Genomic DNA, 288,358 nt, shown 5'->3' on the forward strand with positions numbered 1-288,358 from the left:
AAAGACCCCGGCCGGGAATCGAACCCAGGACCTTCTTGCTGCAAGGCAACAGTGCTACCAACTGCGCCACTGTGCAGCTTATATATATATATATATATATATATATATATATATATATATATATATATATACAATTTTTTAATTTTTTTTTTTCAAATCTCAATTCCCTCCCACATCAATAAAAGTCTTGAAGCTGGTGGTTTCATATCTGGGTTCCCAGCTGGTGCCTGCCAACAGCAGTGTAAGGACACAGTAGTAAAAGCTTTCCTCATCGTGTCAACTATAAATTCCTGTCTGTGTGAGTGATGCTTTCGGTAGCCATGGAAACCCCATATAATAGCTCCCCCGCCCCTCTCTGCCTCTCTCTCTCTCTCTCTCCCTCCGGTAGTTTCCCCTCTAGGTCTCTCGATCCTCACCAAAGCTGTTGAGGCTACTTTGCGCATGTACGGCCAGCCGCACCGAGCATTGCATCGACACCAAGATGGCGAAAACACGTCTGGCTTGCCTCCTGACTCTCCTCTCAACTCACTGTAAGTACAAAAAAGCGACCCACAGCAGCTGCTGTTTCGGCCCCGTGGCTTTGTTTGGGACGTGGCGGTCGTGGCCAGTCAACTCCTGCATCAGTTTTTTTTATTACCGTTTCTGCCTCCGCGTTGTAGGGAAAACGGACCGGGACTCACAACTAACTAGTTGGACGCAACTACCGTTAAACTCAAAAGTGAACCCGCTATATTTGACCCCAAGCACTATTTAGAAAATGTTAACCGAAATGTAAAGAGAGGATAGTCGCATTTTTTCACAACTTTTGGCTTCGTCCTCCTGTTGTTTCCCAATAGACTGCGTCGCATTTACCGCTGTTTACATCAGTATATCGCTTTTTTAAAAAACACATTAACATAGCGGAGCTGTCGTTAAATCAACCTGGCGTTTCACGTCAGCTTGATTAAGTTGCACGTTTTGTTAGCGCGCGCGCTGGGGTTCACGTGTGTGTGTGTGTGTGCGTGTGTGTGTGTGTGTGTGTGTCCTGACTCAAAAGGTTCAGACAGAAATAAAAGAGAAAAAAAAAAACTTTCGTCAAGTTTGGTTAATCAAATATGTATGTTTGCGGTTTCGTAGCTGGAGCAGTTAACTATTTAGCGCGAGGCTGCGGGGCCGCGCTGACGGCAGAGACGTAGTGATGCGAGATAACGGTCGTTCCTGCGGCGGAGTGAAGGCAGGCTGACCGCGGGAGGAGCCAGCCGAGCGGGCAGACTCTCGTGGTGGCTGCCCCCCTCCTCTCCCTCCTCCTTCTTCACCGCTGCCTTTCAAACCGCACCGAAGCTTAACGCTGGCTAATAGAAACACGAGTGAGAAAAAAATGGACCCACAGTTTCTGTAGGGCTTCAGAAATCTGTGTGCTAGGTTTGTCTCCTGTAGCCGGAAGCGAAAAACGGACACCTGTAAGATATCACCGCGGTTTATTTATTTATTTCCGCATGAGCCCTAAAAGCCATGACAACCGCATCTGATGATGTTTTATCGAGAGAACATAGTTACATTTGTGTCCCAATTAAGAGTCTATAAAGATGGGAAGGGAAATAGTTGCTTGATCGGTTTTATCACACACACACACACATATATATTTATATATATATGTGTATATATACATATATATATACATATGTGTGTATATATATACACATATGTATATACAGTATATGTGTATATATACATATGTATATATATGTGTATATACACACACACACATATATATATATAATTTGCAGAATTTTTACCAACATTTTTTAATAGTTCAACACGATATGGACTTTAATTTAGGTTTGCATGTTGTGCACAAAATAAAAATAGAACACCTTCCAATTTATATCCGACCATAAACTGCAAAGAAATGCAGTTTTCAAAATAGTCTTCCTATTGATAGCTGAAGTGAGAATGGGTTAAATTATGCTTATGTTCCCAATAACTTGTATTTAATGAAATCCCCCACATAGAGCAGCACAGCTTCTTAGTAAACAAGTGTCTAGTTTTTGAAAGTTCAGAACATTGTAGCTTTAGCCAGGCCACTGACTGGAATCAGTGCGTTTTTCTGATCTGCAACTAGAATACGGTTAATGTGATATCATCCTTAGAACAAAGTCTCATTTATAGAGAAAAATGAGTATGTAGTCACAAACTTATTTTTATTCTCTGTTACATTTACCTTGCAAATCATTGAGTTAACAGGTACCACTGCTTTGAGAACAGTGGATGTAAAATAATAAAACATGAGTTTCAGTTCTAATTATTGCTGTATTTAAAAATGAATATTATCTTGTATCAAAATACTCTGTCTAACTTTCACTTTGATTTCTCTATTACAAAAAATGACTTTGTTTAGTGAATTAAAGGAAATTGTGCTTCCTTTTTAGGCTCTTAGAAACCTTGTTCTCTTTGTCTGTTAGAAACGCGCTTTGAGTCTTTCTCCTCGGATTAAGGTGTGAGAGGACAGGCGAACAGATGAAACCAAGTGGAGACATAAGAGCCTTTCCTGTGATCTCTCACGTGTGTGAGCAGGCTTATTCCCTTTACTTTAATTAGGAACGGCAGTGGAGCTTGTTTGAAATATGTTCCTGTGCTCCCCTGACATACCTTCGGGCTGTAAGATGATTATTATTTTTTTAAATTTTATTTCAGATACTCTTAACGGTGTTCTCTTGTGTAAACCTCAAAAGGCGAACAATTAGTTTTTCATGCGGGCGGCGAGCATGTGAAGATTTAGGAATTCCTTTTGTCTCAGTGGACAGGGCTTAGCCATGTGGTCAGCTGGGCCCCAGCCAACACCGCCTCTGTCTTTGTAGAAACTGGACAAATGCAGCCAGACTTGAGCTCGCCACAAGCCGGGTTATGAATCACTAATTGTTGCTGGTAGCACTGACTGTAATTCGAATGCTTCTTGCGTTTTGGAAAAAGTTCTGCTCCTAATATAGATCCAAACACATCCCCCAATGTGTGAGACTGAATGTTCGTAGGAAATGAAAGTGTCAGTGGTTTGTTCTTTCTCTGCAGGCCTTGCTTGGTTTCATTTTCTCTCTCTCTCTGTGAGAGATGAGCTTGTTATTTCAGTTCATGGCGCTCTTAGGATGGTGATCATCTTAATGGCCACACAACTCTAGGCCGAACATGCTGCGTTTCTACGGCCAGTCGTCAGTCACTGGAGCAAACGACGAGGCAAGGCGAACACACTTCCATCAGACTTTGCATCCACCTTTTCCTTTGTTGGCTTTGGCCTTTTCTCCGAAAATACTCCAAAGAAATTCGTTGAATAGGAAATCTGCCAGAAGGTTCCTGCCAAGTGCGCAGCCAAGATATGTGGGGGCTGGAAGATGCTCAAAGTGGATTAGAAGTGAGCCGATATATACTGTGAGATCATTTCTTTTACTTTTATAAGAAACACCTGTGCTGAGGAGTGAATTCAAAAGGTCGTTGTTGCTTTTTAAACCGTGAGCTTTGACTACAGCGAGCAGCTCAGTTTTAGCACTCCGATAAGAAAAGGATACACACATCATCATTCAAATGTTTTTGTTTAATTTTCAGCATTTAAAGGATCTGTTTTATTTTAATATCCTGGATTTAACGTCATTTTCGCAGTTATCTGCCAAGATCCAATTTAGGGCTGCCACTAGTGATTAATTTGGTAATCGGTTGATCACTCGATCATTCTAACCATTCGTTGATTAATCGGATAAAGCAAAATGGCCACAGATTTTTCATCAAGCTACTTAAGCCTTTTCAATATTAGAAATAAATGGATGGAAGATGCGATCGAAGATGGAAATAAATAAATAATTAAATTCCTTTATTTTAAATACAAAGATAAACATTTCATTGCCTGAAACACAATAACATAACGTTCAATTAATTTGAACGAACTAGGTGCATATAAAAAAATGCCACTTGACTAGTTTTGGGTAAAACATATTGGCAAACAAAGGTGTTTTTATCTTAAGTACAAAATGTATAAATATTTTGTACAATTTTGGCTTATTTACTGCTCTGAATATGTTGTTTTTGTCAGCAGGTGACCTTTTTTTGAGTCTGCACACTCCAGTTAACGATTAATCAATTACTATATTACTAAATTATTTCATGTAAAGCATCTTTGAGTGTCTTCATAAAGTGCTGTAGAAGTCTTATAGTTGACGATTATTTCAATAATTGATTCATCATGACTAATCCAATTCGAGCCCTCTCTTTATCTCCATCGATTAGATAAAAAAAAGAAAGCTGCCCGCTTGAAGATTGCTTAAACCTTTGAAAATCTTCAGAATAACACATAGACAGGGTTCTGTCTAATGTCTTTCTAAATGGAAACCTGGGACTCTGTCTTTTTGCACCGTATGACCAGGCAGGAGACACTTCTCTTCCAGATAACTGCTGATGGCTCCCCAAGGAGAGCCTTGTTTTCTGACGTTTTCTCCCTCCACCTAAAGCTAGCAAGCAAATGTTAGGAACACACTCCAAATGACACGTTCCGTCCCCGTGGGCAAGTCGCAGACAGTCTGACATTTTTCTGAAGGGACGGTAAATGGCAGAGGAAATCGGGGCAGGCAAACAGAAAGAAGCCCTGCGCTGTTCGGGATTTGTTTTGTCATGAGTCAGAATGGGATGCGAGTTAGGAAGTTCTGCAGAGTTATTTGCAATCTTCATGTTTGAGCTGAAGCCGATCCTTACTTGTGCAACCGAAGCCCTTCCATGTCATAAGGTTAAAGCGCCCCATGTCCCATACCCCATGTGGAATGACCCGAAACAGCTGAGTGGGAGCGGGCGGTGGTTGTTTTGAGCCGCGTCGCAGGCGTGACCAGAAATATCTGCTGAGTCCCTCCTAAACCTGACTGTGCCATGTTAGCAAATGCAGCATTCCAAATAGAAAACACATGGAGGCAGACAGCTCCGCATCATATGACCTCTGACTAACAATCATTACCACCTGTTTTCCTAAAAGATAAAAAGAGTGCCCCGCCGATGAGCTGGCTGAGGTCAGAGGAGGAGGGGGAAGTTTTGAAGATGGAAAACTAAGTGTTTTTTGGCAGTTGAAGGCCTTCAGAAAAGAAGCGGGGTGTGTCGGTTCGTCTCCCGAGACAGAAAATCCACTTCGCCGTGACTCAGAGAAGGATTCAGGACCTTGGCCTGTTTTTATTCTGTTTATTTATTTATTTTTTGACAATGTCTCGCAGCGGTTGAGACGCAAACAGCGACTTACTGCTCGTTCCAGAAATGGCAGCGGCATGCGCATGCTTCAAATGTCAATAAGACAAGTAAGCAAAAAATATAGGGTTCATAAATCACAGGCCATCTTGAAGCAGCACATGTTGGCCAAAAGTTCGTGATGAAAATATGATAATGACCGAGGTGTGGAGAGGGAGGATTCTTGTGGGAAGTTTGGCTTCTAGATTGGTCACATCCTGAACCTGACGGGGGGACTATGAGTTCTTGGAAGTGACGGGTCTAATTTAATTAGAGCCATCATCCAATGTTTGTTTTGTCAAGATAGCTCAATTCTGTGTTTAGGCTGCTCTATATCAGGAATGATCTGCTTCCTTACTGGGTGCCTGGGCTTTGGGCAGCACAAGAGCAGCTTCCTGTTTGATGATCTTTATCTGCGATCACATGGTCCCCAGAGGGAGGAAGTGCCACGCCGGTTCCCCCTGCTTATGAATGCGCTGGATACTGATGGGAGTACATCAATAGGTCAGAGGATCCCACCATTGATCAAACCCTAGAATGCTGTCAGCTTAGTGAAATAATTAGGGGGTTCATTAATGACGGCGAAGCAACGAGCCGCAGTGTGTGTGAGAGGAAAAAGCTCGAGGCTGCGCCCCTGCTGGGAGTCACAGCCATATAATCGCTCTGGATTCAGCTTTTGTTTACAAGGCTGTAGCAAAAGGGCAATTATTTTCTAAAAATAGCCACAAGGCAGAGTCATCTGACGACCTCAGGTGTTTGAAATTGTTCCAATGTGATAATGATAGTGGACAAGACTTCTGAACAGCAGCTCCAAAGTTTCGGGATGTTATTTTCTTTGTTTAACAAGAAGTATAACTCGTTAGAATAAATGTAGAAGCAAGATTAACCTGTTATTTTAGGCCTTGATGTTTCTTCCAAAGTTGTGACATGTTCCTATTAAAACAGCAAGGCACGGCTGGGGCGCTGTGATTTATAAAACTTTAAGGGTCTAAAGGAGTCGAACATGACGTCAAACCTCCTAGTCAGAGGTTACTCTAGACTCTTTTCCCTGTAAGTCATTTTGACAAATCTATTCCTCTATCACCAGCTTGTCTCCAGATATTGCAGAACATGTAGTCATCCCCTTTTCTCAGCCGTGGGAACTCCCACAAAACCCATTAATCCTCCCTGAACTCCCCACTTCCACCTGCTTGTCCTGTAAGCCGAGTGGAGGTTTAGAGCTCGCTTGTCTGTCATCTGCCACCACATCACTCCTTCTTTTCTAGCCAATTTCAACGAACATGTGGCTTGTTTTCTAATAATGTAGGTGCTCAAGTGTGTTGGCAAGTGTGTTGTAAACAGCAATGCCTTCTCGTCTTCTCGTTGCTCGGCCACAGGTGGTTTATGTATGCTTATCATCAGTGAAGCTGTGAATAACACTGTTATTATTAGGCGCTGCGTGGTTATGTCTGAGATTCTGGGATATATTCATAAAAGTATTTCATGGCGCTTAATGTGGACAAACCTGCGTTCGCACATGCTTCTAATTCTGAAACTAGACGCAAAGGCAGAGCTGCTCCTAAAATAGCTTGAAAGAGCAACCACCTTCTCTCTGCCCTGACACAATTCAGGGGTAAACATGCCTGTACTTATTTATATTTATTTAAGTTACAGCCAGAATAAATTGCTTAGCTTTCTCGAAGACTAGAGTTACCTTTGTTACACATATTGCACAAAAAATAGGGATCAGCTTGCGTATATTTTGGCAGAGGACATGAAAAGTGGGAAAAAACAAAACCATCTGTTCTGCTGACTTTACAAAAGATGAGTCAGGAATGTCGCAAAGGGCAGAATTCTTCCTCTTTACCAGTAAACTCTTCCTAATATTTTTGCAAAAAATACTTTGAATCAAAGAAACAGTCAGTTTATAGTTTCACTGCCCCTATTTGATGAATTTGACAGGATCTAAACTATGACTGGAGGAAGTTCCTCTGCCAGCAAGTGTTCCTTTGTTATGTAATCAGTGTCTTTGTGTTGCTGGTATGCAATAATTTTAGAATTTTATACACACTTTTACTTTAGTTCATGCTTTTTTTATATCTTTGATCGGATCAGTTAAATTAACGCATTATTTCAAATAAGAAACATCCTTTTTGAATTTAGAAATGCCATTCAGCCGTTCCTTCAAGTTTTGAGGAAGGCTTCATCAGGTCAGAACCTAAAGTTCTCTGTTGAATAAAATAATAATAAAAACTCAATCAATTTATGAGTCAAACTTTATTCATATAGCAATTTTGTACTGTGTCAGGTGTAACACAAAGTCTGTAGCCCTTTTTCTACCGAAGTCATAAACTGGTCAACACCTTAAACCGCCAGAGACTTGCACAATAAAATGTTCAAAATGACCAAATCAACTAAACGAATGCAACAATAATTAATAATATCAGAGATATGCATATATGTTTAAAAGGAGAAAAAATAAATATATTTTTAACTTATAAAAACAACAAGGTTGAAACTGTAGATGGCGCACATATAAAAAATAGGAAACATTAAACTCTGAAATGTTAAAGAACAGTACGCTTAATCAAAAAGTTATTAAAATAACATGCAGTCAACAATTGAGACATCAGTGATATTTTTAATTAGATTTATTTGATAGGCACAGACACACAATAACATAGACAAACTGAATAAAACAGCAGTCCCATGCTTGCATCATAGTGCTTAGCGTGAGTTAATTTACAGAACTTGTCCCTAGTGACAAGTGACAGTAAATACCATGAATATTAATAACTTGAACTGTCAACTTAAACTCCCAGCTCCCCAGAGGAGTCAAAACAGATTTTTGGAAAGTTTTACTGTGAAAAATGTGTCACTGTATTCCTGCACTCTACATAGCAGGTACAATTGCCATCCCTGTTAATTAATTAATTCAAACTCAATATTGCCAGTAATGGACAGAAATTTCTTTTAAAAAGTGAACCTGTAAAGCTGTGACATAAAATACAATGTGGTTGAAAATTTGGGTGCGCCTGACCTTTGTGCTATGACGAGAAGTGAGGCGTGCCAGTGTAACCAGTGTAAAAAGTTGGTCTAGAGCCCAGAGGAATCTGAGCCTCACATTATTTGATTTAAAACACTGTTACCTTAATAAGAGGAATGTTATTTTTTAATGTTTCCACATCGTGACTGCATTTAATCTGCTACAGGAAATATTTGCGAACAGCCATATTTGTCCTTCTTGTTAATGAGTCAGAAGTTTCGGAATCCCAAAAATGTAGCTATTTTTTTCCAGAAGGTGCCACAAGCAGGCTGGTGAACAGACACACAAACCTTATTAGTCATTCATATTGTTAACACTGTTTGTCTGTAAAAGAAAATGAGAAAGTAATGGAAAATTTGGGGGACTTATAGGAATTGTAGAGGTTAAAAGTGCAGATTTTTGGAAATTATTTTTTTTACATTGTCACATTAAAATAACTTCCTGATCCTAAAATGGCCATTGGTTCACCAACAGACTTTGTTGTACAGAGTTTTAAGAAGAGTCCTAATTAATGCGTTTTGTATTTAATTGTTGTATGGGTCCCCGAAATTACTCCACTTGATTTTTAAATTATTTTCTTGCCACAACAGTAATGATCAAATTAAGGTAATTAGAGTGTAGAAATTGCCATTATAATAAAGATTTAATGATAAGTCAGTAACTCTAAATCAATGTCATGGTTCACTGAAGAGATGGAGGGAACGATACCAGCGTCTAATCAAACAGCTTCATTCATTTTAATTAAAACATTAAATGTTGCTGGTAAAATCATTACAGGGCTATCATGGATTTGAAAATTTATCATATTTTTATTAAGATTTTTATTTTAATTCCTTGTGTATTTGATATTTCAGTTCTATGCACAACTGAATATAATAAGAGTTCTCTGGAAAACAATGTTTACTAAATGATTTTATTATTGTACTGTTGAAAGTAATCTTTTTTTTTAAAAATCATTCTTCAACTTAAGACCGTGGAGAGCTTTTTGTATATAAAATTTTCACTTCACAGGCTTTATTTTTATTCCTCACGACCAGCGGCAATCCTCTCTCATCCATCACCAGCGAGTGTCAGTGGGTGTAGAATCACCTGCAAAGCAGGAGCCATCGACATAAAAAGCATATATCATCTGCTAACATCCGTTTGTGACAAGGAGCTATCGGGTATTTTAGTAATACTTTCTCGAGTAATTGGATAAGCATGTGTTAAGATTTAGATAAGAGACAGCAAATGAACAAATAAAATGTGATATTTATATTACATATATAGAGAGAATAACTAATAACTCAGTTTGTTCTATGTGCAATAGCGTGCTTGTTGATAATCCTAAATGCTTTATCTGTGTTCTTTATGAAGCATTTCTTAGACTATAGTCTAATTTATTTTTTTTCTCACATATGACTCGATCCAAAAACAGGATTGAATCATATTAAATAAACAAATTTTATGTGCAATTAGTGGATGTTTCTGTAAAATATTATTTCTTACTGTTTTATCTGTTTTCATAGCTTTCTATCGTACCAAGCCAGGTGCATTTAGAATAGAGTGAAGTTAATACTCAACATCCAGTTATCTTAAGGCTTTCTTGCACCATCTCAAGTTCATCTTAAAATAATGCGGGATGCTTCTGACTGTAAAAATAAATCATAAATGAGTGTTGGACCAGATCACTTTGCTGCGACTGTGTCTGTCATATTTGAAATGTCAGAGAGCTATGATGTTATTGATAGGGGACAAGATGTAACGCCCAGGAATGCTGGAGATATTTCTTACTATCTTCATATATGGTCCATTTATCTTCCCCATAAATGTGCCATATATGAATGAAGTTTTGATGAGCAGTAAGACGATGGCATCAACTCAGGTGTCCTACTGAATCAAATATAAGTCTGTAATTAACTAAAACTATTGATCTACATGGTGCATTTTCCTGCCTTAATTTCTACCAAACCCAAATGCAAAAACAAAAGTTCCCCGGTTTGGCTTGGCTGAAAATTTCCTGTGTTGCCTAGCAACTGTTTGGAGCAAAGATATGATTTGGCATATAGGCCCTAGAAAAATGTCCAATTGTAAACAAGCAGGATCCGATGCATAAAGCTGTGAACTTTATACAGGTCACTGCTTTCTGTCATTGTGGTTGTGGTAAATTTGTTGTTGTTGCTGTTGGTTGGGGTGAGATTTACCTCCCGTATCTGATCCTTTCATCAATCTATCGACCGTGGTACCAACTAATTAAAAAAATCTGCAGTGTCAAAATTTTTCTGCTGCTTTTCTTCTTTTATTTAACAACAAGCAGTGAGAAGTAAGAAGTAGTGCTTAACGCATGTGACTAATATGAAAATTTGAACGCGCTAATATTACGTAACGTAGATAAATTGAGCTTCCTATTTTGACCTAAAAGGCTCTCTCCTGTGGAGGGTTACCTGTTTCACAGTAGTGCGTTATGGGCTCGACACAGGGAGCAACGAACAACAGCGAAAGGTGAAATTTTTCCACGATAGCAGACAACAACAAAAGTTGAACATTTTTCAGTTTTCTTGTGTTGCATTGCTACCTCACGTGTGAACGTCCACGTGCACAAACCTAAAATTTCACATGTACAAATTACACCAGTCGCTTGGATACTTCTGACTGTAAGAAGCATCCAATGTTCTATGTGCAGTGTTCTATGTTCAATTCCCATAGAACACTGCACACATTCTATGGGAATGGAACGTAGAGGGACTTTTCTAAATTAGTGCATAAAACAAAATGACTTCCTTTAAACTTCTCTGAATATGAAAAACTGAGAATCTTCAGACATGTTTGGGCTGAGACAATAAAAATTTTCATAAACAATTTTTGAAAACGTGTACAGTGATGGTTTTTGTTATGAGCTATATGGGCACTTGCCCAGGGTGATATCAGAAAGGTGTGGCAGATCAAGAACTAGGAAAGAGCTATAGCTTATCTGTCAGTTGTCCCCAGAACACGTTTTCTACTACTTGTGTGCATGTGTAGTGGAGTAAATTTTTCTTAGTTGCTCTTGAATACTGGGAGAATACATAACCTAATTTCTGCTACAAGAAAGACAGCAGCAACAACAACAAAAAAGCCAGATAATTACTTGTATTTTAATTGATTGGCAGTTGTGGTTCCTGCAAGAACCACATCTGCTTACATATTTTATTTTAAGCTTACAAAGTTAGGCATAATGATTAATTGTGATTAATCACAGCACTAGAGTGTGATTAAGCTGATTAAATTTCTTCATCGATAGACAGCACTTAAGAAGCTGACTTTAGCATTTGAAACCAAACAGTTGGTTTGTGAGATTGTATTTGCAGTATAGATGTGGTCATTAGCTTGGTTTCAATTGAACAGTCACCAGTAACAACAAAAGAGTAGCTAACATTCAGTTGAGCAGATCATCTGACCATATGGTGTGAGGACAATCCCTTCAGGGCTGCTTAGTGCTAAACATATTGAAACCGAATCGCAATTGATAGCATTGTGGTTGGCTCACATGCTTTGGCAGAAAGCAATTCAATGTGATTGATCAAAATGGCCCTGACAAACAACTCCGCATCTGTTTCTACCAAACCTTTCTCATCAGGCTTTGGAAGCAGAGTTATTACTTCAAGAAAAATGCAACTTTTTCTGTTGAGACCAATCACGAGAAGTGGTCAAAGCGTCCATGCCTTTTAGACTTTGCTGTGACTCATATCCAGAGTGGAGGCTCAGCACACACAGAGCTGCTGCCACATGTGTGTGAGGGCATACTCTGGGTAAGTGAGTGCCTTAGATATTTGTCAGAATGCCAGACATAGGCGACGAGTTTGCAACACTGTGGTGGGTTCCTGTCTGAGCTCCATTAGTGGTTGCCTTACAGTAGGGCATCCTAAGTTTCTGCGTCCACAGGGCAACGGAACAAGGGTGTAATTTGGTGAGATTTCACTCTAGATTGTTTGTTTTACGCTCTGAATTACACTAACAGCGCGGCTCAAATCTCAAAGCGGATCACAATCTTTAGGAATAACTACATGAGTTAGGGTACATGAGGGACAGCAGAAAAAGAAGAAATTATTCAGTTGTAGAGGATGTGACTGTGGATATTCCACACCCTATCTCTTCTAAAGGATTTCCTGGATTATTCTTTTTTTTTTTTTTTTTTTTGCAATAATGTAGTAATTGAACTAAATTGTCAGTTTGTCAACATTAAACCTCATAAAACGTGCAACAGGAGAGTTACTCCCAAAATGACCATGTTATCTCCTGTGCCATTTCCTTTCCTGCTTTACATCTAAAGACAGATTAGATGTGAAGCCAGACTCTTCTACAGCTATAAACTGCAACTTTAAATCTCTCTTTCTACCTCTGCCTTGCTTATTATTACACAACATTTCCCAGTCTAAAGCTGTTCTCATTTACTAGAACATACAGCAGAAAAATACAAAAAGACAAACAATATAAGTTTGAGAGTTGTATTGAACTTGTTTAAATCACCATCTTGCAGCAACAATACCCGATTTGTAGGCGTGTTCTTGTTGAAACACAAGGGTAAAAATATTTCTACATCCATATGCCGGAATCTTTTTTTCTTCCATGTTGTTGAGTTAAAACTTGAAGCTTGAAAACAACTTTGAATGACATTGGTGGAGCCATCTTCCCAGAAAACACACACATAAGCGTTTCAGCACATTTTATCTCGCTCTCTTAAAGCTTCGGCCATTTCTTCAATAGCAGCAGACCCCTAAAAACAAAGCCATTTCTCATATTTGTTCTGCTAACCATATAAAGCTCTGAGCATAGATATGTGCTTCCTAAAATATTCAACATACAAAACGAAAGAGTCACAAATTATTTATTGAGATTTTTTCAAAAAAACAACAACAGGAGGAGAACAAAAGCCATTTAGCTGTTAGGGATAAAACAGAAAACAGGTGAACTCAAAGAAACCACTACACTCATAGTGCGCTAGTAAAGTTTATTCTAGCTTGCTCTGGATTTAAGGTGACTGCTGGGTTTCATCAGACTCCTCACCTCAAGACTCAAAGAGAATCTGCCTCTCCTTGTATCAAAATGTAACAAATCTCCTGTTTTTCCCCCAGCCAGCACCGCCCACTCCTACTGTCCTTCCTTAAAACAGACTCTTTCATGCAGAACTGATCAACTGTACAGTTTTATCTCAAATCATCAGCACTCGAGATCTGTGGGCAGCTTCCTTTGGGGCGATTGTTAGCGTGTTAATGCCGTTCAGCGAGAACAGCTCAGTTGTTCAGAGAGAGGAGACGACTGCAGAGCTGTTGTGACGTACTGGTTTCTAACCTAAGGCAGAACAACAGCCTGTAAGGCTGGGACTAAACTGCTGCTGCCTGTTACGCTGTTTCTCTAGTGATATAGAGCTGGTTGCATTTAAGCAGATTGAGCCTGGCTCCTTGCCAGTTGCAGTCATGCTTTATCAGGGCAGGGCCTGCTCTGCTCAGTTCACTTGGTGAGCTCGCTACCACCGAGCTCAGAAAAATCAGCTCTATCTATTATCTGTATCAATGAGTAAAGTAGCTCTGTTTTATTAGTTTAAGCTTTCAACCTGTCTGTCATGAGGAGTTTTTAAATGTTGGCAGCTTTGTCTGTTTTGTCCGAAATTTCAGATACGCAATATGGAATCGACTACTTGCCTGCTCACACAGTAGGCAAAAGCGTACCAAATACGATTTTCTTTTTGTCGATATGCAACACTTATCCAACTTTTTTATGGCAATCTGTATGGTCCAATTCCAAACTCCCTCACCAAAAAAACTAAAATCAGATTCATGCCACTTCCATATGTTGTACCAAATACCTATCTGATGGTTTTAAAAGCGATGCCGTCTGAACGATTAGGTGGCATTTAATCCAACTTTTACGTCATTGACGTGATACATGCACCATAATTTGGTAGGTGTGGTAAATCCAGACATGAACAATGGCTGGAAATTATATGAAATTATGAACAAAGTCTGTGTTGGTGAAGCGCATCACAGCACAATCCCACCACTAGTTTTGACTAGGCATCCAAACAAAATTCTCCACAAGAGCTGCAGTCAATGCTCCACTAAAGGTCATTTCTATTAGTTGTGCTTTATTTTTATTAACTTCCTTTGTCTTGTTATGATTTCTTTCACAATACTGTCAACTCTAAATAAATCTTCCCATCCATTGTTACTTCTGTAAATAGAGCACTTCTTTGTGGCGTCTACATTCCTAGTAGTTGCCACAAAGAACGTCACTTTGGAGTCGTAAACTGTTCACTTAAAAATCTGATTGTAATTGCATAACTCAGTGTCATAAATAATTTTGCAACAAAACAGGTTTAACTTCAGCAAAACATTTGTAGCATGTAGCATCAAGAACCCTGTTTGAACCATTGCTCAGGCATATATACATTGAGATTGCTGCTTACAGTTAGTAATTCTTCCCTCGCTACTTGCTAAGACAATTTAGAATGTAAACTTAAAAATCATTTTAGTAAAATCCTGTTTTACAGTATCTACTACTTCACACACACACAGCATGATGTCGCCTCTGCTCCTAATATAAACAACTCATCGCTGCTCATGGCAGAAAGACGAGAAAGTACTATTGATTATGCTGTTCTGGTGACTTGTAGTTTTTTACCAGCAGGTAAAAAAAAAAAAAAAAAAGACCTATTCTCTCTTTTCACCATGAAAGCAGTCCGTACGTCAGCCGCTGCGTGCTGCTGCAGCTCTGTAACTGTCCTGCCCCGCTTTGTTTCCTCCGTCACTGCACGCACAATAGAATAGCTGATATAGAAGCACAGCTAGCAGCGTGGACGAGTGGATTATTCTGCTGTCAAGTCCCCTTTTCCGGAATTTCCCATGAAAACCAACAAGCAATTCCTCTCCAAATAGGTGATGCAAGTGTGGCTCCAGCGGGTGTGGAAGCGCAGAGGAAGTGCAGATATTTTCCCTGGCCACCTGTTGCTCCTGCGACATTCTCTCCCATGCAGCCTGAGCAAACTATTTGAGGATGCCATTATACACACTTGTTGTCTGAGTGGGCTGCTTGTTGGGAAATTCTTGCCCAGTTTGCGCACTTTGATGTCCCAATATTTTTTTGCAAGACACATCACGTTCATAAACAACTGGGCCCTGAAATGATTAGGAGTCGTTCCCTCTGTCTGCTGCTGAGTGGAATGTATCTGACTGGAGAATGCAGCTCATGAGAGCCGACTCCACCCTTTTAATTAGAAGCTCTTTTGCAACATTTTTTATTTTCATGTTGATTTAGTTCTTCAGCAAAGACACTAAATTCCAATTGTTGTTGAGTATGTCATTCCAAAGTTAGCTATTCTAAGAGAAAAATTAAATTTTGTTCTTTTTAATCCATCAAACAAGGGAGAAAGACGCCACCCCCCCTCCTTAACCCTGAACCAGATTAAGTGGGAATAGAAAACAGATGGATGGCATATATTTAGCAATCCATAGCTCGGTGACCAAGGCCATCTGACCCTCTCCTGCTATCCAGTAGGTTAGAAAAATAAGAAATGTCAAAGGTTTGCAATCTTTCTTCCAACCAGTCGACTCTGGGACCATTTTATGTAAAGCAGCATAGAAAACAGTAACACTAAAAGCACACAAAGTAGAAAACTTTGGGAGAAAATGGACAGTGTTCCTCTATTACCCATTTAACAACGTTTTTACTAGTAATGCACTGAGAAGTCGCTTGCATAATTAACTTTGTTAATGAGAGAATAACATTACCACACGATGTAAAGCTCAAAAGGTGAATTTTACATAAAAACATCCCTTTAAAAACCCAAACCACATTTTGTTATGAAACCATCCAGCTTAAGAAATTTTGTTTCAAAAGACAGACCTATTTAGCAGAAAGCTGATGAATATTATCATCAGCTTTGAGCATTAAAGTCAAAGACAGTAATACAGCAAGCAGACTGAAAGTAGAGTAGTTGCCAATTTACTCGTTTGAGTTTCCCTGCAATGATTATGTCACTGCGAGCTGCTCAGCACCCTTACCAGGGTCATGGACCATTTGTACTACCAATATCTCTAATTTAAATATGTTTAAAAACAGAAATAAAATAGTTTTGACCAAACAAAAAGAAAACATAACATCCCAAAATTAAAGCTTATCTGCTTGTGTCATTGAGAGACTTTGATTTTTTCTGCTTCAAGCTCAGTTTTGTTGTAGGGGTGTGTGTGTGTGTGTGTGTGTGTGTGTGCGTGTGTGTGTGTGTGTGTGTTCTTTAGCTACATAATCCATCTTTGCATTAAAAGTTAATATTTAGAATGACGCTGTAAGCAGATTAGGTACAACATGCTCTTCATTGTAGCTAACATGTCGGAGCATGGCAGCTAACGGCCTCTCTCTCTGCTAATGCTGCAAAGAAAAGCATATAGTCTGAGCGCTAATGGGAGGTCTCTAAAGCGGGAGGAACATGTCAGAAATGTAAATGTAATTCACATTTAAATTTGAGATCTTAAGTATAGTTATTATCAGGTCAACTCAGAAAACTATTTCAAAATTTATTAGGAGGGGTTTCATTGTTTTTATACTGGAATAATAAAAATCTGTAGACATTATGTAAGTCCAGTTCCCTCAGTCACACCTACCCAGTTCACATGTCCAGTCGCCCACTAAATAGACACTTTATGCAACAAGACCCTTGTACTCTTTTTTTTTAATTCCTCCTTATTTGTGCTAACTTGGGGAAGAAGAAAAAGGAAAGAAAGAAAAAACTAAACTGCTTAAGTTACACCCAGGTCAGCTGCTGTAGCACATTTGACTCTTCGCTTTATGATAGCCATTAAATTTACATTCTTTCTGTCTAAAAGGCTGTAGGCTCTCCAACTTCTTCTTGTGCTGGAATCATAAACCACTGGCCCCATCACACTTTTCAGATATTTAAATAACGTCCTGAGATTGTTATTTGGTCTGTTGATCTGACAGGCTGATAGGGAAACTTGCAGTGCTCTGTATTTAAATACCATAAGTTCTGATTCTGCTGGTGATCTGGAGGCTGGATTTAATAGCAGAATAAAAAAAATTATCCCAAAATGAACCTTCTTCTGATCTAGGGTATAAATCTGATTCATGTTTATTAATGCAGAAATGTAAATTTGTAACCATTACATTTGGTGTCTGACTGCAGTGCTTTTCATAAAGGCTCCTCTACACAACATGGCTTTTGCTCCAACGTGAAAACAAAGGCTGGTTAATGGCCTGAGCTGTGTGTAGCGTTTGTTGCAACAGTAGACTTTAGGAAGACTGTGTTTTTTTGTTCAGGACATGTTGTTTCAGGATTGATAGCATCTTGATGACTGAGCTGAACTCTACTGGGAGGCCTTGTTATAAAGCCTTCATAAGCCTACTGCTGCTACCATCTCACACATGTTGCCTCTGTATGCCAAAAACAATGTTGGAACATTGCAGACTGATTTCATTCCCCTTTATTAACAATAAAGTAGAATTAGGTGATTCAGTGAGGTTAAACATCATAGTTATTTATTTAAAAGACATCTGGAGTGCTACCTAGAGGCTAAAAGGCCACACTTACCTTTTCAGGCAAACTCTTTTTCTTCTTTTTTTTCCCTCTTAACCAAGAGTGAGTTTTCAGGATGTGATGCAGATTAAACCTTTCGGACCTGCTAAGTCATCATGTGTCTGCTATGTGCTGCTCGCTTATTGTTCTGTTGTCAGTGAAGCTTTAGCTAGTCGTGGTCGGATACGCTCCCCATCCACAGGCTCAACAATGCAGGCTTATCCGGCAGTGGTAGAGTGGGTCAGCTCTCCCTCATCTCTCCATCACTGTGTTGGCCAAATAGGGCATTATTAGGAAAGGGGACTGCTGGTCGGTCATAAAACGACCCGAGTTATTATCCCAGCAGTCAGATTAGCCTGCTATGACCATATGTGAATGTTTCCAGGTCTTCACGTGTTGTTATGGAACAGCTTCTTGACAGCGTTAAGAAAAAAGTGATTTTTTTTTTTTGTCTGCTCCTGTACTGTATTTCTGTTGGACCACTGTGGTGTTAGTATAACTAATTAATTGAATTTATTTAACGTAACCAGGGCTTAAACAATTAATTGGATTAGTCGTGATGAATGGATTACAGAAATAAACGTCAATTAATTTAGCAATCAATTAATCGTTAACTGGAGGTAATAGACTCAAAAAAGGCCATTTGCTGAAAGAACAAAGTGAGAGTGGTAATTAAGCCAAAACTGCCCCAACAGATTAGCCCTAAACTGTATTAATGTTAAGTCAAGCTACGAATGATGAACCGTACATTAAAGGGATGTTATATTGTTGCATTTTAGGCAAGAAAATGTTTTGTCTTTTAAAAAAAGGAACTTAATTATTTGTTTATTAGAATTTTCTTATGCTTTTCTAATATTGTGTAAAAGTGGATAAATGTAAAATCTGCAGAGTGTGGCAATTTCTTATCCTGTTAATCGTCAAACTAATTGATAGAATAATCAATACTAAAATAATTGTTAGTTGTAGCACTAAAAGTAGCATTTATTTGGTGATTACGGTACTTGAAAACGTTGGACTTATAAACATATTTCAGTATTGTAGTAATGCATTTGTACTTGTATCTTTTTGTTGTAAAAAAAAAAAAAGAAAAGAAAAAATGCTGTGTGAAGATTGCATTCCTAATTAGGATTAAGGAAAAGGGTTAGGCAGCCTTGGCTAGAATGTAAGGCATTTGCAGTGACTGTCTCTGGTGCCATCTGTGCAAAGTATGGTGAGGAGCTAATTCTGGCTCCGAGTGTGGCCTGATTCAACAAAGATTTTGTGGTCGCAGTTTCTCTTCAAACATGGGATTTTGACTCTGGCTGCAGACTAAAAGCTGTTGCGGAGAGAAGAATTAGTCCCCCCATGCACCTCTCCTCTTAGATGTCCTTTAAGCCGACGCCACAGAGCTGCCCAATTCATTTGGACATGGAACATGTGCAGCATGTCAGATTGTTCGCATAACAGAGACGCTGCGCCAGAAGAAGCACGCTCACTATCTACCCTCAGTGCTTCGATGTGCTGTGACAAGCCGTCCATACTGTCTCCCTCAAGAGGCTGACCTAGGCTTGAGTAAAGGAGTTGTCAATTAGTTCATCATAAACAATGGTCATAAACAATGGTCAAGTTTTGTTTCTGTTGTGTGTGTGGGCGTGTGTGTGAAAGAGAGAGAACGAAGGAAGAGTCACTGCTGTTTCCACCTACCTGGGAGAGATCCCAATTTGAAGGTTGGAGGTCTTTCTGTTACAAACACTAAATAGTGTCTGAGCGTCTGACCACTCATCTATTATCAGTATTTTTTTAAACAAATCATAATTACATAAATGCTACTCGTAACATTTCACCTTATGTTGTACAGTTATCTTTTACAGAAGATTTTTCTTTTGAACCAGAACATTATTTTGAGTTGGCTATAACAACATACTTGGGATACACCAATATAAACATCCAACATTTCTGTTATAACTGACATTGACATCTATTACTTCCCTAGTTGAGTCTAGGCTTTTTGGTTTTGTTGGGCCAATACCAAAAAAACAGACAGTCATATATTTTTAAACACATTTTATTTTTGTCGTTGAAAGGCCATCTTGCACATACAACAGTACTGGCGCACTATTAAGCAGCACACAATAACTGCGTTTTATAACAAAATGTTCAGATATATCGTTAGTTATTAAATATATCAGGTAGTCCTCACTGGATAAAATAGTCTAAACAGTAAAAAAAAAAAGTATCCCAATCAGTTGATCAGTTTTAGTTTACATTATAAAATAGAGTTAATCGTTATGATAAATCACAACTGTTATCAGGTTATTATTCTGTAAATATATGGAGCAGCTCTTTTGAACAAGGTTGATCAGCTCCATTGGCTTTTTGCAGCTATGCAGGGTTGTTTCACTGACTGGTCAATGGAACATCCAGCTGTTTGTGATTACTGTTTGGTCTATCCTTTCATTGATTTTCTATGGACGTATTCAAAAGAAAATCTGGATCGTGTTGCTAATTATTCGTGTTCAGAAGGGAAGCGCAGGGATGGGGTCATAGTGTTTCCGAGGAGGCTGAATTACAGCGCATTGCAAATATAACCCAGCAGCGGATCATGTTTTCCATGAAGATCTCATGCCTGGATTTCTGTCATTACGTTTAGGTCTCCGCCTTTTTTATCTTGGCGTTTGATGCTTATTGTTTCCAAAGTTACAGTACACTGTCGCCATTGTTCTGTTTAATTAAGCCGTGATTCACCCTGACTGCCTGAAACTGTGTCAGAAAACAAAGGTCCTCATTGGCATGCCGGGCCACCGAGGGCATGCGAAGAGGCAGTTTGACACCAAATAACCGGACTATTTTTATGCAACAGCCATCCGATTATCTCAGGCCCAAGATGTTTCACATGATTTAATGAATGTCGAATGTTATTGAAGAAAATCAATGGTTTCATGGTTGCTCATGAGCTAAAATCACAAAAAAATGTTGAGGGATCAAATGAAAGAATGGAAAAAAACACCCACTATAACTAAGTGCTTGTTTTTTGCCTTAAGGCATCAGTTTAATTTGTATGTCAAAACCTTATATTTTTTATTTATTTGACACAAGGCCTGAATTATTAGATCTTTATTTTATTATATGAGCTAAAAATAAAACAAATGTGATTCTTAGTTCTTGCTAATGCTTAACACTATGATAATTTTTTTTAATTTTAGTTATTTTTTACATCAGCATGTTCCATTGGCAACAACTAATTACTACATTTGGATTCCACTCATTTCAAGCAAGTGAAACATTAAAGCAATCAGTGGCGGCGGCTGTGAGTAAGGTGAAAAAGTGAAAGTTTGCCTTCCTCCTCTGTGGTCCGGTCCTGTGAGCTAGTCATACTTAGCTCGGGGTTAAAGCGAGAGCGGGCCAGATGTAGATGCTAACGCTGACACAATGTGACAGGTTCCCAGGCATTCAATGACACCATCAGCCCCACCGCAAAGCCCCCACCTCCTCCACCCTCTCGTCAGCTCTGTCCACGTCTTTGACCCTGCTGGATCAGAGGCCTCACCGGCGGTAAGGCTCGTGGGTCACGCCGGACTCACCGGGCTCACAGATAACGGCCTGCAGCAGCTCCATATTTAAATGCGGAATAAATGAATACACAAAGAGCTCTTGCAGGCAGAGCAAACTATGTTTGAGTACACCTGGATAAGATACCGGAGCATTTGAATAAACCCCTGATACCGGGATCCAGTTCAGAGACAGAATGAGTTTATCCAGTTATTGTGGGATGTCTGTGACATCACAGTTTGTTCAGTTTTACAGACTTTTCTTTCTATTTCTGGCTTTCTTTACCCTTTGTCATTTTATATTATATAAGTCTTTGAAATCGTTTTGTTTGGGAAAATATTGCTTTGTAACTTTGCTACTAGTGTGACCATTTTCTCTGAGATCTTATGTTTCATTGTTATCTTTAATTTTATTGAATATAAAATAATAAGACAAAATCTATTCTGAGTAAATAGAAAACATACATTAAAGTGATTTATTGAGGACATGTAAACAAGGACAGGCTGCATCTTTGTAACATATTGAGTTTTTAATCTGTGTTACTAATTTTCAGATACAAAAACTAGACAGTACAATATAATATTTTTGTGTCAATATATTCTTTGCCTGATGAACTCTAAAATATAATAATATTATAGTGCAGCTTTTCACCCTTTCATACTGCTCTATTTTCTTAGTCATCATTCTTTAAGTGTTTAAAAAACACTTTTACCTTTCTGCAAACTTTTCTAGAGAGACGATGTGTTCTTAAAAATATTCGGTAATATTTTAAATGAAACCTCTGCACTCAGAGTTTTAAATTACCTCCTTTTTGTTTTTGAATTAGATGACTTTGCTGTTTTTAAGTGCAGCCTTTGGCAAGGAATTATAGAATCATTATAGAATCATCTTTAACACAAATTTCACAGATTCTGTTGAAAAGTTTTGACTGCACTTTTAAATCAATTCAAATGGACAAATCAGTTTGTCTAAACAAGTTGATTTGTACTTATTGATCATTATTTGCACTTTGACCATGTTAGCCTAAAGCCAGAGCAGTTAGCTTTGTAACTCATAATCTGCCAGGAACACGGCTCCTACGTACAGCTGCCAATCGTTTCAGCGATTGGGTTTGTTCTTTTGATGAACAAAGTTAACAATGTAATGTTTCATCTTATTTGCCCCCTAACAAGCTGCATAGTTAGTCAAATTTTGCTCCCAACAATCATTGCTTACATAACCAAAAGTTATCTGCTTTAAAAGTCATGTTGTGGAAACAGAAGGAGAATCATTCTTCACTGTTTTAAGACAGTAACAGGTCAGTATGAGTTAAATCTGCTGGTGATTTGTTTTCCACTAATGTGCATACTTGTTACATTTTTAAAGACTGTCATGTAACTGACTTTAAATTGATCTCATTATTTTTGTCTAAAGTTTTTTCTTAGCTGATAGAAACATTTTTTTATTATTATTATTATTGTCATGGTAATATAAAACATACTGATTATATTTTTTAATACAAGGCATAAATGACAAAATGATTATTAGTGTAATAATCAATAGCATTATTTTCGAAGCGGCCATGTTATATTATTTCTGTATTAAGTAAAATCGTGTAGGTAATGGTTTACATTTAGCTTTTAATTTAGGCGTCAATAGAGCAGTTCAGTTTCTTTTTTGGTTCTAGGAATGTTCCATCGAACATGTAGACAGCAGAACCAAACAGTTGAGTGAGAGAAAACAGACGAGGCTCCCATGAACACCTTGAAAACCAGGGTCTGGTCAGTGTCTGTCCAGCTAAATGAGTTGTGTGGTTTGTGTTCACAACCAGACAGAGACCAGAAACAAACATTGCAGTTCGCTCTTCTAGTTTTACCACAAATAGATGAGAGGTTTTATTTACTGAAACTGTGATGATCAAATGCGGCCCAGTATTAAAAGAAAGGTCATTGTTAGCTAGTCTCTGTATTCTCAGTATTTACAGATTATTCATATTTGATCCATTAATCTGTCATTCTTGTAATCATTTTAGTTTGTTAAAACCCCCAACATGTTGCCATGTCGCATCTTTATCATGTTTCTGTCAGTCAGATCAACAAGCAATCTTTATTAGCTGACCACATCTGCACAACATGGCACCAATTTAAGAACTACTACAAAATGAATGCATACTTCAGAATAAGTCTCTTAAAAATAAATGCATAATATTAAACTTTCCTTCACTTCCTAGGCTCATTATAACAACTTGTACTGCTATCAGTCAGTTTCTGACAGCAACTGGATTGCTGTTTGTGAGATAGATTGTGTTTTAATTTGTGAATGGAGCAGAAGCAGACATTTTAGGCAGAAGATAGAAACGGTGCGGGAGGACAAGGCCCTTCACTGTCAAAGACCAGTTCCTCATTTTTTGATAACTAGTCACTGTTTATATTTGGTTTAATCATTTTGATCACTGAATTGTATGGTTCTCTTGCTTTTAGATATTTCTTTAAAACAAAAAAATATTTCTTTATATTTTTTACCTGTGTAAAGTACTTTATGTTGCATTTGATTGTATGGAAAATGCTAAAGTTCTTCTAACAAGAACAAGAACATGGGAGCATTCAACTCCCCCCTGGACAACTTACTGATTTCTTGATTTTTACAGAGGATTGTAAGGTTTTATTGGTTTTCAAAAACTCTCATCCCAGCTCAGATCCAGGTCAGAGATGTTCAATAATCCATGGATATGAAAAGTGTTCATATTCATATTGTGAATATGAAACAGCAGCATCAGACTTTTCTGCTCTATTTTGACCATTTATCGTTGATTACTGGAATCATTTTTATAGCAGGTTGTTTCTCCTTTGTTTCTCTCTTTTTCCACATCACCAGCTTTCAGCCAATAGAAAACATATACAACACTGATCTTTTAGCGCCTTTTTAAAATCCTTCCCACATCAGTAATTTACATCACTGCACCTAAATGTTGGCTGTTTTGGTCCTTTATATGATTGTGAGAATTCCATCAGATGGAAGAATGGGAAGAGGGACTTCCTGACTTCACAGGAAACATGTCAACCTATGCCATTCATGCCATGACACACCTTGAATTGAGCGGCCCACTCCACCCGTGTTCAGTATGTAATACATTTATATGAAGGTTTAATATAGCTGCATATTTAGAATTCACTTGAGGTTTCCTGACTCTTGGAGCGATGCGCTGCTCTGGATTCAGCTTCAGTGAGGTGGCATTTGCTTAGCAGCTGAAGGAACATCTGACACTTTTGTTTCTTACCAGTAGCCATATGCTGTTTTTAACCTCTCCGCCTGTACACGCATTCTTTTTCATCGCTTTTTCTGCATTTTGCATTAGACTGCCCCAGATAGATCAGTGGCTGATCTAAAGTGATTAACCTACAGTGCTTTACAAACGAAAAACAGAAACATGTTTGTTTGTGCTTATCATTGAGTATTCTTTACTCAAGCTCCAAAAAAATAATAATAATAATAATACTTTGAAGCATTTTACATCGAAGGATATTTATCTGCCAGCAAACAATGCTTTTCTGTAGACAGAGCTAGCGGAGCCAGATATTTTGGTTGTCACTGATCCAATATTAATATCTATATCAGTCCCAATAGTGAGAATAATTCTCGATCGAGTATTGGTAACAAAGTTAAAAACTACCTTTTCAGATGCAGCAACAAAAATTGTCACCATTCCATGATTTAAAATGCATTTAATGAGATGTCAGTGACACTGCCCCTTGTCTACCTATTGCTGGGCACTGTCAGTCACCTGACTGAAAAAAAACAAAGTTTGCTGCTTGGAAATAGTTCTGGTCTGTAAAAACTCAGACGGCAAAGCTTTGGAAACACAGACGCACCATTCATCAATCTTATTCAGATAACACTGTTTGAAACTAGAGCTGGCAGGTCACAAGCAGCATGTGTGCAAAGCAGCTGACTGCAGAAAACCTCACTAATTATACAACTAGTTATCCAATATTCTGCAAAATGAGCTCTTGGAAGCTATTACCAGAGCTACAGGGCGTTCCAATTAATAAAATAAAATAAAGTAATAATCCATATGTTTTGTTATTTGTACTAGTTTTTCTGTTTGTATTAAAAGCACTGCTATACGTTGATGTGGATAATTGCGTAAATAGCATACTTCTCTGAAACCAAAGTATTTTTACTTTATACTAGGTCTGTAGAAGTCTAATCTCTCGGAGCAGAGAGGTAGAGGCAGGTGGATGTGTGGGAAAGATGTGTTGGGGATGGAGGAGAGCTGCTGGATGACCGCAGCAGTGACGAAACAACCCGGGGTCATTCCTCATGCCAGCTCAGCTCTGAAGCCTTCCTCCTGTCTTCATCACCGCTCAAGCTGACTGCTTTTATGAACGAACCGTTCTGGGGCCTGTTTAGTCACTTCCTCCCACAGCCACGGGAACAGGTGGAAAAAGTGTGTTTCACTGGTGGTCACTCTTATTATGGTGGAAATTCTGTTACTATAGAAATCTCCCTGTGTTTCTATGGGAACATCAGAGCACGTGTCATGGTCATGTTGCAGAAAGACGTGCATCGTTGCCAGCATATTTCTGATTCTGTTTTAGTTGGTGGAATGTGTTTCTTCCTCTTCTATTACTGGAAGTTAAACATTTATACCCGTTGGTAGTCATACATTGAGGGAATAAAACTAGTGCTAGTTTGTTTGAGAGCATAAACATTTAGACCTTGTAAAAGCAGTTCTGAGTGCTTCCAGAGGAACATTCCCATCAGAGACTCTTTCTAGGGAAGACCATGGAAAACTCCACAGTAAGCCTAGAGGAGAAACTATCTGACACATATCTTTATTCAGATAAGATATTTAATAATAATAATAAAAGAATGCTTTAAGCTGCTTCTGCTGGTTAGAATTAAAATAAATCATGGAAGCATCATCATTCTATCATTAGGAGATCCACAACAAATTGCATAAAAGTGACAGAGGCCCTAAAACAGCTCATTCTGAAAGGAACTCTAAAGAGGCGATGTTAGCAGGTGAAATCTATATATTTCAGAATGATTTTGTGCAAATGGATGTTTTGTATTGCCCATAGACCTGTCCTAACTTGTTTAGAAGGAAACACAATAACATCCCTTTAATAGTTGATCTAAAATATTTACCAGAACATTTTCATATCATTGCATGTCATTTTTATCACTACATTTACTTAATAATACTATGTATTTGCACATGCACAAAACCTTAATTACTTAATTGGCTGTAATAAATTCACCTTTATGAGGGTTAAAAATAGATATAAGATGTTATAGAGAGGAAACACCAAAGAGTCACACTGTGCAGGTTTAACTGGAGAATAAAAACCACTGATCCCAGTGGAGTCTTCCTCAGCCATCCCAGTCTTCCTCTCTCCCCCACAGCGAACGGCTTTGACTCGTCACCAGCCAAGCTACTTAGTTTGCCAGTGTTGAAACAGTGAAACAAGGTGCTGAATACGAATCAGGGGTATGTAGGCCATGTTGTTCAGGTAGCAATAGCAGTGGAGCCTGTTCTCCTGTTCTGGCTCCAAATGTACATTAGCCTGTTCTACCAATGTTACAGGAAAGAGTTACAACACCTGACAACACCCTACTGTTGAAGTATAGCCAAAGGTATACGGTATGTTATGTGTTGGACTTGACCCTGGAAACGTCCTGGTTGAAGTGACAAACCAATCAGAGAATCAGGGAATTATTTTATTGTGATGACAGTCATTTCTGTTGAGTAAAGGATGTTGCACCATCTGCACTGATCAGGTTTAAATAAATGAAATAACAGATGAAATAAGAACCGTCAAAAACTATTAACAAAACAGTTTCGATGCCAGCTTTTGATCGCGTGTAAAACTGGCCGCAGCCACTTTGATGTCTTGAGTTTCCAAAGAGGCGTGGGAATATTCTCCACAGGCATGAAGTTTGGATGTTCCACGGGGAATATCACTGGTTGTTTAATTGAACCTTTCTATTTATGATGCCGGCGTCGTCTCGCAGCAGCAGCAGCAGCGGCAGCGTAGGAGACAAGTGCAGCATCCCAGGAGACATTACCAAACAAGGAGGAGCTCATTACAGCGCGCCGGCACGGAGAACTCCTCCGCTCTGCCGGGCCTGCTGTATTATTCAGTGATGTAAAACTGAGAGAGTGGGTTATGAGGGCATTACACTAAGATTACAGAGAATAGCCTGAGCCCATCATAGAGTAGGCAAGGAAGATTAGAAAAAAAAAAAAACAACTTTGCAGATTTGCAGATTAACACAACTCACATCTGTAGCGAACCAAGAAAGGAAAACCGCTATGTAGGTCAGTGAGCACCTGCATGATTTAAATGCTATTGATCTGCACCGCTGTCTTGCATCGTGATCACAGTGACTGTGGACTCATCCCTGGCTCCATTGGAGCAGCACCGAGGAGGTTGTTTAAGAACAGCAAGAACTGGGCCCAGTCAGAGAAAGGTGCTTGGAAAGAGAGTGGGAAACGCCCCTCCCATGTCCTATCATCAGCACTTCCTGATATTTTACTGGATTTGTGTGCTGAATTGCAAAACACTTGGAGGGAAATGCTGAAGGTATTTTTTTGCTGGATGGTTACTTTAGCAGTTTTTTTTACATGCATCAATCTGATCTTCAAAAATCTGTTTACGCCTTTTTTATGTGTTTTATGAGCGTGAGTAGGAGGTTTAACATCAGAGCAGAGAGTTTGGATTGACTAGACACTAGAAATCCAGCTAACGTATTCTGAAAAATGTTTATACAACTACAATTTTTTAGGGTATTTTACTTATAATTAGTTGGATTACTTTGAAATACAGAGCAGAGGACAACAATGCATAAATTAATCATGAATTGGTATAAATGTACAATCGACTGATGAACTACTACATTTTGGTAAAACAAATCTGTACACATGTGTATGCAAGTTCTAGGGTATAGTGTTACTCGTGTGGCTTGTGAATATGTCCTTTCTGTGCCTTTAAATAATAACACAAGGATATATTTTTTCTAATGAAGGGAAAGAAGTATGCCACAAGCCAGTCCTTTTGAGTGGGGGGATTTCCTGGACAGCTGTTTTCAAGGCACATCTCTTGCTTTTTTTATCTCCATGTCAAGCTCACTTAGGCACCTAATCTGCTTTAATACTGACTGAATAAAGGAGAAGTGTGTGGACTGGGAGGAAACTCCAGTACTTGTGTCGGAGCAGAGGGAAAACTGTTGATGGCTTTGTGTGTAAGAACAGAGGTGGACACAATTTCTATTTAGAAATACAGCTGGCATTCAGAAAGCCACTTTGCCCTGGACAGACTACAGTATGGTGATGACAATAAAAGACTTTTACATGCCAAACATTTGTAAGTAAAGTAGAACTAATTATGGGAGAGAAACCTGAGCAATAAATCAGTCAATGGCACAAGTTCATGGTAAACAAAAACGTAAATGTTACAGTTAGAATACTATTACATGTTAAATTTATTTATATGTTTATTTTGATAATTATGTGACAACATGGAATACAAAGATGCTAAATTTAGTAGCAGTTTTCAAGTAGACATTCTTATTAGATAGGCAGAAAGAGAGACAGATAGATTGCGATAGCTGTAGATTTAACTATTACGCTTGGAGCCTGAGGTTGTACTTATCACAGCAACAAACATTAATTTCTTTTTCAATAGTTAGATCTCTGTTTTTTTATTATTATTATTATTTTTATTTGGTTGAATGATAAGGCCGGAAAACATATCACACTACAAGGGTTTCACATCAGTTGAAATTGATAATTATTGATTACTTTTTTGTTTTAAATATCCAAAATACTGCCAAACTGATCACGTGACCTTTCTTCTTTTATACACAAATTCCTCTCAAGGTGTTGTATTCATTTTCTGCTTTCACTCCACGCTGCTGTTTTTTTATTTATTTATTTTTGTTAAGTAGTTAAGAGGCACAGTGGCAAAACCCTAAACTGCTGCTGTGCATTTGTTTTCCCCCTCAGTGAGCACCTTTTTACGCTAGTGTTGTGTTGTGGCTGTGAGCATCAGCTAAGTCTAATCTTCTATCTTGTTATGATCTTGGGTTAGAGCCTGGGCTAATCAGCTTAGGCTGTCTGCTTTAACAGGTGACCGTAGACTCTGCTGTGTATTCAAATGCCAGTTGGCTGAGGTCACTTTATCCCTGTTTGAGTGCTTTCCTTAGAATCAGAGGGCTTAAACCTCCCACCGCTAATTAGAGGCTGACTGCACCGTTTCTACTGGAGGACATTCACTGGTAGCGTCACACATTTGTGGCCTATCCTGTTCAGGTTCAAATCCCTGACCTGAAAGGACCACCAACCTACACAATATTGCTGAAAAACATATCACAATATTGTCGTTTCAGTTAATTATTGATTGTTTTTGTGTTATAAACATTTAAAATACTGCCAAACAAGGTGACTTGACTTTTCCTGTTTTAGCCACATTTTTTTCTTTTCCTTTTCATTTTTTATGTGCTATGTGATTCTGGATCGGAGTTCAGTAAAATTATTTAATATTCTATCAGACATATTATATATTAATATTGTCACCTTCCTAATATAGTTCTGGCCTAAGTGATTTTTTGCCAAATGTCTTTTTTTTTTGTTTGTCTAAGTCATCTTTTTAGGTCGTTATTGTAGGACGGTGACAATATTGATCATGTTTATCTTTATATATGTTAATGATTGGTTCTTCAGCCCTTCCTACACCTTGTAGTTCCGGTGGTTCAGGTCCAGCTTCACCGTGACTTTTTGGGGCCTGAACTCTCCAATGCTTGCCTTTCCAACATATCCTCGTTGTGAAAGCAGCATCTTGATGATATGAATGTTCAGTAGAAAATAGCCTGACGAAAATAGATTTTCAGTGACCCTGCATCCAAAAGCCAGGCCATCATTTTAGATCTCAGCCGATCTAAGTGTTGATGAGCGCGTTCTTCGGTCAACAGTCATGCAGAAGTGATTTCCACGAATTTGTTCGCGGACCATGGGCTGTCAGGATGATTCAGCGGAGGCCCCTCCCATGCCCCCCGTCCTTCACATCTTTCTGGGGTGTTTTTGCACTGTTAGTCCCACATGGACAGCAGCATCAGGCCCAGAGATAGACAGTGAGGAGGGGCGGGGGAAGAGAGGCTCGGCAGGAGGTTAAACAACTGCCATGGTGAGCTCGCCCTGAAAAGGCCACATGCCTCCCTGCGCAATTATCCACTGTGCATAGAAGCAACACCCCAACCTTCCCCCACCCTCAACTTCCACACACACCCAAGCTGACATGCGAACACTCGACTGGAAGACGGACAGTAACAAGGCAAGGAGAAATACTTCTGCCTGTCCAGATTGTTCCACAGATTTAGACTTTATGCTCCCTTTGATTATGTTTGTGAAATTGAATACAAGCATGAAATCCATCCCCAGGGAGGGTGTTAGAACAAGGCCAACATCGGCGGAACCAGCATGGATTGGACGAGATCATCAGTTCATCATGAAAATCCAGAGTCTTATGTTGCCTGCCTGCTTGTTGTGTTGCAGGTTACTTCAGTGTGTTGGCAGTGGTGCTAAAAACAAGCGAGGAATCCCCCTCCACAGACGAATTTAACAGTAAGCGCTTATGACCGAACACACAACCCAAAATGGCCCCGAATGAACTCATCACCTGCTGTTTCTCTTCCTTTGCAGGGGTTGAGTTGTCATGTTTGATTGAGTCCATATCCACAATAAATCCACGCATCGAATGGAAAAAGATCACCAACAATAAGCCAAGTTACGTTTACTTCGACAGGAGGATCTCGGGTAAGGTTCAACTTCAGCTGCTGCTGTTTTTCTGCTGGTTGTTGTTCAACTTTTTTCATCTCTCCTCCGTCAGGTGACTTGGAGAACAGAGCTGTGATCAGAGAGCCGGCCACGTTGGTGATAACCAACGCCACAAGGTCAGACACAGCCAAATACCGCTGTGAGGTCACCGCTGCTGATGACAACAAGTCATTTGACGAGATTGTGATCGACCTTGTAGTGAGAGGTATTCCGGCTTCCTTTCATCCCCAATTGAACTCTGTGTGCTTCTGTTGGAAAACAGAATAAAATCACAGGAAACGCAGAGTAGGAGCCGTTACTTTGCCCTTAAAAGGCAGACTTCACACTGCGGATGCTGTAAAGTGAAACCCTGTTGTAGGTCGCACTGACCCGGGTGGCATATTCTCTAGGATGCGTTCAGAACTGCCCAGCTGCAAAGGCGTGTTCTGGGCTATAAGAGGAAGGCTCTGAAACTGCATCTGTTCTGAACTGCAGTGCTAAAGAAAGCATGCGCCGCGTGTTTCGATGACGTTTTCTGGCTGGTTTTCGCCAGGTCCTGTTAGTGGTGCCACTTCAGTGACCCATGAGTTTTTGGTCTTTCTAAAGCTTCAGGCTGATTTGTAGGCACCGAGGCATCAGTTTGTTTCTCCTCGGTGATGCTTTTGGAATGTAAAAGCTCAAGATGTACTGTCCTGATTCGTGTCATATGTTCTGTGCCACCACAGTGAAGCCAGTGGTGCCAAAATGCAGCGTTCCAAAGTCTGTGCCTTTCGGGAAGTTAGCTGAGCTCAGCTGCGTGGAGGAGGAGGGCTTCCCCAAGTCTCAGTACCAGTGGTTCAAGAACAGCGAGGAGATTCCAGAGGACCCCAAGTCCAGTCCCAAATTCCTTAACTCCTCATACACGCTCAACACAGGAACAGGAACTCTGGTCAGTATGCGGGTGCACGTGTTTGGGCAAGGACACACAAGCGGGGCCTGGGTGGGGCATTGAGGGGACAGTGGCCTAACGCCCAGGGGAAGGGGCAGATATTTTAGGGAGGCAGTCGAGGAGCTCGGGCCGCGACAGGAATCTGCTCTCCTCGTTTGCACATTCCTCAATTCTAGGTTAGTTTCCAGCACAGCTTAGACTGCTGCGCTCTCAGCCATCAGATGTGACACAGCACAGTCAACTGCTCTTTGTCTCAAAACCAGGCAGAGCGGTAAAACGAAAGACATTTCAAAATGGTACCTTCAGCTCTGTCTCACTTTCTCTCCTAACCTGTTATGCTGAACTCCAGTCTTCACAGAAAAAAGTAGCTGTAAAGTGTTAAGAACAAAGTCAAAGTAGCTGCAATTCCATTGTAAATGGAGTATTTGTCAATATTCTACTGATGCCGCAAAAAATATAATTTTGCGATTGCATTGTTTTCATTAAATGAGAAATTGAATTAAAATCACAATTGAATAACCTTGTTCACGCAATAAGTCATTCCAAATCATGGCAGTTTCATGACGCCATCATTAAAAATCATGGCATCATGAAACTGTTTATGGTTGTAAACAATTTCATGAAATAAATTCATAATTTAGCCATGGCAATACCGGTCATCGTCTATCAGCCATCAGAGGAGACATCAGCGTCTCATTCAGGGGTTGCTGCGGCAAACCTCTCATACGTTTGTGCCATTTTGGGGAATTTGTAGTTTGTGATTTTACAGAACCGCTAAAGATTCAACATGTTTGAATGACACAGAACTTTTTATGAACTGTGCAAAGCTGTGAGAGCTCTGGTGGAGACGGCTGCTCATTGTCCAAAAAAAAAAAACCTTCATCCTCATACTACTTCCTGTTGTCTTCATTGTTTCACCACTAGTCACATCATGGGGCGCTGTTGATCATGTTATGTAAAGCAATTTTCATAGCAGTTTTGCGAAATAAACCCATTTTGATACTGCCAAAAAAATTATCAAAATTGGCATGTTTCCATTAAGCAGATTTATTTTTGTAATTTAAATTTGCTCAATTTTATGGTTAATGGAAATGCAGCTGGTAATTTCAAATTGCATTATTATTTTTACATAATGAAACACAAGAAAAAGTGAACATAGAGAGTTTACTTTGCACTGTTTACACACAGAGTCGGGCAATAGTTAGTAGTTACATTTACTCTGTTATGGTTAGTTGAGTAACTTTTTCTGAAAAGTTACTTTTAGGAGTATTTTCACTATACTGACCTTTTTACTTTTACTGGAATAATTATATTATGAAGTATCGCTGCTCTTTCTTAAGTAAAATTTCTGGATAATGTGCCCAGCGCGGGTCAGGTTTTGTTAAAGTTGTTAAAGTTTTCATAGGTTTTATATTGAAAGAAATTGATTCGAAAAAATGTGTCTTTTACATGATTTTGTTATTTTAGAATTATGTTATTTAAATGAATTATTTTCGTTTTGGTCTTTAAAATACCAAAATTTCCACAGTCTTTTATATTTCGGACCATCTGATGGTGTAATTTTTAAATATTACATAACCGATGATTTGATCTGTAGCCTTTTTTACAAAACACTTGTTTTACTCGTACTTGAGTAATTTCTCGGAGGGATCCTTTTTACTTTCACTTGAATAAAAATATGTTGAAGTAGTTCTAGTGTTACTTGTGTACATCTTTTTTGCTACTCTTCTCAACCTCTGTTTATACCATGCCATAACTTACCTTACATTGCATTTTGTAGAAGGAAAATAACACTCCTGTGTTTCCACTAAGCAACATTTATGCATTTAGTGCTATTGTTGTAAGCAAAAGTAAAGTGAAATGCTTTTAAAAAGAAGCAATTGTACCGCAGGACACAGAATTACAGAAATAAAAGCTGGTATGTGCTGCAAGCTTGCTTTGAAACAGGACACTTGTCTTCCGTTTGTCAAGGTAATCATGAGTCAGGACGCATAATGCAGGAGAACATGTGTTTGATCTGCTGTGGTTTTAGCCTGTCTCTATGTCGCGTAATCCCAGACCGACATGCTGTTCCGATCTGGACTCTATAGTGGTTAGACCATCTGTTGCAGGACTTTCTACTGCTCTAATGGCTAAAGTTAGTTGTTTGATTTTGACTTTGTGTTGGAATCATTAAAACACATTCCTATTGGTACTGTGCCTCTATTAAACTTAGTGTATCCAGTCTGCGCACGTAATAGCAGAAAAATGGGACGAAAGCTGCAAATGGAGTTAATGTTGGTGTAATAAATAAATATTTGACTTTGATTTTGTGAAACAACTTTAACTAAAACAAGCAATGTCATCAGAAAATGCTTTGTACTAGGGATGCGATTTTTCAGACGAAAAGAAATGGTATCTGCTAAACTCTGAATCGACAGGTCAGTCTGTTTTTTAAAGATTGGTGATCGGCCAGAAAACTGCAATTGGTGCATCCCTACTTGGCACCTTTATGACTGATTCAGAGCAGGATATACCAAGGAGCTACGATGCTACCTTTGGGGATAAACGGCTTGTTGCAGGAAGAGACTGCCAATAAAACTCCTAAGCACCTGTGCTCTCTTCCTGGTCAGCCATGCCTTTGGAAATAGCTATGCTGTTATAATGTAAATTAACAAATAAATATCTTTACTTGTTTAATATACCAGTTCCACTTTTTGAATCTAATGACGGAAATAAATTAACTTTTCAATAATAATAATAATTATTTATTTTTATTTCTAATTAAAATCCTGACGGTCCATGTCAGAAGCCAGGTTAACCTGCACTGTAGGGCTTGTCAAAGGTTTCCAGATGGGTCCACATGTTGCGCCAGCTGTTGATGACTGGCGGTCACTGATGAGATTCCTCCAGAGTAGAGCCAGATGGAGGCGTGCACAATTCTACATTTCCCTGCTGAAAACTGTTATTATTGACAAAAGTTAAAATATTTGTTGAAAATCTTTAAATCTAATTTGTTGGTCCTCTTTTTCTCGACACTTTGTGACTGCTTTACATGCTCGAAAAGAAGCAACAGTGAAAAGGTTGGTGCAAAAAACTGAAATATTGTTGACTTCATGCTGTTAACGGTGAAATACTAATCAAATTGTCTCATGACAATAAATTGCTGAGCACTGTTTATGGAGATGTATTTTCATCTTCAGATGAAAACTAACTGGGGTAAAAACTGTTTATGCTAATATATGTATTAACCTTATTGCACTAAATACTGAAGAAATTAGCATTAGCAAAGGGTATTTTAACCAAATTGCCACTTTATCAAGAAAAGTGAGCAGATAGTCCATGTCTCTCCAATTTTCCTATTTAAGTTGAATTTAAATTATATGAATCATCTAAATATAACTTTGCCTGATTGACAAGTAACATTTGGTCTGTTAGTGGATAACATTAATATGGTGTGAAAGTCACTGCTTGTTCTTTGGTAGTGACTGTCAGTACCAAGCAAAGCCAGAGTCTTCATCCTGTAATGTGTTGAGATGTTCTTAAATTGTCTGCAAATAGCGAGTGACTGAAGAAAAGAAAAGTGCAGTCGCAGCAGGGGCCTGTATTATTCTGACATGCTTCACTCTCTCTGTGCAGAGATTCACTTCGGTCATAAAAGAAGATGCAGGCGAATATTACTGCCGAGCGAAGAACGATGCAGGACATGCTCAGTGTGCACCCCAGAAGATGGAAGTGTGTAAGTGTTAACTGTCTTCGTCAAACTGATCGTGTTTGTCGTTATTGTAAATAATCAGTCATGTTTATTTTTATAGCACATTTCAGTAACAAGTGCTTACCATCAGGAAAACATAAAAACAATAATACAGTCACCGATTGCAGAGCCAGGATCAAGCACTACGTTTTGTCAAGTGCTACCATCAAAATCCTCAGATATGTTCATCGATGTTCCAGTGATTAAAGGGCAAAAGTAGCTCTGAACAGACTGGTTTTTAGCCTTGATTTAAAGGACCTCAGTGCACCAGCTATTTTGCAGTTTTCTGTTAATTTGTTACAGATTTGTGGTGCATAGAAGCTAAATTCTGCTTCTCCATGTTTGGTTCTGGTTCTAAGGATGCAGACCATAACCAGTCTGAAAGGTTGATACGACAACAGGTCGTTAATGTATTTTGGTGCTAAGCTGTTCAGTGATTTGTAAACTAAATGTGTTTGAAAGTATATTCTCTGAGCTACAGGGAGCAATTGGAAGAACTTTAGAACTGGGGTGTTGTGCTCTGTCTCCCTGGTTTAGTGGGAACATGAGCAGCAGCGTTCTGGATCAGCTGCAGCTGTCTGACTATTTAGACAGGAAGACACTGTTGCGGTGATCAATCCGTCTAAAGTTAAACACATGTCTAGATTTTCCTGGGACATCCTGGAAATACTCCTCAGGTGATAGAAGACTGACTTTGTAACCCTCTTTATGTGTCTCTGAAAGTTCAGGTCTGCGTTCATCACCACACCCAGATTTCTGGCCTGATCAATACCTTCCAGCTGTAATAAAAACAGTGTCTGTGTGCTGACTTTAGATAGTTCCTCTTTAGGTCCAAAGATAAGATCTTCAGTTTAGAGAAAAATGAAAAACTAAAGGAACTGATTTAGTTAATTTAGCAGTAATGCTGTAAACTTGTCATTTGTATCACTACATCATGTGCTGCTGAAACTCATTTGTATTGTTTCACAGGTATTGTCAAATGTTTTCCAATAATAAGATTGGAACACAGATGTGCATTGTGGCCTTTATAACACCTGACAGTGTCAGTTATTTAAAAAACTGGTATTAGCCAAAATCAGAATTGGCAGGTCAGGCTTTTTAAAGATTAGTGATTGTCCAGAAAACTGCAATTGGTGCATCTCTACTTGTTAGATTTATTCTAAATGTCATTTCTGATTCCTCCTCCCCCTGATTTAACCTTTGCAGATGATATTGACATTGTGGGCATCGTACTGGGAGTGCTGGTGGTGGTTATTGTGCTCCTATGTATAACGGTGGGAATTTGCTGTGCATACAAACAAGGCTACTTCTCCGGTCAGAAACAGACCGGAAACAAGTAAGATGCCCAAATATACCTGGCTGTCATCTCAACATCCACAAATATATTATTTTATTTTAAATTAATAAACACTTAAGCTTGCCAGACTACAACAGCTGTGCTTTGATTTGTGTTTGCCAGTTACAAAGTTCCAGCCAAGGGAGACGGAGTGGACTACGTCAGGACAGAGGATGAGGTTTGTACATCCAGCCTACAGAAATCACGCTCAGTAAAAGCTAGCTTGTTGAAACTGGCCTATTAAATACATCTCAGGCTCAACAAACACTGAGCCTCAACAGTCAAACTAACGTGAGACCAGCCTGTCAATTTTAACTGTTTCTGAATAATAACTGCTTAGGATGGTGCAGTCTGGAACTATGACCACATGACACAGCTTTGAAGATGAAACCTCGAGTTTTCTCTAGTATATTACATCATGACATCGCATTGATATGACAATCAGGACGAAGGATGTTAGTTGAATATACTAGCTTGCTGTTATATTCCACACAAGCTTAAAATATGTCAAAATGTATGCTTTTTTGTTCCCAAAGGGAAAATTAATTAACTTGCCATTTTAGTTAAAAGGACGAAAAAGAGTAAATTGTGAGATTCATTTCTCAAATTTTCAAGAAGAAAAATAATAAATTCTCTGCTGGTTAAAAGTTATAAATTTGTGAGACAAAAACTGATCAAATAGTTGAATTGAATAAATGTTAAATATACCCATATTGAAAAGTTTGCATTAGTCTTGGAAATTAGTAGTTTTTTTCTTGCAAATTTACGACTTCAACAGAAAAAATATGTGAAATGAATCTTAAAATTTCGGAGTTTTTTTCTTACAGATTTATGACTGTGCAACATCAGAGAATTTTTTTTTTATTATTATTTTGAAAATTTTAATTTACTACCTTTTTTTCCTTTTTTCCTGTGTCTTACTTGCAGGTTTAAGTGCAGAATGTGTATTTGCTGCTGCAATTATTTCATCCAGTAGATGAATCATAAAGTTAAAAGAAATTTCCAAATGTGACTACGCTAGTACTTCAAATCAGAGTCGCAACACCACTGGTTCAGCTTCAACCCTCGTGTCAGCTCAGTCCTTACACAGATCATACTAATGTGGCAGGAAGGTGATTCTGATCTGGTTTGAATGTATTTTGGGAAATGGACTAATAGCTCTGAGGTCAGAACCTTTAGCACTTACCTTTCTAAATAAGACCTGTAGAGTTTCAGAAGGAGTTCTCTCTAATTTTTCTAAGTAGCAAAGAGACGTAAACTCCTTTGACGACTGTCACATCTTTCCACTTACAAACCATCTTAGTGTAAAATAACGAATTTATGAATTTTGGGCCATTGCTTTGTGTAGCTTCCAGCAGTAATATTCTGTAAGTGTAATCAGAAAGTGCACAATGTTTCCATTTGGGTATATTTTAGGACATAAATTTGTTTATATAAGCAATCAGGTAATAATACAATCGATTATTTGAACTGTATTCTAAACTATATTATTTAGAAGTACAACCAAAAGTACAATCACTTTTCTAAATGTTATTTATTAACCCTGCAGATTATCTTTATAATAGTTTAGCCACGATGGTCATTAAATAAACATTGCGACTTCCCCTCTCAGCCCCTTCAGACTAGTCAGCAGCAATTAGCAAACACCTGCTGAGCTCATTATAGGGGCTGCTTTTAGAGCAACTCTGGGAAAAATGTTACTAAAGGGTTAATTGAGGAGAGATGTTGCGATGACTTCCTGTTTTAGAAGAGCAGGAGTTTTTAAAGAGACAGAGACCCAATTTCAAGATGTTAAATTTCAATGTCAAATTTCTTTTAAGTCATATTTTATATATGCAGCAATTTTATAACAACTGAAGGTAACATAGTTACTTGACTGTGATATAAGATGATACTGTGTGCCTGGAAAATACATAATACTGCCCCTTTAACGATGTATTTAAAACATGACATTTAAAATTAGAAAATTTTAAATGTCGTTTATATATATATATATTTTTTTTTTTTGTTTTAACAGAAATGTAAACTTAATGAAGTTTAAGACCTGCTTAAAGGCTGTTCATTTCAAATCTCACAAACAGGCCTCATCAGATCGCATATCCTAATTTATGGAATATAACTGCATGTTCTCTCCGCAGGGGGATTTCCGACACAAGTCGTCATTTGTGATCTGATGACGGAATAAGGACAGTGAGGGCTGCCGCGCTCCGAGACGTGACAATCGGGCCCGCCCTCCACGCTGCTGGACCGCCGAGCTGCAACAGGCCGAGCTCTGGAGGTCACAGCGGGACTGAAACCCAACCACTCAAACTTGCCAAAGGTGACAGGAGCTCGCAGGCCACAAGATGTACAAAATATTATCACCCTCATTTGAGTTTTGTTTGCTAAATTATGGTTCTTTATTTCCAGTCATTGCATGGTTTTTAACATAAACTGAGGAGGCAGGAAGGAAGCATCTCTGATGTGCCAGGTAGAAACGGAGGAGGCAGTCTATCATGTCAACTTTCTACTGTAAACATTTAGCTTTTGTCATTTGTATAACATTTGTTTTCTACTGTTGAAACACTATTTTTGATGGAATATATTTTAAAATGCCTATAGATAAAAGTTTACTTTTTTAAATATTTGTAATATACTAACATGTGTGTAGATTGTTTTTTTCCTTTCCTTTGGTTGTGGATAAAAGTTTGTAACACTTTAACCACTTTGTGTTAAGCTGTAAGCATTCTCACCTTCTCAAAAGAAAGACTTGCTGCTTCCACATCCAGAAGTAAACCCCGATGGCCGCTCTCACTTACTGAGTCGCTCCACCCAGTCCGCGTTAAAGTGACAAAACTTCCACGTTTGTGTTCATAGGTAGTCTTAGCGAGAGGCTTCAGTGAGAGCCAAACGCTGTAAACACTGTACCAATCGGAGCTGCGTGTTTTCTCATTTTAAGTGTCCTTCAATGCTTACAGTTAGTCCTGTGTGTATTGCAGTTCCTGTCAGGATCGAGTTTGCCGTCGTGCACCGCAGTATGTGTTGAGTATTACACCATAGCAGTGAGAGTGACGATAATACAGGGTTTGTAAGTTAACCTTCCAGAACCAGAGGACCCACAACAAAACTGCTAAAAAGCTAGATGTGGTACCGGCGGGGTCTCTACGCAGTCTGGGAAAGTCTGGAATTTGATTTCAGTGTTACCCAGGTCTGGAGGTAAAAATAACAAATTTGTTTTCCCAGACTTTATTCCCCATCCAATTGACTAAGTATTGTGTCCTCCCTCATGTCTTCTCTAGGCCTGTCACCATAACACATTTTGCTGGACTGTAAATTGCCCCGGAAATTATTGCAATAAACAATAATATTGTTGGTATGAGTCAATTTTCAACTAATTTGTTGATAATGGCCTAACAATGCAAGTTCGCAGTCTCGCAGGCTAATAAACTTTAATTTAGTACAGAACACTACACACTGGAACTGAAAAATATAGTAAATAAACAAAAATAAAACACAACACTCAAAAACAATAGATTAAACAAGCGCAACTAAAACCAGAAATTTACTTGATTATGATGCCTCCACACAAAATTGGCCTTCAAAAAATGTTAATCATCAGAATTGAAATTATTGAACTCATTTTAATTTATCATGTGATTAAAGGTTATTGTGACAGGCCTGGTCTTTTCCTTCTTCTCCTGTTCTCTTGCCTTCTGCCCCCTTCAGTCTTTCATTCGTTCCCTCCTTCCTCCATGTTTGAAAATCCTAAATATCATCTTAAAAAATGAACATTGAACTATAGTATTCAACATTTGAAGTAAACATTAAGAACTAAATATGGAAAAAGTCTGGAATTTCCCGAGAAAACCTGCGTAGGAACCCTGTACTTATTTTTAATTCTACTAAGAAAAAGATGTTTTTTAAAGACGACTAAATAATGAATTTGACAAGAGGAATAGCTCATCAGAACCCAGTACTTTAACTAGACTCCACCTTGTCCAAACTCTGCGTACTAACATCAAACAACTCTGCTTAGTAGCTTTCATAGTGCACAAAGCTAAATATGGAACAAAGACTGATAAAGCCCATGGGCTGCACCAACAATCCTTCAATCTGGGAAAAGTCTTATTCTGGTTTGAACAAACCAAGGGAGCCCAGAGAAGCTGCTGACACAAATAACTACACACAGAAAGAATGAACCCGTTTTGTATCCATACTTATTCACAAAATGGCTGTCTAGTTTGCCAGCTGAGCCAGAAGAAACAGCAACATCTTCTCTTTTCTTAAGATTCCTCTTTCAGGTGCGATCCTGTCCTAACGCCCACAGCAAGCTTGCTCTGGGTAAAGTATCAGCCAGGCATGAAGGGAGTCACTTTTATTCCTCTGTCACATTATCTTCCTGTTGATGATTCAGTTAAACCAGAGCAGGTTCTGCCCAACACAATTTAAATGCATAACGTGGAGCAAACGCAGGATGATGGATTTAGTTTAGTTAGTTGAGTAGTTCCTCAACTAACATACCAGAAAACTGCAAAAACACAAAATCCTACCAAGGATTTTTGGTCCACTCTCTAGTGCAAATATCTTAGTGCACTTGAAATAAGACAAAACTGACTTGCAACATAGGAGCTTTTTTGATGGATTAATATTGTTGGAAAAAGCACTGTTTCATGGGAAAATGTTACGTTAATATTTCCCCATGTTAACACAACATGGGGAATGTAGTTATAAGGGGGAAAACCTGCCAGTGGAAGTGATACTTTTTCATTAATATTAAGGAATTATTGACAAGCTCCTGTATTGTGCTTAAAAGTTACTTACATGTTATTTTTCTCTTATTTCAAGTGTACTAACATATCTGCATTAGAAACCAGACCATTCTTGATAGGAGTTTGTTTTTTACAGTGAACCTTTGAATCTGTTGGACTGAGACAAACATCAACAGACACATGTGGCTTCAATTACTGTATATTTCTGCTCGGAACTTATAATTTCTGTGTTCCAAGTCTGAAAAATAAAGTGAAACTTCCTCTTTGAAATCGGCATTTTAACGAGGAATCTTGACAGTTGTTCTCCAACCCTAAATAGAAAAAAAAAATAGAATAAAAAATAAAACCTCGACACGCTGCTGAAGTTATCGCTTTTAACTGGGAACATCATCATTCCCAGATCCAAACTCCCAACGAAGCGAATCGAATGCAGAGAAAAGCCTCTTTAGACGCCCAAATACAAAGAAAAGTCTTCTTTTTTTTTTGGCAAAAATGCTTCAGACCCTGTAATTTCAAGCTGATGGTTTGTTTTGGTGCAGCTCAGCCTCTACAGCTTTAATCACAGCTTGTTCTCATTCCACTCAGCGGAGCGTTATGTCACAGTGAAGTATTGATTCATTTGGGGTCTGGATGGTTAACACTTGAACTGATTGTAAATAGATGTTTGCTTTTTTTCTTTCTTTCTTTCTCCAGATTATGTGAAGGAGTGAAAACGCGCTTTGTTTTTTTTGTTGTTTTTTTAGTACTGAGGCAATATGAAACTCTTTCCATTAGTGAGACTGAAGAACATTTCATGTGATCTTTCACAACCGGTGAGAACAAGAGCTTCTCGGGTCAGCTTTTGTTCCGAGCTCTTTGTCCATTTTAGTTTTGTAATCTAAAAGAGTTTTGTAGATCACCTGCTTCAGTGTTTTCCAGAAGGCCAGCTGTGATCATCAGAGACGGAGAATCAGCTGAAATGTTAACTTATTGTCAGTCATGGTAGAGACGATGTGCCCGACTATTTTACACCGTCACTTTGGTTCCTGCAAAGTCGAAAAACGTACGGCCAATTGTGCAACTTGAATTTATGAAAATAAAATGTCCCACTGTCACGTTTATTGCTTCCAGACGAAGTTAAAAATGCAGAACATTTTTAAAAGTTGGCTCTGGGACTACTAGATTAAAAAACATAAGCAGGAACCCTGTGTCTAAGTGTACTCTTTTCCCAATAATAAGTGGGACAAATACGACAAATCAACGTTTTTCAGCATGTTGCTGAAATCCCTACTCTTCATTTCTAAAAAAAAAAAAAAAAAAAAAAAACCGCTCATTCCTCTTAAGTGCCTTCAGACCCGTCCCGCGTCACCGGAGACGTCTCATGGCGTCGTCGGAGGTCCCCTCACCGTTTTACCCGCAAAAGCTTGAGAGGAATGATGCTACTGCAAACTCTGTTTTCCCTCTTTACATATCTGATCATTTGTAAATATTTTTTTTTTTTTTCATGGATTTGAAGATATAGACATGTTGAAGTAGAAATTAATAATTATTAGTGCCTATATATATATATATATACATAACTATATATAGTGGGACAGATTTTCGGGGAGTGACGACTGCGACCCAAAGCACTCCGGCTTTACAACAAGTTTCCTTTCCACCCGCCGCTGCTGCGCTCACCCACATGATTTCATTTGCGAACCCGCCCCTGTTCTGCTGCTCGCCGAGGTAAACACCGCACGCAGGGATAAAACCAGACTGTGTGTTCACTGATATGACAGGCAGGTGGAAATGAAGCAGAGTTCTTGCCTGCAGGTGGCTCTGAAGGAGTGTGTGTGGAGGCTGGGACGATGTGGGGTTTTTTATTTTCACATCATGTACATGTGGAAGTGCTGCCTGTCAAACATGACTCTGAGCCACCTGGGCAAAGAGGGGATCGTCTTTAAAGGAGCCTCTGGGTTGCTTTTGTTCATTTTAGAGCAAACTGTTTGTGATGAATAAAACTCACTCCTTGTTTTCCTGGAGAAACATATTTGTTTGGTTTTCTGTTCTTGTGCGTCAGTCCCCAAAGAGTCTCGTTGTTTCTGTTTAGAACTACTTAATGTCTGTGAAAACCGTCAGCTGGAGGTGTGCGATGCTGCGTTAAATTTAGGTAAAGCAGGCCCGTATCACCGATATCGATACGTTTACCGATATCAGTATCGAGACTTTTTATTAATTAGGGTTAGTATATCATCAAGCCTCTGACCCTCAGGTGTTTTTGTGGTTTTTCCTTTGAATTATTATTTTTTAATCCTGGGACAGAATTTGGACAAAGTTTAATATGACGAATACAAACAATAGAAAAACTAACCAAATGTGTGTGTGCATATTTTTCTAAAATTAGAGCAAAAATAAATGATCACTTGATAGCTAATCGAAACAAAAATCGTTTTTGAGCTAGATTTGAGGAACTAGAGTACAGAAAAATGATCAAATTTCAAGACGGAATCAGAAACTAATGTGTCGATCTAACCCCAGTAGAATCGATCCAATACTGATACTGACTTGGTATCAATGTTAGCAATATTTTGGATGAATCTGCTCACCTCTACCAACAGCCACTTGTTGAATAAAGAAATCAATTCATAGAGAAAGCAAGCGAGTAAAGAGGCATTTAAAGTGCCTTGCATAAATATTCATCCCTGATATTTAGTCATGTTACAACAGCCAGTGTATCATTTAAATAGTGTAACAATAGGCACATAGTGCTATTTCATATCACAATCAAGTAACTATGTTAACGTCAGTGGTTATAAAAACGCTTTATACATCAAATATGAAAGAAATTTGACTTCATAATTTAACACCTTGAAATTGGGTGTTAATTGAGCCCAGCAGATGTGCAATTCCACCAGCTGTTTGCTAATTGCTGCTGGCTAGTCTGGAGGAGCGGCGGGGGAAGGCTGCTCTAGTCCACCCAAGTGTTTTGCACAGGATTCTTAGACATGCCTCAGAGAATCAAGGCAACTCTCCAGGTATGTTTTTGATGAGAAAATTAAAATTAAAACATGGCATAAAGCTTTAAAAGGTACATTTTACTTAAAACTTCCCCTTTAATTTATCGTGAAGGGGGCCCAGCAAACAAACTGAACTTTTTCTGCCTCCACACCACAGCATGATGCTGCCACTGTCATGCTTATTCATAGGTATAAATTTTCCTCAGCTGGTAAGTTGATGGGAATATGGATGAAGTTAAAAACAGGACTTGAGACAAGACTAGAGGTTCACACTTTTCAGATGTTTAGGAGGTAAAACATTTTCTCAAGCGCTCCACAAAGGAATACTTTTACTCCTCCCTGTGCCTCACTGTAGCTTTTTACTGTCACAGTGGGGCTCATCTGTAGGGATTGAAAATTATGCTGGGTTTTTCGTCCCTGCTGTCCATTTTAGTGAATTTTTCTTTTTTAAATAAATCACACTGATTCTTTCACGGTCTCAATAGACAAATACAGAAGAAGGATATTTTATTTGAGCCGAATCATGAGTGACGACCAAAGTGGGACATGGGAGCAAACAACAGAGAGGTGGCAGGAGGAGGAAATCTCCCTGCTACCATTTTAAATATAAATATATATGTATATTTATGGTGTTGGTTCCCACACAGTATAACTTTGTTTGTTCCTCTTATTGCAGCCATTCAGGCAGACAAACTTCCACATTTCTTATCCAGTTTTTTGCTACATTTGCAAAAGTCTAAAAGAGCAATTCTGATTCATTTCAGTCGTTTCTGTTGACGGGACACATTTTTATTTGCAGAGAAGTTTGTATCATCTTGCAGACTGCATTGCGAAAACATTCATAACTCGGGAAGATTTTTTAACATTTAGCCTCGTTACAACAGCAAAACGTCAAAATTGATTTCAATTCTATTCAGACTTTATGTGACAGACCTACACAAAGTAGGGCACATGGTGAAGTGGAAGGAAAATATGTATTTGGTATTCAGCTTGCTTGTCTTTAATACTCCCAAATAAGTCCAGGTTATTGGTTTTCAAAGTATTCTCCTTCGATACAAAAATTCACAAAACATTTAAATGACAACGTTAAAGAAGAAGAAGAAGAATACACGTTGCTTTCCACAACTCCGTTTAAAAATGGCTCCTGTTGCTACACGCAGCAGCAGCTACAGAAGCAATGTTTTATTGTTGAGTCCATTTTATGGATTCACAGTCCTTTCACCAAACTTTACAATTAACTGAAACTGGATTACAGGTCAGCTGTGTTTTTTTGTTGTTTTTTTTTTTCCCAGGCAGCCAGATATTTTACTCAAGTAAGATTACCATTGCTATTCTTACTTAAGTAAAACTATCTGTCCAAGAAACCACTCAGATAAAGTCTAACACTGTAAAGTTTCGCAGCTACCGGCGAACTGATCAGGACATCTGATCTGATGTTTAGAAATTATGGAATCGGACAAAAACAATATGAAGTGTTTTGAAAACAAAATGGAAAAAGATACAAATAAATAACATATCTCCAAAATAACAAATTCAAACAGAAGAAATACTTTTCCCTATATGAAACTTGTGAAATCAACAGAGTGTTTTTTTAAACAAAAATGAAACTTGAGTACAAACAGGAAGTTTCACTTTAGCACAAATCGTAGGAGTGAGTCTGCGTCTGGTGCATTTTTGGTTGAAACATGCTTGCTCTTCATCTAGAGAAGTTCTTCACAGCGGGAGGAGCAGCGCTTCATAATCATATCACTCAAAGTAAAAGTAAAAAGTGCAATGCATTAAATCTACTTCTAAAAGTGCATTGTTTCTGTAGGAGCCACTCACCCAGGATGCAAAAAAAAAAAAAATCCCCATTGTTAAAATGTTTTTCTTAAAGTGACACTGAACAAAAGAAATTGAGCTGATTTGATACCTGAATAGTTTGTCTTTGTCACCGACAGAAGCGAGGCTAAAAAGTGAAGGTAGCTTGCAGAGAGCTGACTTTTCCATTCGTTGCTCTAAAGTTTTTTGGGTTTTTTTTTTTTTTCCATGGAGTAATCCAAGACTGCTCCGTGTGTTTCATCCGCGTGTTTATAACATCTAAGGTACAGACACTCTGTAGGTGTCTGGAAGTTTTCAGAGCAGAGAACTTGGGAGCTGACATGCTTGCAGAACAGTCAAAGGAATGCAGATCGTGTCTGACGGTGAGATGTCTGTCGCCTGTTTCAAAACCATCACAGCACCACACGACAAACTGACGACAAAGATTTCAGCTGAAATAATTGTTTTTTTTAATTATTACTATTATCTGTTTTAGGACAGCTTAAAACTCCGCTTGGTCAAAGTCCTTGTGCCGCTGCCATAAATAGACCAGAGAGTCGAACAATTCCTGATGGGATTTCATTGAGGACTTTAATTTCTCTCCTGATTGTGTCTCACCGTCTGAGTCAGCTTGTATTAAAGAACGTCATTACGTCTGAGCTGCAGGGGAGCAATTTAACTGTTGTCAGGTTTGGATCACAAAGCTATTCACAGTAAGCGGATCATCGTAATCTTTTTTTCATAAGTCACCAGAACTAATTAGGTTGGTAAGAAAATCTGTTCCCGGCGGAGCGTCGTAATGAGATAAAGCAGCACAACGCCGTTTGGAACAACCGCTTCCTCACGTGTTCACGCGAAATGGGAAATACCGTCGCCAGCAGTGATGAGCCATGGCTCAGTTTTCATATTCAACTGCTTCCCGACTTAAAAGAACTGCACCGATTTTACAGTACCTGGCTAAACGCATCCAGTTTTCCACTTTCATTCACATCACGTTTAAATTTCTACCTATTTTGTTAGGATTTTTCGCAATGAAACACAAAGTTGTGCAGTAAATTGTTCTCTAAGAAACCTCAGAGGCCTTCGCACGTTGCATCGTCTTTAAGCATTGTCTTTAAGAATATTTTAGTTAATTAAATGCCGTTTTTAGTTAGACACAAATTATTTAGCTGTTTTGTTTTTGTTTTTTGTTTTTTTTGGAGCAGCAGGAAAACGATAAGTACCCTCCCAAATCCCCAAATCATTGCTGGCTACGACCTCACCAGATTGGATGCACTACTTCTGAGCGTGGATAGTAAATATTTTACTACACTGGATGAAAACGGATGAGCAGGATGAAAGTGAGGCCTCCCAGTGAGGAGAAGTTTAGTCTTGGCTCAGCATTATGTGCTCTGGAAGGTCAGAGGTCGCAAAAGAAACTGTTTGGGTTGTTGTCAATTTCGAAGCACAAGCGCTGTGCTATCCTGTCTAAAATCAGAGTTAATTTGGAAAATTATTTTCATGCATATTCTACATTTTTTCCAGTGACAATCCGGGCTGAGTAATGTGATGATTTTTCAGTTTTAGCCAAATTCTTGCTTTCTAAAGACTCTAAACTCTTCCAAAATGGGGTCATTAACTTTTTTAAAAATTAAAATTTTTAGAAAAATCTTAAAAGTTTTAAAGGAACTTGCAACTAATGTGATTATCGACCACATCACTATTTTTAATCAGGTATTAGCCAGATTATAGGCTATAAGGATGTTCCATCATAAATAAAGAACATTTAGGTTTTTTCCTTTTCTTATGTGACAACATGGATGAACAGAGCTCAGGCTCTGCCTCTGAGCCTTTGGTCATACTTTACTAATGTGCTTAAAATGTAAGCAAGGATTTATACAGCATGGATATTTTTATAGTGCAGAACGATGGTACAAAACATCCGGAGCTTAAATCCATAACCCATCTGAACTCAGTCAGAATGGAGGAGGGCACTCACGTCAATCCATGGACACATTGTGGTGTCACTCTGCCCTCTGCTGGTCATTCTGACTGCTGCAGTCCCCGTAACCTGCTGTGAGCACAGTGCGGGTTTTGCTTAAATTATGCAAACATACAACCATTACTATCTTTTCACTTTCAATATAAAGACTTTTACATTTTGGGAAAGTCATTTTATAACTTCTTAAGGAACGTGTTAGACATAATGTCACTTCTGAACATTTCTAAAAGTCATCACTTGAATGCATCGAACAAATCGTAGCACATGGAAAATGATCCCATATTGTCACTTGGCGCTATTTTCTATTCACTAGCATCAGTTAAGCCACATATCAGTTACATATTGTATCATAATGAAACAAAAGATTTTTGTTGGAAAGTTAAAACAATTTACTCGATAGATGAATCCTGCACCTGAACTACAGCAAAAGAACTTTCTGTCAGAAAAAAAACAGCTAGACCCAAACAGGAAGTGCAGCATGTCACAAAACACACGAATAAGAAATATGCCTTTCTTCAAAATAAAAGCATACGTTGACTACTAAGTGTCACTATTGGACCAAGGAAAAAGCAGGAAAATACAGTAAAATACAGTATTCCTTTTCCTAATGTCAATTTGGTAGCATAATTTATTTTATCACTCAATTTTAAACAGTTGTAGTAACCTAGGTTGCTACATGGGGGGTAACTATGGCAACCAGTGACAGTTTAAAAGACCACTGACTCTTTCTGCAGTCACGTTGCGCGCGCATCCGCCGTGTTAATAAAAAATCCATCAGACAAACCCACTTTGAATATCTGTGACATCACAATGTGACATAACAATATAACTCCAAAGGCAGAATTCTGACATCACCAGCGATTATATAAGTTCCTCACATCATCTACTTTCATCACAGCCGTTTAGCAGCTGTTGTTGATACATTTCTCGTGAGAATTTATTTATCAGTTCGCAGTAAGATTTTCAGCTTTGTTTGGTTCACATTTCTTTGGAGATTGACAGCAAGTTTAACGTGAAATCTTTACTGAATTTATAGACAAGTGATTTTAGCTTAGTACCTAAAACAACCAAAGGTTATAATGGAGTCCAGCCAAAGTAGAGTCAAAGAGGTTGCATTGAACAACATTGTTGACAGGGAAATAGAGCCACCCAAGCCACCCAAGCGTAACAAGAAGAAGAAGGTGTCATTTGCAGTCTGGTTGGAGCAGTACGCACCTGAGGAGCTGAAGACTTCTGCTGAAAAGATCAAACAGCAGGACGCTTCAGTGGTGATCGAAAATGAATCCATCGCCAAAGCACAGGAGACAGTAGATCAAAAAGGGGACAGACCGACACCAGAAAGTGAGTCCAATGAGAAGAACCAGGTACCATTTAAAACCTGGTCGGAGGAACACGTCCCCATTGACCAGGCGATTTCTGCAGGAAATATTGAAAAGCAGAACAATTCACTGGTCAGTGAAGAAGAGTCCACCGCTGGAGTGCAGGAGACAATAGATATAGCAGAGAAGGAACAGCCCTCTAAGTCTAAGGAACAGCCACCAAGGATAAGGCGCAAAAAGATTAAAATGATACCATTTCAAATCTGGTTAGAGAAACATGCCCCTGCTGATCTAAAGATTTCAAATGAAAGTACTGGAATGGAAGATGTTTCACTGGATACCAAACAGGAATCGATTCCCGTACTGCAGGAGATTCCAGAGAAGGAACAGCCCTCTAAGTCTGGCGCTGAAGATGTTATAAAGCAGGACACTTCTCTGCCTAAAGAAGAAGATGATCAGGAACATTCCTTAAAGAAGGAGATGTGCGAAGAGGAACCTGTGATTTCTACAACACAGCTGGTCGGCGAAAACAAATCCATCTCCAAATCACAGGAGACAGTGGATCAAAAAGAGGACAGACCGACACCAGAGAGTGAGTCCAATGAGAAGAACCAGGTACCATTTAAAACCCGGTCGGAGGAACACGTCCCCGTTGACCAAGCGATTTCTGCAGAGAGTATTGAAAAGCAGAACAATTCACAGGTCAGTGAAGAAGAGTCCACCGCTGGAGTGCAGGAGACAAAAGATATAGCAGAGAAGGAACAGCCCTCTAAGTCTAAGGAACAGCCACCAAGGACAAGGCGCAACAGGAAGAAAATGATACCATTTCAAATCTGGTTAGAGAAACATGCCCCTGCTGATCTAAAGATTTCAGCTGAAAGTACTGGAATGGAAGATGTTTCACTGGATACCAAACAGGAATCGATCCCCGTACTGCAGGAGATTCCAGAGAAGGAACAGCCCTCTAGGTCTGGTGCTGAAAATGTTATAAAGCAGGACACTTCTCTGCCTAAAGAAGAAGATGATCAGGAAGATTCCTTAAAGAAGGATATTTGCGAAGAGGAACCTGTGATTTCTACAACACAGCTGGTCGGTGAAAACAAATCCATCTTCAAATCACAGGAGACAGTGGATCAAAAAGAGGACAGACCGACACCAGAGAGTGAGTCCAATGAGAAGAACCAGGTACCATTTAAAACCCGGTCGGAGGAACACGTCCCCGTTGACCAGGCGATTTCTGCAGGAAATATTGAAAAGCAGAACAATTCACTGGTCAGTGAAGAAGAGTCCACCGCTGGAGTGCAGGAGACAATAGATATAGCAGAGAAGGAACAGCCCTCTAAGTCTAAGGAACAGCCACCAAGGACAAGGCGCAACAGGAAGAAAATGATACCATTTCAAATCTGGTTAGAGAAACATGCCCCTGCTGATCTAAAGATTTCAGCTGAAAGTACTGGAATGGAAGATGTTTCACTGGATACCAAACAGGAATCGATTCCCGTGCTGCAGGAGATTCCAGAGAAGGAACAGCCCTCTAGGTCTGGTGCTGAAAATGTTATAAAGCAGGACACTTCTCTGCCTAAAGAAGAAGGTGATCAGGAAGATTCCTTAAAGAAGGAGATTTGCGAAGAGGAACCTGTGATTTCTACAACACAGCTGGTCGGTGAAAACAAATCCATCTTCAAATCCCAGAAGAAAGTGGATCAAAAAGAGAAGAAACAAACATCAAAGACGAAGCGCATCAAGAAGACTCCACTGTTATGGAAATCTTTCCCAGAGTCAGATGCTTGCATAGATCTTACATTTTTTACTGAAAACAATTACATCAATAATGGTCCTCTGCCAGAAAAACAAAATGATCAGGCAACTTTGCCCAGCACCGGAAATAAGACATTTTGGAAGATGCTCCCCAAGTCAGAACCTCGCATAGATGTAAGTTTTTTAGCTGAGAATATTGAAAAACAAAATGTTTCAATACCAGCACCAGAACATGATGAAGCAGCTTCCTTGAAAAAGGAAAGTTACTCCAAGAAGACAGTGATTTCTACAACACAGATAGCCACCAAAAAGGAATCCATCTTCACACCGCAGGAGACGCTTGATCAAAAAGGGGAGAAATATCCATCTACGGTTAAGCCCAAGGACAACATCCAAACAGAGAGTTTAACTGAGGTTCTTGATAATCTAACAGCAGAAAATCTTCAACTAGAGTGTTTACCTGAAATTCAGAATTTGCCCCACTCTTCTGAAAACACAAGTCAGGCAAAGTGTACGTGTCTTGTCAAATCTAAGGAGTCTGAATTGGAATATATAGAAGTACAGAAATACTTAATGAATCAGCTTGAGGAGATGTTCAATATAAATCAGAAACTAAACGCTAAACTTAAACAGCAGAAAGATCTGATGAGGAAAAGACTCTCAGAAAGAAAACAAAGCAACAATTCAATGGTTTCTGCTCAAACTCAGACTGATTACCAAGACACCCCAAAGCAGAAAGCAGTCAGGTCTGCTTCAATACAAACGGAGATGGATGTACAAGGAAACAGCTATCAATTAAAACCAGTCCGTCACACGATTTCAACGCAAACAGAGATGGATGTGTTGGAAACCAGATCTCAATTCAAACCAGATTATCAAACAATTTCAACGCAGACTGAGCTCTTTTTATTGCTAAGAAAACAGCCGTCTGAAACACAAATGAATGGGAATCAGGATCAGCAGACCAAGCTATTCAAGAATTTTACAGGTAAGAACAGTAGAGAGTCACCAATGAAAGCTGCCTCTGAACAGGAGGCCCTCGGTAATGAAAAGGTTTCTGGAGCAAACAGTGAAAAACAAGACATTTCAGTACCAGAAGTAATTGGGGATCAGACAGCTACCAGCACAAATGATATTCACGCAAATGAAATTGGGAAACCACAGGAGGCGATCGATGAAGAGACGGTCTCTAAAATTCAACAAAATGGGGACCATCAAGATGAGAAAAAGCCGTCAAAGAAATCTGGCCGTAGGAACAAGAGAAAGTCAACAATGAGAGCTGCCTCTGAGCTGGAGACCCTCAATAATTATAAAGTATCTGGAGAAAACAATGAACAACTAGAAGTTTCTATACAAGAAACAGTTGAGGATCAGACAGGCACCATTAAAAACGAGATTCGTACAGAAGAAACAGTGATCTCTAAAGTACAGCAGATCACTGAAAAAGAAATGGTCTCTGAGACCCAACAAAATGGGAACCAGCAAGATGAGAAAAAGAAGAAATCTAACCGTAGGAACAAGAGAAAGCCAGCAATGAGAGCAGCCTCTGATTTGAAAACTATCAGTAATGAAAACCTTTCTGGAGAAAAAAGTGAACAAGAAGTTTTGATACCAGAAATAGTTGGGGATCAGACAGCTACCATCGTAATAGAGATTGATAGAAATGAAGCAGTGACTGGTAAACCACAGCAGATCATTGAAGAAGAATCGGTCTCCACAGCACAAAAAAACTTTGACCAGCAAGATGAGAAAAAGCCATCAAAGAAACCTAAATGTAAGAACAAGAGAAAGTCAGCAATAAAAGCAGCCTCTGAGCCGGAGACCCTCAACACTGATAAAGTATCTGGAGAAAACGGTGAACAACTAGAAGTTTCCATACCAGGAACGGTTGCGGATCAGAAAGCTATACTCAAAAATGAGATTGATATGATTGAAATAGTCATTGCTAAACTTGAGCAGGCGATCAAAGAAGCAACGGTCTCTGAGACCCAACAAAATGGGGACCATCATGATGAGAAAAAGCCAATAAAGAAATCTAAACGTAAGAACAAGAGAAAGGCTGCCTCTGAGCTGGAGACCCTCAATAAAGAAAACATTTCTGGAAAAAACATTGAACAAGAAGAAGTTTCTGTACCAGAAACTGTTGGGGATCAGACAGCTGCCATCATAAATGACATTGATATGATTGAAACAGTTATCTCTAGCCCCCAGCAAATCTCAGCAGAGCTAATCATCTCTGAAACACAACAAAATGGGGATAATGAAGAGAAGAAAAAGTCATCAAAGAAATCAAAACGTAAGAACAAGAGAAAATTAGCAATGAAAGCTGATTCTGAATTGAAAGCTGTCAGTAATGAAAGAATTTCTGGAGAAAACACAGAACAAGTTTCAATACAGGAAGTAGTTGGGGATCAAACAGTTACCATCATAACAGAGATTCATACGAATCAAACGGTGATTGGTAAACAACAGCAGGTGACGGAAGACGAAACGGTCCCTGAAACACAACAAATTTTGGACCAGCCAGATGAGAAAAGGCCATTGATTAAATCTAAATGTGAGAAAAACAGAAAGATGGCAACAAAAACTGAACTGGAAACCATTATAAAACCAACAGAGACAGTCCAAAACATTAAGACACCAAAAATTGATTTTGAAATAATACCAGAGATCCCCCAGACGGCTTTTGAGCAAATACAGACAAAACCTGGCAAGGTTTCAGGAGATGTAACAGGTAAGGTTCCCATAGTTTCCACAGAAGGGGAGAGTTGTCTAATGGAAACACAGAGAACATCCAATCCACAGATAAAGGTTACAGTAAAAGAAGATGTAATCCAAGCAACATCTCAGGAATTAGACACTCAAGTAGCAGAAGAGTCAGCTCAGCAGAACGATATCGCTGAACAAGAAGAGAGCCCCAGAAAAAAGATTTCACTGTGGAAGCGTCTCAAAAAGGCTTTATCTCCAACATCTCTGCGCAAATTCAAAGACAGATGTAAAGTCCATCCAGCATAGACATCACTTTACGTCTCTAGTATATTAGATTTGAAAGGGAGGTGGGGCCACGTGTGGGTTGGGTGATTGGCGGTAATTGGAAAAAGAGCTACTGTTGCTGTTAATTGGACATTTTAATATTAAAAAGCCAGGACTGCACGGTGGGAAACGTCTCCCCGTGTAGGTGTGGGTTCACTCCGGGTGCTCCGGCTTCCCCCACGTTCAACAACATCAGTACTCATGTTCATCCAGTGTACGATTTTATTTCTAATTCTAAACAGAAAATAAGACAACCACATTTATTAAAGGGAGATTTGGGACAAAAAAATGTAAACAATGTGCAACAGAAAGAGCCTATTAGAAGTCTAAACCTATACAAATTGGGAAAAATGTTAAAAACTATTTATCTTTCTGGGCAAGATATAAATATCTAAATCTAAATTTATCTATATAAATAGATAAAGACAGATAACTCTCTCTCTCTATATATATATATATATGTATATATATATATATATATATATATAAAGATAGATAGATATAGATATATATATAGATAGATATAGATATATAGATATCTACATATGTAGATATATCTATATATATATATAGATACATGTCTCTGTATAAAGAGTAGAGAGATATGTCTCTCTAAACATATATAAATCTCTCTCTCATATATACATATACATAGTATAGATACTGTATATATCTATATATAGTATAGATATATATCTATACTATATATATGTATATATATATAGTACATATATATATATACATATATACAGTATATATATATATATATATATATTTATATGTCTCTCTGTCTATAAATATATATAAATCTATATATATCTACATATGATATCAATCTAAATATCTATAAATCTACCCCTCTCTATATTTATAGGGAGAGATGTAGATATATAGATGTTGATATGTAGACATGGATATAGATATCGCTCTCATATATATGGGCAAGATATAAATATCTAAATCTAAATTTATCTATATAAACAGATAAAGATAGATAAGATAGATATCTATATCTAAATTTCTCTCTCTCTATATATATATATATATATACAGTATATATATATATATATATATATACTGTATATGTATATATATATATATATCTGTCTCTCTGTCTATAAATATATATAAATCTATACATATCTACATATGATATCAATCTAAATATCTATAAATATACCCCTCTCTATATGTAGAGAGTTGTAGATATATACAGTAGATGTAGATATGTAGACATGTATATAGATATTTATATCGATCGATCGATCGATCGATAGATAGATATGTAGCTATATGTATATTATATATATAGATATATAGATAAATATATGTCTATGTATAGAGAGTAGAGAGATATGTCTCTCTATACATATATAAATCTCTCATATATTTATACATATATAGTATAGATATATATCTATATAGATATATAGATCTCTCTATATATGTAAATAGATATAGATATCTATGTACATGTCTACATATCTACATCTATATATATATATATATATATATATATATATATATATATATATATATAGACAGACAGACAGACGGGTTTCCTGATTAAATCACATTTCATTGCTTAGAATCCTGTCATTTGACGCTTGTCTACTAGAGGTCATCAGTGACCTACTCTTAAAGTTTAATTGACCAGAGAAGAAGGTGAACGTCGCTGTTCACCTTCAGAATTAAGAAAGAAAACAAGGTCGGATTAAAAACATCTTTATTTCGCTGATGCGGGAGACATATTTACATGTTTAGAGTGAACAAAGTGTCTAAGCTTTTCACCTATATTCACTTGTTAAACTTTAAGAGTAGGTCACTGATGACCTCTCGTGGACAAGCGTCAAATGACAGGATTCTAAGCAATGAAATGTGATTTAATCAGGAAACCCATTTATATTATTAGTAACACCTTTAACAGATAATCAGTTTCAAATGAATAAAAAAATAATAAACGCTCACAATAGCGTTCCTCAACCAAATGGTTTCTGTCTTCCTGAAACTTACTAAGTTTCATTCTTGCATAATAGAAGCCATGTTGGTCTTTAGCAATGAACATTTAGCAATGGGTCATTTGAGATTTTTTGACAGCAAGATTTTCTTGAGGTAATTTATTCAAATATTGTTTAAATGTAATGCATTCTACTATCTTGTGCTAGCTAATTTACAAACCTCAGTATTCAGCATAATACAAAATAAGTGGACTATTTATTTATTTATTAAGTTAAGAAGCATTTTAGTACAACCTGTGAGTCAGTGTTTGAGGGTTGGGGTCCACCCACAAACAAAAAATAAATAAATGAAACAATTAAAGGTGATGATTTAATCATGGAATCAGAGGACAGACTCAAAGATCAATGAAAATGAGAGAGCTTAAATGCAAAGGAGATGTGATCAGGGATATAGAAGCCAGGTAAGTCTAATCAGGAGAGTGTTGAGCAGCTGAGCGACAAATGAAGCTGAATCAAAGCACAGATTTAACATAAGAGAAAAACTAAGACGCACAACAGAATCCAAGAAATAACTAAGAAGCTAAATATAAAGCAATTCATTAATGATAAGACATAAACAACAATTATGAACACAGAGAATAGCACTATATGTGGAATGGCATAAATAACAATAACTTAAACCCCAAAACGACTTGGAAACAAATGCAAACCAAAAACCCAGACACTGAATGGATCATGATATTATGCAAATATACTGTGCAGAAGCTGGTCTCATATTAGTTATTATTGGAAAATGTATCCATGCTTCAACTGACCTTTTACACCTGAATTTCTTCAACGATAAAACAGGACATGGCACAAAAACAATTTTCTTATGTCTGCTATCTGAAAAATATCCTAACCACCAATATGACAAGATGGTAAGAAATTATAATTCCATTAGATTTCCAGTTTTATGCGACCATATGCATGTTGGTCCAATTTCAGACCAGGTTCTGAAATTGAGAACATTAGGATGCTTTGACAGCAGTGTGTATAGATGCAACGGCGCCCTCTAGAGTAAATATTTGGTGTAACATCTGCAGTAATATGATGCTTTTAAACCTTATGGACTTTTAAAGTTCTCATTTAAAGCCCTCAGATATAATGCAAAACCTAAATGAAAGAAGCTATGCTAAAAACCTAATGGTAGTCAATATACAGCATCAAAATAATAGGCAATGTCAGCTAAAGAGAGCGTGTTAAAAAGCAAATGGACCCAGAACTTATCCCGGGTTCATTAAAAAAGAGTGCTCTGTCTATTGTTAATAGCGATAGAGATAAATACTAGTTACCTCTATCAGGGTGGTTTGGAAATTTGATTCGGTTTTTTTCCCCCCTTTATTCTTCTTCTTCTTTTTACTTGAAATAATAAAAACGTATCTTTGAGATCAATTTTAAACAACAGTACTAACAGTTGTCGGCTTTTAAGTATCAAAAAAGTTAAATGATGATATAAAACTGTCTTAAATAAATAAGGCCCCAAAACCGTCAAGGAGCCTGCAAGTCTTCACGGTGGGTAGAAATGAAGGATGCCTGAAAGTCTCTACTCTGGGTAACACTAGAGCCGCGCACCGACCCTAGTTGATTCAGAGCGGAAACAAGCCGCGGATAGTATAGTTTTACTACAAACTCTACTTATTTTAACTCTTGTACTGGAATATACGTAATAAATTTCATTAGTTTAAGAGAGAGAATAAAGCCAAAGTCCAAAAGACGTTGAATAAAACACAGCAGAAAGAGTTTGATTTACAGCTTTCCTTCACATGACTTTCTACGCATGCGCACTCAGTCGGTAGTAACTAGGAATGTCCAATAATCTGGGAAGCGGCTCGCGCTCGACAGCTCACAGCAAAACGAGATCCGACCGTCGCGTGCTGTTCTTGACCGGAAGTAGCACGTCCATCTCCACGAGCCGCGTTCAGGGAACTGAGGTAGCCCGCGAGCCGTAATGAACTTCTTCGGGTTCGGTCAGACTGCGGAGATCGATATAGTTCTGAATGACGCCGAGACGAGGAAGAAAGCGGAACACAACGGTGAAGACGGAAGGAAGGAGAAATATTTCCGATTCTACGACGGGGAGACGGTGTCGGGAAAAGTTAACGTCACGCTGAAGTACCCGGGGAAGAGGCTGGAGCACAATGGCATCAAAGTTGAGTTTGTCGGCCAGATAGGTGAGCAGCTAGTAGGCCCGCATTTCAGTGTCCACGGACAGAAGTCACCGAAGTATTGCGTGACACACACAAAAAAAAAGGCTTTCAAACTGTCTAAACTCACAATGAATATATTCCGCGTACAGCAATGGACTAACTGTTTTCACTTCCTGTCAGCGCTCAAGAAGTTAATTATGAAAGTGGCAGTTAAAAAGTATCATGTCTCGTGATGTGACAGCTAACTGTCATCAGCTGACGTTATCAGCCGTCGACGAGCTTTATTTGCGACCTCTGCAGGCGTCAGTCTGTTGTTGGAAACATTGTTCGTGTGCCATATGTTTGGAGTAGTAAAGAATGCAGCTTTCATTTTGTAGTTAATTTCACAGTAGAGCCTCGGATTCAAATCAAATATGGTCAGCCGAGGTTTATCATAATCAACACGACTAAGGAATTTATGGATTTAGAGATACTTTTTCACACACCAGGCTTGGAATATTCTGTCCAAACTAGAAGCAAGTGTGGGTTGATTTATACTACAGTATTAGAGATGGCAGCTTCCTTCACTTATAGACACTTGAGGAGTTTTATGTGAATTAGGAAGCAGTGAACAGAATAAGGGAAATATTATTTCACAACTTCTCGTTTCCTGTTTTGTTTGTCCAAATTTGAAAGATATGAAGAAAAAAAAACATGCATGCAGAAACGTCAAAAGTTGCCTTGTGGGAGGATAAACTTTACGCTTAACAACAAAATTGGGGTTTATTGAATAACATTAGGGACACTTTACAGGGCAGCATGGATGAGTAAGTCAGGAGAAACTGTTGAAAGTAGTTGCTTGGTAATGTAACAAACCAGCGTATTACACAATAATTTTAAAGTTCTGTGGTAAGCCCAGACAACAACTCATTTAAAAAACCACAATTATGGGCACATCCAGGTTGATCCTGTTCTGAGCAGCATTGTTGGTCTGATATGCACTGGCAACATCTGTATCGCCACAACAGCCAATATTATGTTAGCAAACCATGCATTGGTTATGCAGATATCACATTCTTACACATAACCAGCCTGTTTTACGTGAGAGGTTTTAACTGTGCTAGCTGCCAAACCAATTATTCTAAATTATCATATGCATGTGTGAGACAGCTTTTTCCAGTTCTGGACAGCTTAAACTGAACCGGAAATTACTTAACTAAGACATAGTTCAAATAGTATGAGCCTTAATTTTCCAGACAAGTAAATATAGTCCTAAGCTAACAGTGAAACTGCATTTATTACACAGACCAAGGTCAGTTTTTTTTTAAACTCAAACAAAAGAAACGTCAATGATACTCTATGTCCTCTCATATAAATATGTTTTTTCAGAGCTGTACTACGACAGAGGGAACCACCATGAGTTTGTGTCTTTAGTGAAAGACTTGGCTCGGCCAGGAGAGCTGACGCAGTCTCAGACATTTGACTTCGAGTTCACACATGTGGAAAAACCGTACGAGTCATACACTGGTCAGAACGTCAAGCTACGGTAAGTTATGTCCTCCGTCAGTCTGTCCATCAACTGAACTAGTTGGTCATGGTAACAGTAAGAGTTATTGGAAGATGTTATCCTCAAACTGCTTGTTTGAATAATCCAGTGAACCCCGTGTGACCTCACAGATAGTAGTTGAGCAGAATCTGAAGCGGATAAAAGCGTGCAGAGGCTGACGGTGGTGACAAAACCATCCATCTCTCTGTTGATGGTTTTGTGTGTCAAAGCTATTTGACGTGCTACAAGACTGTGATCATTTTCTCAACCTGTGCTTAAAACCTGAATAATCCAACTGTACTCTAAAAGAATCTTAGAAACGTCACCACTTTAAATATTTCTCCTTCCCCTCCATTACCTATGGGACCTGTGGTTTTCATGTCACATCAGCTCTTTTGCACTTTGAAGAGTTCATTCAGTCTGACATGCACAAACTGTTGAAGTAATAAGTTGCCTGTTTATTAGACTGCATTGTCAGTTGATTGTCTCCAAATCAATGGGGGGTTTTTTTCATCATGCTCTAAGGACTGTGTTTGCTTCCAGTTACTTCCTCAAGGTGACGATAAGCCGGAAGCTCAGTGACATCACCAAGGAGCTGGACATTGTGGTTCACACCCTGAGCACATACCCTGACCTCAACTCCTCCATCAAGATGGAAGTGGGGATCGAGGACTGTCTGCACATAGAATTTGAGTACAATAAATCCAAGTAGGAGTTTTATTTTTAAAAAGTTATTAAAATGCATGAGATGACTACACCTTCCAGTTAAGAGTAGCATGCTCGCTGGAAGCTGAAGCTGTTTTCTGCTTGCAGGTATCACCTAAAAGATGTGATTGTTGGGAAGATTTACTTCCTCCTGGTGAGGATTAAGATCAGGCATATGGAAATCGACATCATCAGACGAGAGACCACCGGCACGGGACCCAGCGTTTACAACGAGAACGACACCATAGCCAAGTACGAGATTATGGACGGAGCTCCGGTCAGAGGTGATTTCTAAGTCCTGCCTTTCTCTTCCTGTCCAGACTATTATCGTTTCTGCAGACTCACTGCTCTGTTGTTGTTTTCTGGTGCAACAGGAGAATCCATCCCCATCCGGCTGTTTCTGTCAAGTTACGAGTTGACGCCCACCATGAAAGACGTCAACAAGAAGTTTTCAGTGCGATACTTCCTCAACTTGGTTCTCATAGACGAAGAGGACAGACGCTATTTCAAACAACAGGTGAGCAGAACGTTTTGGTCAGCAGCGTGCAAAGTAAGCGCGTTATATGACTGGAAAACATATTCAACTCCCTTTAACTGTAGTAATTTGAAGTCGCTCTTTTCTACAAGACCTTAACATCCTACATCTGAACTTTTGAAACTCAGCTGGTTCGATTTAGATTTGCTGCTGTTACTGACAGAACTCAAATTTTACTAAGAGGTGGGAAAAACAGGACAAATTATCAGATCAGATTTCACATTAAAATAACAACAAAATACGACTACTTAATAATACGACTACATTTACTCAGTCAAGTATATTATTGGATTGATGGGTGGGAAAATGACTTGGATTGTAAATTCCTTTGAATGGTAGGTAAAACTAGAGAACAGTTCTAAATGAGCATATAGATAAAAGTATGTTTTTATTTTAAAGAATTAACAATAACAGAAGTTGAGTAAAGTTTCCTCGAGCTTCATAACAGCTAATGAATGAAGTTGCAGGAAAATGAAGAAAATAAAGACAGTTATGTGTGGTTTTGGTTTCCCCCAAATTTACTTCTGTTTTGAATGTTTTGCGACTACAATGAATCTTTGAATAGATAAAATGATGAACTGGACTATGACGTGCAGCAACAGATCCTTATCTGAAGCAGTTGTTGATGTCTTCTTCTCCTTGGCATTGCGTTAACACACACGTCAACGCTCCAGAGTCGCAAAGTGTCAGAGCCAGAGGTGGTCACATCCCTCCTAATCAGTTTGGTCAATTAAGTTGATTTGATGAGCACACCTTGGATGCTGCCTACTCTTTTTCATAGGAACACCTGTGAACATAATATTTTCAGCTTCAGGTAAAATTTCCCACTTTTAATGCGATTCATGCCATCTCTTTGATGCAGGAAATCATTTTGTGGAGGAAAGGTGACATAGTGAAGAAGAGCATGTCTCACCAGGCCATCATGGCTGCACAGCGCTTCGAGGGCTCCTCCAATCCAGAGAAGTCCCACAGTCAGAGCGCTGAGGACGGCAAGAGCTAAACCCCAGCCAGTCGGGCACTTCCACTTCCTGCTGTGTCTGAGTGAACACAGCTCAGAGGTGTCAGTCCAAATGTTGAGTGAATGAGTGAGTGAGTGAATTCCAGTATGTGTGTGTGAAGGGAACAAACAGTGCCACTCTGGGCTGGAGTTGTGTTGATTTGGGTTTAAGCATCTCAAAGCACAATCTACATGGAGCAGGCCACACTCAGACTGATGAATTGGTACCAGCAAGTTTCTGTCTTAAACTGTTCCAAGTAATCAGTCTGGAAGTGGTCTGTCTGCTTTATCTCTGTGGCATCTACGACAGCAGTCGCTTAGGAGGACATCTTTCAAAGGTGCACTTCACAGGTGTGTTTGGGAGAGCGTTGAACGTTTATACGTGGCTAGAGTATTGCACTGTGAGGAAACTGTAGTCATACAATAGCTTTCTAAAGAGTGGCTAAACAATAGCATTTATCGCACATCTGTGTGACACTTCACAGGAACCTAGCAGTGCGATAGGAACCCATTAATAGGATTATTTTGCTGCCATCTTCTGCTTTTTTTCTGCAAACTTTGCCTGTATTTTGCAAACTTGGCTTGCTCCCAGAATCCCAAACAGGAAGTAGCACACTTCATTAACAGGACAACCATTGATTATCATTTCTAAGAATATACATTTGGAAGATATTTTCATACATTCCAATGCTGTTGTGAGCATTAGGCATGATTGTAAGGTACGTTGTTTTTTTTAAACCAACCTTTTACTTGTAGTACACATTCATCAAACTGTTTTAATGGATTCCATCACAAATGGAGTTTTGGTATGTTTATAATTTGGTTGTTACAGTCATCAATGACTTGTTTCTGAGCCCAGCTTTCTTATTTTGCACTATCGCATCCTTCTGTTTAGTTGTTTTCTGCTCTCTGTTCTGTTTGTGACAGATGCAGTGGCAGGAGTTTATGAGCACAATTAAAAATATAACTTCTAATTATCTTAACTAGAGATGCATCGATCAGATGTTTTCTGGCCAATAGTGGTTTTCTTTGAGGTCTGACCTGCTGTTTTCTTAAGGAGTATAACTTGGAATCTGACAGACATAAGAGTTTTAAAGTCAAATTGTCACTAACCTCCATCTGATTTTTATTCAGCTAAAAGTATGAAGTACAGGCGGTTTAGTTCTTAGTTTTGAAGTGTTTCATGAATTGAATTTGAACAGATTTTTTACGTCGACGCTCATAAGCCAATCAAGGGAAAATTGTACTATTCCAAACAGGCGCCAATAGATTGGTGCATCTCTAATCAATAACATCTGGTCTCACTTCAATTTAATCACACATAGACACTTGATTATGATACTTTTACTATAATATCAGCAGAGAATGAAAGTTAAACAAGTAACATTGGTCTCTCTTATTTAGGACTTCTGTTTTTTTAATCTCACAATGAACAGTTCACCAGTGGAACCTGAAGGTGAAATTTGCCTTTGGCCTTGATACGTGTGTCTTGTGTGTGATGACTTTGAAGTGACCTCTGCCTGTTGATTGTTTGCAGGCTGAACTTTAGCCAGTTATGTCTCTGTATAGTTTAGTGCCAATCATCCAGAACACTCCCCGAGGTTCTCCTGTACCTTTCTTGTACTTGTTAAGCTGCTTTGGATCATGGTTTTAAATGTAAAAGAGGGGTGGGGGAAAGGACAGCTCTATTTTAATGAGCTCTTAGATTCAATAAAAATTCCAAGAACTTTTTTTCACTTTTTGTTTGTTGAACTTTTTTTCAGTATTTGTTCTTACACACACACACAAAGCGGAACTGTAAAATCTAGCAGACAGTAGGCACTACCCCTACTGGCCCTACTTCATGCTTACTTCATACAACAGGTAAGCCCAAAATTACTTACATCTTTAGCAGATTAGGGTTTAAATATCAATAAGTAATATTAATATTGCAGAGTTCCAGCTTGAATCTGATAGAAAGTCTGTTAAAGATCAGATGGATGGCAAAAAGGCCTTCTGATTTCAAATACTTGGAGCTCATCACCAAACAAAAGTTCCCAAAATGCCATTTTGAATATTCAATAAGCTGTGACTCCAATAAACAATTTTCTTTTACTGACTACTGAGATTATCTCTAATGTTTGGAAATATCTAAATGAAAAAGGAAGTGGACATTTCAATAACAAGGCACACAAACAATATGTGCCTAAAGGATGCTTCTGTAAATATGTAAAGATTACTAACTTTTTTGATAATACCTTATAATAGCTTGTATGTTTTTCAGTTTAATTTATTTATAAAGTTCTAATTCATAAGGGTAATCTCAAGTCACTGTACAGGACAAAACAAGTCCAGTTCATAATATAGTATTATGTTACAGTCAAAACCTCCAACGTGTATTATTTAAATGTTATATGAAAGATAATTACAAGGTCATGATTGTGAAATGGCAGGAAAATTAAACTTCATTTTACATTTTATTACTAATAAAATAATTACACACATACCTGACACAGTCTAAAAAGTGTGGCATGTATGTATGTTGAGCCTCGCAGTCAATGTGTCACAAAACCACATTTTGCTGAAATCACTCCATGTATCTACCATTCTTGGAAGATCTTCAAGATGAAAATGTTTGCATTTCCAAAATAAATCAAACTGGGATTAAATAAATGCATCTGTGGAAAAATCTCATTTCTACGGAGCCCCTAAGGGGACATGGAGAGAAAAAAAAAGGAAAGAAATCCCGACTTATTATCTCGAGATCCCGACTTATTATCCCGACTTATTATCTCGAGATCCCGACATCAGTACATAACGACCTAATCACAGTGATGGAGGACACCCACCCATGATTTTTATTTCGAGCTTGGGCTTCAGTATAAACACATTAAATCAGTGCTTGACAGCAGACATGGATTTAGTATTAGTGAGAGACATCTGAAGAGAGTTTTCAGAGCGCGGGGACTCATTCGGCGCAAGTCCTTTTCCGACTTGGCAGTTTTGGTAGAATTCATTAATAACCAGCTACAGTCCTCTGGACAGCTTCACGGTTACCGATGGATGTACGCTAAATTGCATGTGCATGATATCCTCCTCTGGGACATCTCTGGACCGCAGAAAATGATATAAGTCGTCCTCCATAATCAATGTAGACACACTCCCCCACGTTTACCGCATAAAAACATGCCTTTCCCCCCAAAAAAGTAACTCGCGATTTTTCAGAAATGTCGCGGGATCTCGAGATAATAAGTCGGGATAATAAGTCGGGATCTCGAGATAATAAGTCGGGATCTCGAGATAATAAGTCGGGATTTCTTTCCCTTTTTTTTCTCTCCATGTCCCCTTAGGGGCTCCGTAATCTTAGCGTGATTTAAAACATGATGCATTTTTTTTCTGGACAGGTGCCGCCATCATTTTAGTGCAAAGCTAGTGTAGGTTGATTACTCTCAATAAACCTTATTAGCGTAGAGTGTTGTACATGTTCCCACAAGAAGCACATACTACCCAAACCTTCTGCTCTACTTCTGTTAAGATTTGAAGAATGTGGGTGGGGAAACTTCTCTCAGGTCGTAAACCTGGTTAAATTCTGCTTAGCTGTGCTAAACTATCCACCTTTTGGGGTTCCATGTAACATCTGGGCTGCTCAGATTGGGTTAGAGCCGTCTCTTGGACCCTAATAAGCTTGTTAGAGCTCCAGCTTGTTACGGCCTGGGCTTCTCTAAGCCTCTGCCAAGCACTCAGAAAATTAAAAGAACTGATCCGAACGAACGAGGGGAGCAAAGCTTATTCCGGCAGCAGCTCCCTCAGCTCATAATGTCATTAAGAAGATGGCTGGTGAGGCTGTGGTCAAGCTTTCAAAGAGCTGCACTGCGATTGGTGCCTGAAGCAAGTCTGATGCAGTATGAATGGAACCTGTTGGACTGTTAACTTTTTTTTTTAAAAGTCCTAAATGGGAAGAAAAAACAATAAAAATATTTTATGTAGAGCAGTGATATATGGTCTAAAGAAAAAATGATCATGTAATATTATAAACAGACTCTTTGCACACAGGTCAAGACAGCCCAAGATTATTGTTTAACCAGAATTAAAGAAAAAGAAAAACATACAGAAGCTCAAAACCCCTCATAAAAACTGAGAACCCTGACTTTGACACATTTGCTGCTGTGTAAAGTGCCAACCCTCCATGACTCAGAGCTGACTGGGCAACTTTTCCAGAACCTTTGTGTCAGTGACGGAAACAGGGAATTAGTCTGCCTTAAAACAATGTGCTTTTTTTTAAATACTCTGCTATTTTATTTGGAAGCTACTCACTGAAGTCACTTCCTAATAATGGCTTCAAATCAGCCGAATTCGACGTTTTAATTTAAACTGATCGTGAAAGCTTTCACTGGACGGGACGAGCTGCATGGAAACCAAACCTGCCACTAGGGGGCAGGTTGGAATCAAATTCATTCGCCCTCTAACTTGAGGATTAAGAAATCTGCAGCGACCACATTGGTATTAATGGTACTGCCGTATGCTGTTTTATCTTTTGGCACTGTTTTTGACAGTTTCCCAACGCGATGACTGGAGCTCCTTCAGAGGAAACATTCACTGATCCAGATCCGAGTGTGTGAGGTGAACACTGAGAAACAGCGTGCAGGTGATTTAAAGCAGCAAGCAAGTCCAGAGCCGCTGTCGCCAACAGGGACAATAGGAACCAAATATCACATGAAACTTCTCACCTCATGGTACCGATTATAGTAGAATTCATGAAAAAGTGAAAACATAACCACTTCTTTTTGCGCTATGGGCCTGAAATACCAGGATGGATGGATATCAACAGAATATATTAAATTCTTAACATTGTGTGGTACATTGAAATGACAGTCACAGCTTTTGCAGTGGAATACGGAACTTTCTCACTTGAACGGAATCTTCCATATCTGCAACATGTACGTATATGAATCATGCATTTCTTGCAACACAAACGCAGCATTTCATGCAGCATGGAAGTCGCACGTTGCCACGTTCAGAGGGTCACAGGCTCATCTGGGCTTAAATATATTATATATATAAAAATGGTTCAGCATTTCATATCCTAATTGCAACTATAACGTACAGATATAAACTGGCACTGTTAAACTCACGTTACAAAAGCAAACAACGCGCTCAGTGCCGTTTAGACTTAATTCCCAGTTTCCCTCAAATAAGTAACGAAATGCAGGCGTGTATATAAAGAGGCTTTGTTTATTGTGATCAGGAAATTTCTTTTTTTTTAAAAAAAAAAAAAAAGACAAAAACACCCTGCTTCTAAATGTACTGTCAGAGGGTTTGGTTACATGTTCTTTATTGATGCTTTTCTCTGCATATTTATCAAAGGAACCATAGTGTGAACGATGGTCAAAATAGAAGATAAGAAAACTGAAGATGACTAAAAATTATAATAATAAATCATTTTTTCAGCATTGAATGACCTGCCTGCTTTGGAAAAATAACAGTGAAATATCAGCTTGGTGCTGATTGAAGAAGAAATTAAAAGGTGTCTTAACGAAGTAAAATCTATACTAGCCACAGTTTCCCTGTGGCTAGTATAGATCAGCAATGACTGCTGATATTGATATTGGCTTTATGGATATTTTTTGCATTCCGTCAGGGGAAGTAACAAAAGGTTGGTCGTAGATTTGCAGGTGAGGGAGACATTTTCCAGCATAACAAGGCTACTTGTGCCTGCGCAGACATTTTAAAAATATCCATGGATGCTACTCAATCTGGATCTTAAACTGACTAATGGATTATGGCAGAAATCGTTTATAGCGGCTCACAACAGAACTCCATCTTGAAAAGCAACTTTTAAACTGAACTGGAATCTTGATTGAGCTCTGATTTCCTGTTCCAAAAGAATGGAATGGAAAATAGGGTTCCTAACTCGTTTAATTCAAGTGCAGTAGGTTTTGTGCCTACACAAATCTATTGTGTTGACCATCCAATATGTATTTAATCTGTTTTTCCGCATATGTTATTCTGTTATGGAGTGCTTGTTTGTGTTCAGTGGCGCTTTCAATGAAACCTAGTTCATCTAAGCTACTTCAGCGATTTTCAGTTGAACGTCTGTGTGGTGGGTCGTTTCCCCCCCCCATGTTTCAGACAGGCCGTGAACGCAGCGCAGAGATAGCGCCGCTGCTCCGGCTGCTCTGACTGTTCCAGTCCGCCGTATCCACCCGGAGGTGTGCTCTCCCTTTCTCTCTCCGCTGGGCTGCACACGCCGGACTGGCTTTTTAACAAGTTTTAAACTGGAACAAGCTTCGGGAGGCACTGGGGAAAGGCAGGACATTGCTGCGAGTTAGTGAGTTTTGCTATGAATGGGATGAAACGAGGCGGAGGAGACGGCATTCCTGATTTCTTTCCTCCTCCGAACAGCGACAGTAACTGACAGAAACCGCCGTTTGTCCGCCTTGTTGTCCCAGTTGAGCCTTTTCTCTCTCTCTTTTTTTTTTTTTTTTTTTTGTTTAGGGTGAAACTAAACTCGCTGTGAATGCGAGCCGTGGCGCGCTTTTTTTTCTTTTTTTTTTGCCCCCAGCCCGGAGACTTTCTGGGGAACATGCTCAGGCACTTTGCGCCTGTCGCGTTTGGACTGCGCGGGGCTAAGCCGTGATGAGGGGGGAATTAAACAGCGGCGAAACGCCAGACGGAGACAGCGAAAGCTAAAAAGCTCATCACCCCACCAGCAGCGGACGGTGGTGAGCGACCGCAGCCCGGAGCGGACAATTCAAGGTACTCTGACCACATTTCTCAACAGCAGCCTCCTGCCGTGTGTTTGTCGTTCCTCTGTGTGATAAAAATGATGGCGAGTCAGAGAGGAATTAGCTAATAATACAGGGCACGTGCGTGTCAGGGAGCAACAACCGAAGCCAGACTGGCTCGAGGGGAGGGGGGTGTGGGGGATCCCGTTTCCCCAGAAACCAGCGAGAACAGCACACCGGTCCTCCATTCAGATTAGGATCGATTGAACGCTAATCGGCGCTTTTCCTTTAGCACAAGTTTATACATGTGATGGTTGCGGGTAATATTTAACCGTTTGACCACCAGAGAAAAGATTAGGTTGCTATTTCACTCTAAAATCTTGACTAGTCGTTCCAAACTAGTGCCACTTACACAGGAGGTCGATTCTTGATGGGTTAATTATGTCTTCGATCGTTTTTCGTAACCGATTCTGATTAGTTTTGAATGCATTTAAAGAATGGGTGGGGTTGTTAATGTTTTAATATTTGACCTGGGAGAAAATCATGGGAAATCTGTGATTACCCACCTAGCCTAGCCTCTCTAATCAACACTGCAGGAGTTCAGTGTGTCTACCTGTACAGACTCATTCAGTAAATTCGAATATTATCGAAAAGCACATTGATTTCAGGAACGTTTAATGAGTGAAACACAATCATATAGATTATACCCAGATGGATGTTTGAAGGCCTTAATGATTACGATTTTCTACTTTCAGCTAATAAGAACATAACACTTAAAATAATATATCAGACCAATAAAAAAAACACAACCTTGTGCTTAATGAAAAGTATGCTTAATACCCATTTAAAGGTTATTTTCAACATATACTTTTAATCTGACAAGACTCATCGGGATGTATATTCAAATTTACTGTATGTGATTGTACACCTACCTAGAACAGCGGGGAATTTTTTAGTTTCCCAACCCTGGTCCTCAAGGCACACTGCCCCGCATGTTTCAGATGTTTTCCTGATCTCAACTGATGAGTGATTAACATGTTGAACTGCAATCAGGATCAGGTGTGTTACAGCAGATAAATATCTGAAACATGCAGGGCGGTGTCCCTCAAGGACCAGTGTTGGGGAAACACGGGTGTGGAACTCACAGTGATAATACAATACCAAGGAAGAAATACAAAGGTAAGGATTTTAAAGGAGCAAGGTTTTCTAGTGAGGGATAATGGGCCATTTGTGAACTATTTGAAGGTCGTCATTCAAGGAGATTTCCTTTTTAGTTAAAAGAAAAATGGTGGCTAATCTTTCTAGAAGTGAACCTCATAGCAAATTCATCCCAAGATCAAAGTGTGTAATGCTCCTAGAAATAATAATAATAATAGTAAAAAAAACCCACCTCAGACTCTTCAGACCTCAGTTTGGATGTTAGATGTCAATTCATGTTGGGGCACTTACAGGAAGTCTGAAGGAGTTTGACTTATTACGGAGGGTTAAAAGGAAAGCATGTCCCCTTAAGAAGAGCCATTTTCAGTTGTTTCTGTCAAATGCGATGATTCATAGGATGTACTAAGTTCTTCTATTTTAGTTTCATCTTCCTTTACTAGATAATGACAGAGAATGTTTGGATATTTGAGGTTAGAATAACTGCAAAAGGGGTCAGACCATTTGCACAGCATCCACTTATAAAACCTATAAAGGGTGTACTTTCTTTCCTCCGTAGCTGTAAATAAAAACATTGTTTGGATTAACTGAGATTATTTACCTCCCGAGAGCTGGATCAGTCAGAAGTACCATGAGGCGCTGATCTACTGGATCAGTTTGGTGTTCTGTTTCAAAATGATTGGCTGTAAAGTGTTGGATTCCAGATGAGGTTTCTGCCACATGGGCGTGTCTGAAACCTCTTCTCTTGTTATCTGAGCCACATTTCCCATGGTCTTTTAAAACCTACTCTCCCTATATTGGTTTACATTGTAACGACGCATGCATGGAAGGCTTAAATGCTTGTTTAACCACACAGTCCGGGAACTGACAGGAGAGAATATACACACACACAAGCTAGGTTTTAGGTCAATGAGTGTTTATACTCGGGCTCAACTGAAAACACGCTGGGTCCAAAAAACACTTCTTCTACTGTCATTTGTTTTACCAACTCTAAGCCAGAATGCTCCCAGTTTGACTGATTAATCAGCAGAGTTGTTGCAGGGTGGTCTAATGGTCCAGTCAAAGTCCAGTCCTCAACCTGGCAGGTGTTTTGGTGAAACTGAGGAGCTTTGGATAAGCATGTCAGCACTTAGCTCCAAGTTGCCTACTGAGCATTGGTTGCTGTGTTTCCATTTTGAATGTGTGCAAATCTTTGTCTGTATTCTGCCAATGTTAAAAAAGACAATTTTGCATTTGTAGTGTTTCCATTAAATAAGAAATGCAATTAAAACCACACATGAATGAGCTTGCTCATGCGATAAGACACTAAACATGGCAGTGACTGATATAAGCAGAACATATAATTCAACCGTGGCGCTAGCACTTATTGTCTATCAGCCATCAGAGGAGTCTTATTCAGACGATTTAGTGACAAATTCCTTATACTTGGGAGCTGCTATGTATTCGCCGTTTTGGGGATTTTGTAGTCTGCAATTTTACAGAAGAGCTATGGATTCAACACTTTAGAATGACGCATAACTTTTTATGAACTGTGCAGTGCTGTGAGAGCTGAGGTGGAGACAGCTGCCTGGAAAGATTTCAGTTGAACATTGTCTGAAAAGAACAAAAACAAATCATCCTATTTACTAATTCTTCTTTGTTGTTCCTGCCAGTAGTAACATTATCTAACTGTTGCTGTTGTGTGATGGGAAAAAAAGTGTTTCCATTGCAGTTCTGCGAAATACAACTATTTTTATGCCTCACCTGGTCCTAGCACAAAAACCCTTTATCGAAAAACTTGAGATTTTCTAAATTGACGTGTTTCCATTAATACTGATTTTTGTTTTTTGTCTGATAAGTCCCTATAAATTGTGAGAAAGTTGCAGCAGTGGTGTTGACTTGTAACCGCGCAGGAGCAGACATGACCTGGTGGTGGGCAGGCCTGTCAGTCAGCCCTCTCTCAGGGTAGAGATAAAGGGGACAGTGACTGATTCTCAGACCTTTGCAGAGGTAGATAACATCGGTTTGTTGTGTATCGGCTGATCATCACCCATAAATCAGGGCTGATTAATCGGTGCACCCATAGAATGTTTACCTGTCTGTGAATGAGGCTCAAGTGTAAAGTGCCTTCAGTGCAAAGAATGACTATAAAAGCTCTATGCAGATTCAGTCCATTTGCCGTTCAGAACTCAATAAAATTTCAACAGAATTTCTTTGACCAGCCAAGAAATAGTTGTGGAAGAAACTCGTTTCTGAAGGCTGGATTACAAGTTAGAGTCCTACACTTCTTCTAATGTCATAACTACATGGTTTCCAGCGGGGTCACAGTGGGAACCATGCACTTATTTCATCCGTCTTCCTCTAGTCGCTCAGAATGACTAGTTGGTTATTGTATAGACTCGTCTCTGGACCTGGAAGCCTGACATTATAGGTTATCAGCTGTTCTTCCATCAGGGTCATAGCTCAGTTCTTGGTGGAACATCTGTCTGCATCAGGTTGTGTGTGTGTGCTTGTCTGGATTTGGAGAAACATCCCCAGCTTGCCTGCGTTTGTGCAACAGCCTCCACATTCCCAGCATGTTGTTGCTTGGTGTGTGTCTCTGATCCAGCACTCTGCTCTCCAGATGAAGAAATAATGCAGCTGTTTTCTGCTTTTATTCCTGCAACTTGTTCATTCATGATGCTCCACGGTAAACATTTACGGATCTCTGCAGGAACGCTGCAGGTTAAAGTGAAAAATAGTGCAGTGTGTATGGACTTATTCTCTGAAATGTGATTCTTTGTAGCATCACTCAAGAAATCTGATAATCCTGGGTAATTTGACCAGAGGGGCTTTGGAAATGCTGATTTTTCTGTTTTTATCTGATGACAGATTTGTCTGTGCTGTGGATTATTCCCTCTCTGTTCGCACACAGCAGAATAATCATGTCATGTAAATAGTTTTATTTGTGGACAGGTAAAGAAGTTGCAGCACAGTGCAAGGAGTTGACATGGCGTCAGAAACATAATTGGCCTTCCTTGTTCTCGGATTATTCTGATTTGCGTCGGCTTGTTTATATCGGAGATAATCAAATGGTACATCTTGAAGTTTTTTGTCTCTAGGTGTCGCATCATAACTACTTCGACATTTCAGTGTGTTTTAACATTGAAACTTGTGTTTTGACACCTGCTGGAGAGGTGGGCTGCACCGAAACATTGGCCCCGATTTCCTTCGTTTTGGGGGCTTGACGATCGGTTGATACTTACATGAGAAACTGATGTTATTTGATGTAATCAGCCACTGGCCCTTCTACTGAGCTCAAAGTCAGAAACCGTGTTGTCAACATCTAGAGCTGAAAAAAAAATTGTTAGCTCGCAGGGTTTTTTTCTTGTTTGCATTGAATAAAATAAAACCTAGTTTTCAGTTCCAGTGAGAGCTGAACAGGGAAGAGTCGACAGATTTGGATCTCTGCTGCGTCTCTGGAGTTTAGTTTGCCTAAAGTTAAACTTTATATAGATTTTATTAAATCCAAGGTATTTTTTTTCTCCCTACATTATATACATTTTTGGACTGTGGACGGAATCTGGAGTACCAGGAGAGAAAGCCACACATGCATGGAAAGAACATGCAGAGAGCTTACAGAAAAACCACTGGCTAGAAATGCACTGATCTGATACCAATATCTGTGTCTGTCTCAATATTGACATTTTTTTTAGATATCTGCATCAGAGGTGGAAAAAAGTGGATGTGTGCGTCCCGACACTTGGCTGGGGTTTGAACCCAGGACCTTCATGAACATATTTTCTCCTAAGAAAGGCAAAACTTCACCTTCACTTCCTCAAATGTTCAATTCTTTTTTGTGGGTTAACTGAGAGAATAAAATGAGTCCTCTGCAGTACAACTAGCCTAATAACCACCCACAGTGTAAACAGAGAACAGTTGATCATACAGTGTGACAGCTCACCTTGCCAGTCTAATTAATTTAGCATTCTGAATTTAAATCAGCATATGGATACACCGTCTGTGTGCAGCCGTTTGCTCTCGTCTGTGCATAAAACATTAGTACACTCAACAGTCTTTTTGTCTGTGTGCGTTTGCCGGTGACAAAGCCAGACACGACCTCTGACCCCTGCATCAGAGACTGCCACATATATGTGAGGTTAACCAGCCATTGTTGTTTCTGCCTGTGTGTCCCTTAATTCTGCCTGACGGATATCCTGCTGCTGCCGACTCCTGAAGCGCCTCACTCCAGTCCCACTGCGGAGTCGCGGAGATGCCGCCGCGGCATTCCCAGAAGAGATTCCATTCCTCCGTAAACAATCCTGGCATTGACACCGCCGCCGATTAGCTGGTTGCCAGGGTATTTCCACTCCAGCCTCAGATCAGATCTGAGAAACGGGAGTTCTGTTTCAGGGTTGGTCTGGCGGCGGCTTTGTGTGAAGTCATTCTGGCGGACGTCAGGGAAACCAACGCTGTTGAACGCTGAGCTTGCTGCGTGCCAAGACGAGTGGAAATTGAACTGGAGGTTTTCACAAGGCCGTGGAACTTCTGGAAACTGTCAGAATGGAGTGTAAATATTCCTCCCTCATGTTTTCATTCAGCAGTTTTACAGCGGTTGAAAAGTGTGTGTGCTGCCTCGGTTTTAGTTTTTCCCTTTTTATTAAATTGGATGAAAAATGTTAATGTCTCAATGCCTGGAGGGATCCTTCTTTCTTTGAATAATCAAGGGGGAAAAAATCAGAGCCAAGAAGAGCCATTTCTCAACTATTAGAATAAAAGACTTCAATAAAACCTAATGGATGGAAACGTTACGGACGGAGCGACGTTTAATCGGCTCATTTGCATTTTGCTAAAAGTTTTCAAAAGAAGAACTGAATGATTCTTCTGAATGCTGCCCCAGATTGAGTCGTCTGAACACACACGCCATGACACACAGTTCTGACCTGTGTGAATGTGTGAACACAGAAAATGGACCAGTGAAACCAGGTCACCATTTCTAATGATGCTGTGCCAGCACAGTGTCCTCCTTCTGATCAGCCGGTCTTCTACTCCCAACCTAAACCAGCCAGCTCCGTTCTTTGTTAGAGACACATTTTGTGTGTGTGTCCTCTGTGTCTACTGTATGTGCTGGCTTATTGAAAAACACATTATTTGTGTCTAAAAGTAAAGAGATGCAATGGATTTAGTGGAACATGAACTCTGAAGAAGGTGTCACTTTTGTGCACTTCCTTTCTAAATAGTGACTGCACTGGGATCAGGGGTGTGCGTCATGGCGGGTGAAATATTTTTGTACTGCGACTTCATCTTGTTTCCTTTTTTAAACAAATATATTTTAAGAATCTGCTGATGGTGACATTTCAGCGATGAGTGCATAAAACATTCATATTTTGACGACAAAAAAATTCTGGGTTCTACTTAAGATAGAGGAAGAATGTGACCAATTATTTTTGATTATTTTCCTGTTGATTCTAATGATTTTGTGATTAGCTGAAATTGAAATACAAATTGTATTAAATACTTGAGAGTTCCCGATAAATCCAAGGTTTCCAAAGTGTGGCTGATTTTGTGCAGCCCCTGAATGATACCATTTTGTACCACCAATGCAGGTGGTCTACGCAGATGAAGACTTTTTAAAATTTGTTTAGGACAAAAATATTACCCAAATGTTGTTTTTGGGTAATCAATCAAATATGAAAATAATTGAGGTTACTGGTTTCCTTTTAATTTCCAGCGACATAAGATCACAACACTCCACAGACAATAAATCAAAGCGTGGTTCACCCATATCTGCTTTGAATTACATCATTAAAACTTGGTAGCAAGTTTTTTTTGTTTTTTGTTAAGTGATCTAACTTATATTTTTATTGAGAGAATAGACTATTTTTTTTTTTCAGTTTTCTTCAAGCGAGCCCAAGGCAAATTAGTAAAGTAGCTGTCATTTTTGTCAAAGGAAATATGCAAAACCCTTTTGAAGTTTTCAAACTAAAAAGATTTGCATTCCTTTCCAGACTTTTTCATTTGTTTAGATTAAAATATTTCATGTCAAGTTTATTGTTGAATTGACCAAAAAAATAAGTACAACTTTGTGATTGTTAATTGGTTTCTGGTTGTTTTGAAGAACTGGTTTGGGTTTCCACAGCTAGAAAAGCAGCTTGATGCCACATCTTCACTCTCATCCTGTAAATGTTTCAGATTCTGTTGGATTCTCCATTTCTTACAGGATCATAGTTCAGTAAAATGAATTAAACAGAGATAGCAGTAATTAGATGTTTATATCAGCAGGTTAGATTCTCCAGGCCTCAGCTATGTAACCAAAGGACAGAAACGATTGATCCGTCACCATCTCCTCTGTCTGGTGCAGGTACCGGTAACACGTTTCCCTCTCAACAAACATGTAGCCGTCTCAGTTTTAGAGGTCATCTAGTGATGACATCACTGCAGTCAATAATTGATACACTTGTAAAATGAGCATGTGTGCAGCTGGGATGTGCTGAGCTCAGGCCGGCGCTGACCTTTGTTACACGATAGCCCCGCGGCCCTCCGTCCAGCAGACAGGAAGTAGGAGAGAAAATCGAAACACCAAAACGAGCTTTTTGGAGCTGGGATTTAAATTCTCACATGACATGCTTCGCTAATCTCTGTTGCCTTTTTTTAAAAAAATTTTTTATTTTTTATCAGGTCTTCTCCCAGCTGAAAAATGCTTTTTATCTTTAGCCAGTCATGGTGTGTTGTGCAGCCACGGTTTTAAATCCTAGCCATAACTCCCCTTAATAATACCTGGTACAGTTTTCAGTGCCATCATGGATTAGATATCAGTGCATGCAGCCTTGCTCCAGGTCCCAGGGGAGCCTGCTTAGTGGCCCCGTTTACAGCTGCAGGACTCTTAAGCCTCGGGGCTCTAAGCGGCCCCCAGCCTCAGGTTGTATGGCGGGTCACACAAACCCACATTTCTTCACCTCCATGTTGTTAATTAGGTTGATGGATGCGATGTCTGTCTTCTTGCGTTAAGGTCAAACATACCTGTCATGTCGTTGCTAAACTTCTGCCAGTCATTCTGTTTGTGCATAAAAAACTTTTTCTTGTTCTCACAGACCAATAGTCACAATCTTTAAGTCTCGTTGCGCTGAGCACATTCGGACTGGAGGGACACCAGCCTATCAGTGACATGGCTTCATCAGTACAGCCAGTCACAGATATGTTTAGCAGACTGACTCATCTGAGCAGCTGCTTAGCATTTATCTGCTCTATGTGCTCTGTGTGTTGATCTGAAGTGAATGTTTTCAACTTTAAGAGTATTTGAAGCGATAAAGCATGTTTTTCTGATGCTGTAATCTTCAAGTTTGAAGTAGAAATCTTTCAGCCTCAGTAAAAATGCTATTACCTCGTGTTTAAAATCGTCCATACAGATTGCTTAGTTGAAGAAAAATATACTGTTTTAGTTATTTTTTTACTGGAGCACTTTAGATTTGCAGCAAGTTTTTTTGGTAGATTTAATGTGTTCAGTTGTGCAGTTTTGTATAAACTGTGGACCGACTTTGTTTTCTGCTAAGGAATATTGGTAGTCATGTCATGTTGTGGCTTAAAGGTGAGGGAAACGGCACTCATCACAATGACATTTTAAAAAATAGAAGTTGTTTTTTTACCCCTCCAGGGGGTCTTTTGTGGGCTCTAGTGTCCCTTATATGATAGTAGGCTGACAGGAAACAGAGGGGGGAAGACATGCGGCAAATGTCGTCGGGTCCGGGAGTCGAACCCGCGACGGCCGCGTCGAGGACTCAAGGCCTCCAAATACAGGTCGCGCTAACCGCTACGCCACCACGGCACGCCCAAATTTTATTTATTTATTTTTTTCTCCGAAGAGTTTTTGCGCCGCTAGTGGCTCGTATTTTTTCGACAGTAGGCAGACAGGAAGGAGGGTGAGGAGAGGGGGAAGACATGCGGCAAAGGTCGTCGGGACCGGGAGTCGAACCCACGACATTGGCGTTTAGGACTAAGGCCTCCAAACGTGGGGCGTGCTAACCCCCTGCGCCAGTTGTTTTAAGAAGAAGAGATGCACTCATGCGTCGGTGTGAGATTGAAATCAGAATGGTAATTAGCACGCCAAATGTTTTGTTTTTCCCTCATAATTAAATGAAATTTAAATAATCCTATTAGCATTTTTCAGTTTTATAAAGATTAGGAACATGCACTTTAATGAGTTAATGGTGAGGGTCTTTAATTTTTTTTGTTTTATGAATTCAATACTCCTGCTCTCATCAAATAAGCTCAAGTACATTTCTCTCTAATATGTTCGTATATATTTGAATATTCTAGTAGATGTATTATCTATTGACACTGATCATGTGTATTGTGATATATATTGCTATTGATTTATTGTCAAGACCTTGGACTATTCCTTTGAAAGTTAATTTGTGCTCTAGAGAATAAAGTTCCACATCCTACAGTTTTGGCGCTGATACAATTTTATCATGTCGGCAAGATTTTTTCCAAAGTGCATGTTATCAATATAGTTGTTAAAACGCTTCAGTGAGCAACAAAGATTAAGTTACACTAAGAAACTCTCCAGTTTCTCAGTCAGAACTCTGTACCAAGAGCTTTCGCCTCTCACGCCTCTCACTGCTCTCTGGCCGGGCTGTATTCATATAATCAACAGAATTAACAAGGTCACTGCTGATGGCCGGTCCTCTGAGACTGGAGACAGGAGACTTTGGAGAGGGCATCGAATGACTAGCATAATGAGGTAGATAAAAACACAACACTGAAGGAGAATCATAATGCCTGTGTCTCACTTTGATTATAGTCTCGAGTGGAACCTGCGACATCTAAGTGGCTCCTACTGAAACCAGCCGGCATGGACAGACGTGAACTGGATTTAAACACGCCTTCTCCAATGACCTGGGACTTTTGTCCACTTGCGTTATGGTTGAGAAATTGCTAGTATGAGTAAAGTAGCCTTCAATTCAGTTGATGTCTAATAGTATATGACCTTTCCTTTGTACTCTGTTGGATTATACAACACAGCCCACATGATGTCAATGTCATTTAAAGGAGGCAGAACAAACTGCTTGGTCATGGCATAATTCTTTTTTTTTCTTCATCAGCTCCCAATGACTTTATTTAAAAAAAGCCCAACTGAAGTTGCTGGGGGTAGTGATTGTACTTAAAGTCACTCCATGCAGGTTGGTTTACATTGGCAACAACTAGAAAGCTTCATGACATCATTAGAAGGTTTCCAGAATAAACACAGTAGGTGTTTGTAGGTTGTTCAGCAGGCAAAAAAGAAGACAAGTTGCTCTATCATTTTATTATTTGTTACAGGACATTTATGGAATAAATGGCAACAAGATGAAAACAAATATTGGTTGTTTATATCAACCTGGATTTATTTATTGAACCAAGGGCGTTATGTAAAATATGACTAATATCGGCCGCTGTCGATGTTGATGCATATATTTTGTGCATCAGTAGTCATGTTAGTTATACATGCATAGAAGAGACCCATCTCCAACGTCTCTCTGCCCGACTTTCTAACCATGTGGCCATACAGAGACTTAAAGACGAAACGTGGCAAATGAGGTGGATTATCAGGATGATGCCATCCAGGTCATGTTCCAGTGGAATATCTCTGCTGCTCAGAAATTGAGTTGTTAGAATGACGTCATGGTCCTGAGAGCGTGATCCAGCAGCAATATTCAGTCAGAGGCTTCTTCAGGTTGATTCCTGCCCACAGCATCACCTTGGCAAAAACCTTGAAGGTTAGACATATTAAAGTAAAGTTACCCCATGGTGTTCTTTGAACATCTGTCTGATTGAACATACTGGGTGTGGAAATGATGGGAAACTTTTGGATATCTCAGAGATAGTGTTTCAGTTCTGTGGAGACTGATATTTAAAGTTGGTAGTGCTAATTCTGCTAAACCCTAAAGACGGTTAAAATGTCAAGTCTGTTTTAATTTTATTTTAAAAGGGTAAAACTGTGTTTCACATGGACTTTGCTCACACACATGGTGGGATGTTTCCTCTGCTCCTTGTGAGTGGTCATAAGTAATGGCCACTCACAGCATGAAGACTTTAAAGAAATATTTTGCAGGGTGTTAATTATAGTTCTAAAAAGAAACATGAGTCAGCTTGGCAGGTCAAAGTTTTACTGCAGATTGTAACAGAGCCAAAAAATCTCTGGGTAAAATTAGAAATTTTGAGATCAGTTTCCTTAAGTTTAAGAATAAAATACAGTTAATTAGCTGTGTTACCTGAATGCAGATAATCTCATTGAGGCTTCTCCTGTGGAGAAGTGTAATTGGCAACAACATGTAACTAGTTACTAGTAACTAGTTGACTGTTGGAAATTTGCTTAATTGCAAATATCAATTAAGCAAAATTAAGCATCAGTCATCATTTATTGGGCCTACAGCAGCACAAAGGTCTTTCTCTGGTTTTTCAAGTCTTGTGTGTCAAAACCTCTTTCTTGCTGTGCGTGACTTGGTGAGTGTTCCACAGGAAAACATGTGGTTTTGGACAATGTTTCTGTAAAGGATAGTCATCAGTCTTAAAGTATTTCATTGACAACGATCCAAGTTAAATCAAATTAATGAGTGCTGTGCCGAAAGAGAGCTTCACAAAGACCATCTTATGCCCAGCGTGGCTGACACAATAGCTTTTCAGTATCTATCCATCTGTTGTGCACAGTAAATGGAGTATAAAACGGATGGAAACCCACTTAAGTCATGGAATCTCAAAGATGGTTTGCTTGATTGATGAACAATCTTTTCTCTTGCTTTGCCTCCAGAAACTGAAGTTAACAAGCTAAAGGCCACAAGCCAGAGTTAAACTTTGGGGGCAAAAGTGGGTTAATAGGTGTATCTCTTGGCCAGCATATCTCTTGTAGGATTGAGTCGATTCTCTGAGCATTTGGTCTGGCCAGTTTGAGATGATCTGAAAATGGAGAAACAGGGTTTACCTCAGAGCTAAAGCAGTTAAACGGGGGTCTTATCAACATCTGTGTTGTTTTTACATATACTATGTTCTATAGTTATAACATTCAGTGGTGTGAAAAGGTTTTTACCATTTTTCTGATTTCCTTTTTCTTTGCATGTTTATCACACTTAAGAGTTTCAGAACATCAAACCAATTTAGATATTACTCAAAAACAGCACAAGTTAACACAGAATACAAATGTTCAATGGTGTTTATGGCCCTGTGTTTTTTTTTACTAAATGAAATAAATTGCTTACATGCCTCAAAACATAAATGAAGACAACTTTGTAAGTCCTCCATTTTCTGTTTGTATTCAAAGCTACTTAAAAGAAGAAGAAGAAAAAACAGAATCGGGTCAGATTTCAAAACTGGAGACCTGCATTGGTCAGAAAAAGCTAGACCGATAAATCTTTAGTTTTTACAGAAAAAACATTAAACTGAGGAACAATGTGCTTTTCCTCTGTCGAACTGGAACCTGTAGTTCATGAGAATAAAACATATTAACACCGAACGCAGGCCACCTTTCAGACTATAACATGTGCAATTTGAATAGCATGTTATTTATCTTGTTGAAGTAATTTTACAAAATGTGCTCCAGATTCATTCAGTCTATGTAGTTTCTTTTAGAACTTTGGGCAGGTTTGAACAAAACAATCAGGTTTTACCAAACAAATACAGATGGATTAAGATTCACTTCATATTACGCAGAAGCTATAGTCGCGTGTTTAGAGGTATAAAGTGTTTGCTGTTCTCTACATAACAGTTGATTATCACAGTGTGTATTCAGTCTGGCTCTGTGTATGGAAGAGACTATTAAACTTTTAACACAACATCCATCTCATCTCGCCGATATTATTTACATTCGGACTGCACCACTAATAAATGTTTTTGTAATTGGTACTCCATTTCACTGTCGATGTGTGGTCAGCTTCATTTAAACTACAGGAAGTTGTGAAGGCCTGTGTAATGAGTTTCCTGTCGGGGTGACTCATGCTTTTGTTTGTTTAAACAGCTTTGGTGCACTCAATAATTTGCATGATGTCCTAAGCTCTACCTGGATTTGTCCCGAAATCTTACTAAACAGATTAATGCACGGTCGGTAGATGCTATATTTCTCTCAGTACTTATTTTTCAGGTTTTAAAAAGTTTGTGGAAATGAACCGCCTTAGGCTAACATACATATACATGGAAAATAGGCTATTTCCCTGTCCGTAGCTGACAGCCTGATGGTGTTGGACGTTTGCTGGCAGCATGCAGTCCTCGTCATTAATCAGAGCTGCAGGGGAAGTTAATGAAGCCGGTTTGTAGAGTGTCGGCATCCAGTCAGTGAACCATGAGTTGTTTCTTGCTTGTCTTTCAGTTTTAAATGCTGTCCAGGGTAACTGACAGGACAGATGCCTCATTTGGACAGAGGATTAGTTTCAGCTGAACCCACCCGCATTTTCAGCACAACTTTCTGGGAGATTTATGTCAAAGGTGCCCTGATAAATCACTTATTTATTAGTGTGTGTCAGTGTGAGTCAGCATGCTGTGCTGTGGGCCAGATGCAGTCGTGTCCTCTCCTCAGTGACAGGGTGCTGGTGCCACGCCTCAGGAGAACACTTGTCACTCACCTGGAGTTATTCCCTGGCAGGCTGTTGCAGAAAGCGCCAACGATCTTTTTTTAGTGACAACTGAATGATTTAATTAAGGGGAAAATTCTCATTAAGAAAAATAAGTAGGTAAATATGTAGGAATAGCTTATAAGAATCAAGTTGTGCTGACAAAATTAACATTTTTAGTTCAATCAGATGGAGTTTTCTTTACATTTTTAGTAAAATACATTTAATAAAGCTCAGTCTTTTTTCCTTTTTGTTGCTTATACATCACTGTGTGTTTAATTTTCAGGTGTCTGAATATGCTTTGCACAAAAACATACCTGGAGTTTTGCCTTGATTCTTGCATGTTTGAGAAATCCTGAATGCCCATCTGAATGGTATCCCAGGGTAACCATTCAGGTGGGCAAAACGCCTGGGTGGGCCGAGCGGCACCTCGGAAGACAAAACTCCTCAGAGCTGGTAACTATAGAAAGTCTGTCTTTTATTTATTTTGGTTTCTGCTGTGAATATATGATATTTGTAATAAATTATTTTACCCTGCATGCTCGATTATTATCCATAAATCTGAAATGATTTTTCACTTGGTTCTTTTTTATATATATTTCACAGCATCTAGTTCAGTATTCATGAAACAGGAAAGCAGCTCTGCTCCTGATAATGATGTCAACAACATGACTACTGCAGAGCCCTTTTCAGATAATACTTTGAACCTGTGATCCATATGTACACTGTAAACACTGCACTCTGTGATGTGTGCACTTTGTAGCATACAGAAATAAAAGTTCGGGTGTACAAGGACACAGTGGTTGAGTGTATAGAACATTCATCTGCGTCAGCTCATTGTTGACACTTTTTACCCATCCTAAGCTTTGCCACAACTGAAGCAGCCAATACAGATTCATGTCTGACTTGACATTTCTCTTCTTTATTGATGGGTATTAGTTGTGCAGATTTGCTTTTCTTATAGGCTTGGGTCAGTATGAGATTCCACAATACCATAAGAGTAACAACAAATTTAAAGTAAAAGTTAATAACATGATAAAAACAAATGGCTTGTCAAATCCAGTGTTCGAGCATCATTATCTAACTGAATGAATTAGTTTGTGTGTGAAACCTTTAGCCTTCAAACTGGAACTGTCTTTGCTGTTTGTGCTTCTTTCAACATTTCAAAGTGGCTAAATGGTTTCTACCTGCAAATATAAGAGAAAGTTAACAGGTTTGTATCAGGAAGTGGACCAGCGGTGCAGTACGTCTAGATCAATACAGTAATAACTGAGTCGGGAGTCCATTCATGTGATGCTAGTCTATTTTAAAGGCAGGTTTTATTGTCCAGCATAACTCTTGTATCTTCATCAGCTCAGATAAAATGGCTTCACAGAAATGGTGTTTGTGCCCAGCAGTGATTTGGGGGATTTAGTGGTCACTGTTGATGCTTCACACAGTGGATTGCAGTTTTCTGGGCGATCATTAAAAAGCCTGGCCTGCCGTTTCTGATTATGGGCGGTACTGATTTTTTATTTATTTTTTTGTCTGAAATGTTGTTGTATATAGCAAGAAAGTCACCGAATTGGGAACAGTGGAATGGCTATTAACTGCAAACATGCGGACATGATCTGGTGGGCGGGTTTGTCAGTCTGTCTCTCACGGCAGAGCAAAAGAGAGCAGTGGTTGATTTTTATTCACCTTGGCCGAGGTGAATAAGATCTGCTTCAGCTGACCACCGATCTCCCAGAATTGAGGAGAGTTCTGTTTCAGTGGTCAAGCATGTGGTCGGTAGCTGGTAGCGTTAAATCATCATCATCTTGTTGAGGATATTCAGTCTTGTTCATAAAATTCTCAGCTTTATATTAAGAGACATGTACCAGCTCATAAAACCAGCTGTTGTGACTAAAGGGCCATTCACACCAAGAACAATGACTGTTACAATAAAATGATAATGATGGGAGCATTCAAACAGTTGAGTGCCAGCCTTTTGTAAGCAGTGATGGCAGCATCCTCTGCATGCTTCAGCTGTGCTGAGGCCTATAAAATGGGATTTAATGAGCATCTACGGCTGTTTGGTTGCACAGAGAAGGAGAAAAAAGTGGAGCAAGCCTCTTGAAAACTCATGCTGTGTAGGCTGACAGGAAATAGAAATTAAACCATTAGTGCCTCACATAGTACTTGGTGTTTTCACAAGCGGTAAATTGTTTTTAGGGTTTTACAAGAACTAGGATTATTATGCTCAAAAGTTTTTGTTATAGTCTTGCTATGGTGCAATAACTGATTGAAAAATTGGAGTGTTAGATTTGTCGTGTCCAGGGTTGGTAAGGCTGAAACTTGGTCAGTTTCAGTCACCAGCTGACTTTTCTATTCTGTGCATTTTTTCTATTCACATGTACAACTTCATCATCTTTGGCGTTTTACTCTGTAAACCACTTCATTCTGATTCTCCAAAATCATTTTCTGCTGTTGGTGACACTGACTGGTTGGGTTGGGGTCACTAGGCCAGTCCACCAGCAGCCTGAGTTTTTGAGCAGACACAAAATGAATACATTTTGAGTGTGTGAGATGTAATTGCACATGAGGTTGGTTTCACTCCTCACCAACCTCTAAAAGCGTGACTATAACTCAGCCTTTATAGTGGCGCTCTTAGAGGTTCGCATTGACTGCACACAAGCCCAGTTTTGTTAGGCAGTGAGAAACCCCATTTCTCTTTATGAGAACAGATCCCACATTTCTTTTTGTTTTATTTTTCTAGAATGACAGTTCTCATTGAATTGTTCACCTTTTCTTCTCTGGATGATTTAGTTTCCAGATGTCCCAGATAATTAGGAGGATTCATCAGGGAAAATAATTGTGCACCAGACTTCTGCTGTCCGTCCTCATACTTGATAACTTTTTTAATCTGTAGGCGAGCTTTGTAATTTATGCGTTGCAAATTATGAGGGATTTGTGCATTTTGAAGAAGCATTCCAGTACAAGACTCATCTGCACACCAATGAAGCTGTTGGCAGATGAGTTCAAGGTTGCTACCAGTGTTGATGCTGTACAAAGTGGGGTTAGACATTACTAGAGGAATGTTGAGTAGCTCCAGCCTCATTAAACACAATTCAGGGTGTCATTGTAAATGTCAGGGTCTCACAGAGCCATGGTCGAGCTGCAAGTAAGAATAAATTCAGGTGATTCCCCCACAATAGCCACAGAGAACGGTTTCATCCAACTTAAACTGATAAATGTGCCTGCGAACATTTTTCTCAAAATGATTTATGAATAAAAATGAGGAGAAAATACTCTGACATGAGGAGCTATTACCAGCTATCCCTCCATTGTATTGCATACTGATCCAGGCAGGCTGCTCTCACAGCGCTCCAATAAAATATAATTGCCTGTCCGACTGGAATGATTGATGACTTAAAGGAGGGGATGGGAGGGTTGTTGGTCTATGGCAGATATTTAAAAAGTCTCTTTGGATTGCAAAGTATATCTAACTGCTATGCACTGCCCATAAATGAATGAAAACAGAGATGAGATTGTAGTAGTATGAAAGTTGACGCTAGAGGTACATCAACTGCAGTTTTCTAAGCGATCTTAAAGAAGCCCATCCTGCTGATTTTGATTTTGGCCAATACCGGCGTTTTGCCTGAAATGTTGAGAAATTTAGCATTAAAGTCACTAAGTTGGGAGCAGTGGGATGACTATTGCTGGTGTGACCCCTGGGGGATTTGACATTTAACTCAAAGTAGGATTTAACGTATTGATACTCGCGAATGAAAAATTAATACTTTCTGAGGGGAAAAAAATATAGATAAATATCGTAGAATTGATAAAATTACACAGCCCTAGTATTTTTGCCATTTCACCAAAGAGCCTCTTTAAACTGTCATTGCTATTACTGGTACTGTTTATGTATAAAAAACCTATAATATATAAACAAACAATGCTTAGCCTGGAGGGGGCGCAAGCAAAGCCTGGTGGCCCGCCAGGTTTATGATGCACCGGGGAAACCCTGCATTTTTCAATATGTCGTACAAGTTTTCTTTTCTAATGGCATCTTAGATGTGTGCCTCCTCTGACTTTCTTTGAAACACCTTGATAATAATAAAAATATTCAGTAAAAATATTTAATGCTTCTGATGCTTTGTTCATCAGATTTTTTTGATTTTTTTTTTTGCATTTCTAACCAGCCATTCACCAGCCAGGGCCAATCAGCATGAAATTGCCTACTAGCTATTTATCTTTAAGTTTCTACCAGCACGGGGTAACTCAGAAACGAACCCAATGCTGATTGATTGTTTCTGCTCTCATTTTGTTCTCTGGGTCCAATTTCCAAAGTGAAAGAGTCATTATTGTAACATGCCATTAATTGTTATCTTTTTTATTATAGAGCCTCAACAGATGACGTTTAGGCAAGAATATCTTCATATTGACCGTTTTGATCCAAAACCAAGAATTCCCTAAACACACACACTCCCACCCTCTGTATCAAACCAATGGGAAGAGTCTGTTTCTGGTTATCAGTTTTGAGCTGGAATCCACTGTTCTGTTGCAATATGTTGCTTTATTTGCTGTAGAATGAACTTGTGCACAGAGTTGAGCTCACTGTCACATGTTGCCTCGTCATTATGAATCACTGACCTGGAAAATAAAGTTCAGCTTGTAGGCTTCTGTATGTCATTGTCAGGCGTTAGCCATAAAATCAACAAAACCCCTGCATAGTTAGATCCTCACGACTTCACTTAAAGCTCGGGCTGCACATTTGAAAACAAGATAGCTTCATCAAATAAAGTGAATGTGGCAGAGAAAGCAACTGTATTTCGTTGAACACAGTGGGGAAGCGGCTATGTGGGTTAATGCCTTTCAGTTTGGGGTTCCACTATCCATGGATACCCAAACTCTCGCTAAGACTTCCAGAAACAATGCAGAAAGAAGCGGGAGAGTGAATGCTGTTGCTAGGTCCTTCAGGAACTGCTTGACAAGTGCCCAGGTTGACGTCACCAGCTGATTTGCACATCAATATGTCGAGGCAGAGGCTGCGCTCAACACTTGTTTTTCAGTCGGATTGTTGGTGAGTTCAGTCCATAGATCTCTGACTTTGTTCCCACCAAGGATGAGTAGCAATGGCTGATCTAGCTGGTTAGATTACCCAAGTTGGACATGAGAGTTTGTGATGGATACATTCACGAGGTATTTGCTTGCTATGCCACACTGTGAGCAATGGATTGATAGGTTCTGTGTCTCTTTCTCCCATGCTATTTACAGAAAGCTGGAGTAACATTTTAAACAAACCTTAATTGGGTTTTCTGTGGGGGACAACCCCTAACTGCCACCCCCCTGGGCTTCAAGAACAGATTACTGTAATTATCACAATACAGGCGTGCTCCAAATTTAGCCACAGCTAACTTAACTAAGCAGATGTTGCATCTGATTACTCAGCTGCTGTCTATTCAATGAGTAGCAGGATAAACAAGGCATGGCTGGGATTGGGAGAGTTGCATCTAAGGCAGCCTGGTGTCTGATGTAATGACTGTAAGTGAAAATAGGTGTATAATTAAATAATGCAGTATTATACAAAAGTCCTGCTCCTGTTGGTTTACATATTTTTTGCAAGGATATAAGTAACAGATGTTCTAAAAGTATAGAAATGGTACATATGGGTATCTGTTCCTGTTTCAGTATTGCTGATTTTTCAAGAGGTTTTTATTATTCATGTAGTAGATTCAACCTATGTATTTGGGTGGCATGTACAAAGACGCTAACTTTGGTTTTAGAGAATATACTTGTGACTCCTACTAAACAAAAATTCTTTAGGAAAGTCTGACTTTTATTGCTGTGTACTACTGCTGTTACTGTTGCGGCTGTAGACTGTACCAGCTTAGCTCTAAATCTGTCACTAGAATACTTCTGCTGTGTGCTTGTAGGGTTTTGAATTAATTGCTGAGCTTAAACATTCAACCATATGCTGTCATAGATTTAAAGAAAGTACTCGCTCAGTTCTGATGTTTTAATGGTCCGGTTCTCTGTGCCAGTTTCTGAACTTATTTTCTATCTAATCATGCATTCTTCAGGGTTCCCATCGAGGGGTTATGAGAAACCCCACCAGGCTAAAACTAGGTTTATAGTTTACGCATTGAACTGGGCGCGAATTCATATGCACCAGTAACACCATCCAGACCAGTGTGCATTGGCCTCTCACCTTCACATTTTTGCCAGTCAATTTTTTGGAGTGCACTGATTGCAGTTTTCTGGGGCTGATTACCAATCTTTAAAAAGCCTGACCTGCTGATTCAACTTTGGCCGATACCAACTTTTTTATTTATTTGTTTTTGTCTAAAAAGTCGCTAAATATAGTGATCAAGTCATAAAGTTTGCAACAGGGGGGAAACAATTATCGGTGCATGCTCTTTTTTTTTTTACTGTGGTCCATCTTAAATGAACTCTGGGTCAAAGTATTACTATGCAATACAAGGGCTCAAGTTAGTTAACTACATGCCCTCGTTGCTCTGTGCAATCATTGTTTATTAATCTATAATATCCTCCTTGACATGGCTATTGTCCCCGATATGGCTAACTTGCTTGGAAATATCAAAACAAATCTCTTCCAGTGTTTTTTATTTCATTTTTTCAGCATCAATTATAAAAAATTTTTCTCTCTCTGCTTTGCTCACATCAGAGCCCCAAAATTATTCTTAAACTCAGAGAATCATCTTAACTTTGAACAACTATCACTTAAATGTGTGTTGTTGTTTTTTTAAAACTGACTGAAAATTAATGGGTTCTGTTAGCGTACATTTTACACCACTTACTTATTCAGAAATGAGCTTAGAACATAAAGTAGAAGAAACAGTTGTGTGCCGGCTTCTAGCAAACCCTAAAATTACAGCCTTGTCTCACTTAACACTGTTAAGTGAGACAAGGCTGTAAATGTATCACCCCAGCGTCTCCTCCGCTGTGCTGCCATTGTGATGACAGGGAGGATTTTTCCCTCGTGTGTCAAGACTTTTCAGTCCTGACTTTTAATCTCCTCTGAGATGAGCTGAGGCTGTGTCCTTTCACAAGGTCGGCCATTTTCTGTGTTTTCTGCTGCATCAGGTGATCGTGGGAAGCTCGGCCTGCTTTGTGCTGAGCACTTGGCGCACGCGCAAACACACACCTTCTGTCCCGACTAATTCGCACACCTTATTCCCTGTTCACAAAAGGTGCGTGGATTTCCATGCGTCCTACTTATGCAGGCGGACACTGACTCGATAAAAACGTGGAGTTGTGTCAGTGTGAACTCGGTGTGTGTGTTGGTGTTCTCAGAATAGCAGTCCAGAGCTACTCTTAGCTCATGTTTCAAACCTTTATAAACAAATTAACTGTCATCTTGTGCAGGTTTGGTGGGACTGGAATTAATCACAGCAAAGATGATGCCTTCATTTGTGTAGAACTGCTTCCTGACTGCCCATATTTCTACAGTAAGTGAATGTGTTGGCTGCTTTTTTAGCAGAGAACCCAGAGGATTATGTGTGCAGGAAGTCTGCCTCAGATGTAGAGGCAGCTGCTTCGGTGGGGCTTGTGAAGATCACCTCCCTTCTTTCTCTCCTTTTGGTGTCTCTCCTGTAGGATTACTTAATCTGCCTGGATGAACCCATTGTTGTTTTGGGTCATTTCTCCTGTGTTGCTGTTGACTATTTGACTTGGAGGAAGTCATGTTGTTTATGGTGTCGCAGCAAATATTCCAGGTAAGGTCTGATTCCAGGGATAAGGATTGTGAGAGATTGAGGAAAGATGACTGCATCCTCCTGTTTAAACCAAGTGACTGGGACTTAGTTGAGTTAATAATTGTGTGAAAATAGTGCTTACTTATGGTAAAAGAAGAGTAAGGCTGCGGGTGAGCCTGAGTTTATTTGAGTTCCAGAAATGGACAGGTTTTTACAAGTTTTAAACACTTGAAGCATTGTAGTGGTTCTGACAAACAATATGCTACACATTAGAGTTCAGCGGTATACTTTTTTTTCTTGTTAGTTGCCGATATTTAAATTGGGGCTCCTATTGTTCCACACCAGATATATGTATTGAGTTCAACTGAAAAAAAAATGTTCTCCTGCCTCCCAATTTCTTTAATAGCATATTTTTGTTTTTGTGAAGTTACAGTAAATGCTTAATAATGGTTATAAAAATGCACTGATCACAGCATTTCGGGCAGATTTGTGGTGTATACTTAATTTGGGCAATGTTTTAAGAAATATTGCTAGATTATTTTTTCCCTTTGTTTTTAGCCTTCCTGTTTTGTTCTTACATAGTTATATGTCTAAGAATCAGATTGGATGTCTCAACCTAATTATGAGAACAAAGTGTTTTACTAATATAAGAAAGGAAATTAACTCCTTTTCAGGCTTCTTGTCATCACTTCTAAATGCCTCTCACGTACTGAAAATGTATATTTTTAGTATTCAACTTCCTTTTTTAAACACAGACATAAAGATACAGATACTACTGGTTCGATGCATCTCTACACATTCTGAGCTGCTGTAAGAACTTAATGTGTCAACCAATAATATTTATTGTGGTTTAAAACTCTGGCAGGATGTTCCTGTCAGTTTTATAGGAGTGATTTTCAGCTCCTTTACTATGATTGCACCTGCTGTCAGAGTCAGTATTCGGATCCATGTGAACACTAAAGCAAATTTAGATCTGTTATCGCTTGTTGCTGTTTAACAAACACCCTAAGCCCTGGCAGTGCTTCTCTCATCTCCATCAGCCGGGAGCTAGCTAGGACAAACGTGGAACCTTCTTAATTGAAGAAAAGTCAGTCCAAACAGTGACTGCTTCAATGGATTGAATATGACATGGAATAAACTTCACATCTTTTGAAGCTCAAACAACTCTATTCTTTGTTTTTTCAGAAAATCTGTCTGGCGATGACTCAGAAAGTTGCTATGTGTCTTGTTTACAAAATTAAAACAATTTTGGGTCATTCATTCTTTCTTTCAGATAAATATCTGAAAACCTGGGGATCATCCTGGTCTGTTACTTTCTCAATGTTTGTAACAGCAAGTTGTCGAGCTCAACAACAAGCTCAACTTGATGTTGAGCTGAATCACTAAGTTGGAGGTAACTTTGCTCCTTGAGCTGGGCGATGGTGTAGCAGAGAGTCCATTCGTTTATACTTCCAGTGACATTGTCACTACAAAAACTTTTACTCTGGGGTTTCTTTTTCTTTTCTTGTGTAAAACCTTTGAAGTGTTCAGTTTTGGGAAACAAGTTTCATTGTGTCCGGAGAGGAAACTTGATCTTAAAGGTATAAATAAGTAAAGATGCACCGATACGGTTTCTCATTAGTGCTCATTAATTATTCACAGAAGAGAGGAGTAAATGCAGCATTTGTGAGGGCTTTTGCTATAAAACTATAAATGTCACTTCTACTAATTTATAGCGAAGGCAAACTGATTTAAATTTGACTTTTTCTATAAAATATGTTTGAAATGAAAATTTTACATCCAAAGGGCCATCCATAGTGTGAAAGACTATGAGGGATTTACTTCATGTTTTCCTTGTTGGGGAGGATTTTTGACATTTTAACAGTTCTTTGGCTGACAGTGGCATGATCTGCTGTTTTTCTTGTGCCTCCAGGTGGAACAGTGTAATCATTTCTAGTGTCTGTCTTGTTTCAAAATATTTCAGCTCAGTTGTGTATGCTGCCTGTTTCTTGTCAGTCATTTTCTTTTTTAACGACTTTGTTTACCCTCATCTGTCCTGGTGCCCCAATTACAACCATCTGAGTTCTGCCTTCTGCATTCCTAAGAATAAACTCCAAGATAAGTTTTGACATTCATTAAACATTTAAAATCACTCATGTTGGCATTTCAAAGCCTCCAAAATTAGATTTATCCCTCACCTTCAGTTGAAAGCTTAAAAGAATAAAACCGAGCAACTTTGTTGGAATAGATTCTGACTTCCTGGTATCTGCTGAAAGTCTTGCTCTCGCTCTCGCTCTCTGTCTTGCAGTCAGAATTAAACATGTTGAAAATACTGTCCATTTAATAACTTCTCTGTGCTTCCTCCAACTTCATCTTTAAAAGCACCACACTGAAACTTAGAGTGGCCAACTCTGAGTATCCGTCTGTCTGTATCAACTTCGGCTCCAAAAACATTGTTGTCAGAGCAACCTGGCAGCCCTTAGTTATTTCACTGACAGGAAAAATATTGGATTTTCCTATTTTCTACCTTGTTTATCACCAGACATGGCCAGTCAAGCAGAAAATGTGCTTACCAAAGGATTCCCTCCTGCATCCCAAGTAATGTGTATTTCCTCCACAATTTTGCAATTGTTTGTGTGATTTTTTTTTTTTCGCAACCAAAATTACTGATTTTGTGGTGCTACTTTAGAAATTTTCACAAGGAAGTTTGCAATAATTTTTTCTCTTTAAGACAATTTATTGCAAGGCCTGTAAAATAATTTCCCCCTACTGCCATGGAGAACAGAGTGAAACCGCTTTTCTCAGTTCGGTTTTTTGTGCTTATTTATAACAGTGAATATGGCTTCACTCATCATATTGATCTGGAACTATAACTTCACATGAAGTAAGACTGACGCAGAAAGAACTGCCACCTGCAGGTGTGAGTTGGCAGTCACTTAAACCCAGGGGTTTTTGAGCAATTTTATGGAAAATTTGCAGTAAACTCAATTATTCATTGTACAGAAAAAAGTTTCTGGGGATGTGGGTATCTTTGTGAATTTACGCAACTGCGGAAGGGCGATAAACTCTAACGTATGTGTCTAAGTATTGTATGTTTGACCTTAAACTTCAGTTTAATTCATATGAATTATTTTTGGGTGCAAGACTTATGACACAACTTAAGTACATTTAAAAGCTTGTCGCAATAAGCAATTAATCACGTAATAACTTAAAATGAGCTCGATAATTTCTACTCTGATGATGAATAGTTTCCTAAGGGAAATTTTGTTTACACAGACTTAATCATCCATTTTATTTCCATTTTCTCTCTTGTTTTTGGTTGTTGTGTTTTAGTCTTGATATTTAAATTTCTTCCAGTTCCTGGGGAAATTTTCATTATTGTGCCGTTATTTCACTTGAAAATGGTCTCAAAACGACAATATTATCGTTTATCACAATAACGTCTGGAACAATTTACCGTCCAGTAAAATTAGTTTTTGTGACAGGCTTCTGCATGTACGTAGATTCTGTAATTAATGCCAGCTGTCTGATGTAGTGCAGTTGTAGCTTGATCAGGCTTTTCACCTTGATGGTGAAAAGCCTGATCATTCCAGTTTGGCCTGAGAAGGGAACTTGAGAGCAGAGGATGGCAGCGTGGCCCGGGTTGGTGTTCAACTGTTGATTCACACATGGTGTGTGTGCCAGAACCTCCATGTGTTTACACTGTGCCGAAATCCTGCTCGTGATTTTCATGATTATTTCTCTCCCTTCTTCCCTCCCTTCCTCTCTCTTTTCATGTTCTCCTCATTTTTCTCTACAACACTCATCATTCCCTCAGCTCTGGGTCCCCTCTGATTCCTCCCACACTTTTCTCTCCTCTCCCCCACTCCTCAATCCCCTCGTCGTCATCTCTCTTGCCTCTACATGTGATTCCCTCTGTCTCATTTGTCTTTTGCCTTCCTGATCTACCTCTTCACATCTTCTCCCTCTCTCTCTCGCTCGTCCCTCACTCCCTCCCTCCCTCTCCTCTGGCAGGCTGCTCATTGCGGTGAGTCAGTATCATGGAGGCAGGCAGCGGGGCTGCCGCAGCGGTGGGGAGTGCAGCACTGGGACTGCTGGGAGCCACAGCCACGTCCAGCCATGACATCCTGGACAGGTAAGCAGCTGGCACACACCCCCACCCTCAACGTTAACTCTATGCATTGCGTGTGTGTGTGTGTGAGAGAGAGAGAGGTAAAGGACCACACCTCAGGTAGGGTTTTAGTGAGCATGCTAGTTTGTTTATAGTTATTGAAGAAGTGTGTGTTTGAGGATTTAATGTGTGTGTCCATTTTTGTCATGACTTCATGTTCCTTGGGTAAATAGCCTGCTTTACGACAGTTAAAAGATTTGGTGTGTATGTTGGTGTGTGCGTGTGCGCACATGTATATGTTGATGGGTGAGTTCCTCAAGGAGAAATGACACCAAGGTATGCGCAAGCAGGGGAGAGAGAGGAAGGGGGGGAGGCATCGATGTTTAGCCGTGCCTCACTGCGAGAGCTGAGCTGATAGGGTGAGTTTGCACAGTCACCACCCCACCCTGTATAAAGTTTGCCCCCCCCCCCCCCCCCCCCCTCCCCACCCCATCCACGACTCTACTCCCAAACAGAGCCTATCAGCCCCCATAGCAACTGGAAGACGGCCGTCCCTAATGGTCTCTGCTGGAAGCCTCCATTCACATCTCCAGCAGCCCCAGTCATTCAGCACGACTGACACCATGCAGCTTTCAGCCAATTACGTCATCGTTCCAGCTGCACGCCCACACCAGCATGCTCGTGCAGTGTCATTACACACACGCACGCACACACACACATCCTCAACCATGCGTTACACGCCAACAAACACACATATGGACCTGCATCTAAAAATCCTGCTTCTAATGCTGGAGGCTGTTTTACCATAAACACACACAACATTCCGGCGCATGGCGGCTTGTCTTAGCAGCCAGCAGGTGCTGTGGGGGATGTCACTTCTTTCCTCTACATCACAGTTGTTAATCTTTGTTGGGCTAATCTCAAGCACTTCCTGGGAATCTCTTCTGGCACGTTGGGCGATGAGACAGACATTAAGGCGATGAAGTGTTCAACTTTCTGTTTGCCTTGCTGCTGTGGTCACCGTCATTAAATGATTTGTATTCAAAAGTATTCAAACCCTTGCACTTTAGCACTTTGTGACATTACAGCCACAAACTACTGAGTATTTTTGTCTGATTTTATGTGACCAACTCAAAGTAGCACATAAATGTTAAGTTGAAGAAAAATTAGGCATGCTTTTCAATTAAAGAAAAACAAATCTAATAAGTGAGGATTTATTTGGTTTCAGCCCTGTTGAGTGGATATTTTGTAGAACCTTTTAGCTGTCTTCATAAAACACTGGCATGTCAGTCAGATTGAATGGAAAGTATCTGTAAGCAGCAACTTTCAAGTTTGTCCACAGATCCTCAACTGTATTTAGGTCTGGACTTTGACTGGGCCGTTCCAATACACAAATTTGCTTTTAAGGGTGGTGGTCCTGCTGGAAGGTGAACCTCCACCCCAGTCTCAAGTAGGGGTGCACTGATAAATCGGGCCCAATTTCCTTACTTTGGTCGATACTTGAGTGAGAAACCAATCTTATCCACTGATCTTATCTGCCTCTGCAAAGATCTGAAAATCACCTACTGTCCCCTTTTGCTCTGCAGTGAGAGAGAGCTGATGGACAGACCCACCCACCAGCTCACGTCTACAAACTCAGCAACTTTGGATGATATGAACCTAAACTTTTACCAGGATATTTTGGGCTACTATTGTGATAATGAAAAAAGTGACAATCAGAACTATTTACTGCTCCTTTTTTAGGTGTGGCAGTGACTGCATGACGCAGCAACCATAGCCCCACAAACACAAATAGTTGTATTTTAATCCATTTGTAATATGCTTCCTAAGGACACCGTTCACGATTTCTGACACTAAATTGCACACAATAAATGCATTTAGTCATGTTTTTTAATTGGCTGATGAGCATTGGTGAGCATTGATGAACTTAGTGAACGAACAGTGGAAAAAATACTAAAACTATCGATGCCAACAATAAAGGGTTTTCTTAAGCATTAATTGGAATTTATTGTGACAATGATAAAGCTAAATTCATGATATCATGATTATCATAAGAAATTTATTTTTAAATGATAAATGGTATGATAAATACCCACACATATTTGTCTCTTTAGGGACTTTTATGACCAAAAAAATCTGTCAAAATCTGAATCGGCAGGTCAAACAGCAATCGGTGCACCTCTTTCTTGAAGTGCACCCAGTTTCCTATTGTAGCCTATTCCTCCAGTCCTGCTAAGGGAGCTTGATGGTGTTTTTTTCTCTGCTGGATTAACATTATGTTATGTGTTTTTTTGTTGTTGTTGTTGTTTTTTTAGGGCTAGGGATAACCATTAAATCTACTCAGGCCCTCCACCTGCCCTCCGTCCATCTCCGCTCCTGAACTAGGTCTAAATCCTGCTCTGGGGTTACCATGGCAGCAGCAGCTTAGCATATATTAGACAGCGGTCCAACATGGCAACTGACAACAGTGTGGAGGGGAAAAAAAAAAAAAAAGAATGAGAGGAAGAGAAAGGCAGGGCGTTTTGCCAAGGCTAGTGATTTATAAAAATTTGTCCGAGAAATCCTGCTGGGTGAGGCTGGATCAGAGGATCAGCAGCTTGGGATCAGGAGGGGGGAGAGTAGAGGGGACGGGTTCCCCAAGATGACACCGAGAATTGGAGCTAAAAAGCTTTAGAGCTGCATTCTGTCTAGTGACTCTCTAATCCTGCTGGTTAGATGATTAATGCAGAAACAAATTCTGCATGAGGATATGTTAAAAACCACACTTTTCATTCCCTATTTATGTACATGCTCTGGCTGTTATATGTAATATGAGCACGTAATATTTTCAATGCGGTCTACATTAGCTATCCCCTTTTACACAGCGACGTACTCAAGTTCACGCACTGCAAACTTTAATGGACACAAAACATACAAAGCAAATCGTTGCCTGATTCTTTGTTTCAAGGAAAGAAAAATGACTGTAGGCAAACACATTATTCATGTGGTGTAAATCTTCCCTGAACTTTGACTTTACTACAAAAAGTACAATTTACTCTTCCTAACTGTTGTTACAATACTGTCATAAAATATTTCATTAGTTGATCTCCTCTTCCGATGATCCCTAATGGAAATTTGATTAATCGGACATAAAGTTGAAATGGCATCCTTTTTTGTCTTCAAGCTACAGTACATAACTTTTACAAAATAAGTATTTCTACATATTTATTAAAACTGTCACCATGTCGTGTCAGTATAATATTAGACAGAGAATCTGTGAAAAGGTTTATCTCCTCCATTAGCTACTACTGACATCTGAAAAAATACAGCACTCTCAACCAACAGCAACCAGAGTCAAGAGGAGGGTCTTACTGCTCTCAATCATCCTCAGCTACTTGCTTGCTCAATGTGCTAATGGCGGAGAAACAGCTTGGCATTCCAAGTAAACAGTTTATCTGTCATCATTGGAGGCCATGTCAACTAGCCTGAGCATTCATGGCAGCCTCTGTTATGGTGAAAGCAGAGAGCTATGGGGAGGGTATGAGCAGTACCTACACAAGCCTGATTGACCGGGAGCAGCTCATTTGTTCAGATAACAGCAGGAACACAGGAAGAAGGCAGAGGAGTTCGACAGTTTTAATAAAATTGTGAAAAGCATATGTTTTTTAATGAAAGTTATACATTGCTGCTTTAAAGCTAACGACTTAATTCTGTTGTAACCGGTATACCTTCACTTTCCTTCAAGTAAACTTCACACGCACACCATCTATATACAGGCAGCGTAGAAGTTTATCAGACATGAGAAGTGTTCCATCTGTGGATCAGAGTTCGCAGTTCTCAGGATATTTGTAGTATCAGGTTGAAGACTTTTGTTTACTCTCTTAAGGTGTTAGAGTTTCTGCCAGGCCTGTGAGCAATGATGTCTGTTAATAATTCAGAACCATCGATCCAAAGGCAGGCGAAAGCACCTGAAAACGACCATCAATTCTGAGATTCCTGTCAAAAGCATCTCATCCTAACTGGTTAACACAGGATCCCTAATGTCCCCTAAACTCTCCTAAAGCTCCAGCATGCTGGTCACGCAGGGTGTGTTCCCACCAGACAATCCGGTACAATCCCAGTTTGAATGGGGACCAAATGCAACATTTCCTCCTTTGTCAGCTGGTGCAGTTTGCTTTCACACTCTGCTGTGTCAAACAAACCAAACCCAGTGAAAAACCAGTTTACTCACTCGCCTGTGGTGGCGCTGCACCAGGAACCACTGAAGAAAATTACATGAAAACCCCAAGAAGACATGAGCGCAACTTCCTACTTTGAAAAATGTAAACAAAAATTGAGTTGTGTTAGATTTTAGCGGTTGTAGAATTTCTCCTTTGTCTTTGACAAAATACCACGAGCCATTTTGTTTTGGTTGTATTTACCCAGAATGCCCTGCACTATATTCCGCTTCCTGCTTTTTGAGCAGACCAGAGTTCACTTTTTTTTGTAAACATCAGAGTTTGATTGTGCATTCACACTTCCCCAAACAAACCAATCTTTCTGGGCAAATATAATAGAAATTGATTAAAGCGGAGGGGAGGAAATAGACCAGAGGACACACCAACGTAAGTCCATTGGGGGGAAAGACGAACAAAAGTAATGTTGTTGAGACCGGGATGATATGAAATTTATTGTGCGGTTCATCCGTAAAACTACACAAACACTACCATCAACTACTCAGCCGCCCGCCGTGTTCAGTCTATCCGCTTACCTGTATAAATAATCCCGCAGCGCTCTTCCCGCCGTTCGCTTTCAACCAGCAGCTCTGCATCGCCCCAGTCATTTTAAGGATTCTTACTGGTCCCCTGAAAACGATGAAAACCCGGGCATTATCATTAATCAATAAAATCCCCGCGGGCCAAACTTGAAAATTGGATGTTATGTTGCTATCACTTAGCTTTCGTCAATAACTCAGAGGCGGAAGTCAGAGCTCCGCGCAACGCAAGTAATGTCCCGGCCGGAACACGGTGCGCTAAAGAACAAAACATAAATTAACGAAGCTTCGAGGCAGATAAATCTTCCTCGAGGAATTTTAATAATCGAGGTACTCGAATCATTCGAGAAATCGTTTCAGCCCTAGTTGGCACACATTGAAACTGTGATCACAATTGTGATTCTAATGAAAATGTTTAATTACACACATGATGGGACTGTTTATGGTGTGAACCAGGATGGTTACTGAGCTGTAAAACAGTCCAATGACTCAAACAGTACAGTGCGCCAGATCAGATGAGTTGGACAGAGTTTTTTTCTTCTTCTGGAGAGTTATGTGTATGGAGGTGTCGTCTGTGATGCCATATGTAGGACAGATAGTCCGCCTCAGTGGGATAGGAGCTAAACTCCTGGCCAACTGGAGCGATTTCCAGTCTGTGGAGAAGATCCAGATTGTGCATAAGGTGATAATTGCATGCGTTGCTCACTAATAGCTTGTGCTGATTCTTCCCTCTCTGTTTGTTGTTGGTTGTTTTGTTATTATTTTTCTTTGGTACAGGAGAAGTTTTCTCTAGCTAGAACAAGGCAAATACTTCAAAGGTGCATCAGTGAGGATTTCTGACATGATTAAATGTGGAGGGAAAAAAACCAGTACAGATTTAAGAGCTTTTAAATGGATAGCGTACTTGGCACGGTTGAAATAAACGGATCCAAACGTCAGCTGTGACCTCAGGCTGGCCGTTCTGATGTGCGACTGTCTGAGCCAACCTGAACCTCTCACGCCGATGGGACAGACACGTTCTGAATCACATCCCTCAGTTCCAGCGAGAACACGGACACAGTGATGTGTTGTCTATAAACTGGGAACATGGTGAGAATTCTCGGTGCCCAATGGAGCTGAAGCTGTCTTATTAATATCACAACCAACTGCTTTATTTTGAACAGAGAAATACACAGTGACAGGTCTGTTTTCATTCAGAGTTGAGGATAGTGCTTACTAAAACGATTCTTTTCTGCAGCTAGTGGGAACTGCTGACTCTGTCTAAAAACTTGAAATGCAACTTTTGTGACAGTTGCTTGTGTAGATCTGTGAATCTTGGCAGTTACAATACTTTAGCTCAGTGTTTGATATGTGTTGCATTACAGCAATGCTTATTGTAGCTGGGGTTGGGACTTTAAAGTGTTGATGTCTATTAATTAATTACATAGATTTTCACACATTAAAGATTTTAGCACAATTTTTACATTTTTTTAACATACAAAAGTCCTGAGCAAGAATCATTGTATTCTTGTGTTTCTGTTTGTTTGTAGCAGTTATGCAATGAAAAGTAGGCTAACATCTGTGGGGGAAAACCAGGAGACGAAGACGGTTCTTTCATTTTTGTCCCTTTTCTCAGACTCGCTGTGTTCTTTAATGTGCTGAATGTTTAAAGATGAAACTTGAACCCAGCATGATCAAATTCAGTATTAATGTTAGAATGACATTGAGACAAACCTCATGGTATGTTACCATAGCAACATCACCTTTGGTTTTTAAACAGTCGTTGTATGTAGCTTTCCATGCTAACTATTCAGCATGTATATATATTTTTTTGATGTAGTTTTCTGGTTTTGTTCTGCTGTGTGCTAGATCCGTACCTTTCAATTCAGAGAAACCTTTGCTTTTGCTGCTAAAAAAATTTTTGTCTAGAGCCGCGAAATAATATAGCTTATAAATATAAGCTATATTAAATATTTGAAACACGAGAAAATTAAATCTAATTGTATTTTCCTGATTTCGGAACAAAATGAATAATTTTACTTTTGCAAAAGGAATAAAGTGATTTATTTTGTATAATGAGGTCATTAGAAAACAAAGATGGGTTGCCCACATAACAATATAAATTGTATACATTAAAGCTAAAACTATTTACATTCTTTATATTTTAAAAGCCTTGTACCATTGGTGCCATTCTATTGCAGATATTTTTTTGTAAATGTTGCATAAACATCATCCAGAAGTAGGACTGTCACCATAGCACATATTCCTGGTTGATAAATTGTCCCAGACGTTATTGCGATAAACATTAATATTGTTGTGTTGAGAGCATTTTCAAGTAATAATAATGTAAGAATAGTTTCTTACAGATCAATAAACTTTAAATTCTGATGAACATTTAACACTGGATCTGGAAGATATTTTAAATATCCCCAATAAAAAAAATAAAATGAATCATGAAGTATCTGTAAACAACGGTCTCTTTCAAAATAAGGGCTACTTGAGACCAAATCACCATACTGAAGACTTCTATCATCCAGTTTTTGGTAGAAAACTGGATGATACATGCAAGTGAAAATTATTGAGTTTGTTTTAATTTGTCATGCGATTAATTGATTTACGGATTATTGTGACAAGCCTGTCCAGAAGAACTGCTAACCCGCCTTTCTGCTACTGTAGTGTTTTCAGTTTTTGGCTGAATTTATTAAAATATTTATTAGAATCTTTGAGTGAAGTGGTTTATAATAAATTTTATAATTGCATAGCTCATAAAATTTTAATGCTCAGTTGCTGCGAATGTTATTTCGCCTATCGGTTTAAACCGACATGTGAAGCTGAGGCGCTGTATATTCGCTGTAGAGCTGAGCATGATGTCCAAGGAGCTCCCTGCAGCATTCCATCACCACTCATTGGCTTTCCTTTCATCAGCGCAGAACAGTAATGTTCTCTAGAGGGTTGTATTGGCAGTTCTAAAAGTGGCTTGTATCCACGTGTTTTCCGTTAAGGCTTTCGTTAAGAGTTGTGGATATAAACAGTGATCACATCCATCCAATCTGGCACACTTGTTGCTAAGACTCTTCCGTGCTCGCGTTCCTCACGGGATCCCTTAACATATTTGTCATTGACAAATCAGATTTCATTCTGAGCCGTTTCTGACTTCTTCCTACGCAGATGCATATGAAGATATGATTACATGACGCCTTGAATCTTGTAGAATGTGATACAAACTAAGACGTTTTATTACACCTGTGGTCAAATGTTACTGAGATTCTTCTGTTTTGCTCAACATTTACTAGTGACATACATGATATCAGATTTACTCACACGCATCAGGACATTGCTCTCGAAACTGCTTAAACTTTTACAATTTCAGGCTAGATGTTGAACGAGCAAGAAGTTCCCCCACCAGAAGCATCAAGGTGGGCGTGGCCCTCACCAGTTAATCGCAGTCTACATTCTTCCAACTCCATTTTTTTCACATCTAATCTTTTCTGTTCTATCGCAGCCTGCAGCAAAAGCAGCTCCCGCTTCTGTTCAAAAGTCAGGCTAGTGGCAACAGCATCAGCATCCAACCACGTGCCGGCAGCCTGCAATTTAGTTGGTCCTAACACACCCGAGTCAGTTAGATTAGCTTTAATGATAGCTCTAATATTATCCTTAGACCGTTTATCACCGACCTCCAACTGAAAATATTCAGCGATCTTTAACAATTGTTCGCGTGTGCAGCGCTCCAACCCGTCTTCAGACGGCTCTCGTAAAAACTCATCAACAGCAGCCATAACTTTACCAATTAGTCACCAAACACCTGAATTCCAGTCCCAACAGCAGCACTCTGAGCTCCCACAATCTCAAAACAACCACAGCGTCACAGTGACCCCGTCCCTCTAACTGCCTAACCAAAAGCTAACTAATCTCCCCCCCTAGTCTTCGGGTGTTACCGTGATGGGTTTTTATGCACTAACGCCCGAGAGTCCGGAAAAGCAACCAATAAATGGCGACCCCCCTGCAACTCCGGATGTGCTCCCGAGACAACTGCTCTGCCCACGTTCACACCACACTAAAATCCCCCCCCACAACAAACTCCATAAAGGAAGTCGTTGTTAAGCCTAGCAGGGACAGAACCACCACGACTTACTACGATTGCGATCACTCAAACTGCTACACAGACACACTCTCTCAAAACAGATGTATAATGGCCGCATCACTCACCAAACACGCTCGTCAACGTCCCCCAACAAGCCAGCGTACACAAATCAAAGCACAATACTCGACAGCTGATCTCCAATCTGGGTTCAAACTGACGAGCCCCCATTTGTCACGCCCCCCCATAGGCAATGACAAAAATGGGAGACAGACGAGCGGATCCAAATAACAATTTATTTGTTTCCCCAAAAAAGTATGCGCTTTGAGGACTGTTCAGCCAGTCCGAGAGAAGCGTGGAGCAGTGCTGCCTGTCCCGGTCAGGTCCGGAGGCCAACCAAGCAGCGCAGGTGGCTGATTAGATGCCAGTATTTATTAGCCACCAGGTGCGTTCAATCAACAGTCCATCACCCTGCTTCCTGAAAGAACAAAAACAAATAGTGGACTAGACTACAGACCCCTACTGGATAGGAGGGGACTGTCACACATCTCTTAAGTTCACCTGGAAAAGTTATGCTGCATTTTGGGGCATCTTGAAATTTCACCCCAAAGCTGAATATCCCTAACTTTTTGAGGAGTTTATATTTAGGCTTATTTAGCCCTTTTTGTATTGTTAGACTTTGTTTTCCTTTGAATTGATTTTTGTTTATGCAGCTATCTATGTAGAGCTGGTTGATATATTAGATCATAGAATGTGTCGACAATCCGCCAAAGCAGAGAGATTGTGGGATCGTCTTTAGAGCACATTCCACGCATTGCAGTCCCCTGCTCTCCTTTAAACACATCACTTTTGTTTTGTTCCTTTTCTTTAACCTTAATGAATAACTCTATGTTGCAGGGTTGATATGGTTGGTTGTCTTAATTACAATGGTATTGTATTTTGTTAGTCTTCCTGTTAAAAGGGAGTTTTTCTCTCCACTATCGCTGCATGCATGTTCAGTATCAGGGACTTTTGATGTACTAAACTTTGACCTTGATTTTTTTTTTCTTCCTTCAAATTACTCTTTTTCATTCAAAACTATTATGTCAACGAATGACATGTTTGTTTTAAATCGTAAATGATGGAAATAAACCAAAAATGTCTGAAATTTACTGAACTATTAATAACAAGGATAAATTAGAATGTATGTCATTTACTGCACATCTGTTAAGTGCCTTAAGGTGATATTTGTTGTGAACTGACACTATTTAAACAAAATATAATTGAAAAAAGAAAAAAATTACATAATTTTTTAACATCTTTTAAAGTAGGTCTAGTTGACTGTATGTGTGAACATAACTTCCAGAAAAAATTTCCCTCCTGCTTTATGAATTTAGCGCCCAGTGCTCTAAGCAGCATTCTCTGCCTTTTTTGTCTTTCCCACACAGACAGCTGTTTGCTTTTTGAAAAAGAGCTGCAGCTGAACACATACACGCACACACACACACAGGGGAAGCTGCAGCCTGCTGCCAGCTGAATAGGGTTGTACTTTCACTAGTCTCTACTGTGAACGTCATTGTAAAACATCACAAATGCTTGATTGTTGGTGAAAACACAGACCTTTATATATATATATATATATACAGCATATATATATATATAATTAATAATTGTTTCTTGAAGCTGTGAACATAAAAATAGGCCGCGATTTTTATATAACATGGCTGGCTGACTAACGGTATGATTCCAAGGAAAAGACGATGTTAGCAATATTGGTGAGAAGATTAATGAAAAACATATAATAGTATAAGCATTTTATATCAGTCTATCAAATTTAATTATTGATTAATTTTCGTTTTAAATATCCAATATACTGCCAAACTAATGAGGAGAACTTCATTTATCCGCCATTGGTAACTGAAGAGTGAGTGAGTTAGTTGATGCCACCAGCCTGTCTTAGCTCTGTCTTTCCTCTGCCTACATCCCCCAGAATGCCATGCGGTTCTGGATCAAAGTTCTGTGAAGTTATCAAAATTTTAAGCCATATTTTCTTTTGACATGGATCACGTGTCTAACACGATTGATATTATTGTTTTATCGCCCAGGTTAGAACAGATGTGTGGATGAGTATAACAACCTGACCAGTACACGCATTACAGACAACAAGATTTAGCTTTTTTGAATCAGCTGTCTTTCTTCTAAATGTTATTTTGTTCACAGCAGCTGCTCTCTCTCCAAGCTTGACTTTAAGTGATGATGGGAAAGTGCTGGATCAGCTCTAGATTGAGCCAGAAAGATATCACTCGTAGAACTTCTCCCAGCAGACGGACTTCTACTTCTTAAAAAGTTAGAAAGAACAAGCTGCCTCTTGGTAGGAGATCTTTTTCAAACTCCAAGAGTTTTCTACATTAGGTCATTGAAAGAGGCGAATTGTCTGAGTGTTTCACATTTGCTGGCTAGCTTTCCCACTGGTTGATGATATAATGAAATGAAATGATTACCCCCTCCAACATATTTTCAGTCAGACATGCAGTGGCTCCAGTGGTGAGGAGCAGTGGTTGAACAGAAATGCTGGGAGAGATTCATGTCTTTCATTTCAGAGCAAAAATTGAGCCGTTGTTCTTGTTATTGACCAAAATTGAGGCAAATGGAAATGTGCACTCAGGACTAAAACTTCTCACCATTTTAAATGTGTGATTTTGCTGGTTGTTTACTTACATAGTGGGATAGTGTACCAGTTTGAAGTAGACTGTAGCATGAGAGACTCTTAAGAGAAATCCTGTCACATTTTCCTCATGTTTGGCCTCAGTGAATGTAGAAAGAGACGAGAAAAGGGGGATGGAAACGAGATTTTTGAGCCTTGCTGTGAAACTATGTGCTGCAGGGGCTGAAGGAGCACTTCCTGTTTGCTGACATGCCTCTTCATCAGGGAATGTTGAATTGTGGGACTACAGTGCAGCTCTGAGCAGAGAGGCTGAGTAAGTTGTTGAAGCCGGTTCTCCTGCTAGGTGATCCTTAAAGCTTCTTGGTGTTTTTGATGGGGTTTTTTTAAAAAGGGATACACAACCACTTGAACATGTTAACCTAAAGCTGTTGTGATTTTTCTATTAACTATATTAACACCTACAAAACGTCTGCATTGGGGCAAACTGCCTCAAAGTTTTCATGAACAACCCTGATCAGCTTGTGGCTTTCTGCTTGCTATATTAGCAGGAGCTAACGCCATTAGCAGGAATCAAATTATAACATATTTCTATGTAATGAATGGATGTTTAGTGAAAATTAAGCATCTTTAAATCTTTGTAACACAATATATTTGGGAAAATGTTTTGATCCCTATGCTTACAGTAAGTAGCTAGAGTTAGAAACTGGAGCTCTTTGCTCTCCTTTCCAGTTAGCATTTCCAAGCACAGCTTTTTCAGCCAACTCTCTCTCCTCTTCATCCGTTTGGTTTCCCCTTCTTACTTCTACATTGCCTTCTTTTTCAACATGGTGCGGTTTAAAGTGAAGGGGCTCATCTTTCAATTTGCTAAAGTAGCTCTAAGTTACCTTAGCTAGCACCTCACATACTTCATCTACCCAGGATAGTGCAGCATACACATGGCAATGACAATGTGACAATATTTTGTTTAAGTTTATATAAACTAAACAGCCGACAGTCTTTTTACTGTATTGTTTGTACATCTAAAGTAATTGTGTCTCACATAAAGTCTATTGCTACAACAAATCGTGGATCCCTTTAAAGGCTAAACATGACTCATTTACAGTTATATGAGCAGGATATTAGGGCAGAGGAGGCTTTATTTATGTTGGTGTTCTTTTTCAAACAGGGACAGGGAAAGTATAGATGGAAAATAACCCAACCAGCTTCTACATGGCATGCAAAAACCGTGCAGCTTAATATTATTGCTCAACATACTTCTAGGGATTAAGTGCTGGAATTTCACATTTATATTAAAGACGGCTCAAAACATTTTTATAACTGACGGTGAACACTGTTGAAGCAAATGGGATGTTATGGTTCTGTTTAAATCAGACTGATGACAAATCACTAAAAGGGGGGAGAAATGAAACAGAAATTTTTTATTTCATTTTAATTTTGTTTGGATTTTATCCCAAGTTTCAACATCAGAATGAAATGAAGACGTTTCATCTTTGCGACAAATATACAGTTATCAGTCTGACCTACCTTTCCGCTCTGTGTTGTCCAGTATATTTGACCATGCGTGGTACTGTGTGTGTTGGCTGTAGGAGCCTGAGGCCGGGACGTCACATAGAAGACGATAACATCGTGCCTGAACTCGCTCACATCCATCCCAGAGAGAGACCCGACTGGGAGGAGACCATCAGTGCCATGGTGAGACGCGCCATCATTCTCTACATACTCTCCTCCTCAAACAGCTCTGTTAATCAGTCAGACACGCCTTACTTCATAAAAACCAAACAATAAAAAGTCATAAAACACATGTAAACATTGCAGTCCAAACATCATGTTTCAATGTTGAGCGTGGAAAAAAACCCAAGCTCAGTTCTAGAACATAATTAAAACTCTGTTATTTCACTGTTTTTAAAAATGCATCATTTCAACATCGATGTTCTCTAACAAGCCCCTGAGGCTTCACAGAACAGCTGGATTTATTCGCAGGTTAAATGGCACACAGCTGGACTCTAATTACTTGTTAGGTGCCTGTGGTTGTTCTGGATTTTAATTTGGTGTGTCAGAATAAAAAGGGACAAATATGCCACACATATGCGTGAACCACAAATCAAGTCTCCTTTAATTTGCACGTCATATTTATGCACTATTTTGCTTTGTCTGTCGAGTAAAATCTAAATTAATAGAAAATGGGGGGAAGTTTCAGCAGTTTGGAAATGTTGGTGAGGTATTGTAGTCATTAAAAGGTCAATTATTTCAAACCCATTTTTTATTCAGCTCAGTGCAGTTCATTGGGAATAGTTTTTCTATGTGAAACCCAAAATGAATCTCTGCCATTGTCTGGCTGTGTTTCCCGGTTCTGTCTCTGGCTCCCTTGCCGTCCCTTTTACTTGCTGCCAGTCATAACCTCCTCAGCATCTGTTTATAAAGCAGCAGGCCAACGAGTTTTAACTTCCATTCCTCTTCATCTCCGCTCCTGAAACAGCGCCTTAGGTTTCTGATCAATTCGACTCCGAACCGCTTCAGACTCTCTGCCATCTTCCTGCAGCCCAACTTCACCCCAACTCCGGTGCTGGTTTCATTCAGCATGCAGCATCATTCATTATTTCCTTTCCTCCCCTGGTTTTACTGCGGGCCTTGCATCTCGCATCAACAGCACAGTGAAAATGAGGCCGTCTCCATGGTAACGCGCTGAGCCACCCGTGGTCGGCGTGTGGTAAGAGCTTTCTCACAAGTGTTCGCTTCGATCCGGCAACAGACAGAGAGACCGACACCAACCTCACCAAGCTGATGAATATTGATCAGAGAGGCGGGGCTTTTAATTCTTCATGTTGGCTCGTCTCTGGTCAACATTTGAGAGCAGAGCGGCTATGAATTGGGCTGGCATAAAATTCTGAATGTCTCCAGTGGCTCCAGGAGGTGATATTAAGCAACTTGGTGTAAGCTGTTACACCAACGCCCTGTTGCACCGGGGAGCAGAGAAATGGAGCAAAATGCTCCCAAGGCCCAGTGGGCTAATGGTGCAGAGCTTTACACCAAACATGGCACAGGATGTGGTACTTTGATCTGAGCTTCCTGACGGAAGTAGAATCTGCAACTTTCAGGCAAGATGCAAATTTGAACTCTTGCTACTTGTTTTTATCAAAGAGGGAGCAGTTCAAAACTCAGGCTGGCACAACTCGCACAGATGATTGATTAGAAACCCAAAATTAGATCATAATGACCCACTAGTGGAAGGGTGCCCAAAGTCGGTCCTCGAGGGCCGGCATCCTGCAGGGTTTAGTTCTCTCCCTGGTGGTAGTAACAACCTTTTCAGCATGTCAATGTTCTTCTTAGGCCTTCTAACGAGCCATCATTTGATCCAGGTGCGTTAAACCAGGGAGAGAACTAAAACATGCAGGATGCCGGCCCTCGAGTTCCTACTTTGGGCACCCCTGCACTAGTGTGAAGCTTAAAGGGGCAGTATTATGTATTTTCCAGGCACATTAAACAATCAAGTACTATGTTTAGTTATTATACAAATGCTATGCATCAAACACAATTTTAAAAAAATTTGACTACATAATTTAACGTCTTGAAATTGGGCCTCTGTTTCTTTGAGAACTCCTGGTCTTTCTGAAACTCGACCTTCAGGAAGTCATCACAACATCGCTCATTTTACCAACGTTTCCCTGAGAAGTAGCTCTTAAAAGCTCAGCAGACGCACAGTTCCACCAGTTGTTTGCGAATTGCTTCTTGCTAGTCTGAAGGAGCTGAGTGGGGGAGGAGGAGGGCGGGGTGCTTTGTGAGCTGGAGTTTAGAAGCTGCAGCTCCGAGGAGGATCTTTGTCTTAAAGGCGGCACTTGGTCCAACCAGGCATTTTGCACAGCTGAATGGTTGCCATGGGAGATTAAAGAATTTCTCAAACATGACAACACTCCAGGTATATTTTTGATAAGGAAATAACATGATAAGCTCAAAAAACTCAATTTTACACAAAAGTATAAAATTGATCCACGTTTAAAGTAAAAGAATGTCTAGCATGAGCTGATTAGCAAGATGGACAAAATTCTTAAATTAAGTAAATGTATAAATTTAAATAAAATTTAAATGAAAGTTATTTTAAAAAAACATAAATTTACAGACAAATGAAGTACTTGGAGAAACGGATAGAAAAGAAACGATACTGCATGTGTTGTTTCATCATGTCACTGAACTGCAGCAGTTACTGTATTAGATCTGATAGATGTAAAAATCAACAGTACCCTTATTGTCATACGTTAGTATGACGTGTCACTGACTCGGCGCCAGATTTGACACCAAGTCCATCTCGAATACATCGTCGTCGCAATATCAGTGTTTACAATATTCATATCGCAAAGGGATGTTTGGATTACAATAATTGTATTCCAATATATATAGATTATACTTTGATGAAATGGAAAATGTTGAAAATGTACGTGGGCTTAGCTTATTGCTAAAGATTGTTTTGACCTTTTTAGGTCATTCTGATTACTGTTGTCGTAATCAGTAATGATTACTGATTACTAATCAGTAATCAGTAACTAATCAGTAACTGATTAGTTACTGATTGGTGTCAGGCGCCTGGCACGCCTGACACCTGACGTGCCAGGCGTCAGGTGTTATTTTGTACCATCTAATATGGTCAAGAAAGAGAAATTAATAAGTGAATTGAGAAGAGTTTTCAGTTAAATGTTAAGGGAACTGCACAATTAACTTACAGATGTGAGAAACACCATGAAGGAGGACGCCAGGACAGATTACTGAACAGCAGGCTGGGCTTGTTTGACAAAAACCTGATTGCACAGATGTCCATTGTCCTTAAAGGAACCTGGTTGTCCACTGAAGGACTTCAGCGTAATGTTATGTGTGGACAGAAGGACTAACTGGATGCTGAAAAGTTAACGCTGCAGTGCTTAAAACAGCCTGTTGGCTCTGTCAGCTTCATGCTGTGAAGACCTTGGGTAGAGGAGGTGCAGAAAGTTCCAGCTGACTTCATCTGCATACCACCTTCACTGTCACGCCGTCTGGCTGTCGGGTCACAAGCTGCTTACAAGACATTTTGCTAAATAACAATCTCTGCTTTCTTAAGAGCTCACATAACATCTACGGCTCAGTTTTCACTTTGTTTTTCAAAAACAAACCAAAAAAGAGAATTACTTCTGCTTTCATTTGTATTTCCTGTACTTTTATTTTTGTCTGGCAATCAGCGACTAAAAATCAATCACTTTCACTTAAACGATGAAAATCTACGGCTATTTCTTGACTATGTATTTACAACACGTTATGAGAATCTGCTGCATAAATTGCACGCATTACACCCGATACAGCTAAGTATAAATCTGATTGGGATTGAATGAAGTTATTTAGGTTGAATTGGGCAGAATATTAATATCATGCAGTAGTTGATGTCTTTCTTTTTTCTATATCATTCATTCTGATTAGCCATGGTTTACGTATCTGTTTTTTGGACTAACTGGCAGATAAATTTGCTTCAGTGTCCTCATATGCAGCTTGTTTTACGTTTCAAATAGCAGGATGGCAGTATGAACAGGCAACAGTTAAAAGACCAGTTAACATTTAATTAATTTAATTTCCCTTTGGGTTCAATAAGGGATCCTAAAGAGGATAAAATAAATCTTTGATCTCGAGGAGTTTTATCCTGGTTAAATAAAGATTTAAGATGAATAAAGTAGATTTGAATTTGAACATCATATCCATTGCTTGAACTTTTTCTGCCTTAAAGAAGGTCTTTGTAAAAAATAAAATAAAATAAAGATCAATACACCACTTTGCAAAAATATTTAATACTCCTTAAGCTTTTTCACATTTTTTCATGTTACGATCCCAAAACTACAAACGGTTTCAAACGTATTTTATGTCATAGACCAAAAAAGATTTCAATCTGATTTCAGTTTGCTTTATGTAGAAGAGGTGTTTTACCTGGAGAAGACAAAAAAGAAACCTTTTAGCCTCTAAACCTTTAAAATGTGCAAAGCAGGCAGACCCTCCATGAGGGCTGCAACAGGAGAGAGAGATGGTTCTACAAAGTACACTACAATTTTCAAATTTTATTTCTAAAACAATTATGTAAAGTTGTCGCACTGAAAACATTTATATTAATAGACACTTGAAGCTAAATACCTAATGTTGTTTTGGGGTTATAAGTACTTTTACAAGTCACTCTAAAACGTCCATGTTTTTTTTTTCTGGATGTGCTTCACTAAACACAGAAACAATACATTCTGCAAAAAAACAACAACTTTGTTCTTTCTCAGTCAGATGACATAACTGCTTATTCAAGCAGCTTTGACACAAGATCATGGGATGTATTTCTGCAGAGTTTACAGAAGTAACTTCCACAGCATCTACAACTGACCTCTTGACCTCCTCTGTTAACTGAGCGTACATATGGAGGTAGCGGGTGATCCGTACCAGCCGACTCCCTCACCAAATCATTGTTTCAATAATCTCATTTGATCTGAATCGGCAACTTGCACACAATTCACTGGAAAAGTGTTGACCGTGCCTCATAACTGTAGTATGTCTGTAGGAGAAAAATGTTTATGCACACATATCGCTAATATTTGTGCTTCTGCTGGTTTGAATTTTTTATTTTCTTTTTCAGGCACGAAGTGCAGAGATTCCTGAGCTAAGGGCAGAGCCCCTTATTCGCTCCAGCAGCAGCAGTACGGCCAGCATGAAGGTCAAAAATGTCAAGAAGTGAGTAATCACACACCCCCACACACGGGCTATATATTTTGCTGGATGTGTGCTCCATTATATCTTTGTCCACCATCTGGGAAGAACACATTTCTTACATTGCTTTTTCACAATAAATCAAAAGTATAACTCATTTTTAGAAAAGAACCAGTGTTTTAATTTGAGTTGTTTTTTAAAGATCTCAAAGAAAAGTTGAGTTCTGCCAAGTTATTTAAAGATAAAATCAAATCATCTTGTTTGGACATTATAGCATTTAAAACTACAAATTTCTTCCAGAGATTTCTGCCAGCTTAAAGTTGATCAAAATGGCTACTCTGGTTAAGTGATAGTAAATTTCGTCATCAACAGAGAGATGTAGAGCTGCACCAGTAACACTGACTTATAAAAAAACTAGTGCCCCTGGTACAGAGGCTTGAGGAACACTTCATCCCTTGTTACCATGGCCGTTCTGTATCTAAACAATCTGTATTTCTGTTGTGTTTCCAGACTTTCCTTCACCAAGGGACATTTCCCAAAATTGGCCGAATGTGCCCACTTCCACTATGAAAATGTTGATTTTGGAACAATCCAGGTACAGTCCTGACACTTCCACTGGAATTTCTTCACCATGCTTGTGACTCTTCTGATTGCACACATCCTTACTGATGAATAGTGGGTGTGACACATGCCGGTTCTGTTTCGGTTTCTAGATTGTTGAGCGTTTACAGAAGTAAAACACTCAACAAGCGTTGAATCTGCTCTTTCATCTCAGATTCATTTGCTTCCTAAATCGGACGTGAATCAAAAGGGTTTGAGTGTTTCTCATAACCTGGACATGAATGATATTGTGTCTCGAGGTATCTTTGTTTCTGGCCTTGGTTCTTCCAACAAATACTTTCATCTGTTTAGTTTAGATCATTCTTCAGCTTTTAATGTTTCCTTGTGTATTATGGGCTATTATTCCTTTTTATTTTCCTGTTGTTTTCCACTGTTTGTGCTCCTGCTCTGCTGTCATATTTAGTGCTGTAAGAGGACATCCGTGGTGCATTTGGAACGCTACATGTAAAATAGGGCAGAATAGAATAACATCCGTTGTCGACTAATTCCATGTTAGCATTCAGGGGGTAAAAAAGGAACGGCTTAGTCTTTTAAAATTAGCTGTTGTTCTCCAGCCTTAACAAAATGCATCCTGGGATTGTTTCTTTTTCCAGCTTTGACGGAGAAAGCAAAAAAAATAAATAAAAAAAACTGTGACGGAAATTGAGAGCATGGCCTATTTCTCTGTCCCAACACCGCTCCTCTCAGTGTGAAAGTGTTTTCTTTTTCTCCGAATCCATCAGCCATATACTGACTGATCACACCACTGAGATTCGTACCGTTTCCTGCTGTATTGTTATGATTTTAATGAACCAGTAGGGGTCAGCAGTGGGCTAGATTAATTGCAGTAAAGCAGGAGAGGTACAGTAAGTGGCTGCAGGTTATTTATTGCTGTCTCCTAACTGCACACATAGAGAAGATGTTAGGGCTGCAGGGTGTATGTAGGTGTTCCTGTTAGTGTCCCAGCTGTGGCTGCTGGCTGCTGATTGGTCGCCTTCACACACTTTGGTGCAAAACTGCTGTCATGTATCTGTTCGTCTTTGCTTTACCACGTTGTCATTTTGCCTCCCTAATGAGCAAACAAAAGCTCGAGTTTGTAAAAAGAGATTAAACACTCTGTCATGTTGGTTAGTTTCTGTGTTTCATATTTAATATTTCTACAACCGAACACATTTGATTGGTAAAATGCCTGGTAACTGAAGCTGTGTGATGACATGACACGAACAGCTCAACTCCTCTGCTGGCAAGAAACATGGCTGCTGATTAGCCTACATGACGCAGTGGTGACGTTTGATTTTCAGGGTTCAGTTTCTACCGCCAGTCATCAAAGCTGAACAGCTAAAGGAAAATAAATCATCAGAAAAGGCCAGAGTGGACTTTGGATATACTTTTCAACTGTAAAATCCACATTAGTATTTTCACTCTGAGTCAAGACTTTCAGACTTGATGTGAGATCTGTCCTGGACGGCGTTTAGACTTTACCTCAGCTTTGGGTTTTGGCCCCTTTGTTGGAAGATTTTTTTTTTATTATTATTTCTGTCTGAAAAAATAAGTAATCAGAAGAGCTATGAGTCAGAGCAATGCTTCCATGGAAAGCTCTTTTTACATTCAACTTAGAACTTTGTTTTGGTTGCAGTTAAAGTGGCTTCAAAAGTATTCAACTTTTCCACATTTGGTTTCAGGTTAAAACCAAAAACATTAATGTTGTTCCTATTCTAGTACAAAATGGCTCATAACTGTGGAAGGATCAAGACAGTCGGGGTGAAGCGATTAATCAAATTGACTAAATTTGTAATTACTGGAGTATACAGACTTTAAAAAAGCATATTTGCTGAAAAACAACACCCTCAAAGCAGTAATAGAGCCAAAACTCAACAGAAATATATATATTTAGCATTTAAGATAATAAAAAAAATATTGTATGTAAACGTGTTCTACCTATATCTACTCATGGAACAGTTTTAACTTTGTCAGTTCTAATTGTGTAAAAAACACCTTAAGTACCTTTTGCTTTCCTATTATTAATTGGCTAATGCAAAAATTTATCTACAGATGACCAAGTGTACACTATGTCGTTGAATTTTTGGCAACAAAATCATCTTTTTGTTTAAAAAAGTAACTGAATTATTTGTTTATTTACCTCTTTTAGCATATTTCTTATATTGTATAAAAAGGCTTAAATGGTTACATGAAAAATCTTCAAAAAGTTCCAATTTGTTTCTCCAATTAATCAATTAATCATCTGAATTAATTGATGGATTGTTTATTGCAGATTTTTCAAAATCCAAATCTAAGGAAATCTGAGGTTTGTCTTTTAACAGAGTTTAATCCCCCTGAATCGATATGCGGTAAAATCTCCTCCTACTGCAGTTCCAGCTGCTGGTCTTGTTTTCTTGTTTCTGCAATACATGATGATTGCTTGTAGCTCATAATACAGTTCTGTCATAAAATCCCAGTATAATAGAAAACGCCTGTGGTTTTAACATAAGCTAATGTGGAAAAGTTCAGAGTTGTGAATGCTTTTGCAGGTTTTTCTTGTATTACTAAATGCTAAACAGTGTAGCATTTTGTGGTATTCCCTCCTTACCTGATCTACTGGTTTCAGCTTTGCTCAGTTTTTTTTTAAAATTCTATATTTTATTCTTCCTTTTGTGTAATCTTTTCTCCTGCTGCAGCAGTAATTGTGAAATCTTGAACTAATTGGAGCCGGTTTTCTCCAGTGTAATTTTTGCGTTTACCTGCAGCTGCACTCCTGGAGTAAATTGCACACTGCAGTCCTGTCATCTTGGCAGGGCCCGCTCCCAGTGTGGCCACCTTATTGAGTTGCAAACATGTTATTTCACGTGTGGTTGGAGGTAAAGTGCACTCTCACTGTCAGTGCACATGTGCTTTGTATTGTGCAATTGTAAATGCTTGTAGACCGACAGTTCATTGATGCTGCAGCTTATTCTAGCAGCATGTCCGAGACCTAGTTAAAGTCTCCTAGCTTTTTTCTGAAAATAAATTTAACCCATTTATTTCGGTAAATTTAACCCATTTATTTTCAGAATAATCTTTCATGGAGCTTCTTCGAAGAATCCTTCTTTAGAAATGCAGGTTGAACGCTAATATTAGTTAACGTTCAATCCAAATTAAACGTCTGTGCTGCTGCGTCATGTTCAGCATCGAGACACTATTTTAGCTTTACTGATAGGCTAACTCCATTCAGCTTGACTTGAACACAGCAACAGTCTTTTCCAGTGTCCTATCAGATCTTTTTTTTTTATCCCAAGAGAAGTAGCTTTGTGCAGCTTCTCTTAACAAGCAACTCTGTGTTGCATGTGCGTCAGATTCACGAGCGTACCACAAAGGTTGAGGCTGGAACATTTGGATGTAAACAATAATAAAGGAGATTAATTGCGTTAAAATTTTTCATGCGATAATATCTAAATCATTTATTACTGAAAAATTAACGTGTTTAGCAGGAACACTAAATACAACAGTCATTTTCTCACTGGAAATTTTTTCTTCTTTAAGATTCTAAGAATATTATTCATAAACATGTCCTTTAGAGCTCCATAGGAATCCCTTCTCTTGTTCCTTCGACGTGGAGCAGTGACGGCACTCTGGCTAATCTCCTCCGCTTCCTGTCACTCTTCCAGGCCTGACACTGCATTAAACCTGTTGATAGACCTCCAGAACTTTATTGACTTCAGTAATATCTCTCCGTGCCAGTCGGCTTTGCTCTTCCACGCAGCAAATCTGCAACTGGACATTTTCCCCGTCCTGTTGCCGATAGCACACAGAGCTCAAAGCTTTCAAACATTTTATTACTAATGGACACTACCATGTAAACTGGTGCTGTCATCCACTGTTTGCGCTGCCAAGCCAGCCTGTAGTCCTGACTTGTCCACAGATGAGAATATTGGGAGAATTTTGCTTTGCATCCTCATTTTTATAAGGTCCTTGGAGAAGAAACATGAACTACCTTACATTCACATTTTCTGAAATGAAATCAGTTCTGATCATTTGCAGTCCAACCCATCGGTCTTTTTCTGACTGATACTGATTACTAATTTTCTTCCTGGTCTTACCAGCCAATTCCAATTTTCTTAAGAACTACAAAATATACCAACAAATTTGCTTAAAATTGCTTTAACTCCATAACTGAAGTTAACTGCAAAAAAAAGGATAGGGTAAGTTCCTTGATGAAGCGAAATCCTGTTTAAATTCAATAGAAAATAAAGCAGATAAAAAACTTGCTTGACTCTCTAAAAAATGAACTAAGCTGTAAATAAAGACCCCCGGTGTCATCAGAGGGAGATATTTTGACACTTATTTACATCCTCATGTGACTCCAAGAAAATAATTGGCTGAGATATTAAATCTTTAATGCGCGAGAACAAAAGGGTTGGAATTCGATCCGATAGAAAACAATAATCATGACTGAGCTAACAGCTGTGATGGAGTTTCCCCTCATGTTGACCGCAGTGCAGCAGTCAGAACGGGTGTCGGTCAGCCAGAGCAGCAGGTTGCGTGTATGAAAGCAGCCATCCATGTAATGAAGACTGGCACCCACAATCCCCCAACTCTCCTTTTAGTGTACAGCTAACATGTCTTCTACCTTCTGATTTGTAACATAACGTCCATTTTATACATCTTCAGCCATCATCTGCATTTGTGGAAGACCCTCCCCCAGTGGGACCCCATTCATTATTTTTAATACCTCTTGATAGCGAACAGCTTTCAGCCTTCAGAAAAAGGGTCAAAAGCCAATAAAGAGAATCTGATTTTGTAACTCTAGATATTAATATCTGGAGTTATTGGTGAGATTTTGTCTCTTGAGAAGGTGAGAGCCTCGTTCTCTTATGTCAAACCCATGTGTCACATGTCCATCCAGAGGCCTGGGAGTGATGTAACTATTAGTCATTCTGCTCTCGGTGGGGGAAAACAAAAGCTTGGCCAGAGCTCGGTCTTTGTGCCTCGTGGTCATTGTTGAAAGGTTCTTAAAGCTCCACTGCGGACAAAGCAGCACAAAACCCAGCACTCATTAGGCACTGTTGTGGTCGATGAAAACGGGCTCAGCGTTGATGTTTTTCAGTTTATGACATTATCTGTTCTACGCAAACCTCCGTTTCTGAGATTTAGGAGTTTATTCCATGACAGAGCTTAGTCAATCAACAATAAGCATGACCTGCTCACACTGTCCCGTTTGCTCTGTCTTCTTGTAACGTTTGCAAACTGAGTAGACTGATTTATTACCACCAGCTCCGGTGGGAAACGTGCTTAAATGTTGGAATGTTTTAACTGCTGAGCCGGCTGCTTGGAGGAACTGCGCTTCAGGGGGCTGATAAGTCATCTGGAAGACCGCTACTCTGCTTTACCTGACTCATCAACATGATTTGTGGGTCAAGAAAATTGCATTTTAAGTTGTTGTTTGTTTTTTTTTCATTGTGCTTTATCTGACACAACAGGATAATAATGGATGGTTACCACCAGTGTGCAGAATGGCCTGAATTAGCACTATGCACATATTGACTGTATACTCTTTGCACTTAGCTTAGGTGGAAATCCATTTCAGCCCCACTTAGTTCCGTTTGCAACAAAGGTTAATCTGTGTTAGATTGTGCTCCAGCTATCCTTACACAGAGCTGTGTATGCACACCTCAGTAATCAGATTTATTTGGTGTCCCTGCTCCAAGCTATGATCTCACCCCGCTTTCAGCAACCTCGCTCTGTTTAGATTCCATTGCACTCCTGAGCCCTATTCCCAATCCATTTTTATAGCTTAAGTAATGATTTTAGATATAGCCCCTTCACACTTCCTTCTGCAGCTCCCTTTCACTGCAGCAAAGGCCTGCAGGCGGCCTGATTCTACCTCCGCCTGCTCTGCTCCTCTGCAATCTGACAAACTGCCGCCGTTATTCTTCATACTACAAGCTGCCATCCACACAGCTTTAGACTCTGACCCCATGGTGTGTTCACGAGTCATTTTTCATAGTAAAGCTTTTCTAATTGACTTCTTCAAATCAAAGACAAACGTTTACTACACATGCAGAAAGGTAAGTTGCTTAAAGCTGACGTAAGTAGCATTTATAAAAAAATATGTTTGACATATTTATTAAAACTGTCAGCATATCGTAACAGTTTGCTATGAGACAGATGGTTTGTGACAAGATTGATTTTGTCTCTGAACTTTTACTGTTGTCTGAAGAAATGCACCACTGCTGAGTTGTCCTGGCCGAAATCAACCAATCAGAGCCAGGAGGACGGTCTTACCTCTCCCAATCATCCTCATGTACTTGCTGCTAAATGTGCCAATGACGGAGAAGCAACTTAAGGTTGCAGAAAAGCAGTTTATCCACTGTCATCGGTGGCCATGCTAACTAGCCTGAGCAATTTGACAAGCTGTGCTAGCTACTGGTCCTGCTGTCTGCTGTGTGTCTGTGTCCAGTACGCTTTACTTGTAGTGACTGTCAGACACTCCAGTAATTGTCTGTTAACCTGTTCCACTCAGAGAGCTACGGATGGAGAGAAGCTGATATAAAAATGCCCTTAATTGTTTTTTTCTAGCCTTCCTGCTAAAAGGAGAGGTGACAACATATTTTTTGTGTGAGAAGTTGCTGTAGACTTAACTGTTTTAAAACGGAGAGAAGATTATGGATTTGAGACTTCACACTGCTTTTAGCATTTTAAATTAGCAGTATTTGGTGTTATAAACTGTAAAAATCCATTTCCCAGTGAATCTATTTGAGACTAGGTAGAACCTCTCCTTAACTGAGATCTCTAAAAAGATCTCCGGACTGCGTAGGAACCTTTTGCTAAGAAAAAATGCATTCCAAATCCCAACTTGCACTGTACTCTTAAAGGGTTCTTGGCAAGTAAATTCCAAATCAGTACAAACATTTGAGTGTTTTTTTCTAGTAAAAGTTTAGAAAATTAGATTTAGTTTTAAATGTGCATTCTTGTCTTTAGTTAAAACATTTTATTTTGTACCCATAAGCAGCGTGGGTACACTTTATTAGGTTTCCTGGACATCATCAGAGCGATTCCTGTCCAACCTGTCTTTTGTGTTGCGCAGCAGTGGGCTGAATAAACTGGGTCATCACTGGATTATCATTTGATTTTCATAAGCAGACGTATAGTAGTGAGATTCAAAGCTGTGCCGGGGCAGCTGGGGTGAGCAAAATCTCAGCTAATGGTAATGCACAGCTTGCTTTGGCCCGGCAGCGAGTGCTGTCACTACGCCTGTTTTCCACTGCACATGTTGAGTTGCAGGGGGAGATTTTGGGGTTTCAGAGACTGGAGTTCAGGCCAGCTGGGATGGTGTGCTGGTTAAAATAAATTTCAGGAATTATGTATGGATCTTTTAATATTCTTCTGGGGGGAGATGAACAGTTTTTTTTAGCATTCAGGCAGTTTACACAACCCACTGTGCATAGATGGATGAGCATATAGCGAAAGGAATGTCAGGATTGGGGAAAAAGTGTAAAGCCTCTTGAGCTGCTGCCGTGGAGACAAGTTGGTGAGCGGTATGGTACTGTTAGGGTGGAGCAACTGGCGTCACACAATACAGTTTATGCATTGGAGGACAGTAAGCCATCACTGCTTGAAACAAGCATGAGACATACTACTGAGTCACTTTATCCTTGCTTTAGTATGATGCCACGTTAGGCGGTTGAGTTAAAAACCCGCCTGCCCAATGAGAGTCCAGCTGGCAGTGGAAAGGTTCTCCTGAATACACCGGACCATAAATTATCGTACCGAGATCAATGCTGTGCCATTCATTTTAAACAAGGCCAATATTGCTCACCTAACTTTTATTTATTTTTGTTTTTGAAGAATGTTTTAAAAGTTTCTTATGACTAAGTTTTTACAAAATGTTTTATGAAGGTACAATTAATGGCACCAAGAATCAAAACGAAAAGACATTTAAAAATGGTTTACTTGAAACTGTTTATTGGGAAATGTGAACTAGATAAAAGCTCAGTTTATTTTTTCTCGTTTCTTCCAAACAGTCATTAATCATCAGTTAAATGAACCTAATTCTCTATTAAACTCCAATGGAAACACTTGAGCACAAAAGTTATGTGATCAACAACCAGATGTTACTACAGGTGGAAAAGATGAAGAGGGTGTCAGGAAGTTGTTGGAAGATGTATGTTGCACTGACTTGTTGCGTGAACAAAGATATTCATGTGTGATTTTAATCATAATCACATCCATTATTTAATGGAAACATTCCAATTAGGAAATTGTTCTTTTTTTTTTTTTTTTACGATATTGGAATATCAAATCTTTGCACACATTTGTCATGAAAACGCAGCATTTGTCCTCTATTGGACTTAAAACTTATTTGGTTGTCGAATCTCTCAATGTTCATCTTGATTAGTCGAATAATGAACTTTTGAATGAAGTCTTGTCTCAATGTTTCTCATTTTCCTGTTGGCTTTTAAAACGCCATCTGCAGAGTGAATGGCAGAAAGTGTTCTTCAAGACTTAGGATCACAAACTGTGTATGTATCCATATTAGTATACAGTTATGGTGATGGAGAAGAGTAGCCTCTGACAGTTTTAACATATAAACAGATTGTTTCTGAGAAATTAATTACATCTACAAGCTTAGATCCAAAGAATAGGAAACTAGTGGTGGGAATTTTTAGGCTCTTGGTGTGTTGGTTCGATTATGACTCAGAAGGTTAAGATGCGATTATAAATAAATTGTTGACACCTCCACCGTATGACTCAACATGCTTACTGAATATGCAAGGTTATGATGACATAAGAACTCGTGGGAATGGCTTTCCATGCATCCTATTTTAGAGCTATTTTATTTGCCTGTTACTTCGAGCTTTAGATTGGTTCTTTAATAATGTAGCTCTGAGGTGAAATGTTACATCTAGAGTTGGGATGCAACAATATGACAATTTGGGCCATTATCAATACCCGGTATTATCATCGCTGTTATGACTAACTGATATTTACCAATATTTTATATATATTTCATGAGCCTTTTGACATCTTGAAAAAACTCCCCATAATTCTGTCCTGTATCACTGCCACATGCCACAAACAAATACCACATGACCAACCTCCTCCATTACCCCTCCAGAAACGAACAGCAACATGGAAATAAATATCGGTTGTTGATTTTGGTCCAGTTTTATCATTTTTTACTATGACCAATATTGGCTGATACCAATGTTATAATCGTGCATCCCTAACATGAGGAGCGCCATACAAAAGCCCTGATTCTCAACAACGTTTGGTGGCCATGTGTGACAGAATGGACACTGGAATTATTACACCCTCCCTCCCTCTTTTTACTTTATTTAAAAGACTAGACTCTTAAGCTGCACGTCTCCTACTTGAACTGAGATGTATTAAACTGCAGTTACAGCAGTTCACCACCAGTTGGCACATGGAGCACGGTGAGTGCTCCTGACTCAGCGGTACCGGGTTGTCAACGGAGGCGCTCACTGTCGCTCTTACCTGTGTTAACAGGTAAATATCAATTAGCGCTGCTATTTATATAAATTGTCTGGTATAGGGGAAGTGAGCTAGAGTAAGGTAATTAGATATTTGTGTGTAAGTTTTGAATAAGCATTTTTTTTTAACCTATATTGTAAATATTTATTGACTAAGCGAGCCAACGGTAATTTAGTGCGGTAACGGCTGGTCAGCGGAGGCGCTCACTGTCTCTTGTCTGTGTTAACACCGTTCAGAAAATAAAAGAACCTGCGAAAACCACACTGCTTAATCATTAAGTGTGCAACACATGGATCCTTCACCGTAATTGCTGGCTGAACTTTGCAATCATCTTCACCTTTTCAGAGTTCGGTAGAATCTTTATCATCTAGCTTTACGTGCTTTCAATTCAAGATGGCCGATAACATCAGGTGTTTTACTCCTACCTCTTGTTTGCCCATGTCCCCATCTCTATGAATTGCAAATAGATTTTCTGCCCTCATCCTTGTATGAAACCTAATACTTTTAATGATGTATTATCTTTTTAACTATAGATATGCAATTTTGAACACTTTGTGCCTATTCTGTTGGCTCTTTGGTCCCAGACACCAGCTCTCAACTAGACTCATTGGGGTTAAACGGCAACATGAAAATAAATTTCAGCGCACTTTTATCATGTTTTACTATGACTAATATTGACTGATACCATAGAGCAAAAAGCACAGGTATCGTTTTGTATCGTTTTGCCGAAACAAACCAACATAAACTTCCTTCAGTAGATGTATCTAACGATCCATTCAAGTAATCGTTTATTGTATCAATTACTCTGACAATTGATTAATCAAATCGGCCACTCAAGCCTCTTTTGTATTATACATTAAAATATAAAAATAGACCAACAATTCAGTTCCTATTTTAAATAAGAAAAGGAACAATGGGTGAGTTTGATCCCAGCTCTCCTTCCTGTGTCCAGTAGTTCATGTTGTCCACAAATCTGCTGGTGAATGCTCGTCATTTTGCCTCGTTGCCCTTTGTAGCTTGAGTTGTTTTGTACTTTTATACCAGACAAAACATGATATCCTATGAACAATTAAAAATCCATATCAGCTCTGCAAAAATAGTTTTAGTAATCAATTATGCCATCTATTATTCTGATAATTAATTAGATAAAAACATTGGCACATTCTTCAGAACCTGGAGCTTTATTAATACAATATTTGAAATACATTAAAAGATGCAAATAAACAAATAATCTGATTCCTTTTTTAGACAAGAACATAAACATTTATTGCTAAATGAAGTAACAGCATTCCTTTAGTGAATGCTTCATCATTTGTAACAAAGGATGCGTGTGCAGCTAAAAAAATACTTTGACCGTTGGGAAAAGCTCAGGTCTTTCTGCTTGACTTAACGTTAGTACAACTGATCTGTTGATTATATTTTGTATTAATATTTGGAAAGCAAAAGATCTGCTTAGAGTACCTTCTTTCTTTAAGCAAATGGCTTTTTTTTGAGTCTGTGTACTTCAGTTAATGATTAGTTGATTACTATATCAGTTGACGATTATTTTGATAATCAGTTATTGCGATTAATCGTTTCAGCCTTACTGTGTTTGTGCCGTTACTGCAAAGATTCAAGATGCTGGCTCAAATCCAACAATCTACTCCATATTACATCCAAGCAGTTCTTTGCTTACATTACATGCTCTGATATCATGATGCTGATTGTTCAGCTGCAGGTCTGCAGTTGCTCTTTGTGATCTTGTTTGTAATTGGTTGAGATGTTGGGCTGTGACCGGAGCAAAGGGCTGCTGAGGTCATATATTCTGTGGATGTTTGTGGCCATGGTTTTTTTTTGCAGTAGTCTGCTCTCTTGCAAAGGCAGCTGAAACTAAGGCTACGCAAAGTCTCAGTTATTAAAAAGGTAGTCCCTGGTCTGCACATGTGGAAGGACAGAAAGCACCCCCTCCCTTCATGTCCTCTTCTTCTTTTTGGAGTCTCTCTCTTTCTCTCTCCCTCCATCGTTCTTTGTCCTGCGAACACACAAACTGGAGAAGGGGTGAAGGGGGAGAAGTGGGAGGGGTTAGCCAGCATGTCAGAGACGTGGGGGGCGGGAGAAAAAGCGAGTGAATTGCATGTGGCAGAGGGACACAGAAAGCAGACGGTCAGGTCAGCCGGGAACAAAACTAAACAAAAACATCTTTTCTTTCTTTCTTTTTTCTTCTTCTCTTGATTACGTGTAACCTCTTCTTCGCTGCTGCTGAGCAGATTGGGTGTCATACTGGTGCTGGGTGCGAGCCATCAGAGAGAGGACGCCAGCTAGAAGATGAACGTTTAAAGAAAAAAAATTTAAATGAGAATGGGATATCACAATGGTTGGATGGAGAAGAGGGAAAAATGGAGTAGATGAAAGCTGTCCCACTGAGGAATCCAGCAAACATCTCCACCGCCGGTCGCCCTCCAACACCAGCTGCTGATGATATTATTGTCTCTGAATCGCACGCTAGGAGAGCTTGTGTTGTAACGGGAAAGAGAGCGCAGAGCTGACAGTGGGACCCTGCTGCGGGAAAACAAGGCCCCTTCATGTCCGTCCTCTCTGTAGAGAAAGACGCAGTGGGAATGGTGCTGGGGACAGGTGCTGGAGCGATTAGAGCGATGAAACAGAGTGTGAAAGTGTTGACTTTGAAGGGAATGAACACCCGCTAGGAGTGCAACCTGACTCGACCCGCAGTAAGTGTGGCAGATGTTTGTGTTTGTGGCTTTGCCCTTTGGTTCTTCACGCAGATTGCCGTCCTCCTGCAGAAAGTGGAGGAACCGCTTGCCTTTTTAAAATTTATTTATTTTTGCTAGAGGTCACACCAGAAAAATCCAAATTCTTTTCTTATTACACAAATCTGATGCAATTCAGTGGCCTCTCTGATTTGTGTGAATAAAAAAGTGTAAAATTGTGAGGTGGAGAAATATGGTGGCATTCTGCAGATCTTTGCTCAACAGAATAATAAACAAATATTTAGCTGTGTGTAGCTTTAAAACGACTTCATCAACACTTTGACCGGTCTGAGTTGTTCTTCATCACTATTTATGAACTTGGTTAAGATTTCTACCATACTTATCAATTTCTTCTAGAAACGTAAACATCGATGAAAAGATTTGAGGGTACTAGGCATTTTTTCTTTGTTACCAGAGAATATCCTGAGAAAGCAACAAGGATGTGAAGTTTTTGTAAGTCCAAAGAGGCTTGTGGTGATTTAATTCTGTTTCCAGATGTGCAACTTGAACTGCAGGAGTCCACAGAGGCCAACTCTGAGCTGAGCAAGCAATTAGCCTTTCTAAATGTTTCAGAAAGTGTATTAATATAGTCGTTGGATATTCTAATTGTCTCTGAACAGTTATTTTTGAAAACCACATTTTCTATCTTTTATTTTGTATACTGTTTTTCTTGTGCTAATTATGTTAGCATTACGTAACTAAAGCTGCTCATTATTTATGTTCAGTTTTTGGAAACGTTTAACCTGCTGGTTTTCAGCTGATCCTTTAACAAATAAATAACATTGAAGTTGTGTTTTTTACTTTACTTTCACTTATGTATGTAAAACCGAGATAATTGGCTCTTTGCTGTCATGCTATGTTGTCAGAAAGCAGAGAAACGACCACAGAAAGGACATTGTTGCTATGTGAAGGCTCTATTCACTGTATATCTACCATAGACAACTGTGTCTGATTGAGGTTTGCTCAAATGGGAGCACAAACACACAGATGTCTTTTTCCTTCACTCGCTTTGGAACCCCTCCTGCTTCTACACCCAACACACAAACACAGATTCACACAATGTTAATAGTAAATGGACTGCATTTAGTTGCAGCTCTTCCAGTCTTACTGACCACTCAGTGCTTTCACACTACCAGTTACATGACATTCACACACACACGCAGACATGCAGAGGATCTGGGTCAGTTCAGCCCCTCACCAATATGTGCTTCCATTTTAAACATTCACATTTTTGTCCATTTCACCCCCCTGTACTTCAAGCACTTTGTGTTAATATCATGTAGTTTTCATATTTGAATAGAGTTGTAATTAGTAACAGAAATTCTCCAATTTCACAATTTTATTAAACTGTATTTTTTCTCTAAACTTTGTTTTAAACCCTATTTGCATTCATTGTGAATATGAGGTTGTTTTTTTTTAAATACGACACCTTATGATGATACAGTTGCAGCTCAATTGACTCAATTTAAACGATCAGTTTTGTAGATCCTTGGAGTTGGTCTGAAACGTCCTGCAACAGATGGCTTTAGGATGTTTTGTCTGGTGTGAATGTACAAAATAATTCAAACTAGAAAGGGCAAAGAGGCAAAATGAGGAGCATCCACCAGCAGATTGGTGGACAACATGACGTTCAGTGTCCTGCCAATAAACTGCTGGACGCAGGACGGGTAAGTGGGATCAAACTCAGACTTGCTACTGACTGCACAGTTACCCTTCAAAGTTTTCTTGTTTAGAAAAATTGTCTGAAATTTGTGCTTCACTTACACATTACCAATTAGAATAGTTTAAAACATTATTTTAACATTTCCTACCCAACTCCTTTGGGCACAAAGTGGAGCCATCTGGCAGTATGATCTGTTACCACCATATCATCTGGTTTTAAGATTATTTTTATGTTTTGTCGTACCGATAAATCAACCCAGATTTTCTTAATTTGGGGAGATTGGCGTGGCTGAAATATTACAATATTTCATGTTTACATCCATCGCTGCCATGGTTTTTAATGACTTGGCAAACTTATCATGCTTTGGTTTTAAGTGGATTTCTTATTTAATGGAAACACATCAATCAGGAAATTTAGTTTTTTCCACTAGGGCAGAATATTGAAAACGTTTTGCCCACATTTCTGATAGAAACGCAGCTATTGTCCCTTTTTACCTGCAGTAAGAAAGAGCTGACCGACGGACGACCCCGATCAGATCTGAATGCGCGCGGTTAACAATAGTCACCCCACTGTTGCCACCTTACTGACTTTGTTTATATATTTAGCAACTTTTCAGACAAAAAAATCGGTATCAGCAAGAATCGGCAGGTCAGGCTTTTTAAAGATCGGAAAACTGATGACAAACTGAGACCAAACTGTTTAAGTACAGCCTAAAGATCAGTGTAGTCTTCAACCTGTAGTGGTGTATCCTGAGATCAGCAGGTACTTCTTACCAGATAAACTGAAATATCGTCACAAACACTGTAATAAGAACATTTACTACATTCTGTACATCGGTTAAATCCGGGTTTGTAGTTTCAGATCTGTTGAACATTGTGTGGCTCTAAATGAAGCCAGTTCTTGTGATCTGAATCTTTATTGTTCAGATGGAGATGGAGACGTGTAACGTTCCCACCTGTGTGCTTGTCTGATCTTTCAGCTGACCCTGGGAGATGAGCAGTGTGAAGTGACACGGAACAGTTATGAGTCCAAAGAGCTGGTGTACTTGGTTCATATCTACTGCCAGGTAAGACTGCAGATCTGACGCTAGCTGCGCTTCCATTGGATTGCACAATTTGACATTTTGAATAAATGGAGGATTCTTTTTTTTTAAATGAACAAACTTATTTACTTGTGATTTTTATTGCGTTTCTTAAATGGAAGCACAGAAATGGCTAGGTAGTAATTTTGACCGCAGAATATTGGCCATGTTTTGCACACACATCCTACTAATTCAGACATACGCTGCTGTTTATTCAGCTACTGATTGTCATCACATTCTGTTCAGGTATCATACGTCGTTCCTTATTTATTCAACTCCTTGCAGCCGTTGGAAAACCTGTAAATCTGCCCCAGTTCTATTTGGAAAAGAGGAAAAATCCTCCTGCATAAACAGGGCCTTGAGTCGAGCACTCTGAGCCCTCAATAGAGGAAGTAGCGCAGAGAGACGGGTCGAGTGCCACAAACCCAAAAAAGGAGGAGTAAGCAGGAGCGCCGTCTGAAAGTGGAGCAGAAAAGCCCACAGAGTCCTCCCTGTGGCGTCTCTCCCTGCCAACATTTTTAAAACGGCACCAGGATCAGTCGACTGAACTGCGTTCTGCAGCTCTAGTCCCACAAGTTCTGGCTTCACTTCAAATAGATCCTTCTTTAGCAAATCAAAGTGGAGGACATTTTCTACCTCGAGTTTTCCTCCCTGGGGGCTTGGAGTTCTTTGACAGGATCAAACGGAACAAATCTCTGAAATCCTGGTTTTGTTTTGAATAGAAATAGGTTAAACTAAATGAAGGGGACCGGAGGAAGGAACTCTGGGTTTGCACTTGCTCTGAGCCACTGCTAATGTTCTTTATTTGTGAAGACAATTCCTGAATCCCAGTACAAACTTCCACTGGAGAGCCTGAGCTGTTTGAGGTATGAAACCTCTGCAGCAGAAAAGGACTGAATGGTGACAACGGTGTGGCTCTGTGGAGAGCCTGTGTCATCTTCAGATCCTTCTGTGGCCAACCAGATCCTCCCAGATCCTCCAGTCTAGGTGTTTTAGATCTACAGGGCCAAGTCCAACAGTTGTTTGACTAACTGTAGTAGAGGATGGATAGATAAACTATACACAGAAGATCAGCTGTTGGCGCATATTAACATCAACTTCGTGCTTTAATAAGTCATCCATTTGGCTACTTCCTGTATATTCTATAAAAATGGTTACCACTGCACAATGTAGATAAATTGTGTCTTCTCTGCAATATCAGTGTGAGCAGTATTGGTATCAAAGGGTACTGCTTGGAATTTAAAAAAATTCTTTCTGTTTATTTAGGTAATTGTTATAGCTAATGAAAACCCACTTTTTGTTCAGTAAAAGTTCAATATTTCATAGGATCGAGTTAAAAATGTTTTTTTACAAGCATGTTAGTGGAAAATCAAGTGGAAGGAAAAAGTGTAGCGGCTAAAGGTGCACCAGCAACAACTATAACTGCAACCTTGACATGAGGTTGTAAAGTCGGTTCAAGAGTTTGGGGCAGAATCACAGCTGGAGTCAGGAGCCACTACACACACAGTGTGCAGCAATTTGAGACCAGAGGTCAAGGTTACAGTTATTGTGAACAGATTCTTTTTTTATTTAGATCCTGAAACACAAAATATCGTTGAACCCAGGTTTTGCCTTGACTGTGTTTTTCCTGGCATCTTGTAATAGCAAGGATCATCGTCTTCATTAGCATAACAACTGCAGGAGCAGTTAGCTCTGGAAGCAGCCAGTGGATCTGACTGCTGTGTGTGCGCGTGTGTGTGTGTGTGTTCTGTTCCTGAAGGGCCGGAGCTGGATTGTGAAGCGCAGCTATGAGGATTTCCGTGTTCTGGACAAACACCTGCATCTCTGCATCTACGACCGGCGCTTCTCCCAATTGCCTGAGCTGCCCCGATTGGACAGTCTGACTGACCAGTCAGAGGTGAGCTCGTCTGATCCATCTTTTTGTTTGGTGTTGTGATGTAGAAAAAGACTGGTGTTCAGGTTAGGAAATGAATGACTCGGAGCCCACTACCTCCAATTAAAATGAACCTTGAGGTGAAAGTTCAACTCTAACTCTTTTATACCTGCATACTCTCACCAGTTCTTAATTTTTCTTCACGCATTTCAGCTCCACTTTGAGCCATATTAAAGCTTCATCGTTCGCTGACAATTATCTTTTAAGATTTAATTCAGCTGTAAAAACTGAAAAAGCTGCTCTGTACTATTTAAGATAACATAAAGCAGAAATATAAAAAGGTATTTATGCTCAAAGAAAAATAATAGAAAGATATTAATAGCTGTTAATGTTCTGAATTAATCAGAATTGTTTTTTTTTTTTTTGTGATTATTACATCTCAAAATAACTGATTTTGCCACACCTTTTTCAAAAAGTTTTAAAGATCATTTTTTTACCATGATTTTGCAACAAGAGTTGAAATTGCTGCACCGTAATGTTGCCACTTAGCATCACACATGATTTAATCTCACAGGTTCGCCTTTCAATAGACGTCATAAAACAGAAAATTTAATTAACAAAGAGGTCCAAGGGGATTGGTCAATATTCAGCTGTGTTTCAGTGATTGGTCAGAGAAAAGGAAATACAGAAAACTTGTAGGTGGCTGGTCAGATTTGCAGAAAAGTGAAAATTGCAAGTTCGCGCAAAATTTGCAAATGAGTGAATCTGCATTAATAGTTGCGATCGCAACTTCACAACCTTCTGGTTATAGACCTGTAGGACCAACAGTTTGCTGCAGATGTAACCTCTTATTGAGAGGAAGCACCTTCTCACCTAGCTGTTCATCCATTTCAGTTAAAGCGTTTATCACACAGCAGTGGTAGTTACCTAGGTGACAGGGACGGTGGAGTAATGGGCTGTTATCTTCCATCTCCAGTCGGTTTCCCAGATGTTGTTGGCGTACCTCTCCCGACTCTCGGCCATTGCTGACAACAAGATTAACTGTGGCCCCGCCCTCACATGGATGGAGGTAACTCTGCTCTGTCTTAAAGGTTTACCTTAATATTGTTTATGAAATGTTATTCTAGTCATGGCCAAAACCTTTCTGTTTTGGTTTGTGTGGTGTCAATCAAACAGGGATTATACTCTTATTTATTCATTACAAAGAGAAAATTCGGTGTCCCTGTATATCGCTTTCATATAAAGGACAGTCCTTCGCCAACGTGAAGCTGAGGAAGTCTTTGAAATCACATGGAAGGGCTCGACCTCTACGAACGTGCCACTTCATAAAATAGTTTTTATCATGAGAGGTTTAATTCGCAGAAGGTTTCAGGATGCATCAGGAAACACCAGGAGCCCCTTAATGTCTGTTTACAACAGGGAAGATGGGCTGCAAATCTGTAAAAAGCACCAGAGAAAGTTAGTTATTCCAATAAATTTGCCTTCTGATTGTTTTGGAGATCTGGAAAATTGTTTTATCAACAGAAAAAAACAGATGGTGTAGTTTCGCTGCAGGAAAATTCTACTTAACAATTCTGCCAGGAAAAAAAGAGTGGGGTCAAAACATTGTTCAATAGCTACTTTTTCCACAATTTCAAGCATAGGTGGGTGATCGAAGTATGTTGCAGCCTGATGCTGTTGCAGCCTGATGTTATAGGGTCTCATAACCTCATTGAGAAGCTGGGATCAGCTTTTAAAAAGTAGCTGGAGAAACAGAAACCATGGTCACTATCTGTTAGGATTTGGCCCAGTAGTTGATATCCCTGATGAACCTATGAGCTGTAAATGTTAAAGTGAGCATAAATTTTAATTTTGGCAGGCCATAAAAATATATTTAAAAAATCTGTAACTGTTGAACCTAAAACAACAAAACCTTTGTCCATGACTTTTGTTTGACTTTGAAATGCTTTATTTTGATATACAGTGAAACTATAAAGTATGCACTCAGTACATTTTCCCAAAGCAGCCTTTTTACCCAAGTGGAACCTTACAATGGTCTGAGTGTGGAAACCTTACATTTCTCTGGAGTAGGGAGTTGATTTTATTTAACAAGATGAAATAAAACTTAAACATGATTGCTGCTTTTGTAAATATGTCCAAACTAAAAACTATGGAGACATTTCATCCCCCTTGTAGTGATCTATTAGTTGTGCATTGATGCTGTTAATGATATTTATTGTGTGCGTGCGTGTGTGTGTCCGTCTGTGGGTGTGCATGTTGACCAGGTGGATAATAAGGGGAATCATCTGCTGGTTCATGAAGAATCCTCCATCAACGTGCCGGCCATTGCTGCAGCTCATGTCATTAAGCGCTACATTGCTCAGGCCTCAGATGAGCTGTCGTTTGAGGTGATGATCATAATCATTAGTAAACCAACAGGGGTTTTTTTTGTTGTTTTTGTTACCTTTGTAGATAAGCATTTCCCGTTTTGTGTTTAAAAATGTATCTGAATGGGTGGTTGGTTGATGTTTAGTTGTTTATGGTGCAGTGAATTGACTTTTGAGAGAAGTGGTAAAATTATTTTCTTCAAACTACTCCTTTTTATTCAAAAATTTTTGTTTGCCAGTATGCAGCATGCATTACAAACTAAATGAATTAAATAAATAAGTAATAAATAAACAACAGTAACTGACAGCATTAGTAAACCAGTTCTACATCTGACCTCGTAGCTTCACATCCTCTTTGTTTGTCTGTCTTGGAGCTGTTCCTCTGGAAAAACCGAATAGTGTTCTGCTGATTTGATTAGATTGATTAAATATGTAAACAGACGACTTATCTTGAAGGTTCTGTTTATGTGGACCTCCAGAATCTCAAGAAGAAATACTTCCTGAATCCTTCAGGTTCCTGCAAAGGGATTTAGTAGCACATGAGAGCAGAGAGGGAAAGATGACAGCAAGCATTAATAGGAACTGAAAAGATGTTTATATCTTCACAGTGTTGATCCTCTTCTTGTCTGTTGCTCTGTGCAGGTTGGGGACATCGTCTCTGTGATTGACATGCCCCCAAAAGAGGACACCACCTGGTGGAGGGGCAAGCATGGCTTTCAGGTACTCTCATACCACATGGCAGAAATCAAAAGAATTCACGTTCACTTTCAGTCTGTGCCTCAGGCTTGAAAGCTTGAGGATTTTAGGAGACAAGAAAAAAGCATTGCGTTTCAAAGTAAAATTTTGATGAAAAAAAAAAAAAGACAAAGCAAAGAAACAAATCTGCCTTGTGTGAGGCTTTGGAGAGATTACCGGTGCACCTGCTTCTCCTGTGACACTCGACGCATTATTACAAAGCTCTCTGTTCAGATGTGAAACGCACCGTAACAGGTGTTATTCAGGCCTGACTTACATGAACAATGACCTGCTGCATTATTGACTAGTTAGTCACACTTACAGTTTAACAAATCTAATGTAAACTGTGTTGCATGTTTTTGTGAACATAAGCCTGGAGAACTAAAAAGAAACTGTCTAGATCTTAGAAATCTTTGACTCGCACATATATCAGTTTGAGCACATTCAGGTTCCCCAGAATATGAAAATATATACATAAATACATACAATATATACATACATTGTATATATATATAAGGATATGGACTCAATATTTTGAGGTACTATTCTGAAAATGTTAAAAATGACGATAAGAACAATTTCTTTGTTACTCTTCACTTTGTTTTTTGCTCTTTTTTGTCATATTCTTCTTTAGAACACTAGTCGGATAAAGAAAATGTGATTTGTATCACAAAACTGTACACAGTAACTGCATTTAATCATATTTTCACATTTATTGACATTCAGTGATGTTGTCATGGAACATGGATTTTAAACTATTGGAATTCATAGTGACGGCAATAAATCAAAATTCTTATGAAACAATGTTTTATCACGATAAATGATAAACGATGCAATAAATCCCTACCCCTATTAATAATACATAAGACCAGCATTCAAAATATTTTTTCTACCCTTCCTGCAGCTCACTGGTCAGAGCCGGTCAAGCTGAAATGTCTCTTCTCTTATGTAAAAATACATATTTAAAATATGGATCTAATGAAGTTTTTTTGAACTTCAGACCTGAATGAGGACAGATGGTTGAAGGGAAGCAACTTCCCTGTCCCACCTGTTAACAGTAGGTCTTCTTTTGCACTGAATCATTATAACGTTGTATGTTTACCGTGTAACACTCTGCACGCTAAACTTACAAACCTGCAGATTACCAGAGTAACGGCTGATGACTGAATGAGAACAGATTGAAACAGATGAGCTGCAGATGAAATGAGTTCTCATGTTTCAAGTCCTCATGTTCTCTAACTAACTCCAGCTCTCTCTTTGCTTCCCTCCCTTCAGGTTGGCTTCTTTCCCAGCGAGTGTGTGGAGCTCATAAACGATAAAGTGCCACAGTCCATGACCAACTCTGTGCCAAAACCAGGTACTGCCGCCGCTCTGCATCCATTCTGGACTGGGGGCTTCAGGGTGGGCTTGAGGTTTCCTTAATAATAATCGATCTCCATTGACAACATTATAGATCATAAACTTATCACATCAGACTGACTCAGATGTCGGAAATTTGTACAGATCGTTGTGTCGGGAACAAACGGACTCGCTGTCCTTGGCATCCCTCCCTCACCCTACCATCAGCTGCAGCTGTTTAGCATTAGATCATCCTAGAATGGAAGAGAGTGCCATCAAAATGCCAAACCCATTCATGATCAAAGCGCAGTGTGTTTTATAAATCTGCCTCCTACCTTCCAAATCCATGACTGTGACTCACTGTCACAACCATCCACTGGGCTTAATGGTGGGTGACTGAATCCAAACCACCACAGGCCCTCTAAGACGTTAGGGAATGATGAAATGGAAATGAAAACACTCCAAGTTTCCCAGCTAATGAAGATCTAGAAATATCATCAGAGGTTAACGGGCCTTTTAGAGGTTAGGTTATCTGGTTTTACTAACCACATCCATTGTAACTAAACCAGACTGCTGCTTTGCTTTTTAGCCGTCGCCGTGCACACCCACAGCTCCCCTCTGTCTCAAGTTGGGTTCCTGCTTGCCCACTTCTTGCTTTTAAATGTTTCAGGGCCTGTTTTGATTTTTGCATCTGTTTTGCCATAAAATAGTCACAGGTCAGTTGCATCATTTGCATACCTTAAACATTTCTTTCATTTTTCTGTTCTTTTTTTTTTTTTTTTTATTTGAGCCATAACCTTATGTCCTACATACAACAGAGTATTAGGCCCAGGCTAAGAAAAAAAATGATGAGAATGAAGTCATATTGCAAGAAATAAGTCATAATATTGGAACAAAAAAGCCTTACGAGAATTAAGTCATAATCTAACGGGAATAAAGTTATAGAAGTCGAAATAATATGAGAACAAAGTAATATTACTAGAATAAGCTCATTATGAGAGTAAAGCCATAAGAATATGAGAAAAATGTCGTAATAATACAAGAAAAATATAATAATACAAAAAAAAAATTTGTAATAATGTTAGAAAAAAGTTGTAATACTGACAGAAAAGTCATGATACAAGAATAGTCATAACATTACCAGAAGAGTGTTGATAATGAGAAAAAGTTGTAATACGAGTAAAAAAGTCATATTACCAGACTTGTCATAATTATACGAAAAAAAAGTCAAATAGGAGAATAAAGTCGTAATAATATAAAAAATAAAGTCGTGTAAACAGTATAAAGTCGTAATCATACAAGAAAAAAGTCATATGACTTATATAAAGTTGTAATATTTGAATGAAGTAGTAATTTTAGAAGTCCTGCACAAAAAATAATTAAAGATTAAAATAAGTAATGTTGAGCATCTTTAGTGTCGTTTTAGAACATAATCTTTTAACACGTCAGTATCAAATTATTAACAGTAGCAGAACCTTTTGAAACAACTGACCATTTCAAACGAAGAACCACGAACCAGACGAACTGGTCACCTCAGTTCTTGAAGCTTTGCTCTCATTAAAACAACTTTTTTCTGGTAATTTTATGAATCTCTTAGTCTTACCCTCCTACTCTGCTGTACCTAAATGAACAGCTTACTGCAGATTAAGTGTTAAAGCACCCTCTGGTGTGTTGAATGTCGCACTGTTTGCTCGGCGCTGCTTCACTGCGTTGTTTATAATGGTTGCTGGTTTGTTTTGAGCATGTCTTAATTCGCTGCCTTTGACTGTGACTCCTCTGCCTCAGCCTCCCCCTCCTCTGGCCTGCAGCCTGCTTCATGGAGTCTCTTCCCCCCCTGTGCGTGTTGGTATACACACCTCACCTGCCTCTCTGAATATTCACCCTCACTCGCCTGCATATAAACACACAGTTGTTCAAAATGGCTTTATGTAAAAATGTAAATTAGATTCCAGTGCAGCTTCTTCACTTGTTAGATCCAGCTAGTTTTTCCTTCCTACACACGAAAACGTACACGGCTGGTTTGTTATCTGACTTAAAGTGCTTTTCTCCCTCTGATTCTCTCATGCCGCCATCATCCAACCATGCATCCATCCATCCATTCATCCATCCAAATGTCTGTTGGTCCACCCGTCCATGGGATTGCATGCAGACTTGGAGATGGAGAGTGTAATGCCGGACAGTGCATGGGTGGCCGACCCGCTAAACCACTACAACCTAAGTTCAGGTAGACCAAACTCCCCTTCCAGTGTGTTGTCCCACCACTTCCTAACAGGAACACACACACACACAAAAGAACTAACTCCTTCCTCCTGAGTGATGTGTTTGCACTGTGTGTCTCTTAACATTCTTATTGGTTGCGGTACCTAAACTGGGTTTGGGCTCAACTCTTCACTTACGGGAAGGTTTTGTAGTTGTTTGATGTGTTTTATTTGAAGAGAACATGAAAATAAAGAGCAGCACACCCGCAACTTTGCCCTTTCTTTTCTTTTTCTTTCTTCCTGTGTTTTTTTCTTTCTTTCTCTTTCATCACCAAATTACTCTGGATTGTGGGAAGAAGTTGAACGTTTTTAAGCAGAAATGCGAGTCTGTCTTGGATGAGGAGCAACTATTAGGACTCTTGAACTGTTTGTACAATGCACGGCTCGTGGTAGTGCTCACCTTTCTGTTCCTTCTGATGAAGGAATATCCTGACAGCCCAAGGAATGAGGAAGTGAACTTGGTTTTGGTTTTCTTCTCTCAATCCTTTTACATCCTGAAAGTGTCCGTTTATCGTAGATCTTCCTAAGTGTGCAATCCTTGGCTTTTACACACCTGCTGATATAGCAGGCTCTGCTATATCTGCAGATTAGCTCTGCACTGGTGTGCAAAGTGCATGCATAATATGATAAAAAAAAGTTTTTAATTTTTTGGTGTAACTCTTCAAAAGATGGGAGGAACATTTGTAAGCAGGGAACAGGACTGGAGTAAATAAGTGATAAGAGTGTGAATCCTGGAGAACCACACAGAGCTGCTGGTTGTGTGTGTGTGTGGTGGTGGGGGGTGATGAGGGCCATCTGTGTGTGTCTGATTGAAGGTGAAAGGCCGCTGCAGGAATGCCATAGTGCTAGCTCTCCACCAGTCTTGATTTATTTAATCCGTTCACAATGAAGGGCCCTGTAAACCCATCCAAGCGACGTTAAGGCTTTGTCCTGCAGGAGTTGGAGTCTCTGTCTCCCTCTCCATGGCGACTGAAAGAGCACATTCCTGCAGGGAACCACATGCTACTGGAAAAATCTCCTCGCTTTGCCTGGACCCACACTCCCCCGCCACCAACCAATGCTGGATGGAAACTGTTAGCGTGCAACCGTCTCAGTTAAAATCAAGACCATACAAGCTCAAGGCTGCTGATCCTTTACTCTGGATGCTTGGGTTGCTTTGCTCTGAAACCTGGGATTAGACTCTCCAGCCCCGAACAGTAGAAATAAAGCTTTTTCTCGTTTTGTTTTGTTTTACGTCTGTTCGAAACCAGAAAGTTGGGGAACTGTAGATGAAATAAATGTCCGTTAAACGTCTTTCCTCCGCACACAGAACAGTAGACCTGAAGCAGACGCAGAGCCGGCTCTCGTCTGCTCCCCTCTTCATCATGTGTGGGGACCAACAATCTGGGCAGCTGTGAGCATGTTGGAGCCAAGACAGCTGGTTATGTGAGGCAGAGAGGAAGGGGAATGGGGAGAGAATGTGCGAGACAGGGTTTGATTTGTCCTCCTGTTCCCAAGGATTATGGATCATTTCCTGCTGCTGTGAAACTATGCAAGCTGCTTTGTGTACTATGCTAAGCCTCAGGAAGGTTTGTTTGCAGGAACTTCATGATCAAAAACAACTTTTTGTTGGTTTCTACTTCTATTTTATTGCAGTTATACGCAAAACACAAACAAAGTTGTAAAACTGTGAATCAAAATTTTTTTAAATGCAAATCTGAATATTGATGAGTGGAAGGATTAGAGTGGTTTAGAGTTACAACTAATTAGTTAGAGGCATTAAACCTCTGACCTTATCCAGAAATCAGAGTTGGACCATTAAACATTAAGTTTGAGAAGTCCTGATGTAAACCATTCCTGCATGTCTTAGTTTATCATTTAATTTATTCGATCTAAAACACTCAGACACACATATAGTAATAATAATAGCTATTACTATACAGTCAAAACTTCAACTGCAAATTAAAGAAATTCAAAAGAAAGTCAAGTAAAAATAATTCACTAGTGTTGTATAAATCGCTTACACAGACCTACACTTAAGATGTTTGTTGCAAACAAGCCATTTCAACTCTTCATAGCTTTACAATAAGAAAAAATTAATAGAAAACACAGAATCAACAATTAAATCCAGACAACAGGAGAAAAAAGATTCAAAAGTAGGTAAATCGCCATCAAGAAGGTTTCGAGCAGATTTCAGGTATTAAAACTGAATGAGCTTTCACTCAGCATCTTAACTCATATTTCTTCATCCATAAACAATTTTTGAATCTTTTTAGGGAGCATATTATTTTTTGTTTGGCATATTATTTGTGCAGACTTAAATTTTACTAGCTCAACAAACTTTAATACTCCCCACTGGCTTAGCAAAGCATTGGTGTGTTTGTTATATAATATGTGATTTACTCTCTGTATGGCTTTTTTTTTGTTGTTGTTTTTGCAGAACATAAATAGGTTGGAAGTTATTTCCCCAAATCTTTACACAACATGACAAACAAGGTAGTACGGTCGACCTCTACGTCTGCCATTTGATGGTTGATCCTGTCCTGCTTTGTTTTGCGCTATTGTGAAGAATTATGATGCATGGAGAAGGTTTAACTCAGTCATTCATGTGCAAACAGATTCCCTCATTATCACCAGCTTGCATTGATCTGTGACAAAATGTAAAAGAAAGTAACATAAAATATGATTGTGGGGTATGAATATTCCTGCCACGATAACAAATTTTGCTGGGCGATAAATTGTTCCAGAAGTTATTGCGATAAAAGATAATATTGTTGTTTTGAGACCATTGTTAAGTAATATAATGGTAATGGCAAAATAATCATAATAATATTATTACAGTATATTATAATATATAATATTATTATAATAAAATAATAATTCAACAACGCATTCTAAAAGATCTGTAAACTTTAAATTCTAATGAACATTTAACACTGGAACTGGAAGACATTTTAAATATCCAAAATAAATAAAACAACTAAAATTAACTTTGAAGTCTTTGTAAACATAATTGTCCTTCAAATCACCAAACTTTAGATTTTTATCATCCAGTTTTGTTAGAAAGAGAGAAAAAAAGACATAAATGATAAATCACGCCAATGGAAACTATTGAGTTTGTTTGAATTTATCATGGGATTAATTGATTTATTGCTTATTGTGACAGGCTTAGGTATGAATACTTTTGCAAGCCACTCTACTAACAAGTCAGGCGTTGTTACGAACAAGTGACTGTTGAACTATTGCTTGTTTCACAGTGGGTGAATCATTTCAATTACTGCAGTCATGTAAAAAAGAAACAAAGCATGCATCAGTTTTAAGGTTTTATATATCAGGTCATAAAGTGTTGACACAATTTATTACGTCATAATATGCTGTGTGGTTTCGTTCATTTCACTCACATTTTAGGACCTTATTAGGTGAGTTTTATGTTCTAAAATGTAAAACTTTAGCACTGAAGGAAGCTGTTCTTAATTTGTATCCTGACTACGTTACACTAGATTGACCCTGAGCCTTCACATGCTCTGCTGCTCGTTATATAAACAACATTCTCACAGTTCCCCTGCAGTTGTAAAACATGCTGCTATGAATCCAGCAGGTAGGAATTCATATTTATGTTTTTAACAGCGTTGCCTCTGCTGCATCAAACTGAAACCATGTTTCCTGTCTTTTCCCTGGACTTCAATACATTAGCTATATGCAGGTTACTGCACTTAGCACACAGCACTTAAGGCGTTAAGGAAAATATTAGGACAGCTAGGACACATTAAGTATTAGATTCAGTCTGCAGGTCTTACACCTTATGATAATATATACTTTTATTGTATTGCAGTTGATACTTATTGCTGAGGTACTCATACTTTTTTCTTTAACTGCTAACAAGGCCACTGGTTAATTATTTAAAGACAATATAAAGCTAAATCTGAAGAAGTCATGAGACAAATGAGGCAGGTCAAAAAGAGACAAACTCCTAAACATCAACATAATGAAATGAAAACAATAATAATGATAATACAGACCTTTGGGCACTTAAATAACTTAAAACAACATAATATGTAGGAGAAAGCATAAGATACAGAAACCCTTCAGCTGTGAGTTTGACAATGAGGAACAACAAAAACAAAAACAGACATCAACTCAGACTGTTGAGGAAGAATCAGACTCTTGTGTTTGGGTCCAGTTTTCAAATCAAAACCATAGATGGGTTGGTAGCCGGTATGACGGTTTATCAAGGTTAGAAAAATTTACAGGTTGAAAAGCGACCAGTTTTTATTGTTCAAAGTTATTTTAATGGAATCCCAAAGAAACATCTCATTTTTTTCCTGCTGTATGGAGAGTAGATGCTGCTCTGCTTGTCCTCTAACTGTTGCTGCACACTTCCAGTCTTCTGACTGAAGAAAGGCTAATACACTGTTTGGCTACTTTTTTTTTATATTTCTGTTGACAGCAATTAGTATATAAGCTGTAGGCCTACTAATCTTCTATGATTTTCCTTAAGTCAGTATATCAATATCAAAGTAATTAAAAATTGTAAGTGAACATTGTAACTAATCATTGTTAAATTATTTTTACAAGTCAAAACTGTTGCTTTTCTGATTTAGGTATAGTGATTAAGTTATGTTACACTTTTTAAAAAATGTTAGTGGAAACACTGATACCATTAAGAAATATTGTTTTTACTCACGGTCGTTGTGAAAATCTTTTATGGCTATTAGTGACTTTTTAAAGCCAGGACTAGAGAACTTTACTTTTAACCACATTCTTTGGAGTTGTGCTGTTTGGCTTCTCCTAGCAGCCGCTGAGAGTTAATGTCAGGCCACGGGAAACTACACCCACTCAACAAAGAATTAACCACAATTCACAGGAACCTACCCTGCTGATGGTAGGCGTTTTATTCGAAACAAATAACACCTTAAATGTTGTCGCAACTGTTTTTAATTACAAGTAAACGCAGAGCAGAACAGTGCAGACACTGGGGGAGGTATTCACAGTGACATTTCTCATTAAGTTCAATGATGCCTTCAGTTGTACTTGTAAATATTTGCTGTAAGTGAATTCAGATGCGAGAAAGTGAACAAGTAGAGCGTCGAGAAACGTTGTTGCAAAAATAAAGCTGGGGTCTGTTTGTGCTAAATGAGAATATCTCCTTTTAAAATATAATGGTTGATTTTAGGTTCTTTAAGTTGTAAATAAAACGGTTTTTTTTATATTCAATTTTTTTCTTCGTGTTACATTATATATGCTTAGTTTAAACGCCAGTTTTAAAGCAGCATTTTCCCGTACGTGGTGAACCTTTTGAAAGTTTAGTATTTCCGGGTGCCCTTGAACGTAGCATGCCTTGAAGCTTTTGAAGTCAGGGAGTGAACGAGTCTGCGGCGCGCGCTCTCTCCGACCTTTAAACCCTTCTTACCCTGCATTGGGGCAGCTCGCGCTACTCTGAGGAGGTCCAATTGGGATTTTATTCTGGCGCAGATTTAGCGGAACAAAAGGGAGTTGTGCTTTGGACTTGAGCTGCGTTCGTAGAAGCGTAAAGGAAAGCCCCGCGGTATGGTGAAGAGGTAGGAAACAGCGTTTGGATTCTGACAAGTTAGGATTTTTTTTTTTTTTTTTTTGCAATGGAACTTTGTGGATTCGTTTTGTAAGCATCTTGCGCTATTTTCCGAAGGGATTCATTGTTTAAAGAATATCCTTACTACCAAAACTTGTTCAGGTTATTTCATTAAATTTGTAAAATTGCTTGGTATCTTGTATCGGTCATTGTCAGTCCTTCAGAAGGACATTTAAGATACTGCTGACTCACTTTTCCTGAATAAGCTTTTGTTCTTAGTTTAGGAGGGTATAATAAAACTTGAGATAAGTCCCGATGAAAAGCACACAGCGCTTGTCGCTAAAAATTTGAATGGTCAGACAGCACCTTGTAAGGAACGTGCAGGAAATGGTTTGCAATTTAAATATCTCTTCCACCTTAATAAAGTTTATCGTTTGAAGCCTCTCTAAGTAAGGAGATGGCTTCCATTTATGTTTAGCCACAGTAATAAAATTGCAAGAGATAACAGAGCAGCCTTTGTTTTGCATTTGATTGTGCTGATGTTCCCTATAGTGCCCTGTTTTCTGTGTTTCTTGCCCAGTTATTCTTGTTCTGCTTTACTATGGAGGGTTGGAGTTAACATATGGAGCACAGACAGGCCCTCTGGAACAGTTGCCTCTTTCTGGTGTCATCTCTCCACAGGGAGATGAAAGCATCAGACATTTAGCTGACCTCGTCATCAAACACTTTGAGCGTCTGTCTAAGCAGAGGTCACTGACAGTCATGACTGCCATTTTATTAGTAAGACGCTGCACTGCTGTTTACACACGTAGCAGTGTGCGGATGTCACCCTGTCAGCAGCTGTAAAGTTTAAACACTGCATGGCTTGCTGTTAATTCTGTCAATAAACATTATTTTTGCGCAGAGATGTACTGTTTTGTAATTTTCAAGAAGTTTTGTTGTATAGCTTTACTAAAAATAAAAAAAAGCCAACTTTGACTCGCAGTCATCCACAACTGTTTGGGAAAATAAACGTTTTTAATTTTTCTGTTGAAGGTATGCTTATGCTGCCAGAAACCATATAAGGTAGACTTCCGAATTCCAGTATTTCCTAGAGGCAGCAGTGAGAAGAGTCTAAATTTCCTGTTCAGCAGTCTTAGATGTACTGGAAGACTCACAGACTTGCTGTCAGCGCATCAGATATTCCAGTTTGAAGTAGCAATGTACCAAAAAGAGAAAAAATTTGCTGCAGCTTCTTTGGAAGAAGTAGTTTTGAATCAAACCGAATATGAAGAAGCATGTTAGTTAACATTTTCTCATTCACTTCCTGATCAGAAGTAATAAAGAAAACTTTGTCCTATTCCAGGCTCTGTCCATTTCACTGGTGTATTTCTAGCTGAGCCGGCCCAAGCCAATGAGAGTTGAGTGGCTTTGTAGGACCTGCACACGTCCAAGGGGCTTCCAAGAGCACCAAGCTTACATGAAAAAAAATATACATGTACATATTCATAGAATAATAAAAATAAATACAAACTACATAAAAATGGAACATGATTTCAATATTATTTTCATAGTAGTTACATAAATAATAGGTTAAGATTTTCCTGCTGTTGAGATAACAAACTGTGTTTATCAGCTGGTGTTAATTTCAAACAGTTAGAATAATGTGACACACCTAAATACCATTCTGCATTTCAAAGTCCAAATTTTTTTTTTTTTAAAGTTTGCTGCTCTTGTATGTTTAACATCAATAGCCATAATGACACTGGTATGACGTAAGCTAATTACCTATGACGTTAGCGATAGTTGGTATGCTACACACATAGATAAACATTCATCTTAGCAATATCTGGTGTTGCCATGCCTGTATGAGGGACCCCTAAATGAAAATCTGCTTAGGGCCCCAAAAAGCTTTGGACCAGCCCTGACCTCTACTCAGACTCTGCTGGCTTTGGTCTTGTCTCTGTTTTACAGCTGTTGAGTTGTCCTTTGGTCTGACTGCTGAAGACTTCCAGGTCGTATGACGTAGTGAAATTAGGTTAGGAAAGAACATTGTTTTCATTAAGTCTAGTTTCTTAAGAGATGCTGGTGATTCATCGTAAATGCTGATTCAGCATGCAGTCAGCTAAGAGCTTCATGTGTAATCTGTTCAACTTCTTCAGGTTTTATAATCAGCGCCTTGTATTTGGTTTTGTCCTGCCTCGGTTTAGGAAAGAAATCGGTTCAGGCTGCTGGCTTCCATGTCTCTTTCTGTAAATAAGCGAGTCCCCCGGTACCTTCTGGAGTGTCACATTGCCAAAGTGATTTTATGATGTTTGCAAACAATAACCACTCTGTTCCACCGGTTTGTAATAAACCTGTTTTAGCAGGAGAAAAAAAAATGCTGTACTTTTCAAAGACAATTTGGATTGTTGGGAGCCTTCAAACTCTTAAAAGTCCATTTTATTATGTTAAAGGTCGGTCACTGGACTGCCAGGAGGTTTTAGAAATCAGTTGAAATTTTCCTAAAACACTTCGCTCCAGTTGACTTTGAAGAATCTTCTCTTGGTGCATACACTCAACCCAGCAGAAATTCTCTGTGTATGAACACTGTGCATGCTGTAATTAATTGTTGCTCCCAGCCTTTCACCCTGCTGCTGTCTTGGACCTTTATGACTGTCATCCTCTGTGACAACAAGCAGATGGGAGTCTCAGTCCAGCTTCTGAGGCATGTCTGTCACTGAACTCATCTCCGTGTTGTCCTCTCAGTCAGTGACGCGTCAGTGGGTGCCCGTACAGTTGCACTATCAGCTTCTCCTCCTGCCATATGTGGCAATGTTTTTGTGTGTGTGCGTGTGCGTGCATGACTCTGTAGAGGCTGGCTGAAGAGTAGGAGCTGACTCTGCTGCTTTGCAACACAATCAGGAGTCCAGAGGTGTTTACAGATGTGACTTTTCTCATTGTGAGAAGGGAAGAAATTATAAAGTTTTTGGTCAATAGTAATTACATTAATAATTTCAAATATTCAATAATTGTGAAAATTTGCAATCATTTCAGGAATTTTGTGTTTAAAAACATGTTTTTATTGTAATAATTGAGCATTTTCTTGTCAAGGCTGTGGGTTGTTATTTTCTTCCTGATTAATCACAGTCTGGACTGCCCCCGCCCCCAAAATTATAGACATATAGCAGATTTTATAAAGCTCAAAACTGATTATCCTAATTTTAGCTGTTTGCAGTGTCTTTTTCAGTACTATGTTGAACTGCTGAAGACTTCAACAAGACAAATCAGAAACAAACAGAAAATGTTTGTTTCTGATTTTGATCAATTCAAAATTGAAGGGCTTGCCAATAGAATGTGGGTAAATAATACAATAGTTTCAGAAAAACCAGGCCAGAGTTTGCAGATGTTTTCTCTCCAAATCCACAGATCCAGTACAATCATTGAATAGAACAAGTATCTAAAAGAAAAGTCACTACTAATATATGTATTCTTTTACATCCTTTTTAACATGTTAAAAAGGAAAAAGCTCAGATTTACTGAACCAGAAATCTCTGCAGTTAAAGAATTTGACAAATGTTTCAAAATGTAGAATGAAAATGATTTTAGCTCCTATATTAAGTTATCCTTAGTTTGCCATATGAAAAGGAGCAAAACTCTGTTTTGTTTTATCTTCACATTGACATAGAAGGCTAAACTAATGTCATTTCAGTTCTATTAGGATTACCAACATTGCCATTTGCTAACTGGCAGAACAAAGAAACTGAGTTTTATTTTAAATTCAGAATTTCCTTACTATTCATTAGCATAGCCTTTCAAACGACTTGGGTCAAATGTTGTGGCATTTAGTGAATAGAATCCACTTTGGTAATCCTAACTGACCTGAAACAAGAGAAGTTTAGTCTGCAGACAGTGAAGAAATTAGCTTCGAATGTAACTTATCAGGTTTCAGCTAATCGTTGTTGCTGCCTGAGTAAACAGCTGGCACCTTCTTGTTCTCTTTGTGATTTCCACATACACCTCACTAATCCTCAAACTAGCAATAACCTCATTAGCAGCTTCCACACACTGTTGTTTTCTGTAGTTTACAGGGAAGTTGAGCTATCAGATTCCAGTTTAAAAAAATGCAGATAACGCTTGTGTTCTTACGCTAACTTAAAGCTTCCAGACTAAGATTAAGAGCAAATGCAAACTTTACTTACACAAAGTCCTGTTTATCTGAACTCAGTGAAGCCCCACATCGCCTTGCAGCAGACAGCAAGAGGAACTCCCACAATAGTCGACTTTTACGTGATTAGATTCCTCTTTGAAATGACAGCACAAGCAATTACTCAGGTTTTCGGTACCACAGCAGTTTTTCTATTAAGACAGGAAATGGTGGCCAAAACTAATACAGCAGTTTCAGAATTACTTAGAATGAACATGTAAATTAATAACTTCCAGAATCCAGATGTTGTAATGCTTTAAAAGAATAGTGGAATAACAAGACGGGGTGATATCTGATATGAATGTCCTCTCTGAAGCAGTGGCCGTGATAGAGAGCAGAAACGGAGCCCGTGGCAAGTTACGCTGTGTAGAACGCTCAGCCCAAAATGACTCTGTAGTTCTGGGGTCAAAGAAACAGAACCAGAGTTTGCTACTGTCCTCTTACTGGTGGCTAACTGGAAGATTTTGAAACTGTCTTGAGAAGTGGACTTCTTTTTTGTTTGCTTCTCCAACTGATGAACTTGATAGCCTTTCCCACATTTCTCCAGAGACGAAGACCGAGCTCATGACGTTCCTCCAACGGGCTATTTGGTTTTCAGGAAGGTGTTCTGTGTTGAAGGGGCGAGGACGATGCTGCTGTTGGATGTGGAAGATTCCTTTGTTGTTGCCTGGGAGGCGGGATCCGAGACCGCACACGCATAAAGAGCGACTTAGCATGAGAATGGAAACTCAAACACACAATAGGGCAACTTTGACCAGTTTGGGGTTTCATTCTCCTGCATGGATTAATGTGAGAGTCTGTGTACAGCCCACAGTAAACAAGTATTCTGATCACCCAACGTGTCTTTTTCTGTCTTCCTTCCTGTCTCAGTATCTAAGAAGCACGGGAAACTGATCACCTTCTTGCGCTCCTTCATGAAGTCCAGGCCCACCAAGCAAAAGCTGAAGCAGCGAGGGATCCTCCGGGAAAGGGTGTTTGGTTGTGACCTGGGAGAACACCTCCTCAACTCAGGACATGACGGTAATGCGTTTTTAATTGAACACTTCCAGCTTTTGCATTTAAATGAGTATATCTCTCCTTGGGTTAACACAGAGACACTGAGTGAATCAGCAGAGAGTATCCATTCAGCTTTAAGCTAAGAGTTTGGGTTAAGGGAGGCTTAACTGCGCAAAAATGCTCCCCGGGCATGGAAATGTTTACTTGCAGTTAATATAATACACATCATCTAAGTACACATCGGCTTCCCCGTCTCTTTCTGCTTCAGGAGAATCAATATTTACATTCATTGGGCACAGACTGTTTTCCTCAGGTGAGCCGAGGAGCAAAATGGAGTCCAGACTCTACTCCCATCATCAGAGCCTGGTTTAGGTTTACTTTAACCTAAATTTAGTTTGTTTTGTCTTTCCAAATTAGGGCTGAAACAATTCCTCAAATTAATTGTGACTAATTCATTATTAAAATAATCATCAACTAATTTATTAATCAATTAATCGTTAACTGGAGTAGACTCAAAAAAGGCCATTTGCTAAAAAAACAACACACTCACAGGAGTAATTAAGCCAAAACTGTACAAAAATGTATTTACTTTGCATGTAAGATTAAAAACAAACTTTCTTTGTAAATATGTTCTACCAAAAACTCATCAGTTGGCATAGTTTTAGCCTCATCTGGTTCAAATTCTGTTAAATCATCTCATATTAAGCACCAATTATCAATTGGTTAATCTGAAACATAAACAGATCAGTCCTACGCTGTGTTGATAAGTCCAGAAGAAAGAGCTGAGCTCTCACATGTTAGAAGTAATTATTTAGGAGCATGTTTGTGATTGTACTTCATTTTTGGCAGTAAAATTTTTGGGGTTTTTTGTGTAAAAAGAAGGAATTGAATTATTTGTTTTGCATCTTTTAATGCATTTACCCTCCATGTTGCACCTAAACCTGCTGTAAAAGCTGTGCAAGAGTAACGCAGCCCAAAGACCACAAAAGGAGTCTAAAGTGTTTCTCAAACGTCCCAAATTCCAAAACAAGTCTTGATTCACCAGAACCTTTCCAAACAACCCACCGCACCCAGAAGAACCTGCTTCTGCTGCCCTACTGCCAAACACCTCAGAGCTGTTGTGTTTTTGATTTTCTATATTTCAAAGAAATATAGAAAATTTTTCTATATTTGGGCAAATGAGCTGAGTCCATCCATTCTCTGAAGAAACTCTTCCTGGTTTCATGTTTGCTCTGCGGCTGTGTGGAGTTAATCAGAACAGCTGCTCCCCTCAACATCTCATTCTGTCTTCCTCTGACTGGTGTGTGTTGGTGAGAGGTCTGGAAACTCTGCTGCACACATACACACTCTTACTTTGTCTTCTATAAACAGTGAGCACATGTAAAAAATGTCTGTATGATTCATAGTAGCTGAAGCAGAACGGAGGAACTTTGTTAAAGGTATTTTTGTTCCCGGTATGCAGTCACACACGCTTTAACGCTGTGTGTGTGTTGGATTGTCTCAGTCACAGGCGTCTTATCTTACCCTGGAAATATGTAACATTACATTACATGAGGATATTTTTTATTTAAAAAGTGCTCTCCTCTTTTCTTTTCAAAGTGCGTTACGTTAAGAGAGCCTGCAGACATTTTCCAGCAGCCTGACGATTCCCTACTCAACCTTCAACTGCAGGGCTCTCTGTTCATGGAACTGTAGTGCTCAAATCAGACAAAACTGATTGGAAATAGATGACATGCTGGTCTTCTATTCTGTGTTGGCAGTACCCCAAGTCCTCAAGAGCTGCACAGAGTTCATCGAGAAGCATGGCGTGGTGGACGGCATTTACCGCCTCTCTGGGATTGCTTCAAATATCCAGAAATTGCGGTAAGGAGACATTTCCTGCTGAACGGAGTTTAAGCTCAAAAATTGTTGCTAAGATCTCCAGGCTGCTCCAGAAAAGTTGTCACTTTCTACTCGCTACATAGACGGTAATGTAAAATCTGTCATGCTGATAGGAGGCAGAGTTTTATGTCATTAAGTTTCCAGGAGCATAGCTCTGTGTGCTACCGTGCAGAATGGATTCCTGCTTTAAGTTTGATGGCCCAGCTGCCAACTTTCAGTAAACTCACTTTATACTGGTTTGTTTCTTGGTGTTTCCTTCTTATTGGCGTCAACTCAAGAGTAACGATTGGACTGTAAACATGTCTGAACAGTGGCAAGTTTGCATATTCTGTTCTTTTGTTTAGATTTTTATTTCTAATGTTTGTTATTGGACTGCTAGAAGCATGAGCGGATCTCCTTTGATTTTGTTCATTTTGAGCAAATACTTGTGGTGTTTTTGTTTTAATTCATTGTCTCTTTTTCATTTCCTGATGCCATAAACCGGCACCCATAAGTGACAAGTAATTTTTCAGCTGTGAACTATTCACAGGGCTTCTACACATGAAGGTCTGAATGTTGTCATCATTTTCTGAGTCTGATTAAAACATTCCTACACGTTTTGTCTGAATCGTTGAGGCTTAATCTGAATTTTCATTAAGCTTATTGGTAACATCAGTTTATGAAACTTATTTATTTTAGGACACAATTTTTCCTCCCCAGAATTAGTTTTTTTCTTCTCTCTGCTTTAGGATTTAATCATATTTATTTAAAAATTATTGAAATTATAAAATAACAATTTAAGCAGAAAAATCAATAACATGACTTACTAAATCACAGTATAGTTCTTAACCCAGAAACCCAGTTTTAAAGCTAACTAACAAAAATATCAAGCATGTACAAACTGTGCTTTAAGGAGCTGCACCCAACAGATCTAAGTAGATAATTAAGCAGAGCTAATTTAGATAAAGAATGAACTACATTAATAAACAGTTACTTTTTTACCACATTCCTGGATTGGAAGATGAACTTTGTATCGTGTCTTTTCAGGCTCTGTAGAACAACTAGATACATTTCTTTGCTTTCAAACATCCTGAATATTTTTGAAATTTAAATTGGAAAAGCATGAAATTCTGAAATGGAAAGTGTGTTGCAGTTTTTTCTTTTGCAGATCCTCACAGACTCATAAATGATTCACAGTTGCATTTTTCTGTAGTATTAGCGTGTTGACTGTTGCTTTGTTCTTTCTGTCTTCTTCATCAGGCATGAGTTTGACTCGGAGCAGATACCTGACCTGACCAAAGATGTTTACATCCAGGACATCCACTGTGTCGGCTCGCTGTGCAAGCTGTACTTCAGAGAGCTGCCCAACCCACTGCTCACCTACCAGCTCTACGAGAAATTCTCTGTAAGCAAAACCCCCCGCATAGATCACTTCTCCTTATGTGTGCTTAGAAAGTTATCACTTGGTGCAAAGTTTTTTTGCTCCAGGGTGTAACAGGACTGTCTTTGGCGCTCCCTCTTGTCAGACTAGCTGTTCTTGCTTTACAATTGTTTGTAATTTTTGTTTTTAAAAAAAAAAAAGTTAAATTTTTCAAAAGTGATAACAATGCAAGTCACAGAAAACCCCAAAATATTAGCATTTCACCTGACACGCCCTGTCGTTAGAAATGCTGCCAGCCACATTTTGTGACTTGGAATAAAAACCTCCTTTAAGCACAACAGAGCCATCCCTGAGGCCGAGGTAAATGTTTTCTGGTTGCCATGGCTGCACAGGGAAAGATGGGGGCTTCACTGGTTGCTAACTCCACTCAGGGGCTTTTATACCAGCAAAGAGTAACAATGTGTTTAATATTGCCCCCTCCTGCCATTCATCTGTGGCCTTGGTTTCATTGTGAAGGAGGCTGTATCAGCAGCAACGGACGAAGAGCGACTCATCAAAATTCATGATGTCATTCAGCAGCTTCCTCCACCTCATTACAGGTCAGTGTGGTAGCACACTGCCATCTGCTGGCAGTTTAAGAAAGCTTGGTTAAAACTACATTGGACTTGTTCATGTTTGCTGATGTTAAAACTTAAAACACACTAAAAGGGAATAACTTAGCCCAGTACAGTTTGTCCCTCCTGTTCTTTGTGTGACAAAAATGGAAGTTACTCAACATACTCCAAAGGATTTATGAACTTATTAGTCCCTAAATCTAGTAGGTACAGTGGTTAAGAAATGACTCTGCAAGGATCATTAGTTTTAACATTACCAGCTGACTCTCTGGCGATTATTATTGGATTTCCAGGACCCTGGAGTTCCTCATGAGACACCTGTCCCGCCTGGCAGCATTCAGCTACATCACCAACATGCACACAAAGAACCTGGCCATTGTCTGGGCGCCCAACCTGCTACGGTAAGGGTCATCATGTTCAATACCTTCTTCAGGGTTTTTAACATTGTGCTAAATACGTGACAGTCTAAAGTTTTTTTTCAGTCATTCTTCAGTTTTCAAGTCACCAAATTGTTTCTTTTTGAGGATAATATTTAGTAAGTGTTCATTCAGGAATCTTTTGGCTGCACATTCTGTAAAATAGAGGGGATGTGTGCTAACCATCTGTTGATTTTCTTTTCCATTGTGATACATGTAGACAGACAGTAGCAACTTACCACTAAACTGAGCTATGTTGTGTTGCAGATCTTTAATTAAATGTTGCGGCATCAACAACACAATCTCTTTTGATTGTGTATCCCGTGACATATTTGCAGAGTCAGCCAGGAGTTTCAACTAACAGTAATCAATCCAAACGAGACTCTAACAACACTACATCGAGTTTTATTAGTTGAAGCGTAGTTTAAAACATTTAATCATTTTATTACAGAATACAGTAATTATGTTTTGATCTGTGGACAGTGAAAAAAAATGTTTTTTTGTGTAAGTGGGCATAGTAAAAATCTGTTTATTTTGGCTCATTAAATGTACAGGATAAATATTGATTGGATTGTGTTTTAGACTGTATGTTGATCATTTTTAAAAGTGGTACACAGCCCTAACAGTGGACATACATCTGTACATTCTTCACATTTTGTTTATGGTTACTTTATGAGGCATTATTGTCTTTTAAAAGGTAATGCTCAGGCTTCTTTTACTGTAGTTCTTGATTAAAACAAGCCTATTCTGTACTGTTGATTCAGGTCAAAGCAGATTGAATCTGCCTGCTTCAGCGGCACAGCAGCCTTCATGGAAGTACGAATTCAGTCTGTAGTAGTGGAGTTCATCCTCAACCACGTTGATGTGCTCTTCAGCACCAAACTCAGCTCCCTGATCAGAGAGGGCACAGGTACACACAAACATCTCACTGCTGCATGTACTGCAGGCTCCATGTCTACATTACTGCCATTCATTTCCTGTAACTGCATCACCAGGACACAACTCTCTATCTCGACCTAAATCCCTGCTGGTTTCATCACCTTCCACCAAACTTCTGAGCTTGGAGGAGGCCCAGGCCAGGACTCAGGCTCAGATCAACTCTCCTGTGACTGAAGACAGCAAGTACATCGAGGTGGGCGAGGGTCCAGCTGCCCTGCAGGGGAAGTTCCACACGGTCATCGAGTTTCCCACTGAGAGGTTTGTCATGTCAGTGCTTCATGAAACAGTCATAATTTGGAATGAAGTTATTAAAAACCTGTACTCTGTCTCCCTCTCCTGGAAGCTTTTTGAGTATTTAGCTCCCACATTTCCATCTGTATAATCAGATTGTTTAGTTTTTTACCTTTATTTAAAGGGGTTGTATTATGTAAAATTGACTTTTTTGAGCTTTACTTCATGTTATAATGTTAATTTCTAATCAAAAACATACCTGGAGTGTTTCCTTGATTCTGTCATGCCTGTTTGAGAAATCCTTTAATCCTTAACGGCAATCATTAGGCTGTGCAGAACGCCTGGGTGGACCGAGGGCCGCTTTCGAGTCACAGCTCCTTCTCAGACCTATAATTTCCAAGCTTCCGAGCTTTCACCTTACAGAGCCCTGCTCCCCTGCTAATTCCCCACCCAGCTCCTTCCGACTAGCCAAAAGCAATTAGCAAATACCTGGGGGAACTGCTCATCTGCTGAGCTCATTATACAAATTACTTCTCAGTGAAACACTGGTAAAAATGTTGTTCACGGATTAATGGAGGAGGGATGTTGTAATGACTTCCAGAAAGCGGAGTTTCAGAAAGAGCAAGCGTTGTTAAAGAGACATAGGCCTAATTTCAAGGCAAGTCAAATTTCTTTTAAGTCATATATAAAAAACATTTTATAACCACTGAAAGTAACACATTTACTTAATTGTGGTATAAAATGGCACTATGTGTGTGGAAAATGCATAATCCTTCCCCTTTTAAAACAGCTCAGAATGGATTCTTTACAAATCTTTATGCAATATTTCAAGTAAATTTTGCACTATCGTAATGTTTGGTAATGCTCTACAGGAAAAGACCACCTATCAAATCCAAAAAGTCTCCTGTGGGAAGCTGGCGCTCTTTCTTCAACCTCGGCAAATCGTCTTCTCTATCCAAGCGTAAGCTGCAACGCAACCCCAGTGAACCCAGTGAGTTGAAAGCGATGGCTCTCCCCGGTGAGTCTGTATTGCTTTAACTAAACAGCAACTGTCTGTGGGAACCCAGAACTGTGCATTTAGAAACACTGTGTGACGTTTCAGGAGGCCGAGGCGACACGGCCACATTAAGGTCAGCTAAAAGCGAGGAGTCACTGAGTTCACTGCACAATGTTGAAGGTAATAATTTCTAGGCCCTCTGGTGCATTTTGACTCAAACTCCTTGTGCTTGTCTAGAGATGCAGAAAAAATCGATTTTATACAGAATTATAATTCGTCATCGTGGGAATCCTGATTCAAAGTGCTCAAAAATCGATTTTAGTCTGCATAAATTTTAAATTTTGAATAATTCTTTGATATAGTTTTAATTAAGAAAATCAAAGACAGGGAGCTAAACTAACACAATGCTGGTTGTGTTATTCATTCATTCAATTCATATTTATTTTAGTTTAAATATGAATAGGTGAAATTTGATACAGTATGGAACCTTAAAGAATTGTTTTAAATTAATTTTCTGTTTGTCCTTGTCGGTTCATAATTTAAGCAGGATTTCTAGATTGTTTGAATCAAAAAATTGTTTCTGAATCAAATTATGACCCTAAAAATCGGAATCAAATCACGAGACACTGAAAGACTGGCATCTCTAATGTTATCTCACTGTAACTTCTTGTCCTCCTCTAGGGGAGTCAAAGGTGTACCGTCCTCGCCGTCCTCGCTCCAGCAGCGACGCTCTATCGGCCTCCTTCAACGGAGAACTGCTGGACAGCCGACAGCAATGCAACTCCTACGATAACCTCGACGCCACGGAGGACAGCGATGGAGACGACGGGCCCATCTGCGTCCCCGCCCTGATCTCGCCGCCCCGCTCGGCGGGCGAAGATGTGGACCTGAGCCCACCAGACATCGGCATGGCCTCGTTAGACTTTGACCCCATGTCTTTTCAGTGCAGCGTGCCAGACACCACCTTTGCCTTCCCCTTGGGTGACTCCTCAACTGGCACCGAAGGCTCCACGTTAAAGAGAAGCCCCAAGAGCAATGGCTCCGACCTCATCACCGCCTCCTTCCCAGGCGGCGTGACCTCCCCGCTGTTGTCTGCAGACCGCAGCATGGCAGAGAAGGCAGAAAGCAAGAAGCTGACCACATCTTACTCCTACACTGATAAGCCCATGCAGGCTGTATCACCTATTAAATGTGGGAAAGCCACCAGTTTGACTCCATTTGCTATGTTAGAGCTTTTCTCCCCAGAGATTTCTGACAGAAACGGAGCTGGACAGCCCATCTCTAAGCAACCTTTATCTCCTCCTCCAATGCCCAAGGAGTCTCCTCCTCTGATGGGCAGCGTGCTGCTTGGGGGGGCCGAGCCATCACTCACTGAAGCTTTCCAGAAGGAGCTGCACTCTAAGCTGGCGACCTTTGACACGTTGGACAGTAAGGACCTTGTAGGAGAGGAAGCAGTGGAGCAGGAACCAGTAACCACCAGCCAGGAGCATCAAGGTAAGAAGAAGAAAAAGGATCTCTGTAGTCTGATGCGTGCTTCTGTTTTTACAGTTTCATGATGTGTTCAGACCGAACGCAATTTGAGCGTCAGGGGCGTCAGTTTACCTGCAACTTCTATCTGGATGCTTGTCTAAGGTGCGTCGAGAAGTCTCATCTGACGCTGCACGTTTTGAGTGTTCGACGTTCATCCAATGCTGGAGTTACAAAATCTGAACTTCTGCAGCTGGATGCAATAAGACATAGTGGCCTGCAGTTAATGTCCTGCCAGGAGATGTAGGCAATAATGCGGGTCAGCAGGTCGTCAAACTGGGCTCGGGTGAGACAAAAAATAGTGCTGAAAGCGAGCAGCTAGGTCATGAAATTCACAACACCTCTGAATTATCTGGTGAAATTAAACATGGCACAGAGGCGGCCGACGACAACATTCTCCTGCTTTCTCTAAATAAAGCCAAGACTCTCTCAATATTTCATCCGCCATTGTACAAAGAGACCAGGAGAGGGAAAAAAAGTTAAAAGTCTAGAACCCCTCCCCAGCTTTGGCTCTAGAGCCAATTTGAGGCTCCACATCAAGCAGCCAACTTGAGGTGTTGGGCGCGTTTTTGACACGCGAAATACGTTTGGTCTGAACACAGTATTGGTGTTTTTTTAGTGGTTTAACCTGAATCTCTCGCTACCTTACCAAAGCCCCATGCTCAACATCCCCCGCCTCTTTGTCTTGAACCTTCCTCCCTGCTGTCACCGTCATACTCTGTTCTCTTGCTTCTTGATGATTCAGCTGCACATTCCTTCTGTTCTTGTCTTCCTGGTAGGAGTCCCCACTCCAGACTCTTCAAAGGACCTCCCCCCTCGTTCCCTCAACTCTACTGCCCCCCCTCCTCCTCCACCCCCTAAAAATGCTGCCCGCATGTTGGCCCTGGCCGAATCGGCCCAGCAGGTCTCCGTTCAGTCTCAGCCCCAGTCCTCTGGGCCCCCCACGCTGGTGTCCTCTGTCCAACTGCAGGTCTCACACGTTCCAGAATCGTCCCGTTCACCAGCTCCACCAACCCACACTGCGTCTGAGGAAGGAGAGGGAGCAATAAGTTCTCCACCACCATGCGTTACTTCTGCTGCTGTTATCACCAGCTCACATGATCGAACCACTTCCAGCCAACCAACCAGCCTGCCGCCATCACAGTTCACCAGCACCACCACTAAGCCATCAGACAGTTCTGCTACAGCCCAGTCCAGAACTCAGCCAGAGATTGAATCCACCCCGCCAAGCACTCCGCTTTATATATGTGCCCAAGTTCCCACTTCAACCAGCCTGACCTCTCCAACCAGGAAGAGTCCTGAAAGACAGCAGCAGGTCACAAGACAGGCCCTCGGTCACAGCAGCTCGTCTGGTGCTGCTGCAGCCACGACCCCAAGATGCATCAGCAAAGATGAAAGAGTTCTACAGCAATCTGGTTCTGAGGTAAATGTTAGTTCCCCATGGAGATCAGAGCTCTATCACTCTGTCATGATCCCAAACTACAGCATATATGATAAACTTTGTTGCATAATAGAGGCTTGCTGACCAAAAAATGTTTAAGGTAAATTTGATGTCAGATTGCCTAAATAATAACTGAAAATAGGCTGGCAATTGACAGATGTTTACACTTGGTGTGTTCAAGGTACAGTGGAGACTTTTAGCTGACTTAAGTTTATTTGCGTAGCGCATCTCAGAAGAAAAGGAAGTTCAAAGTACCTTACATGGTAAAAGCATAACACAATAAACTGCTCAGACAAAATATCCAGTCAGCTTTTGTGTCCAAGTACAGCGGCAGCTTGAAGTGTTTGTACTCCAACAGCAAATAAGAAGGTAAGCCTCACATAGTGGACCCTGTTTTTGTGGTCTTAGCATGTCAGGGTCTGCTGAAGGGAAATAAGTACTACAACAGGGAATACCTATTAAAATCGATTATCCTCTCTCTTGCAAACTTCTCAGTTGAGCCATACATGTGGGACGTGCTAAGTATCTACCTTTTATAAATCAATGTTCTCAGCAGAACATTCAAGGTGTCAATGCTTCTTACAAAATAAAATCTGAGAGGTATGGTATTCATTTCTGTTGAGCCCTCTCAGGTTTAATACTTTTGAGCCACCTTTCTCAACAATTACAGCTGTAGAAAAATTTGCTTATCAGCTCTGCTAACGGTTGAAGTTCAGTCAAATTAGATAAAGAACATCTGTGTCCAGGGGTTTAGGTGCTATAATCTCAATTAAATTTACTTTGACCGCTGCCGTCTAACATCTGGATATATGACTTAATCTATTTTGTTGTACCTCTGGCTGCATGTTTAGAATCATTATCATGCTGGAAAGTTAATCTCTACCCCAGTCCCAGTTCATTTGCAGACTCTTAACAGGTTTTTCTCCAGGATTGCTCTCTAGTTAGCTTATGCTATCACCAAGTGTGGTGACTGTGTGTGTCAAGACTTTTTCAAGGCACTGCAACACAGGACAGTACAGTATATAGATCAGGTTTGTTTGACTTTTCCCAACTGGAACAAATTCTAACTTGTCTTTATTTTCTGTTGTTTGAATCGTCAGATGAAAGCTGAGGATTGTGCGTCAGCTAAAATCCTTCCCAAACCATCAGAGCAACCTCCTCCAACAGCTCAGAAACCCATTAGGCAGCCAGTCTCGCTTCCTCAGAACCAGCCTCAGACTCTGCTGCACAACCAAGTTCACACACAGCCTCGTCTTCCACCTCAGCCTCACTCAGCTTCCCAGACCCACACCCACACCCATCCCCAGGCCCACCCGTCTAAAGCCAGTGCCAGAATAGCACCCACCTCAGTGGAGCCTGTTGAGAAGCCGTGGGAAGCCATTAAACCCGTACAGCCGTGTAAAGAACCAGCCAAACACAATGATTCTTATGGACCCACTCCTCCTGTTCCCCCAGTTCGCACCTTGGAGAGCAAACTGGCCACTGCAGTACTTAGTCAGAGTGAAGCTTCCTATGAGATGTTCAGGGAAGGCCCTTCGGCTAGCCACCTGACAGAGGGTCTTTCCCATCATCCTCTGTCTCCACGTAAACCCTCCTCTCACCAGCCAGCCTACATTTACCATGTTAAGGGAGAGCCCATCCTTATTGAAGCCCCAGGAGCGGCGTACTACCACCAGAGGCCTGTTCCTCATCATTACCGCCCGGACAGTGTCACCCCACACTCCTACGTGTCCAAGTCTGAGCCTCAGATAACCTACAGTGCCCGAGCAGACAATAGGTACAGCACTTTAGGTCCCAGGTCCTACCACCACTCCATAAAGCTGAGAGGAACCCCCCGGGGTGTGCATGTCTCCCCAGGGCCGGATCACCAGGGCTACAGCCATGACAGGACCCATGGCTATCCCACCATCCGCAGAGTCCACTCCTTCCACGTCCCGCCCACCATTCGCTCTGTCCCCATCCAGAGGACGGAAGTTCCACCGGAAGACGACATGTTCTTCCATCACCGGCCCGTTTATCAATGCAAGGTGTACCAGCAGCCTCCGCAGTCGTCATCCCAGACCGACTACCACGTCACCCAGCTGCAGCCGTACTTTGAGAACGGCCGGGTGCAGTACCGCTACAGCCCATACTCTGGCTCTGTCCCGTTGGAGTCACCTTTCTATGACATAGACCCTTACGGCACAATCCGAGTTAGGCACTTTCACTCCTACGGAGGTCGGGACGCCGGAGCTGCTGGAGGCCGGCCTGGTGGGAAGGCGGCTGGTTACCACTACGTCTCCCGCCATGGACTGCCCCCTGGCAAAGAGCATGGCTTTGTCAGCAGAGACATGCCTCCTGGTCACGGGAGCAAGGAAGCTGCCGTGTTCCTGCCATGGGACCCGGAGGAGGCAGAGAAGCTTCGCATGCACTCGATCCGCAGGGAGAGCAGGGCCAGGATGAAGCTGAGAGGCCCTGTCCTCTCGCAGTACGACAACGTTGGTCTCTTTACACCAGCAGATATATCTGGGTATGAAACCTTGCACCTGCGTAGTAAGTCTGACCCTGGTAAAGCTGTGCTGCTTCCAGTGGAGAGCAAAGATGGACGCTACCTTCCCAGACACATGGTGTCTGACCCTGATGGGCTCGTCTACATGGAGACAGACAAGCATGTCCATGGCAGCGGAGTGGGAGACAAGTCAGACCTTTCTAAGCAAGCCGTTTCCAAGAAATGCCAGTCATCTCACTCTCTTCCTGCGTCTCACCAGTCAGACAGCAATCGGCATGAGCTCAAATACGAGAGCGGAGAAGACAAGCTGGGTGGCGACAGTGGCAGGTCCAAACACCGGCAGGAGCATCCCACCAACAGGCCCTTCCAGCCACGGTACGAGTATCCTGATTCTGACCATCACCACCATGACAAGCTGAAGTCATCCGGTGGTTACCACGGTACTGACGAGCCCCGTCCGCCCCGGGACCAACTGGCACGTTGCAAACCGGAGAGTTCCCACAGCGTCCGAGAAGAGCAGCACCTCAACCAGAGCAAAGCAGACCTGGACAGGGACTACAGCTACCAGAAACACAGCAACAAACCCACCCAGTCCCACTACGACAACCTGGATGATTACCACCCGGTACCTCAGCCTCAGGCCCCAGTCCAAAAACACGCAGGCTCCGGCTCCAGCTCATACCCTGCCAACCCCAGCAGCAGGGCTTACTCCACGGCTCTGGGCCAGGGAGCCTTCATCCAGACTGAGCTAGGCCTGCAGAGGCCTGAGACAGAACTCCGTACTGAATAAAGCTTTTGGGTGGGAAGGGGAAACAAACTGTTGAAGTATGGGTGAGCAGACTCTGCAGGACAGTGGACTGCTAGAACCCTCATATTTTTGCTTTTTCTGTATTTTTTATGAATTGTAAAGAATATTGCAAGGCTTTTTACTGAGTCCTGAATGTACCTGAAATTATCGTCCATGAGGTCACAGTACTGTGACTGACTGAGACTGTAGCCAATTATAAATGTATATAAGAAAGACGTAAGGTACTTTTAGCAGGAACCCCAAAAATGTAAAATATATACTATATATATAGATATATAAATATATGTTCTACAAATGAAATCACTAATAAAAGGGATTTTTAGTTGACTTTTTTAGGTGTGGAGCTGGGCATGAGAATCAACTGGAAGTAAGATTTGCATTTTAGTAATTCATGATCAGTTGTGTGTAGATCTCTTGTTGTGTTCTGTCTGGATGTTACAGCACAACGTAAAAGGACACCCTCCCCTCCCGGTACCAACACAAGAAGATGGTTCTGTGTGTCCATATTGGCTTTGATGAGTGGAAGATGTGACATGGAGCTACTTGGGTTGTCGCAGTGGTTATCAATGTCTTACTCTTTCTGTTACTGTGCCATTTTTTAAGGTAACGTTACTCTAAACTGTTTTCAGTGGCTTTTTTTTTGGGAATCTTTCAGTACTTGTGTGTTTTCTGTTGGAAGAGGGACCAAAGACTTGGCACAGTTGTTGCACATATGAGGTAAAGATGGGAAAGTGGATGAAAATTGTAGCTTCTGAAGTTTAAAATGGTGTTTGTTTGTTTTTATTCATTGTACTTTCAGGTACTAGACTAATTGATTAAAGCTGAAACAATGTCTTCTCATACAACATGATGAAAATGTTGCTGCTGCTTTGTGGGAAAACCAATTTGTTAATGAGCCTTACAATTTTGTTCCTGGAGAATCGTACATTGTTTACTGATACTGTTAACGACAGAAATGATGTTCACCACTTTAAAGCAGGTTTAGTTTTAAGATATTTTAGTTGGTTTGAGATTTTAAATACTGAGGGAATGTTTTTCTTTTTACTTTTCTTCAAATAGTGTGTTGGTCCATGGTTTTCAGGCTAGAGATAGATGTATAGTACATCCATCCATTAGTCTAATACAAGGCCCTCTGGGCCAGCATAATGGATGGCATACAGTATAAACCCAATATGTTTAAATCCAGGTGTACTCTGTAACAGTTCAACTTCTATATTGCTTGCAGGTTTTGCCCCTCTTGCCTTATCTAAAGCCTCTACCCTCTCAGATGGGCTGTTACAGTAAGGCACTGTGTACTTGAATGTGAAAAAACTCATTTCAAACTCTAGGAGCCTAAAGTCAGACATAAAATAAATAAAGGTGTTCAGGAATTGCTCAGCTTGATGGGTTTTTTATTATGATGTTTGTGTATTTTGTACTGCCATTCATTCAGAATGAGAGTTCTAGCAAAAGGACAAAAAGCTTCATCAATGGTTCTGTTGTTTTCCACTGTCTCCGGTTGGGTTGGGGAACTATTGGGTCCTGGTACCTAATACACACCCCTCTTTGTTAAGAGGGGATGAACTCTTGGGGAGTTCATCTCAAGAATGAACTGGCGTTCATTCTTGGGGATACCAAGATGTTTCCAGGCCAGATCAAATATGTACATGTACATCTGAAAAAATTTAGATTAAAAGTCAAATAGTACTTCCCAGTCATAAAAATATATTATCTAGAATCATGACAAATAGAGCAATATATTCTAATCGTTTCTTGTAATTTTACTGATTATGGCCTACAGATCCGTCCATCCATCCATTTCCTTACACCCTTATCCCATTGGGGTCAGGAGAGGTGCCAGTGCCTATCTCCAGAGGTCAACCGGCTAGAGGCAGGGCACACCTTGGACAGGTTACCAGTTTCTCGCAAGGCTTGCAGATGATAAACAAAATTCAGTACCTCAGAAAAATAGAATACAGCTGAAACTCAAGGTATCACACCCCAATTAACTCAAAACACCTGCAAAGGTTTCCTGAACCATTAAACGTTGAGTCAACTACAATCATGAGGAAGACTTCTGACTGGACAGGTGTCCAGGAAACGGGTATGGACAGCCTTCACAAGCAGGGGAAGCCATAAAAAGTCACTGCTGTAGAAGCTGGTTTTTCACAGAGTTCTGCATCCAAGCATTATAGACATAAAATTGAGTGGAAGACGGAAGAAGTGTGATGGGAAAAATGCATCCTTGAACTGCAGCCTTGAGAGGATCGTCAATTAATCAATCAAATTCCAGAAGAGTCACCGCACGCACACCAATATGGGCTACACCTAGTAATGATCTGTGAATTAAAGGATCCTGTGATATGTCATAATTTGAGTTGACAAACAACGATGCAGTGAAAATATTTCCATACACATGTAACATTACAAAGTGCTGCAAATTAATCGGAACAGTTGTGTATTGCTAATCTGAGGCTGCATCAGAGTAACAGTTTAAAATCAAATTTTTAATGTAGATTTTGACATCTTCAGCATTTCGCACAGATCAACACCAGCCAGCAGTTTCATGAGGGTGGGGAGTTACAGAGCCTTGGGGTTCGCAGGAGACTACTTAGTCAGATTTGCCTCTCTTTCTGGACCAGAAAACCCAGATTTATCTTGATTTCAGGGTTATGCTCAAAATTTGTACATATACTGCCATCTGAAATAACCCCAAACTTCCCAGAATAAACCATCATGGCAATTTATGCCCGACTACTTCAGAAAAACTCCAGAAAAATAGGTTAAAACAGGTTAACCTGGAAATTCTGGCTTAAACCCTGGTTTTAGTTTTAACAGTCCCCGGAAGAGTAAGAATTGACAGCAACTTCACAAGTAAACCATATAAAAAAGAAAAAACAAAACCCTGGAGTTGAAGCCGAGTCATTATGAGCAGCTTGTTAATCTGTGCAAATGTTGATTTATGAATCATTCAGCTGCTTTAAATACCAACGCGATAAATATGGTGGTATATCCACTATTTCCTGTTCTGTTTTACACGAGGCTATTGAACCTTAAAGATGCCCTTCCCATTTTTTTTACTACAGAGCTCATTTTACTCCACCCTTCACTCAAAAGTTTACAATCTGCTTGTATATCGCCATACTGTTAATATTGTTGCTTTTAGGAGCCTTTTATGTACTTCGACACTTCCTGTTGTGACGACGTTTGAAATTGTGAAAAACGTTAGTTATCAAAACACTATTAATTTATAAATTAAGCCTTCTCTATTGAATTGTGATTTTCCCCCCCCCCGACCCTCTCCGCCACGCTTTAGGTGAAAAAGTTTCAGTGTTTACAAATGTTGGCATTGCATTGTGGGAGTAAAGATGATTGACACCGGCGCCATTTTGCTCCTGCTCGCTCCGCTTCCATTGTGTGAGAGATAGTAAATATCTGACACTGCCACACAACCACAACACACTGAAACGCTGCGAAGCGAAAGCCGACAATTCAGCCCCGGTATGTAAACGTTTCCACACACTTCTTAGACGTTAGAATATAAATCATTGTTTTGTGTTAGAATTGGACGGGCGAGTGTGTTTTTGGGAGCTTATAAAGCGTTTAAATTCGACGCCGAGGTGAGGCGGAAAGCCTCGATGCCCAGACTCGGAGAAAAACGGCTCGGTGCTTCCACCGCCGAGCTAGCTGCTCCACTTTCATCTTTCCTCTCTAATATAGCGCCGCGCCCCCGACTCTGTTGATGTTCTGATACCTATATGTACATCCTGTAATTTGTTGGTAGTTTTAATGCGCCCACGTTTGTAGTTTCGGTAGAAAATCATTCAAGTTTCCATCCTGTTCTTTGACTCTACGTTGGTAGGCTGGTTCGTTTCAGTCTGCGGCCATAATCTTGCGGCAGGAGGCGGGGCTATAACTGTTCGTCCCGCCTTGAAACCATGCAGTCTGAAAGACTATTGGTCCACAAACACGGCTGCGCCTCGCCGGATTGGTGTATATTCTTGCATTCGCCCGTTTCAAATTGTGATTGGTTGTAGGGGTTGGGGGTTTTAGTGTTTTGATTGGTTGGGTACGATGTTTTTGGGTAACTGCCAAAAATCTGTGCACTGAAAGGAGAAACAAACAAAACAGTGGAATTGGAGGAAATAAAAACACCGATGAACATGATTTCACTCTGAGCTGTAGCTGCGTAGGTAAACGGGTGTTTAGGAAAAAACGAAACGCTTTACATTTAGGATCCAGCAGCGGTAAACAACCCAGAAAAAAACAATTCTGAAAAGTGTCTCACTGAGCTTTTGTTGCCGGCATCCTCTCACAAAGGCCCATCATTTGCAATTACTTCTTAGAGTCTTGAGAAGATGTAACAAAATGGCGTAACATGGAGAAAAAAAGCTATTTTCATCCAGCAAGATGATGATTGTAAAACATGTTTTAGCTATGTCTGCTGTGTGGTCTTTAAAAATAAAGAGGAAACTGGGCAATATGAAAGACCTGTGGTCCATATGTTTGGGGAAAATGGAGGGGGGAAAAAATCGATAGAGGACTTGAGGGATCTGTCTATATGGGGTTGTGTTGACAAAGTCCAGCCCAAAATGGCACCAACAAAGAAAAGGTGAGAAATGTCCTTCAATAAGCCTGGAGAATTTCCTGAATAAAGTTCAGACTAGACTTCAAGCTTTGTTCAAAAGTAAATGGTCCCACCAGATGTTAAATTTATTAAGGATTTAAATTGTCTACCTTGTTACCCCCTTATGGACTTGTGAAGCTAATTGACTTCATACGGCTTTCGTTATGAATACAACAGTGAAGTGCGATGAGGTTCATAGCTGATGAGGCACTGACTTAATCATAATCATATTTACAAATATAGACACCCTGCATGTTATTGTTTACATAAGGAAATTTCGCCCATGCGGACAAGCTGGAGGGCAAAAACACTATTCTTTTACATAATGTACAGACATTATATACATAAACTAAATTATAAAACATCAGTTCATACATTAAATGTTTTTTAGCCATTTTATTGGCGGCGTACAGACAGGAGGAACATGCTCCCATAAAATGGCAGTTAGCGAGAGGTTGCGCAATCCCAGGTGAGGCTCAGTTTGCTGCTGCCTCACCTGCTTCGCTTCCAAGCATTTGAATAAGAAAATGCGAAAATTCAGCGATTTTGAAGAAAACATAATCAGAATTGGTTAAGCTAAATGAAAAATAGGTACTTTATAGTACAAACCACAGGGTAAAAATAGCAATATAAATTATTTTATCATTATATTTTATTTTTTCATGATGACACCCTGCCTCCCCTGACCACACGTTACTGGAATACAACCAGGGAGTGTGTGAATACTACAAATGTATGGATGGACATCAATGATTGCTCCTAACTATATGGTGAAATTAAATTTTTAACACTGATTTCAATCGAAAAGTCTGTTTCATTCCTTAAATGCCTTGTGGTGCTAATTAGCATCATACTTAAATTTCCACTAGCTGTTGATGCGGTGTTTAAATTAATCATTTCTAATTAACTGAACAACTGATTAACAGCAAATAAAAAGTAATTTTTTTGGTACAATTGGACACAAATTCAGGCATTAAGAGTTAACGATCTTGGTATAGATCAATATATACCATGGATAATAATTGATTGATTCCATTTTCCTCTGCAGGTGAAACTTTGTCGTCATGGCCCGTACCAAGCAGACCGCTCGTAAGTCCACTGGAGGAAAAGCTCCTCGTAAGCAGCTGGCCACCAAGGCCGCCCGCAAGAGCGCCCCCTCTACCGGGGGTGTCAAGAAACCCCATCGTTACAGGTGTGTGTATTCACCTATAGGAAGAGGATGGCTCCCAAAACTGAACCAGCTTCACTTGGTCCCTTTAAATGAATGCTAATAAGTGTAGGTGATTTAATAAAACATAAAATATTTCTTTTTATTATTTGCTTAGTTATTATTGTCTTTTGATTATTGACTTGTTACTGAAATACAGGCTGTGTGCAGCTAATAGCAACCAGGTCAGAGTTCTGAGGCTGATTTTTCGTCTGTAGTTTTGTGAAGAGTTTAGCTAACTTTGAGTCTTTATTAGTAACAACTTCCACACCGAAGAGTCGGACCTGATACCCAAATGCAGCGGTGTGGTGCATTTGCTGACCAAAAAAAAAGATTTTTTTTATCTTCAGCTATAGTGTCTTTGCTTGTCTGCCTTGCCTCCTTCATAAAGATGTATTTGTGTAGTTTATTATTTAGCAGGTAAAAATAATAGGTTCTTGCTATCATAATTAAGAAGAAAAACAAAAACGTTTGGACCACTCTAACCAGCAAACCACTCTAATTAGCATTGAGCGCTTTGTCTGAGAGGTGGAGTAATGAGTAAAGTTACTGTTTATCAGTCATATTTAGCAGTGGGAAGTCCAGACCCAGGCTTGGTTCTGATGGAGAACCCAGCAGATCAAACTGAAAATAACAAAACCCAGAACAGACAACTGGTTCTGCCTTAGCTCCCCCAAGAACCTGACGAGCCTGTGTTGTCGTTTCAGGCCCGGTACCGTGGCTCTCAGGGAGATCCGTCGGTACCAGAAGTCCACAGAGCTGCTGATCCGTAAGCTGCCATTCCAGCGCCTGGTGAGGGAGATCGCTCAGGACTTCAAGACCGACCTGCGCTTCCAGAGCGCCGCCATCGGAGCTCTACAGGTGAGTGAGGCAACAGCGACTAAACGCTGCGTGGTGGAAGTTGTGCCGCTAACCCGCGCTCTGGCTCTGTGTTCCCGCAGGAGGCCAGCGAGGCCTACCTGGTGGGTCTGTTCGAGGACACCAACCTGTGCGCCATCCACGCCAAGCGGGTCACCATCATGCCCAAAGACATCCAGCTGGCCCGCCGTATCCGCGGAGAGCGCGCTTAGACACTCCTCTCCACTCCTGTTTTTCTGTCCCTGTCCTCACTGCTCCCACCCCCACCCCCCACCCCCCAGCCCTGCTCAACTTCTTAGTAGACTTTAGGCTGATCCTGATCATGAGCAGATAGAAACAAGTCGAAGTCTGGTCTCTCGTAGAAGTTTTTCATCCTCATAAAATGTTTTAGGGTACCTTTCTTTTCTTTTTTTTTTGTGCATGTAAAAAGTTTTGTGGATCAGATGCGCATGTGCACACGCATACTCAAATGTGTATCACTGGATTTTCCTGGTGCTTCTCAACACGGAGCCCGCCTCTGAGCTCACCTGTTCTGTTGGAGGTCAGCTGGCGCAGCTTGTGGAGCAAACAGAGCTGGAGCGCAGGGACCTGGCCGAGGGGCTAGTCTGCTTAAGGGGAGCTGCAACTTCCACAGCAGGGTGCTATTAAAACTAGCCCTGAGGCCCCCTGAACACCCCCCCTCACACCGCCCCTGACCCCCAGCTGGGGGAGAGGCTGGACTGCTGCTCTGTTTGTGTGAACCCACCAGCCCTGACCTTCCAAACCAACTGTACTCGACAAACGTCAATCTCTCAGTTCTTACATGAAAAGTTCGTGGGTATGGTGTCGGTGGTTTGTTTTCTTCTTTTTTTTTTCTTCTACACATAAAATTCATAATTTACAGAGTACATCTTATTTTACCACTTTCTAAATTATCAAAAATAAAACAGAATTGAGTTTTCTGCGGTGATTTTATTTGCTGTAGGAGTTTTTTGAGGAGCTTCTGTTTTCCCAGGAAACTATTATTCCCATCGCAACCACACGGGGGCGTTAGATCACCGTCACCTTTTCTTTTCAGTTCGTCACTGCAGGTCTGTAATCACACTCGATGCTACTGGCGCCCCCTGTCTCCACAGATCAGCATTAGATTTGACATAGTGAAAGTTCTCTGCATGTTTCAGGTCTTTGTCTTTCCTGCCAGCTCTGAGCGTATAAACTGTCCCTTTTCTTGAAATTTCTGATACAGAATATAACCTCATAATTGTTTTCTTTTATATTTTTCTTATTCCTTGAGATTTTCAGACGTATAAATAAGCTGATCTTTGTATTTTCCAAATTTCTCATATTATGGTGGTAATAAATAGATGTTAAAACAAGTTTCACAGAGTGTGTGTGTTGTGTTCTTTACAGTATTTCACAAATGGCGCCTTCATACAGGTAAAACATTGATGCTGATAGATCAGGGGTGTTCAGAGTGCAGCTTTGGGAGTAGTTTTGTGTGGCCCCTGAATAGTTTATTTGCAATTAAAATTAGATTTTCAATGACATGTCTTAAATAGAAAAAGTATGAAGCAGGTGTTAGTCTTTTATTAGCTACATTTTTCTTTTTGCTTTCATTTTAATGTCATACTAAGCATGGCCACAAACCTCCAGAAACTTTTTATTCATAAGCATAACTTAATTAATCACGCTCAATAATTAAAACAGACTAAGGGTTTTCAAAGACGGTCCTCATTTTTGTTGCTGGGAATAAACTCAAAATGATATTCTGACCAACAAGTTCGGAAACTAAACCTTTGAGGCTCCTTTGCAATTAAAACGCTTTTTAATTTGTTGCTGGTAAAAGGATTGACAATAATTTTTTTTTGCATTTTTAACTGGTAATTTATTTTTATATAGAGTGAATTCACAGCTAATTTGCGAAACAAATCAGTTCAATCCAATCATCCAGACAGATTCGGTCATTTCCATGCATTCCAACTGATCCTAATGATCAAACGATGCGGTCAAGTTCAATTTATTTTTAAAACCGACTCCAAGAGTTTTCTGTCAAAGGAAACCCAGCAGATTACATTTGAGTCATTGGAGAATTCGCTCCTTGATCAGCATGTGTTCTTTAGCTTAGTGTTGTTTAGTTTTCAGGAATCCCTCATACTGAGCATGCATGTAGCGACAGTGGAAAGGAAAAACTCCCCTTTAACAGGAAGAAGCCTCCAGCCTCTTCATTAGCCTCTTCATGGCTAATGTTGTGTCTGTCGCTGCCCCAAACGTCTGAGTGGCGGCCTTGTTATAGTTCAGTCTGCTTATGGAGATCACTTTACCTGGCTTGTATACCTCAACACTTCCTGTCTGAATGACATCCCACTGCTGTGTATCATCATGATGTAAAGCTAAAAAAAATTTATTTTACATAATACTTCCCCTTTAAAGGTAAGGAACGCTTGTAGAAACAATGCATCCAGACTTTGTCACAGTGTGTCCTGAAACATGTGCATAACAACTGTCATCCCAATAAAAATCTTGTGTTTATTGTTTCTCAGGGTTTATCTGATGGAAACGGCTCAGGAAGGTGATGATGGAGGTAAACGGCTACAACTGAGGATAGATTTGGAAGCCAGAAGTGTGTTGATTCCCATGGTAGAAGTATGTTTTGTAATATAAATGACCGTTTCTGATTTGTGCTGCTACCATCCTCACCCTTCGCCTCTGATTGGGCAGGAATCACCATAGTTACCGCTCAGCAGGTGTTGGTCTGATTGGAGGCCTTCTAGCATCCATGATGGCTGTGGACATGGCTGATGTATGATGTTGTCATTGCGTAATTTTAAACAGGATGTAAACAGGACACACATTACACTTTAGGTGATTTTTTTTTCAAATGCACCTCCTTTTTATTTCTACTCGTGTTTCATTTAGAGAGGAAACCTTCCTCCGATGCTATTTAGGTTAAATCGAATCCCTAAAATCTAATGGAACAGGAATTCTACTTCTATCTGTTGACGTTTTTCACATTTCTCACATTGCAGCCCTAAATGTTGATGTTTTATGTAACAGACCAGCACAAAGTAGAGCACGGCAGGGAAGTGTGAGAAAATGTTTACATAGCTTTACGTTTCTTTTGCCATTAAAAATCTGAAAAGGTGAACCTGTGAATCAGCCTCTGACTGGGTTTCTTCCAGGATCACCATGTCTTCAGCTCCATCCAGCTTCCCTAAACTATTTCCACAGTACAGCGCTGCCACCACCGTGTTTCAGGATGGGGTTAGTGCATTTAGAGGGATTTGACACATTTATTGTTTGGCATGTAAGTTAAAAAGTTATATTTTGATCTGACCTGTCCTGAAGGTCTTTATTTATTGCTTTCTGTCTGACGCTCTTTCATGAACTAAACGGTCTAAATACAGCAGCATGCCACTCTTTCATCATTTACGTTGGTAAAACCTTAAGGAAACCAAGCACAGAGCCTGGATATTGACACACTGTGTGAAAAGATTCTATATTCTCATCTCCCTTCAGCGCTCCATCTGGGATTTCTCCCATTGTGCTGGATTTCTCCAGTTGGATTTCAACCGGTCGAATAAGCAGACACAAGAAAATGTGTACGACGATGTCGAGTTTCTGCGCCGTTTTAAGATTAGAGCAGTGGCAGGTTTTTACCAGGCTAGTTTTAAATCAGACTAATCACCTATTTTTGGTCAATTAGGGGTAGCAATTTTATTTTTCTTCCATGGGAACCTGAATATCAGGAGAAGGTATTTTTAGATCATTTTTAATTTATATGTGTGTGGCCTTGTGATTTTGATATCGAAATCAGAATCACTTTATTGCCATTCCATAAGAAAAAGTGATGTGTTTGGGTTACGTGCTAGGTTGACGACTAAGGTGTGAATTAATGGCATTTATCAGTTAAGATTAGGATTAGGGAAAATGTCTGGGTTAGGTATAACTTCAGTTCCTAAAATAGAAGGAAGTCAATACAAATTCCTTTTCTGGGTAGAAATACAAACTTGTGTGTGCTACTTTAGCAATTGTTCGTTAAAATTGCTCAGTCAAAACTTTTCCCTTCACCTGCTGGTAAAATACTCTCAACTCATAAGAATCTGACTCTGTGAAAGAATATGGAGACGTCTCTCGTAGCTGTTTTCCTTCACCGTCTGCATGTAACAAACAAATCACCTTCATCAAGGTCTGCTGGGCGCGCTCCATCCCCCATCACATCTGCTCCTCCCTGGGATTACAGTGCAAATGTTTGTCTGAAACACCCAGTGCTGAGAGGGGAGATTATGGCTGTACTGGCCTCTCCGAGAGGGGGAGGGGGGTTAACCAATCAGAACAGCCAGACGCAGGGATTAACCAATCGTGCCACAGAGAGGGAGGGCAGAGGGGATTAAGCAGAGCACAGAGTGGGATTAGGTCAGAAAAGTGCTTTGAAATGTACTTTGTTAAACACTCACTTCTACCACGCATCAGATTTCTGATAGTTCAGCAGAACTACAAGAAGCTGCATTTCTCCATGTGTAAGAAATAAATTAATTTCCACCCTAGTCCTGATCTTCCACAGTCCCATTCAAATCCGTTGACTATTTTGTAAAATCTGGGAGATTAGCTTTAAATTTAAAAACACAAATCGATCCATGGCTATGGACTAAAACCTTGTTTTGCACACACTACTCTAAAATCCGCCGGCATATTTGATGTCATCATAGCTCTGTTTATGTAGTATTCAGGTCACCGGCGGATTAACAACTTGTCCAAAGAGCTGCGGAGCATCGTGGAGGACGGAGCAGGGGGAGAGACGGGGAACCTCAGAGAACCCCGATGAAGACGGTCCACATTTAACGCCGCCGCTGACCTTTCGCACATTTTCCACGGCGGAAAAGCCAAGAGTGCAGAATGGAAAAAGTTAAACAGAAGAGGTGGAGAGATAAAAGCAAGGGAGCCACGGGTGGAGGAGGTGGAAAAGGTTGAGGTGGGTGAGAGACAGAGGGGGATAGGGCAATAATCCCAACTAATTCACTTAGGGCATTGCTGAAGGGAGGCTAAGAGGATTGGGACACTCCCAGAATCAGATCACCTAAAATAACCAAGATGGAGCAGAGCGAGGTGGAGGCGTGCGGCGCCGAACCGCCAACCCGACGTCGTCTGCATACCGGACAGGACCACCTGCAGCTGACCCCCTGACCTGAGAAACAAGACTTCCAAACTGTACAACTCGCCTCAAGGAGCTTCAGCACACACACGTAAAGAATAAACCACTTTAATACATCAACACAGCTAAAACAGGACATTTTTTTAATCCTATGGAACAGACTGAAACACTACACACTAACACTGATAAACACAAATGCCCCAAAAATAAATAAGAGCAAACGACAGAGCTAAACGTAGCATAAAATAATGATAATGGTAATAATAAATAATTGAGAAAAACCTTAAAGGAGGTGCAGCCTACAGTTCCTTCATCACAATGTGAGTTTAAAACACACAGCGAGTGTAATGTGTGTGTGACCTTTAACCCTGCAAGCCTGTCAAAGGCTGTAGGTTTTATATGAGCATGAGGAGGACAGACCGTTGGACTCAATTCAAAAACACTTAATTGATCCCAAAGGGAAATTAAATGCTGTAAATCATATTAATTCAAATTCTTCAGTTACTGCAGATGTTGATGGCTGTTGGCAGGAGAGATCTCCTGTAGCAGTCTGTGTTACAGTGACTTTGAAGAAGCCTCTGACTAAAGACACTCTGTTTTTCCCAGCAGGCCTTCCAGTTCTGTCTGTTCCTACAACACTCACAGTCAGACAAAAAAAATTATATACAAACAGGCTAACAAACAGGAAACAGCAGAAACCTGCCCTCTCATGCTGGATGCTGGACTAAGTCACACACTTCCACACACCCAACACACACGCACGCACATGCCCACCCACTCACACACACACTCATGAAGGGACGCCCCTGCCTCCTAGAGGACCTGGAACTTCCAGGAGTTCTGGTCCTTGTGGTCCAGGCAGTCCATGGTAGTGAAGCCCAGTTTCCAGGCCTGCTGGTCCTTGTAGTCCAGGCAGTCCACGGAGGTGAAGCCCAGGGAGGAGGCGGTACTGTAGCCCTGCGAGGACAGCGAGGCCGGGGACTGGCTCAGAGAGCCCCCCATGGAGGGGACAGTGATGGGGCTGAGCGCGCCACCGGTGCCGGACAGCTGCGAGTGCATGGGGGACAAGTAGGCGCTGCAGTCCAGGCCCGTGAAGTAGGAGGTGGTGCTGGCGTAGCCCTGGGTGTAGGCCGAGGGCTGGCCGTAGCTCATGGGGTAGGGCGAGGGTCGCTGCATGCAGGGGGCGGAGGAGGCCAGCGGGTCGGGCAGGGGGGAGATGGCCGGGCTCCAGATGGACACGGCCGTGTTTCCTGTGCTGGAGCTGGGGGCCAGGCTGGGCCCAGCGGACTGAGCTGAGGAGGGGCTGTAGGAACCAGACGGGTTGGGGACTGGGTCGGGAGCACTGGGCTCCTGCGCTGGTGAGGCCTTTTTCTTTGGAGGCCGAGGTTTGGACTGGCCACTGCTCTGCTGCTGCTGCTGGCGGCATTTGGCACGGCGGTTCTTAAACCACACCTGGAGGCGCGGAGAGAGAGAGACAGAGAGAGAGAGAGAGAGAGAGAGACAGAGAGAGAGAGGCCCGCGGGTTAGAAACAACAAGTTCTGACTGGAAACACCGAGCAGAAAGCGGAGCGGCGCTGCTATGTGTACCTGCACCCGGGACTCGGGCAGGTTGATCTTCAGGGCCACCTCCTCCCGCATGAAGATGTCCGGGTACCGGGTCTTGGAGAACAGCGCTTCCAGGATGTCCAGCTGTGTCCGAGTGAAGGTGGTGCGCTCCCGGCGCTGCTTCCGCGGAGTGGCTGCCGAAACGGGAGACACACACGTAAATATGTTGACAACATATGACAGAGATGTGGCATTGAATAGCATCATAACGCAACAACCTGATCCGCTAAATAATAATAATAATTTTAAAAAATCATAGAAAGTGCGTCAGGGTGCCAACCAACCAACCAACCAACCAACACATCGGGTTAGTTTGTCTTTGTCTCTCAGTACGACAAAGAAATTTAATCAAACTGACAAACTGCCATATACCAGGAACAAAACTCAACAGAACAAACTCAAAGGGAATATTTCAAGTGTTTCCGCCACATTTTACTCGTGTGATGAGAGAAATACCTCAAAAGTCAGAGGATTTTGTTTTAATTATGTCCGATGCTGTTGTCAGCATGGAGACTAATTAAAAAAACAGCAGACAGAGTAAATGTATCTTAAAAACAGCCCGTTTTCCACACCGTGGACTCCTAAAGAATCCCGTTCCACCAAACTGACTGTGGAAAGAATGTTTTGTATTCCGAAGTCTATGTTATACCAAATACATCCATCCGCAATAATAATAAACCTTCCGTCAACACAAACATCAAGCAACTGTTTCTTTTTTGTTTTTATCCTCGTTTTGGCTGCAGCGTTACGCACCAACCTGCGCGCTTTTACGCATCACTTGTAGCGCGTGTAATACAAAGTAATACAAACAAAGACTCTTTTTTTTTCTTTTTAGACGTTATTAAATATTTTTAAAACATAAAACTTCCAGGTCGTACTCACGGGGATAAGCGACTGTGGTGTGGAGCACGTCCATCCCGGGACCGGGTAGGTTTAACCCGTTCATGGTGTAATGAGGTTGTTTTATGTAGGACATCATCCTTCCGGCAGCTTTTTGAAGTCCTGTCGCTGACTTGGAGGTCGGACGCGCAGCGCGGCAGCTGTGGGAACTTCGGAGCGCAGCGGGACCAACCCGGTCGGCGCGTCTGCCGGGATCCGCGCGCGGAACGACGCGGGGACGCGCAGGAGAAACGTGAACAGGGATTTCTGTTTTTCCTTTTTTCTTTTAAAGCGCTCTTTGAGCCGAGCGTGGACTCAGCAGCGGTGGGCGCAGAGCATCCGGACTGACAGGCACCGCGCAGGTGAAGTGGCCCCCGGGATCCCTCTGCGCCTCGGACGCGTCGCGGCTCTGAGGTTCTTCTCCAGGACGCGCTGCTAATTAGAAGGAGCAAGTGACAGCAGCAGCAAACCCCTCCCACACTACGCGCACACAAGGTGGCACACAGGCTGCAGAACTGGATCAAGTGTTTTAAGTCCCGGACCCAGGAGTCAGATTCAGACTTAGAGTTGATATGAATAATCGATTCACCCCTTCGATACAGAGCTGCAGGGTTAAATTTGCTGGCATATTTGTTAATAAAGTTCAAAAAGTCTACAATTAGCATCATAGAAGAGAAATTTTGATCTTTAATTTAATTCCCTTCATTCAGGAGTAGAAAAAAAATCTGTTGATATTTCTTTTACACTAATTTATTAGTTTGTCTTTTTAAAATTGCTTCTAAAAACTTTTGATTAGCAAACTACAACTTCCTGTTTCTGTGGAACGTGGCGTGATACTCATATTGACGCCATGAATAGTGAACAGGACGGCCAGAGTGGTAAAATAAAATCTCCAAAACCTTTAGAGATCTGCAGCAAAGGGTGGCTCCTGGGGACCACCAGGTCTCCATAGCAACCAGGAAAACTTTTTCTAGAAGCTCCAAACGTGTCAAACATTACAGGAGATGACAAGGTGCTGTCCTGTTCGCAAAAGAGGGTTGTACAAAGTATTAAAAGGATTACAATAATTATAAAAATCCAGAGATTCTGCTAATAATGTTTTGCTCCTGATAAGGGTGAGCATTTATCGTATCGTTTATCATTTATCATTTATCATGATATGCTTCTTGTCGTAATAAGAATAAGTTCCACAATAATTTCCAAATCACGTTTAGGAAATACTCCAAAACCGTCCATATTGTTGGCAATGTTATGTTTTTTTTCACAGTTTTCTCCACTGGTTTGTTCAATGAGAGCATCAATACTTGATATTAAAAAATATTAAATGCAGTTACTGTGTGCAGTTTAGTGATACAAATCACACTTCTGGCTCGTGTCCTAAAGAACCGTATTTCAAATGGATATGTTTTTCAAGAACACTATTTGCTTTTGTTTGAATAAATAGTTCTTATGGTCACATTTATCGCTATCACAATAGTACCATAAAATACTATGATAAAACGGTCAACATGAATAATTTTATACGTATATCTGCATAAATAATGATCCAGTAAACCTTCACACACACACACACCTCACCACCAATATGGATCTCCAAAACAGCTGGACGTGCTAAATTTCCCCCCTCCACACGCTCACCCCCCCACCCCACACCCACACACACACAAACACCCAGATGCACCAAAGCGATAAAGCTCATTTGATTTATCATAATATGCTTTATCTGAAAACTAAGTATCTTATCTCCAGATAAAGAGAGGAAAGACAGAGCAATCCGTTCAGTTGGTGGAGCAGGAAAGAGGCTGAAAGGACGACGGCAGCTCCAGGAAAACGGACGGGTTGGAGTGGAGAACGAACGGGAAGAACCGGAGAGAAAACCAGACGAGAAGAAAAAGATGCGGGGATGGGAGGAGATGTGGAAAAACTGGACAGGATGGCGAACAGCTGAAGAGTGAGAAAATATGACATTCATGTAAGTTTACTGTGTGTGTGTGTGTCTGTGTGTGTGAGATCCATGTATGTGCACAAACCAGATGTGTGCCATACCGCATGTTGTGGAAATGATCGGACACCAAGTAAATACATCGGTATCAGTATCGGTACTGATACCGATACTGATACCGATACTTTCTGTTAAAGTTTGACTCATCATCAAAGTTCTGACCTCCAGGTGTGTTTTCTCTGAATTACTTTGTTCCAACTTACAATGTTTAAATAAAGTTTATAGGTATATACAAAAAAAACTTTAGTAGCATATTAAGATGATTTGTGTGCAATTTTTTCTAAATAAACAAAGTTAAAAATATTACTGTTTCAAAGCAAATCAAAACTACAACAAAAATCGAGAGTGAGTTGAGAAACTAAAATACAAAAAAAATAAAAAAATTCCAGATGGAGTCTAAAACTATATCAGCCTTATCATGCTTGTATCGATCTGATACTGATATCGACTTGTTATAAATATTATTAATATTTTGGAAGGATCTGCCCTCCTCTAGCATGGACTGTTTTAAGCTTAAATTTCTTTAAAATGTGAGAACTGGTTAACCTCAGCCTACCACAATGTGTGATTGTAAACACAAGGCCCAACAGTACCTGCAAACCTGTTGCAATGGGATTCAAAAAACTAAAACTATCTGACTCATTTCAGTGTGAAAAAAAAAGTTACCCTAAAGGTTTAAGAAACCCTGCGTGCTTTGACTATACCAGTGAAATCTGCTTGATAGATCCTAACAGCAAACGGGGAAGCAGTCGAGAGGACAGAGTGGGTTTAATCCCTTCCCCCCCATGAAGCTGGGCTCAAACGGACTCAATCAGGGTGATGCGACCCAACATTTCAGTTTTTCAGACCAAACTGTGCGATCGGCACCGAGGGGCTGAAAAAGTCCAGAACCGGGCTTCACCTGGAGAGGAGGGAGGGATGGAGGAAAAGCAGGTGAAGGGGCAGAGGCTGGTGGGGGTAGGGAGTGTGTGCGTGTGGGGGGGAGGGGTGTGTGTGTGTGTGCGTGCATGCGTGTGTGTGTGTGTGTGTAGGGAGGGGGGACTCTGGTCCTCGTCCCCACTGACACACTGCTGCAGTTAATCCAGATTAGAGCGTCTAAAACAGGTCGGCTAAATCTGCAGGCCAGCCAGCAATACAGAGGCTGCTGTCAGCCCCAATCACTCACACACACACACACACACACACACGCGCACACACACAGTAATAATCTCTTCTGTACAAGCCAGGTGCCACCCACTGCCTGCCAGTACCCCCCCCCCCCCCCCCTCCCACCACCTCCCCATCCAGCCGCACCAGTCAGACCCGCTGCAGCAACCAGCGTTTAAACTAAGACAGAACTGAGAGTCAGTCCCAAAGTGAGATGAAGTGGATTATGATGATGATGATGATGATGAATATGTCCCATTGCATGTCTAATCTGATGAGTCATCAGAAATCTCCACATGACCTGTAGATTTCCCTCCGTCAATAAATTTGCTCCCATGAGGGGAGAAGCTGCAGCGGCAGCCGACATCGACGTGTTCCTGTTGTCTGCAAACGGCTCTGGCCGAAGCGGACGGAGTCAACGTCCAGTCCGGTCCGGTCCGGCCCGGCCTGGCCTGGCCCGCCTCAGAGGCGGGGTGATCCTCACTACATCAGCCCGGTTCACCGAGCTGATCATTCAGGGCTCATCAGTCCAATTCACAACAAATGTTGTCTCGAGACAATGGGCAAAAAAAAAGAAAAAAGAAATCATTTCTTTTTTTTAAAAATGTCAAACATTCTTTCCAATTGATTCTGAATCAGTGAACTGATCTCAATTTGATATTCAAATTACTTTAAAAAGTTTTCTGTCTACGGAAGCCCAGCGGGTTGCGTGGAGTCAGTGACTTTCAGCATTCACTCCTCCTGGATGAACACGTAGCGCCAGTCACTTGCATCGTGTCAATAATATTATAGCAGTTCCTCACACCAAGCATGCATGCAGCGACAGTGGAGAGGAAAAACTCCCCTTTAACAGGAAGAAATCTCCAGCAGAACCAGAACCAGAACCAGATGAGTTTTATTCTTTAGTTTATTAAAGCAAAACCAGAAAGCAGTACGAGAAACAAAATATGACAAGTTTATATAAGTTTGGGAGCGGTTCATTTTCTCCAACACATATGAACAAGGCTGAGGTCTGGAATCACTTCATTTAAATTACTCTGTTCTTTTCTGTTTAAGCCATGTTGTTTATTCAGAGTTCCCTTAAAACCCTAAATCGTCTCTACAGAGACTGAAAGGCGTTCAGTACCTGATGTATGCAAAGTCTACACGGCTCTAAAGCATGAATGTCAAACTCGTTTTCATTTTGGGTCACATCAAGATCAAGACCATAAGTTTGGTCGTGGCAGTATATTTTGATAAAACCCATTGACAAACAGTTAAAATATCAATAAATACCTGCCACTGCATTCGATGACAACTTCTTAAAGTCAAATCATTTTGAGCATATTTTCATGTTGATGTATTTTGGCAGCATAGAGATTAAAATCGACTTTGATTTGACTGAAAATAATATTTAAGCACACAACTGTTATATTAGTGGTTCTATTTATTCGTCCCTCTTGAGTCTAACGCAGGGGTCTGCAACTGTTACAATCCAGTTATATCTCTGGAGGAATGCGTAGGAAATGTAGTCATTTTTAAATAACCGCTATTTTATTTCTAATTTGAGGCTCAACTTTTTGATCCAATTTGAATAACAAACTAAATTTTACTGAATTGTTTGGGAACTGGGACTGAGTTTACTGTTTTTTTTTTTATTATTGTAAAGTGCTTTGAGTTGGTGCTGTATAAAGAAGCTGAACTGACTCACACAACGCTGCATGGCGGCACAGTTGTTGACACTTTTTAATTGCATGAGGGCATGGAGCTGGCATGTTATTCCCATCTGTGTTTCGGTTCCTCCCAAAGTCCAAAAACCTGAAAATGCTTTGGCGTTCAATAAATAAATCCATTTAAAAAAAGTTTTTTCAATACAAGGGTTAATGAAATTTTTGTTTGCACAACAGGAGCATCATGGCCAAAACGTTCCACCTCCGTTTGGGGGGGAAAAAAGCTGCTTTTTAAAATCAGTTCACTTAGTCCTTTATATGGCAGCAACAGCATCGATTAGAGAATCTGCACGACAACCTGGAGCTGTGAGAAGATCAGGTTGCAACCACAGAAGAAGTCAGCAGGTGAAGAGCAGATAGACTCTGCCAGGCGTAAACAAACAACACACTGATACAAAATAATATATTTAAGACATTAAAAACACACTAGTACTTATTAAAAATCCAAACTCAGGAGGCCGAAGAAGAGACAACAATCCAGCAAAGCACAGAGAGCCGCAGAACTACTGACCTTGAGTGACTTATGGTGCCAAAAGTATTCACACCACTTCATTTTTCACATCGTGTCAGATTATGTGCAGCGACAAACTTCAATATATCTTATTTCCATTGGGACATAATTGTGACATAATTACGTAATGCATAATTATGAAGCAGTGAAACATGGTGGTGGCAGCATCATGCTGAGAAGAGACTTTTCCTCAATAGAGATGTTGCAGCTATAAATCTGGCTCTAGATGAAGCCTGCAGCTGTAACTGCATGAGAATCGAGTTGTTCAAAGGAAGAACTCGAGGAGGTTGAATGGAAATAACATCTAAGTAAAACACAAAGAAAACTCGTTCAGCTGACTGTCAGATCAGGTTTTTAACACAATTTGTGGAAAGGAGAGATTTTTCTTTCATTTTGCTGATTTTCTGTTAAAATAGTGTTTTTTTTTTCTAGCCTACACCTAAACTCAGGTGTTTTTCCACCTGAGTTTGTCCTTTCAGCCTACTTGTCACGTGTCCCGGTTTTCTGACTCAGTCATATTTTCTGTTTTATTCTCCCTCCACTGCTTTCTTGTTAAATACGTTTTATAAGACAGATTCTTCAGGAACTTCTCCTGGTCAGAGCTTTAGCTGCCCTGAACATATGGCGACCGTGCTAACACCGAGGCAGACGCTCTTCTTCAGACTGGTTGAGTTTTCCAAGGAACTCATGATGCCATTCCTCGGTCCAGATCGATCACTCCGACATATGCAGCAGATTGAATCCAGTCCAGGTTCCTCAGTGGTGCATCTATCATCAAATCATTCCAACTGGTTTTCCATGAACATCCGGTTCCTCTACTAATACTGTTTTTCATTCTCGCATTTCTCCTTTCATGTTTTTCTACCCTGAATATGTGCTTCATGTTCTGTAAAGGTTGGTAAAACTATTCACACCTGATACAGTCGTTCAACTAAGAACTGTGATGGATTCCTTGTATGATCCAAAGCACAATAAACTTCTTATGCAAGATATTCTTGTGTACCAGTGTATGTGTGTGTAATGACTCAGGGGCTGCACCGTGAGGTGAGGTGTGTCAGTATGGAGGATGACTGATTACAGTAGACAGTAATCCTGCAGATGGATTAGCAGGTGGAATTAGGAGAAGTGGGGGTGTAGCACACTGCCACCTTTGAACTGTAACAACATGGAGCAGCAGCTCACAGGGCCCGGCCTCCGTCTGCATCACCCCCGGCCACACACGCACATGAGCGGGGAAACCCACAGCGACAGAGGCCCCCCCCCCCGGAGACGGTACGCGGGTTCTGATGATGACATCACCCCAGGCTTGTACCGTGAGAAGGTGAAGTCTGACCAGTCCGCCCAACAAGTTCCCGTGATTGAGTCTCGCAGAGATGAGAGTAAAAAGGAAAGAGAGAGAAAAACGTGTCCAATGGAGATGGAGAGAACTTTCCTAAAGTCTGACGTCAGACTCTGTTTCTTTGGTGTTTATTTATTTAAATAAACTGCTTTTTCACTTCCTCGTGCGTTTAGAATTCAGTTCAATTCGAAAATACTTTATTGATCAGCCTGAGAAAACGTCATCTCAGGATGATGTTTTCATTGAGAGCAGCCCCAGAGCCCGGAGCTGCTGTCAGGATCCGGAAACATTGGGACCTTAGTCCAGAAGAGAAAGATCTCTACTTTCAAATTGTACGTTTTTTATTTTAACTGGGCTGTTTTTGTTGTAAGGAATCTGGGTAAAGGATGAAAAACTAACTAATGTTTGTTTGTTGTACACCGGCTTTAAACAATCTCTCTGATGAAATCTTATGTTCAGTCAAAGTTCTCCACACCTTAGCTTTTATGTTCCTCCTTTACTACGTCATAAAAAAGATTCATTTATTTTTTTTTTACAGTCATTAGCATCTACCTACATTTTCTACAGTTTTCAGATAAAAAAAATAAATAAACTTATACATTGGCGCCTCGTCAAAAGTTATATGAAACTTAAAATTTGTTTGTGTGATGAATCTTATTTAAGTTTGAAACTATATAATATTTCTTTTCTTTTTTCTTCATGTGAAACTCTTGTTGTGATTGTGTTTTATTTCTATATGCTACATATAATTAAATAAGATGTTGCTCATGACAAGGCTTGTATTAGGTTGATAAGTACAGAATAATAAACAATATTTCATGTTGGAGTGACGCTTCCTTTAACAAGTGAATATAGGTGAAAAGCTTAGACACTTTGTTCACTCTAAACATGTAAATATGTCTCCCGCATCAGCGAAATAAAGATGTTTTTAATCCGACCTTGTTTTCTTTCTTAATTCTGAAGGTGAACAGCGACGTTCACCTTCTTCTCTGGTCAATTAAACTTTAAGAGTAGGTCGCTGATGACCTCTAGTGGACAAGCGTCAAATGACAGGATTCTAAGCAATGAAATGTGATTTAATCAGGAAACCCGTCTGTCTGTCTATATATATATATATATATATATATATATATATATATATATATATATATATATATATATATATATATATATATATATACATATATATATATATGTATATATATATACATATATATATATATATATATATATATATATATACATATATATATATAGATGTAGATATGTAGACATGTACATAGATATCTATATCTATTTACATATATAGAGAGATCTATATATCTATATAGATATATATCTATACTATATATGTATAAATATATGAGAGATTTATATATGTATAGAGAGACATATCTCTCTACTCTCTATACATAGACATATATTTATCTATATATCTATATATATAATATACATATATCTACATATCTATCTATCGATCGATCGATAGATATAGATATCTATATACATGTCTACATATCTACATCTACTGTATATATCTACAACTCTCTACATATAGAGAGGGGTAGATTTATAGATATTTAGATTGATATCATATGTAGATATATATAGATTTATATATATTTATAGACAGAGAGACATATATATATATATATATATATATATATATATATATATATATATATATATATATATATATATATATATATATATATATATATATACTGTATATATATATAGAGAGAGAGAGAGAGAAATTTAGATATAGATATCTATCTTATCTATCTTTATCTGTTTATATAGATAAATTTAGATTTAGATATTTATATCTTGCCCATATATATGAGAGCGATATCTATATCCATGTCTACATATCAACATCTATATAGCTACATCTCTCCCTATAAATATAGAGAGGGGTAGATTTATAGATATTTAGATTGATATCATATGTAGATATATATAGATTTATATATATTTATAGACAGAGAGACATATAAATATATATATATATATATATACTGTATATATGTATATATATATCTATACTATATATATACACATATATAGTATAGATATATATCTATACTATATATATGTATATATGAGAGAGAGATTTATATATGTTTAGAGAGACATATCTCTCTACACTTTATACAGAGACATGTATATATATATATATATAGATATATCTACATATGTAGATATCTATATATCTATATCTATCTATATATATATATATATATCTATATCTATCTATATATATATCTATATCTATCTATCTTTATATATATATATATATATATATATACATATATATATATATATAGAGAGAGAGAGTTATCTATCTTTATCTATTTATATAGATAAATTTAGATTTAGATATTTATATCTTGCCCAGAAAGATAAATAGTTTTTAACATTTTTCCCAATTTGTATAGGTTTAGACTTCTAATAGGCTCTTTCTGTTGCACATTGTTTACATTTTTTTGTCCCAAATCTCCCTTTAATAAATGTGGTTGTCTTATTTTCTGTTTAGAATTAGAAATAAAATCGTACACTGGATGAACATGAGTACTGATGTTGTTGAACGTGGGGGAAGCCGGAGCACCCGGAGTGAACCCACACCTACACGGGGAGACGTTTCCCACCGTGCAGTCCTGGCTTTTTAATATTAAAATGTCCAATTAACAGCAACAGTAGCTCTTTTTCCAATTACCGCCAATCACCCAACCCACACGTGGCCCCACCTCCCTTTCAAATCTAATATACTAGAGACGTAAAGTGATGTCTATGCTGGATGGACTTTACATCTGTCTTTGAATTTGCGCAGAGATGTTGGAGATAAAGCCTTTTTGAGACGCTTCCACAGTGAAATCTTTTTTCTGGGGCTCTCTTCTTGTTCAGCGATATCGTTCTGCTGAGCTGACTCTTCTGCTACTTGAGTGTCTAATTCCTGAGATGTTGCTTGGATTACATCTTCTTTTACTGTAACCTTTATCTGTGGATTGGATGTTCTCTGTGTTTCCATTAGACAACTCTCCCCTTCTGTGGAAACTATGGGAACCTTACCTGTTACATCTCCTGAAACCTTGCCAGGTTTTGTCTGTATTTGCTCAAAAGCCGTCTGGGGGATCTCTGGTATTATTTCAAAATCAATTTTTGGTGTCTTAATGTTTTGGACTGTCTCTGTTGGTTTTATAATGGTTTCCAGTTCAGTTTTTGTTGCCATCTTTCTGTTTTTCTCACATTTAGATTTAATCAATGGCCTTTTCTCATCTGGCTGGTCCAAAATTTGTTGTGTTTCAGGGACCGTTTCGTCTTCCGTCACCTGCTGTTGTTTACCAATCACCGTTTGATTCGTATGAATCTCTGTTATGATGGTAACTGTTTGATCCCCAACTACTTCCTGTATTGAAACTTGTTCTGTGTTTTCTCCAGAAATTCTTTCATTACTGACAGCTTTCAATTCAGAATCAGCTTTCATTGCTAATTTTCTCTTGTTCTTACGTTTTGATTTCTTTGATGACTTTTTCTTCTCTTCATTATCCCCATTTTGTTGTGTTTCAGAGATGATTAGCTCTGCTGAGATTTGCTGGGGGCTAGAGATAACTGTTTCAATCATATCAATGTCATTTATGATGGCAGCTGTCTGATCCCCAACAGTTTCTGGTACAGAAACTTCTTCTTGTTCAATGTTTTTTCCAGAAATGTTTTCTTTATTGAGGGTCTCCAGCTCAGAGGCAGCCTTTCTCTTGTTCTTACGTTTAGATTTCTTTATTGGCTTTTTCTCATCATGATGGTCCCCATTTTGTTGGGTCTCAGAGACCGTTGCTTCTTTGATCGCCTGCTCAAGTTTAGCAATGACTATTTCAATCATATCAATCTCATTTTTGAGTATAGCTTTCTGATCCGCAACCGTTCCTGGTATGGAAACTTCTAGTTGTTCACCGTTTTCTCCAGATACTTTATCAGTGTTGAGGGTCTCCGGCTCAGAGGCTGCTTTTATTGCTGACTTTCTCTTGTTCTTACATTTAGGTTTCTTTGATGGCTTTTTCTCATCTTGCTGGTCAAAGTTTTTTTGTGCTGTGGAGACCGATTCTTCTTCAATGATCTGCTGTGGTTTACCAGTCACTGCTTCATTTCTATCAATCTCTATTACGATGGTAGCTGTCTGATCCCCAACTATTTCTGGTATCAAAACTTCTTGTTCACTTTTTTCTCCAGAAAGGTTTTCATTACTGATAGTTTTCAAATCAGAGGCTGCTCTCATTGCTGGCTTTCTCTTGTTCCTACGGTTAGATTTCTTCTTTTTCTCATCTTGCTGGTTCCCATTTTGTTGGGTCTCAGAGACCATTTCTTTTTCAGTGATCTGCTGTACTTTAGAGATCACTGTTTCTTCTGTACGAATCTCGTTTTTAATGGTGCCTGTCTGATCCTCAACTGTTTCTTGTATAGAAACTTCTAGTTGTTCATTGTTTTCTCCAGATACTTTATAATTATTGAGGGTCTCCAGCTCAGAGGCAGCTCTCATTGTTGACTTTCTCTTGTTCCTACGGCCAGATTTCTTTGACGGCTTTTTCTCATCTTGATGGTCCCCATTTTGTTGAATTTTAGAGACCGTCTCTTCATCGATCGCCTCCTGTGGTTTCCCAATTTCATTTGCGTGAATATCATTTGTGCTGGTAGCTGTCTGATCCCCAATTACTTCTGGTACTGAAATGTCTTGTTTTTCACTGTTTGCTCCAGAAACCTTTTCATTACCGAGGGCCTCCTGTTCAGAGGCAGCTTTCATTGGTGACTCTCTACTGTTCTTACCTGTAAAATTCTTGAATAGCTTGGTCTGCTGATCCTGATTCCCATTCATTTGTGTTTCAGACGGCTGTTTTCTTAGCAATAAAAAGAGCTCAGTCTGCGTTGAAATTGTTTGATAATCTGGTTTGAATTGAGATCTGGTTTCCAACACATCCATCTCAGTTTGCGTTGAAATCGTGTGACGGACTGGTTTTAATTGATAGCTGTTTCCTTGTACATCCATCTCCGTTTGTATTGAAGCAGACCTGACTGCTTTCTGCTTTGGGGTGTCTTGGTAATCAGTCTGAGTTTGAGCAGAAACCATTAAATTGTTGCTTTGTTTTCTTTCTGAGAGTCTTTTCCTCATCAGATCTTTCTGCTGTTTAAGTTTAGCGTTTAGTTTCTGATTTATATTGAACATCTCCTCAAGCTGATTCATTAAGTATTTCTGTACTTCTATATATTCCAATTCAGACTCCTTAGATTTGACAAGACACGTACACTTTGCCTGACTTGTGTTTTCAGAAGAGTGGGGCAAATTTTGAATTTCAGGTAAACACTCTAGTTGAAGATTTTCTGCTGTTAGATTATCAAGAACCTCAGTTAAACTCTCTGTTTGGATGTTGTCCTTGGGCTTAACCGTAGATGGATATTTCTCCCCTTTTTGATCAAGCGTCTCCTGCGGTGTGAAGATGGATTCCTTTTTGGTGGCTATCTGTGTTGTAGAAATCACTGTCTTCTTGGAGTAACTTTCCTTTTTCAAGGAAGCTGCTTCATCATGTTCTGGTGCTGGTATTGAAACATTTTGTTTTTCAATATTCTCAGCTAAAAAACTTACATCTATGCGAGGTTCTGACTTGGGGAGCATCTTCCAAAATGTCTTATTTCCGGTGCTGGGCAAAGTTGCCTGATCATTTTGTTTTTCTGGCAGAGGACCATTATTGATGTCATTGTTTTCAGTAAAAAATGTAAGATCTATGCAAGCATCTGACTCTGGGAAAGATTTCCATAACAGTGGAGTCTTCTTGATGCGCTTCGTCTTTGATGTTTGTTTCTTCTCTTTTTGATCCACTTTCTTCTGGGATTTGGAGATGGATTTGTTTTCACCGACCAGCTGTGTTGTAGAAATCACAGGTTCCTCTTCGCAAGTCTCCTTCTTTAAGGAATCTTCCTGATCACCTTCTTCTTTAGGCAGAGAAGTGTCCTGCTTTATAACATTTTCAGCACCAGACCTAGAGGGCTGTTCCTTCTCTGGAATCTCCTGCAGCACGGATTCCTGTTTGGTATCCAGTGAAACATCTTCCATTCCAGTACTTTCAGCTGAAATCTTTAGATCAGCAGGGGCATGTTTCTCTAACCAGATTTGAAATGGTATCATTTTCTTCCTGTTGCGCCTTGTCCTTGGTGGCTGTTCCTTAGACTTAGAGGGCTGTTCCGTCTCTGCTATATCTATTGTCTCCTGCACTCCAGCGGTGGACTCTTCTTCACTGACCAGTGAATTGTTCTGCTTTTCAATATTTCCTGCAGAAATCGCCTGGTCAACGGGGACGTGTTCCTCCGACCGGGTTTTAAATGGTACCTGGTTCTTCTCATTGGACTCACTTTCTGGTGTCGGTCTGTCCTCTTTTTGATCCACTGTCTCCTGTGATTTGGAGATGGATTTGTTTTCACCGACCAGCTGTGTTGTAGAAATCACGGGTTCCTCTTCGCACATCTCCTTCTTTAAGGAATCTTCCTGATCATCTTCTTCTTTAGGCAGAGAAGTGTCCTGCTTTATAACATCTTCAGCGCCAGACTTAGAGGGCTGTTCCTTCTCTGGAATCTCCTGCAGTACGGGGATTGATTCCTGTTTGGTATCCAGTGAAACATCTTCCATTCCAGTACTTTCAGCTGAAATCTTTAGATCAGCAGGGGGATGTTTCTCTAACCAGATTTGAAATGGTATCATTTTAATCTTTTTGCGCCTTATCCTTGGTGGCTGTTCCTTAGACTTAGAGGGCTTTTCCTTCTCTGCTATATCTTTTGTCTCCTGCACTCCAGCGGTGGACTCTTCTTCACTGACCAGTGAATTGTTCTGCTTTTCAATACTCTCTGCAGAAATCGCTTGGTCAACGGGGACGTGTTCCTCCGACCGGGTTTTAAATGGTACCTGGTTCTTCTCATTGGACTCACTTTCTGGTGTCGGTCTGTCCCCTTTTTGATCTACTGTCTCCTGTGCTTTGGCGATGGATTCATTTTCGATCACCACTGAAGCGTCCTGCTGTTTGATCTTTTCAGCAGAAGTCTTCAGCTCCTCAGGTGCGTACTGCTCCAACCAGACTGCAAATGACACCTTCTTCTTCTTGTTACGCTTGGGTGGCTTGGGTGGCTCTATTTCCCTGTCAACAATGTTGTTCAATGCAACCTCTTCGACTCTACTTTGGCTGGACTCCATTATAACCTTTGGTTGTTTTAGGTACTAAGCTAAAATCACTTGTCTATAAATTCAGTAAAGATTTCACGTTAAACTTGCTGTCAATCTCCAAAGAAATGTGAACCAAACAAAGCTGAAAATCTTACTGCGAACTGCTAAATAAATTCTCACGAGAAATGTATCAACAACGGCTGCTAAACGGCTGTGATGAAAGTAGATGATGTGAGGAACTTATATAATCGCTGGTGATGTCAGAATTCTGCCTTTGGAGTTATATTGTTATGTCACATTGTGATGTCACAGATATTCAAAGTGGGTTTGTCTGATGGATTTTTTATTAACACGGCGGATGCGCGCGCAACGTGACTGCAGAAAGAGTCAGCGGTCTTTTAAACTGTCACTGGTTGCCATAGTTACCCCCCATGTAGCAACCTAGGTTACTACAACTGTTTAAAATTGAGTGATAAAATAAGTTATGCTACCAAATTGACATTAGGAAAAGGAATACTGTATTTTACTGTATTTTCCTGCTTTTTCCTTGGTCCAATAGTGACACTTAGTAGTCAACGTATGCTTTTATTTTGAAGAAAGGCATATTTCTTATTCGTGTGTTTTGTGACATGCTGCACTTCCTGTTTGGGTCTAGCTGTTTTTTTTCTGACAGAAAGTTCTTTTGCTGTAGTTCAGGTGCAGGATTCATCTATCGAGTAAATTGTTTTAACTTTCCAACAAAAATCTTTTGTTTCATTATGATACAATATGTAACTGATATGTGGCTTAACTGATGCTAGTGAATAGAAAATAGCGCCAAGTGACAATATGGGATCATTTTCCATGTGCTACGATATGTTCGATGCATTCAAGTGATGACTTTTAGAAATGTTCAGAAGTGACATTATGTCTAACACGTTCCTTAAAAGCATCATATTACTGCAGATGTTACACCAAATATTTACTCTAGAGGGCGCCGTTGCATCTATACACACTGCTGTCAAAGCATCCTAATGTTCTCAATTTCAGAACCTGGTCTGAAATTCGACCAACATGCATATGGTCACATAAAACTGGAAATCTAATGGAATTATGATTTCTTACCATTTGGTTAGGATATTTTTTAGATAGCAGACATAAGAAAATTGTTTTTGTGCCATGTCCTGTTTTATCGTTGAAGAAATTCAGGTGTAAAAGGTCAGTTGAAGCATGGATACATTTTCCAATAATAACTAATATGAGACCAGCTTCTGCACAGTATATTTGCATAATATCATGATCCATTCAGTGTCTGGGTTTTTGGTTTGCATTTGTTTCCAAGTCGTTTTGGGGTTTAAGTTATTGTTATTTATGCCATTCCACATATAGTGCTATTCTCTGTGTTCATAATTGTTGTTTATGTCTTATCATTAATGAATTGCTTTATATTTAGCTTCTTAGTTATTTCTTGGATTCTGTTGTGCGTCTTAGTTTTTCTCTTATGTTAAATCTGTGCTTTGATTCAGCTTCATTTGTCTCTCAGCTGCTCAACACTCTCCTGATTAGACTTACCTGGCTTCCATATCCCTGATCACATCTCCTTTGCATTTAAGCTCTCTCATTTTCATTGATCTTTGAGTCTGTCCTCTGATTCCATGATTAAATCATCACCTTTAATTGTTTCATTTATTTATTTTTTGTTTGTGGGTGGACCCCAACCCTCAAACACTGACTCACAGGTTGTACTAAAATGCTTCTTAACTTAAAAAATAAATAAATAGTCCACTTATTTTGCATTATGCTGAATACTGAGGTTTGTAAATTAGCTAGCACATCACAAGATAGTAGAATGCATTACATTTAAACAATATTTGAATAAATTACCTCAAGAAAATCTTGCTGTCAAAAAATCTCAAATGACCCATTGCTAAATGTTCATTGCTAAAGACCAACATGGCTTCTATTATGCAAGAATGAAACTTAGTAAGTTTCAGGAAGACAGAAACCATTTGGTTGAGGAACGCTATTGTGAGCGTTTATTATTTTTTTATTCATTTGAAACTGATTATCTGTTAAAGGTGTTACTAATAATATAAATGGGTTTCCTGATTAAATCACATTTCATTGCTTAGAATCCTGTCATTTGACGCTTGTCTACTAGAGGTCATCAGTGACCTACTCTTAAAGTTTAATTGACCAGAGAAGAAGGTGAACGTCGCTGTTCACCTTCAGAAATAAGGAAGAAAACAAGGTCGGATTAAAAACATCTTTATTTCGCTGATGCGGGAGACATATTTACATGTTTAGAGTGAACAAAGTGTCTAAGCTTTGTGTCTATATATATATATATATATATATATATATATATACATATAGAAGGGAATTTATATATATATATATATATATATATATAGAGAGAGAGAGAGAGAGAGAGAGAGAGAGAGAGAGAGAGAGAGAGAGAGAGAGATCTAATCTAATTATTGACTGCCATCTTGTTTTCAAGCAGCGGTGTCAAAAGTCTGTATACAAGGGCTGCTGGTATCCTGCATGTTTTAGTGTTTTTTTCACTGGTTCTTCACACCCGAACCAGTTCATTAGGTCTCTGCAGAACTTTGACATGTTGAGAATGTAGTTTAAATCTGTTCTATTTCAGCAAACACTTCTATAAAACTGTCAGGGCACCAGCCCTCCACGACTGAAGCTGCACACCAATGTCTTAAAGAATTATCCAAAACTATATTAATTGACAATGTACGTGATATTTATTTTAATGAAAGTCTTGGGAAATAATCGTACAAGTGTGCCAATTACGTCACAATAACAAATTTCCCTGTCTTTGTTTCCTACATATTTTATTGCATTTTATCAAAAACTTCAGCAGAAAAAAAGCAAATAGCAAAGGTTTTGAAAATGGGTGGTAACAGTAATATGCATATGTTCGAATGGCAAAGTCATTTAGCAAAGGCATACTGGTAAAACCCATACTGGAAAATATTTGAGCGAAAAGTTAATTAACAAAGGCTGTAAATGCCAAGCTACAATGGTGTAAAAATTATTCCAGTACCTTTTCTGACTTCACCTTACCTTATTACATCAAGTGAATATGAAGTTTGAATTTTGATTTATGCTCACATAAAAGTCAATAACATAGCAATTTGTTATTGAAAACAATAGCAATTCAAATTCAAAAGAGTTCCTACAAGTTTTTTAGATCAGAACACTTTTCCAGTTTCATCCCGTTACCAGGGTGGCAACAGATTGCATGGGTAAAATTTATCAAGGAAAATGGCCCTGAATCTTTGAATGATTGAATTTTCTCAGCTTTTCGTGATAGTCATTGCTGCTTCATTTAATATTTTCTATATAGTTTACTTGTAAATAAATTTTGAATAATATGCACAGAAGAGACAACTCAAACAAAACATAGAAACATTTTATAGCCATAAATCCAATTCTATAACACTGTGTGATCCAATCCATAAATTAAAACCATAACATCACCCATGCAAAGCGTATTGTTAATCAATTTTTAATTTTATAAACAATAGACATGCTGCTGCTACATTGTTTTGGAATATGTTGCACCAGTTTAAATTGTTGCACTTCAATTGATTTAGCAATTGTTTCCAAAGTGAAGTAAATGCAATTTTGTCTTAGAGTTTAATTGTAAGAACTGGCCATAATGGCAGGGAATGTGGAAGTCTATGAAGTTCATCTAAAACCTGTAATAGTTGTACCTTTGCTCAGAGTTTGGTGAAACTTAAGAAAAGGTATAGAGCGAAGATTCTTTGAAATTATGGTCAAGAAAGATTTATTGCAAAAAATATGTCTATACTAGAAAGGCACTATTTTCCCCTTTCTCCCAAACACATTCAGTAACATTCAACAAGCAGTGCGATGAGAAGAAATCAGAGGACCAATCCCTTAAAGAGTTGAATATAATTAATGTGAATAAATTCAAAATGGACACTACTAACAGACTGAGGAATCAGTGTAACAAAATGAAAAGTTTTAAAGGTTTGGCTTAACATAATGGAAGCATGTTAAGAAATATGCTTGATTTTTCACCAAGGTAACAAGATCGTAGAGACTAAAGGTTTGTGGTTAGTATAGTCTTCACATTAAAACCAACGTTTTGTACATAAACACCCTTATAGAGTGTTTATGTACAATGATTGACCCTTCTCCTAAGCAAATTTTCGTTAAAAATTCAAAGACATCATTTTAGAATTTACCCAGACATCTTGAAAAATGTGGTGACAAATTTAAAGATGAGAAGATGTTGTCATGAGGACAACTAGTGATATAGGTGTAGAGGAAAAAGTTATTATGACTTATCAAAATATACACCCAGCTGATGTTGATTATCTTTTACAGGTAACATGTAGACAGGAAATACGGACTCTTTTCAATCAATTTCAGGAAAATAAAGAGAGGACAATGGCTGGTCAACTTGAAATAACTGTTATAAAAATTCCCCTTTCTACTGAAATAACATCTCAAAATCTACTTTTTTCTATCTTCCTATGAACATTTTTTAGGTAAGTAAATAATGCTGCTGGCTACTTTAAATCATTGTTTCCCCCGAAGGTTACATCACTAAAGATCCACCGACCAGTTTCAAACAAAGCACACTGTGGTAACACATTTTATAAAGTACTGAGATGGCTGTATGTTCTTCAGATTTATGTAGACATTATGTTTTAATATATATATATATAAAAATCAATCTATTTTTTAGAAAATGTTCTGGCAGCACAACATCAACCACTCCACAATCTTACTGCTAGTAATTTAACCTATAAACACTCCAACTCAACATGTAGAGGAACTTAACATGGCCGTACTCTACCTCTCCACTTCCATTAAACATTAATGTCTTTAATGAAAGCCCTTCTTCCACAGACAGTCAGGCAGTAATGAGCAGCTGAATCTCGAGGCCATGCAAAAATACTGACTCCACTGAGTGTTTCTGTTTGATTTTCTGCAAGGGATTCATCACCACCTGGCTGCAATGCGATCAGGACCTAGATGGGGGTGTCACAGTTCGCATTTTTGTAGCATAGGTTTCCCCCCAAAGGAGAGGTGAAGTAGTGGACTGTCAAAAACCCTTCTACAATGACAGCCTGGTGTCAGGGCAGGTGGACATGGAGCTGTGTGTTATAGTCCCTTCTATAACCCTCTGTCGTTTTCTTCCCTGACATCAAGGCCGTCATTGAGAAAAGCTTCTTTCTCTATTGACATGGCTTCCAATTCATGATCAAGATTAAAACCATTCATCTCTGTTACCAGAGACAGGCGAGCAGAGGTCGACTCAGAGCTGTGACGAATGCCATAACAGAAGTAGATGACTAAACCTGCAAAGAAGGAAAAAGACAAACATATTGCTTGTATCATATACTCTCATGATGAAAAATCTGGAAAAGTCTTAACCAGGCTGTAGATAGAGTATGTTTTGATGTAAATGACATGTGATCAAGTCTTCCTAAGGACATGACTTTTAACAGTACCTACCTGTAATTGTGATATCACATTACATTGTGCAAAGTTCCAATCAGCTTTGCAAAGAAAAGAATTTTCTAATGTTCAGCATAAAAATAATGCATAATAACGAGAGATGTATGAGTACCTATAGCCATCCAGATGGAAAATCTGACCCATGTTCCTCTGTCCAGTTGCATCATCAGGTAGACATTGACAAACATGCTTATGACTGGAATGAAAGGCAGCAGGGGAACCTGGGAAACAGGACTGTATTACCACACACGAACACCCTGGAAAATGTGTGTATTTATTTGAAAACGTTTAAAACAAATGCATTTTGGAAGCTTGGTGGCAATTCTCTAAAAGAACGTTTTGGAGATATTTTAATATACTTCTTTAACCTCCCTCCCATAATATATAAACAATATATTGTCACTGCAATATCACTTTGAGCAGTGTTATTACTGCCTGTTTGGATATTTTAATTATTGCTCTGAACGTAGATATGAGGATGTTTAGGAGACAATGTGTTTTCTTGCATTCATTTTTTGACTTACAAAGGCCCACATGCACAACAGACAAGTTTTTGTGTTTTTTTCAAGAGTGGCTATGAAAACAGGGTCTCTACGTTCCTGTTTTCCTGTTTTACCCATTTTTCATTGTATTTATGAAAAATCTTGCCATGTGTAAATATGAACTGCTAATTAAGTTTTGCAGACACTGATGAAATGAAAAAAAGAATACATATCAAATTTTGCAGAAATTTCTAAGGTTGATTACAAATGCAGTACATCTGCTTTAGTATAAAGCTATTTCAGAAGTAAGGATTAGGCTTTACGTCACTGAATAAATGTACTCAAATTAAATGCAAGATTTTTTTGTTTACTATGTTATTTGCAACTAAAATAAACAAGGAATTTATTTTAAGGTTTTGCACACTTTTTGTCCATCATAGCCAAAATTTAGCAGGATGGAGCTGGATGTTGAATTGAATTAGCCTGCCATAGTACTGAAAAGGTCTTCAAGCCTAACCTTGAAGGAGAGTTTTGTTTTACTCTCAGGCTGCCTCCAGATTATGAAAACCAGGACGAGACACACCATGAAGATCACACTCAGGGCTACCATGTTCCATGAAGTGAGGCCTCCCTGCACGGCCAGTATACTGAAGGCCAGGATCAACATTCCTGCAGAGAGTTTGTAAATTCAGACATCATTTAATTGTAGACTTAGTAGTTCTATTTAATGTACATTAAATCAGCTGACTTTATGTTAAATAAAGACTTCTGTCTGTTTATCCCATGAACTCAAATACAAAACCGGCTCTTGAGAAGGTATAAAAGCCAAGAAATACAATGTGCTCTGTCTGTTTACTTTTTCTTCAGTCAAATGTGACTAGTAAATTACAGATCTTGTTGCTATTCTACAGAGACTACTTCATAAATAATTCATCATTTCCTAAAATAATTAATTGAGTGAGTAATAACAAAATTGATCCTTTGTTCATGACAACATACCTATGGCAGAGGTGCAGATGTTAACAGTGAAGCCTGACAGTGCGGACGGCTCAGGGTTGTTTGGAAACAGAAGAGTCTGGAAATTGAATCTCTCCTCCACACCAGGAAGAATGCCCATACTGGGCACACTGATCCCATCACTGGAGTCTGGATCATCATGGGTATTGGCTATCTGGTACACTGGGCCGTGAATCTCTGGCTGGTATCTGAAAAAAAAAACAAAAAAACACACATTAGGACATGTCTCAATTAGATCAATAGAAAATATAAACACCACATATTCACTGCTGTTGATCCAATTGTAACAATGTAAACCAAATGTAAGCAAATGTATAGCAGCAGTGTGACCCTTTGTAAAAGCAATGTCAATTAAAATGGGAGCTGTAGCCAACTTTCCAACAAGTTACTTCAGTTTGTGACAGCTCAACTACAGAGTATGAAACATATGAAAAGTGAGTCAAACGTTTAGTGTCAGAACATATTCACAGAGAACAACACAACACTTTGATTGGTTAAAAATCCAATCAAAGTTGAAGAAAATGCATAAATAAGACTGCATATTTGGATAAAACATTTCTATTGTGAAAGTTACAAAAGTAAAAGCCAGGACATTTAAATTTAGAATTAAAAAAATGTGAGTACACACATTCGGTTCTATAATGCGCAAATGTTAATGAAGTAAATGTTGAAACACATTTACTCCTGCTAATTTGGTGACTAATGTCATAAATTACCCCCAACTTATATGTGTTTTTTAATTTTAAGAATAAGCAGTTTTGCAACTCCATCAGTATTTTTTTTCCTTGTAATACAAAGTAAAAGAAAAAGACTTGAGTGACTAGATAGAAGATAGAGACCGAAACTCCAATTTTACATGTGTTCTGTTTTGTTCCAGTGAGACTTTTATCATCCATTAAGAGTCAACTATGTCAATTTCTCTTTGGTTTCCACCAAGAATTTTTTAATAAAACAGTCCAAACTGACCTTAGCACCAGCACACAGGCGGCCACTAACGTATAGGCCAACAGCGTTCCTATTGACATGAGGTCCACCAGGTCCTTCAGGTCAAACAGAAACGCCATGATTGCTAAAAATGTGTAAAAAAAAAAAAAAAAAAAAAGCAACAAAGGGCTCCTGTAAGAATGGTTGAAGCTTGAAGATATATATTCTTTAAAGAGCAAAATTTAAAAAGTACTGATATTTTAACATTCATGTACATCAAATCTAATAAAATTCCAATATGTTATTTCTTTCATAATATAATTCTGACTGAAGAATTTCTGTGCATACATGTCTCAGAAATGATTGATATACTGTCTATTATGGAAGTGTTTCAACTGTTACACATAATACACAGGATAATGGTTTAATAAACTTTCATGATCAAGTTAAGATCTATTATGTTAAGATCTTTGGTTAAATTTATTTCCAAAGACATTTAAACCAAACTACTCTGTTTCAGCCCTGACAAAAAACATTCAGAGAACTAATCTTACTGTGGCAACACTAAGTCATGTTTTATAAAAGTCTGTTTACCAATGTCATTTATGATGAACTGTTATGTAAAACATAGTCCCAAAAAAATTTCCCCGGAGTAGCAGGTTCTTAACTGCTCCAAAATTAGACTGTTACACTATTATAGTGTATCATGTCTCTATTTCATTAATAATAAATTATCAGACTTGACAGAAGGACATGTAAGAGCCTTAAACATTACATGTTTATTGTCTTTCATTCACGTAAGAAGTTTTGGTAACACTTTATTTGACGGGTTGTGAATAAGACTGTCATGACGTCGTCATAAACACGACATAATGCCTGTCATGAACATGAGTAAGTCTTCATGAATATTTATGACTGTTGTCATAAAGTCTCATTCGGTAAATCACGACACTTTTAATACAAAGTTGACATAATTCAAAATGTCTTTGTTATGACAACTTGTCATTAACCAAGAATCATCATATGTCATAAATATGTAATAATAGTAGTCATAATAATGTCATTAAGATTACACTGTCAAACAAAACAGTAATTAATATTTCCCCTACCTGAAATAAAGCGAAACAAGTAGGACCAACAATAAAGATTTAATTAAGTTTTATTACACTGAGAAATGATTTAATAACAGCCATTAATAATTCCTTTTACATCAAGTGGAACAAGTAGCACCAGTTATGAGGATGTCATTAAGTGTCATTGCAGCATCATTAATATTATCTCTTACCTCAAGTAAAATGAAACTAGTAGCAACAATTATAAAGATGTTATTCAGTGTTATTACAGTGTCAAATGCTAAGCTAACAGAGTCATTGATAGTAAGTCTTACCTCAAGTAAAGTGGAACTGAACTACTGTACTTATAACTACCATCATAGCTGTAGAACAAACCCTCTGTACATTGGAATAAAACAAAAGATTACTTGTTCTTCAGAGGGTTTAACTTCTGGTCAGTATATTGTAACTCTGAGATACTGATTGAAAAACTAAAACAGAACTACTTATTCTTTAACTTAAGAAAATAGGTTCTTTCAACAGTCAGCCATCTCCTTCGTTATAGCCTTCCTGTAACGTTCTGAAATCAGGGAGATCTTTTTGTTTCTTCATTTCCTAGAAGCAGCTCTTTGAAAGTGTCTGGAAACGCTCAGAAATTATAGCTGCTCTTGTAATAAACAATGATTAACATTGTGGTCAATGTTAATCATGGTGAAAGCCTTTTCATGAATTCATACTTGGTGAATCTCTTTTGGACAATCTCATAGTGGGAGATGACACAATTCATTGTGGTCACCTAAAAAAAAAGAACAAAAACAAATAAACAAAAAACGATGTGATCTTAATTCAGCATTTATTTAAATACCATTCACAAATGTGCCTTGCTGCACACTGTCAGAATGGTGGACTGGCAGAGAAATGTCTAGTTAACATGACTGGTTGTTTTAAAGTGCAATACAATTATTTCTTAATACAAGTAGCATAATGACTAGAGCTGAACAAAATGATTCTGATCAAATATTTGTTTGGCAGAAGTTCATACAGACGGCCACTGTTGTTATTCAGATTGCATCATTTGATGTGTAGTTTTAGGCACATGAGTGGATCTTTTCTCTTAATGAGCATTCACAGTTATTTCCAACCAGATACTCTGGCTTATGGCTGTTTGCAAGAAGTTTATTAATAAATAAATAGAGTAAACACCAGTTTTACATTTGACAAGAATTAGTTGTCTAAAACGTAACTTATTAACTGGATGTTGATTCCTGCTTCTCCTTCCCCACTTACCTATCCCCACACACCCCCTTCACCTGGAGAAAATAGTAACTCAAAAATGACTTACCTAAATTTCTTGGGGAACATTTCATCTGCTTCTTTCTCTTTGGTCAAACAGGAACTTCTTTCTCTGGTGGCTGGTCCTCATTAAAGACCAGCCATCTCGATTAATGTCAAGTTGTCATAACAAAGACATTTTGAATAATGTCAACTTTGTATTAAAAGTGTCGTGATTTACCGAATGACACTTTATGACAAGAGTCATAAATATTCATGAAGACTTACTCATGTTCATGACAGGCGTTATGTCATGAATATGATGGTGTCATGATGGTCTTATTCACAACCCGTCAAATAAAGTGTTACCGAAGTTTTTTTTATCCACTGACAATATGGCTAAAAAATAATTATAGCTACAGAAGAAGAGCATCATGGTGGTAAGTTACTAAAATGTTGCACTGTGAATGTCACACTTTTTTTACTTTTAAATTCTTCCTTATTTTATTTCTTAAATCATATAAAACCCTTAATCTGACCTTTCTTTGGTGCCATTTGAATCCATAGATGCTATTGCTAACTGCTCTCAGTAAACTTAATCATCTAAACTTTGCTCCTTTTTAGATCTCTGTTCATATTTCCCCTATTGTTTCGTTGCAGTTTTCATGACTCTGACTCTTTTCTTCCTGGTTTGCATTTCCTACCCCTCTTACCAGACATGACCCCAGCCGCAAAGGTGGAGTTTATGGGGGCCTTCCTTTTGCTGACATGGGCCAAAAAGGAGAAGAGAAGGCCATCTCGTGCCATGGCAAAGATGATACGGGGTAGGGGGAACATGGAACCCAAAAGACTGGGGTAGAGTGAGGACAAAAACATAAGATTTGGGAGATAGTTGTTGGTAAGTGGAGGGAAATATAGGGAAAGAAAAGAAAATGCCAGCTTGGAAAAAAAAAAAAGCCAGCAAAGTATGGATTGGAAATATGAGGCAGAAAAATGCGCAACAGGGTAGCAGGCTGGAGTCAGTATAGCGCAAAGGGACATGATGTTGTTTGTCAAACGTTCTTTGAATGATGCCATGTAATCATGCAAGGCTCCACATGCTATTATTCTTCATTGCAAATTGTATTTGTGTATTTGACACATGCAGCTTTGCTTGGTGGATTTGAACAAGATGCAGGTTCAAAATATAACAAAGTTTTAAAACTGAAAAATAGTGGAATATAATCTGTGATAGACTGATATTAGGACTGATAGGAGGAATAACACAGTTAGACTACAAATAAGCTACACCAGTGGCAGTTCTTGCTTGGATAGCACCCAAGGCAAGAAAAGCTTTCCCATATGGAAGCAAGCTTTTCTTGTTTTTAAACAAAGCTGCACAGAAATGCTCACAGTTTGCAAAAACATGATTCCTTAAAATTTCAAGGTTTGTGTTTCTCAGTGTAGCATCAAGGTACTGTAGGGGTTTATCTACCCAACCCTCCCAGCCCATTTTCCAATGTCTCCCTGTGCATTTGTCAATTTTGTTTCTATCAAGGGAAGGAAACAGAACCCTGGCTATAAAACAGTTAAACAAGACCCTTCAATGACCAGGGAGCTGATTTCTGCCAGGTGTTAACATCTCCAGCTGACCGTCTGGAACATTAAACCCAGCACAACTCAGTCCTTAAGCATGGAAAGAGGCTACAGGATGCAAAATTAAATACATGCATGTTAGTGTCTCACCTGCCCCTGTGCCAGAGGCAAAGGTTGCAGTTAGTGGGGTTTTGGTGCGGGGACTGATCTCAGCCATGAACTTGAAAAGCAGCCCATCATCAGCCATCGACCACAAAACACGAGGCATAGGAAACATTGCACCCAGCAGGCTGCCATAGGGGGGAGACCAGGATATATAGTATCCACACTTCACTTACATCCAAGAGAATGATATAAGACATACATGAACAGAGACAACAATTCAAACATCAAAGAAACACAGAACAGTGAGAATGTAGCAGAATAAGGAACAACGTACATACAGACAGTACTGTCAAAAAGTTCTGAGACCTCTTACTTTTTAATGTTGTGCTTCCAAAGTGCCAGACTTTCATGTTATTTGCCTTTGATCCCCAATATATTTGATATTTATAGACTCTGCAGTAACTGAGCATGGTACAAAAAGAAAGTTATCTTTTCTAAGAAATCAGCTACAGCTATTTTAGTCAGTCTTACAATTTGTCTTATGTGTTAGTTACATTTTTTGTGCATTACTGTTTATAGATCAAAGTTGCAAGCAACAGACAAAAAGGAGGAATAAAACAGCTTTTGTCCAATAAATAATAATAAAATGGCTAAATTTACAACAACTTGCTTGACACCACTCTAAAATATTACAAAAATGTCTGACTCTTCAAAAGAGAGAGAAAAAAACTGAGGTTGCTCAAAATTTTTTAACAGCACTGTAATATCTTGTGTTCTGAGTATCAATGCAGACACATGCAGGAAAATGTTAAATACACAGTCACTTAATAAAAAAAATAAATACCTTAAGTGAAATTATGCTACACACTTCATTGTAAGAGTATAAATGATATATGTCATTCGCACTAATAATATAAAAATAATTAACAATTGAAACTTAACATAAGAAAAACTGCTGCTTAATAAGTCCTTGTTACATAATCAGTCACTTACTTATGTTACAAATTATTGGTCAGGGGAGCTTTTATTTTTAGATAAGGAATCAAATTACGTTTAACGCTAAATATACCCACAGCACACATACAAACACACAAGCGTGTTTATATATGCCTGCACATGCACGTCTGCATGTTTCTCTGTAGCCTTTATCACATGTGAGCGTGGGTGTGCAAAAGACTGTATTCTTTACACAACGGCTTATCAGCACTTAGTCTGACATGACTTTGTCTAGAAACGTTTACAATATCTGCTTTAGAAAAATTCAAGATGAGGCATGCAGTAATCCTGTGAAATGATTTTCTTTATAACAAATTGAACATAGCAGTTGAAGGAGTTGTTTTCATATTAATGATACATTAAAAGATCCAATCTTACATTGACATGTTAACTCTCCAGCTTAGATTGTAGATATTTACTTTAGGACATATCTGGAGAAAGTGATCTAAAGTGCATATTTGAAAAAGGCTCAAGTGAAGTTCTTACCTAGTGGACAGAGCACAAAGAGAGCCTACAGCTACAGCATATTTGGCTCCTCCCCAGCCTACATATTTAAAAGCTACAGGCAGAGGGCTGTTGCTGTCCAGAAGATAGTACGGCATCATGAGGGTGAGGGCAGCGGAAACACCAAAGTAAGCAACGAAACAAATCAGCAGTGAGGACACGATCCCAATAGGAATGGCTCTTTGGGGGTTCTTCACCTCCTCGCCTGAAGTTTGCAAAAATAATAAACACAGTTCAGTTTATCTTCAAACTCTGCGTTGGCCACAATGACTGGCCTAGAGAAAAAAATTGTTAAGGAAATGCAAAAAGCAAACAAAAAAACAGATTGTAATATATATATATATAATACTCTTTTCTGATAAATTCAGAAAAGAGTATTCTAAGGCAACTTGAACACATTGAAACAGACTTAATGTTGTTGGTTTAAAAGTGCGTTATGGCATCAGATAAAATGTTGTAAAGTAGAACTTTGTGCAGCTTCACCTTGACAGTAGTGAAGCACATGTGAGTTTTGCCCAGACGAAAAGGGCTTGGAAATGGCAAACTTTGCATTTTGTAAAATGATACATTTATGTCACCTTCAAACATTTTGAACAAGACCAATAAATTTTTTTAATGCAAGAAAACCAGCATGTTTAGAAATAAATGAAAAAAATTTTCTCAAATTTGCAACTCAGAGTAGTTGAGCCTGAAACCCCTCCGACAGCTGTTGCCCCACTGCTGGCAAGATATTTTTGTGTTGGCAGGAGTCCAGTGTAAAACTGTAAAACAGATGTACTGTATTTCAGACATACTGGAAGCAAGTGTTTATAAGAAATAAACAAACAGGCTATATTCACTAAGGGATTATGATACTAAAACCTCAGATAAAGGCAATTGGGCAAACATTTGCGCAAAGACTCAGTTTAATGTTTTGCGGTGGGACTGGATCACAAAGCAGAGATTGAGAGACTGAGATGTAAAGTACTGTATGTGCCACAAAATGCATCACTACTGATCAAGACATTGTATTATAATGCATTTATGACACTACAAAAACAACAAGCTTTCTTATAATATGTGCAATAGACATGCTTTTAAACTTCAGCAATCGTTTTAAGGGTTTTCTCCATATGAGCCAAAAAACGTTGGGAAAAAAAGAACTACTATGTCAGAGAGCATGTAAGCTAGTGTAAACCTTCCTTTCACCCCAACATAGAAGCCTTGGATCCATTACAGCAATCCACAAACATAATGCAGAAACACAAAGATCTATTCACACATGTAAAGGCGTTTAGAAAAAGTCTGGACAACATCTTCTTAAGCTGAATCTCTCCCCTTTTTGCATCACAGCCTTTGGCATCCTGCCATGTACAGAAGTGGGCTAAATGCATTAAAAGTGCAGCTTCTCTCTCTCCCTGGCTACTCTTATGTAATGCTAGCAACTAATAGTGTTCCAACTGCAGATTCTGTTTCATGCCCTATACCCCAACTCCAGCCTATAAATGAAACCCAGTCAGAGAGTGAAATGGAGATAAGAGAAATGCTTAGATGGAAGCAGATCTATGGCAGAAAGTTAATTGAGAGCAAAGATATTCTGGTTCGAAAGAAAGTTCTCACCAACATGTCAAAGTAGACTTTAAGGATAATATGCAAAGACTTTGAAGTTATGAGTTGAAAGAAAGACTTTGTTGGGTGGCATGAAGGTATTTCTTATGCATCATTTCGCCAAGAAACACAATTTTAATTACTCTACTTAAATCACCATCTCTAAACGGATAATACAGCATAATGTAAAGTAAACAATTTTAAAGTAAACTGATACGGCATAACATGACCACTGACAGGCGAAGTAAATGCCACTGATTTTCTGCTGCCAACATCTTGGTGCCAGATCCCACAGCACTGCTTCAGGTGTCTACTGGGCTCCACCTCTATAGGCCAGGGATCTTTTGGCAGCAAATGTGGGATTAACTCACAATTAGACAGGCGATCATAATGCTCTGTCTGATCTGTGTAATTTGTTAATAAAATATTCACTGAAAAACACTTTACTTTAAGACACATTTTAAAAAGGAAGGATCCCAAAAAGCAGAGAAAGTACTTTCAAAGTGTTCTGTCTATCACTGACCTGTGGTGGCGATGCAGTCAAAGCCTACAAAGGCATAGAAACATGTAGCAGCTCCTGAAAGTACTCCTGTGAAGCCAAATGGCATAAAGCCACCCTGTCCTATGCTCTCCTTGGATGGCAGGATGGCAGTCAAACTGCATACAAAAAGCACAAAAATATACATATTTTTAAGGATAAAATCTCTAAAACATGTTGGACACATAAAGGTTGTTTGTTGTCACGTTCTTACTTTTGGCTTGAGCTATTCGTATGATTGACATGTAGGATCTCCTCTGGAACAACCTGCCAGTTCTTCAAAGTGCCTTTGACCAGCCCAGAGATCACCATGAATAATAAGACTAAAACATTGACACAGGTAAACACCTTATTCACCATCGCTGACTCCTTCACTCCAAATGCCAAAAGACCTTGCAAATGAAAACAAAAAGACAATTAAATGGAGAAACAAATTTGAAATGCATATTACATACATACATTTCAATATAAATTTCAATTTATATAGACATTTGCTTGTCAACCAATCAAATGACAAAAACTCAATACACGTAGCCAACTAGAAGTGGTGAAGATGACTTGCTAAAGTTGAAGCTGAACATCAGAAAGGGAAAGAAAAGGGATTAAAGTTGCTTTGAGAGTGGCATGGATATTGTTACCAAAAGTAAGCTGAGCATTTCAAAAACAACTAATTTACTGGAATTATCATCTTGCAGGTTTATACTGAATAATCTAGACATAATTCAGAGCATGCAGTTGTGTGGACTAAAATGTGTTGAGGGCAGATTGAATAGGCAGATTGTTTAGAGATAAAAGAAAGGGCACAGTTGCGCTAATAAGCAAGAATGCTGGATATCATCACTGAATGCACAACACAGCTAATCTTTAAACAGATGGTTTACAGCAGCAGCAGAAAACATAAGCAGTGGCCACTCCTGTCAGCAAAAACAGGAAACTGAGACTATGATATACACAGGCTCCCCATAATTGGACTGATTGAAAAACATTATCTGGTCTGGTAAATCTCAAAATGATCTCAAATCCCACATCACCTCAAACTGGTTTCTAGAAAAATTCAATGAGTACACTGGTCTCTATGGTGGAAGGATTTGCAGCTGACAAATCTGCAGCAGCAGTGTAATGTTATGTCATTATGAAACCCAAACCTCCATGTTAATCCAATGGAAACGTTATACAGCAACGTGGTTGTCCAGCCGTACACAATCAAGATCTACATAATAACATAGTCAGTAAGTGTTTAGACAAAAGAAGATGCAGACAGAGATGTTCCTACCTGTGAGAGTAAATATGATGAGAACTGCAAACATGTCAGGGTATTCTGCCAGCACACCTGGTGCATTCATAGACATGTGTTCTCTGCAGAACTCCTCAATGCGTTTCCCTACCAACTCGTCAAAGGTGGCGCTCCATGCACGGGCAACACTCGAGGTACCTGGAGCACAAAAAGTTCAGTCTTCATTCTCAAATCAGTTGTTCTCCCTTAACAAAACTGTTTAATCCCAAATTTTTTCCTGCAAAATAAGTGCATGCATTTCAATCCGTGAACCTCCCTGACACATGATATTTATGAATGATTACATTTTATGTTTGTTATGTTAGTGAAAATGTAGGTTTTATACTCGGCAACAATTGTTGCCGGTGGGAAACTGCACAGACTTCCTCTTGTGCAGGTTTGTGACTGACATTTACAGGAAGTAAAGAGGTCTGGTCATGTGACCTTTCACACTAGATACATGAAATTGATATTGCTTAGAGTAGATACACTATTATTTTATTTTAAATCTTCAAGTAGCTGCCAAAAGTCAAAACAATTGTTCTAGAGCTTCCAGAAGTTAGAAAAAAAGTGTCTAGCAACAATTGTTGCCAGTGAGATTAAATTAAATGACCTAAAATATCTTGTGACCTAACCCTAAAAGGACGCTCATAGTGGAAATTATACTGATTTACCAATAATGTAAGAGAGAATGAGGTTCCATCCAGTAATGAAAGCCCAGAGTTCTCCGACTGTCACATATGAGTAAAGATAAGCAGAGCCCGTCTTCGGGACACGGGCTCCAAACTCAGCATAGCAAAGACCTGCCAACACTGAGGCTGAGGCAGCTATCAAGAAAGACAGGATGATAGCAGGACCTAGAAAGATATGATATAATCAAAAATATGGAACTGTGTTCTTCAAAAGCTAAAACTTTTACATCAACAAGGCTGATTAACTTACCTGAATTGTCTCGTGCAACAGCACCAGCAAGCACGTAAACACCAGCACCCAACGTGCTTCCCACACCCAGGGCTACCAGGTCGAAGGTGTTGAGACATCGAGACAGACGGGAGTCCTCGGAATTCGAGTTCACCACCTTCACCCTCAGCAACTGTTTTCCAAAACCCAGAAGTTTCTCCAGCACCATGGTTTGCAGACTGACCTCAGGAGGGGAGAGTACTTCAGAGGTCGCAGGGGGGATAAAGGGCGGCTGCACACACCCTAAGGGGGAAAAGAGGATAAAAGATAATGTTCTGACTAGAGTATATTTGAGTGAATATGTAGGAAGTGGACTCTACATCCTGCCAGTAAATGCAGACTGAAGTTGCTGAAGTATTAGGGTTAGACAAAAAAGTCAACAAAACTCTGTTGGGAGGACAATGTGGTTTCGTGGGAGGTTACTTAATGGAAATCCACTACGTGTAGCTGTAAAGCAAAGAAACAGTTAGTGGAACAGCGTGATGTCTATGGGAAAACCTTGCTATTGGATATATTGCCGATATGTTATGTAAACACAGCTCACAAAGGACAGGGGATGCTCCTTAGCATAGTGTTCAACAGACACACCTCTGCATTACATGACCAAGTGTCATTCATACTTCTACATCCATAAAAGTCACCTATGGACCAACAACCCTAATAATAAGAAGATTCTAAACTTGCTTTTATTAAAGGGGGGAAACTTAAAAAAATAAAAAAGTAAAAGAATGGAACACATAAGAAATATTGGTTCAATGTGGACAATGTCAAGCAATGCAGGTTAAGGTCCAACAATCTGGTTGTTGGACCTTAACAACCAGATTGTTGTTACACAGTGAAAATGGAGTAGAGTGAGTGACGTGCAGTGACGCTGTGACACTGTGACTCATGTCAACATAATGGCACCTTGTCAGGAGACTCTGATGTGATGACATAAACCCAGAAAGATTACCATGTACACAATGTGCCCTTTCCTTTTTCCTTCCTGGAAACATTCTAGCTCAATTTTCCAACTTTGCAATTCAAAACACATATGGAAAAAATCTTCCCATTGATAATGTTTTCCACAAACAGCTTCTATAATTTCAAAGGTCTATGCTGTAAATTAGATACCAACTCCACCATCAATAGTCACACATAGTGAGGAGGTACTCTCTATACAAAACTCAGGAAAAAAACAAGTTCTTAATGCTAACTTTTTTCCTTGTCAAACGGTCATCCCACCCCTCAGGCTGTGCTTACCCATAATCATATTGCCCATATCAGACCCAACCAATGATTACAAAGCCATTTTAGAGGTCATTAACATTAGTACTTTCAGATTGTAGATATGTATTTTGCAGATCATTGATGCTCACATGGTGTTACAGTTAATAAACTGTGCTTAAACCAGCAGGGAAACAGGCTGGATGCTCATGAGAAATGTTTAGTAATTTAAAAAGAAAGCAGGTTCTCTTCCATTAGGCAAATGAATCCGTACACAGTCTCAAAATAAGCAACAGTTGACTGGTTGATTTGCAAAAATATGGTCATAATACTCTATCTGTTTGGAAAAGAAACTTTTAAAGGATTGTGTAGTGCAGAAACTCCAACCCAGCAAGTTACACTGCATAATTGTGAACGTTAAACATTTACTAAATACAGCTTGCGTTTAAATGTTTCTGAGGAAAGTAAAGGAAGTTGTAAAGCGTGTAATGAGACAACATACAGTACATAGCCACATGCACAAACACAGCTAAGTCAAAGTAACTTACATGAACAAAGTGACCCCATGCGGACTTGAGTACACAAGTTACTCAATTGCTTATTTTTTTTGTCAGTGCAAGTGACAAGGCAAAAATATGATGTATTAGACAGAGGGAATCATAACCCATCAAAACAATGTTTGGTGTCTGAGGCAAATAAAAATGGTAAAAGATAATCACTTGGTTTGGATTGTGGTAAAAATCGAAAGCAAAGTTTTGAACTTACCGGAAAGCAGTGACAGCTTCACTTAAAACGTTGATCTATGTGGAAGATTTTAAATTAATGCTGACAGGTGTGGAACTTGAAAGCATATTTGCTAACTTTTCTTTCAACTGCTGTCAGAAGCTCAAGCCGTTAGATGGGTAGGATTCTAAAATAGAATATGGAAGAATCACATGGCTTGGCTATTCCAAGCAGCCTGAAGTTGCACGGTCAAAAAGTTGCAGTCACTCTATCAACTTTTCTACATTTGGCAGAAATTTTCTGTTTCATTTCTTTTTTGCAAGTGTTGAAATACGTAACTCTTACACACAAGCTTAAATACCATGCACACCCACTCTGAACAATAAAATGCTTACGTTTACGGAGAACGCTCATAAATATTACAATTTCCAAGAGCAGGAATTCCTGTGACAACTACAATCTCGTTTTGTGATGCACGGCCTCTTGTCCTACAGCACGCACACAGATGCATTCACTGAACCAGTGTAAGTATCAAAAAATACTCTGAAAACTATAAATCAAATGTCAGAAAAGTGGAAGCAATGCCCATCAGGGGGAGGGAGTAGTTGATCAGAAGAAGGGGTGTGATCCCTAGGAACCAATTAAAATTCACCCTGCATTTAGCACAGTTCCACACTGCAAAATGCTATGTCATGGCTAAAGTCATGTCCAATGCTACTTAGAAAGTGCTGCTTTAAGCGATGAAATTTCAATGAAAAAATTATTAAGACTCTATATTTTTATGTCATTTATGAAACTGGAATAATTTTGGTAATCATAACTGGTCTAAAACAGTAATTTAATGTCATTAAAAAACATCTTTGTTTTACACTCTATGTAAATATCTGGTTTCAACTCTGGGTCCGGCTCTAGTGTTACATTTAAAGGTCACGTCTTTCAGTCTTGCTCAAGAGATAAAATAACTGACCTAAAATGAAGGTGGCTAGGTGTGCTCTACCATTTCCCTTTCAGTTTGCCATATTTGTGTATTCAACAATGCGTTTCAGCCGCTCAAGCCAGAAAGGCTGGGAGGGCAGACAATGTCATTATTGGCACCACCTCCATTCAAGAAATCTATGAGCAATGCAGGACCAATGACACTCAACAGGAGTGACCACAATGACGGGGTTTTTCTCTCAGCAGTACCCATACAATATATTCTTGGAATATCTTTGCTAAGTAAAATCATTACCCCACAGGCCATTCAATTTGCTGACTGCCAAGTTTTAAACATACAGCAGAATGCTTTATAGTCAAACGAAAAAAGGACAGACAAGATTCCTTTGTCTGACTAGATTAAAAGCCACACTGTTTCAGAGGAATAATCGTGTTTTTGGGAAACAAAAGCTTGACTTTTACCTCCATTCACTCCAGCAACAGAAATAGCAGAAACAGACAGAATGTTACTGCATTCAACCAAAGGCAGCATCACTGAGAGGAGCGGATACATATTTGTTGTGAGAGGAGACGGCGTCATCGACACATAAATGTAGTGAGTTGGCATAATTTTAGATTATACACTGAAAAAAATGAACTTAGGGGGTTATCACATTAACAAAAGAATATCATGTACTTCTAACTAAATGATTTCATGTTTCAAACAAAAACGTGATACAATCATGTTGGATAAACAAGAAATTCACACGGGATTATGGAAGATCACGCTATATAACTGTTTTGCGTCTGGGAAAACTTCAAAGTGGTTTTAGTTACACATTAAACTATAGATATTTGTTTTTCTCTGCAGGGCACTATTGGCATTTAAGAACTGCACTGTAACAAATGGCTGTAAAAACTACAGCATGAAAATACAGTAAGGTGGCTGGGGTTTGAAAATACAGTTCTGTTGTACCTTTTCTAATTGTTGAGTGTTCTTTCTACCCTTTCACCCAGTCCTGTCTTAAAACACTTAATGTAATGTAACTTAAAAACATGTCTTTGAATTAAAGTAATTAAATCATGGAAAGCATTTCCACACGATTAAATAGCTTTCTTTCAGCATGAAGCATGTTTGTTGAGCTAACTTAATTTTCATGAGTTGGAGCAACTTAATTAAGTAGTGTGAAGGTACCACTGTAACATAATTTGGTTTCTCGGGCTGTGGTGGCGCAGGGGGTTAGCACGCCCCAGTCCTCAATGCGGACGTCGCTGGTTCGACTCCCGGTCCCGGCGAACTTTGCCTCTTTCCTGTCTGCCTACTGTCTCAAAAAATACGAGCCACTAGCGCTGCAAAATAAAAAAAAGTTTGTTTCAACTAAATTTGCGTTAAAGTAAATTATTTGGTCCAAAGCATTGCAAATTACTTGGGCTGGCTCTTTTAAATTACATTGGGTCCAGCTATAGTAAATGAGTTGAATCAACCTTAATAAATTAAATTGAGCCAACACACAATTGCTTTACATTGGAATAACCATAAGTTGAGCTAACACATTTGCTTTAAATAGGAGTAACAGAATTACATGGTGCTGAAATAAAGCAAAGTAATCAGGTGGAAATCCTTTCCATAATTTATTTATGTTCATCCAAAGAGTTATTTTTTTCAGTGTATATGTACAACACAGAGACAGCAGAGGACGTCTTGGTTCACTGAAAGCAAAGTTCTTTCTCCAAATGTCTACCTGTTTACATTGCAGTGACTCAACAGAACAAATGCACAACACACGCCGGTGACCCAACATCCAGTTTACGCTGGTATTAACAAGCTCACACTGGACCAATGCAGCAGAGACGACATATGAAGCTCTGAATTTCACTGAACCTGGAAAGCTTCCGCAGACTCACACTGGAGCTCCCTGCATAAGTGAGGTCTGCAACTTTGCCCACTACTGACCTACTTTGGCACCCGCTAAAGTTAGACTGAGTGAAGCTGATCTGAACTGTTGCTTTTGGGATCTGAAAGGTCAGAACGTACCCAGAACGTACCCGTATCTTTAAAGGATGCACTTTTCTTGAAGACAGCGTGTGGTCAACTTCTCCTGTCTTCCATCAGAAAGTAGCCATACAACAGTCCAATGCTATCTGAGACATATACAGACAGTGATGGCACAGTTACTTTGAAAAAGTAACTTTAATTGGATTACTGATTACTTGATTTGGAAAGTAACTACGTTACATTAAATGTAACTTTTTTAGTTACTTTCAGCAGCTGCTAGCAACAGCGCTCTGCCACCTGGGAAAATTACATTGAGCTTTGCCAATATTTAATTGCAAGTTATTTTATAATTGTAACATCAACAAAGTGTCTCCACTTATATGGTTGAACTGAAGGGGAGATTGTTTAATGGCTACAACAGTACAAAAAAACTTTAGTAATTCGTGCGTGTGTGTGTGTGTGGGGGGAGGGGGGGGGGGTGTATGTGTGTGTGCCAGTGTTGTCTGGAAAACTATAAATAGGATTTTGGACCCCCCCACCACCACCACTCCCCGCCCCAGCGTCCAGGTTCTGCGTCATGGCTCTTTGCTGTCAGAGCGCCTCCTGCGGCTCAGATGTCCCGCTGCACAGATCTGTGACACTTATCTTAATATTAATAATTATAATGGCGTTTAGTTGCACAACTTGTTTTTACGTTTATTGCCCTGTTCATATTGGTCTCGATGTTTGCAGTTTTCTGGAGCGCAAAGCGAAGCTCTACGTTATTCACAGGTAACATATTGACTTGACATTAACAAAGACACAGCGGGACGGATCATGAGTCTGACTCAAACTAACTGGATGACAGACAAATTCTGGGGTTTATGTCTGCTTATTTACAAGCCCAAACAGGGCATCCTGCCACTCATTAAATCTGCAATCGACTTAAGAAAAAACCCCCCAAAAAACAAGCCCAAAGCTGCTTATAATAATCGGACTTGGCGAGTTTACTTCCTGTTTTTCCAGCAACAAAATGCGCATCTCCCTCTTCCCTCCATTGTTTATGTTTCTGTCGCTGCTGATACTGTCGCATAGAAACGGCGACAAGATACGTAGAGGAACTAAAATTAAATCACAAAATAAAATGGTAACACACAGTGATTTCGATTAGTAACTGTAGTCTGACTACTGGATTTGAAATGGCAACGCGTTACTGAAAAAGTGGTCCACGTCAGTAACGCGTTACTAAGTAACACCTTACTGACATTACTGTATGCAGAGCACCAGTTTCTAGAATAAAACAATTTATACCTGATGACTTAGACTTTATGTAAAATATATAAGTAATTTGACATGACAGAGTACTTCTACTCCACATGGCATATTTACATAGGACAAGCCAATATGATGTTTAAAAATATAGCTAAAATAAACTTATTTAGTCAGGGAGGTGGATTTTAAAGATTTGTGGGAGTTTGTGATAGTCTAACCTGATTAAATTGAGACCAAATCAAAAATAATTGGTTCGATTTAAGGTTGTGTGAACGGCTCAGAAGCTAAACAAATGTGTATTTCTTTACGCATTTACTTGATGGTGACAGACCAACTCCATGCTTTGCGATGTCTGCTCAGACGGACCCCATGTTGCTCTCACTCTGCAGACCGTGTTCATAGCCCACCCCCGGTTCAGATCATCTGGGTTCAAACCTCTCCCCACACCAGCACTCGGATCAGTTTTAAGAAACCCAGCACAGTAGCAGCCCTATTTAAATCTCATAACTCCTGTGATGCAAACGTCACCGAGCCTCTACTGCAGCTCCCCGTAGTCTCCAAATAATGTAGGCATTCTGTTTGTGGAAAATGCAACAGTAAGTGTGAATGCAAGCCGCGTTTGAGGAATTAGTACATTATGTAACTCCGTGGAAGTCCCTCTCGCGTCGAACATCAGAAAAAAAAGAAAAAAGAGTTAAAATCTGAAATAAAACTAAAGACACAAGCATGTGCTTTAAGAGTACTGTCAGCTCTAGAAAAAAATCTTAATTAAACCTGTATGAAAACACTTTACATCTTTTAAGTTAAGCGCACAACTTGAAAATCATCTAACAGGGAATACAAGTAGATTTATTTACACTTTAGTAGTGCCAAATCCCCGTCAGCCTGCAAGGAACAGCTTCAACATATGCGTTTCCAGAGGTCTGTAGATTCCACAAAAAGCGCCGCCACAAGCTCTTCAAAGCATTAAAAATCTCCGTAAAGGCGGTTAAAGACCTTGTGATGTTTAGGTTGTACTTGCTCTGCAACAGCGTGTTCAGACGGAGGAGGGGATTCACGGACAGAACCAAATGCAGCTCCGCCCGTTCATTCGCATTCATATTGAGCAATTACTCTACTCAGTATAGCTTGCTGTTGCGATTTAGATCAACTCCTGCAATGTGTTTTTACAGGCTTAGGAGAAATACATAAAAAAGTGCTTCAAAATTTTAATAGCCCTGTATCTTCTCCTTAATTTGAATGCACTGTACAAGTAAAAGAACACACCAAAAAATAAATAAATAAAATGAAAAAAATAAAATAAAATAAAATACATTTGTGGGGTATATTTGGTTCTCAATAAATTAGAATATCAGTGAAAAGTGTAGTTCATTAATTCAGGTCAAAAAGTGAAACTCAGATATAGGTTCATTACAGATATATTTTGAGTTTATTTTGATATAAATAGTACATAAAAGATCTTTTCCGACACAAATGTTGTGGCTTACAGTCTAGCAAAGACTACTGACCTAACAGTCAATGGTGCACAAGGACTGCTGTATCAACACATTGTAATGGAAAGTTGAGTGGAAGAGAAAAGTGCAGGAGAAGCACCAAGTATTGACAGCGGGAATAAAATAAATCTACAGAAGAGGAACAAAGCCGATTCAAGTATTTGTGCCAAATTCAAAAGTCACGTTGACAAAATCTGTGCTTCAAGACTCATCCCACACTGACATCTCAGACATGGCAACCGCTGACACATTCCTTGTATTATGTCACTTCTGTGCCAGACGACATCAGAACCATCTTACCTGGGCTAAAGGGCAAACGGGCTGGACTGGTCAGAGATCCGAAGCAATCTAGCAGGCAAAAAAAAAAATTAAACATCAATGTTTTCTAAGTTTAAATATGTCTAATGGGAGAAATGGAATAAAATACACTCTATATTGGCAACAACACAAGCAAAAAATTAAAAAAATCTAAGCAATTATAAAGGAAGTTATGGGTGAAAAACATGACTGATAACTTTAATAACATTTGGTGAAAAGGTGCAAAAAGGCATAGAAAGTCTAGAAAACAGTTGTAGACCATCAGTACTTAGAAAACTTTCTTTTTGCTATATGCTAATATCAAAAAGCAAACTCACTGCACAAGAATCCACTGCAGAAGAAAAATTACATTGAAGCCGTTTTAAAGTTTGCTGCAGAACATTTAGAAAGACCAGTTTAGTACAAGGGAAATGTCTGACCAAGTGAGGTTAACGCTGAAACAACGATCATGAAATGACAAATGATGTTCTTGATAAAAATCTAAAGATGAAGCAGGTGTGGATTTCCAAGTAAGACAGTAGTCCAAAAAAAAACCATATCTTTACAAATTTTACAGAAAGGTAAACTTCTAGAATGACCAGACTGTTTTCTGTAAACTTGAAAGTTTGTGGAAAAAAGTAAAGATCAGTCGTACACAAAAATCACTACAAAAATGTCATGATTTGAAGAGTTTGCGTGAAAGAAGTCAAAATCAAACCTGACCAATTTATGACTAGTTTCTTAAAACGGATGTTTTGAATTGCAAAAACGTTTCTCTACAAGATGCTTCATACTTACTCCAATTATTTTCCTTGTCATTGTAGGAGAAAGTTGCTTTATTAGGTATTGAAAACTCACAAAAAGGTTGGCAATAATAGCTGAAATGAGCAGAATCGTTTTTGATGTGTATTCAAATATAAAATGAATCTAAGTAAGTCAGACGTTTTGAATTATTGTTATAAGTTTTGGTGCTGTTGTACCTTAGACTTATATTTTCCCTTGAGGGCAGGAAGACAGCAATCATTTACAATCTATATTTTATTCACAGGCAAAAACACAATAAAAATATAACTTACAAACTACCAGAGCATTTTGGATGTGATGGAGGTGCTTATGGTTTAGACTGGGGTCAAAAACAAAATGTTACAGAGTACTAGTAACTTTTAACACAATCAGAACAAATGGGTTCATAGAGTAAATGAGTCAAAAACTCAAATGGTGGAGTTAAGACTTCAGAGAGAGAATATTTTCAAAATTGTACTCAAGATGACACATTTTTACTCCTAATAAGTTATGGGTTTTAAATTTCTTTTCAAAGTATACTTTCTGAGTTTGCAAGACAGAATCACATTTCAGCTTCGTGCCCATGGGCGTTCAAGAACACTATACATTATTTACAATATTTACAAAAAAAAGAGTCCTCTAATCCTGTAGGTGTAACAAGTGCTGAGTTACACCTACATTTGTGAATATGCAAATATGTATTTGCATATTCATGTATGCAAATACACATGTTCCTAGGTTCCCCCACCATTGGCGTTAAATGTTCAGAGCAGCACAAAATGTAGAGGAAAAATAGTCTCTGGTTGTTTTCTGTTATTTCACTTCCATGAGCTGCTTAATGTCTTTAACGCCGTGCTCTTCTGCCACGGCGATGATGTGGTCCAGGGCGTTCACGCGTCCCAACATCCTCACCACTTCCCTTACTTGCTCCCTGATGGTAGACATGGGATGTAAGAAATACATTATGACAACATGTAAAACACAATATAATAACTGCATTTCAACAAGGTATTTAGATGAAACAACAATGGAAACTATTCCAATTGAGACAAACCGTCTTCAGTATTATTTAGAGCTACTTACCTAGCGGTGCGCCGCTCGGTATCAGGCGCCCCCACACTGCTGCGGTGCAGTGTGTTGGCCAGGTGTGTGAGGTAGCGACACAGAGGCTCCAACTGGGGCAAGGTATGCTGGCCTTTCATCCCAGAGAACCATTGGGCTGGCAAACACTCCACCACCTGAGAGGAGAACAGCAAATCATAACGCCGCAAATTAAGTCACTGAATTAAAAATAACAAAGCTCACTACCTAATTTGTCAAGAGCTTTTCAAATGTACCGTAACTAAATATTTTTAAAAAAATAATCAAATTTAAAATGAAAAATGCATTTGTACTCAATATGTAGTTTGTTTTGACATGCAATGCCTATCACGTATCAATTAAGCTAAGAAAGACACACACTTTAAACTCTGCATGGCAGAAAAAGAATAATCCAAATGTAAATTATTTTCTTTGTCTTTAGAGCAATATTTAGAGAAGAGACTTGTACACCTATAAGTTGAAACAATAACTAATTCTACTTATTTGATAAAGTTAGTAACATCATATGTAATTTATTTATAAAGCACCTTAAAAACAGTCAACTTAATAAAAGTGCTTTATAACGAACAAAACATTTAGGCTATTGCACATTTACAGAATTTAGATTTTGTTAATGCATGTTTATACAACAATGAAAAAAACTCCACACCGCTTCACATAATTGGAGACAGAAGACAGACAGAGAAAGACAACAAGTTCCAAACTTTTTAAAAATTTTCCATCTGAACTTCTCACCTTCTGGCACTTCTGCACATTCTCCTCTCCGACATCTGTGCTCTGCAGCGCGGACAAGATGTATCTGTTCAGAGTGCTGTCCAAAGCCAGATCCTTCAAACAGGAATAGGATAAGATGCCGTCCCACTGAATGATGTTGCCCAGCAGCTACGCAAAGAGAAAGCAAAAAAGTAAAACATTGTCCCAATGTTGTGTATAAAAAGTTCAGATTTTCTGAATGAAATCAATCCATCAAGTTTTTTGTATAGCACATTTCAGCAACATGGCAGTTCAAAGTGCTTTAAACCATGAAAACGTAAACGATTATGGTTGAAAAGCAACTCAATTGATTAGTGAAAGTGCAAGTTACTCTGCAGTACAGTCCTACTGTCATTTGTTTTTGATGATAATTTTTCTTTAGACAAAAAAAAGATGGCTAGACAATGTTGTATTTTTTTAGATAAAGTGCTTTTCAATACTAAAACTGTCTATGCTTAGTCAGACAAAAATGATAAAATTACATTTCTTAATCACCCAGACCACATAGAAACGTACGAGTGAGTTAGTTTGTCTTAATCTGATTTAAGAAAATAAAAATAGCATAAAAATGCCAACAAATGCAAAGATACCTTTACACAGGACCAGAACTGTCGCTCATAGAACAAGTATGCACTGCTGTTCTTATTGTCCATCACGCTGCATAACAGAAAACAGAGTTGCTTATGATGATTAGATCACCAAGAACTAATACTAAGCTTCAAATTCAAACATTTCTCTGACATACTTTTTAGGGTAAAGTGGAAGGAAGACATCCTCATCCAGAGTCCGCCTGGTCCGTAAGACTATTGTTTTCAAAAGCTCCTAGCAGACAAAGATAAGTTAGTTAGAATAATTTTATAATACTAAGCACATGTAGCTTAAATATTTTAAATGGCTGAAATAATTTGCATGAATCCATAAAAGCATGCTCTACCTGTGTGTACTGGTTGTCTCCGTGCAGCACAGTTGGATAACCTTCAGCGAGTCTGTGAATGAAGCTCACCAGCCTCGTTGTCTGACTGCTTGACAGCGGGTCCCACACTTGCTCTGCCAGCACTGCCACAAACAACATGACACATGTTGTACTCGTTTGGCCTAGGCAAATCATTTTTAGTATCCCTTGCTGTTGCACAGGATTCACTACCTGATAGTTTGGAGAGAAGAACCTTCTCTACGATAGCAGGCAGCAAGCCGATATCCCCGTCGTCTTTTTCGAGCGTTCTGTGCTCCTCAAATCCATAAAATAGAAGCGACTCAAACCATAGCATGTACTCAAAGTTTGCACATGGCTCCTACATGAAAATAAAATAAATTAAAACAGAGCTCAGAATTAAGGACCTGGTTTTCAATCAAAAAATTTGAATGAACGAAAGTTTCTTTACCTCGAGAGGGTTCCACGTGATGAGCTGCAGACGAACTAAAGGGTTAAAGAGCTTGGGTAAGCAGAGGCCGATGTAAGCGTCTCTGTAGCAGTCCGGGTATTCCCTTCTCCAGACCTCAAAATGGGATTTGATGCAGTCAAGAGAATGAAAGTCCTCCACCACATCCTCAAATACCTTTTTACTGTCTGCCTTGATGCGATCTGGATGGGACAAGGTGTGAGGATTGTTCATTTCTCAAGCTTTTTGTTGGCATTTCAATGTTCTCTTAGATAATTGGTATTTTTCACAGTTTTGCAGAAACTACCTCTCTCCATGTTGAAGCTGGTGATATCTGTAGAGGTTTCCTCGTCATCAGAGGACAGGCCTTCTTTATGCTCAGCCCTTTTTCCATTCTGCTCTCTTGCTTGTCGCCGACGAGTTCTGGATCCACACACACAGAAGTAAAAACTTTAAGAGAAGCACCATAGTGACCAATACTGCAACGTGAAATAAGTCAGTTTGACCTCCCAAGTATTTTAAAACCAATTTAACCTTCCTACATAGATTTTCCATAGTTTACACTATTATATTTTCTAAAGTAAAAAAAGCTTGCTTTAATACGTCATCAATTATGGGATATCTATAACGTAAAATATTGCAAACTCAGAGTTTTACAAAAGGAAAAAAATGTGTCTACAACATTCCTGAGCAAAATTTGGACAGGGTAGAATTAGTCCAAATTTTTCTTTTACCGTGAATGCTTTACTCCCATGTGGTTTGCTCTAATTGATCAAATACTATATTCCCCCCCAAAATTCTGAAAGTTATAAAGTTGTTGTTTAGCATTTCAGAAGATAGCTAAAATTTAAATTACTAAACAAGAATAATGGATTAAATTTATTTTCCCTGTGGCTTATTATTTTCGCAACTGAATTTTCATTCTACCTTATGCTTGAAAGAGTAGAAAAGAAAAAACGGAAGGGAAATGCAAATTACTCCATTAGTATGATTCTTCCTCAACATAACCCTCTGAAAAATTACCCCCTCTGGTGGCTCGGGGAAGTATTGGAATCTCGGAGGTTTTTAAAGTTGAAAAAGAATGAAGTCGTCCTACCTTCTTGCTTCTCTTTCAGCTATCCTCCTCTGCCGACTGTTCTCTTGGTACGCAGCACGGTCTCGACCGAATGAGTCCAGACTGGGCGCCATGACGGCTTTATCTGAAATTAAACAGGGTGAATGTTAAAGCCTGAACTGAATAGTGGGAAAAAACCCTTGAACTTTTTCCTATTTTGGGATCTAACCATAACAAGATAAGCTAAATGTGTAGAGAATAAAAAATGTTAATGCATGACAAAAGTATTGGTCTGGTCCTTTTAACTTACGAAGCAAGCAAAAATATGTGAACCTTCCAATTCTTTCAGTATACGCAGCAGTAAGCTCAATCTGTCAAAAACGTTGTGTAACATTTCTTAAAACTTACCGTGCTGTAACTGCAGACATGTTACAGTAAATTATGTTAACCTGTTAATCAGAAACCAATGTTGTTTGACATCTTTATTTTGCTGCTCATTACTTGAGGCAAGTTAAAACATCCAGCTGCAAAAGTCAGCAACTCAGAAAGGTCTTTTCCCATCATCAGACATGCTCAATCACACAAGTTATCAATCATTTAACTTTAATCATATTCCCAAGAATACTGCAATGTGTGCAGAATGGAGCAGGAATGTGAAAACACACACACACACACACGCAAGCATACATTCAGATATAAGGGAAACTAACGAGGCCATTTCAAATAAATCATAAAAACCTTCAAGATGGACTGACTTGAAAGGCTTGCAAACTCCGACGATTCATCTTTAATATCATCCTGTCTTCTCTGGACAAGCCGTGCAGCCCGTTGCCTTAGTAACTGGTGCATGGCAGCCTCCAGCTCCAGGACAGCAGGCACCTGAAAGATATGATGCTTTCTGTGACCTCTGACCCAGCAAAGGTGGGACTCCAAGTCAGTGGACACACGATGGACAAAACACCGCTGGGGAAAAAAAGATCCTTGGAGTAAAAAAAAAAAGAAACTCAATTATTCTTAGTGCTGACTCCATCAAGTTAACCTTGATTGTTGTAGACTGAAGTTGAGACGAGTGAAATGCAGAAGATACAGAGAGCATTCCATTCCATTACAAACATTATATACTAAATGAGAAGAACAGAACATGGTTTCAGATCCATTCAACAAAATCTTCTGTGCACTATGAGCTGAAATCTGGTGCTGCAAGTTCAAGATTAAATTATTCTGTCTGGACATGCATGTTGCTGTAAATATATTAGAGATGCACCAATCAGAAAGCTGTGGCAGATTTTTGTTCTCTGGTTCTTGTAAATCATGCCGATCTACAATTTGGCCAATTCTGACTTCTCCCTCAGCCTTCATACCATGAGCAGCCATCAAAATTTTACATTATGGGGTGAGACAACATCATGGCGTGTTAGAGAGCAGTTGCTGAAAAACAGCCTTTACTGTTATTTAAGAAAGGACTAAATGTTTAGAGTTGAAATGATTAATTTTTCATTAGCTTCTTAAATTAGACATTAATGTATTTAGATTTACTAAAGATGCAGTTATTATTTGAATTCCCTAGACAATATTGACTACTAACCTAAAATTCTCAAAAAGTCGCCAAACTTACCAAATCAGGTACGTTTAGAAATAGAAAAAAGTTAATATCTCAAAAGGTTAAGACTGAGCAGTTTTGCTGTACTCCTTTCAGCCTTGCTGTTGTCTGCTGAAAATGCCACTCTCTTGAAACCTGAATAAACCAGATTTGTTTTGAAGAGTAGCAGAAGACATTCAATTGAAATGGATTCTTACACCTTTGGGCATCCTCTGACAATTTTGAAACCCTCACACGTTTTGAACCAACTTCGCTCAGTACCAAGATCCAAAATGAAGAGTGTTGCTGTCAATGCACCTGGCTCTTAAGCACATATACATGATGCAATAAATGGCGGGGAAAAGATTTGTGAGTTTCTAACTGGACAGTCAGGGGTCAGGGACAGGTAAGCTGGAAACCATATAAATCCGGTCAACAGACAATTTCTCTGTGCATCTCTAAAATTTACAAAGATTTATCTTGAATGCATGAGATATTTTCACTTTATTCTACAAATCTGTACTCATCTTTTAGTCCCCGAAATGAATGAGCAGACATTCCCCAATTCACTACATTCTATTGTATAAGAAAAATACTTTTTTTCCCATGCTGCATGTGGATTACAATTCAATTTATTTTTAAGACTGCATCTGTTTAAAATTCACATAAAAGTTCCCAGATTACAGACACAAAACAGCAAGCAGTTTATCAAATTGCAGATAAATTCTCCCTTACCTTTTCACTGAAACACTCAAGCAAGTCTCCAACATACCCTCGCATCTCTTGCAAGAATTTATATCGATCTGCATTATCATTGGATGAACCCTCAAGCTGCTGGATGGTGCTCTCAGAGGCCTCTAGCTCATCGCTGATCTGTTCGTAACGTTTGATGTTCGCGTTGTGGCCTGCATGCATTTGGGCAAGCCTAAAGACACATGAAATACAGGGGAAAATAAGAGTCAAGGGCGACTGAGACAGGGAGAGAGAGAGACAGTCAAAAAGAGACCAATCTAAACTCATAGTGGAGACATATTTTGCCTCGTGGCCATGTCACGTGTAGACAGCTTGGCTGGGTCATCAGGACCAAGGAACATTGAGAGGGCAGCGGGTGAGGTGAGCACTGATATTAGACGTTGTGGCAAACTCCTGCAGAACCTACCTATCCTGCATGCGCTCCTTTACCAGATCAATGGACACGGGGGTTAGATCACAAATGGGGGCCCCATAGCGAACAGAACCATTGTCAGAGAGGCTGGGTATCTTTCCAGGCTGTGGAGCCACTGAACTGTAGGTGAAAGGCATACTGTAGGAGGAGCCGTAGGGCTGAGTCTCATAGCTGTTTTGGTAGTAGGCTGTGCTGTCTTCTGGCTGACTGCTTTGAACCTGATCAACAAAAATGAAACATAAGCTTGATTAATATCACTGCTAAATTAAAAAGCAACAACAGATTAAAAAAAAAACATCACAATACACACTTTTCATGCCAAGATACTTTTCCACAAGTAAATTAGCTCGAAGTCCTCAGTTCACTTTTGGGTGATTTTTAAGGTACAAACACAATTATTTCTATTGAGGTCAGGTTTTAAAAACAAAAACAGTAAAAACCAAGAAGGAAGCTTACAAGAAACATAAAAGAAGAAAGCACAAAAGTAAAAGGAGAGGGGGGAAAATAAGTTGAGAAGAAAGTTAGGGAAGAAAGCAAATGAAAAAGGGAAAAAGAATGACAGAATGAAGCAAGTAAAGTATGGATGAAAGGAGGATGTAAGGAAGAGAAAGGCAAAAAGAAATGAAAAACTGAAAGGAGAGAAGGGAGGAGAGAGAAAAAGAAAAAAGCTAGAAATTAATAGATGCAGTATAATAAGGAAGGTAAAAAAGGAAGAACAAAATGACAAAAAGAAGAAAGAACAGAAAAAAGTAGAGAGGGAAGGGAGACAGGAAGGATACGTTTTTTAAAAATAGAATTCTTTCCATACTTTTTAAAACAGTATAGAAATATTTCTACCAAAATTTCCAATCAAAATTTTCCAAAACCAGAAGTTTTGTCTTTTAATCTTATCTTCCTCAGATCAGAAATCTGATTTCAAAATAAGTATTTAACAAAAAAACAGACAAATTTTGTTTCTCTAATTGAGAACCATTTTCCCTGTAAGTGGAGCGGGCTAAATAGCTCAAAAAATTTAAGATAAAAACCTCCTACCGCTGCAACTCAAAATTTCAAAAACGATGCACATAATTTCAAAAACCCAACATGAAGTCAGAATATTTCACTGCATGTGAGAGATGCTGCTCACCTGGGGAATGCTGATTCCTTTCCTAATCTGTTCTTGCTCCCAGCGGCTTACTTCCTCATCTTGACCTGTATCCAGTGCTTCGTCATCACTACCCTCAATACCTGTGCACATTTGGAGAGGACATCCATCTCAGCTGATAGCAATAATACGGGCAAATGTATTTGCAAAATTCAACACTTCATGGCAGTACCTATCTCTTCAGCTATCTTCTGCCTCTGACTTTTGTTCTTGACACCACTAAAGCGGATCCTCTTCTCGTCTTCATCTTCATCATCGCTGCAGTCCCTGTCTTCTTGCGCCATACGTTTCTTAGAAGGCTCGGCCTCCACCAGAGGAGCTTCCCCTCCGAGCTCTCTCGCTAGCTGCCGACGCTTCCTAGCAGCGTGGATGAATGCTGCATCAGGGATCTCTCCTGAGGTAGAATCAGGTAGTCGTCAGCACTTACGCACTTTTAAATGCAAATATAAAAACATTTTTTGGGTTCTGAAGACATAACACTTTTTTTTTTAACAACTTGTTAAATTATTAATTAGCTCCAAGGTTAGTGAGGGACTTAACTTAAAAAAATATGACTGCTAAACCAAAGAGTGCAGACCAAACTCTGGAAAATATTTTTGAAGAGAAGGTTTTGAAATAGGAAGAGTACCTGGCTTCAGGCTAGTGAGGGATGACAGTGTGTTGAATGATGATCCCACATTCCTGCCCCTGGACAATTGACCCCCTTGTGCTTTTGCCTCTACGTCCTGTTCGTCTCCACTCTCCACTTCCATCTCCTCCTCTCCTTGTTCACTGCTGCCTCTGCTGATAGGCTCCTCTTTCACAGTAAACACGGGCTGAGGGGGAGCGTCTGGGGAAATACATGCGTCAAATGGTAATCTTAAAGGAAAAGCATGCTTTGACTGCACCATATTTATTACTACGGCAAATCTGTATATATTCCAACTTGCATTTGAACAATCTGTGAAAGCAGAGACAATCTAGAGCAGGGGTACACAAGTTCAGTCCTTGAGAGTCCTGCAATTTTTAGATCCAGTCCTTCTCCCTTACACTAAAATCAAATAGCTGGATTCCATCTCCATATATATTCTTATAGTCCCTTTAATAACTTTTAAAATATTAGTTTTCATTCTTCAAACTGGTCACAAAAACGGTAATATCTATGCTTTATTACCATTACTCGTGCCTTAGCCTTGATCCTACCACACTGACGCGCTTTAATTTTTCTGCGGGTGGATATGATCTCATGATGTTGTTGCAAATTAATAACAGTGGATCTCACCTGATTTGGTTTCCTGTTTGACATTTCCCGACTTCTGCAAATCTTCTTTGTATTCTTTCTTCAGCTGCTTGACTATCTTCTTGCTGTGGTTGGGCTTCTTCACGCGGAACACCTCGGATCCCTCTGTTCACATAACCAGACAGACAAGGATGACAACAGTTTACAGGAAGAAAATTCATTTAAAAAACGTGACTGCACAGTCTAGTTTGGTGCTGTAACTATATGAAAAAGGTTCAAAATCGCTTCTGTGGCTAAAGGTTGAGTGGTTAGCTACTTTAGCACTGTTACCTTCGTCATCGTCAAAACTCAGCAAACTGGCTTTAGTCGGAGGAACTACCACTGGGACTTCTTTGCACTTCTTTTCCTTCTTCACGGGTCTCATGATGTTCAGGTTTGACAGAAAGCCGTTACTGAAACAGTTCTCCTCGCTGCTTGGAGCCCTGCTGGTCTCAATGAACGGGATTTCAACCACAGGCCCGAAAGAGGTGGGCGCAAAAGACTGCGGCTGGCTCTCCTCCTGCTCATCCTCGTCGGAGTCGTTCCTCCGCCGCAGGTTAGCTCGTTTCGCCCTTTTGAACATTATGTGAATCCCTTAAGGAAAAAAGCGCATAACGCAACAGCCGAACAATACAAACAAAGCTTATAAAACAGATATATCGAATGAACGCTGCACGGCGGCCATTTTCTGTCTGGGTGCTCGCTCGTTTTTTCTTCGTTGACAATAAAAGTGGAACACAGCTGATCTTAGAGAGATGCTGCCACCAAGCGGCCACAATTGTAATAGGCGCTTGACGCAGACGCCCAACAAAAACCATGTTTCGATGGGGTTTTTTTTACTTTGTAGAAAACCAACAGAAACAAATCAAAGGTATGACACAAACTAATTTATGTAGCAGAACACATCGAGGTATAGTAAAGTGTACATTAGAAGACGATATTGCTCTGTTGAATTTTTCAGATCAAACAGAGTCTCAGTGACAATTAATAGGCTTAAAACAAACAAACAGCGAACTTTGCCTTTCAAATTCAAATACCTGAGTAAAAACTCCATTAAAATGATTTTTAAAAATTATTTTACATCTTCCATATATAACAGCTAGGTACATGTTTTTATATTTTCTGTGTTCTGAGATTTTTATCTAGATGTTTATTTAGTTTATTTATTTTGAATGGCATTTTATAACTATATTTGTATGATTCATTCAAAGGTGTAAATTATTCTGCCCTTGCAAGTGCTCTGAGACTTTAGGAAACTGTTAAACCTGGTTGAGTAATCTCATAGACGGTCCAGGTTTTATGGAAATCAAAAATATGTCCAAACAAACAAATTACTGTTTCTTGTAAATAAGTGAAAAGGTGTAGAAGCATTTTCAGATCAGCTGCCCAGCAGTGTTCAGCTGCCAGATGAATTGCAATACATTATGTTGTGGGTCAGGCACTTACAAAAAACCCATTCCCAGCACGGGCTTTGGCAATTTAAAGAAAGAAATTTAAACTGTAAGAGGAAGACATTGGATTTTTACTCAAAAGTTTTTTAAGTAAAATGCAAAGGCTTCTTAAAATTGTCTTCAGACTCTTTTTAATTTAAAGTTTTTGCCATCCATATCAAATGGACTTGACTAAAGGTCCTAAGAAACCAACAAGGGTAAAAATTTGAAGTGAAAGTTAATAATATATATATGTTAATATATTTTGCTCCTCTAGCACGGATCATTAATGGGTTGACACAGGGCTTAATGGTGTTGATGCCTCGATAGTGAAAATAGCTTCGTAAATTAAAGCACCATCAAAGACGTAGCTGGAGTAAAATTTTGATTAATTAACAAGAAGATGACCTTTTAGCCTTAATGATGATAATTGGTGATAAATGGCTTTCAATTAAAAATAGCATTTGAATTTCAATACCTCAGAGATCTTAATATTCTTTTCCATCTGCAAATCTAAAATATATTAATATTCTGTTGCAATGGAAGGACTGCAAAAGCAGAAGAATTTACTCTCTAAAAATAGCTGGTGGAAATATAATGCAATTTATGTTAATATGCTTTCTCAGTGCTGTATCAAATATGGACAGATCCATCCCAGAATATATTTAACCCAATTGTGTTTGGTTGCAGATTTTGCCAATAACACCTGTAGTTAGTGTTATAAAATTGATTGAAAATATTGACCCTAATAACACCCTAATAACCTGGTGTTATTATACATGAAATAAAATGAATGATCCATCATTGAAGACAAGCACAAATGAGTAGCAAACAGAATGTCCTTGCTGAGGTAGTAACATTAACAAATACACCGATGTGCACCACCACATAGATGACTTTTGGCTCTCTCAGACAGTTACGATAAAAAATTACAAAATTAAAGACAAAGAAAGAACACGGTCATTATTTTAAATTTATTCAAAGTGTAAATGTTGAACATACCCAGCACATTAAGCACATTAGCAGCCTCTTAAGGAGAAAGAGGTCCAGTGTCAAAAATGATTCCTGCCCACACTCACACTAAAGGGCAATTTAAAGAAACTTGTTAAGCAGACATGCATATTTTTGGACTATGGGAAAAATCCAAAGCCATGCACATACACACAAGGTAAAGATGTAAGTCCTTGCAGAAAGGTTGCAGACCAGGTTTTGAAACTAGGATCTTTTTGTCGCATTGTAATATTGTTAATAACTGCATAACTGCATAGCTAAAATCTAGGTTGAACTAACCACTTAGCTGATCAAAGACTAATGTCATCCCAAGTTAAATTGTTTTTCCCTGTATTCTGAGCTAAGTCATAAGTAGCATCAGGTTACATCATTTCTTATTTTATCTTGTGGGAGACGTTTAGTAAAGTCTGACCCAGTTGTTGTAGAGTTCAAATAGCTGATTTGTGTCTGATCTCAAACCCAACAAACTGGGTTACAATTTTTTTATCCAACATTTTGGGTACACAAACCAACATCAGTCCCAGAGGCACATGTTACCCAGCAATTTTTAAAATGTGCTTTTGATTAAATTAGGTGCAGCTGAACTATACTCTTGAGTCTTTTAGAAAAGTATAATGCAATGTGCTTACATCAATAATGTGTGTCTGAAACTGTTTGAAACAGAAGATGAAAGAAATGCAACTAAAATATTTATAAATATATTTGCTATTCTATAGCATTCAACTCTTGATTCTGGCAGTCTGGCGCCATTAACAGTGCCTTGGCCTTGGCCCCAAAGGAAAAAAAAAACATATGTGTAATGTGATGTTCTTTTGTATTTTAAACAAAACGTGCAGTTAATCTAAAAACCACTTGGAGGTGCTGGATCCCTTTGCAAGCAGAAAAAAAGTGTTTAATTTGTGGCCAAGGTATGCTCATAGTTCACTAAGGTACACTGAGGTATAAATGCTAATGAAATACAATGACATTTCCTGATCCAGTGAATCTGAATCAAGAAAGGAATGAATACAGATGACATCAATATTGTCTCCTCAAATGTTCATCACATCGTTCTCCTTGTTTTTAACGAGGCTGTAGCTTTGTATCAGATGAGTATTTGCATATGGAGAAATACAATTCAAGTTTGGTTAGTTATATATCACACTCTGCTTACCTGCTCCTGAGAGCACGGGGGAACATGATCAAAGAAAGAAAGAGCCTGCCTGTCTTCTTTAAGGAGTGACAGGAATCATGTTAAATTGCTCCCACTGGATGCAGTAATTATAAAAGCAAAGTTATAGGAGCTGCACTTTCATTTGCAGCAACGGAACAAGCATCAGGGTTCAATAAACGTAATTATTAAATATCCTCTTGATGTCACAGGGTAACAAAGATAGAAAAGAGAAGAAAATAGATGTTCTAATGGAAATACAAGAGGATCACAACGTTCACCTTTTACAGTGGGTCTCAATTAATGCAAGCCTATGAACATTAGTTTAAACAAAATGAAGACATAATTGAACACTTTTCATCGTGTCAGCCGTGCATATGTTAGCTTTTCTTTTTCTAATGGAGTCAACTATTTTGCATGTAGGTATTGACTCCCACTCACTGCAGCTATTACTATGCTTATGAAACCAACGAACAACGCAGCATCACAAATGCAAGGGCGAAGCTGCAGAAATGCTGGGTAACTAATTATGCTTCCATCTAAAAAGGATCAAGATTCACTCAGGTAATTTTGGTTTAAGCTCTCTAAATCCCCTTTGCTTGCACAATGCACTTTTTCTCCTTCTGTAGAAGAGAAATAATAAGGACACATGCAGGATATGCTTGGCCATTCTATGACATACTCATTACAATATGTACACTAATGCTTGGAAGTTTTTGGCAATTGTTCAGGTAGAGGGACAGGTAGATAAAGGGACAGAGAGCCAGTGTAAGGACTTTGGAACTGGGGTGATGTGCTCTATTTTCCTAGTTTTAGTGACAATGTGAGCTGCTGCTGATTGACTTTTTAGGGAGACCTGTGAAGACACTGTTGCAGTAATCAATTCTACTAAAGACAAACAAATGGATGAGTTTCTCAAAGATCTTGCTGGGACATTAGTCCTTTAATCCTGGAAATTTACTTCAGATGATTGAAGGCTGACTTTGTAATTGTCTTTCTGCGTCTCTGGATGTTCTGGTGTGTGAGCATCACAACACCGAGATTGTGGGCCTGGTTAGCGGGTTCTAGCTGCAAAGGCTAAAGCTGTGTGCTGAATCACATTCCTCTGTTGGTCTGTTTCTGTTCAGCTAAACAAAGTTTTGGCAATAAACAAACAAATAAATACATAAACATGGCAACTCCTTTCCTAAATGTATTAATTAACTTGCAAAATTAAGTGCAAGTTGCAAAAAATTGTCTCAGAATAAAATATGGCCAATGGACTTAAATTGGCCATACTTGATATGATATGTCAAAATTAATATTCTGCTCAAAGTCTCATAAAATGCTGGGCTTGCTGGGCGTGTCCCACAAGCTGTGAATCTCTACAGCTCCCCCAGAGCTTTCATGGGGTGCTTCTCTCATTAATGCTCTCCTTGCAGTCTTTCTGCTTAGTCAGACAACATTTTGGTAAGTTTGCAACTTTGCCATGGTCTTTCCATTGTCAGATGATAAATCAATTGTCCTATGTGCAAAGCAACTCTCCAGGTGTGTTAACATTACAACATAATACAATGCTCAAAATAGTTGATTTTACGTGATATTAATTGAGCCTATATTTGAATCTGTGTTGATTGATAAATGCAGTTTTAGTTTTTTAAGACAATGACCATGTTTTGTTGTATTTTCATTCCACCCCAAAAAACAGATCAAATGCATCATAACAAGTAGGCTTGTCATGATAACAAATTTTGCTGGACAATAAATTGTTCCAGAAGTTATCATGATAAACAATAATATTGTTTATTGCAATCACAATCTCAAAGATCAGTAAACTTTAAATTCTAATGAAACCGAATTTCAGTGGATATTTTACCTATCTGAGAAATAGACAAAATAACAGAAACAACAAGTGAAATTAATAATGAAATCACCATAAACAAACTTGTCCTTCAAGAAAAAGGATTAGTTCAGAACACTGCACCAGACTGAAACTGTTTTTCTTCCAGTCTTTGGTAGAAATAGAGAAAGACACAAGAAAAGCATCAAATCATGCAAATGAAAATGATTGAGTTTGTTTCAATTTATCATGTGATTAATTGAAATATCTGGGCTACAGCGGCAGAAAACCGCACTGTTTGCAAGTCATGTCAACTAAAAACAAGAAATTGATGTTATATTTGCAAGGATTTTTCTGTATGATATTGGATTGGGAAAACATTGCATGGTTAGATGAGTCTTGATTTCAGCTGTAACATTCAGGTGGTGGTTCTGGGTTTGGCATGAACAACATTAAAAGTGTGTAGTAAGTGTGTTGATGATGGGTAGAATTATACTAATGTGGAAGATATTTTTTTAGCAAGTTTTTTTTTTAAATCGGTGTCCATTAAATCCAAGCAAAGCATAACTAATATATAATATAAATGTGTTTCTACATGTTTCCTTTCATGTGCCTTTTATCTTATTTCATTTTGACAACTTTTAAGGTACCAAGAAAGTCTCCAAAGGTTTTAATATTTATGCAGAAACATCAAAAACTCTACAGGCGACACACAAAACTCAACTGTAACTGTTTTGTTTGTTTGAACACAAGCTGTTAGATCACAAAGGAACCCAAGGGCTCAGACAAAGAAACACAGCATGCTACAGTGTGCACATGCTATCTCCAGAGCTATTTGTAGAGGTGTTTTTGATCATCGAATAGTATATCTCATTTTCTCATGCTGCTTGGTGCATTTTCTGTACATGTGACAGATGTTCTATTTGAGTGTGGCAGTGGGAGTATTTGCATATTTCTTCTTGGCCTTTCTTGGCTGCTCTTGTCACAGAGTAGAGCTTACTGTGTCTGACAGTGTGAGTTGATTACGGCAGAGTTTGTCTTAAACGCTAACCCGCTATCATGAATACGCAGTGACCTCCAACTGCCTCCGTCATGCATTAGAATACAAGTTGACATTGTATTTTATGCTTTTTGCCACGCTCTTCCGCCATTCTCTTCAGCTGTCGCCCTTTCTTACTAACTTTACCCATTTCCTAAGCAATACAGTTGTTTTTTTTTGTGCTGCTCCATAAAACTGCAGATAGAAGTGATAAGCATAAACTTTAAAAAGAAGTATGAGGGGGAAGTACTGTGAAACTGCTGGGTAAGCAGGATCACCATTCCTGTTCTCAAACCCTTCTCCTTCTCTTAATTTCTTTCTTACCCATCACTTAAGATAAAATCAAAATGTGATCACATGGTAACTATCAGGACTTTTGCTCACATTCATGTTTGCCTGACTCCATTCACACACTCTAACTCCTTCATAGTTTCATCTTATCTGCATTTGTGTTTGATCTGGTAGAACTTTTCCTTTCCAGCAGCTTTTCTCCACCCGGCACCAAATTTCTGCTTATAGGTTTTAAGAAAGACGACGCATCCTAATCTGTAACCTTTGACAAGGGAGAAACGGCAGCCTCCTTAGAAGACTCCGCAATGAGAAGTTCCCCCACAGCACCTGTGAGGGATGCAGACTGAGACTTAAAGTGGAAAAACAGTCTGGAGGAGATAAGGTACCTGATTAAAGTGAACACAGGGAGGAAATGATGATGTTTAAACTCACTTTGAAGCCTCAAACTGGTAAATAAATGATGTGCTCAAGAAGACTCAAGAAACGGCTGTGGTTCGTACACCTGCAGCTCAATGCTTAAATATTCATTTCCTGTCAAAGTCACACACGCACACATTTTAGGAATGTGTATGTAGCTTCCAGCAGTGAGCTTAAATTTTACAGAGGCAATATTGAATTAAAAAAGCTTTGCTGCACACAAGCTGCAGATGAGAAATGAATGAAAGGAATAAAATGTGGGGTATATTTTACCTTCTAATTATCAATTCCATACACCTTTAAAATTCCCTCATCAGTGGACAGCATGCAGCAAAAGAAGCAAAAGCCCTCTGAGCTTTTATCAGCGCTCTTGCATTTCTTTCATCCGTGCTATACCAGTAATGGCCCTGAGATTAGTGCCGGATGTGTTACCTAAACTTCTCATTTGGCAGGAAAGGAGGGTGAGAAGACTCTTAATTTATTTATTTACTCATTTCAAAAAACGACTGCAGCTGAAAGTAAGACTAGACAAAAAATGCATTTCCTGTGAAAAGGCAGTGTGAACGCTGTAAGCTGAATATTTGTGGTGATAATTGTAGAATAACTTGAAGTCAATTGCAGCAAACATGCAGAAATGTAAGAAATGAGCAAAATGCCTGCAGGAAAACTGTAAAATCCCACCCTAAGACCATTTGAAATCGCTGCAGTACATTGCTTTCAAACCTTTACTGTAAGGTCACTACAGAGACCTCTAGGGGACATGGGAAAAAATTTTTCTTTTACGTTACCTTGCAACATGCAAATGTACCAAACCACCACAAATCATCCTTAAACAAGAGTGACTGCTTTCCATGTATTTAAAAAAAAACCCGAACTATTTTACTAGTTTGTTGTCTCAGTCTTTCTTTATACTTCACTGTGCTAATTGATAATTGTGTCAGACTGCTCATTAGACCACCTTCTTTAAAACTGCTTGACTTTGTATTTACTCCCGTTCCTTCTCATGTCTTCATTTCATGTTCCCTTCATCTATTTGGCTCCATCCTGAGACGTCTCTCTCTCCCTAGTCAGCATATGTTTCAGAAAATCCTTCAGGTCTTTCTTTCTGTCAGCCTGAGTACAGATATTTCAGCACCTTGATTTCAGCGTAATTACATAAGGATAACTGATGACTCTCATTGAATGCATTTCTTTCTTCCTTCCTGTCAGCCCCATCAGGAAAAGGACCTGAGGCATAGCAATCACTCACTATCTCTCCTTTGCAGACGGGCACCAGAATCTTTGCAAAGTTTACGAGTAAAGACAAAAGGAGATTTTTTTTTTCTTTTCTTGATTGCATAGTTATTATACAAGAATAACTCTCCCTAAATGCATTCCACTTTCTTTCTGTCAAACTAAAAGGAAAACGACCTGGGGCACAGCAATCACCCGCTTCTGCTCTGCACCAGAGGGAGGTGCAACTATTTAAAAATTGTACAGATATTAGATATTTTTTTCAGCATTTAAGTTTCATAATCATGACAGGGACATTGGCCTAGTGTAAATGCTATTTTTGAGAACCCCACTTTGTAATAGTCGCACAATATATAGATGCCCACCAGGGAGTTAACCAAGGGCAACTGTTTTACAATGCTTGACAGTGAACAGTTCCTCAGGGACAACTCTGAATTACTCACTGGCTCTTTAATAACAGCTACAAAGAGAAACCTCATTTACACCTGACCACAATTTTCTTAACAAAATCTCCTTTGTTTGGAGGTTTTGTTTTAAAAGCAAAGCTCCAAACAGAAAAACTGCCAGATTATTTGTTTGCACAAATTAATCTGAGCTTTGTTAGGAATTAAAAACCAAAAGTATTAGTACCCATCCTGAGCTTGCTGTCTACATGTTACACACAGGTTTCTAAAAAAACTGCTTAATTTCTGAGACTTTTTAGTCTGTTCCGTTTTGTGTGAGGATGTTTTCCTGAATGTAAACATTGCATTTCATTTGGAAGTCAAGGTTCCACAATATGGAGGAAGTGTGGTGAGGCACAGAATCCAATTTGCTTGAGGTCCACAGTGATAATTTGGGGTGCCAAGTTATTTGCTGGCAGTGGTCCCCTGCGTCTGTGTGTTATCATTTACACTCAGAACATTTTACAGCGCTTCATGCTTTCCTTTGCTTACAAGCTTTATGGAACTTGTGATTTTATTTTACAGCAGGAAATAGGACATGGCAACTCTGCTATTAGTACCAATTCCTACCTTAAAGACCAAGGTGCCACTGTGTTTTCCTATCAGTAAACTGTTCTCACTTATATTCCATAGAGAATCTTTGAACTGTCTTCAAGAGAAGAATTTAGAAACTTAGCCACAATCCAAATAAACTAAAGGTCTCCATTAAATTAACATGTTATTCCTCAATACGTCAGCAATCCAGAGACTGACCACCTTAATGTTACACAAATGATAATCAATTCTTACAAAAAACAAACAAACAACATGATAAATTAACATACTGTATGAGGCATACTTTTTAGTAGGCCAAAATATTTGCACAAAAAAAATCTATTGGTGCATTGTATCATTTTGGGGTTTCATAAGATGTAAGCTAGAAATAAAAATAATTTTAAAACAAATGTAGCAATATCTGGGTAATTATTACATTTCAAATGTTAGTTTAAGGACACATTATCATTTTCTAATTTATCAAGATGCACCTCTGCTGTTCACACTCCATAGCAGAGATCTTCTGCTAGAGATGTTTTCAAAGCAGTGAATAAATTGCAGAAAATGGAGGAGAGTACCCAGCAGTTACAAGTTCGAAAACACACCGCGGAAATTGCTGTATTCATGTTGCATCACCTTAAGAATAGTGGATGAGGTGTCCTGATGACTGTTTTTGTGTCGATATCAAGACCACATTTATCTAAATCTAGGCCTACTGTTGATGGCAAGTGGAAGGCAGTGGATAAGAGTACAAAGCAGAAATCCTAGCCAGCATGCACACTTGTATACAATAGTATTGAATTGCTCTCATAATTTCTTATCTTTCAGACATTTTCCAAGTGTTCTGTGTCATTCCTTTATAATGTGTTTAAAACTATTACAAAATATATGGGGCATGTGCAAAAACCTTTATTTTTTGGAAAGCTGGAGTGGAACGTAAAATATATTTTAGGCCCATGATAGTCATAAAAGAGTCCTGTGGGAACATAGAATGAATTCAGAAAACAAACACTGACACTTTGTAATCGCTCTTCTTAGGCACACATCTAAGCTCAGCATGTGCAGAAACCCATTGCTGCACCAGCAGAGGGCCTCGCACCAGGGCCTTGATTTAATCATTGCCCAGCGAGGGGAGAGGCCAACCAGGCAACAAAGCTGCCCTCCAGCCTTCTATCCTCCTGTCATCAATGCACCCTATAGGTTGACCCAGGAGAGGCCAATCCCTCATCCTCCACCCTCCACCTGGGGTGTTTGAAGATGAGAGGAACTGTGTGTAAAGGGAAGGGAGGACCAGGAGGCGGAGAGGCAGATGAAACCGAGGTTGTTTTCTTTGAACTGCTAATCACTGCGTTTAAAGTTGACCCCGCTTCCTGTCCCTCTTTCAGTGTTTAGCTCATTAAAATACACACCTGATAAAAGATTTGGGTGTGAGTTCACCACGAACCCTTACAGAATGCTCTCTCAATTGCCGCTAAAAACTGAAACCTTAACTCAAGATAGCAAGAATTTTGTAGAATAATGAAATTAAAAATACTGAACACAGTTGCTGTTTTAATGTAGTTGTCTTAGTCTTGTCTATAATTTTAAAATCGACATCAAAAGGTTGTTTTGGAGTTAAGCTATTATGTGCAAATATAATATTTATTGGCTAGTCCCACCTTGAAGGGTTCCAGAAATAAATCAACTTAATCTGAACTAATTTAAGATCTATTGGTCATTAATATGATCAATAAAGACCATAACTTGGAGCAACTACGTCATTGGCTTTACCAAAAGATTGTTCAATGTATTATTTTTAAAAATACACTTTTTTTTTTTTTAAAATCCACATTATTTTTAAAAATCCACATTAATGAACTGTTTACCTCTGGTAAACAGTTCATTACAATAGCAACACAAATACACATGAGACAAAGCTGCATGCACAAACTCACTCATAAGGCTATTTGGATTCAGTCTACGATTACTCTGAACCATTGTACTGTAAATAATCTCTGTAATGTACGACAAGTCTTTATTTGATGTATATGAACCTTTTTGATCTAATATTGCTGGTACATTGAAACACTAATCTAAGGACTAATTTTAGGTGACAAAGGAACATTGGAAACTAAATCATCTAGACTCAGTGTAAATGAAAGGTCCAAACAGAGCCACTTTGGCTTGGACCTACTCAGAGTTACATGCTCATGCTAGGTATGAATTGTGCTCCATCTCTGCTGGATCAGGCTCCAATTTAGAAGTGTTTGCAATGAAAACAGTGGGTCACAACAAGCCCAAGGAGACTCACATATGGAGGGAGAGCATGATAAGGCACAGCAAAGATGGAGAGTTGAGTAGCAAGGGATCAATCAATCATCGCTCCTGTTGGTTTATATTGACTCAGAGGTCCCACTGGGCTACCACGGTCAATGTGCTTTCAGGCATTTTGTGTGGGTCGATGACGGAGCATGCCTGACTTACCTCTCACCTTTTGTGTGCGTGTGTATCAGTGTAATAAATTAGATGGGGGGGTTTTCAGGTGGACTGAAAGGTTTTTATAGATTCCACCATTACAAAAAAGCAGCCATTAGTTATCTTAAAGTGAATGTGTGTTTGGAAATTACAGCCACTAAAAATTGCATATTGATAGTATAATATCCTTTAAGAATATTTCTAATGGTGTAATTTACAACACCTTGCAAAAAAATATAAATTTTCCACATTTTCTTTAATTCACAATCTTGAATGTGTCGTGTTGGCATTCTGTGTAGCAGAACAACATAACAAATAATTATTGGCTATTTTATTTATATTTGTTACATAAAATCTGTTTTACCACCATAAATGGAGTTTGTGGTGGTGAAATGACAAAATGTAAAAATAGTATAGATAGTTTTTTGAAAGGCTACATACTGTATCTTACGGTGTGTTGATTAAACACAAAAAAACTCAGATAACAGAGAAGCTATGCAACAATATTAATAATAAAAATCACATTTAGATGCTGTACAGAGTGTGTCGAATCTGTTTAAAGAAAGTAGAACAAATTTCAATCAGAATTTTAGTAGAATTTCAGTCGGACGGCTGATTTTTCGTAATTTAAGAACAAGAGAATTTGATTTTGTTGCGGTATTACCAGAACTCTCACTGACTAATCTTTAAAAAGCGTTCAAACTACTAAGTTAGCAAATGCTGAAAATTGGCCCTTGGCCTTATTAGTCCCTTTTATAGTATTAAGTACAATCAGAAATTCTTCATGACATCTCCTGAGATTGTTGTGGCAGACACTGGCTCTATATTAAGTTAAGCCATGCTATTATTTTTTTAACTTGCCATGTTATCTGACAATATCTTCCTTTTAAACTTTTTAAAAATCAAACAAAAGCCACAACAATGTATAAATCATATACTGTAAGTGAGCTTCAGATACACACAAGACACAAGAAGAGACAGTAAAGAAATACAGGGAGAACATGGGGTCACAAAGTGAATTAAAAACAAAAACAAAATGGGAGCACACAAAAAATAGCAATCTGTAGAGAAATGACAAAAAGTTTGGAAGATTGATGTGAAGACAGGGAGAAATGAAGATAGGGTGGCACTCAAAGAAAGCTGTTTTGATGATTGTCTGCTTGGAAGAACATTTTCTGGTGTTTTTTGATTTACGAAGACAAAAACAATATGCCCACCAGCTTGGTCTTTCCTGTAAATACTATATTTCATTTATGAATAAAACCTTCATAAATGAAGATCAATCTGTGAATGTGGAAAATCTAACTATGCTTTGTTGCAGGGTAGTAACAAGATATTGTATTTTGTTTGTCTGGACAGGCATGAATGTGCGCATATGTAAATAAGCTTAAACATACTGTTGAAATGAAAATCTGCATAATTTTACCAAAACATTTTGCAAGAGCTTTTTTTTTTTTTTTTTTTTAACAAACTGCAAGGTCATCAATCATGTAGTGTGATGAAGGCTTGACGGCATGGGAATACACTGACAGGATCTGAGTGATGGATGATTGACAGCTGATGATTATCTGAGCTGAGGGTTGGTTAGTGTCTCCTGGGTGAACCTCGCTGAAGCTCTACCTCAAGTCAGGTGGACCAAGAAGAAAATAAATTTACAGAAAATAAACTGGGATCAACCGTTTATGTAAACTTTGAAAAGATTACAACAACGTTTCTTTATATAATTATTTGCGATCGTAAAAAGTGTCCAAAACAAACATGGGATATTCAAAGATATCACAATGTGAGAGTACTAAACTTTTGGATACTGAAAAGCAATAAACTTAATTTAAGGTTCTAGTTATCCTTTCCATGTATTATCAGAGCCATAAAACCTCAGAATTTTACATTTATTGGAAGTTATCTACCTTATTGCTGGGAGGCTTATTGGGGAAATGATTATGGGTCTTACTTCCGGCGCCCACCGGAAGTAGCCATATTTCACTGTAATTTGTAGGGTTTTTTGCTAATCTATATTCATGATAGAAGTTACATCTCTCTTTTTGGCTATAATACGATAATCAGTAAAACTTGTTTATCTTTCTTTTGAATTTAAAAAAATAATAAAGTTCATGATCTGATTCTTCATCATTATGTTTGGGCCAACAATAAATTTTTATAAGACAAAACAAAAGCGGTAGTTTTCATCGCCTACCAGCAGATAAGAAATCAAAAAGAATTTGGCTAAAAACTCTGAACTTGAACAGAGAACCCAAAATACTTTATGTGTGCTCATTTTATTATGAGGACAAAAAGCCAAAGGAAGAAAACACGCGTCTGCATTCAAAGCAACGGCCCACAACGGCCATTTCTTCAAGTCGCCATCCCTCACTGCAACAGCTGTAGGTAGCGGTAAACTATATTGCCACATTTAAGCTGTAATAGCTGGTGTTCCCATATATTTTATAGCCTAAAACCTCTGCAGAAAGCCAGTTAGCGAGTTGCTAACATGTAAACAAATGGCGGAAGTCGCACCCATAAATCACGCAAATCCTCATGGGGGCTAGGAATAAGGATAGCACCAATCAGGATTTTCCCTAATTGATTTCTCCAGTTTCCAGTTTTCTTTTTTGTCTAACCTACTCAGGTTAGACCCAACTTCAGTAGGTTTGCAGGTTAGAGGTTATTTGAAACAGGTAGTGGGTTTAATCCATAAGAATTACAAGACTACCCTTATGTTTTAAATCTTAACTTTAAAAGCTGTAAAATGCTGACTCACAAATAGTCTTTTCCAATTAATCTAAGTTGAATACATTTGTTGTCAGGACAAAATGTGCCACGTCTCTCATATGCATGAATAAAAGCAATCAATCAGTTGCATTTTGATATGAAAATCAAATCAGAAGAACCAAAATCTTCCTCTCTCACAATGATATAACAGATCAGACCATAAATGAACTCTTGAAAATAGTACAACAAAAGAAATGCATATTAAAAAGGCTTACTGAATAATTTCGTTTCTAAAGGTTTTATAGTTTATTTGCTCAGATTTCTTTCCATTTGTGAATTATAAGTAACCTCAATGAATTCCGTTTCAAAGTCCATTAGAAATATTCAGTAATCTATTATTAAGATGTTTAAATGAAACTCAACAGTCAAAACTAACTAATAGAGAAGAGCTTTTTCCCCCCAAATAAATAACACTTTCCTCAGTGAAAGGATTTATGACTTGGCCTCATTTTTAGAAAAATATCTCTGCAAATTCCTTTTTTGGATTTCAGGTTGTCCACTTTCTAGAGTTCAGACTATCAAATATGGGATAGTAAAATGCTTTCAGTCCACTGAATCATGAGGCAGCAGCATGGAAAACCTCTGCTGGAAGTGGAATACTTGATAGTGGCTGAGTGGATTTTTGCTCTTCGCAAAAGAAACTTCTTGCTCTTTCATGTGTGTTTTTCTGCAACCATTCAGTTTGCCGAGCATCTCTGACACCCGCCCCTCGTTTTTAATCAAGAGTTTGATCCTAAATGTAAGTGGAGTTTTCTTTAGCTGAGAGAACCACTCAATACTGTCAAGACAATAAAACAAGTATAAGAGAGACGTTGAAAAAAAAAAAGAACAGTCAGACTGAACTGTTTTAAGAAGCTGTGGGCCAAATGGCAAAAAATGAAAAGGCTTCCTCACCGGCAGGTTATTGATCAGCTCACATTTTCCCAAATAATCCTGAAAGATTTCTACAGGGAGAAACAGATTCTACATCCTTACATCACTTGCCCTTGTCAAGTCTTTTTTCTTTCTTCTGAACACTTCAAGCTGTTCAAAATCTTGATGGAACTATATATAAACAAAAATTATTTATATCGATGTAATAGACAACGACACAGAAGTGGTACTCAAATACAGCTGTGTTTTCCACTATCAGTATTAAACGCAGATTCAGATAAAACAACCTAAAACTTGTCCATAAAAGTAAACCTAGAAAAAAATTATGTGAGATTAATATTTGTTTGAAATGGAAATTCTTTTATAAGATCTCACACTCCTGGTCTATGTTGAGGACTAATAGCCTATGCATATGCTGCTCTACCTCAACACCACACACCACCCCACTCCATCTGGCTCTTGTACAGGCGATGAAAGACACCCATATGTTTTCAGAAAGCTGCTGAATGGTGCCCTTCGAAGACTAATGAGAATAACCATTGCTGACCTTTAAGATTGTGACAACCACTGTGTCTTTGTGTAGCTTTTATAGACACGTTCTAGTTTCTATCCCATAATGGAGATTTAAAACTGTCAACAGGTATTGCTTGTCATGGACTGGCATGAGTTCCTTTTTTGGTATGTGGCAAGCCCAACGTGTAAGAATGCCTCCATATAGGCTACAACCTCAGACCAAATGGAGAAAACTGAACACATTTTAACTATAAAGAGTACATAAAAGCATTTTTTAAATGATTGTACAAATACTCGTAATCCTGACCTACGTGACTTTACTAACATGCTTAACACACTCTACTGTAAGAACAGTCTTTGCCTCTGTTGAAGTCTTAGTGAATCTAAGGTTGCTTTAATATCCGTCTTCATCGGTTTTGTATTGCTAAGTCTGGTGTCTCTCATTTTCCTCTTGTAAAACTCCAAAGAGTCTCTGAGGTACTGTGTCTCCATTCCAGTCCTTAAGGACAACTGTCTTGCATGTTTTAGGTATTTCTCTTCTTCCACACACCTGACTTAAATGGATGATTAATCGGCTTCTGCAGCACTCAATGGCATGCAGAGGAGGTCATGCAATCATTTGCATCAGGTGTTTGTGAACAGAAGCATCTAAAATATGCAGGTCAGTGGTTCTTGAGGACTGTAAATGAGAGACTGCTCTATGGCCTTTAGATCAGGTCATATTGGCTGACCAATTAAGCACAGACACAGCCATGGTCATTAAAGCAGGTACTGCACTGGTACATTTAGTAGTTAGGTTGCAACTCCATAAACTTTGTAAGCAGAGGGAATATAATGTTCTATAATTTCCTGATAGGTAATTTAGCTGACTTTGGACTTATTAAAGCAAATTGGACCCCCAAGCAACTCAGAGTTTGTCTCATACTCTAGGACCTTGATTTCCAAATGGAATGCAGTTTTACTTCCACCTGAAGAGAGGATTTTGAACTACTGAGCAGTTGGCCAGTTCTCTTTTTTTCCTTAGCTCAGGTAAGTTGCTTGTGACATTGTCCCTAGAGTTCCTGGAGTTCAGGCGTGGATTAATATCTGAAATGTGACAGTTGTAGCCCATGTCCTGAATACATCTGTGTGACTTTTGAATCACTCCACCTCCCGTGAATATCCCCTGAACTTTTGAAGAGGCTTTTCTTCACAATCTTCTCAACAGGCATCCCTGCTTTGTGTGCACCTTATCTACGGCTGCTTTCCCTTCCACTATGCTGTCCATTAAAACACATGGATACAGTAGTTGGTGAACAGCCAGGATATTATTTGATCAATCTTTTATGGAATTATCCTCCTATTATCCACATTCGTTACTGACTGCTGAGCAACTGTCAAGTCAGCAGTTTTCCCTTATGCCATAACATTACTGTATTTAACAAAAAATATTTGCATTACTGATATGTAATATTTTGACATTCTGCAAACTTTTCCATTATCAACAAAAATAAAAGCTTTAAATGTATGTATAATATAATGTTTACAAGTTTCACTTTTTGACGAAAAAATAATTTCACATTTTAATTTACTGAGCTACATCTCCATCCATTCATTTTCCATGTGGGTTTATTCTTGCTTGATCACATGGAGTCTTGTGTTTGTCTCCTTGAAAAGCAACCAGCACAGGTTCATACCTTAGGGCAGTTCCAGAGCTATGTGACTTTATTTAAGGAGACCAAAATTATAAGACTGTGGGAGGAAACTGGAATTCGTTGCCTGCTGGTTGTGGTCAGAAGGCCTGGTGGCTGTGGTGCATAGCATCCTCCATTCTGTTAGACTGCCCCAGGGCAGCTGTGGCTGCAATGTAGCTTACCACTGTCACCATGTGAATGTGTGCGTGACTTAGTGTGTAGCACTTTGAGGTCCTCTGGTTGTCAATACAAGTACAGATCATTTATCATTCCTGGAGAGAATCCATGCATGCAGGAGGAAAACATGTGAACTCCATGCAGAAAGACACCAGGCCAGGATTCAAACCCCAGATGTTCTCAGTGCAAGGCATGGACTAACAACTGCACCAACATGCAGATCTAAAAACCAACTGTATTAATTTCTTGGGAATTCTATCAAAAATGAAATTAGTTTTTTAGTTGCATATTCATATCTATCATATAGGTACTTTTCAAAACCTGCAAGAGGGTTAAGGAAATTGGGGGCCAGAGAATCAGAGTTTTCATGCACTTCACATACCAGCCTTCTTATCTACTCTTAGACAAATTGTATAACCACAGTCAAGTTAAGTACATTTATCTTGAAGAACATGAGTTCCTTCTCTTGTTTTTCATTGCGCTGCAGCATAGGACTAAATTAACTATTTTTTGATGCAACTCACTTTCTGAGTTGCTGAATCAGATAGGTCAGCCTAGCCTGTAGCCTGTGATTAATGGTGAAGTGCTTTTTCTGGGCAACTACCAAAGCAGAAAAGAAGAGCTGAGGTTATTGGGTAAAATGTTGTTGAAATAAGAACAAGATTAAACAGCAAAGAGAGGAAAACATTGGTTTTAGGGGTATATTAAAGCTCTCAATGACAACAAGCACTGATAAATAGTGGTTTGTTGCCGTATACCATTTGTGTCAATGTGATAAATTTAAAGCGTTTTTGTAAAATATCTATGTTTGCTAAGTAGAGGACAGAAATCAACAAAAATGCTCAAGTATCGGTAAATAAAAAGTTGGCAATTGCTGCATTAATTTATGAGTATTTATTTAATTATTCAAAAGAACTTGCTCTTAAACACCATCTTCCCCACTTAATAGAGCTTATGTGTGGGAGACATGCACGGATGACATGCGTGTACCCCTCCACCCCCCAAACAATCTCAGCATATTAGCAGTCACACACGCTTCTTTGGACCCACACAATTCCTTTTGCCTCACAAAAACATGTCCTAACTCAGCTTATCTTGCAACTCATCCATAATCAAATATGACACTCCTTGCCTCTTCCTCCCCTCTATCACCCCCGCTTCCTTCTCACGCACCCTCCTCTTGCTCTCAAATCTCAAAATACCAGTCTGCTGAACAGCAGAGTCTCCCTATAAGCCCCAGGCCAATTAGAGTGGTGTAGCAGCATTGTTATGTGCCTGTCATGGAGGGTTTCTCCTCCCCACTCTCTGTTTGTGGCAACACAAACTGCTGCTGGGCCACAGGCAGCTCAGAGCCGGAAAGGATATGGAGGGAGTGAAGACAGGAGGAAGAGAAAAGGAGAGGGAAACGTCATACTGTTTAAGCAGAGGTGACTTCTAAAAATGCAATTCTGGAAGAGTTTTTGAATAATATTATGAATACTATTGCTTGAAGTTAAGCTTTATTAGTACATACACAATAAGAAAGCATAAGCTAGAGAGGAGAAGATTTAAAATACAGATGATTTTGTTTTTCTCTTAATTATCCTCCCACTATACTCAGCTGATTACAATCAAAATCCTAGCTTTCTTGGGTGGAGGTGTTTGATAAATTTGAAGCCCACACTCTGTTCTGCATAAATATTAGCTGATTTTAGTACAATTACCCAATAATATAGTGGTAAAGCAATCTTATTTGACATAAAATAAAAGTAGAGGGAAACAGTGCATGGAAAGTGATGTGACGCAAATTCTTCTAACTACATTTAAACAGAGCAGTGGAGTACGCCGGAGTCCAAAAGCATCACTGTTAGTTTAATTGGTTTCTCTAAATTCTCCTTAGGTCTGAGTGTGTGCATGGTTGTTTGTCCTGTCTGTCTCTGTGTTGCCCTGCGATGGACTGGCGACCTGTCCAGGGTGAACCCCGCCTCTCGCCTGTTGACAGCTGGAGGTAGGCACCAGAGGAGTGCTCCCGACCCCATTAGATGGATGATATTTATATGTTGTAAATACTGATCTGTGGATTATGAATGAGTTGATGATGCTGAGGAACTTCAGACTTTCACACCTGATAGACTTCAAGGAAAAAGCTAGCAAAATGTCCCTCCCTAAAAGTTCAAAAAGAAATGTTTTGAATAGAAATGCTGTTTTAAAAGGATTAATGTAATCAGTTTTAAATGTAACACCAACATTCTGCTTCCTGATATAACATTTACATTTCAGTTTTATTTTGGTCAGATTCATAATTGCCTAAGGCTGTTGCAGCTGTCACTGGGTAGGGGCTCACACAGGCTCCCAGACTAAACAAACATACAAAAATTGGCAAATTAGAATTAAACTATTGCTAACCTATGTAAGTGGCAATTTTTTAAAAGCATAGATCTCTGTGAAAAGAGATACATACCAAGCCTCTACGATGTGTTTCTGGGTGAAAAAACCCTCTAAGTCCCAGTGGTCTCTGCTGAACTTTGATTTGTCAAGGACATTTATGGTGGGTAAAGTTTTCAGTTTACTTTAACTACATTTTAATGCTGGTACAGAGTGAGAGAATACTGTGGGTGTGTTAAGCTCACTGTGTTGGCAAGGTGAGTGTGTTAAGTTTTTGAGAGTTGTTTTTTTACTCACACACACACAGAGTAAGAATAATTGGATTATATAATGATAAAACTAGCTGAAATTAGTCAATGCTGTTGTTTAGGGTTTTTTTAGATAAAAAAATAGAAATACTTTAAGGCACCATAAAAGCACAGATGATGTGAAGTCCTCTCTGCTAAGTCTGCTCTCTGTTAAGTTTTTTTTTCTAAATCATCCATTTTTCCCTTCTCTTCCCCCAATAGATAGAGAAAAATGTCTTGTGAGTACAGCACAAATCTGAGCTGCCACTCAAAGCAAACAGTTACAAGAAATGATTTTTCCAAGCAGACACATGCAGCAGGGTGCCTTTTATTAGCCATACTTCTTGCAATTATGGCTTTCTGTTTTTCGTATTTTAATGTATGCTGTCACACGAAGATGATGTTTGCATTGATCATTTATGATTATAGGGTACAGAACATTTTTCAAACTCATTTTTTAAGGAGAAGTTTGTTTGTAGCTCTATTTATCAATCACTGTACACTTTGTGCAAAACAAAATCCTAAAAAAGGTCAAATAACAAAATAAAGCTTGAATATTTATGTTTAGCTAACATGAAAATGATGCCAACTTATGCAAATTTTGTTAACTTTGCATTTACCTCAAGTAACATTTTATTTTAGCGCTGTGTACCTTATTATCTGCAAAACTGCAAAGGTACTTGGGGAAAGACAATTGAACTATAAAATATGTTTGAATTATTATTTATGCCAGGAATGGTTCATTTTGAGAATCAACAAAAAACTTCATTGGCATTATATCAATTAAATACTAATTGAGCGTTTATCTTTGGTAATGAGATTCAAGTCTTTCAGATTGGAAAGCTTCCTCAATATTACTCAAATCTTCAGCTCCCTTCATAGGTTCTCTCTCAGGCTACGTTTACACAAGCAATAAACGCTTGTGTAAACGCCTGGAAACTGTCAATATTTTCAGACGTTGATTGGGGAAAAGTTCCATGTTTAGATCACACCACCAAGACACTGTAGTTGCTTTGGCTGTACCACAATATGGCGCTGTGATTTTAGCATGCTGTCGAATGTGCATGCTCTTTTTACCCTTAGCTTCTACCTCAATAGCTTCCACCTCATAGTAAAGAGTAACCAATCTCTGTTTTCCATGACTGAAGTTCTCATATAACACATATATTCCTTATCAAAAATTGTGCTACTTAGCCTTCACAGGTTAAGTAGCAACTTGCAATCCACCAATGCTATCAGCCATTCTTTTTGTTATGCATCTTATGCACATATGCATAAAATAAACCCTGCATTCTGTGCAGAGTATTCCACACCTCTATCGGGGGTATTACAGAAAAGTTTCAGTCTACGAACCTGGTTTTAAAAAGGGCCAGTTTCAGAGTCTCCGGTCACTGATGTTGTGTAAATGAGTGGCTGGATTGCAACAGAAATGCTACGTTTTAACTGAAGAGTGGCTCCATGTAAATGGGGTCTCAGATGCAATTTGGGACCCTGGAATCATCAGCTACTCCAAAACAATAACAGCAAAAGAACCACTTTTCTACTACTTCTCCCACAGCATAGCAGACGATATAAACCACAAACTGTTGGATTGTAATTCAAATTAAGACCTATTGTTTTTGCTAAAACCCTGTTTTTTATTTCTCAACTTAAAATGAACACTTTTTTTCACAGCTGTCTTAAGATACTTAGCCTGCTCAACATACTCAACAACTGCTGAACCATAAGCAGGTTTCGGCACTCAAGTAACTTAGGGTGAAACTTATGGTTCTTGTTCTAGGATATGCAAACATTTTCCAACGTTCATTTCAAATTTGATTTTATAGTAACATGCAAGCAAATTTGGAAATGTTTTCCAAGTATAAAATCGTCTTCTACATATGCTTGAGATGTGGAAATATTCCCACAGGAAAAAAACATGCTTTTCACGTTACACATTTGATATAATTATTTTCCTCTCTGCTTTCATTTATATGGACATTTGACGACATGTTTTACATGAGATTTTTTTTCTTCTGAGACAAGTTGAGTCCCATTTTTTTACTTTCATTTCTACATCAGATAATTTCCTCTAATATCCTCATCATGCCTTTTACACGTCTTAATTGACATCTAGTCAAATTCTTTTTTTTTTCTTTTTACAAGGAAGCTTTGTAGTTGAGAGGCACTTGCCTTAGTTTAAATGCCAGTGTGTCTTTGCTGTCAAAGCAGTGCATTACAACCCTCTATTTCACCACCTCCGCTTATGTGAAGGGCCCATTAATGGTTCCATGGGAGGAGGACTCCGATTGGATTCAGTTCCTGTTGTCAGTTGCAATAAGGGGGGAAAAAATATGTTTACTGTCAGCTTCTAGTACAATAGAGAGAGAACTGTTTCATTGCGTTACTTTTCCTTTTAGAAAAGTACACAAATCAGTTCTGATCTGTTGTCCAGTAATGACTGTAGAATTAGCTATCACTCTAATTATTTTATTCGTCTACCTTTTCTGCTTAGCTAATTTTTAATACATACTGAAATGCATCTGTTTTATTACAGATTTCAGGAAGATATATATTTTTTAAATACAGACGTGAGTGCACAGGGACCAAGACTGTAGTAGAGTTGCTCTTGACAGTTTTGTTTTATGCCTTATTCGACAAGACTAATGTGCTATAGAGAGATATTACATTGCAGCTCAGTCTATGACTGCATGGGAGTTCTACCACATAGACTGGCTTAAAGGAGGGACAGTTAACTGTCTTTAAAGCAAAGTAGGAAAATACCTATGAATAGTGTGAAGCCTCATTACTTGAGTAAATGGGTAAATGTCCCATGGCTTGTCCCACCCACAGTATGCCAGCTGCAAGAGCAAATTGGTCTCTAGATATTTGTATACATGACTATGTGAATGTCTGTGTGCATTTGTGTGTTGTACAGTATGAAAGTGGGAGAAAAATATGATTGAAGAGGACAAATATGCCAGAAATAACTTGATTAAATTCAGAAAATAAACAAAACACTGTTGAGTGTATGTCTTCCTCATATCAAGTTATCTATTAAAGTGTATTTGTTTAGGTAAATAAAACCACACAGGAAAACAGATATGACACAATATAATTTCTATTTACGCAAAAGTAAAATGCAGAGGCATTGTGTAAAAAGGAAAGCTTGTAGGACCAGCTAGTAGTAATTGTGTCCTCAGAAACAGATTGGTCTGAGTGACACAAGAGGCTTTTGATACACGTGCTTCTGGAAAAATCGCAGTTGACGACAGGCTTAAGTGATACAAATTAAGAAATAATAAGATAAAAAAAGTATAAACGTAAAACAAACCCGCTCCAGAACATGATTTTAAATGTCAAGATTTAAAGTACTATTTAAAGATAACATATTTTTTCCCCACATTTTTCATTTTCAAGTAACAAGAGACATTTCTTCCTCATTTTTATGATTTCAAGGAATTACGCACCCTCTCACTATTTGACACCTGTATGTAATTTGACAAATGCATAATGACATACAATGCACCGAGAAAGTATTCACTTTTTCCAAATTTTATGTTATAGCCTTATTCCAAATTGTTTTGAATTAATATCTTTTCTCAAAATTCTACACACAAATATCCCATGGTAATATTGTGGAAAAACATTTGAGTGTTTTGTAAATGTATTAAAAATAGAAAACCAAGAAATCACATAAAAAATACACAAGCAAAATGGACTCAGATACATCAGTCCTGTCAGGAGGAATTGGCCTGAACTGGCTTCTGATGTTTCTTTTGAAGTAAAGGTTTCTTCCTTGCTAAGTGGCTCTTCAGCCCATGTCAGTACAGTTCTTGTTTCACTGTGGATAAAGATACTTTACTACCAGCTTCAGACAGCATCTATTTTAGGTTGTTGGGCATTGTTCTGTGGTCAAAGCGCACACTTTGGACCATTTGGGACACAGAACTTATCTACTTCTTGAGCATCATAGTAGACTTCCCTATCATCTCTATACTTGCAAATAACTGCTTGATTAGATGAACATGGCATCTTCAAGCACCTGTAAACAGTTCCGAAGGATTAATCAGAATTGCACAGCTGCATAATTCTCCTCCTGATAACTTGGTTGATTTCTTTTGACCTTCCCATCATGTCAAAATAGAAAGCAGTGGATATAAGTTATGGCTTTAAAATACATCCACAGGTGTGTCTATAATTAACTATCAGGGGTTTGTGGAAGGAAGCCCAAAAGGTTTAACCCAAGTCATTCGTTTTAAAAGACAGTTATCTCTGATACCAACCAAATATATGAACACTTTTGAATTTGAAAAACCTTACAAAACTATTTCTAAAAAAGTTTTTCACCAAGTCTTTATGGCATTTAGCAAACATAAATAATTTTGGTAATTCTACCTAAACTAAAACAAGAAAAGTTTGATGTGATTTAACTTCAGACAGTGAGTCAAAAATTGTGTTTGTGTCTTTTTTATGCAAAACATGAACCTGGTTTCAACTGCAGGTAACATTCTTCAGAATTTGCTCTGCACCCAGGTATCATTCTATATGTATAAATGGCTTCAGCAGGCACACACACCTGACCTCAAATGAGACCCAGATATTCACTCACTGAACTGTTTTATCTTTTTTAATACATTTTCTCTGTCTGTGTGATTGGATTCAAACTTACTTCCAAAAGTTTAAATATGGACCCCACGTTTTGTAAAAATTTGGATTTTGTTAACCTAACACTTTTGTTTTAAAACTTTCTGAATAGCTGCAAGAGCAGTTTGGGGAAATCAACCTGACAGCTTGGGAAACTCAGCATTGCTACATTAATGCAGCAACATTGGGTTTGTCACATTTCCAGTAAGTTGGTCTCCCAAACCTTCTGCTCACACTGAAGTCACCGGAGTCAAAAATGAAAATTTTCTGTTATTCATTTAAACCAAATGAAAAACTGTGATTCCTTATTTAAAAATGGTAATAAATATTTTCTAAAGCTGAACTAATACTCCCAGGAAGTACTCTCCACCAAAACTAAAAGATTTAATGCTCAGGGGCACAATTAAATTTTAATGCCCATAACATGGCAAGCCATAAGATTTGATCTACAATCAACGCAACATTTTGCGCCAGTAGAATATCAAGGTTTGATTGTTACACAGAACCGTCACATCTGATTCTTAAAGACCAAAGCCGTTGATATGCAATTACTGTGAAATACTTTAATTTAACACAGAAGAATACACAAGGAAAAAACTGTCAGCTACTATTATATACGTATAAGCATGAAGCAACACATAAGCTAGAAATCTTCCGTTCCACTTATATGTCACTAATACTATTTCAAGGAAGTTCTCAAAGAGAAATGATTTATCAGAACTGCTATGTGAACCATTGGGTGTACCCTGCCTCTTGTCCAATGACTACTGGAGATGGGAAAAGATGGATGGATGTTATCTTTTCCCATCTCCAGTAGTCATTGGGAGATGGGAAATCCATGAGTGGATGGATGCGTAAAAAAATTGTTGTGACAGGAGAAACTAAAGACCGTTTACTGGGTATGTAATCTAAGTTTTTTTTTTGGATCATGGTGAAACTTACGCACATAAAATGGGGATACCTCCTTAAGAAACAGGTCAGAGAAGCTAGGTAGTCTACCTAGCCAATAGGAAGTTTAGATTCCAGTGTGTTTCAACCAATCAGAATGCAGACTGCCGCTGTAGGCCCCGCCCTTCTTCCCCGTGTCTGCAGCATTGTTTGTGTGTGGAAGAGATCCGACGTGAGGAAGACACTGTTGAGCTGTGCAGCGTGAGACTCTATGTTAAGACGGAAAAAGTACTAGATACGAACTTGCAACAAACTTTTGCAAATAGATTTAACGTTTATCATCCAATTTCTGAGCTGAAAGTAGCTGAAGGGAGTCAACAGACCGAGCTTTAGTTTTTCTGCCGAGTACTGTTAGAACTACCTCGTTAGCCTATTAGCTCTTATTGGCTATTGGGTTCCTGGAAGTTCGTCTCATTCTCCGTTCAGCTGAAGGTAAAAACTACTATATAGAATATGCTTACTTTATACATAATGAAAGTTCATATTACTGAGGTTGAAATATGAAAAATATGTCTTGTTACATTATCTAGTGCCCAATGTGTTCAGACTAAGAGCCACCATATTGTTGTCCCCATCGTGTGGCATTGAGATCAGAGATGCCTTTCATTTGAGTTTTTGTTCTGTGTAGCACACACCTGAACTGGAACTGAATTTGTTTAATCTGTTTCTCTATCACAGTTTAGAGCTCTGGTTACCAGGTTGCACCCAAAAGATTTAAAACTGAAAAACTGATTTAAAACTTGGCACTTGGCCAAGTATTACTGCTATTTTATGTATTTTATTGTGTGTAATTTTATTTTCATAATTGTGAGTTTTGTACAACTGTTTGTCAATTTTATGGTGTAGTTCACTAAAGCCGGTTTGGTTCTTTCAATTCATTTAACTGCCTTTGTGTCTCATTTAAACACCCCACAATGGGCCAATAGCCAAATTTATTGGCCCATTGATTTAATATATTCAATAATCTTCACTGCTCTGTTACAATTGTATTTTTTTTGACTGAATGTTTCATTGTTTATCAAGTATCGTTTTTTCCCATGTTCCGTGAAGGCACTACTTAGCTGCGCACGGTACCTCTAGTCTACAGAGGTAGAAAATGTTTTCCCACGGTCGGGAGAGCAGTTCGGCTTCGAAACGTAGAGATTTGAGCAATTCATTTGTCATTTTATAAGCACAGAAGCAATACAGTTGACCCAGTGAGGTCTAAATACTACTGAGGCTGGACTAAGTTGTGATCAATGTCCTGGTAAATCGGTACATTTGTACTCAATGTGCTTTTCTTTTCTGTGTGAAAATGGTGAAGATTTATTAGTTTATTAGTAACAAAAATAAAACAATAAAAAAACTGTCAAGATTTGTGGAGGCTACGAGCTGCTAGTGGGTTGTGAGTTATGTTAGCCCTTTGCAGTGTAAGCTAGCTCAGTCACATGGTTTAGTTTTTGTTTTTTTTTAATGCTGCTGTGAACCGATTAGTAGTTTAACATGAACTTCAGTGAGTGATTTGATTGTGCCCTGGATATTACTATTATGTTTGTTTGTTTTTTTGATTTAAGAAAATTATATTGGTAACTGGCTAGTAAAATTAATATGTGAAAGAAAATAATTTTTCTCAGAGATGGTTAATTTATTGAATAATTTCATTTTGAAATAAATACTTAAATTAAGGGTAAGGATAGTTAAATTAAGTGGATTGATAATTTTAGGAATTAAGAGCTGCTTGTACATTGTGTTAAGACTGTTTTTTTTGTTTTTGATAGAATCAAAAGCTGAGATGCATGAGACCTGGATGCTGGAGGTATACCAGGACATTCCATACCGCGGCCGCATGCTCCCAGGAGGGCGGTAAGATCTCAGAATTATTTTCTTTTTCTCCACAACGGATTTTTAATTTTTAAATTTTTTTTAAACTTGAGATTACAAAGCATTTTATTTGCTACTTTTCTTTGGGTCACATCTGATTCTATAAAATAACTGATTCCCTAAAAGAGATAGGAGTAATATAACTCGAAATACCTCAGGACAAGTGAACCTTGACTGTAGAAACTGATGTAGACAGTACGTTCAATGGACTGCACTGAATTGAGCTCAATGGGTGAGGGAAACTGAGAGTTGAATGTTTTATTTATTGTGTCGATGTGTTTTGGTGTGTTCACTGATGTCCCTCATTAAAGTCATTCAGGTTAAATTCTTACAGTCCACTGTGTTCTTTACCAAAAATGCTTTGGGTGTGTTTTATTGTGGTGATAGGTTTGTTTTCCTTTTCACCTTGTACAGTTGCCATCGCCAAACCTCCCACGGACCTAAGAGAAGTGACCCTAATTGTGTAAACTTTAGTTGTTTCAACAAATCACAGCAGTACGTAGATAGATATTTAGGTATTCTGGAATACTCAATTCACAAAGGGTTACAGGTTCAAGAAGGTAGCTGGGTAAAACAGGAAAGTAAGAGGAGGATCAAGCAAGGAGTGAGAGCAGGAACTGAGTTGAAATACTGAGTGTTCTTTATCCTAAAGTGAATAAAGAAGTGAAACATTTCACCAGCTTTTACAATCTAGATCTGTGTATTAAAACAGCGACATTGGCCACTGATTTAAAAATGACTCTTCTTAAACTCCTTTCACACTGTTTCCTATCTTCCTATGTTTGTTGGGATATTGGAAAACTCATGTAACATGAGTCCAAATTAACGGGATTTTGTAGAAGATCAAATCCTGCCAACTCTGTGAAGAATATGTCAGTTTGATGTGTTCATTAGTTGTAGTGGAAAAATTGACACAGGTAAATGAAAATGTCATTTGTAATTTCCTACAACTTCACATTCATTTGTTTGTCTGGAATTGTTTCGCAGGTGACACTTTCACTCACAATCTCAAATTGATTATACATCCATGTGACTATTTGTACAAGTTTGGATTTTGTGCTCTGCAACTTCTCACATCGTCATCCACAAATCTTCTGATCTTGAATATAAGTGTGAATGTTTTGAAACTTATTTACCTGCATAGACAACCAGCATCTCTATGTGGTATGTCTTAAATACTGATAAGACACGTTACTTAAACTGTCTTTTGAACTGCTGCTAAGAGTGCAGCCACTTTAGGACTGTAGGAAGCAGCTATAAACACTGTCTTAAAAAAAAAATCAGTTTTAAATGAAGCTGGTTAAGTTGGCTCTCTGCCTGTGGAAAGTTTTGCTTGTTGAATTTTTTCTAGCCTCTATTAAAACCTGTCTCTAGCTAGAATTCCACTCTAGAGTTGGTTTGCACAAATACTAATCATTATTCTATACCTATCTTCAAATAGACCTCATAATATTTAAATACCTTTTAAATAATAACAGAAATATATGCATCGAAAAAACTGTACGTTATCACATAGGAACGTCTGCCCTTCACAAACAGTAAATCTGCCATTTCTATTGTTCATAACACCTCAAGTCCCTGGGGTCTTTCTGTCTTAGTCACCTTTTTTGGTTATATGTTTGTGTGTTCTTTATGTGCTTATTTTATTTTTTGCAAAGAGAAAAATGGGTGGAAAAATCTTGCAAAAATGTTCACAGGTTAGTGTTCCATTTTTGTTGACCATAACTGTATTAAAAAGTAAACTCAGTAAAAGCAGATTTAAGGGAGCAATAAAAGAATGTGGGAAACACTAAAAGTTGCATGTCTAAAAGTGAAAGGCAACTTCAGTATTGTCAGTATTTCAAAGAAAAATATTTCACTCAGTCACTCAGCTATATTAAAAAGTATTAGTCACACACAGAACCACACAAATAAATATTCACCAAATGAACTTCAGACATAAAAAGACTTGCACACTGAGTTGTCCATGAAGCTAATAGAGTCTTCTGCTCCCTGGAGAGTAAGTGACAAGTTGAATCAGCTTGAGGAGTTGAAGACTTGTTCGTCCCTCTGGTATTTGCTTCCATGTAGAAACATCAAAATAAACACCACTGTAGAAACAGACTTAAGCCAAGTGAGTGGCTATATTTCTCTGGCTAAGAAGCACTTATATCACAATTCTAAAAATTATGTGGTAAATCAAATGTATAAATAAAATAAAACAAAGAATAAAAAAAACAATAAAATATGCATGTGATTAGTGTACAAATTGAGCTTATTTCAAATTAGCAGTGTGATATTTATGTTTTGGAAAAAAAATCAATTTTTTATGTTTTGTATCATGTTATGTTATTCCATATCAAAACCACTCAGCCCTGCTGTTAAAGTTTGAAGTCAGATAAAACAAATAAAAATAAATAATTAATCTGAAAGCAAATATCTGAAAAGTTTTGCTTTTTAGTAAATATGGAGCTCTACAAAATGCAGAATACATGCAGTGAACCAGCTATTACCATAGCTTACTCACTGGTCCCTTTTGTTGCTGAATATAAGCTCATACGTTTCTGATTTTACTGCTCTCTATGCCTAAAGGTAAATGTGCCATTATTTGCAATCCAAAGGATTTAACTGGCAGGTTTCAGCTGGTGTGTGCATTTAAACAAACGGACAAACAACATAAAAAAAAAAAATCTGCTTCATTTAGCAGTAGCCCACATTTTGAGTCAGTCACTGCCGACCGACAGAGAAAATTAGGGGAAAAAAACTTTTAACAGAAACCCCAAAGCTACTTATTAAGTTCCTGCCAACATTTTGTTTCCCAAATAAGATTAGTCACTAACCTTTACATGGCACTGTAAATAAATAATCATAATTTTTGTTTTAGAGAGTTACAAATAACATAAAATAACTTCACAATGTTATGGTCTGGTGTGAACTCGAAAGGCTTTTTGATGCAGTTTGCCAGCTGACAAGCTATGCCCAATTTGTCAGGCCACACGGGAGACATCCTAACCAACAAAAATTCCCACACATCCTACTTGTAATTAGCACCAGGAGGCTGACGTGCCCATTTTTCTCCCAGCTGGCTGCTCGTATTTGTGGCAAATTCAATATGACATGAATGCGGTATTAACATCGGTGGGGAGATGTCAGCAAAGAGTCCCGCGGCATATTCCTCCAACTCTATACAGTTTGGCTCTTAATGAGATTTTTCGATGTAATATGCCTCAGAATTCCACAGTGCTGACAGACCTCTATCAATAATTTTATCCACATACTTAATTCTTCCATATATTGGGTAAAAATACACAAAATCTTAAGAAAACCTTTTGGTGTATATTCTATTCGAGAGCTGCATCTGAATAAATTATAGTATCAAAAGATTAATTTACTTCGGGAATTCAGTTAAAAACAGTAACACTCATATAATTTAAAGATTCTTTCCACCCAGTGATATGTCTCAAGTATGTATTTCTGTGAATTTAACACTCCGCTTCTCAGAACATTTTATTATTACATAAGATCACAATACAGATTTAGTTTTGAGAAAACACATAGTAGGACCAACAGAAGTAGATGGTAAGACTCAAGTCATCGCTGTCTGTCAAAACATCATGCTGAACCACGAGCAACTTGAATTCTGTGCCCTTTCACTCTTCCTCTAGACCAGGGGTGCCCAAACTCGGTCCTTGAGGCCCGGCATCCTGCATGTTTTAGTTCTCTACCTGGTTTAACGCACCTGGATCAAATGATGGCTCGTTAGAGGCCTAAGAAGAACACTGACATGCTGAAAAGGTTGTTGGTACTACCAGGGAGAGAACTAAAACGTGCAGGATGCCGGCCTTCGAGGAGCGACTTTGGGCACCACTGCTCTAGACACTGGAAACTTGATTTTCAAATAAAATGGCAATTTAATTTTTATTTGAAAAGAGAAATTTGGACCAGTCCTCTTTTAGTCCATCTTGGACAAGATACTTCTGATGCTGTCGCTGTTTCAAAAGTGGCTTAATCTTAGAGAATGCTGTTGAAACACCTATTCCAGGTTTTTCCAAGGATTTGGGTCATTTTACACAACGTGAACGACACTCGAACCTCGTCTACTGGGCTATCAGGTGTGAAAGCACCCTAAAATGACAAGAGGTCCTAAAATAGCTCATTCTGAAAAGAGTTCAAAATAATCAAAACTAAACTCGCATTATTTGAGAATGACTTTGTGGAAAAAAATGTAATTAACATATTTTGTTAATATGTTAATTGTTAGGTTCCTTGCACAAGGAACCTTCCGCTTCCTTGTGCAAGGAAGCGGAAGGTTTTCATCATGCAAGGTGTGTTCAGGTTAATGAATTTAACACAATAACAACAGGGTGTCATGTGGAAAGCATAGAAGATTTTAAGAGTTTATGAGGCATTGGATTTAATCCTGTAAAGTTTATTAAAAGGGCAAATGTTTGAAAAATTTCAATCAAAATGCAGAAGCAAAGTCATGGCAGCATGACTCTGCCAATGTCTGAAGAACTCTTAAGTGTTTATAAGTGTTCTGTCAGGTGATTTAACAGGAGTAGCTGAGGTTCCAAGGTATGGGGACTTTTCTTTCTTTCTTTCTCTCTTTGCTTTACTTGCTCACTTAAACCTGCGCACACACATATTCACAAGCATGCTTTACTACCTAGTTGTCCTTGCTGTGCCTCATAAAGGCAGACTAAGGAGGCCAGGATGGTTTCAGGCAATAAAATAGGGGGACTATGAAATAGCATTATACGCAAAGACACAACAGATGGCTACTGCTGCTACGTCTTCACTAAATATGACACCAGAAAGGACAATGTGAAGAGGAGTAGTACTTTCTGCATATATACATCCTACTGAATGAGGACACAAGATCTTGTTATAGACAAGGTTGCATATTTAAAACTGTACTCAACAGATGCTTATTGTGTTGTAAAGTGAAAAAAGAACATTAAAAAAATAAGATGATGAGCCCCAGTAGGGGGCAGAATTAGTCCAGAAACAAACTGATTAAAGAGTAGAAGTTAGAAAAATATATCTGGCTATCTAACAAGGTGTTTTTAACTAAGATAAAAATGTCGCATGGTATATTGCATCACACTGTCAGAATATGACATCTGGTTGCTATGGATGCAGCTTGTGTATCTTTTATCTTCATGGCAACTTAGTTTGCATTTCCTTTAGTTGCTTAAAAAAGCATTTAAAACATAAATTTCCTCTAGTGAAGAGGTTGGGAGTAGTGGGGGCAGACTCTGTGTTGTTCAATGGATCACTGGCCTAATTGTTACTCTAGAGAGTTGTGCCCAATAAAAAAAAAAAAAAAAGACGGAGCGTAGAGAAGAGAAAGCAGGTGTTTCAGAAGTCTAGGGATAAATGAAATGACACAAGAAACCTGATTCGACAAACTATCTTAAGAGAATTAGCCTAGTCAACGCTATTGGACAAATAATGGTTGTTGAGACGATGAAAGCACCTTAATTGCTGTGTCTGTTTTCAAGTGGTAGCACCTTTTCAGCCACATCTTAATGACATAGAAGGATGACAGTACTTAAATCCCCTTAAGCCAGAATTTTAGAATGAGATTTTTAATGCAGCACAAATAGTTTATTTTTTTTGTTTTGTTTTTTAGACACAAATAAAAGCAAACTATATCTTAAAGAAAATGTTAATAAAGGTACAAATATGCAGTTTTCCTAGAAATATTTCCTATGGTTTAATGTGGTAGTTTGTAGCAAGTAAATAGGAATTTAGTGCAAAGCGTAATCTTGTTTTTTAATGAGCACTTAATATATCCACTTCCAATGTGTGAAAAGTACTTCAAACATTTTACCTCCCCAAGACTGTTGGAGAATTAACCTGGTCTTTCTCAGCATTTACTTCTTGCTTGGTGTGGATGTTTGTAAATGTAGGTCAAAAAAAAAGTTACATTTGTTTTATTCAAAAAACATAAAAAAAGCTGTGACCTGTCTCAACGGTCATTGGGTTTCCTGTGCACTAGCGATTGCCTTCATATGAAATTCTGCTTGATTTTAATCTCCCTTCAGTGCTCTGTCTGGGTTTTCTCCCAATGAGTTGGATTTCTACAGTTGAGTTTCAACTGGGTCAATCAGCAAACAGATGAAGGACTGATGTAATTTTCTGCACTGTTTTAGATTTGCAGTCTGCCTATGTTTGTGGTTTGGCAACGAACAAAGCCATTCAGCTCATCTTGGCCACCCTTTCAAATATTGAGCAATTGCAGTTGGAGCAAGAGGAATACACACAATGTGTATATAAACATATATATATACATATATATATATGTGTGTATATATGTAATTTTCATATGTTTGAGGAAAGAACAGTTTCAAATGTTAATAGTAGTCATGGATGATGTTTTGTAGCATAAATGGTTGCTACATCCTGCTTCTGCATACATGCATCACCAAAGAGAAGTCAAAGAACCATTCCCGTTAAGATATTTTCTTTCAACAGGACAATCTGTTTTATGAATACTGAGTTTGCTAGATGATGTTTATACATAGAACACATAATCTGCATATAGATTTTCTTTTCTGATCTCAAAGGACTTTTTATGACAGAAATTTGTTTTAAAAATGCCTGTTTGCTTGAACAGAAATTAAAATGTTATGATTTATTAATATTTCATTCTTTTAGATCTGTACAATGCAGTAATTTTGCCTTTACGCTTTAGGCACATATTTTACTTCCTTTCTTCTTTAAATTGTGGCAAAACAATAATAGTACATAAGGAATATTTTAGTACTAAACTTTCTTGAAACTGATTACTATTTTTCTGAAATTACAAGTGAAGCCATGATTATACAGAAAATGTGTTCTAAGATGCATCTCACAGGAGACGCCTGTCTAACTGAAAGGTAAGACTTCAGTTTTTATGTGCGAGTTGCTTAGAATACCTTACATTCCTTATTAATTTATATTTTGCTTTAAAAGCACCAGAGTAAATCTTTATTTTCTTTACTTCATTGTGTCATGTTTCCCCAAGCTATTTCTGTCTTAAATTTTTTATTTGGCCACTAGCTGTTTCTTTGTCTCTTCACTTGTCTCTTATTTTCAGTAAAGTGTGTTCTTAAGGTCATTTTTGGGGGGATTTAAGATTTTTATCTCTGGCAGGCTATTGCGAAAACACCATTTGTTCCCAGTTTTGTTAGCAACATCAATGAAAAATTCACAAAATACCAGAGTTTGACAGACAGCTGAGTGCTACGGTGCTACAAGCCAAAACTTTGTGTGCATGCTTTTTTCCTTGAATTAGAAAAATCCTCAAAGAAAACTGAAATATTTTCAAAAGGCCTGGAAAACTAAAACAACCTTGAAAAATATAAGAATATCAGGTTCATTTGAAGCAAAACTGTGACTTGGCTCTGCAATAAATAACTGTCAAATATATTGACTGAAATTTACTGTGATATTTGTGGACTAATGCTGAGTGCAGAATTTTTTTTAATAATTTCTTTATCCATTGTTGATTTCATAACTACTAATTCTCTGACGTTAAGTTACAGTGATCTCAGTGATATATTAACACTTACGGTCAATTACTACCTACTTTGCTGCATCATTCTCTGTCAAGCTCCAGAAAATGTTTAAACATAAAAGATAAGTTAATTTTTCTGTGAAATGTGTAAAATTTGTTGCATGAAAACATTCATCAGAGGTAAATTGTGGCAAACGTTTTTTCTTTTTATGATTTCTTTTGTCTTGTCTCAGGCCATTGGTGTGAGACAAGGTCAAGTCGCATGCAAACATTTATATTCATTTGATTTTTATGCCTAATTTATTCAACCCTTGGTTTTATTTCCATCCATTTCAAGGCCAGAGTTGTGAGATTTTCCTCTTCATTTATGTCCCTTTTGTATTTAAATGTCTTCTAACTCAGCTAACCAATTAAGAAAGCTACAGATATATTTAACATGCACACAAAAAGATGTGTACAGTGCAGATCCAAAACAACTTTCAAAGTAATGTGTACTCTTTGGAGGTTGATTCGCTGCGACAAGTCTTGTGTCATTTGCTGTTAGGATGTGTCACATCAGTAGTCTGGAAAATGGAGGTTGAAAATGGATTGATGTGGTGAGGTGGTGAGAAGGTCAGCATGTTAGAAAGTGATATTTATTTGACCATATAATTTGGATCATATTTATCAAAGGGTGAAACTAAGCTTTGATCATTACTTATTAATGCAGACTTGGGGATTTTATTCATTGATTTGAAAAGTTATTTGTTTTTACAGTTTTCTGCCAAATGGTATGTTTTTATTTGTGAAAGATATAGGCATGCTTACACTTCACAAGGTCCCTTTCACTTCATGCTTAATCCCATGTAACAGGTGTTTTTCAAAACGTCAGCATTCATGTGTCATGTCACTACAACACAGCAGCTACTGTGTTTTTTTTTTCATGCAATGACTACTATGAAAGGCTCAGCCTGGGAGACTTTCACTGGCTTAATTTTTTAATAATAATTTAATCTGTAACGTTAAAAAAAAAACGTATGGCTGACCTGAAAAAAGTTATTCTGTTGAAGATGACCAAATGTAGGATATTTATGAGAAGAAATGCATACACAAGGAAATATGTCCATATTAGAATATTTAAATGTAAATATTTTGATACCTGAGCAAAACATTTTTTTTTTTCATGTTCAGTAATAATTTCAGAGCTTGCTCTCTGTGATTTGTGGAAAGGAAAACCAATTTCAAACTAACTCTTAAGATCTGAGCTTCATATAAACAGTTTAATTCCAATTAATAGTTTACACCACCTGCTACTTTGAAGATAAAAAATACTCAGTTACTGTAATATAAGTGTGAACCTGTGTTATTAAAAAAAAGTACTCTGGACTATTTTTTAGTTGGCCTGATTCTACTTTACATCACCATTCAAACTCTTGTACTTTTTGTTGCAAAGCCATAAACCCCAAAAGATAAGAATCTGGGTAAGTGAGTGTGATGACAGCTTTACTGCCTTGGGGACAAAGTGTCTTCAAGTCCCTTGTTTTCAAAACTTTTTTTTGTTTTCAGTAAAAAAAAAAAAAAAATCAGCATGGCAAGGATGTGACACTGACTTACAAGACAAACACTTATATGGTTGCCCCGAAATAGTATGTATGCCCTCACTCCACACATGTACTTCCACAGACCACACGCTGACTTCACAGAGCACTTTCTGCCTGTTGGGATTCAATTAGTGAAACTTAAATCATATTGAGATGAAAACAGCATGGCCTAATGGGTTTAGCTTTACATATGTCCTCTTCTTCCCTATTATATTTCATTAATAACAAGTTGACTTGAGAGAGAGGGGCCTTGGTTGGGAAGAAAGCACCGAGCAGAAAATGGTACCACAACCCTACTGAACAGCAATATTTAAGAAAATAAAAAATATTACATATAAAAGCATAACCCAGTACTTAAGTCTCAAATTTACAATATCACATTGTTTTCTTGGGGTGATGTGTTTTCTTCCCACTAAATTGAGGATAGCAAAAGTCCATACACATTGAAACATCCATCCATCTTCTTCCGCTTATCCGAGGTCGGGTCGCGGGGGTAGCAGCTTCAGAAGGGAGGCATTGAAACATCATATACACAATTGCACTCATTTAAAATTTTCCAGTTATTTTGTTGATTCATATTTAAATTATTTTCATTTCCAATTGATGGTGGCTGAGTTTAGGTACTTAGGCCTCCAGGTTTTAATAAACTAGTTTTATGGAGGAGAACTTTTGCCTCGAACGTAGCTGTGATTGGCTTGTAACGTACCCACAGTACCCTTGCTGTCCCCTCAGATGTTGGGGCCAATTGTCTGTCAGGGACATCTGGACGGTTGGTGCGCATCTGTCACTCTTGTCTTTTTGATGCACAACGCACCATTTGGTTCTGTCAGACCCCTGTCAATGTTTTTCAGCTCATTTTACTTGTTGAACAGTTGTCAGGTCAGTCAGTCAGTCAGTAGAAAAAAGATCTCATTGGCCAGTTGGCATATTGAATAAACCCTGTTCCATATGAAAGTCTGTCACATTTTGTGTCTATAATATAAATGTGTGTTGTTAAGAGGTGTTATGTGGATCTAAATACGGGTAAAAGTACATGACCCAATATGAGAAGAATATTTTGCTTGATACATCCTCATTTTTTACATCGCATGTGTTTAAGAATGAAATATGTAAAATTCATAGTGTGCACCTAAGTTAAGATTGGTCTTACTTTCGACCTGATGCCACCGTCTTATTTTTTTTTTATATTGCACATGTTATTGTTGTGAGAATTTGGATTTTTGCTTCAAACAGATGGCATCTCATGGCTGTTTTGATGTTGATGTGGAGGATGAATCCATGCTCTGGTACCACACTGCAGTTTTGCAGGGGAACATTTCTCCAATTGAAGTGATTAGAAGTCGGAAAGACTCTCTGAACTAAGGTTTCTCTGATCTCAAAAGCCCTCTCTTCAGTGTGAGGAAATTTTGTAGCATGTGGTCTTTCAGAACCAGTAGTTTAGCTGCATCGCTCTGTGATTTAAAGTGGTCAGTTTGGTGTGTAAGAACCGAAAGTTCTTTACACCTTCACATCATTATTCTTCTTTAGTAGCTGCATATGCCACTAACCAGTCAGCAGACCAACAATGATTTAAAACAGGATGATATCACAATAATGTACTATTATCACAACATATCTGCAATACCCATTAAGCTGAACAAAGACTTTCTTTGTTGCAGTACTCTAGAGAAGGTGTCTCTTAAATTTATGCCTTTCTATATCTGTTGGTGAAAGACAAGTACAAAGATGAAGGCATAAAAGGATGAGAGGCTCATAACAACATTACTACTTATCTCCCTCATCTTGCTGTTTCCGCTCTGTTATCTCTTTCAACTTCTCTCAGTTTCCCCAGTTACTTTGTAATGATTCTGTCCCACAGCAGAGTTCTCAGCCCAAGCAATCATTAGATGGAGGAAGGATAGAGTGAGCAGCAGAATCGCAGGAAAAAAAAAATCAAATTTAATGTGGAGGGTAAAAAAATAAAGAGGAGCGAAAACAGGGGAGGAAACAGACATGACAATGGGAAGGAATTTAAAAGATGCCCCCAAGTGTGTAAGATGCAATGACAATTTTAACACCTAATTATATAGTTGGCTAATGTTAAACAGGGCTTTGCAATGGAATTGCACAAGTTTATGGCTTTGAGCTGGCCTGCCTATGAATGAAATTGTTTAGATGTTTGTTTAGAATTTTTTTGTTTTGTTTTTGTTTTGCAATGACAGCTTATTTATTATAGATAAGATAAGATAAGATTTATTTGTCATTGTCATCAACAGATTACAACGAGATTGAGATTTGCTCAATGCTTTTTATGCTTTTTCACATAGTTAATTGGTAAAGTTATTTTTCATGGTTGTAAAATAATAATAAAATAATAATTCAATTTATTTGGCATCAGTAATATGCTTAAGTTAGCACAAAAAAGGACCAATCCTGCTATAATTAAGAATAAATACAAAAATGAATAAATTACTCATTAAAAATAATTACAGGGCCTAAAAGCAGTTTGGAAAATTTCTATACCATTAAATGCAACAAGATAATGAAAAGAACAGATTTATTTAATAAATCATCTATTACTTAAGGTTTAAATGTACATTTCAGTTTTTATGTTTTGTAATTTAGGTTTGTGTTTTAGAACATATTGTTTATTAAAACCGATAGTTTTTGGTAAATTTTTTTCTTGAATGCTATATTTTTTTTGGTTTATTTACTATAAGGCCTTTTTCTTTTCCAAATTTATTACCACCTGCATATACGTAAAACATGTGTTTTCCTCTAAGAATAAATTATTTCAAGTGATTTTACTATCTATTTTTTAAACACTGAAATATTTTCTCCTATATTTCCTAAGCCAATTTATTTCTGTTTTTTTTCTGGGTGGGGTTGTACTAACGTTTTGTGTTTTCTGTCAGCATGACACAGATGGAAAAGTAAAAACATAGTGGTCAGTCGTTGGGACATTGTCACCACCTCTGCTTCTCCTCTTAGCCGAAGCCTTATCAGTAGGAAGTAGGTGCAGAGCCAAAGACCTGGTTTTGCATGCTTGGTATGAAAGTATCCATCTGTAAGATATGCATACTGTGAAGTGAAATGCAAATAGAGATTTTCAAAAACAAATGAAAATCTGAAAAGTGTGGCATACATTTGTATGTACCCCCTTAAACTGCTTTGCTGCTTCACAAGTCATTGCAAACAACTGCACTCAAGTTTCCAGAATAGCAATTTATAGTTCACTTTTATTTAATTAAGCTTAAAAACAACAATTTTGTGTGTCTCTTGGAAGTATAAATACATAGTAAAGGGACTTTAACTGTTTTAATGAGCTATTTGGATGATTGGGGTTTAAATGACTAAGTCAAAAATCTCTAGACATTCTTGATCATTCAGGGTAAATACAAAAAAAATACTTTTTATTGGGCTAGGAAAGGATTCATAGATATAAATTACCCTCTAGTCTCTCACAGTAGTTGTGTTCTTACAACAAACATTAAAAAGTAAACTGTTATAAAGAATGAAATGGGCAAAAACTTTGAATTGGTACGAATGATGTGCTCTCATTGCTTTTAAGCTGTTTTTATTGCCACTGTGACCAGTCAGCATTCTTTTTCACTCTTGCTATAAGAAATGGTAGCGAATCCATCAAATGAAATAATCATTTAGGCTTGCTAACTAAGCATTGGATCGTGTATGTTCTGGCTTCTGCTGGTGGAAACTTCTCAGTAACTTTGGCTGATAGGTGCATTGCCATCACTGTTTGTCTCTGTGCTGATGTAGGTATCAACACAATGGCTCGGGAGGAGATTTTAATCTAAAAAGAACCTGGCCCTATTGAACAGTGCATTCCAGAGACTCTCCGAAGATATCGCAGTGCCAAAATCTATAATAGCTTGATATATCTGCTAGTTCTTTAGCTGTGTGTGGTGGCATTTTTCCAGCTGTCTTATTTTGCTCCCTATTTTCTGAGGAAAAAGTGAGCTTGTTGTTAGGTAAGACATTAGACAAGGTAGAAAACCTACAAGAGTCCCGAAAACCTGTTGTGTGATGTGTGGCTTTTTTTCCCATCATCACTTGGCAGAAAAGCTCCAACTACTCTATTAGAAATACTCATTTATAATCTAAAACCGGTGAGAATGAAATATAAAACACCATTTAGTCTGTTGGTATATGAGCTTTGCAGTGTTTGTTCTTGTTCTTGTATACACGTGTCTCTCCTCACATCTAAAATTTATGTCCAAAGATTGAAATGGTTAAAGAAACGGTTGAACTGTTTCAGTTTTCCTCTACCAGAATTGAATATAAAATGTCCTGGTACCTAAAACAGGTAATTATTAAGTTTTTCATGGTTTTTAGTGAAGAAACAAACCCACAATTTCCACCTCATAAATCTCCAGCCAGAATAAAAGGCTGAAGATGGGGATATTCATGACAACTTTGAGCTTTCAGAAATTAAGCTAGCTGTGCAGGATGACAAGAACTACAGTATGTTGTGGCATTAACATAATAATTAAGCATTATACATACCATTCATCAGGCATCTGTGACTTCTATTCTACCGGCATTACTAGGAAATCTATTGAGTGATTCTGTTAGACAAAACTATTTCTCATTATGAGAAATTTTACCACCCCCAAACACATGTATTTTTCAAAAAACTCTTTAGAGTCAGATTTTGCAACTGATGTGAAAGGTGGTCTTCTAAAGGCCTTTCACCCCACCACAGGAAATGTATGCAGTAAGTGTGAAAAGAATGGGTTTACTGCAGAAGGTCATTCAATGACAGGGATATAACCTGCTTTTCCTGCTGGTGCTGACCAGGGTGTTCAGCATATCCACCCTGTGATAGACTGATTATACTGTGTGGACTCTGCAAACTTGGCATGCTGCCTCTCCACACGTTTCCTGTCCTAGTTTACCAATAGCAACACCTGGTGGTTCAGATATAACTCTTTAATGTATATGTATAATATCAAGTTTTCTGTTAGGTGTGTTGTTCATAATTCTATGTATTTGATCCCCTTGGTTATTGTTTAATTGTTGTACCATTTTATAAGGTAACTTGTCTTATAAATCCAAATTTGAGGTTTGGATTGTTTGGTTTAATTAATGTTTTTGTCCTTCCTATTGTTACCTTCTTTGTCTTAAGTGTTCAGGTTCTTTTCACTACTGTCCACAAATCTGTATTGAATTAGATTTATGTATGTTTGCACGCTACCATACAATATGAAAATCCGACATGACAGAATAAAAGGCTGTTTGGTTTTGTTTTTTAAAAAAGGAGAAAAGCATACACGTGGAAATGGAAACTTTGAGAGCAGTTGTATGCGATTAAGGCCTCCCTAATTGCGCTCTAAAAATAGTGCTTATTTTGCTGAGGACTCCTTTTCATTGTTACTGCTGAAGAAGCCAGTTGTGCCTGAAGGTGTTTGATTGCCTTTTTTCAGCTTGCCATTAAAGAGAATAAAACAAGCATTTTTTACAAAGAGACTATATTTAAGGCAACTCCATACTGCTACAATTTTAACAGAGCTGTAAACAACAAAGCAGTGAGAGCTTATCAAACACAAGCCTTAATGTGCAGAAATCTAAAACATTACACATGCAATATTACACATTTTTTTGACAAAACAGTGACTGCATCTACTATAAGTCAAGCTAAAAAAAACCAACAAAAAATGCATCATATTTTTCCTCCTTATTGCATATAACATTAATAAATTATGTATTACAACATAGTAGAGTTCTATGTTGAACATAGAATCTGTCAACATTAATAAACAGTGCAGTGATCTGGACAAGCTTGACTGATATCAGTTTCAGCAGATTAAATCAAACATACTAAGGATTTGGTCTTGTGGTTTTTATCACAGCATAAAAAGGAAAAGGAGTTTACATAATTTATAAACAGGAATTTACAGGTCATTGACCATTATCTCCTGCTGGGTAATCATTACTGAAATGTTACACTTTGGGCTTTGACTACCAGAATGCTGAGGAGGAACATCCTTTGTGCACTCACTTAGCAATGAGGTGTCAATCCCTTATGAAGGCACTGCACATATAGTAGTTAAATGCATCTGTGCTCAGACTTTAAATTGATGCTTCATATGCAGGCCATGCAAAGAATCGTTCCTCACTCTTCCATATAAAACAAATCCAACAGTCTAGTGCAAAAATGTCTGACAAGCAGAATTTTCTTTTTGAAGTTCTGAGGTCCTATTGTTGAAGCTGCCACAATAGTGTTACTAAGAGTTCAATGATCCAAATGACTGTTTAAAACTGGTTGATAAGTCAAAAGAAACATATCAACCTTAATTTTTCACTCACGACTGACAAGGAGACATGAGATATGTACATATAAAGTATTGTGAATGTAATTAGTAATATGCAATGTCTCCTATGTGTTCAAAACAATACATTCATAATCAATATCGACTGAAGTCCTTCACTGTCCGTCAGTCTGTTTTAATGCATTTATAAAGTTTTTAAAAGATAGAAGTTGTCACTTATTGATTTTTACTGACATTTTTTAATCGACTGTCAAAATTGCTTTTACACAATTGCCACATACGAAACAAACCAAAAAATCTCTTATTGTGTAACTGTTTATCTGAATTTTAGGCAAGATAGAAGATGAGTACATTGTCTATTCACCCATGCATAATTAGTGCTTGCTTTGTATTGCACAATTTCTGCTGTTTTCTGAAAGACCTGAGGGCACTGCCAATTACAAGCGTAGATAAATGTTGCCTCGGGGTAATTTTTCAGTGCCTAATCTGACAGAAAATCCTAGCAAAATGTAATAAACTACACAAGATGTATTGATAAAATGTATTCTAAAATAAAAGTACCATGGTTTGAAAATGAGATAACCTTTTGTAATCTGGATAAAAAACCCCATAAAGTTTCCCTCAAAGAATGTCCATCCATTGTCTATATCCACTTATCCCTGCAGGCTCACAGGAGAAATAATGCCTGACTCAAACGGTTATCTGGCAAGAGGTGGGTTTGAATTCAATCCAAAATTACTTTATTTTTCCCAAAGGAAACATAAATGTAATTCATATCATCCATCCAAAATGTTCAAAGAATGTCCCTCTGGATGATGAAACTGTGGGAAGGAAGAATCTCCAGGAGCAGTCAGTCCTGCGACAAATCTGAAGAGTCCTCTGACTGAAGACTTTGCATTATGACAGTGTCATCACTGTCATAACATGGTAAAAGCTCAGTTTCCAGGCACCTGAGACAATATTCCACAGCAACATGTCCTGGATGATACCGTCAGTTGTGTACCGTCAGATTTATTAAAAAGTTCTAAAATGAAGAACAAGGAACTTCTGGAGACGCACTGAGGTCAAATGGTAAAGGAGACTGATTAGTGGCTACTGAGAATCCAATGACAAGCAGAAAACTCAGAAGCTAAGTTACTAACTACTTCAGAGACCAGGCGAGGGTTGGAATAATAAGCAACAGCTTTTGGTTCTTAGATAAAGTAGAGTATGGCATCACAACAAGCAAAGTTTTGTCTGAAGTAAACTCAGAGCTTGGTGATGATGTCACAGCAGGCAAAGCCTTGCATGGAAAGGACAGCTTTAATATCAGCGTTGGACCTCATTGAGATGAGACGTAGATCTCTGAAATAGCCAAAGGTCAAACACAGGAAGGCAGTCTCAGGCAGACAGATCTGTGAGCTTGGCATGGAACACCACCACATTAACAAGGCAGTGTCCAGAAAACAGAAACTAATGAGGTATCTGACGAGACAAGAAAGGAAAATCCAGAAACGGGTAACTGAGTTGTGGTCAGGCAGGCTGGCCACAACTCAGTTACTCAACAACGGTGAATAAAAGGGAAGGCAGACAAGCCAGAATTATAGCAAGAGAGATGTTGGTGTTGGGGATATGATTTTGCCCATTGTGATCAGTGGAAGAAATGGTTTGAATTTCTTCCTCTCTTTGCACTTTAGTCCCTCTACGCATTCATGACGGCACCTTTTCAACTCTTCTGAAAATTGAAGTTGTATTTCAGATATTTGAGATTTCAATCAGTTGCTCTCAGTTGTAAAAACAATACCTTGATGCCCTGGTTATGCATCATAGCAAGCAAAAAGTTAACAGCAGAATGGTCACCAATCCATTACAGGACAACACAGACAACGACCTTGAACACACTCATACCTAAGGACAATTTTGGGAGACCAGTCAACCAAGCAGTCATGTTTTTGGACTGTGGTACAAAACCAAAGTACTTGGAGACAACCTACTCCTGCAGAGGGAGAACATGCAAACATATGTTGAAAGACCCCAGGCCTGGATTCAAACTAGGGCTGAAACGATTCCTCGAATGATTCGAGTACCTCGATTATTAAAATTCCTTGAGGAAAATTTACCTGCCTCGACGCTTTGTTAATTTGTTTTATTATTTAGTGCACCGTGTTCCTACCGGAACATTATTCGCGTTGCGCGGAGCTCTGACTTCCGCCTCTGAGTTGTTGATGAAAGCTAAGTGATAGCAACATAACGTCCAATTTTCAAGTTCGGCCCACGGGGATTTTATTGATTGATGATAATGCCCTGGTTTTCACCATATTTGGGGGACCAATAAGAATCCTTAAAATGACTGGCGCGCTGCCTGGAGTATGGTAGCCTTTCTCCTCCGGGAGCTGCTGGTTGAAAGCGAACGGCGGGAAGAGGCTGCGGGATTATTTATACAGGTAAACGGATAGACTGAACACGGTGGGTGGCTGAGTAGCTGATGCTTATAGTGTAAGTGTAGTTTTACGGACAAACCGCACAATAAATTTCAGTCTCAACAAACGAGTGGCGGAAATCATTGTGGTGGTACATGGCTGGTAGATGAGTTCTGAGTGTGACGAACAAAGGTGCCATAAATATCCTGTATTGCTCCCCTGTTCTTACTTTCATCCCCTGGTCTACCGGTCCCCGGACTTAAGTTTGTCTTTCACCTGGTCTATTTCCCGTATTCTCAAACCCAAAGCTTGACAGGTATGGGGTAAGGTGTGAATTCATCTATTAAACTCACTGAAGATGAATACATAAACTAAAAGCTGGAGCATAGACATTTTTTACAAGCATATTTGTGAGCCTGCCTCTTTATTATTGAATTGAATATAATTTCACATCTTTGTATAACATTTCTTCAGGTTAACTTAGAAAGTGAGCTGTTATTGTTACAGGATAGTCTTCTAAAATACAGAAAAGTAACTGTTAGAGATGCTCAAAAGTGAAAAATTGGACTGAGATTGATATCCGATAGAAACACCGGTGTTATGCCAGATTTACCAATATTTTATTTTATTAAATTCTTTTACCCAATTACTTGATTAATCGTAAGAATAATCGATAGATTACTCGATTACTAAAATATTTGTTTGCAGCAGCCCTAATTCAAACCCAGGACTGCCTTGCTGCAGGGTAATTGTGCTACACTGTGCAGCCCCCAACCCATCCCTTAAGAACTTTGCTTTGAAATTCCTTGATGCAAAGAAATGCAGATTTTCTCTCTCCATGAAGAAAATTATAAATACATAGTGTTCTCATTGCATTATTGCTAGCTTTGAGGATTTTTCATCAGGCTGTGTATGAGAGACCACATAATGAGGAATTATAGTGGATTTTTTTACAAGCCCAAAACCTTTAATCAATGCCAATTGAAAGTGAAAGAGTTTCCATCTCATGATGCACCAAATAGTTTCTATTTTCATTGATCTTTTTCTCTCACAGCCAACTATATTTCTATTTGGCATTCATAATTAACACTATGAAACAGACAGTGAAAGGAACGAAAAGTGCAGCGCTGTATAGACAAAAAATGATTATGAAAGTAAAAGACTCTAAATGGATGATGGTAAATAAAAATGGACAAAAATGGAAATCGTAAATGAACGAGTAGACCGGCAAAGATCAGCAGACAAAGCTAGAAGGTTCGCATACTAAATATAGCAGCCAGTGGGATATAAAGCTGCAGTATGACTCAAATGTGTCAGGGAAATATAATGACAGGATCCAATGAGCATATGTGAGGAAACCAACAAAGGGAGAGGAAGGAAATAGAGAAGCAACAAACACGCGAGCAAGGTGTCTGCCCTCCCTTGTCGGGTGAGGAGACTAGTGTAAATGAGATTGACTCATTTCCCACACAGACACAAGCACCCACTCCCATCTGTCTTTGACAAACGTGCCCTCGTGCACACACAAACACATTTGCACGCACACACCCTGTTGGTACACCCACACGTGTGCACTTGCGCACAGACCAGCAACCAGAGATGAAAGGAATCAATACATTACAGCAGACATCTGAAGAGTCCGATCCACTCCCTGGAGGATCATCTGTAATTGGTCCAGACAAACAACCAAAGGACAACAACAATAACAAACCCTCTGTGCGCAACAAATGCAGCAATTAATAAATCAGAACTGGAATAGCAAATGAAATCTATGAACAAATATCGACAAGGCTTTGAACACATTTCCATTATTCGGAGACTATTGTGGTCTGTAGGTTTCAAGGACCATGTTTGCACAAGCATTTGCATATTTAAATGAGTTACTATTTTATTTACATGTTACCAGTCTGGCTAGTTTTTGGAGTTTGATGTTAATTAGCTACTGCTAGTTTTCTAGCTTATTAGATGGTGAATAATTTAAGATTTAGATTTTTAAGTACACTGCCTCTTAATGGAGCAGAAAAACAAGTTGACCTCAAAATTCTTAAACATGGATTAAACTCACTAGAGCTGTTAACAACCTTTGTGTACATAACAGTAAATGTACTTTATTTCAGCACACTATATTCAACATACATTTTTTCTATCAGACTCATGAAGAAATCTTGAAACATTAACTTGCCGTGTATCTGTATTACAGTCTGTGCTGTTACTGATAAACCAGGTAAACCAGGAGCTGGAGCTGAAATGTGCAGCAGGTTTTTTTTTCTTCTCACAGATCAGAACCACTCTTCAAACTTATTTTTTAACTTAGTATATTTGTTTGAAGGTGTACAAAAGCAATACTACATTGAAAAAAAGCAACATTTGTTCAAAAGGTATTAAGAAAATGTATAAATTACACATAAATAAGACAATTTATCTTGAAAATACAACATAACTGGATTGTTTTATTTTTATTTAAACATTATGGAATTGAAATAGCAAGCATTTCAGGTAACAATCACCCACCACCACAAATATTTTTTTATATAGTTTTTTTTTTATGTGTTTGTCCAAGATTAACATTTTGTTTTTTGGTCTGTACTTTGTTCAACACTTTGTCACTATGGAAAATTTATATGTACCATTGAGTGGAGCTGAGATGAGTTTTTTTCCAAGTTATATTGAGGTTAGGTAAATCATTCTGAGACGTAACATGACTCCACAAAATTGGAGTTTTGAATGATGTTGATTTTTATTACATGACAAACCAGATTAGGATGTTATTTTTGCACTTGTAAGGAAAATGTCTAAGTGCACGTACAACCTATTAAAATAACATAACTGACTTACATATGTTTACCTAACATTTAGAATAACCTGTTTTACCACACAAATATTCACATTGCATTTGCATAAGCTACATGCTAGACTGACAGGATTTTATTCCTAAAGAAAAAAATAATCCTGTTTACTCACTGGATGCAGATTATATTTTGAGTCTGTAGAGTTGGAATGAGGTTACATAAGAACAGCATTAGCAATACATTATAAGCTTAGCTGTCTTGTGGAAGGTTCTTTTTATCTATATGCCTCTACATTTTTGCTTCTAACTTGTTTCAGGTTGGCTTAGTTTTGAACTCTGTATAACAGAGTTTATTTGTGTGTATCTGAGTCACTGACCAAATAAACTATAAGTGCAGCTCACAACAGGTCCTCTCATGTACAATGAGACAGGAGAGGGGCAGCAGGCAGATAAGGAAATGTGACGGTTGTATGAATTTTCACAAATCCTTGAATTCTAATTAAGGCAAAGTTCACGACAACTGTTTTCAATCTTAAAGGGATTAATAAATCATAAAAACTCATAAAACAGTGAATAATCGACTCTATCAAGACAGTAGAACAGAATTTGTTTCACAAAAAAAGCTATTCAAGTGCTATAAAGATGACCAAGCTGTAGCTACTACTGTCTTGGCTTTATACATACTGTAACTCCACATTGTAAATTGTGTGATATTTTTCCAGTAGAGGCTGCACTACTGTAAAACAAGACAGTTGTTTCTGTAAGAAAATATGTATTACTTACAGCCGTGCTCCAAGCCATGGTACTAGCAGAGGTGCAACTATGGGCATTATGAATTATATGCAGACACATTGAAGTGCAAATCTTCTGGGATGTGTGACTGATATGAGCAGAGCTGTGTGTATTCAGCGAGCTGTGCTTGTTACGGTCTTAACTTTTACACTTTATTTTCTTACCACAACATTGTGCACTTTTGTTTATTTTCCTTTATGCTGTGCATTGTAAGCTAATTAAAAATGTGCCACAGAAGCCTGACCAACCAGGCACCATATAATTTTGGGTCGAACCAGCCCAAATTTCAGGTCAGGCTCTGGCTATACATCTCATCTCTACTTCAGAACAACCATGTTATTGTAATTTTTTAAATACTTTTTTAAAAAATCCAGCTCAATCTGAGTGACAGTATCTCCTAAAACTGGTCCTTAAGGCACATTGCTCTTTATTTTTTTTGTCAATTCCCTGCTTCAGCACACCTGATTTCAATTGATGTCTAATTAATAGGCTTTAACTGAACTGCAATTATCTGAATCAGGTTTGTTTAAACAGAGATGCATCTAAAACATGCAGGGCAGTGTCTTGAAGACAGGGGTTGGAAAACACCCTGCACTGAGAATGAGGTGTTTACGTACCTCATCAGAACACAAATCCATAAATTAACATCACAGCAATAAGTTAGACTTACAAACTTTGTAAGTCTAATGTTTGAAAAACTGTGGACTTAAATTTATCTGGGACATTTTCATACATGTATATATCTTTTTTTTTGTTAAGTTTATTTTGGTTATTTGGTAGTGTTCTCTTAATCCTCAAATGGCTTTATAATTAACAGGTTTAATTGAATTTATTATCTGAGATAACCTTTTAAAAGTTAACTTTTCATGAGGCTGAATGCTGAACAAAAAACCTGGGTAATGTGTTGCAGAAGGCAGGCTGGGAGAGAGAGAAAGAGGAACTGGCGGAGAGGGAGAGGGAGAGTACACTGAGGACTGGGAAATGAATCTAACACAAGACATAATAAACATAATAAAAACTAGAGTAAGTAAGAAAACATCTAAACACAAAAAATAAACATAACTGGAATCTCTAAGAAGGGACACAAAAAAATAACAAAATGCAAGTTAAACTCAAACAACCCAAGATCCTGACAGCTAGTGTGATGGGGATTAGATTTTTTTTAAATAAAATTTTGTTGCAGAATCCATGAACTAAATGGAAAACTAGAGAGGAACATAGTGGGATAAGCATTCTGTTTAAACATAATCAAGACATTAACCCTCAAATTGTTTGAAAAGCAAACTAGCTACTTTCTTTTCCCATACCTGATATATCAACTTGCCAGGCACAGAAAACGTAAAGCTGGACAAAAGATAGCTGTTCCACAGCTTTACAACCTTAGCTATGTACCAAATATATTTTGCAGTGTGAAACAATATAGTTGTTGTAGATCACTGCTTGTTATGAGAAGGGTCTGCTGCAGTGGAAGAACAGTTTAAAGATCCAAACAGTGCCTCAGTGGGTATCCAATTCGGAATCTCATAAGATGAACTTGTTTGACCCAGTGGCTAATTTTCTGACTTTTTAAGTCCTTTTCTTTGAAAATATGGACACAGTGTGTATTTAATAACAAACTGTAAACTCTGAATTTAATGTGTGGGGAAGAGGTCTTTCATGGCTGTTTGGTATTTTCTCATTAGTCTACTTTTATATGTGTCAACGTGGACTTCTTCAAATAAATTACAAGAGAAACATAAAAAGGAGCTTGGCTTCTAGTCAGATCTGTGTGTGAAGAAAATGTAGGAACATTTTGAGAAAGTTAAAAGAGATGCTAAGCTCTGTGTATGCAAGAACCTTAAAAGGCATGGCGTGCTTTGAATTGCTGACCTTCATGATTTCCTGAGAGCAATCTTTCGCAACCTGTTACCTGATTAGTAAGTCAAATTTTAGAAAATTGTGGACTTAAATTTATCTGGGACATTTTCATACATGTACTGTATATATCTTTTTTTGTTAAGTTTATTTTGGTTATTTGGTAGTGTTCTCTTAATCCTTAAATGGGTTTTAAAATGAACAGGTTTAATTGAATTTATTATCTGAGATAGCCTTTTAAAAGTATTAACTTTTCATGAAGGACATGGACAGAGTTTAATACCTTGTTTTCTGTCTGCAGAAGCTTCTTCTCTACTTGAATAGATACACAGATGCTCAAATGAAACGTTTGACCTTTTGTTTTAATTCACTCTATGTCAGAAACAGAAAGGCAAATCACAGAGAATAACTAAAGCAATTTTAGTGATCCGTAAATATTACTTTGACACAATCCACTCTGGGGGTCTTATAAACTTTCTCATTACAGCTTTTAAATCCTGTTTGATTCATCTCATCATGTTGATAGTGAATACAAGCAATGCATTTGGGGACAAGAGGTGAGCTGTGAAATCACTGATCCCTTTAACCTTTCCTATCTCTTTTAAATGATTTTTTTATCGAAGGAAAATACCATTTGCTCGTCCATTTAAACAGGAACAGGTTGAGGGAAATGAACACAGACAGGGCTGTTTACTCATTGTTTCTGTGTGCGACAACATTTTATCATAAATTCACCCCTAATTTCACTCTTTTTGTTTCACTGTCTGGTTTAATTCTGCACACTTTAACTTTGCAGTCACTCTAAATTTTTCCATTTCTCCCATCAGCTGCCTGCTCTGCCTTTTCTCAGGAACATTTGTCAATAACTCACTTCCAACCGTAAGTACTCCAAAAAAGAAAAACTTTTTTTTCAACATATCCAAAAATATTCTGCCTTAGAGAATGTTGTTCACTTTAATTATGACCTGAATTCTTTTTTTTTCTTCTTTTTTTAATTTTAGTACTATACTAAACATTTGGAATTGTTCATGGGTTGTAAATTTGATTCATCTTTCTGTGTGTTTAAACTTTCTCTTTGCAGTTTAGCAGGTTTGCATGAGTTAGAACAGTTTTAAAGGTAAGACTCGCAGTACAACAAATTGTGAAAATTCTGACATCCAAACATCACTTTATTCTAAGAAGTGTTTGGAAGTGTTTTTATTGATTTATCAAATCTTTTGGTTTATAATTGGAGTTAAACATATTGATGGGCACTTTCTGTTAAAACACAACCTCTCACCATAATCTCTTTTCATGTTTGACACCGGTATCAAATGGATCAGGAGAAACATGACACAAACATTGCTGCATATTTCTGAGTAGTTATTTAGTTCATTCTCCTCTATACCTTTTGTTGTCTTTAAACCAGGAATGTCAAATGTGGGGTTTAATTGCAATACTGGTAAACAGAGTAGTAAAAGTAGTAAATTCCTATTTTAACTGTATGTCATCTTCATCCCAGAATACTTTATCAATATAAAGTAATAGTGGTGAATTTGAAATACAATATATTTCCAAAAGCATTGGGTCACTTCCCTTTACACACATTATTTTTATATTCCATTCCTAACACAAAGGCCTTAATATGATGTTATAATAACTCACATTAAGATTATAATATCATAAAATTATAAATGAATGCTAAATCAGAGAAGCTAAAGAAGTTATAAATGTGATTTTGATATTGAACTTGAAGTGGTGTAAAACATGTAACTGCAATTAAAGATCACTGATGTGTTGGAGGTAGATGGTAGGTGAAAGGTTAGGAGAAAAGGGGGAACTAACAGGAGAGCAGAGATGATCAATGCCTTACTTGGAAACAGATTGTTGAACAACTTAAACTTTTCAAAGAAAAGGTTGTGCAGGCAACAGATATAGGAGGACCGTTGGGCAACCCTGGGTCATTAGCACAGACATCAGGACATAATGTCTCTAAGACAAAGATCAAAGATGAATATGAGATCATCTATCCAACCAGACAGCCAATGAAACAAGCACACCATCAGTGCTAGCCAATGCAAACGCACCAAAAGGGTGGATAAACCCTATAAAAGGTGAGTGCAAAAGAGTGCAACATGTGGCTTCAAATCGCCCTTCTCTCATCAGCTGGGTACAGACCCCAAAGACAAAGATGAAGACTAAGGCAAAGATGAAGATAAAGTCAAAGACCAAGGCAAAGAAGAAAAACTGGTGCCTTCCTTTCATGAGGTCAGTGCGTCTACATCTCAACGGACCAGAAAGATCATGAGACAAGATGAAGGGAGCTTCAGAGCCGCAAGACAAGAAGCTGTTCATGGGGTGGGACATCTGAATGGAGGTTGTCAGAAACCAGGCGAGTCTTTCACGACACCAGCTTTAAACTGAGTTTACTTCAGTTCTGGACAGGGTAAATCCCAGCAGATTTATTCACCCGTTAGATGGAGAGCTGGTAGCACATCTCCCCTCTCAGAAGAGGAAGCAGAGAGAGAGAGAAGGGGGGAGGGAGTGTTGCGCAACAACAACAGTTTCCTTCATCCATGTTTTTATGGTGTTGCTCAGTAAACTTGTGCACAGTAATATTGGAACAAGAAGGATCAATCTCCGAACTGAACCTACAAAGTTGAGAGCATGAAATGCTGAAGAAGTGAAAGTTCCTTTCACTGACCAGTGAAATAAATTCTGCACCTGCCTCAGTGCAGCCAGACAAGTGGTGTTCTGAAAGCCATTGCAAAACCCAGACTTGTCCATTGACTGGCCAAAGAGTGAGGCATTATTTATCAGACAAGAGAACAAGTCCGCTGCTGTACAGTTTAGTGGAGGGATGCTTTACAACACTGAATAAGATGCTTTGCATTGCACTTGGTTGATATAAGGCTTGGAAGCAGCTGCTGGGCCTATGATACCAATTTCATGAAGCTCTCCACACAACTAATCTGAAGACTTCATTAAGTCTTGAGGTCCTACTATGGTAATGGTTTAATTGTTGTTTCTTTTTGCTTTCATTATGATGCTGCTAGCAGTGGACTGGAGAAATTAGCTGTGAAGAAATTGAATACATACGTACATCGATATTCTATCATACTAGAAATAGGTGAGCTTCTGAGAGCAACCCCTTCTTTCAAACCTGTATAAGCAGTCTGCATTCCCCAAGGTGTAAAATTTTAAACATCTCTGGCCACAGGAGTGATTAAGACACCTGAATTCAAGTAAAGTATTAACCTGACCCAATACTTTTATCAAGGTTGTGTATATTACAGACATATGGATTTTTTAAACATAATAATTTATTCTGTATGGTACATGTTCAAACTCTAGAAAGACTAAACAAAATTCTGGTTCACCTTTCCTTTACCATAATTACCCACATAAAACATTTTTTTATATATACTCACCAACAATTTTGAGAAGTATGCCTTGCAAATACCAGGTGGGACAACATTTGGTCCATAGATTCACCAAGATGTTTAAAGTATTCCTCCTACATTGTGGTCCATTTTGACAAGGTAGCATCACACATTAGAGGCAAATTTGTTGGCAGTATCTTCATAATACAAATTCCCCATTTCATCACATTTAAGATTTGCTCTTTTGGATTGGGATTTAGTGGATGTGGAAATAATTGGCGTACAGTGAAATCATTGTCATCTTTAAGGAATCAACTTGAGATGATGTATGCTTTGTGACATGGTGCATTATCCTGGTGCATTAAGGTTGCTACATGTGACAATCCAAGTATCAGCCATTAATTAAATACTCAGACGAGCTCTTTTGGCACCAAAAACTATATGATGTTCCAAGTGATTTAACTCTACTTTCTTGATGCTCAGCTTAAGCAGCAGCAAATTGTCACCACATCCAGAAGCATGGTTGCATTGATGTTCTGTAATGTGATTGAGTGATTGACTAGTTGCGCTCACATCAACCTCAGACGTGACCTGTTAAGGGTAGAGAGTATATGTTTGGCTTTACCAGTTCTCTAGAATTTTTTCTTGTAAAAAAAAATGTACTGGGCGATACTGTGCTGTCCAGTTAGTTGAGCTGCTACAGGTGTGGACTACTGAGTGACGTACCTTGACATAAATACTCACATTCATAATGTGGAATTGTCAGTTTTGTGCTCGACATGATGGCTGCTCTTCATAAGTGTAGTTTTATGGGAGTATTTTATTTTGTTTTGTCATACTCTTTGCATGCTCGAGGAATTAAACTCAAATCATAGGTCCCCCTTGGTTGGATTTTGTGTTACCAAGTTGTATTTTAATTTGGGCTGTATCTGCTAAATTGAACTCTCTGTGTTTTAATTTAACTACAATGACAATAGACCTCAAATACAGAAACTAAAATAAATGAAATGCTTGGTTTTGTGAACTGAATAAAAAACAATCTTCTCTAACTCTGTTTGTTTTTCCTTTTATTTTCACTTTTTCCAAGGGCATTTTCTCAGGATTAACAGCAAATGTGTTTACAGTTAGATTAGGTATATTGTCACATTTATTTTCAGTGATTTAGTGGCTTAACCTGTGAGTGCACACGTCTGCTCATAATGGGATGCTGTGTGTGTTTGTTCTTGGAAGAGGGTTAAGATGGTTTGGTGGCAGCAGAGCAGAGTGCAGACCAGCCAGCGTAAACAGTTCTGCAGTGGCAACTCTAAATGAGAACTATTTTGTTATCGTCATGTTCACTGGTTTTGCAAAATTACTAAACAACATATTAAGTACTTGAGTTTTTTTGTCTGCAAAAAAGGGGGGATGAGAGAGGTATTGCAGATGAACTTCAAACATTAAATGTTGAAAGCAAAGCAACTTGATTAAAGGATAACTGCAGTAACTCTGAGTTAATTGCATATTTAAGAGCTGCCAAAATTATTGTTTAAGACATAATTAAAATTCTCTCGTATTATGTGTGTGGCTGTGTGTGTGAATGTGTCTTGGTCTATGCCCATTAGATTTTTATGTGTCAAAACATTTGTCACTTTCAAATGAGTGTGTTTGTCTGTCACCTCTGTTCTCAGCTAGTTTTCTGTCCCTTTTTCTTTTGCCAGATCCATTTTCTCTGCCATGGCAACAGCTACCAGTGTGAGTTTTACCTGGATCAGACTGGTCTTCTTAACGATTGCCATAAACAACAGAACAGTGCCCGAGAGGTTAGACAAAGTAATTGCTACATGTATTTTTCTAATTGTAAATTGAAGCAGGTGATGTTTTTAACCACACAAAAATAATGAAGAGAAAAGGATAGAAGAGTTAAAGAGATAAAAAAAGGGGGAGAGAGAAAGGTGATTCCACTTTGAAATCCATCTCTCAAATGATAGATCTCCTACTGGGAGCCTCAGGCTTTGTCCTTACTTCAGCTTCTTTGTGTGTGTGTGTGTCTCAGGTAGAAAGTCAGTGGTTTTAGTCCAGCTATCAGCCCCGGGTGTCAGGCCAGTCTGCTATCAACCGCCATACAAACAGAGGGCCTACATTCCACCCTTACTGTCAGAAGCCCCCTCAGGACAGTCCATGAACTTCTGAGCATCCTATTTAAGAGTCAGAAAATGAAAGCAAACCTGTCACAGTGGATTTTAAAAGCTACATTTTTCAATGTAGTCTGAAATCAAAACATTTCAGACTACATTGTCTGAAATGAACAGAAATGGTACTCATCTCTGGATTACCTAGTGGATAAGCACATAATTTAGTATAGATTTTTAAGAACACATCCAAATATTATTCATATTACCCATGACATTAGAATATAACCTTATGGTTAGTGATCTAAAACCCCAGTTTTCCTTTGTTTGCAGGTTTAATGTCCACAGAAAAAGAGTTTTTATGTGCTTGACACTTTCAGTCCTTCATGGCAACTGCTACTGGAATTGCTGGGAGGTTTTCTCAGAAAGACATTGAGCAGGCAGGCAGTCATCTGAGCAGAGTCAGATTAGCTTTTCTTTCCTATTTAATCAATTAATCGGCTTTGTTTGTAGCACATTTCAGCAGCATGGCAGTTCAAAGTTCTTTAAAAAAAACAAAAAAAACCCAGAAAATTGCAAAATCTTGAGGAAAACCAAACGCACAATAAAGTCAACAATTGAACAGACATATTTTGATGAGCGCCATCACCAAAATCACACACATCAAATATGTTGGTCAATGTTTAATTTACTATGGTTCAAAAGCATCTCTGAACAGCTGGATTTTTAGTCTTGATTTAAAGGAGCTCAGTGCTTTGGCTGTTTTGCAGTTTTCTGGAGGTTTGTTCCTGATTTCTGGTGCATAGAAGCTGAACGCTGCTTCTCCAGGTCTTGTTCTGGTTATGGGGAAGCAGAGAAGACCAGAACCAGAAGACCTGAGAGGTCTGGAAGGTTGATACTGATCTTTAATATACACTGCCTGGCCAAAAAAAAAAGTCGCCACCTGGATTTAACTAAGCAAATAGGTACAAGCCTCCAAGTTCTTCAAAATAAAACAACAGTTTCTCTCAGAAACCCCCCCCAGCTAGACCCAAACAGGAAGTGCAGCATGTCACAAAACACACAAATAAGAAATATGCCGTTCTTCAAAATAAAAGCATACGTTGACCACTAAGTGTGACTATTGGACCAAGGAAAAAGCAGGAAAATACAGTAAAATACAGTATTCCTTTTCCTAATGTCAATTTGGTAGCATAACTTATTTTATCACTCAATTTTAAACAGTTGTAGTAACCTAGGTTGCTACATGGGGGGTAACTATGGCAACCAGTGACAGTTTAAAAGACCGCTGACTCTTTCTGCAGTCACGTTGTGCGCGCATCCGCCGTGTTAATAAAAAATCCATCAGACAAACCCACTTTGAATATCTGTGACATCACAATGTGACATAACAATATAACTCCAAAGGCAGAATTCTGACATCACCAGCGATTATATAAGTTCCTCACATCATCTACTTTCATCACAGCCGTTTAGCAGCCGTTGTTGATACATTTCTCGTGAGAATTTATTTATCAGTTCGCAGTAAGATTTTCAGCTTTGTTTGGTTCACATTTCTTTGGAGATTGACAGCAAGTTTAACGTGAAATCTTTACTGAATTTATAGACAAGTGATTTTAGCTTAGTACCTAAAACAACCAAAGGTTATAATGGAGTCCAGCCAAAGTAGAGTCGAAGAGGTTGCATTGAACAACATTGTTGACAGGGAAATAGAGCCACCCAAGCCACCCAAGCGTAACAAGAAGAAGGTGTCATTTGCAGTCTGGTTGGAGCAGTACGCACCTGAGGAGCTGAAGACTCCTGCTGAAAAGATCAAACAGCAGGACGCTTCAGTGGTGATCGAAAATGAATCCATCGCCAAAGCACAGGAGACAGTAGATCAAAAAGGGGACAGACCGACACCAGAAAGTGAGTCCAATGAGAAGAACCAGGTACCATTTAAAACCTGGTCGGAGGAACACGTCCCCATTGACCAGGCGATTTCTGCAGGAAATATTGAAAAGCAGAACAATTCACTGGTCAGTGAAGAAGAGTCCACCGCTGGAGTGCAGGAGACAATAGATATAGCAGAGAAGGAACAGCCCTCTAAGTCTAAGGAACAGCCACCAAGGATAAGGCGCAAAAAGATTAAAATGATACCATTTCAAATCTGGTTAGAGAAACATCCCCCTGCTGATCTAAAGATTTCAGCTGAAAGTACTGGAATGGAAGATGTTTCACTGGATACCAAACAGGAATCGATTCCCGTACTGCAGGAGATTCCAGAGGAGGAACAGCCCTCTAAGTCTGGCGCTGAAGATGTTATAAAGCAGGACACTTCTCTGCCTAAAGAAGAAGATGATCAGGAACATTCCTTAAAGAAGGAGATTTGCGAAGAGGAACCTGTGATTTCTACAACACAGCTGGTCGGCGAAAACAAATCCATCTACAAATCACAGGAGACAGTGGATCAAAAAGAGGACAGACCGACACCAGAGAGTGAGTCCAATGAGAAGAACCAGGTACCATTTAAAACCCGGTCGGAGGAACACGTCCCCGTTGACCAAGCGATTTCTGCAGAGAGTATTGAAAAGCAGAACAATTCACTGGTCAGTGAAGAAGAGTCCACCGCTGGAGTGCAGGAGACAAAAGATATAGCAGAGGAGGAACAGCCCTCTAAGTCTAAGGAACAGCCACCAAGGACAAGGCGCAACAGGAAGAAAATGATACCATTTCAAATCTGGTTAGAGAAACATGCCCCTGCTGATCTAAAGATTTCAGCTGAAAGTATTGGAATGGAAGATGTTACTCTGGATACCAAACAGGAATCGATCCCCGTACTGCAGGAGATTCCAGAGAAGGAACAGCCCTCTAGGTCTGGTGCTGAAGATGTTATAAAGCAGGACACTTCTCTGCCTAAAGAAGAAGGTGATCAGGAGGATTCCTTAAAGAAGGAGATTTGCGAAGAGGAACCTGTGATTTCTACAACACAGCTGGTCGGTGAAAAGAAATCCATCTTCAAATCACAGGAGACAGTGGATCAAAAAGAGGACAGACCGACACCAGAAAGTGAGTCCAATGAGAAGAACCAGGTACCATTTAAAACCCGGTCGGAGGAACACGTCCCCGTTGACCAAGCGATTTCTGCAGAGAGTATTGAAAAGCAGAACAATTCACTGGTCAGTGAAGAAGAGTCCACCGCTGGAGTGCAGGAGACAAAAGATATAGCAGAGGAGGAACAGCCCTCTAAGTCTAAGGAACAGCCACCAAGGACAAGGCGCAACAGGAAGAAAATGATACCATTTCAAATCTGGTTAGAGAAACATGCCCCTGCTGATCTAAAGATTTCAGCTGAAAGTATTGGAATGGAAGATGTTACTCTGGATACCAAACAGGAATCGATCCCCGTACTGCAGGAGATTCCAGAGAAGGAACAGCCCTCTAGGTCTGGTGCTGAAAATGTTATAAAGCAGGACACTTCTCTGCCTAAAGAAGAAGGTGATCAGGAGGATTCCTTAAAGAAGGAGATTTGCGAAGAGGAACCTGTGATTTCTACAACACAGCTGGTCGGTGAAAAGAAATCCATCTTCAAATCACAGGAGACAGTGGATCAAAAAGAGGACAGACCGACACCAGAAAGTGAGTCCAATGAGAAGAACCAGGTACCATTTAAAACCCGGTCGGAGGAACACGTCCCCGTTGACCAGGCGATTTCTGCAGGAAATATTGAAAAGCAGAACAATTCACTGGTCAGTGAAGAAGAGTCCACCGCTGGAGTGCAGGAGACAATAGATATAGCAGAGACGGAACAGCCCTCTAAGTCTAAGGAACAGCCACCAAGGACAAGGCGCAACAGGAAGAAAATGATACCATTTCAAATCTGGTTAGAGAAACATGCCCCTGCTGATCTAAAGATTTCAGCTGAAAGTACTGGAATGGAAGATGTTACTCTGGACACCAAACAGGAATCCGTGCTGCAGGAGATTCCAGAGAAGGAACAGCCCTCTAGGTCTGGTGCTGAAAATGTTATAAAGCAGGACACTTCTCTGCCTAAAGAAGAAGGTGATCAGGAAGATTCCTTAAAGAAGGAGACTTGCGAAGAGGAACCCGTGATTTCTACAACACAGCTGGTCGGTGAAAAGAAATCCATCTCCAAATCCCAGAAGAAAGTGGATCAAAAAGAGAAGAAACAAACATCAAAGACGAAGCGCATCAAGAAGACTCCACTGTTATGGAAATCTTTCCCAGAGTCAGATGCTTGCATAGATCTTACATTTTTTACTGAAAACAATGACATCAATAATGGTCCTCTGCCAGAAAAACAAAATGATCAGGCAACTTTGCCCAGCACCGGAAATAAGACATTTTGGAAGATGCTCCCCAAGTCAGAACCTCTCATAGATGTAAGTTTTTTAGCTGAGAATATTGAAAAACAAAATGTTTCAATACCAGCACCAGAACATGATGAAGCAGCTTCCTTGAAAAAGGAAAGTTACTCCAAGAAGACAGTGATTTCTACAACACAGATAGCCACCAAAAAGGAATCCATCTTCACACCGCAGGAGACGCTTGATCAAAAAGGGGAGAAATATCCATCTACGGTTAAGCCCAAGGACAACATCCAAACAGAGAGTTTAACTGAGGTTCTTGATAATCTAACAGCAGAAAATCTTCAACTAGAGTGTTTACCTGAAATTCAGAATTTGCCCCACTCTTCTGAAAACACAAGTCAGGCAAAGTGTACGTGTCTTGTCAAATCTAAGGAGTCTGAATTGGAATATATAGAAGTACAGAAATACTTAATGAATCAGCTTGAGGAGATGTTCAATATAAATCAGAAACTAAACGCTAAACTTAAACAGCAGAAAGATCTGATGAGGAAAAGACTCTCAGAAAGAAAACAAAGCAACAATTTAATGGTTTCTGCTCAAACTCAGACTGATTACCAAGACACCCCAAAGCAGAAAGCAGTCAGGTCTGCTTCAATACAAACGGAGATGGATGTACAAGGAAACAGCTATCAATTAAAACCAGTCCGTCACACGATTTCAACGCAAACAGAGATGGATGTGTTGGAAACCAGATCTCAATTCAAACCAGATTATCAAACAATTTCAACGCAGACTGAGCTCTTTTTATTGCTAAGAAAACAGCCGTCTGAAACACAAATGAATGGGAATCAGGATCAGCAGACCAAGCTATTCAAGAATTTTACAGGTAAGAACAGTAGAGAGTCACCAATGAAAGCTGCCTCTGAACAGGAGGCCCTCGGTAATGAAAAGGTTTCTGGAGCAAACAGTGAAAAACAAGACATTTCAGTACCAGAAGTAATTGGGGATCAGACAGCTACCAGCACAAATGATATTCACGCAAATGAAATTGGGAAACCACAGGAGGCGATCGATGAAGAGACGGTCTCTAAAATTCAACAAAATGGGGACCATCAAGATGAGAAAAAGCCGTCAAAGAAATCTGGCCGTAGGAACAAGAGAAAGTCAACAATGAGAGCTGCCTCTGAGCTGGAGACCCTCAATAATTATAAAGTATCTGGAGAAAACAATGAACAACTAGAAGTTTCTATACAAGAAACAGTTGAGGATCAGACAGGCACCATTAAAAACGAGATTCGTACAGAAGAAACAGTGATCTCTAAAGTACAGCAGATCACTGAAAAAGAAATGGTCTCTGAGACCCAACAAAATGGGAACCAGCAAGATGAGAAAAAGAAGAAATCTAACCGTAGGAACAAGAGAAAGCCAGCAATGAGAGCAGCCTCTGATTTGAAAACTATCAGTAATGAAAACCTTTCTGGAGAAAAAAGTGAACAAGAAGTTTTGATACCAGAAATAGTTGGAGATCAGACAGCTACCATCGTAATAGAGATTGATAGAAATGAAGCAGTGACTGGTAAACCACAGCAGATCATTGAAGAAGAATCGGTCTCCACAGCACAAAAAAACTTTGACCAGCAAGATGAGAAAAAGCCATCAAAGAAACCTAAATGTAAGAACAAGAGAAAGTCAGCAATAAAAGCAGCCTCTGAGCCGGAGACCCTCAACACTGATAAAGTATCTGGAGAAAACGGTGAACAACTAGAAGTTTCCATACCAGGAACGGTTGCGGATCAGAAAGCTATACTCAAAAATGAGATTGATATGATTGAAATAGTCATTGCTAAACTTGAGCAGGCGATCAAAGAAGCAACGGTCTCTGAGACCCAACAAAATGGGGACCATCATGATGAGAAAAAGCCAATAAAGAAATCTAAACATAAGAACAAGAGAAAGGCTGCCTCTGAGCTGGAGACCCTCAATAAAGAAAACATTTCTGGAAAAAACATTGAACAAGAAGAAGTTTCTGTACCAGAAACTGTTGGGGATCAGACAGCTGCCATCATAAATGACATTGATATGATTGAAACAGTTATCTCTAGCCCCCAGCAAATCTCAGCAGAGCTAATCATCTCTGAAACACAACAAAATGGGGATAATGAAGAGAAGAAAAAGTCATCAAAGAAATCAAAACGTAAAAACAAGAGAAAATTAGCAATGAAAGCTGATTCTGCATTGAAAGCTGTCAGTAATGAAAGAATTTCTGGAGAAAACACAGAACAAGTTTCAATACAGGAAGTAGTTGGGGATCAAACAGTTACCATCATAACAGAGATTCATACGAATGAAACGGTGATTGGTAAACAACAGCAGGTGACGGAAGACGAAACGGTCCCTGAAACACAACAAATTTTGGACCAGCCAGATGAGAAAAGGCCATTGATTAAATCTAAATGTGAGAAAAACAGAAAGATGGCAACAAAAACTGAACTGGAAACCATTATAAAACCAACAGAGACAGTCCAAAACATTAAGACACCAAAAATTGATTTTGAAATAATACCAGAGATCCCCCAGACGGCTTTTGAGCAAATACAGACAAAACCTGGCAAGGTTTCAGGAGATGTAACAGGTAAGGTTCCCATAGTTTCCACAGAAGGGGAGAGTTGTCTAATGGAAACACAGAGAACATCCAATCCACAGATAAAGGTTACAGTAAAAGAAGATGTAATCCAAGCAACATCTCAGGAATTAGACACTCAAGTAGCAGAAGAGTCAGCTCAGCAGAACGATATCGCTGAACAAGAAGAGAGCCCCAGAAAAAAGATTTCACTGTGGAAGCGTCTCAAAAAGGCTTTATCTCCAACATCTCTGCGCAAATTCAAAGACAGATGTAAAGTCCATCCAGCATAGACATCACTTTACGTCTCTAGTATATTAGATTTGAAAGGGAGGTGGGGCCACGTGTGGGTTGGGTGATTGGCGGTAATTGGAAAA

At 38.9% G+C, this 288,358-nt stretch overlaps 7 protein-coding genes and 2 long non-coding RNA genes across 21 annotated transcripts; 6 read left to right on the top strand and 3 right to left on the bottom strand.

Moving 5' to 3' along the window:
* Positions 1-382: 382 nt before the first annotated feature.
* LOC114153032 (junctional adhesion molecule C-like) lies at positions 383-43,869 on the top strand. 2 transcript variants are annotated; one of them, XR_003597259.1, is made up of 10 exons: positions 383-530; positions 30,853-30,921; positions 31,000-31,113; positions 31,187-31,339; positions 31,839-32,041; positions 35,660-35,759; positions 36,981-37,110; positions 37,234-37,288; positions 39,249-39,430; positions 39,520-43,869. XR_003597259.1 is itself a non-coding variant. In XM_028031270.1 (9 exons), the coding sequence occupies exons 1-9, from the start codon at positions 482-484 to the stop codon at positions 39,282-39,284; spliced, it is 909 nt and encodes a 302-aa protein (XP_027887071.1). In that variant the 5' UTR covers positions 383-481; the 3' UTR covers positions 39,285-43,869. The 2 variants fall into 2 exon arrangements, 1 of the variants encoding a protein (XP_027887071.1); XM_028031270.1 differs by having other exon boundaries at positions 39,249-43,869.
* LOC114153033 (uncharacterized) lies at positions 36,092-36,834 on the top strand. The gene is made up of 2 exons (XR_003597260.1): positions 36,092-36,125; positions 36,452-36,834. It is a non-coding gene; the product is annotated as an uncharacterized LOC114153033 (long non-coding RNA).
* A 14,641-nt stretch (positions 43,870-58,510) lies between the features above and the next one.
* Positions 58,511-64,372, top strand: LOC114153290 (vacuolar protein sorting-associated protein 26B-like). Its single transcript, XM_028031721.1, has 6 exons — positions 58,511-58,898; positions 60,243-60,399; positions 60,943-61,107; positions 61,213-61,388; positions 61,479-61,621; positions 62,502-64,372. The coding sequence occupies exons 1-6, from the start codon at positions 58,676-58,678 to the stop codon at positions 62,637-62,639; spliced, it is 1,002 nt and encodes a 333-aa protein (XP_027887522.1). The 5' UTR covers positions 58,511-58,675; the 3' UTR covers positions 62,640-64,372.
* A 4,414-nt stretch (positions 64,373-68,786) lies between these two features.
* On the top strand, positions 68,787-161,816 carry arhgap32b (Rho GTPase activating protein 32b). Of its 8 annotated transcripts, none has more exons than XM_028030767.1 (25): positions 68,787-69,371; positions 94,504-94,821; positions 107,817-107,922; positions 112,850-112,944; positions 113,431-113,515; positions 128,378-128,464; positions 130,239-130,376; positions 131,329-131,421; positions 132,617-132,739; positions 133,361-133,438; positions 134,729-134,810; positions 136,577-136,627; positions 136,941-137,015; positions 147,612-147,761; positions 149,498-149,600; positions 150,858-151,002; positions 151,495-151,577; positions 151,886-151,993; positions 152,773-152,918; positions 153,004-153,205; positions 154,051-154,196; positions 154,281-154,355; positions 154,857-155,669; positions 156,482-157,125; positions 158,244-161,816. In XM_028030767.1, exons 2-25 carry the CDS (start codon positions 94,727-94,729, stop codon positions 160,419-160,421), a joined length of 5,901 nt encoding a protein of 1,966 aa, XP_027886568.1. In that variant the 5' UTR covers positions 68,787-69,371; positions 94,504-94,726; the 3' UTR covers positions 160,422-161,816. The 8 variants fall into 8 exon arrangements, with proteins under 8 accessions (XP_027886568.1, XP_027886567.1, XP_027886570.1 ...); XM_028030766.1 differs by having other exon boundaries at positions 94,701-94,821; positions 158,244-160,421; XM_028030765.1 differs by lacking the exon at positions 68,787-69,371 and adding an exon at positions 88,171-88,191 and having other exon boundaries at positions 158,244-160,421.
* Positions 161,817-163,765: 1,949 nt separating this feature from the next.
* On the top strand, positions 163,766-168,466 carry LOC114153442 (histone H3.3). The gene is made up of 4 exons (XM_028031994.1): positions 163,766-163,919; positions 166,094-166,237; positions 166,960-167,113; positions 167,194-168,466. The coding sequence occupies exons 2-4, from the start codon at positions 166,110-166,112 to the stop codon at positions 167,320-167,322; spliced, it is 411 nt and encodes a 136-aa protein (XP_027887795.1). The 5' UTR covers positions 163,766-163,919; positions 166,094-166,109; the 3' UTR covers positions 167,323-168,466.
* Positions 168,467-172,759: 4,293 nt separating this feature from the next.
* Positions 172,760-175,415, bottom strand: LOC114152638 (homeobox protein otx5-like). The gene is made up of 3 exons (XM_028030571.1): positions 174,726-175,415; positions 173,826-173,977; positions 172,760-173,690 (listed from the first exon to the last, which is right to left on the bottom strand). Exons 1-3 carry the CDS (start codon positions 174,820-174,822, stop codon positions 173,052-173,054), a joined length of 888 nt encoding a protein of 295 aa, XP_027886372.1. The 5' UTR covers positions 174,823-175,415; the 3' UTR covers positions 172,760-173,051.
* A 981-nt stretch (positions 175,416-176,396) lies between these two features.
* LOC114152675 (uncharacterized) lies at positions 176,397-181,082 on the top strand. The gene is made up of 2 exons (XR_003597204.1): positions 176,397-176,694; positions 180,665-181,082. It is a non-coding gene; the product is annotated as an uncharacterized LOC114152675 (long non-coding RNA).
* Positions 181,083-191,086: 10,004 nt separating this feature from the next.
* slc7a1a (solute carrier family 7 member 1a) lies at positions 191,087-213,551 on the bottom strand. Of its 4 annotated transcripts, XM_028031108.1 has the most exons (14): positions 208,733-208,846; positions 208,380-208,524; positions 206,391-206,651; positions 206,123-206,305; positions 205,449-205,607; positions 204,390-204,567; positions 204,161-204,294; positions 202,033-202,255; positions 199,584-199,720; positions 196,589-196,691; positions 195,605-195,810; positions 195,123-195,274; positions 194,236-194,344; positions 191,087-193,963 (listed from the first exon to the last, which is right to left on the bottom strand). In XM_028031108.1, exons 3-14 carry the CDS (start codon positions 206,575-206,577, stop codon positions 193,779-193,781), a joined length of 1,956 nt encoding a protein of 651 aa, XP_027886909.1. In that variant the 5' UTR covers positions 206,578-206,651; positions 208,380-208,524; positions 208,733-208,846; the 3' UTR covers positions 191,087-193,778. The 4 variants fall into 4 exon arrangements, with proteins under 4 accessions (XP_027886909.1, XP_027886908.1, XP_027886907.1 ...); XM_028031107.1 differs by lacking the exons at positions 208,380-208,524; positions 208,733-208,846 and adding an exon at positions 213,357-213,551; XM_028031106.1 differs by lacking the exon at positions 208,380-208,524 and having other exon boundaries at positions 208,733-208,854.
* Positions 213,552-215,309: 1,758 nt separating this feature from the next.
* On the bottom strand, positions 215,310-225,230 carry paxbp1 (PAX3 and PAX7 binding protein 1). 2 transcript variants are annotated; one of them, XR_003597245.1, is made up of 19 exons: positions 224,797-225,230; positions 224,509-224,631; positions 223,876-224,076; positions 223,420-223,641; positions 223,230-223,330; positions 222,098-222,321; positions 221,674-221,863; positions 220,115-220,238; positions 219,402-219,504; positions 218,613-218,728; positions 218,309-218,508; positions 218,071-218,218; positions 217,861-217,982; positions 217,672-217,748; positions 217,517-217,583; positions 216,909-217,055; positions 216,156-216,310; positions 215,784-216,003; positions 215,310-215,751 (listed from the first exon to the last, which is right to left on the bottom strand). XR_003597245.1 is itself a non-coding variant. In XM_028031110.1 (18 exons), the coding sequence occupies exons 1-18, from the start codon at positions 225,086-225,088 to the stop codon at positions 215,886-215,888; spliced, it is 2,730 nt and encodes a 909-aa protein (XP_027886911.1). In that variant the 5' UTR covers positions 225,089-225,230; the 3' UTR covers positions 215,310-215,885. The 2 variants fall into 2 exon arrangements, 1 of the variants encoding a protein (XP_027886911.1); XM_028031110.1 differs by having other exon boundaries at positions 215,310-216,003.
* Positions 225,231-288,358: the final 63,128 nt, after the last annotated feature.

This window comes from Xiphophorus couchianus, chromosome 11 (assembly GCF_001444195.1).
Source record: "Xiphophorus couchianus chromosome 11, X_couchianus-1.0, whole genome shotgun sequence".
Lineage (NCBI taxonomy): Eukaryota > Metazoa > Chordata > Actinopteri > Cyprinodontiformes > Poeciliidae > Xiphophorus > Xiphophorus couchianus.

Coding starts and splice junctions, on each gene's coding strand:
- slc7a1a (XM_028031106.1), bottom strand. Junction 202,256..204,160: donor TGACTGCATCGCCACCACAG/GTCAGTGATAGA, acceptor TGCAAACTTCAG/GCGAGGAGGTGAAGAACCCC. Junction 194,345..195,122: donor AAACAAAACTCTCCTTCAAG/GTTAGGCTTGAA, acceptor CCTGTTTCCCAG/GTTCCCCTGCTGCCTTTCAT.
- LOC114153290 (XM_028031721.1), top strand. CDS start 58,676: ATGAACTTCTTCGGGTTCGGTCAGACTGCGGAGATCGATATAGTTCTG. Junction 58,899..60,242: donor TGAGTTTGTCGGCCAGATAG/GTGAGCAGCTAG, acceptor ATGTTTTTTCAG/AGCTGTACTACGACAGAGGG. Junction 61,622..62,501: donor GACGCTATTTCAAACAACAG/GTGAGCAGAACG, acceptor TCTTTGATGCAG/GAAATCATTTTGTGGAGGAA.
- LOC114153442 (XM_028031994.1), top strand. CDS start 166,110: ATGGCCCGTACCAAGCAGACCGCTCGTAAGTCCACTGGAGGAAAAGCT. Junction 166,238..166,959: donor AAGAAACCCCATCGTTACAG/GTGTGTGTATTC, acceptor TTGTCGTTTCAG/GCCCGGTACCGTGGCTCTCA. Junction 167,114..167,193: donor CCGCCATCGGAGCTCTACAG/GTGAGTGAGGCA, acceptor GTGTTCCCGCAG/GAGGCCAGCGAGGCCTACCT.
- LOC114153032 (XM_028031270.1), top strand. CDS start 482: ATGGCGAAAACACGTCTGGCTTGCCTCCTGACTCTCCTCTCAACTCAC. Junction 531..30,852: donor GACTCTCCTCTCAACTCACT/GTAAGTACAAAA, acceptor GTTGTGTTGCAG/GTTACTTCAGTGTGTTGGCA. Junction 35,760..36,980: donor ACCCCAGAAGATGGAAGTGT/GTAAGTGTTAAC, acceptor TAACCTTTGCAG/ATGATATTGACATTGTGGGC.
- arhgap32b (XM_028030767.1), top strand. CDS start 94,727: ATGGAGGCAGGCAGCGGGGCTGCCGCAGCGGTGGGGAGTGCAGCACTG. Junction 112,945..113,430: donor AAGGTCAAAAATGTCAAGAA/GTGAGTAATCAC, acceptor TTGTGTTTCCAG/ACTTTCCTTCACCAAGGGAC. Junction 147,762..149,497: donor CCTCAACTCAGGACATGACG/GTAATGCGTTTT, acceptor CTGTGTTGGCAG/TACCCCAAGTCCTCAAGAGC.
- paxbp1 (XM_028031110.1), bottom strand. CDS start 225,088: ATGTTCAAAAGGGCGAAACGAGCTAACCTGCGGCGGAGGAACGACTCC. Junction 218,219..218,308: donor TCACGTGGAACCCTCTCGAG/GTAAAGAAACTT, acceptor ATTTTCATGTAG/GAGCCATGTGCAAACTTTGA. Junction 217,584..217,671: donor CTTCCACTTTACCCTAAAAA/GTATGTCAGAGA, acceptor TCTGTTATGCAG/CGTGATGGACAATAAGAACA.
- LOC114152638 (XM_028030571.1), bottom strand. CDS start 174,822: ATGATGTCCTACATAAAACAACCTCATTACACCATGAACGGGTTAAAC. Junction 173,978..174,725: donor CACCACAGTCGCTTATCCCC/GTGAGTACGACC, acceptor CCGTTTCGGCAG/CCACTCCGCGGAAGCAGCGC. Junction 173,691..173,825: donor TGCCCGAGTCCCGGGTGCAG/GTACACATAGCA, acceptor CCGCGCCTCCAG/GTGTGGTTTAAGAACCGCCG.